The sequence below is a fragment of the Bos indicus x Bos taurus genome, chromosome 17 (genome assembly GCF_003369695.1).
Source record: "Bos indicus x Bos taurus breed Angus x Brahman F1 hybrid chromosome 17, Bos_hybrid_MaternalHap_v2.0, whole genome shotgun sequence".
Lineage (NCBI taxonomy): Eukaryota > Metazoa > Chordata > Mammalia > Artiodactyla > Bovidae > Bos > Bos indicus x Bos taurus.
The window spans coordinates 69816577-70042818 of record NC_040092.1 but is presented as its reverse complement, the minus strand read 5'-3'; the positions used below and the strand labels follow the sequence as shown (position 1 = coordinate 70042818).

Sequence of the window (226242 nt, the reverse complement as noted above, 5' to 3'; positions counted from 1 at the left end):
TTCAGATGAAGAAAATGAGACACACAGAGCTTAAGTAGTTTGCTGCTGCTGCTGCTAAGTCGGTTCAGTCGTGTCCAACTCTATGCGACCCCATAGATGGCAGCCCACCAGGCTCCCCCGTCCCTGGGATTCTCCAGGCAAGAACACTGGAGTGGGTTGCCATTTCTTTCTCCAATGCATGAAAGTGAAAATGAAGTCACTCAGTCGTGTCCCACTCTTCTGCAGCCTACCAGGCTCCTCCATCCATGGGATTTTCCAGGCAAGAGTACTGAAGTGGGGTGCCATTGCCTTCTCTGTATGTAGTTTACTGAAGGTCGTTTAGCAAGTAAGTGGCCCCAGTTTGAAACCTTCAGACAAAACAAGTATGTTTTACTGTTTCAAAATGTGTGCAGAAACAAGTGCCGTAAAACCAAGTGCATACTAGATGCTCAAGAAATACTCTTCCCTAAACTCTCTACCCTTCAGGCAGTGAACACCAGTCTCATTTATGAAGGCTGCATGCCTTCAAAGTACAGAAACCAGAAAACCTAGACTGATAGACAATTCCTATTGATACTTGAGATTTTTTTTTATAAAAAAATATTTTGGGAACCACAAGGATGATACTTATTCTCTTATATTGATTACTATTTGTGGCTGCTCATTTATTTCTCTGAAAAAAAATTACATTCTTAATTTTCATGTTGGTGCCTCCTCAATTCCAAGTAATTCACTGTAATACACATTGTAAATACATATTTTCAAAGTTCAACTAAAATTGTGTTAGACGTATTAGTCTGACAAGTTTAATATTTTTTAAGGAATTGCTGAAGATCCTTCACTGTCACTAAAGTGCAGATGTTGTCTTGTGAGCTGCACAAGACATTCTTGGAAGTAGACTGAAGAATTGTTTTACATTTCCAGTTTTCTTTTTTCCTTTTTCTTTTCCTATAAATATAAAGGAAATCAAATAAAGAAAAGTTCCTCAATAGGCATTAGAGTCAGGCCAAAGAACCTTGCTTTAGATAAGACAGTGTTATTTTAAGACCCCTCTGATGCTTCAATTAGAACTGGACATGGAACAACAGACTGGTTCCAAATAGGAAAAGGAGTCCATCAAGGCTGTATATTGTCACCCTGTTTATTTAACTTCTATGCAGAGTACATCATGAGAAACGCTGGACTGGAAGAAACACAAGCTGGAATCAAGACTGCCAGAAGAAATATCAATAACCTCAGATATGCAGATGACACCACTCTTATGGCAGAAAGTGAAGAGGAACTAAAAAGCCTCTTGATGAAAGTGAAAGTGGAGAGTGAAAAAGTTGGCTTAAAGCTCAACTTCAGAAAATGAAGATCATGGCATCCGGTCCCATCACTTCATGGGAAATAGATGCGGAAACAGTGGAAACAGTGTCAGACTTTATTTTTCAAGGCTCCAAAATCACTACAGATGGTGACTGCAGCCATGAAATTAAAAGACTCCTACTCCTTGGAAGGAAAGTTATGACCAACGTAGATAGCATATTCCAAAGCAGAGACATTACTTTGCCAACAAAGGTTCGTCTAGTCAAGGCTATAGTTTTTCCAGTGGTCATGTATGGAGGTGAGAGTTGGACTGTGAAGAAGGCTGAGCACCGAAGAATTGATGCTTTTGAACTGTGGTGTTGGAGAAGACTCTTGAGAGTCCCTTGGACTGCAAGGAGATCCAACCAGTCCATTCTGAAGGAGATCAGCCCTGGGATTTCTTTGGAAGGAATGATGCTAAAGCTGAAACTCCAGTACTTTGGCCACCTCATGCGAAGAGTTGACTCATTGGAAAATACTCTGATGCTGGGAGGGATTGGGGGCAAGAGGAGAAGGGGACGACAGAGGATGAGATGGCTGGATGGCATCACTGACTCGATGGACTTGAGTCTGAGTGAACTGTGGGAGTTGGTGATGGACAGGGAGGTCTGGCGTGCTGCAATTCACGGGGTCGCAAAGAGTCGGACACGACGGAGGACTGATCTGATCTGATCTGATGCTTACATTATATGTCCTTTTTGTCAGATTCCTTCAAAATCTTTTATTGCTCAATGTACTTGGTCACTTTAGTTCATGTCCGATTCTTTGCGACCCCATGGAGCCAGACCCCTCTGTCCATGTGATTTTTCTCAGCAAGAATACCAGAGTGAGTTACCATGCCCTCTCCCAAGGGATCTTCCCAACCCAGGCATTGAACCCAAGTCTCCTGCAACTCCTGCCTTGCAGGCAGATTCTTCACTTGCCGAGTCATCAGTGGTGGTGGTGGTTTAGTCTCTAAGTCGTGTCAGCCTCTTGTGACCCAATGGACTGTAGCCTGCCAGGCTCCTCTGCCTGTGGGATTTCCCAGTCAAGAATACTGGAGTGGGTTGCGATTTCCTTCTCCAGGGCATGTGCTGAACCACTGGGGAAGCCCAAATCTTTTATTACCCATTGCCTCTGTATTTATCAAAAGCTATTAAAACTGTGCTCTCTACAAGTAAAATTGAAGGAGTGACCTTTAGCTTTGTTTCTCAAGGCTCCTAGAAAAGAGAATCTAAAACAGTTATGCCAACTTGAATTATTTTTCAGGAATAGATCCCAAGTTAGGCTTTGTTAGAAGTTTATTTGCAAATTTATGGAAAATGTGATACAAATAAACAGGAAGATAAACTGTGTAGAGGTGTTTTTGAATGAAAAGCCAAAGTTGAAAGATACTTATTGGTGAGGGAAAAAGTAGAAAGGGAGCTCTGTAAATGCCAAAAAGATCAATAATATTGTGGAAAATGCAATGGAAAAGTTAGAATAAAAAATTGGAAGGGGTGTACAAAATATAGTTAGATAAAGTGATCTGGATTACTATGTAAATGTATTTTCCCTATATTAAATGCAAGCTTTTTGGATTAAATTGTCTTCATTTACCTTCTGTAAAATACAAAACCCCAAAAGGGAAAGAAAAAGCCATGAGAAGTCCTTATAAATGTTTAAAATCCAACTTGGTCCTAATAAAGAAGGAAAGAAGTGAACAGTTTTATATGAAAGAGCATCATGCAGTGGTCTGCTTTGTTTTCGATGTGTTGGAGCCTTCTTTAACCATACCTGGCAGTGATGGCACAGATCCACCAAAAAAAAAAGGCAACTACTTGCATATTTATAAAATTAATGAACACAGCATGGGAGCTAGAGAACCTCCTTTAATTTGGTGACCCTCCAATCTAAATGATCTCTCAAAACCCTTTCAGAAGTATAGGAGCTTTTTCAATACTTAGAGTAAATATGTTTCATTCAATTCGCTGACCCTTACTTTCTCACCCGGATTTGCTGCTTTGTGCCTGACAGTTTAATTTGAATTTTTCATAACTCTGGGATGTGAATGTCAGTACCAAGATGAAAGTACGATAGTGTGTTCTTTAGTTTGGGTGATAGGTTATACCACACCGTCTTTAAATCCAGTCAGTGTATCTCCCATGATTAACAACCTGTCTTTCCAAGGCAGCAAATCTTTTGGATCTTCCTACATAGATTAATGCTCTACATGGAGAATAAACCCATAGCTAAGGCCTGGAGACACACACATCAGTGGGTGAATGGATAAAGAAAATGTGGCATATATGTACATACATACATAAATGCACATGAATTCATACAATGGAATATTACTTAAGCATAAGAGAAGAATGAAATCTTGCCATTTGTGACAACATGGTTGGAATCTTAGGGCATTAGACTGAGTAACTCATGCATAAAAGACAAATATCTGATGATTTCACTTATATATGGAAAGAAAGAAGAAAGAGAGGGAGAGAGGAATGTAGGGATGGGAAATGGAAGAAAGAAGAAATGGGAGAAAGAAAAGAAAAGAAGCTCACAGATACAGAGAACAGATTAGTGGTTCCCAGAAGCAGGAAGTGAAATGAAGGCAAAAGGGTAAAGGACGTGAAAAGGTACAAACTTCCAGTTATAAAATAATGAATTCAAGGGAGTGTAATATGTAACGTACAGCATGACATCTAGTCAATAATACTGTATTGCATATTTAAAAGTTGCTATAAGGAGATAGTGAAAGTGCTCATCACAAGGAAAAAGTTGTAGCTATATATAGGGGTAGATATTAATTAGACATACTGTGGTGATCATGTTGCAGTATATACAAATATTGAGTCATTATGTTGTACACTTGAAACTAGCATAGTGTTACGTCAATTGTACCTCAATTTTAAAAATTAAAATAATTTAAAAAAAGAATGGAGGAAGTATTATGCTGGGGTCACCAAATTAATTTGTTGTAGCCTTCTTAGTATAGAAAAAGTGCAATAAATATCAGAATATGCAATGCTAATAACTCATCTTTCTGTAGTATCATCTGTCAATAATGATAGTGCTATGCTGATCATCTGACCCTTGGTATCCCATTTTCAGTTAAAAAAATCTAGTCATCCAATTAATTTTTTTAATAAACTATAATATTAGAAATAGTATTAGGCAATACAGAAAAAAACATTTTCCCCCTCTGACTTAACTCATGACATGACAAAACTGACATATGGAAAAAGATTTTTCTGATCAGATCAGATCAGTCACTCAGTCGTGTCCGACTCTTTGCGACCCCATGAATCGCAGCACGCCAGGCCTCCCTGTCCATCACCAACTCCCGGAGTTCACTCAAGACTCAAGTCCATCGAGTCAGTGATGCCATCCAGCCATCTCATCCTCTGTTGTCCCCTTCTCCTCTTGCCCCTAATCCCTCCCAGCATCAGAGTCTTTATCAGTGAGTCAACTCTTCGCATGAGGTGGCCAAAGTACTGGAGTTTCAGCTTCACCATCATTCCTTCCAAAGAAATCCCAGGGCTGATCTCCTTCAGAATGGACTGGTTGGATCTCCTTGCAGTCCAAGGGACTCTCAAGAGTCTTCTCCAACACCACAGTTCAAAAGCATCAATTCTTTGGTGCTCAGCCTTCTTCACAGTCCAACTCTCACATCCATACATGACCACTGGAAAAACCATAGCCTTGACTAGACGAACCTTTGTTGGCAGAGTAATGTCTCTGCTTTTGAATATGCTATCTAGGTTGGTCATAACTTTCCTTCCAAGGAGTAGGAGTCTTTTAATTTCATGGCTGCAGTCACCATCTGTAGTGATTTTGGAGCCCAGAAAAATAAAGTCTGACACTGTTTCCACTGTTTCCCCATCTATTTCCCATGAAGTGATGGGACCGGATGCCATGATCTTAGTTTTCTGAATGTTGAGCTTTAAGCCAACTTTTTCACTCTCCACTTTCACCTTCATCAAGAGGCTTTTGAGTTCCTCTTCACTTTCTGCCATAAGGGTGGTATCATCTGCATATCTGAGGTTATTGATATTTCTCCTGGCGGTCTTGATTGCAGCTTGTGTTTCTTCCAGTCCAGCATTTCTCATGATGTACTCTGCATAGAAGTTAAATAAACAGGGTGACAATATACAGCCTTGATGGACTCCTTTTCCTATTTGGAACCAGTCTGTTGTTCCATATCCAGTTCTAACTGTTGCTTCCTGACCTGCATACAAATTTCTCAAGAGGCAGGTCAGGTGGTCTGGTATTCCCATCTCTTGAAGAATTTTCCACAGTTTATTGTGATCCACACAGTCAAAGGCTTTGGCATAGTCAATAAAGCAGAAATAGATGTTTTTCTGGAACTCTCTTGCTTTTTCCATGATCCAGCGGATGTTGGCAATTTGATCTCTGGTTCCTCTGCCTTTTCTAAAACCAGCTTGAACATCAGGAAGTTCACGGTTCACATATTGCTGAAGCCTGGCTTGGAGAATTTTAAGCATTACTTTACTAGCGTGTGAGATGAGTGCAATTGTGTGGTAGTTTGAGCATTCTTTGGCATTGCCTTTCTTTGGGATTGGAATGAAAACTGACCTTTTCCAGAAGTTTAAAAACGTGAACACTTGTTTGGGGAGAGAGCATGATAAACTCTTTCCCATGTTAACTCACTGGAGTAGTTGAATAATGAGGTACAGTGGTACCAGAGCTTACAGACACCTTAAGAGTTATCAGGCCAGTAGGGAGCAGCCGGAGCGCTGGGCCCACGTCCCAGAGCCAGTCAGTGGCAGTACCAGATGCCCAGCTGCTCACCTCTGACTTCCAGTCTTATGTACTGGCTCTCACAGACTTCAAATTGGACTTTGAACTTTTAAAGATTCTTTTTAAAGTGCCACCATAAATATATTCAATGAAGAAAATGACTTTGGCTGAAGTCAGCTTTGGTTCAGAGACATTAGTACCCCTGGGCAGGAAGGCTGCCTGAGGCAAAGCAGTACCTCAGGTGTGACTTCTCTTTTATTGCTCCATCTAAGGTGGTGCCCTCTCTTGATGACTCCAGCTCTGCCTGTCCAACTCTCATTTGTCATGGCAGAGGAAGCAGAAGGATACTTGTTCTTTGGGCCAAAAAGAGTTTGCATTTTCTCATATGCAGGGACCACAAAGCCCATGGAACTCTAAGGGGAAAATGTTTAAAATGCCTTTATAATCCACAATGCAGTATGTATATTTTAGGGGGGTTTATTTGTTGGGGGGGGTTCTTTATTATTTTTTTTTAATTGAAGTATAGTTAACTTACAATGCTGTATTAGTTTCAGGTATACAACAAAGTGATTTAGTTATACACAAACATATATATGTATGCATGTATATTCTTTTTCAGATTCTTTTCCATTATAGGTTATTACAAGATATTGAAAATACTTCCATGTTCTATACAACAGGTCCTTGTTGTTAATCCATTTTATTTATAGTAGTGTGTGTTTGTCAATCTCGAACTCCTAATTTATTCCTTCCTCTATTTTTCCCCTTTCAGTTCAGTTCAGTTCAGTCGCTCAGTCGTGTCTGACTCTTTGCAACCCCATGAATCATAGCACACCAGGCATCCCTGTCCATCACCAACTCCTGCAGTTCACTCAAACTCATGTCCATCGAGGCGGTGATGCCATCCACCCATCTCATCCTCTGTCATCCCCTTCTCCTCCCGCCCCCAATTCCTCCCAGCATCAGAGTCTTTTGCAATGAGTCAACTCTTTGCGCGAGGTGGCCAAAGTATTGGAGTTTCAGCTTTAGCATCATTCCTTCCAAAGAACACCCAGGGCTGATCTCCTTTAGAATGGACTGGTTGGATCTCCTTGCAGTCCAAGGGACTCTCAAGAGTCTTCTCCAGCACCACAGTTCAAAAGCATCAAATCTTTGGCGCTCAGCTTTCTTCACAGTCCAACTCTCGCATCCATACATGACCACTGGAAAAACCATAGCCTTGACTAGACACACCTTTGTTGGCAAAGTAATGTCTCTGCTTTTCAATATGCTATCTAGGTCGGTCATAACTTTTCTTCCAAGGAGTAAGCATCTTTAAATTTCATGGCTGCAGTCACCATCTGCAGTGATTTTGGAGCCCAGAAAAACAAAGTCAGCCACTGTTTCCACTGTTTGCCTATCTATCTGCCATGAAATGACAGGACCAGATGCCATGATCTTTATTTTCTGAATGTTTAGCTTTAAGCCAACTTTTTCACTCTCCTCCTTCAGTTTCATCAAGAGGCTTTTTAGTTCCTCTTCACTTTCTGCCATATGGGTGGTGTCATCGGCATATCTGAGGTTATTGATATTTCTCCCGGCAATCTTGATTCCAGCTTGTGCTTCTTCCAGCCCAACATTTCTTATGATGTACTCTGCATATAAGTTAAATAAGCAGGGTGACAATATACAGACTTGACGGCCTCCTTTGCCGACTTGGAACCAATCTGTTGTTCCATGTCCAGTTCTAACTGTTGCTTCATGACCTGCATATAAGTTTCTCAAGAGGCAGGTCAGGTGGTCTGGTATTCCTATTTCTTGAAGAATTTTCCACAGTTTATTGTGATCCACAGAGTCAAAGGCTTTGGCATAGTCAATAAAGCATAAATAGGTGTTTTTCTGGAACTCTCGCTTTTTCAATGATCCAGTGGATTTTGGCAATTTGATCTCTGGTTCCTCTGCCTTTTCTAAAACCAGCTTGAACATCTGGAAGTTCACGGTTCACATATTACTGAAGCCCAGTAGCCCAGTTTGGAGAATTTTGAGCATTACTTTGCTAGCATGTAAGATGTGTGCAATTGTGCAGTTGTTTGAACATTGCTTGGCATTGCCTTTCTTTGGGATTAGAATGAAAACTGACCTTTTCTAGCCCTGTGGACACTGCTGAGTTTTCCAAATTTGCTGCATATTGAGTGCAGCACTTTCACAGCATCATCTTTCAGGATTTGAAGTAGCTCAACTGGAATTCCATCACCTCCACTAGCTTTGTTCATAGTGATGCTTTCTAAGGCCCACTTGACTTCAGATTCCAGGATGTCTGGCTCTAGGTGAGTGATCATACCATCGTAATTATCTTGGTCATGCAGATCTTTTTTGTACAGTTCTTCTGTGTATTCTTGCCACCTCTTCTTAATATCTCCTGCTTCTGTTAGGTCCATACCATTTCTGTCCTTTAGTGAGCCCATCATTTGTTTTCTATGTATGTGAGTCTACTTCTGTTTTATAAGTTGATTGTATCATTCTTTAGATTCCACATATAAGTGATAGAATATATTTATCTTTGACTTGTGTGCATGTGTGCTGAGTCGCTTCAGTCATGTCGAACTCTTTGGGACCCTATGGACTGTAGCCCATCAGGCTGATCTGTCCATGGGATTCTCTAAGCAAGAATATTGGATTGAGTTTCCAGGCTCTCCACCAGGGGATCCTCCTAACCCAGGGATCGAACCCAGGTCTCTTAACATTTCCTGCACTGGTGGGTGGGTTCTTTACGACTAGCACCACCTGAGAAGCCCTTGTCTGACTTAATTTCCTTACCATGAAAACCTCTAGGTCCATCTATGTTGTTGCATATGGCACTATTTTATTATTTCTTATGGCTGAGTAGTATTCATACACACACACACACACACACACACACACACACACACATACATTGGGGTGCATGTATTTGGTTGGCCAAAAATTCCTTCATGTTTTCCATACCATCTTAATATCTTTTTGAGTTGGAATTTTCTCTGGATATATGCCCAGGAATGGGATTGCTAGATCATATGGTAGATCTATTTTTATTTTTTTAAGAAATCTTCATGCTGTTCTCCATAGGGGCTGTACCAATTTACATTCCCACCCGCAGTGTCGTAGGGTTCCCTTTTCATCACAGCCTCTCCAGCATTTATTTAGACTTTTTAATGATGGCCATATTGACTGACATTAGGTGATGCCTCTTAGTTTTGATTTCCAATTCTCTAATAATTACTGATCTTGAGCATATTTTCATGTGCCTTATTGGTCATCTGCCTGTCTTTTTTGGAGAGATGTCTGTTTAGTTCTTTTGCCCACTTTTTGATTGAGTTCTTTGTTTTTTTTGTATTGAGCTGCATGAGCTGCATATATATTTTGGAGATTAATTCTTTGTCATTTGTTTCATTTGCTATTATTTTCTCCCATTCTGTGGACTCTCTTTTCACCTTGCTTATAGTTTCCTTCATTGTGTAAAAGATTTTAAGTTTAATTAGGTCCCATTTGTTTATTTTTATTTCCATTACTCTGGGAGGTGGGTCATAGAGGATCTTACTATGAGGTATGTCAGAGAATGTTCTGCCTATGTTTTCCTCTAGGAGTTTTATAGTTTCTGGTCTTACATTTAGATATTTAATCCATTTTGAGTTTACTTTTGTGTATTGTGTCAGAAAGTGTTCTAGTTTCTTTCTTTTACACGTAGTTGACCAGTTTTCGCAGCACCATTTGTTGAAAACACTGTTATTTTCTCCATTGTATATTTTTGCCTCCTTTGTTAAAGATAAAGTATCTCTAGGTGCATGGATTTATCTCCAGACTTTCTATTTTGTTCCATTGTTCTATATTTCTGTCTTTGTGCCAGTGCTATACTGTCCTGATGACAGTAGATTTGTAGTATAGTCTGAAGTCAGGAAGGTTGACTCCTCCAGTTCCATTCTTTCTCAAAATTGCTTTGGCTATTTGGGATCTTCTATGGTTCCATATAAATTGTGAAATTATTTGTTATAGATCTGTGAAAAATACCATTGGGAGTTTGATAGGGATTGCATGCTTTGGGTAGTATATTTATTTTCACTATATTGATTCTTCCAAACCAAGACCATGGTATATTTCTCCATCTGTTTGTGTCACCTTTGATTTCTTTCATCAGTGTTTTTTTTTTTCCACTTTTTGAGTAAATTTCTTTATTAATTAATTTATTTTAATTGGAAGATAATTATTTTAGAATATTGTGGTGGCTTTTGCCATACATCAACTTGAATCAGCCATGGGTGCACATGTGTCCCCACATGCTGAACCCACCTCCCACCTCTGTCCCCAACTCATCCCTCTGGGTTGTCCCAGAGCATTGGTTTTGAGTGCCCTGCTTCATGCATCACACTTGCACTAGTGATTGGTTTTACATATGATAATATGCATGTTTCAATGCTATTCTCACAAATCATCTCACCCTTACCTTCTCCCACATAGTCCAAAAGTCTATTCTGTACATTTGTCTCTTTTGCTGTCTTGCATATAGGATTGTCATTCCTTTCTTTCTAAAGTCCATACATATGCATTAATATACCGTACTGGTGTTTCTCTTTCTGATGTACCTCACTCTGCATAATAGGCTCCAGTTTCATCCACCTCATTAGAACTCACTCAAATGTGTTCTTTTTTATAGCTGAGTAATATTCCGTTGTGTGTATGTACCACAACTTCCTTATCCATTCGTCTGCTGATGGACGTCTAGGTTGCTTCCATATCCTAGCTATTGTAAAGACTGCTGCAATGAACGTTGGGGTACACATGTCTCTTTCAGTTCTGGTGTCCTCAGTGTGTATGCCCAGCAATGGAATTGCTGGTTCATATGGCTGGCACCCCACTCCAGCACTGTTGCCTGGAGAATCCCATGGACGGAGGAGCCTGGTGGGCCGCAGTCCATGGGGTCACTAAGAGTCGGACAAGACTCAGCGACTTCATTTTCACTTTTCACTTTCATGCACTGGAGAAGGAAATGGCAACCCACTCCAGTGTTCTTGCCTGGAGAATCCCAGGGACAGGGGAGCCTCGTGGGCTGCCGTCTATGGGGTCACACAGAGTCGGACACGACTGAAGCAACTTAGCAGCAGCAGCAGCAGCATGGCAGTTCTATTTCCAGTTTTTCAAGGAATCTTCACACTATTTTCCATAGTGGATGTATCAGTTTACATTCCCACCAGCAGTGTAAGAGGGTTACCTTTTCTCCACACCCTCTCCAGCATTTACTGTTTGTAGACATTTTGGTGGTGATCTTTCTGACTGATGTGAGATGATACCTCATTAGGGTATTGATTTGCATTTCTCTAATAATGAGTAATGTTAAGCATCTTTTCATGTGTTTATTAGCCATCTGTACGTCTTCTTTGGAGAAATGTCTCTTTAGTTCTTTGGCCTACTTTTTGATTAGGTTTTTTGTTTTTCTGGTATTGAGCTGCATGAGCTGCTTATATATTATGGAGGTTAATTCTTTGTCAGTTATTTTGTTTGCTATTATTTTCTCCCATTCTGAAGGCTGCCTTTTCACCTTGCTTATATTTTCCTTCATTAAAAGCTTAAAAGCTTTTAAGTTTAATTAGGTACCATTTGTTTATTTTTGTTTTTATTTCTATTACTCTGAGAGATGGGTCATAGAGGATCTTGCTATGATTTATGTCAGGGAGTGTTCTGCCTATATTTTCCTGTAAGAGTTGTATAGTTTCTGGTCTTACCTTTAGATCTTTAATCCATTTTGAGTTTATTTTTGTGTATGGTGTTAGAAAGTATTCTAGTTTCATTCTTTTACATGTAGTTGACCAGTTTTCCAGCACCACTTGTTAAAAAGATTGTCTTTTCTCCATTGTATATTTTTGACTCCTTTGTCAAAAATAAGGTGTCTGTAGGTGCATGGATTTCTCTCTGGGATTTCTATTTTTTTCCATTGATCTATATTTCTGTCTTTGTGCCAGTACCATCCTGTCTTGATGACTGTAGCTTTGTATTTGAAATCAGGAAGGTTGATTCCCTCAGTTCCATTCATTTTTCTCATGATTGCTTTGGCTATTAGAGGTTTTTTGTGTTTCCATACAAATTGTGAAATTATTTGTTCCACTTCTGTGAAAAATACCAATGGTAGCTTGATATGGATTGCAGTAAAACTATAGATTGCTTGAGGTAGTATATTCATTTTCACTGTATTGATTCTTGCAATCCATGAACATGGTGTATTACTCCATTTATTTATGTCATCTTTGATTTCTTTCCTCAGTGTTTTATAGTTTTCTATATATACATCTTTTTTTTCTTTAGATAAATTTATTCCTAAGTAGTTTATTCTTTACATTGCAATGGTTAATAGGGTTGTTTCCTTACATTTTCTTCCTTTTTTTTTTTTTCCATTGTTAGTGTATAGGAATGCAAGGGATTCCTGTATATTAATTTTATATCCTGCAACTTTATTATATTCATTGATTAGCTCTAGTAATTTTCTGGTAGTATCTTTACAGTTTTGTATGTAGTGGAACATGTCATCTGCATACAGTGAGAATATTACTTCTTTTCCAATCTGGATTCCTTTTATTTCTTTTTCTTCTTTGATTTCTGTAGCTAGTACTTCCAAAACTAGGTTGAGTAGTATTGGTGAGAATGGGGACCCTTGTCTTATTCCTGATTTTAGAGGAAATGCTTTCAATTTTTCACCACTAAGGATAATGTTTGCTGTGGGTTTGTCATATATGGCTTTTATTATATTGAGGTATGTTCCTTCAATGCCTGCTTTCTGGAGAGTTTTTATCATAAATGGGTGTTGAATTTTGTCAAAGGCTTTCTCTGCATCTATTGAGGTAATCATATGGTTTTTATCTTTCCATTTGTTAATATGGTATATCACATTGATTTATTTGCAAATATTGAAGAATCCTTGCATCTCTGGGATAAAGCCCACTTGGTCATGATGTGTGATCTTTTTAATATGTTGTTGGTTTCTCTTTGCTAGCATTTCATTGAGGATTTTTGCATCTATGTTCATCAGTGATATTGTCCTGTAGTTTTCTTTTTTTGTGGCATCTTTGTCTGTTTTGGTAATAGGGTGATGGTGACCTCATACAATGAGTTTGGCAGTTTATCTTCCTCTGCAGTTTTCTGGAAGAGTTTGAGAAGGATAAGTGTTAACTCTTGCCTAAAGTTTTGGTAGCATTCACTGGTGAAACCGTCTGGTTTTGGGCTTTTGTTTGTTGGAAGATTTTATTATTATAGTTTCAATTTCCGTGCTTGTGATGGGTCTGTTAAGATTTTCTATTTCTTTCTGGTTCAGTTTTGAAAGGTTATACTTTTCTAAGAATTTGTCCATTTCTTTCAAATTGTCCATTTTATTGTCATATAATTGTTCATAGTAGGCTCATGATCTTTTGTATTTCTGTGTTGTCTGTTGTGTTTTCTGGATTTTCATTTCTAATTTTATTGATTTGATTCTTCTCCCTTTTTTTCTTGATGTGTCTGGCTGTTTGTCTATGTTATTTATCTTCTCAAAAAAGAAGTGTTTAGTTTTGTTGATCTTTGCTATAGTCTCCATTTCTTTTTCATTTATTTCTTCTCTGATTTCTATGATTTCTTTCCTTCAACTAACTTTAAGGTTCTTCTGTTCTTCTTTTTCTCCTTGCTTTAGGTGTAAAGTTAGGTTGTTAATTTGGTGTTTCTCTTGTTTCTTGAGGCAGGCTTGTATTTCTGTGAACCTCCCTCTTAGCACTGCATTTACTGAATCCCGTAAGTTTAGGGTTGTTGTGTTTTCATTTTCATCTGTTTCTATGTGTGTTTTGATTTCCATTTTGATTTCTCCCATGATCTTTTGGTTATGCAGAAACATGTTGTTTAGCCTCCATATGTTTGTATTTTTAATAGTTATTTTTCCCCTGTTCAGTTCAGTTCAGTTGCTCAGTCATGTCTGACTCCTTGCGACCCCATGAACTGCAGCATGCCAGGCCTCCCTGTCCATCACCAACTCCTGCAGTTCACTCAAACTCATGTCCATTGAGGCGGTGATGCCATCCACCCATCTCATCCTCTGTCATCCCCTTCTCCTCCTGCCCCCAATCCCTCCCAGCATCAGAGTCTTTTCCAATGAGTCAACTCTTCGCATGAGGTGGCCAAAGTACTGGAGTTTCAGCTTTAGCATCATCCCTTCCAAAGAAATCCCAGGGCTGATCTCCTTCAGAATGGACTGGTTGGATCTCCTTGCAGTCCAAGGGACTCTCAAGAGTCTTCTCCAACACCACAGTTCAAAAGCATCAAATCTTTGGCACTCAGCCTTCTTCACAGTCCAACTCTCACCTCCATACATGACCACTGGAAAAACCATAGCCTTGACTAGATGAACCTTTGTTGGCAAAGTAATGTCTCTGCTTTGGAATATGCTATCTAGGTTGGTCATAACTTTCCTTCCAAGGAGTAAGCGTCTTTTAATTTCATGGCTGCAGTCACCATCTGCAATGATTTTGGAGCCCAAAAAAATAAAATCTGACACTGTTTCCACTGTTTCCCCATCTATTTCCCATGAAGTGATGGGACCGGATGCCATGATCTTCATTTTCTGAATGTAGTTGACATCTAATTTTACCACATTGTGATCAAAAAGATGCGTGAAATAATTTCAATTTTTTAAAATGTACCAAGGCTAAATTTATGACCCAGGATGTGATATATCCTGTAGAATGTTCTGTGTGCACTTGAGAAAAAGGAGAAATCCATTGTTTTAGGGTGAAATGCCCTGTAGATATCAATTAGGTTTAACTGGTGCACTGTATCATTTAAGGCTTGTGTTTCCTTTTTAATTTTCTGTATGATTGGTCTACCATACATGTGAGTGGTTTCTTAAAGACCCTCACTATTGTGTTACCTCAGCTTTCCCTTTCATACTTATTAGCATTTGCCTTATGTATTGAGGTGCTTCTATGTTGGGTGCATATATATATTTATTTTTTATATCTTCTTCTTGGATTGATCCTTTGATCATTATGCAGTGTCTTTCTTTGTCTTCTATCACAGTCTTTATTTCAAAGTCTATTTTATCTGATATGAGTATTGCTACTCCTGCTGTCTTTTGGTCTCCATTTGCATGAAATGTCTTGTTCCAGCTCCTCACCTTCAGTCTCTATGTGTCCCTAGGCTTGAGGTGGGTCTCTTGTAGACAATAAATACAGGGGTCTTGTTTTTGTATCCATTCTTCAAGTCTTTGTCTTTTGGTTGGAGCATTTAACCCATTTACATTTAAGGTAATTATTGATAAGTGTGATCCCGTTACTATTTAGTTTGTTGTTTGGGGCTCGTTTTTATAAACCATGTCTGTGTTTCCTGTCTAGAGAAGATCCTTTAGCATTTGTTGAAGAGCTGGTTTGGTGGTGCTGAATTCTCTCAGCTTTTGCTTGTCTGTAAAGCTTTTGATTTCTCCTTTGAGTCGGAATGAAATCCTTGCTGGATAGAGTAATCTTGGTTGTTGGTTTTTCCCTTTCATCACTGTAAGTATGTCCTGCCCTTCTGGCCTGAAGAGTTTCTATTGAAAGATCAGCTGTTATCTTTATGGGGGTCCCTTTGTGTGTTATTTGTTGCTTTAACCTTGCTGCTTTTAATACTGCTCTTTGTGTTTAATTTTTGTTTGTTTGATTAATATGTGTCTTGGGGTGTTTAGCCTTAGGTTTATCCTGTTTTGGACTCTCTGGGTTTCTTGGCTTGAGTGGCTATTTCCTTCCCCCTTTTAGGGAAGTTTTCAAATATTATCTCCTCACATATTTTCTCATACCCTTTCCTTTTGTCTTCTTCTTATGGGACACCTATGGTTCGAATGTTGGGGTGCTTAACATTGTTCCAGAGGTCTCTGAGGTTTTCCTCATTGCTTTTTAATTCTGTTTTTTTGCTCTGTTTCCTTTATTTCCACCAGTGTACCTTCCACTCACTTTTCCTCTCTTCTGCCTCGGTCATTCTACTGTTGGTTCCCTCCCGAGTGCTTTTAGTCTCAGTTATTGTATTGTTCATTATTGATTGACTCTACTTTATTTCTTCTAGGTCCAACATTTCTTGTATCTTCTTAGTCCTCATCTCTAGTCTATTTATCAGTTACTCCATTTTGTTTTCAAGATTTTGGATCATATTTACTATCATTATTCTGAATTCTTTTTCAGGTAGCCTCCCTATCTCTTCCTCTTTTGTTTGATTTGGTGGGTTTTTATCATGTTCCTTCTCCTGCTGAATACTTCTCTGCCTTTTCTTTTCTTTTCTTTTTTTTTCCTTTTTCTTTTTTTTTTTTTGATTGCTGTGTTTTAGATGCCCTTTCTTCAGGCTGGAAGTTAATGGTTCCTTTTAATTAAGGAGTCTGCTCCCTGTGGGTGGGGTTAGACCAGTGGCTTGTCAAGGTTTCCTGGTTGGGGAAACTTGTGTCTATGTTCTGGTGGGTGGAGCTGGATATCATCTCTCTAATGTGCAGTGAAGTGTCCAGTGGTGAGTTTGGGAATGTCTATGGGTTTGGCATGGTTTTGGCAGCCCGTCTTTTAATGTTCAGGGTTGTGTTCCTGTTTTGCTGGAGAATTAGCATGGTGTGTCTTGCACTGGAACTTGTTGGCTGTTGAGTGAGCTTGGTTTCTGTGTAGGTATGGAAATTTGGTAGTGAGCTCTTGTCTATTAATGTTCCCTGGAGTCAGGAGCTCTCTGATGTTCTAAAGTTCTGGAGTTATGCCTCCTGCCTCTGGGTTTCAGTCCTTCTCTTACAGTAGCCTCAAGACTTCTCCATCCTTACAGCCCAGATGATAAAATCCCTGCATTAATGGTGAAACAATTCTCTGCAGCCAGGAACACCAAAAGGATTCACAGAGTTATATAGGGAAGATAAGGGGGAGGAGGGAAATAGATGTGACCAGGAGGACAAAAGGGAGAGTAAATAGGGGAGAGAGCAGTCAAGCCAGTAACCAAATCCCTAAGTACTCTCCACAGCCCAGAACACCCAGAGAGATTCACAGATTTATATAGAGAAGAGGTAGGAAAGAGATAGAGGTGACCTGGAGGTAAAAAGGGAGAGTCAAAAGGGGAGAGAATAACCATGACAATAATCAAATCCCTAATACTGAAGATTAGATTATTAAAGGTACAAAATTGATAGCAAAGATTAAAAACCTAGAAAAGAAGTTAGACTCTCAAAAATACAATAAAAAATGCAGAACAAAATTGATCACAAAAATTTAAAATACATATATATAGAATGTCTTTTTAAAAATATGGGTCTTTTTTGAAAGGTTATAGTAGACTATAAAAATGAAAGTTAAAGGAGTAATAAAAAATAAAATATTTTTAAAAACTTAAAAGTGATAATAGTAAAAATATATCTAGGAATTTCTCTGGAGCTGTGGTGGGCAGTGTGGGGTCCCTTGTTCTGGCGTGTACTTGTTCTCAAGGTCTATAGTTGCCCCTCAAATGCACAGTCTCTGCCTTAACTTCAGGGTTTTAATCCATTGCAGTTGTCACTTCCAGAGCAGTTCTCTCTTCTTTGTTTATTGTGGCTTCCTCTGTTTGCAGGTCTCTTCAGTGTCTAATTTCCAAGCTGACACAAGGGGGCGAAGGTGGCCACTTATTTAGGCTGACTTGTTCAGCTGTGCTGTGGGGAGGGAGGGACACTGCAAATACCGCTGGCATGTGTGGGAGTGCTCACAGTGGATGGATGGCACTGGGTTTGCCACAGCCCAAGGTGGCCTGTACTTCCCGGGTCCACACTTCTCATGTCCAGGGTCCTCTGCAAGGGGACTCTTCCATGTGGACCCTGTGTTTTGTGCACTTCCTAGCTCTAAGCCACTTAGGGTCTCAGGTGCTCTGCAAGGGCACAGACCCCAATGGGCTGTGCGTTTTGTGTCTTTCTCGGGTCCAAGCTGCTCAGGTGACCTGGTGCTTTCCAAGCGCACAGCCCCAGGTGGCCATGTGTTTATGTACCTCCCTGGTCCCAGCTTTTCAGTTTCCCACATGCGTGACACACAGTCCCAGGTGTGCCGTGTGTCTCCTCTGGGGAGCTGAAGCTGTGTTACTCCTGGCAGATGTGAACCACCCAAGATCCTAGGAAGACATGGTTAGCAGTTGGCCGACTGCTCAGAGTTTGGTGGAAGATGCAGGTCTTTAGGGCAGAGATTGAAGCAGCCCCTTGCCTTCTGACTCTGGCTGTCACACACCTGCCTCTCTGCCTCCGAGGAGGGAGGGCTCTAGACTGCAGCTGGCTTGCTTTCCTTTGGTATTCACCAGGGTAGGACCCCCTATTCTGTGAGCACACCAGGGGTAACAGGGCGGTGTTAGAACCTTCCTGCAGGAAAGGCCCTTTGTTTTTCTCTGTTCCTCTGGCATTCCGAAGGCTTGGGTTGCTATGTCACATCAGTCCCCTCAGAGTGTCCTCGGGGCATTCAGCCCTAGTTGTTACCCTGAAGGCTTACAATGCAGCCCATGCCTATACGCCCAGCCCCCGCTCACCATGGGCAAACACAAGCCTGCGGGCTGCTTCTCCTTGGTCATTGCCATTCAACACCTATTCTGTGGTGATTTTTGTTGTTGTTGTTGTTATGCTGCCCTCTGAGATTCCAAAGCTCCCCACTGACCCCACCTGTGAGAGGGTTTCCTATTGTGTGGAAACTTTTCAACCTTCATGACTCCCTCCCCAGGATGGGTCTGTGTCCTGAAATCCTTTGTCTCTCTTTTAGTCTTTATCTTTTATCCTACCTCATTTTGAAGAGATTGGTTTGCCTTTCTGGGTATCTGGGATCCTCCACCAGCATTCAGAAGTTGTTCCATGGAACTTGCTTCACATGCAGATGATCTTTCAATGTATTTGTGGGGTGAATGTGGTCGCCTCATCCTATTCCTCCACCATCTTGGGACCACCTGCCCCTCTCCCTGCATTTTACATTAAAGCATCAGGTCTTTCTAAAAAATTATTATATCTGTTCTCATTTGCATTGATCCACTTGTACAATCTCTACAGCATCCCTGAAATCACTGACCTTTTATGTTTTACCAGCTTTTAGTCATTCCATTCCAATTCTCATTCTTACTAAATGAGATACATTTCCATCTCAACCTGTATCTTAGCCCCACTGGAATCTTCTTCTGTAGGAATAATGTATTTAAATGGAAACTGATGAAAGAACTACAATCTATAATTGAAACAACTGCAATTACCAATTCTGATTTTCATCAGTGGTGTCCTTTATATATAGGGTATGCTAACCAGACTGATTTAGAGCTACTTCTCTGGTTCAGTCCAGTAGCCCCATGTAACCCAGAGACAGAGCTTCAGTTCTGTGAATAACTAGGAGATAGAACAAGTCTGAATATGTGTTTAGAATTCTAGAAAGTGGGTGAGTAGTGTCTATGTCTGGAGAAGGCAATGGCAACCCACTCCAGTACTCTTGCCTAGAAAGTCCCATGGACAGAGGAGCCTGGTAGGCTGCAGTCCATGGTTGTTGGGGTCCTTTAATGGACTGGGACCTGGTGGTATGGAGGCGGCAATAAAAAAGTAAAAGAGAGAAAGAGAATGATATTCCCTGGTTTACGCAGAGAACCAATAAAGTCCTTGACACAGGACTTGTGTGTCTCACGAAGGCACCCGGCGCCCTCTCAAGGGGAGTGAAGGTACAGGGCGCCTTCTCGAGAAAGTCTTAGAAGCCCGGGCAGGAGAGTGAGCAAGACGGGTCTCTGTGCTCTAGAGAATCAGCCGAGGAGAGAGAGAAAGAGAGAAAGACATGGGGACCCAAGCTCTGATGGAGCAAAGGTGCTTTAATGATTTCTCTGTGAGTATATAAAGGCTGTGGTACAAGAAGTTTCTTTTGACAGGGATAAAGATCAGAAAACCAAATGTACAGCAACTGTTACCAAGGGAACAAAGGATTAATAATGGTCACAAGGTCAGGAGACAATCCATATCTCAAGAAAGGGGATCAAGACTAAGCAGTTTTGTTGTAAAGAGAATGTTTACTAAAGGAGACTCAAGCCTGTTTCACACAATGACCTCAGTTCCTGGGAGCAGCGTGCTGTTCCACTTAAAAAGAAACAAAGGACTTGTGAGAAACAGCACATAGGAATCCTCCTGTTAAACATTCCCTGACACATGGGGTCATGAAGAGTCGGACACGACTGAGCAACTTCACTTTCACTTTTCACTTTCATGCATTGGAGAAGGCAATGGCAACCCACTCCAGTGTTCTTGCCTGGAGAATCCCAGGGACGGGGGAGCCTGGTGGGCTGCCGTCTATGGGGTTGCACAGAGTCGGACACGACTGAAGCGACTTAGCAGCAGCAGTAGCAGCAGTGTCTATGTCAATTAAGTGGAGGCATAGGAGGAAAGAAGGGGAGTGATTAGTAAAATGACTATAAGATGTAAAATTAGAATGACTGCTTTGTTTTAAGGACAAATTCTAATTGCAAGAAATCATATTAAAATTTAAACATATTTTTCATACTACTTATTTTTACTAGATGTGACAAATAGTTAAATATATCTTATAATCTATACTTGTAGAAAAGTGTACTTTTATATACAATTACAGACACACACATATATAGGCTTCCCAGGCACCTCAGTGAGTAAAGAATCCACTTGCAATGTAAGAGACACAGGAGACAAGAGTTTGATCCCTGGGTTGGGAAGATCCCCCTGGAGGAGGTCATGGCAACCCACTCCAGTATTCTGTTCTGAAGAATTCCAATGACAGAGGAGCCTGGTGGGCTACTGTCCATTGGGTTACAACTCGTCAGACACAACTGAAGCAGCTGAGCATGCGTGCATGCTCATATATATATATATATATATATATACACACACACACACACACACATATATATATATCTGCATATAAGATATTTTCATATATTTTATATGCAAATTGGTGTAAATAAAAGCACTAAAATTATAACACCTATATGAAAATTTTAGCTCTTCTCTTTCCCAGTGTACATTAACTGATATAATCTTTCTGAGCTTTAGTTTTCACAGTTGTAAAATGAACATAATACCAGCTCTCTCACAGGTGGGTAGTATAAAATCGACATAGCAAGTGAAAACACTCAGCCCATACTGGACACTTTGGGATATGTGATTTTTAGTATCATCTCCTAAACTGTTTTTTTGTGGTTTGTTCACTATAATTTCAGAAATTTTCAGTAAACATATAAGAATAAAATACATCATACTTTCTCAGCACCCAGAATTTACTACTGGCTTAATTTGCTTTAATCTGCTATTTTTAAAAAGTGTATGTGCATGTACACATAGGATAAAATTAGAATTCCTCTAGCTACCAGTGCTAATCATATTGATATGATTTATTTATTAGCAAACATTTCTTTTGCTGATTTTGTTGATTTATTTACTAGCAAACATTTATGGAATGACTGCTATGTGCTAGACATGAATGCTAGTTGCCAGAGTAAATGTTCATGATGAACCAGACTAAAAATTCCTTGCCTTTATTTACTCCAGCTACACTGACTTTCTGACCATAACAGGTAAACTTCTGCCTCAGGGAGCTTATTCTTGCTATTCCATGGTCCTGGAATGTTCTTCCTCCACAAAACCAGGTAGCTGGCTATTTTATCTTCTTTAGGGCTTTATTCAGATTACACTTTTTCAGTAAGACCTTCCAAGGTAAGGCCATATTGTGTGAATTACATCCTTCTACATTGTACATACAAGCTGTATCTATCTCTGCTTTATTTTTCTCCATAGTAGTTCTCACTATTTAATTCTCTATATTTTATTATCTTGTTATTATCATCTCCTCTACAGAAATATGGTACCCAAGAAGGCAGAGATTTATTCATTTCTTGATCTCCAGTGCCTAGTACAGAACCCTCAAAACTTATTTGTCCAAGGAATGAATAAGATTAAAAATTAACAGCTTATTTTCCTCTCAGAGTTTAATATTGAAGTGCTGTAATGAAAGGAAAGTTAAATTTACAAAATTTTCCAAATTACTAATACACAAAAAAATAATCCCCATCTATAGAAAAAGTAGAACACTAATTTTCAAAATATGAGTGGAATAGCTTTCATAATGTCAAGGTTTAGATAACTTATAACTAGCATATTTTGAAACAGATGGAAATGATTCCAAAATTAGCTTTTGGACAATTTATGCTACTCCATTGATTTATTACTTGATTTGAAATTATGGTGAATCAAATTTCTTCTGACTCCAGGGGAAATTTTAAAGCCAGCATTCACTTTAGCATCTAGAAATGTGCTTAGCTGGCAGAGTACAGGACTCCATCCTTTCACCAACCCTGGGCATCACTGAAATAATAATTCAATGTCATAAGAAACATTGTTCAATAAAATTTATCTTGCTTCTGTTCAGTCACTCAGTCACGTCAAACTCTTTGCAGCCCCATAGACTGAAGCACACTAGGCTTCCCTGTCCTTCACCATCTCCCAGAGCTTGCTAAAACTCATGTTCATTGGCATCGGTGATGCCATCCCACCATCTCATCCTCTGTCATCCTCTTCTCCTCCTGCCTTCAATCTTTCCCAGCATCAGGGTTTTTCCTAATTAGTGAGCTGTTTGCATCAGCTGGCCAAAAGTTTTGTAGCTTCAGCTTTAGCATCATTCCTTCCAAAGAAATCCCAGGGCTGCTCTCCTTCAGAATGGACTGGTTGGATCTCCTTGCAGTCCAGGGGACTCTCAAGGGTCTTCTCCAACATCACAGTTCAAAAGCATCAATTCTTTGGCACTCAGCCTTCTTTGTGGTCCAACTTCACATCCATACACGACTACTTGAAAAACCATGGCTTTGACTAGATGGACCTTTGTCAGCAAAGCAATATCTCTGCTTTTTAATATGTTGTCTAGGTTTGTCATAGCTTTTCTTCCTAGGAGCAAGTATCTTTTAATTTCATGACTACAGCCATCATCTGCAGTGAAATTGGAGCCCAAGAAAAGACTGTCACTGTTTCCATTGTTTCCCCATCTATTTCCCATGAAGTGATGGGACCAGATGCCATGATCTCATTTTTTTGATTGTTAAGTTTTAAGCTAGCTTTTTCATTCTCCTCTTTCACCTTCATCAAGACGCTCTTTAGTTCCTCTTTGCTTTCTCCCATGAGGGTGATATCATCTGCATATCTGAGGTTATTGATGTTTCTCTTGGCAACTTTGATTCCAGTTGTGTTTCATTCAGCCCAGCATATTGCATGACGTACTCTGCATATAAGTTAAACAAGCAGGATGACAATATACAGCCTTGACATACTCCTTTCCCAATTTGGAACCAGTCCATTGTTCCATGCCTGGTTCTAACTGTTGCTTTTTGACCTGCGGACAGGTTTCACGGGAGGCAGGTAAGCTGGTCTGGTATTCCCATCTCTTTCAGAATTTTCCACAGTTTATTTTGATCCACACAAAGACTTTGGCATAGTCAATGAAACAAGTAGATGTTTTTTTCTGGAATTCTCTTGCTTTTTTGATTTCCCAGTGGATGGTGGCAATTTGATCTCTGGTTCCTCTGCCTTTTCTAAATCCAGCTTGTACATCTGGAAGTTCTCAATTCACATACTGTTGAAGCCTGGCATGGAGAATTTTGAGCATTACCCTGATAGTATGTGAAATGAGTACAATTGTGTGGTGGTTTGGACATTCTTTGGCATTACCCTTCTTTGGTATTGAAATGAAAACTGACCTTTTCCAGTCCTGTGGCCACTGCTGAGTTTTCCAAATTTGCTGGTATATTGAGTGAAGCACTTTCACAGCATCATCTTTTAGGACTTGAAATAACTTACCTGGAATTCCATCACCTCCACTTTTTTGTTCATAGTGATGCTTTCTAAGGCCCATTTGACTTCGCCCTCCAGAATGATTTGCTCTAGGTGAGTGATCACACCATCATGGTTATCTGGGTCATTAAGATCGTTTTTGTATAGTTCCTCTGTGTAGTCTTGCCATCTCTCCTTAATATCTTCTGCTTCTGTTAGGTCCATACCATTTCTGTCCTTTATTGTGTCCATCTTTGCATAAAATGTTCTCTTGGTATCTAATTTACTTGAAGAGATCTGTAGTCTTTCCCATTCTATTGTTTTCCTCTATTTCTTTGCATTGATCACTGAGGAAGGCTTTATTTCTCCTTGCTATTGTTTAGAAATATGCATTCAGATGGGTATATCTTTCCTTTTCTCCTTTGCCTTTTGCTTCTATTCTTTTTCAGCTATTTGTAAGGCCTTGTTAGACAACCATTTTGCCTTTTTGTATTTCTTTTTCTTTGGGATGGTTTTGATCACCACCTCCTGTAGAATATCATGAACCTGCATCCATAGTTCTTCAGGCACTCTGTCTATCAGATCTAATCCCTTGAATCTATTTGTCACTTCCATTATATAGTCATAAGGAATTTGATTTAGGTCATACCTAAATGGTCCAGTGAGTTTCCCTACTTTCTTCAGTTGAAGTCTGAATTTGACAATAAGGAGTTCATGATCTGAGCCACAGTCAGCTCCTGGTCTTGTTTTCACTGATTGTTTAGAACATATTTGTAAACACTTTAGTAAATCTAAGAGTTGTATTTTAACTTTTTTTTTGAGTCAGTGTAATAAGGTGGAAATGAAACAGGCTTTGGAGTAAGACAGTTCAAATACTGGCAGTCTGACTTTATATACAAATTATTTAGCCTCTCTAAGTCTCCACTTTCACATCATTTACACTTAAAAAACAATATTGTCTGTCATGTATTTTGGTTGTCTAGATTAAATAAGATACAGTATCAGTCAGGGTAGACTAGATTATGGTGCAATAATAAACAGTCTGACAGATCTCAGCTTAAAATAACAAAAAGATTCATTTCTTATTGAGCTACAGCAGCTGTAGATTTGCTCCCATGGAGTCATTCTTTCTCCCTTTACTCTGGAGCCCAGACTAATGGAGCACTGCCACCTGTCACATTGCAGGTGGTCATGGCAGAGACAGGAGTGCTCTGGGTCATCTCACATGGGCAATTACATGCTGGGTTCCAAACTGAGTTGTGTTCTTTCCAATCACAGTTTGTTAGCTGAGACTGGTCACATGATGCCGCTAACAAAGTCTAGGGTTAACATGCTGTTGACACCCAATATGTGGGCTCCTACATGTTTGCTAATCAGCATCAGTCATGACCATAGGCAGTCTATGTAGAGTGTCTAGCACAGTATCTACCTTACATGTATCCCTTTCCTCTCTCCAGCCTACTCCCCATATGCATTCTTATTTATAAAATGGAGGGATCTATACCTCAAGAGCATTATCCTTGAATTCCCAAACTGTGTTCAGTACAATTCTTACACCAGAAAATGCCCCGTGAGAAAGAAAAAAAAGTTATGTAATAAAATTAGAGAAAAACCACTTATTACATCCTTTTCAGAAATTCTCAGTGCCTGGTAGCTTTATAAAAGTTCAGAGATACAGCAAAGATAAGTTTAATTCTGTTTAACCCAAAGCTTAAACTTAAATTTAATCACCCAACAGGTTCAACACCCAACAGGTACTAATAGCTATTAGTAACCTGTGGGTCATCCATTGAATACTTACTGGAAAATGTTACTCCAATGAATCTAAGACTAACCTCACTGAAATTCAGCCGGCAATGAAAAAGGTTTTAGCATTTAGAAACAAAACATCTTCCCCTGGGATTTATTACAAAGTTTCCTAACATAGCTAATTGTTTAAAAATAGTGGTATATATATATATATATATATATATATATATGTAAGTAAAATAAAAAATATTCAACAAATATTTATTGAGAGTTTAATTCTACCAGCAGTTCTGCTGAAACCAGCACTACTATTCCATTTATTGCCAAGTTGATATTAGACCCTCGAAATACCAGGTTGAATAGGGCAGACAAGGTCCTTGCATTGATGGTGGTCATAGTCTAGTAGGGGAATAGTAATCAGTGCTGTTCTAAGACTTTGCATAATTCATGTAATTCTCATAACAACCCTTAAAGTTCCCATGAGTACTAGCCTCATTTTACAGATGCAAAAAAGAGTTTTCACAGCTAGAAAAATGTTTAACATTCTCAGACTGATTAAACAAAAATGCTGTTACAGAAGAATATTCATGGCATGGAAAACACTACTTACTGTGATTTTGATGGCAAAAGGAGAGTCCCATTTTTATTAAAAGTTAAATATTCCTGTGTTATTAACAAAAGGATTACAGATGATCTTATTTTGTGACAGTGAGCTTGTAATATAATTATTTTGTGAAAAGAAAAATACAAAACATTGCATCTGAAAGGAGCAGAACACACACTCTTTTCAAGTGCATGTGGAACATTCTCCAGCAGAGATTACATAGTAGGCCACAAAACAAGTTTGTCTCAGTAAATTTAAGAAAACTGAAATCATATCAAGCATCTCTTCTGACCAAAATGCTATGAGACTAGAATTCAACTACAAGAAAAATAACTGCAAAATATCACAAATATGTGGAGGCTAAACAATGTGTTACTAAACAATGGATCATTGAAGAAATCAAGAAGAAGAAAAAAAAAAAACAAAACCTGTAGAAGAATGAAACAATGATCCAAAATCTATGGGATGCAGCAAAAATGGTCCTAAGAGGGAAGTTCATAGTAATACAAACCTACCTCGGGAGACAAGAAATACCTCAAACAATACAACCTTATAAACAAAAAACTAACAAAACCAAAAGTTAGTAGAAAAAGAGAAATACTAAAGAAAACAGAAGTGAATGAAGTAGAAACTAAAAAATAAAACAGAAATGATCAATGAAACTAAAAGTTGTTTTTTGAAAAGATAAACAATATTGATAAACCTTTAGCCAGATGTATCAAAAAATAGGAAATGAGTCCAAATAAATAGAAATGAAAGAGGAAAAGTTATGATAGACACTATGGAAATAAAAAACGTCATAAGAGGTAACTACAAACAACTGTACATCAATAAAACAGACTACCTGGAAGAAATATACAAATTCCTAGAAATGTACAATCTCCCAAGATTGAACCAGGAAGAAATCGAAAGTATTAAGAAACCAGTTATCAGTAATGAATTTGAATTCATAATAAAAAAAAAAGAATTCCCAATAAACAGAAGTCCAGGACAAGATGGCTTAATGGATGAATTCTACTAAACATTTAAAGAAGAGTTAGTATCTATCCTTTTTAAACTAATCTAAATGGTTATGGAGAAAAGAACACTTCTGAACTCATTTTATGAGGCCACCATCACCCTGATATCAAAATAAGTCAAAGATATCACAATAAAGAAAACTAAAGGCCAATATCACTAATTAATATAGATGCAAAAGTCTACAACAAAATATCGGCAAGCAAAATTCAGCATTGCATGAAAAGGATCTTACACCATGATCAAGTGGAATTTATCCCAGAGATGCAAGGATAGTTGAATATCTGCAAACCAATCAGTTTGATACACTGTATTAACCAACTAAAGAATAAAAATCCTATAATCATATCGATAGAATCAGAAAAAAACTTTTGACAAAATTCAACATCAATTTCTGATTTTAAAAAATTGTCAACATTGTATACAGGGTAAATACCTCAACATATTAAAGGTATATATAATAAGCTTACAGCTAACCTTATGTTCAACATACTCAGTGGTAAAAACACTGAAAGCGTTTCCTCTAAGATCAGGAACAAGACAAAGATGCCCACCCTCACCACTTTTATTTAACACAGTATCAGATGCCCTAGCAAAAGCAATAAGAAAAGTAAATGGAATAAAAGGAATCCAAATTGGGGAAGAAAATATAAAACTGTCACTGTTTTTGGATAAAATGATACTATACCTAGAGAAAATCCTCAAGAATCCATCGAAAGACTACTGGAGATCTTTAGTGAATTCAATAAATTTGCAAGATAGAAAATTAATATACAAAAATCTGTTGCATTTTATACAATAACAACAGACTATCAGAAAGAAAATTAAGAAAATAAACCCATTTATCACCACATCACAAAGAATAAACTACTCTAAGTAAATCTAACTAAGGAGGTAAAAGATCTCTACTCAGAAAAATATAATACATTGAATAAATAAATTGAAAATAGTACAAACAAATGGAAAGATATTCTGTGTGCATGCATTAGAATTAATATTGCAAAATGGCCATAATGCCCAAGGCAATCTATAGATTCAGTCCCTGTCAAAATACCAATGGCATTCTTCACAGAACAAGAACAAATAATTTTAACATTTGTTTGGAAACACAAAAAGACACTGACTAGCTAAAATAACCTTGAGAAGAAAGAGCAAAGCTGGAGGTATCATGCTCTCTAACTTCCAACTATATTATAAAGCTGCAGTAATCAAAGCAGTATGGATATGTCACAAAACAGACACATAAATCAATGGAACAGAAAGAGAACCCAGAAATGAACCCATACATATACATGGCAATAAATCTATGACAATGGAAGGAAGCAAGATTATACAATGAGGAAAGATAGCTTTTTTAATAAATGGTGATGGGGAAACTAAACAGCTAAATGCCAAAAAAAAAAAAAAAAATTAAACTGGACTACTCTCTCATACTATGCACAGAAAAATTCAAAGTGGGTTGAAGACTTAAATGTGATCTGAAACCATAGAACTTCTAGAAGAAAACATAGTACATTATTTAGCATTCATTTTCATAATATTTTCTAAATATGTCTCCTCAGGCAAGGGATGCAACAACAAAAATAAACAAATGGGACTATGTCAAACTAAAAAGGTTTTGCAGAGCAAAAGAAACCATCAACAAAACAAAAAGGTCACTTACTGAAAGGAAAAAGATATTTGCAAATTGTATATCTCATAATGGGTTAATATCCAAAATACACAACTAATATAGCTTAATATCCCTTAAGCAACCTGATTAAATATTGGCAGAAGATCTGAGCAGATATTTTTCCAAGGAAGACATACTGGTAGCTAGCAGGCACATAAAAGGTATTTAACATCGATAGTCATCAGGAAAATGCAAATGAAAGCAACAATGAGATACCACATTACACCTGTCAGAATGGCTATTATCAAAAAGATAACAGATAACTGTTGGCAAGGATGTAAAGAAAAGGGAATCCTTGTACACTGTTGGTGGGAATGTAAATTGGTACAGCCACTATAGAAAACAATATGAAGATTCATCAAAAAAAAAAAGAGAAGAACCACCATATGATCCAGCAATACCACTCATGGGTATGTATCTGAAGAAAACAGAAACACTAATTGGAAAAAATATATGCACCATTATGTTCATTGTGGCATTATTTACAATAGCCAAGATACAGAGGCAACCTAAGTGCCCATCAGTAGATGACTGCACAAAGATTTTGTGTCTCTGTATAAAATGGAATGTTACGCATCCATAAAAAAAGAATGAAATCTTGCCATTTGTGACAGTATGGATGAACCTGGAGAGTTTTATGCTAAGTGAAACAAGTCAGACAGAGGACAAATGTCATACATCTGTGACAAATTCACTTACATGTGAAATCTAAAAGCAAACCAAATAAGCATAATAGAAACACATACACACTTATCCCCATGTTCACTGCAGCACTATCCACAATAGTCAGGACATGGAGGCAACCTAAACGTCCATCAGCAGAGGAATGAATGAAGGCGTGGCACGTGTACACAATGGATATTGCTCAGACATAGAAAAAGAATGAAATATTGCCATGTGCAGCAACATGGATGGACCTAGAGGCTGTCATGCTGAGTGAAGTAAGCTAGAAAAAGATAAATACCGTATGGTATCACTTATAATGTGGAATCTTAAAAATGCATACAAATGAACTTATCTACAAAACAGAAGTAGAGTTACAGATATAGAAAACAAACTTATGGTCAGCAGGAGCTAAGTGGAGGGGAAGGATAAATTGGGAGGTTGAGACTAACATATACACACTGCTGCTACTGCTAAGTCACTTCAGTCGTGTCCGACTCTGTGCAACCCCATAGACAGCAGCCCAGCAGGCTCCCCGTCCCTGGGATTCTCCAGGCAAGAACGTGGAGTGGGTTGCCATTTCCTTCTCCGATGCATGAAAGTGAAAAGTGAAAGTGAAATCACTCAGTCGTGTCTGACTCTTAGCGACCCCATGGACTGCAGCCCACCAGGCTCCTCCGTCCATGGGATTTTCCAGGCAAGAGTACTGGAGTGGGGTGCCAGTGCCTTCTCCGCACATACACACTACTATATAGAAAATAGGTGATAAGTACCTATGTGTCAGGCTTCCCGGGTGGTGCTGGTGGTGAAGAACCTGCCTGCCAATGAAGGAGACATAAGAGACTCAGGTTCAATGCCTGGATCAGGAAGATCCCTTAGAAGACAGCATGGCAACCCACTTCCGTATTCTTACCTGGAGAATCCCATGGACAGTCCATAGGGTTGCAAAGAGTTGGACACAACTGAAGCGACTTAGCACTCACACGCCTACTGTATAGCACAGGGACCTTAATCAATACTCTATAATGACCTATAGGGGAAAAGAAACTTAAAAACAGTAGATATATGTATTCACTTTGCTATACACTTGAAACTAACACAGCATTGTAAATCAATTATACTCCAATAAAAATTAATACAAAAAATTTACATGGATAAGTCAAGACTAAGAAGAAAAAAAGACTTGCCACCCAGGTTTCTCTGTTGGCTGGGTGTAACAGGAACCCTTCTTCTCTCAGGAGGGAATACATTCAGCTACATTGTTTTCAGTGGCTAATGTCTCCCACCTATGTTTGGATCCTAGAGTCCAGAGAAACAACTTTAGGATTGAAGGTGGCATTCAATGTGGGAAGGACAGGCGTAAAGTTTTGAGATGTGGTGAGGGTGAGGGCCCTTTTGCGCACCTATAAATTAAAAAAAAAAAAAAAATCAACCAGGGTTTCCCTTCTGTTACTTGCAAATATCCTCGATTCACAAGGATCCTGAGAGAGGCAGGAACTTAGCAGACAAGGGGGAAACAGTGAGAACAGTAAATCGGAGCTGTTGTGTATATAGTACATTTAGAGAAGGAACAAAGCTCCCTGTGAGTACGAGGTCACACAGGGTCCTCTGCGCACTATGAATGGTCCTGCTTCTCACTCCATGCCTTCTTATCCTGCTTTCAGCTGGCATCTCTTACTTGCACTCTCCAGTCAAGTTGTTGCCCAAGCATCAGTCACTGTGTCATCAGATGGAGAAGTGCCCAAACAAGGTCTGACTCTGTGAGGAGAGCTCTAGAAGAAGCTAACGGGTTTCCTCTTTGGAAATCTTGCAGTTTCTAGGCTACTCTGTACAGTAGAGCCACTTTGACCTTCTGCCCAGTCTAGCTAGGGAGTCAGGAAAGCCTAACTGGAAATATATTAAAATCCTAACAGTGGGTGTAATTCCAGATAGATGGATTTTTGGTGATTTTAAATTTCATTATATGCTTCCAAAGTTTCTCGATCTTCTACATGAGCACATATTACATGTATAGTTAGAGAAGTCATTTCAAAAAGAATAAAATTTGAGCACATTCAGGCTTTTTGAATGTTGTGCTTTTTTATCAAGTGCTATCAAAATTGCCTCCAAATCCATGGAATTTAGGTCAGTGGCCTTGTCTCAAAGTTTCAACAGTATTTCATTCTCTTTCCAATACTGATAATAACAGGAAGAAGGAAAACACCACCCAATATTTTTTTTAATGTAGAATATATTGAAAATGTGGTTTATAGCAAATGATATATAGCAAATTGGGTTTCCCAGGTGATGCCTGCCAATGCAGGAGACATAAGAGATGCAGGTTCAATCCCTGAGTCAGGAAGATACCCTGGAAGAGGGCATGGCAACCCACTCCAGCCTGGAGGATCCCATGGTCAGAGGAGCCTGGCAAGCCACAGTCCATAGGCTCACAAATATTTGTACACAACTGAAGGAACTTAACACACATGCATGATAGCAGATTAACAGTCCCAACAATAAGGAACTGAACAGATGACAGTTGAATGAAAAGGGAGAGACTAGCCTAGGAGTCAATTCCTTGGGAATGATCCAAGGAGTGTGACCCCGCTGTAAATCCAGAGTCACTTCCCCTTTCCTTAGGAGTAAGATGGGGGTTGGTTTTCCAATTTTGGAGATTGCCACAAAAAATCTTCAGAAATAGGTTTAAAATAATGTCTTTAATAAAGTTTCACAGATGTTTTATCATCTACCAGAAGCTCAATGAAGTCAAAACATTTAATAAAATGAAAAATGACCAATCTCAGCTAACATTTACTCAGAATATTAAATGCCTTGTCATGTATTTTTCACTGCAACTTCATGAAAAATTACTATTTTTATCTCCATTTTTCAGGGAAGGAAACTAGATTGTTTTGGTTTTTTAATTTCAGTATTGCTGATGTTTATAGATAAGAATTTAGCAATCACTTTATTTTTAAGCATTGCCTTATGATACTAATTTCTCCACTGATCTCCAGTAGACAGGGAGGTCTGGCGTGCTGCAATTCATGGGGTCGCAAAGAGTCGGACACGACTGAGTGACTGAACTGAACTGAACTATGATACTTATTATAGAATCTCTAGCACAAGGTCTTAGCAACATATGCCAGTACTTAAAGAGCAAAAGAAAAAGACAATACCTTGGTTAGGCTGATGGTATCCATGGAAAACATGGGGAATCTGGCAATACAGGCAAAGGGCTGGATTTTTTATATCTTTTAAGAAGTGTCGAATAATCAATGTCTTAAAACATGCACGTGGATTATTTCCAAACTTCTTAGTTAGATCGCTATGGATCATTAACATGCATCACCCTTGACTTCTGAGCATCACAGTTCTAAATGAAAAATACAACTTTCCACTCATGGAACTGGCATTTTCAATAGAATTATCAGAGCTGTTAACTTCCATAATGTTAGAGGACACACCAAAGTTCAGGAACTTGGACATTTACTTTGTTCATAAAATGGTATGTGTAGGGGGAGTATGTCCAAGATGGTGGAGGAGTAAGATGGTCAGATTATCTTTATCCCCACAAATACATTTAAAATACATTGGTATGTGGTACAGTTCCTACAGAACACCGTCTGAACCCTGGCAGAAGACCCCAGGCTTCCAAAAAGGCAAGCTAATCTCCACAGAATGATGTAGGGCAAAAGATATAAGAAAAATAAGAAACAAAATGTTCATGTCAGAGACCTGTGCCTCAGAGAGGGAGCCCTAAGGAAGAAAAGTTTCCACACACTCAGAAACCCCCTCATGGTCAGGGATGGGGTTGGGGGAGCTTTGGAACCTCAGAGGGGAATGCAGAAACAGGTGCTTGGAAGACAAAATGGAGAGAATTCACCACAGAGATGGTTACAAACCAGCACTTCCCACGCTAGACACTGTTTTCACACCTGCCTCAGCAAGCAGGGGCTGCATTCCGAGGCTCAGGTTTTGGGGAGTCTGACCCCAGGGAGAGAACTGGGGTGGACTGCCATTAAAATACTCTAAGGGGGCAAATATGACATAGCCGAAGGTGTAAGGAAAAAGCCTGGGCCTGCCAGAGAGGCAAGAGATCATTGCTGCAGGGGCCCTCTAACTCCATGAGCTCACAGATAGAAATATCTCACCTTTTCAAGTGTATAGGTGGGATGAGCTGTGGCTGTGGACTGAGACTCCAGAGGTAGGTACATTGGCTGGCCATCGCCAAAGCCAGCACAAGTACCAGAGGCAGCACTAACCATGACTGCGGTTTACAATCCCAGACCTGGAACTCATGCCAACAGTCCACCTCCAAAGCCAGGGAAAGAGCTAGAGGTGGAGGACAGGAGGCTGCTGCACTCCTGACCCCAGAAGTGGCAGCTGCCACCAAGCTGTGTGCAGGCACAGGACACTGCCCACACCTTCTTGGGAGCCTATGCAACTTGACTCTGCTCAGGAACAAAACCAGCAACCAACTCCTATGAGGGAACACATGAACTGCTTCAGATGATAGCAATATCTCATGGGCCTTGGACAGAGCAGGCACTCCCCATCCACCCCACTTGTGTCTGCTATACCCCCTCCCTTTCCCCAGCCCACATGAGCAAGTGAGCCCTAACGAGCCACTCCTTTCACTCTGTCTTGTCTAGGGAGGGAACAGACACCAGAAGGTGGCCTAAAAGCAGAGGCAGGGCCAAGACCAAAGAAGAGGAAGGGAATGCCCGCCTGCAGCCACTGGTGCAGCAGATTACATCCCCACAGTTAGCCTGAGACTGTGGAATTTGATGCCAATTGTAAACTTTGGAAGCAATTACAAGCTGGATTAAGGCCAGGTCTGAGTCTAAGCTAACCCCACAGCACACAAAACAGGTTCACTGCTGCTGCTGCTAAGTCGCTTCAGTCGTGTCCGACTCTGTGCAACCCCATAGATGGCAGCCCACCAGGCTCCCATGTCCCTGGGATTCTCCAGGCAAGAACACTGGAGTGGGTTGCCATTTCCTTCTCCATAACAGGTTCACAAACCCCTAGGAATATTGGAGGACTTCTTGAGTAGTATGATTGGCTGCTGCTTACTGTGTTAAGGACACACAGGAAGACATTCTTCCTACTCTCTCTCTCCCTTTCCCTCCCTCTCTCTCCCTCTCTCTCTCTATCAGTTCAGTTGAGTCGCTCAGTCATGTCTGACTCTTTCCGACCCCATGAATCATAGCACACCAGGCGTCCCTGTCCATCACCAACTCCCGAAGTTTACCCAAACTCATGTCCATCTAGTTGGTGATGCCATCCAGCCATCTCATCCTCTGTCGTCCCCTTCTTCTCCTGCCCCCAATCCCTCCCAGCATCACAGTCTTTTCCAATGAGTTGATTCTTTGCATCAGGTGGCCAAAGTATTGGAGTTTCAGCTTCAGCATCAGTCCTTCCAAAGAACACCCAGGACTGATCTCCTTTAGGATGGACTGGTTGGATTTCCTTGTGGTCCAAGGGACTCTCAAGAGTCTTCTCCAACACCACAGTTCAAAAGCATCAAATCTTCAGTGCTCAGCCTTCTTCACAGTCCAACTCTCACATCCATACATGACCACAGGAAAAACCATAGCCTTGACTAGACGGACCTTTGTTGGCAAAGTAATGTGTCTGCTTTTAAATATGCTATCTAGGTTGGTCATAACTTTCCTTCCAAGGAGTGGGAGTCTTTTAATTTCATGGCTGCAATCACCATCTGCAGTGATTTTGGAGCCCAGAAAAATAAAGTCAACCACTGTTTCCACAGTTTCCCCAACTATTTGCCATGAAATGACAGGACCAGATGCCATGATCTTCTTTTTCTGAATGTTGAACTTTAAGCCAACTTGTTCACTCTCCTGTTTCACTTTCATCAAGAGGCTCTTTAGTTCTTCTTCACTTTCTGCCATAAGGGTGGTGTCATCTGCATATCTGAGGTTATTGATATTTCTCCTGGCAATCTTGATTCCAGCTTGTGCCTCTCCCAGCCCAGTATTTCTCATGTACTCTGCATATAAGTTAAATAAGCAGGGTGATAATATGCAGCCTTGACATATTCCTTTTCCTATTTGGAACCAGTCTGTTGTTCCATGTCCAGTTCTAACTGTTGCTTCCTGACCTGCATACAGGTTTCTCAAGAGGCAGGTCAGGTGGTCTGGTATTCCCATCTCTTTCAGAATTTTCCACAGTTTATTGTGATCCACCCAGTCAAAGGCTTTGGCATAGTCAATAAAGCAGAAATAGATGTTTTTCTGGAACTCTCTTGCTTTTTCCATGATCCAGCAGATTTTGGCAATTTGATTGCTGGTTCCTCTGCCTTTTCTAAAACCAGCTTGAACATCTGGAAGTTCACAGTTCATGTATGGCCACACCCAAAAGTCAGCAAGCTCCAGTGCCAGACACCTCATGCCAAACCATCAGCAGAACAGGAACACAAAACTGGTCATTAGCAGACAAGCTACACAAAGCCATACCAAGCCCACAGACATCCCGAAACACACCACTGGACACAGCACTGTACTAAGAGAAAAAAGGATTCAGCTGCATTTACCAGAAAACTGGCACTACTGCTCGCAACCAGGAAATCTTCACAAGGTAAGGATCTAACCCCACCCACTCGGGTGTTCCACAAATTACAGGAACTATGACTTTGCAGCCTGCAGAAAGGAGATCCCCAAACACAAAATTAAACAAAGTGAAACAAACAACAGATGAAGGAACATGGTAAAAACACCCAAAACCAAACAAATGAAGAGGAAATAGGCAGTCTACCTGAAAAAGAATTCAGAGTAATGGTAGTAAAGTTGATCTAAAATCTCAGAAATAAAATGGAGGCACCTAGGTGGCACTAGTAATAAAGAACCCATTGCCAAAACAGGAGACATAAGAGACATGAGTTCGGGCCCGGGGTCAGGAAGATCCCTTGTAGGAGTACATGGCAACCCACTCCAGTATTCTTTTCTGGAGAATCCCATGGAAAAAGGAGCCTGGGCTACAATTCATAGCATTGCAAAGAGTCAGACAAAACTGAAGTGACTTAGAACACATGAACAGATAAATAGTCTGGAGGCCCAGATCTAGAACATACAAGAAATGTTTAACAAGGACCTAGAAAAAATAAAGAATAGACAATCAGTAGTGAACGACATGATTGCTGAGATTAAAAGTACACTAAAAGGAACCATTAACAAAATAGCTGAGGCGGAAGAATGGATAAGTGAAATGGAAGATAGAATGGTGGAAATAACTGAAGCACACCAGAATAAAGAAACAAATGGAAATGAGGACAGTCTCAGAGACATCTAGGACACATAAAGTGCAGCAACATTTGAATTATAGGGGTCCCAGAAGAAAAGGAAAAGGGTATGAGAAAATATTTGAGGAGATTATAGTCAAAAGCTTTGCCAACATGAGAAAGGAAACAGCCACCCAAGTCCAGAAAGCCCAGAGAGTCCCATACAGGATAAACCTGAAAAAAAATAAAAATGTTCCAAGACACATAATCAAACTAATGAAAATTAGCACCAAAGAAAAAGTGTTAAAATCTGCAAGGGAAAAACAACAAATAACATATAAGGGGATCCCCATATATAAGGGGATCCCCATAACGCTAACAGCTGATCTTTCAATAGAAACTGCAGACCAGAAGGGAGTGGCAGGATATACTTAAGTGATGAAAGGAAAAAAAAAAAACCTATAACCAAGATTACTCTACCCAGCAAGGATCTTGTTCAGATTAAATGGAGAAATAAAAAACTTTACAGATAAACAAGAGTTAACAGAATTCAGCACCACCAAACTAGCTTTGGGGCTTCCCAAGTGGTGCAGTGATAACTGGGTTCATGCAGGTTCAATCCCTGGATCAGGAGGATGTCGTGAAGAAGGATGTGGCTGCCACTCCAGTACAGTATTCTTGCCTGAACATCCCATGGACAGAGAAGCCGGAGGGTGGGGGGCGGGGGACTATAGCCCATGGGGTTACAAAACAGCTGGACACAACTTAGTGAATAAATAACAACCCAGCTTTACAACAAATGCTAAAGAACTTCTCTAGACAGGAAACATGAGCAAAGAAACACCTATAAAAACAAACCCAAAGCAATAAAGTAAATGGTAGTAGAATCATACATAATAACAATAATTACCTTAAATATAAATCAATTAAGTGCTCAAACTAAAAGACACACACTGGCTAAATGAATAAAAATATAAGACACCTATATATGCTGTCTATTAGAGACCTACTTCAGACCTAGGGACATATACAGACTGAAAGTGAGGGTCTGGAAAAAAATATTCTATGCAAACAGAAATTAAAAGAAAGTGGGGAATAGTAATACTTACATCAGATAAAACAGACTTTAAAATAAAGCCCATTACAGGAGACAAGCAAGAGCACTACAAAGCGATCAAGGGATCAGTTTAAGAAGTAAATATAACAATTCTACATATATACACCCAACATAAGAGCATCTCAATGCATAAGGAAAATCTAACTATAAAGGGAGAATTTGACAGTAACACAATAATAGTGGGGGACTTTTAACACCCCACTCACACCAATAGACAAATCATCCAGATAGAAAATCAATTAAGGGAACAAGGTTTAAATGAAACATTGGACCAGATAGACCTAATCGATATCTGCAGAACATTTCATCCAAAAACAGTAGATTTCACTTTTTTCTCAAGTGCACATGAAACATTCTCCAGGATAGATCACATCTTGGGTCACAAATCAAGCCTTGGTAAATTTTAAAGAGCTGAAACTGCATGAAATATTTTTGTCTGATCACAGTGCTAAGATTATACATGAACTAGAGAAAACAGCTGTAAAAAACACAAACACAAGCAATATGCTTCTGAATAACCAAAAGGTCACTGAAAAGATCAAACAGGAAATAAACAATGACTCAGAACAAATGACAATGAAACATGACAACTCAAACCTATGGGGTGCAGTAAATAAGCAGTGCTAAGAGGGATATTTATAGCAATACAAGCCTAACTCAAGAAACAAAAGCATCAAATAACCTAATATTACACCTAAAGCAACTGGAAAAAGAACAACCCCAAAGTTAGAAGAAGAAGATAAATCATAACGATCAGACTGGAAATGAATGGGAAAAAAATTAAGGTGACAGTAGCAAGATCAATAAAACTAAAAACTGTTTCTTTGTGAAGATAAGTTAAATTGACAAACCATTAGCTGACTCATCAAGAAAAGAATGGAGAAGACTCAAATCAATAAAATTAGAAATGGAAAAGGAGAAGTTACAACAGACAACACAGAAATACAAAGGATCGTAAGAGACCACTACAAGCAACTATAGGTCAATAAAATGGATGCTGCTGCTGCTGATAGCCTGTAAGAAATGGACACATTCTTAGACAAGTATAACCTTCCAAGACAGAACCAGAAGAAAATTTGAATAGACCAAACACAGGCCCTGAAATCTAAACTGTACACAAAAATCTTCCAACAAACAAAAGCCAAGCACCAGGTGGCTTAACAGGCAAATTATTCCAAATGTTTCAATTCAGTTCAGTTCAGTCACTCAGTCATGTCTGACTCTTTGCGACCCCACGAACCACAGCACACTAGGCCTCCCTGTCCATCACCAGCTCATGGAGTCCACCCAAACCAATGTCCATTGAGTCAGTGATGCCATCCAACCATCTCATCCTCTGTTGTCCCCTTCTTCTCCTGCCCTCAATCTTTCCCAGCATCAGGGTCTTTTCAAATGAGTCAGCTCTTAGCATCAGGTGGCCAAAGTATTGGAGTTTCAGCTTCGACATCAATCCTTCCAATGAACAAACAGGACTGATCTCCTTTAGGATGGACTGGTTGGATCTCCTTGCAGTCCAAGGGACTCTCAAGAGTCTTCTCCAACACCACAGTTCAAAAGTATCAATTCTTCAGTGCTCAGCTTTCTTTATAGTCCAACTCTCACATCCATACATGACCACTGGAAAAACTATAGCCTTGACTAGACGGACCTTTGTTAACAATGATGTCTCTGCTTTTAAATATGCTGTCTAGGTTGCTCATAACTTTCCTTCCAAGGAGTAAGTGTCTTTTAATTTCATGGCTGCAATCACCATCTGCAGTAATTTTGGAGACCCCAAAAATAAAGTCAGCCACTGTTTCCACAGTTTACCCATCTGTTTGCCATGAAGTGACAGGACCAGATGCCATGAGAGCTTACACCTATCCTGCTCAAACTCTCCCAGAAAATTGCAGAAGGAAAACTCAAACTCATTCTATAAGGCCATCATCACTCTGATACCAAAACCAGATAAAGACACCAAAAAGAAAAAATAAATTTACAGAGCAATATCATGGATGAACATAGATTCAAAGCCCTCAACAAATTCTAGCATCCAGAATCCAACACACATTAATAGGATTGTTTACCATGATCAAGTGGAGTTTATCCCAAGGATTCAAGCATTCTTCAATAAACACAAATCAATCAATGTGATACATTACCTTAAAAAATTGAAAGTTAAAAACCATATGATCATCTCAATATATGCAGAGAAAGCTTTTTAAAATATTCAGTATTCATTCATGGTTAAAAAAAAAAAAAACTCTGCATAATGTAGACATAGAAGAAGGAACCTACCTCAATGTAAAGGCCATATACAACAAACCCATGGCCAAGAGTATTCTCAATGGTGAAAAACTGAAAGCATTTCCTCTAAGACCAGGAAGAAGACAAGGGTGCCCACTCTCACCAATTTTATTCAACATAGTTTTAGAAGTCCTGGCCACAGCAACCAGACAATAAAAGAAATAAAAGGAACTCAGGTTTGCAAAGAAGTAAAGTTCTCACTGTTGCTGATGACATGATACTATACATAGAAAACCCTAAAGATGCCGCCAGAAAATTAGTAGAGCTTATCAATGAATATAGCAAAGTTGCAGAATATAAAATTAATATGTAGAAATTCCTTGCATTCTGATACACTAACAATGAAAAATCAGAAAGAAAAAAATTAAGGAAACAATCCCATTCACAATTGCAACAAAAAGAATAAAATACCTAGGAATAATCCTACCTGAAGAGACAAAAGACTTGTGTGCAGAAAACTATAAGACATTGATGAAATAAATCAAAGATGGCACAAATAGATGGAGAGATATATCATGTTCTTGGTTTGGAAGAATCAATATTGTGAAAATGAGTGCACTACAGACAGTGATCTACAGATTCAATACAATCCCTGTCAAATTACCAATGCTATTTTTCACAGAACTAGAACAAAAAATTTCACTATTTGTATGGAAACACAAAAGACCTAAAATATTCAAGGCAATCTTGATAAAGATAAACAGAACTGGAGGAATAACCTTCCTGCCTTCAGACTATATTACAAAGCTACAGTCATCAAGACAGTATGGTACCAGCACAAAAAAAGAAAAATAGGCCAATGGAAGAAGATAGAAAGCCCAGAGATAAACCTGCGTATCTATGGGCATATTATCTTTGACAAAGGAAGCAAGAATATACAATAGAGAAAAGACAACCTCTTAAATAAATAGTGCTTGGGTGGGAAAACTTGATGCTATGCTATGCTAAGTCACTTCAGTCGTGTCTGACTCTGTGCGACCCAATAGACGGCAGCCCACCAGGCTCCCCCGTCCCTGGGATTCTCCAGGCAAGAACACTGGAGTGGGTTGCCATTTCCTTCTCCAATGCATGAAAGTGAAAAGTGAAAGTGAAGTCGCTCAGTCGTGCCTGACTCTTAGCGACCCCATGGACTGCAGCCCACCAGGCTCCTCCATCCATGGGATTTTCCAGGCAAGAGTACTGGAGTGGGGTGCCATTGTCTTCTCCGGGGAAAACTTGATAGATACATGTAAAACAATGAAACTAGAAAACTTCCTAAAACTATATACAAAAATAAGCTCAAAATGGATTAAATCTATAAAACTCTTAGAAGAAACATAGGTAGTACAGTCTTTGACATAAATCACAGCTAGAGCCTCATTGACTTACCTCCCATAGTAATGTAAATAAAAGCAAAAATAAATAAATGAGACATAATTAAGTTTAAAAGCTTTTGCACAACAAAGGAAACAATAAACAAGATAAGCAAACCTCAGAATGGGAGAGAATATTTACAAATGAAGCAACTGACAAAGGATTAATCTCCAAAATATAACTATAGCTCATACAGCTCATTATCAGGAAACTAAACAGCCCACTCAAAAAATGGGCAGAAGACCTAAACAGACATTTCTCCAAAGAAGATGTACAGATAGCTGATAAACATATGACAAGATGTTCAACATTGTTCATTATTAGAGAAATGCAAATCAAAGCTACAATGAGGTATCACCTCAATCAGAATGGCCATCATCAAAAAAAAAAAAAAAAACTACAAATAAATGCTGGAGAGGCTGTGGAGGAAAGGGAACTTCTGGAGTCCAGCTCCAGCAACCAGGGAATCAGTCTGAAGAGATGAGCAGTGTTGGCAGGGAATGATGCAGCCTCTGATTCAAAGTTCTGGACTGCATGTTTATTTCAAGCTTCAGGTTCTCTTTTATACTTTGACAAAAGCATTAGGTCAGAGGTTTGACATTTTCAGTTTCCCCTGACCCAGATTTATTATCTCCAGAAATCACTGTTGCCCTTCAGACAGAGTTCCTGCTTCAGCAATTCTCTCAGAATCATGTTTACTATCTATTATCTACTTCCTCTTATGTATCTTATATTTAACTTGTGATTACATTGTAACTCATGCTAATGTCTTGGCTGCATACCACATTCCTCAGTTTATTTCTTATCTTTCTAAATCCTGTTTGCCCCTAGTATCCTGAGCTCACTATCTCTTAAAAAGGCTTCTATTAATATCTCTAAAATTCCTAATCTCTATTAGCTATAGTAAAATATGCTAACACTACAACATTCCTTAAATTTTTAGCTTCTAAATATTCTTAATTATTTCTAAACCCTAAATTCAGCAAACTTCCTTTGCCATAAACATTTCCCTCCCAAATAGTCTCAGATAACAATCCCTCCCATGGCCTCAAGCTGCGGCCTACATGCTCATCCTGGAACACTCTTTGTAAGGATCCTTGAACAAATGTCAATGGTTAACTTTATGGATTGTTCTCTGGGAAAAACTGCAGAAAGCTTTGTGCCTTCTCATGCTCCTCTCAAGGACAGTAAGCACCTTAACATTCTTTCCAGGCAACTCAACCAAAGAAAGGAGAAAACAAGTCAGAATCACAAGACCTAACTCCTTCATCCTGGGTCCATGCCTGCGGGACAAGGAGAGGGGGTTGGGGGCTGTGCCTCCATTTTGTCAGTAATGCCTAATGCGGCTCCCGACAGGGAACCCCACTGTACTGTTTGAGGGAACGTAAATTGGTATAGCCACTATGGAGAACAGTATGGAGATTCCTCAACAAACTAGCAATAATGCTACAATATGACACAGCAATCCAACTACTGTGCATGTATCCTGAAAAAACCACAGCTCAAAAAGTTACATGCCCCCCACCCTCAGTGTTCATTACAGCACTATTTGCAATAGCCAGGACGTGGAAGCACCTTAGATGTCCATTGACAGATGAATGAATCAAGAAGATGTGGCAATATATACAATGGAATATTACTTGGCCATAAAAAGGAACACATTTGAGTCAGTTGTAGTGAGGTGGATGAACCTAGAGCCTGTTATACAGAATGAAGTAAGTCAGAAAGAGAAACACAAATATTGAATATTAACACACATATATGGAATCTAGAAAAATAGTACTGATGAACCTATTTACTGAGACGAAATGAAGACAGAGAATTGGTCTAGAGGACACAGTGGGGGAAGGTGAGGGTAGGGCAAACTGAGGAAGTAACACTGACATACATACACTGTCATGTGTAAAACAGATAACTAATGGGAAGCTTCTGTATAACACAGGGAGCCCAGCCTGGTGCTCTGTGACAATCTAGTGGGGTGGAATTAGGGGAGAAAGAAAGGGAGACTCAAGAGGAAAGGGGTGTGTGTGTGTGTGTGTGTGTATAAAATTATGACTGATTAGCATCAATGTATGGCAGAGACCACCACAACATTCTAAAGCCATTATCCTCCAATGATATGTATGATGATATTGTCTACACATACACACATAAGTATAGGTATAGATTACTGAAGCAATATGGTGAGCATTTAGTTGCTTTGTGTTTAGAAATGGATTTACTCCCCATAAGGCTAGCAGCGCTGAAGGACTGAATAGGATTATTGGACTAATACTACCTTGGTAGCAAACTCTGGAGGGGATTCCAAAGACAAAACACACGCCACATTTGAGAAATTACAGTGTCACTGCAAAGCCGCTGACCACTGTGTGGTGATTACTGCTGTACTTTCGTTTTGATGTTCAGAGCAGTAGAAAAAGATTTATCTTCCAAGTGTTTCTTAAAATTGTCCATAGTAAAGAAACATTTTCTCAGATAGATAATGGAAGAAGTGAGCAGATTTTCTTACCCATTTGTTCATTCTGTGGGTTCTGATGGACCATCTCCTAATATTTCATGACCCTGTACCCTGGCAATACAAGCAAAGCTATAATGTATACAATCCTCATCCTAATTGGTCTAACAAATAATTGTAAAGCCACTTATGGGCCTTTTAAACCATGCCAGTGGCTCTCAAATGTGATTGTGTTCAAGAATTATCTAAGAGGGTTGTTAAAATTGCAGCTTTTCAACAGATTTTGATTCAGCAGATTTAGAAAGTGGAATTAGGTCAGCATAGAACGGAACATTCTCAATGGTCTAAGTGAATTAAGAGCTTATTTCCTCTAGAGGAAGGCAGCCAAAATCTGATAAGGTGCTACCAAGGTTCTTTCTTCCTGCTTCACCACCCCAGATACCTGAATTCATCCATAAAGTAACACCATGTTCCAGAATGGCTGCTGGCAATCTAACCATTGTATTCACTTTCACACTGGCAGCAAGAGAAACAGGTAAAGAAACAATGCATTCTTTCCCTTACAAAGTGCCTTCCTGGAATTCCTATACAACACTTCTGCTCTCACTACATTGGTCAGAATACTCTTAAACGGAAAAGAAGGCCAGGAAATATAGTATTCTAACATGTATAGCTAACCCAACTAAATAAGGATAATGGTACTGAAAAAGAGACAATGGCATTGTAACTAGTAATTTCTGCTCCACTGCATGTAAAATGTTGCCTAGGAGCCTGCCACTTTGACATGTTTCCTCGGTGATTCTGATGCAGGTCACCCATGGAGCTCACATTAAGGAACAGTACTATAGGAAATCAGAAAATTATAATTGGCTGAGTTTAAAATTCAGTCCATATTTGATGGAGGCATTCAAACCTCCAAGGTTATATATATCCTTTCAAGATATGTATTTTCAAGAAATATAGTTCAAATATATATTTTCCAGAAATATATATATCTTGAAAAGAAAATTTATTTATTAACAAGGCTAGAAAATGGGATGTGTGTGTTAATAAAATACTTTAGTTGGCTAGGTATTGTCATATTATTAAAATGGACTTGTTCTTCGTTGTTCAGTCACAAAGTCATGTCCAGCTCTTTGTGACCCTATGGACTGCAGCACACCAGGCTTCCCTGTCCTTCACTATCTCCCACAGTTTTCTCAAATTCATGCCCATTGAGTCAGTGATGCCATCCAACCATCACATCCTCCATCGTCTCCTTCTCCTCCTGCCCTCAATTTTTCCCAGCAACAAGGTCTTTTCCAATGAATCAGCTCTTCCCATCAAGTGGTCAAAGTAGTGGACCTTCAGCTTCATCATCAATCCTTCCAATGAATATTCAGGGTTGATTTCCTTTAGGATTGACTTGTTTGATCTCCTTGCTGTGCAAGGGAGTCTCAAGAGTCTTCTCCAGCACCACAGTTCAGAAGCATCAGTTCTTCAATGCTCAGCCTTCTTTATGGTCCAACTCTCACATCTGTACCTGACTACTGGAAAAAACATAGCTTTGACTATATGGACCTTTGTTGGCAAAAAGCTGTCTAGGTTTGTCATAGCTTTCCTTCCAAGGAGCAAGCATCTTTTAATTTCATGGCTGCAATCACTGTCTACAGTAATTTTGGAGCCCCCCAAAATAAAGTTTCTCACTGGTTCCATTGTTTCCCCATCTGTTGGCCATGAAGTGATGGGACCGAATGCCATTATCTTAGTTTTTTGAATGTTGGGTTTTAAGCCAGCTTTTTCACTCTCCTCTTTTACCTTCATTGGGGGCTCTTTAGTTCCTCTTCACTTTCTGCCTTTAGGGTAGTATCATTTGCATATCTGAGGTTGTTGATATTTCTCCCAGCAGTCTTGATTCCAGCTGTGATTCATTCAGTCCGGCATTTCACATAATGTACTCTGCATATAAGCTAAATAAGCAGAATGACAATATACAGCCTTGATGTGCTCCTTTCCCAATTTTGAACCAGTCCATTGTTCCATGTCTGATTCTAACTCTTGCTTCTTGACCTGCATACAGGTTTCTCAGGAGGCAGGTAAGGTGGTCTGGTATTCCCATATTATTCCCAAATATTTAGGATAAATCCTGAGCACACACACAAACACACCACACATTGATCACTATTGTATCTTCACCTCAGGTAGAATCTTGGATGCTGGAAAGCCCCAGTTATTATCAATATGACTGCTAATGACAACTGTACAATTTATGTTTCCCAGGTTTCAAGTATAGAAAAAGAGGTGTTCATTTACAGTACAAGCTCTGGTTCCTACTCCTGGCCTCTGTGTTGAGGCCACACTTCCATTTGCCCTCCCTCCTCCTTTCCCTGGCTGCTTCTAAACAAACTCTCCAGCTACCCAACTTCTATCTGAAAAGCTCTTCACTGCCTGTTCATAAAATCCTTGCTTTAAAAGACACACTCAGTTGCTGTGAGCCAGGCCAGTCTGACCACTACTGGGATTTCCAAAAGGTTGGCACCTGGGGCATATCATTCAAACAAGCAGACTGACTGAATGACCACGAGGACTTGGGCCTCGCACCCCACCAGCATGGACACTCCCTTCAGCTCCCCCAGACCCCCGCCAGCCATGCTCCACAAGGTGTGGCAGCTGGAGGCCAAGCACACTCTTTTCTGAGAGCTGAGTTGTGGAGCAGAAGCTGGATGACAGGAGAATCTCTTTTAAAATATTAGCAGAAATTACTGTTGTGTAGGGGCTTCCCTGGTGGCTCAGATGGTAAAGAATCTGTCTGCAATCAGGAGACCCAGGTTCAATCCCTGGGTTGGGATGATTCCCTGGAGAAGTGAATGGCAACCCACTCCAGTATTTTTATCTGAAGAATTCTGTGGACATAGAAGCCTGGCGGGCTACAGTCTACGGGGTCACAAAGAGTCAGACATGATTGAGCGATTCACACACACACACACAAATACACACACACGTGTGTAGATACCAGAAACAACTGTAAGCCTACTTGAAATACTTCAGGAGAAATATTCTTCAGAATCTGGAAGAGGTGATGCTGACATACAGCCCCATATCTAATGTTTATTAAGCATATCTACATGCCAGCTCACTGTGGGGCTCAACATAATTTATAACTTTCATGATAACCTTGAGAGTAAGTAATATGTTCCCTCATTTATATTTGAGAAGATTAAAAATGAGACTTTGCCAGAGAGTCCAGCTGGTCCAGAGTAAGACCCAAGCAAGACTTTTTCATTTTATCACAAAGGTTCCCCAAGGAAGACTGAATATACTCATAGAGGAAAAGTGAAATTATGATGCAGAACAGTGAATCAATGTGATAATGTTTATGAAACAACAGTAAAACTTGAGGTTTAAACAAGAATAACATTTCCTAGATATATAGATTTTATTTCTATTAAACTTAGGAGACAATTATTTTGAAAATCTCCCATTAAATCAGATGGCAGGCAAGAGGAAGGGTTTCCCTGGGGACTCAGTGGTAAAGAACCCACCTGCCAATGAAGACGCAGATTCCACCCCTGTATCAGGAAGATCCATCCCCTGGAGAAGGAAATGGCTACCCACTCCAGTACTCTTGCTTGGGAAGTCCCATGAAGAGCTGCAATCTACGGGGCCGCAGAGAGCTGGACAAAACTTGGCAACTGAACCACAAGGCAAGAGGAAAACTTCCAAAACAGAACAGGTTGCTTTGCACTGCTCGCAGTATATCATGTCCTCAGCCAGGGGGCACACAGGATCACACCATGAAAAGCGGTTGTACCCTCGGAACCAGTCACAAACACCTCAGAAACAGCTCAAAACTTTTTTGATATGTTAGTTTTCTGGACAACAAGTAATTTAGGAAGACAGAAATGAGAGCGTTTGCATCACAAACCCAGAGCCAAGTCCTAAGAATGAGGATTTTAAATCATGAGATGTAATGGTGTGTAGAGATGAACAAAAGATTAAACAGGACGTTTACAAGGCAGAGTGATTAAGTGGCATGTTCGTGCCTGTGGCTTCCAAACCGCGGCCTGAACAACGTCACCGTCACTGTCGGGCCCTGGAGCTAGAGACCGCACGGAGTGTCCTTCGGCCGCCCTCTAGTGGTAGAGTCTCTACAGCCTCATGGGCCGCGCGCAAAGCTGGCAGGGAGCCTTTCTGGCACCAGGCGCTCTCTATATATGCTATCTGAAGGGAGGAGAAGTGAAATAAAAGAAGGAAAAACATGGCTGCTTAGATGTTTGAATGTAAGTCTGCTGAAGAACTAGAAACAAGAAACTTTCCTTACTTTGGCTGCCTGTCGATTGAAAAAAGCCTAGGGGACAGTGAAATTGTACTTGTTTTTTAGAATTGATTGAGCACTGTCCTACACACTTAGAAACACCTTATAAGAGTTTATTTTTAAGAAGGGCTTATAGTTTAGTTGGGGAGCAAGACAAGCCAGCTGTCAACAAGGCACAGGGATCTCAAATCTGCAGTGTGAAGTGTTCCAGGTGGGCTCAGGCTTTGGGTTTGACTGCGGCCCCCATTTTTCAGTCACTGATAAAGGGAGCTGCTTGGCCTGCATCCAGAAGCTCAGCCCCACTCAGGAGAGGGCACTCTGGATGTGAGCTTCATTTTTGTTTCCTCACACTGCTTCAAGCATTCTGTCAGGCACTTAACAAGCACCCAGTGGATCCACAGAAAGCCAGGAGCCCTGTTCTTGTGAGACTAGCCAACCCCCTGGCCTTTGGACAGTGTCATCTTGAACTTCTTGCCCTACCTGCTCCCGCCTCTGCCCCATCTCCTTGGCTAATTTCCACTGTAGGGCATCACCCTTCAGACCCCACCATCTGTTCTGTCTTTGTTTCTCAATAGCCCCTGTCAGCAGGGATTCCAGGGTTTACAAGTTGTATAGAGACTAGAAGAAAAATGTTTAGAACTGTTTATTGGAAGATAATCAATCCTGTCTGTTCTCAGAAAACGATCAAGAGGGATTTCTGCTGAATCAAGAATGTTGCATATGTCACACATGTAAATAATATCCTCAGACCTGAAACCCAGGCCCATCATTGTTTGTGATTTGACCACCTGCAGTAGGCCTACAAGTACTGTTTGAGAAGGATTTGCGTGGTTCCCCTTTGGAGAGCCACGATGGTCCGCTTTTCACATCTCAACTTTTCAGTATTTGCCCAGTTGAGTTCCAGGGCTGTGATTCAGATTGTGAATTTCATTGCCCAGAAATAACTCGTCATATACCCAGAGGGTAAGGCCCGAACACCAAGCTGCCAAGCTTAGAGAGCTGCTGTGCATATGTGTGAGCACAAGCAAGCTGATGGCAGATGGATACACCCACTGTTATTGTGATGGTTTTTGTTACATCTTAATTTCATCTTGGCATTGCTTCACAAAAGGAGGATGCTTTGTAAACAGTTCACTGTGGAGAGAGTATTCCGTGGTATCAGCTCATGAACTCTATCAGAGGACTGCTGAGCTTGAATAGCATCTGGTGGAACTGGGCGCAATTTGCATGGATACCTTAACAAGATTAAAATAAGACATCAACTATGTCAGCTAACCTTTCAGATTCCAGGGATAGGGACAAATTTACCTTTCATTTTCACTTTCTTGGGTGAGGATTTAAAATCTTAAGAACTGTTACATCATACTGAACTAAAGTTCAGTCTTTACAGCCAAAAATTACAAGTAAGGACTAGGAAAGTAAATGGGCTACTTCTCATGTCCATGACCACTGGCTGCATGTAGCGGGATGATCTTGGAATGAAACTGATGATCTCATTTGCTTGGTTTCCCACAAATAGAGTAGTATGAAGTAATATGGAATTCAGAGTAAAAATGCCAAAATTTGAGTCCTGATGCTACATTTCTGACTACAGGATCTTGAACATTTAACCTGCTTAGCCTCAGTTTCCTTAACAATAAAACAAGAATAACACCTAGTGGTTAAAAACCAAGTTTCTCAATATTTGTGGGCTCAGTTCTTCATTATAGGGTAATAATTATTAAATGAGTGAATGTATGTGAACACCTTTTATGAAATAACAACTGCAAAATGTCATATTTTCTAAAGTCACTTTCAACTCAGATAGTTCCAAACTATGGTTGCAACATACCTTCTCCTTGAGAGCAGAAACTTTTAGCTTCCACCTCTGTAGACCCTCTCCCAAGTTCAATGCTTGGGATATAATGGACACTCAATACATGTGAGCTGAATGAAAGGAATGAAGCAGAATCTGAATAATCTGCTGTGGGAATGAGCTGGCTGCCTTCAGTAAGTAGTTAGTATCCTAAGCCTGCAGGTACACACCTGGAGAGGTTGGTAAGATTGCCAACCACAGGGCAAGAGAGGTCCCCTGCTGCTCTCTCAACTCTATTTCAGTTCAGTTCAGTTCAGTCACTCAGTCATGTCTGGCTCTTTGCGACCCCATGAATCACAGCAAGCCAAGCCTCCCTGTCCATCACCAACTCCTGGAGTCCACCCAAACCCATGTCCATTGAGTCAGTGATGCCATCCAACCATCTCAACCTCTGTCATCCCCTTATCCTCCTGCCCTCAATCTTTCCCAGCATCAGGGTCTCTTCAAATGAATCAGCTCTTCACATCAGGTGGCCAAAGTATTGGAGTCTCAGCTTCAACATCAGTCCCTCCAATAAATATTCAGGACTGATCACGTTTAGGATGGACTGGTTGGATCTCCTTTCAGTCCAGGAACTCTCAAGAGTCTTCTCTAACACCACAGTTCAAAAGCATCAATTCTTCAGTGCTCAGCATTCTTTATAGTCTGACTCTCACACCCATACATGACCACTGGAAAAACCATAGCCTTGACAGACCTTTGTTGACAAAGTAATGTCTCTGCTTTTTTAATATGCTGTCTAGGTTGGTCATAACTTTCCTTCCAATGAGCAAGCGTCTTTTAATTTCACGGCTTCAATTACCATCCACAGTGATTTTGGAGCCCAGAAAAATAAAGTCAGCCACTGTTTCCACTGTTTCCCCATCTATTTGCCATGAAGTGATGGGACAGCATGCCATGATCTTAGTTTTCTGAATGTTGAGTTTTAAGCTAACTTTTTCACTCTCTTCTTTCACTTTCGTCAAGAGGTTTTTCTTCACTGTCTGCCATAAGGCTGGTGTCATCTGCATATCTGAGATTATTGATAATTCTCCCGGCAATCGTGATTCCAGCTTGTGCTTCATCTAGCCCAGCATTTCTCATGATGTACTCTGCATATAAGTTAAATAAGCAGGGTGACAATATACAGCCTTGCCTTTTCCTATTTGGAACCAGTCTGTTGTTCCTTGTCCAGTTCTAACTGTTGCTTCCTGACCTGCATATAGGTTTCTCAAGAGGCAGGTCAGGTGGTCTGGTATTCCCATCTCTTTCAGAATTTTCCACAGTTTATTGTGATCCACAGAGTCAAAGGCTTTGGCATAGTCAATAAAGCAGAAATAGATGTTTTTCTGGAACTCTCTTACTTTTTTGATGATCCAGCAAATGTTGGCAATATGATCTCTGGTTCTTCTGCCTTTTCTAAAACCAGCTTAAACAACTGGAAGTTCATGATTCACATATTGCTGAGGCCTGGCTTGGAGAATTTCGAGCATTACTTTATTAGCGTGTGAGATGAGGGCAATTGTGCGGTAGTTTGAGCATTCTTTGGCATTACCTTTCTTTGGGATTGGAATGAAAACTGACCTTTTCCAGTCCTGTGGCCTGTGCTGCGTTTTCCAAATTTGCTGACATATTGAGTGCAGCACTTTCAAAGCATCATCTTTTAGAATTTGAAATAGCTCAACTGGAATTCCATCACCGCCACTAGCTTTGTTCGTAGTGATGCTTCCTAAGGCCCACCTGACTTTTTTTTCACAGATTTGTGGTTCTTAGGAGAGACTCTCCGCCCCCACCCACCAAATCTCCCTCATACCAGGCAAAATGTGTGCTTAGAAGCACTTTCTAACGTGCTGAGTTAGGAGCACATCAATAAAATTCCTTGAACCTGGCTAGGGAAAGAGCCAAGCAAAGGGGTGGGAGTGGCGAGAGCAGATAAAAGTTGACCTTTTCTAGTTTTCATAGTCTGCCTTTCTATCTAGATGGGAGGGTAACTTTGGGATCAAAGGGATAACACTTGGTTCCAGAGTGATTGTAAGAGTGAGCACCTACAAAGTACAGAAGTCTAGCTGCTACAGAAGGAGGCATAGCAGCCCACCCCCAACCCCCCACCTCTGGCTGCAGCAGCAAAGGGAAGTATCGGGGTAGCTGTTCACCTGCAGAGGGGTCATCCCTCAAACAGACTGCCATGGTGCTCTAAACCCACTTCCTTTCTTCTCTTCATTTTCAGATTTTCTCTCATCTTGTCTTACGTCTTCAGTTCCTTTATGCTTTTTTAAAAATAATTATCACAAATGTTTTTGTCACTTTAAATCCTCATCCCAGTGTTGACCTGAAACAAATAGACTGCCAGATATTTCTCCAGCAAAGATGGGTCTATTTTGGATCAGGATAGACTTGCAATTCAGAGTCTGCAACCATGGCTAGCCATGTGAAAGTCCCCTGCAAAAATGGAGAGGAGGACTTTCTATAGAGGGAAAAGGAAGCAGGGAGAGCTGTAATAATTCAAGGGTCCATAGCTTTTCTTTGGCCGAGTCCTTCCCTAGAAAGGGTTAAGAGCTCCCTCTTCCAGTCCCCCAACCCTATTTAATTAAGGTTTCTGTTTATTCACTTTTTTACACAAGAAAAATTAGGTGTAGTATGAAATTAAGAGAATTTACATTTAATGACATTTGCAGCAATATGGATGCAACTAGAGATTATCTTACTAAGTGAAGTAAGTCAGAAAGAGAAAGACAAATATATGATATATATACATATCATATATTCCACTTGTATGTGGAATCTACAATATGACAGAAATGAACCTTTCTATGAAACAGAAACAGGGTCATAGAGAACAGACTAGTCATTGCCAATGGTGAGGGAGTTGGAGGAGGGATGGCATGGGAGGTTGGGGTTAGCAGATGCAAGTTTTCTATAGAGGGTGGATAAACCACAAGGTCCTACTGTATAGCATGGAGGGCTATATTCAATATTATATTAAGCCATAATGGAAAAGAATATTTTAAAATGATGTGTATATAGGCTTCCCATGTGGAGAAGATTCTCGGTGCAGAAGAAGCAACAGATGTGCCCAAAGTGGGAGGATGCCCTGGAGAAGGGAATGACAACCCACTCCAGTATTCTAGCCTATAAAAATCTCATGGACACAGAAGGCCGGCAGGCTACACAGTCCATGGGATTGCAAAGAGTAGGGCATGACTGAGTGACTGAGTGCACACACACACGCACACGTATGTATATATAACTGAATCACTTTGCTATACAGCAGAAATTAATACAACTTTATAAATAAACTACAATTCAGTTAAAACAAAAACAAAACAGAAAGAATTTACTGTTGTTGAATTCCCTGGTAGTCATTTGTCTGTGACTTGCTGAAGCTTCAATACTTTGGCCACCTGATGCAAAGAACTGACTCATTGAAAAAGACCTTAATAGTAGGAGAGATTGACAGCAGGAGGAGAAGGGGGAAGACAGAGGATGAGATGGTTGGATGGCATCACTGACTCAATGGAAATGAGTTTTAGCAGACTCCAGAAGATAGTAAAGGACAGGGAAGCCTGACATACTTGGGGGTCACAAAGAGTCAGACACGATAACGACTTAGCAACTGAACCACAAGAGGTGAAGTGGAGAAAGATTTGTGTGGAGCAGTGGAGTTTGGAAGGGGGTTAAGGGAGTCTTAAAGAGGAAATCAATCGTGATGTCACTCAAGTAGGTAGCAAGTGCTGCCTTTTTGGTTTCTCTCCAGCAGTGAGATCAGATCGGGAGTCTGGACCAAAATGGAGCTTAGGTTCTTCAGCCTGAGCAGATTTTTGGAGGCAGCTTCAAGCCGAGCTGGGCTTAGCAAACAAAGCTGTTTATCAGTAAATCTTGGAAGTTCAGCTCATTGTTTGACTCGGTATAAACAAGGAGATTTTCTCAAGAATGCTAATTCTTCTCCAAAGAATAGGTGATTCAGTTAAGTGCCAGATAAAATGGTCTCAAAATTCTTCATGTATTGGGGTCAACATAGGACAAAGAGATAAATTATTTTGTGCAATTTTTGTTGAACATGTTAGCCATTTAGATTTGTTTAATCTTCCATTATGATTTTTCATGAATATTTGTGGAGATTTAACTGTAGAAAATCCAAAGAACTTACGAAGTCATGCCACTCAAAAAGTTTCCAGAAGCTTTTGAATCTGAGTCTTGTATTTTGATCTCTACTCCATTATTCTGTGAAAGGGAAGAAATGGCCACAGACTTCCCTGAATAGGCTGTGGGGATAAGAGCCAAAGGTTAGAGTCCTGTGCAGTCTGTCTTGTGTTTCTATTCCTTCCCAATTCTCCTGACACCCCTAGAATTTCTTTTATTTTTATTGAAGTATAGTTGATTTACAAAGTTTCAGGTATACAACAAAGTGATTCATTATACATATATTAATATATGCAAATACATGTTATTTTTTCAGGCCTCCCAGGTGGTGCTAGTGGTTAAGAACCTGCCTGCCAATGCAGGGAGACATAAGAAATGCAGGTTTGATCCCTGGGTTGGGAAGATCCCCTGGAGAAGGAAATGGCAACCCACTCCAGTATTCCTGTCTGGAGAATCCTATGGACACATGAGCCTGGCAGGCTATAGTCCATGGGGCTGCAAAGAGTCTAACATGACTAAAATGACTGAACACTCAGCACACGTATATTCTTTTTCAGATTATTTTCCATCATAGGATATTACAAGATAGTAAATATACTTATCTGCTGTTTTTCTGTTTTATATACTGTAGTGTATATCTGTTAATCCAAAATTCCAAATGTATCCTTCTCCCACCTGTCCCCTTTGGTTATCATAAGTTGTTTTCTATGTTTGTGAGTCTATTTCTGTTTTGTAAATAAAGTCATTTGTATCATTTTTTTTTAAGATTCCACAAATAAGCGATATCATAGGATGTTTGTCTTTCTCTAACTTCACTTAGTGTGATAATGTCTAGATGACCCTGCTTGAATCTCTCTTTGAATATGTGTTTTTTTTTCAAGGAAGCCAATAGAAATGGGAATGTTCATTGATTTGACTGATCCTCTGATACCAGTCACTGTTCTGAAAGAAAAGTGCTTCTCTGATAATATTACAAGTAGCTTATCCCCCTCAGAAAACAATTATGAGAATTCACTTCTGATTTATGTTCCTCCGTGAGGCATAATCTTCCCAGGTGGTGCCAGTGGTAAAAACCCACATGAAGGAGACACAAGAGACAGAGGTTCCATCCCTGGGGTGGGAAGATGCCCTGGAGGAGGGCATGGCAACTCCAGTATTCTTGCCTGGAAAATTCCATGGACAGAGGAGCCTGGCAGGCTACCGTCCATAGGGTCCCAAAGAGCTGAACATGATGAGCACACACACACAGACACACAATGAGACATAAATCGGTTCTTAATAGGCTTCATTCCAAGCAAGGCTAAAGTAAAAAAAAAGATGTCACATATTATACTGTTTTGAGTCTTTGTGCTTTGTTTCCTTCCTTTTTCCACCAAACTACTACAAAAGGAAGCTCAAGCTCTTTACCCATTTACATTTCAACCTACAGTCTGCCTTATCCTTAACTTTCCTGTTGTTGTTCATTCACTAAGCCCTGTCTAACTCTTGGCAACACAAGAACTGCAGCATACCAGGCTTCCTTACCCTTCACTATCTCCTGGAGTTTGCTCAAACTTATGTCCAGCGAGTCCATGTTGCCATCGAACCTTCTTGTCCTCTGTCGTCCCCTTCTCCTCTTGCCCTCAATCGTTCCCAGCATCAGGATCTTTTCCAGTGAGACAGCTCTTCAAATCAGGTGTCCAGAGTATTGGAGCTTCACCTTCAGCATCAGTCTTTCCAATGAATATTCAGGACTGATTTCCTTTGGAATTGACTGGTTTGATCTCCCTACTATGTAAGGGACTTTCAAGAGTCTTATCCAGCACCACAGCTCAAAAGCATCAATTCTTCAGTGCTCAGCCATATTTATGGTCCAACTCTCTGTACATGACTACTGGAAAAACCGTATCTTTGACTATACAGACCAATGTCAGCAAAGTGATGTCTCTGCTTTTTAATACACTGTCTAGGTTTATCATACTTTTCCTTCCAAGGAGCAAGTATCTTTTAATTTAGTGGCTGCAGTCACCATCCATGGGAGAAAGCAATGGTGACCCACTCCAGTACTCTTGCCTGGAAAATCCCATGAATGGAGGAGCCTGGTAGGCTGCAGTCCATGGGGTCGCTAAGAGTCAGACACAACTGAGTGACTTCACTTTCACTTTTCACTTTCATGCATTGGAGAAGGAAATGGCACCCCACTCCAGTGTTCTTGCCTGGAGAATCCCAGGGATGGGAGACCTGGTGGGCTGCTGTCTATGGGGTTGCACAGAGTCGGACATGACTGACAACTTAGCAGCAGCAGCAGTCACCATCCATAAGGATTTTGGAGCTCAAGAATATGAAATCTGTCACTGTTTCCATGTTCTCCACATTTATTTGCAATGAAGTGATGGGACTGAATGCCATGATCTTCTTGAGAATGTTGAGTTTTAAGCCAGCTATTTCACTCTCCTCTTTCACCCTCATCAAGAGGCTTTTTAGTTCCTCTTTGCTTTCTGCCATAAGGGTGGTATATCAGCATAAGCAGGGTGACAATATACAGCCTTGAAGTACCCCTTTCCCAATTTTGAACCAGCCTGTTGTTCCATGTCTGGTTCTAACTTTTGCTTCTTGACCTGCATACAGGCTTCTTAGGAGACAGGTAAGGTGTCTTCTCATATCTGGTATTCCCATCTTTTTAAGAATTTTCCACAGTTTGTTGTAATCCACACAAAGGTTTGGCGTAGTCACTAAAGCAGAATTAGATGGGTGTTTTTTGGGGGGAACTCTCTTGCTTTCTTCATGATGCAACAGATGGCAATTTAATCTCTATTTCCTCTGCCTTTTCTAAATCCAGATTGCATGTCTGGAAGTTCTCGGTTCATGTACTGTTGAAGCTAAACTTGAAGGATTTTGAACATTACCTTGCTAGCGTGTGAAATGAGTACAATTATACAATAATTTGAACATTCTTTGACGTTGCCTTTCTTTGGGATTGGAATGAAAACTGACCTTTTCCAGACCTGTGACCACTGCTGAATCTTGCAAATTTGCGGGCATATTGGAGTTCAGCATTTTAACAGCATCATCTTTTAGGACTTGAAATAGCTTAACTGGAATTCCATCACCTCCACTAGCGTTGTTTGTAGTAATACTTCCTATGGTCCACTTGGCTTCACAGTCCAGGATGTCTGGCTCTAGGTGAGTAACCACACCATCATGGTTATCTGAGTCATTAAGACCTTTTTTGTGCAGTTCTTCTGTGTATTCTTGCCACCTCTTCTTAATCCCTTCTCCTTCTGTTAGGTCCTTGCCATTTCTGTCCTTTATTGTGCCCATCTTTGCATGAAAGATGCCCCTGATATCTCCAATTTTCTTTAAGAGATCTATAGTCTTTCCAGTTCTATTGTTTTCCTCCATTTATTTGCACTGTTCACTTAAGAAGGCTTTCTTACCTATCCTTGCTCTTCTCTGGAACTCTGCATTCAGTTGGGTATATCTTTCCCTTTCTCTTTTGCCTTTTCCTTCTCTTCTCAGCTATTTAAAAGGCCTCCTTCAGTTCAATTCAGTCGCTCAGTCGTGTCTGACTCTGCTACCACCTGGACTGCAGCACACTAGGCCTCCCTGTCCATCACCAACTCCTGGAGCTTGCTCAAACTCATGTCCATTGAGTCAGTGATGCCATCCAACCATCTCACCCTCTGTAATCCCCTTCTCCTCCTGCCTTCAATCTTTCCCAGCATCAGGACCTTTTCGAAGGAGTCAGTTCTTCACATCAGGTGGCCAAAGTATGGAGCTTCAACTTCAGCATCAGTCATTCCAATGAATATGCAGGACTGATTTCCTTTAGAATGTACTGGTTTAATCTCCTTTCAGTCCAAGGGACTCTCAAGAGTCTTCTCTAACACCACAGTTCAAAGGCATCAATTCTTTGGTACTCACCTTTCTTTGTAGTCCAACTCTCACATCCATAAGTGACTACTGGTAAAACCATAGCTTTGACTAGATAGACCTTTGTCATCAAAGTAATGTGTATGCTTTTTAATATGCTGTCTAGGTTTGTCATAGCTTTTCTTCCAACATGATGTACTCTGCATATAAGTTAAATAAGCAGGGTGACAATATACAGCCTTGACGTACTCCTTTCCCAATTTGGAACCAGTCTGTTGTTCCATGTCTGGTTCTAACTATTGCTTCTTGACCTGCATATAGATTTCTGAGGAGACAGGTAAGGTGGTCTGGTATTCCCATCTCTTGAAAAATTTTCCACAGTTTGTTGTGATCTACACAGTCAAAGGCTTTGGCGTAATATATAAAGCATAAGTAGATGTTTTTCTGGAATTCTCTTGCCTCCTTAGACCACCACTTTGCATGGTTTTGGTCACCATCTCCCATAGCATGTTACAAACCTCTGTCCATAATTCTTCAGGCACTCTGTCTACCAGATCTAATCACTTGAATCTATTCATCACCTCCACTGTATAATCATAAAGGATTTGATTTATGAAATCAAATGAAACCACTGAAAAGTCTAATGGTTTCCCCTAGTATCTGAGAGTTAAGCCTGAATTTTGCAGTAAGGAGCTCATGATCTGAGCCACAGTCAGCTCCAGGTCTTGTTTTGGCTGACTGTATAGAGCTTCTCCATCTTTGGCTGTAAAGAATATAATCAGTCTAATTTTAGTATTGACCATTTGGTGATGTCCATGTGCAGAGTCATCTCTTGCATTGTTAAAGAGGATATTTGCCATAACCAGTGTGTTCTCTTGGCAAAACTCTGTTAGCCTTTGCTCTGCTTCATTTTGTATTACAAGGCCAACATTTCCTGTTACTCCAGGTACATCTTGACTTCCTACTACTAACACCCCACATCTAGTATAGCAGGTGCTTACTAATCAAGGTCACTCTACTCCTTGTCTGCCAAGTCCAATGTGAACATCTTCAGCCTTTTTCTTTTTTCTATCCTGATACTATTCATACACTTCCTTCTAAAACTCACCCCGCTGTAGGGTCCTCATAGTGTCTCCTGGTCTGCTCTAAGCTTTGTACCATTATTCCTCAATCTCCTTCTAAAAAGGTTCTTGGTCTTTCTTCCTTGCTCTTATTTGTTTGTGACTGTAGTCTCCCACCATTACATTTTCATTCTTCATCGGAGAAAGCAATGGCCACCCACTCCAGTACTCTTGCCTGGAAAATCCCATGGACGGAGGAGCCTGGTAGGCTGCAGTCCATGGGGTCCCTAAGAGTTGGACACGACTGACTGTAGTCTCCCACCATTACATTTTCATTCTTCATAGACACCCCCAAATGGTATATTCGTGGCCTGGCTCCATTCACCACTGTTACAACTCCCAGTATATCTCTGTCCCTGAGCTCTGTTTTGAGTGAGAGATTACACTTTCCAGTTGTTTATATTTCCATCTATTCGACCCTAGGCTACTCAAACTCTGCATATCCAAAACCAGGCTCATCCTACTTCTTCCAAGGCCCACTCCTCCAAATTAGCCAGCATGGCACAACACGACCAGTTATACTGATGGGCACCCAGCCTTTCCTGTGAGCCCTCAGCTACGTTTCCCAGCAGGGTGCATGCTCAGCTTTCTGGTCAGCTGCTTTCTGGCTTAATTGGCCAATGTGAGGCCCTCCCAAGAGTTCGGAGGCTGACTGGAAGGGAAAAACCAAGGTATTACACCACACACACACACATCTTGCCAGACAATACTTAGAACAGATTCATGGTTCTTGGTTGGACCCTTTATGAAATACCTCCCCCCGCTTTTACACCCCTCAAATCACTCCATTCTTTCCTCTGTATCCTCACTGTCATTGATTTTCATCCAGTCTTCATCATTTCTGTCCTACATCTAGGTGACAGAATGTATGTCCTTTGCGTTAAGTTTCCTTGAGCAATCCATCCTCTATATTATTGCAGACTGAACTCTCAAAGGTGACGGTCAGGTACTACTCTCCCATCTAACCTGGCTGATAGCTATCTGTGAAGGAAAATCAGTTACAAATAGCTTCTTAGAGTAGCTCCACCACGCCTTGGAGACCATGGTTGTACAACTCAGCAACAACTGATTGGCCCAAGGTCATGACCTGATCTGAAGTTCGGTTCGGTTCAGTCACTCAGTCGTGTCCGACTCTTTGAGACTACATGAATCGCAGCACGCCAGGCCTCCCTGTCCATCACCAACACCCAGAGTTCACTCAGACTCACATCGATTGAGTCAGTGATGCCATCCAGCCATCTCATCCTCTGTTGTCCCCTTCTCCTCCTGCCCCCAATCCCTCCCAGCATCAGAGTCTTTTCCAATGAGTCAACTCTTCGCATGAGGTGGCCAAAGTACTGGAGTTTCGCTTCAGCATCATTCCCTCCAAAGAAATCCCAGGGCTGATCTCCTTCAGAATGGACTGGTTGGATCTCCTTGCAGTCCAAGGGACTCTCAAGAGTCTTCTCCAACACCACAGTTCAAAAGCATCAATTCTTCGGTGCTCAGCCTTCTTCACAGTCCAACTCTCACATCCATACATGACCACAGGAAAAACCATAGCCTTGACTAGACGGACCTTTTTTGGCAAAGTAATGTCTCTGCTTTTGAATATGCTGTCTAGGTTGGTCATAACTTTCCTCCCAAGGAGTAAGTGTCTTTTAATTTCATGGCTGCAGTCACCATCTGCAGTGATTTTGGAGCCCAAAAACGTAAAGTCTGACACTGTTTCCACTGTTTCCCCATCTATTTCCCATGAAGTGATGGGACCGGATGCCATGATCTTAGTTTTCTGAATGTTGAGCTTTAAGCCAACTTTTTCACTCTCCTCTTTCACTTTCATCAAGAGGCTTTTTAGTTCCTCTTCACTTTCTGCCACAAGGGTGGTATCATCTGCATATCTGAGGTTATTGATATTTCTCCTGGCAATCTTGATTCCAGCTTGTGTTTCTTCCAGTCCAGCATTTCTTATGATGTACTCTGCATATAAGTTAAATAAACAGGGTGATAATATACAGCCTTGATGTACTCCTTTTCCTATTTGAAACCAGTCTGTTGTTCCATGTCCAGTTCTAACTGTTGCTTCCTGACCTGCATATAGGTTTCTCAAGAGGCAGGTCAGATGGTCTGGTATTCCCATCTCTTTCAGAATTTTCCACAGTTTATTGTGATCCACACAGTCAAAGGCTTTGGCATAGTCAATAAAGCAGAAATAGATGTTTTTCTGGAACTCTCTTGCTTTTTTGATGATCCAGCAGATGTTGGCAATTTGGTCTCTGGTTCCTCTGCCTTTTCTAAAACCAGCTTGAACATCAGGCAGTTCATGGTTCACATATTGCTGAAGCCTGGCTTGGAGAATTTTGAGCATTACTTTACTAGCGTGTGAGATGAGTGCAATTGTGTGGTAGTTTGAGCATTCTTTGGCATTACCTTTCTTTGGGATTGGAATAAAAACTGACCTTTTTCAGTCCTGTGACCACTGCTGAGTTTTCCAAATTTGCTGGCATATTGAGTGTAACACTTTCACAGCATCATCTTTCAGGATTTGAAATAGCTCAACTGCAATTCCATCACCTCCACTAGCTTTGTTTATAGTGATGCTTTCTAAGGCCCAGTTGACTTCACATTCCAGGATGTCTGGCTCTAGGTGAGTGATCATACCATCGTGATTATCTTGGTTGTGAAGATATTTTTTGTACAATTCTTCTGTGTATTCTTGCCACCTCTTCTTAATATTTTCTGGTTCTGTTAGGTCCATACCATTTCTGTCCTTTATCGAGCCTATCTTTGCATGAAATGTTCCCTTGGTAGCTCTAATTTTCTTGAAGAGATCTCTAGTCTTTCCCATTCTGTTGTTTTCCTCTATTTCTTTGCATTGATCACTGAGGAAGGCTTTCTTATCTCTCCTTGCTATTCTTTGGAACTCTGCATTCAGATGCTTATATCTTTCCTTTTCTCCTTTGCTTTTCGCTTCTGTTCTTTTCACAGCTATTTGTAAGGCCTCCCCAGACATCCATTTTGCTTTTTTGCATTTCTTTTCCATGGGATGATCTTGATCCCTGTCTCCTGTACAATGTCATGAACTTCATTCCATAGTTCATCAGGCAGTCTATCAGATCTAGTCCCTTAAATCTATTTCTCACTTCCACTGTATAATCATAAGGGATTTGATTTAGGTCATACCTGAATGGTCTAGTGGTTTTCCCTACTTTCTTCAATTTCAGTCTGAATTTGACAGCAAGGAGTTCATGATCTGAGCCACAGTCAGCTCCTGGTCTTGTTTTTGTTGACTGTATAGAGCTTCTCCATTTTTGGCTGCAAAGAATATAATCAAACTGATTTCGGTGTTGACCATCTGGTGATGTCTATGTGTAGAGTCTTCTCTTGTGTTGTTGGAAGAGGGTGTTTGTTTTGACCAGTGCATCATCTTGGCAAAACTCTATTAGTCTTTGCCCTGCTTCATTCCGTATTCCAAGGCCAAATTTGCCTGTTACTCCAGGTGTTTCTTGACTTCCTACTTTTGCATTCCAGTCCCCTATAATGAAAAGGACATCTTTTTTGGGTGTTAGTTCTAAAAGGTCTTGCAGGTCTTCATAGAACCGTTCAACTTCAGCTTCTTCAGTGTTACTGGTTGGGGAATAGACTTGGATTACTGTGATATTGAACGGTTTGCCTTGGAAATGAACAGAGATCATTGTCTCGTTTTTGAGATTGCATCCAAGTACTGCATTTTGGACTCTTTTGTTGACCATGATGGCTACTCCATTTCTTCTGAGGGATTCCTGCCCGGGGTAGTAGATGTAATGGTCATCTGAGTTAAATTCACCCATTCCAGTCCATTTTAGTTCGCTGATTCCTAGAACGTCTACATTCACTCTTGCCATGTCTTGTTTGACCACTTCCAATTTGCCTTGATTCATGGACCTAACATTCCAGGTTCCTATGCAATATTGCTCTTTACAGCATCGGACCTTTCTTCTATCACCAGTCACATCCACAGCTGGGTATTGTTTTTGCTTTGGCTCCATCCCTTCATTCTTTCTGGAGTTATTTCTCCACTCATCTCCAGTAGCATATTGGGCCCCTACTGACCTGGAGAGTTCCTCTTTCAGTATCCTATCATTTTGCCTTTTCATACTGTTCATGGGGTTCTCAAGGCAAGAATACTGAAGTGGTTTGCCATTTCCTTCTCCAGTGGACCACATTCTGTCAGATCTCTCCACCATGACCCACCCAACGTGGGTGGCCCCACGGGCATGGCTTAGTTTCACTGAGTTAGACAAGGCTGTGGTCCTAGTGTGATTAGATTGACTAGTTTTCTGTGAGTATGGTTTCAGTGTGTCTGCCCTCTGATGCCCTCTTGCAACACCTATCATCTTACTTGGGTTTCTCTTACCTTGGGCGTGGGGTTTCTCTTCACGGCTGCTCCAGCAAAGCATAGCTGCTACTCCTTACCTTGGATGAGGGGTATCTCTTCACCGCCGCCCTTCCTGACCTTCAACGTGGGATAGCTCCTCTAGGCCCTCCTGTGCCCCCGCAGCCACCGCTCCTCAGACGTGGGGTTGGTCCTCCCAGCCGCCACCCGAGGCCAGGGGCGTTGGCCGGGAGGATCTGAAGGTATCTAATCTAAAAAGGATATGAGAGGGTTCACTGGCCCATGAGGCAGCCTGGCTTGAGAACTTTGTTCATTGTGAGTACCAATATTGCACCATTACTGCTAAGTCACTTCAGTCGTGTCCAACTCTGTGTGACCCCACAGACGGCTTCCCACCAGGCTCCCCCGTCCCTGGGATTCTCCAGGCAAAAACACTGGAGTAGGTTGCCATTTCCTTCTCCAATGCATGAAACTGAAAAGTGAAAGTGAAGTCCCTCAGTCGTGTCCGACTCCTAGTGACCCCATGGATTACGGCCCACCAGGCTCCTCCGTCCATGGGGTTTTCCAGGCACCATTACTAGTCAGCCTAATTAGATCCTTTGGCAGTTTTCAGTGAGAGACTTTACCCAGGAGAGTGAAGCGGAAGTGAAACACAGAGGAAAGGAGTTGAGGGAAGCCATGAGGTAGCAGACGCAGTGACACACTCAGCATTGGGAGCAGCAGGTCAGCAGCCCCGGGAGTACCAGCTAAAACTCCATGGGAAGAAGTATCAGGACAGTGTCCAGAGTCAGGAGGAGGATGGCACCAGGATCGCTGCTGGGACCCAGGAGCAGCTGTGAGCTGACAGGACACGGGGCCACTCATCTGTTTGAGGAAGTCCCTGTACTTCCCCCTTCTCCATCTACCTTAAATAAATCTTTCCATAAAACGTTGTTTCTTTTCCTCACAATCTAATTCCACCCCCATTCATCATGTGTTTTGCAAGATTGCCAGCTTATTAGACTCACCAGAGTGACTTGGAAAGTTTAGGAAACACTTCCTTCACTCTTAAGACTTTTACAGTGTCAAGCCTTCCAGGATCTTGGCTCTTGTCTCTAGAAGCATCTGAGCAGAGCTGTTCTTCCTCAAAAGAACTGTGAGGTCTTTGTAATAGTACTGGGCACCTTTCTCTCAAAGCAACAATGTGAACACAGGTGATTTTTCTTAATAACTAGCAGCAATCCAACTGCAGGGGAGTCTCATGACTCTGTGCCTTTGTATTTACTGCTCCAGGTGCCTGCAATGGCCAGGAAAAGGGACTTGTCACTTTAAATGTTTGTAGTCTTACTGCTCAGTTAAAGTGTCGATGAAGAATTCTCTGCCACCCTCCCTCTCCTTTACTGCCTCCAGTAGACAGGTCTTGTCTGTCTGTTCTCTGACACCTGTACAAAATTATCAGTTTTAAAATCTGTTGAACTTCCATTCCTTCTCCTTAGACTGAGCAACTAGGACTAAGATTCTAACTAGTGCATTCCTATATGGCCCTGTATATGGAGGCCATAGAAGGTCTGCAAGAAATTAACACATTCATTGAAGAAAAGCTTGTCCTGTTTATGGGAAGCCTCAGCGAGCTGCAGTGGAAAGAAAGCTAGAGTCAAGCTTTGGATCTGGCTCTAGTTTATTTGCATAACCACAAAGTATCTCAATCCCTACCTGATTTTCCACCTCTGAAATGTGGTCAGATGTTTAAGGGTTCAGCCCAGTAACTTCTGTGGTCCTTGCTATGCCATGAATTTATTTCAGGACTGGGCTGGGACTTGCTCCTACTGACACCTCACCTTCACCGCACCTGTGGCCACTGCCTCGGTCGTTACACCTCACACATCTGATTCTAGAGTTCATGCCTGTGACTCTGTTTGTTCTTGTTGATTTTGTAGAATGGAGAAGGGATTCGTGATTTCATATTACACAGGACCCTTTTCTACATAGTCAAGGTAGGCTTCAAGATGTAAATAACATAGATTATATCAATCTGAAGGAAGATTCACAAGATGTTTTAATTTCAAACATATAAAACTATGTTCAGTAAAGAAAGCTTTGACAGGCAAAAACTTTCAGGCTACCATTTTCAAGAAAGTTTGTTATCTACTTTCATGCATTTCAAAGTCAAAGACAAGAGGGGACAGTATGAAAATCTGCTTTTATTGAACATGCATGTATACCAAATGTAAAATTAGTTGAGCTGACGTATCCAGTTAGATAAAACTCTCTAAACAGATTATATAAAATAGAAGATTAGCAACCATCATTTCTCATAGACTTCTCATCTATAATAAAAGACTTTTGCCTTTGGCATAACTTTGATATTGTTGGAAAATATTTTTGATACTTGACAGTAATATTATGAAATAGAAAATGGAAAAATATGAAATATATCTATATACTAAAAAAAATATTTTTTAAACAACAAATTCATACTTATTTGCTTGTTCTTGACAAGGAACACATTTAGCAAAACAAAGATCTAAAATGTATAATTTATACCCAGTCATCACATGTATTTTTCAGGAACCAGCCTTCTGGCAAGAAGGAAAGATACATGATTCTTCCCAGACACTCCACCAGGAATTACTCATGAGTCAGAATTTGGCTAACGTCCGCTGACATTTCCTTGACACGTTTGTTCTCCACCCTTACAATCACAGGCCATTATTTTAGAGATTGAGAACCATTCCTAACTCATAACTAGTTATCATAACTAGTCCCTTGTTGTCTTGCCCCATGCGTCCATTTACCTACATGTTTTTGGGAGTTGTCTTTCTGAGCCCCAAGTCTCTATTGCCTGTTCATAAAGTCTAAACTTGGTCTACACAAGACTTGCTCCACCTGATCACTCTCTCCCGGCACCTCTGCTCACCGCCTCTGCTCTGCTCTGGCCTCTTGCACTTGCCTAAATGCCCCCATGCAGTTTTGGGCTTCCAGTCCCAGAATAAGAAAGTACCTCACTCTTTTGGGCCAGGCTTGGTGGGGGCAGTTCTCATGCCTTTTTGCTCATGCTGTCCCCAATGTGTAAAATGCCTTACCCCAAATTTGTACTTTTGGAAAGCACTCCCATTTTTCAAGTCTCAGTGCAATCCCTATAATTTTGGCCATATCAGTGAAAATGAACCACTTCTTTCTCTGTGCCTTCAGTCAGCTCTGTTGCAGAAAGCCTTACTGTGTCCTTCTGTGCTCATGAGACCATCAGCTTTGAGGAAAAGGTCCATGTCCCATTCATCTTTTCACCCTCAGCACTTGCATTGCTTCATCTTAGCCCTGGCTAGTCCTGTTCAACCTTTAGCTAGGTATGGCAAAGAACAAATAAGCAACCAAAAACTGCATCAGTCACTACTGGATTATCATTTCACAAGTTAGAGTAAAAATTTGTAGGATTTTAAGGATGAATTTTACCTAATGAAGCCCAGAGCAATTCACTAGAGACATTAATGGCTCAGGGTTTCTTCCATAACCACAATCAAGGATGTATGCTTCTTTTTCTTCCCATTAAACAACCAATTAAACTGAGCACAACAAAATAAAAACTCTCCTTTTCTCCTAAGAAGGTCAACAACTCCAGGGAATAAGACCTTCCTTCCCGTTCGCTTTTCCCACAAGTAACAGGACACATCAGTATGATGAGATCCCCTCTTTCTATTTCTCCGCCTGATGCTGGCACTGCCTCCTTCACACACATTTCTCTGACCCTTCAGGAAGAGTTCTTCTCTTTGTTTTCCCATAGCACTGTGTATACTCTAATATAAGTAGTTAACAAACATGAATTCTAGACCATGAAATTGCAACAGGTCAATGTCTGGCACATAACGAGCACATAAATGAAAGATGCATTGAATCTTGCTTTAAGGATATGAAGCGAGTCAAGACTATTAGGTTAGTTTCAACCTTAAATACTTCCCTTAGCTTTTAATGAGAGATCATGATCTTTGAACACAGATTTAACAATACACAGTGATTTTTTTGCTACCTACAATACTAAAGTCTGAAGAAAGGTGTAAATTATTCATGAGGACAACCATATGTTTAAATTAGTTTATTTATAAACAATTGCTACATAAGTAATATACAGTAAGTGAAAAACCACTAATACAATGAAGTTCTCATAGTGGTTGTGTTTATGTATACACACTAAGAATAACTTTAAGTGGTTGGAATAGGCCCATAGAACACTTCATTCTGTGGTGTTGTCATTTCATGTTTTAAGTATTCAACACATTTAAATGATTAAATACAAAGTTTAGTCACTATTTAACTGAATTTGTTGTTGGTAAATTAGTGGTGATAAAACATCAAATATACTAAAATTTACTCTTAAATTTGTTCTGATTGGATCATTGAGTTACCAACCCTGCCCTCCTCATACCGCTCATTATGTGACTCATTATTTTCTGATTCTTGATAGTTTATAGGCTTGTAGCTTAGTTTTTAGAATTTGGTGATTTTGCAAAAGTACTTGCACACTTGCTTTAACATTGCTGCATCTCAACTCTGACATTAAAACAGGCTCTGTGTAATCAACTTACACACTTGGTAGTATTAAGACACTTAAAAATGACTTCTAACAGCTATTTCCCTTAGTCTTACTTGCTTGGGTTTTTATATATTGCTGAAGCATCATTCTTTTAAGGATGTAAACTATACTGACTTGGTAATGAAATGGAGAAACCTAACTAGAAGAAAAATGCCATGGCTTTTAAAAATTATACAGTGCATTAGTAAGTGCTTTAAAATTAAACCATCCAATGACATACATGCAAGTTACACTATAAATGCAAAAAAATGGATTGAATGTGCTTTTATGTTCACCTCCACCAATGCTCTGTACTAACTACACTGCTGTGACAGTAAAGCAATTCAGAGCAAACAATTTGTTAGTCTGAGTACATGTCTCAATACTTGTACTCAGTCTCAGTACATCGGTCCGAGTACATGGACTCAATACATCTGTGTATTTAATTGGCACATACACTCTCCAAGTACCCAACTTACTTCAATCCTATGTCCATTTTCCTCTCAGAGTGGTTTAAAGTAACTACAGTGACACATAAAAGGGAAAAAAAAATGAATGCCAGGCTTCCTATTAAGTAAGGCCCTATCAAAACTATAGTATTATTAGCTATTTCTGCAAGAAAACATATTTCTATAGTTCTGGTCAGTTATTTTATCATTAAACCTTAACTTTGCCAATATTGTTTCAAGAAATGAAATTATTCTTGACTTACTAGAAATTATATATAATACACAAAGAAAATGTGATTTTTTTTTGGCCAATCATCAAACATGCTTTCATCTGAATAAGGGAAATTATTTTCGTTTAACATAAAATTTTCAATGAAATAGTATAAATTTACAATAGTTAGGGGTCTCATTCAACAAATTTTCCAATCTTCTAATTCAGGCTTAACAGAGAAGAACAATGATTATAGGAGAAAAAGAATAGCAAATAATCTCCTGTGGCCATCACCTTACAGGCTGATTTTCTTATAACAGTGAATTCTAGCACAAGCCGTCATGTTTCCAAGACTCACGATGCCTGGGAATGGAACTGCCTGGAAAGATTCAGAAAGCCTCCATCCTTGGGCTTACATGGTAAGCACTTTGTGTCATTCTTAATCACATTTTTATCCAGCACACATTATTATAGGTCACATTTTTCTCGATAATGCTTATATTGATTTGTGCTATATAAATATAAACATTTCTATACAGAGAATCCATACACTGACACAGGAGTATGAAGTTAGCCAGCCATCCATAAAAAGAATGGAATAAAAATTGCAGGAAGAGTGGTATATGATGTCAAGCCCAGACAGAATATAGACGCCAATCCCAAGACTGCAGAAGCAAGGACGCTTCTCTGATCACGAATAATTATCTTCACATTCTCACAAAACTGGAAAATAAAATTTAAGAATATTAGAAAAGGCTAAACCTAAGAAGAATCATACATACCAAACAGTAGAGCACAACTTTTCCAGCTATTCCCTGTCACCAGAAGAACTAGAATTTCTCTCACAACTTAGGGAAGAATTTAAGTTGTTAACAGTTCAGTTTCCTGATGCCACATCCCATAGTGGCTGAAATAATACTTCAGGCACTTGCCCTTGTAAATGCAGAACATCTACAGAAAACTACAGAGAATATAACCACATGAAAGTCATTCAGGATTAAAGGTTAAAAACAACACTAAATTGCCTCTCAATAACAATAACATATTCAAAAGTAAAATGATCCTGAGCAAATAGAATTTAGCCCATCATTATTGGTGACTTTGATTCCTACACCTCACCATTCTAAAATTTGGTAATACTTCTGATGATAAATTTCTGATAAGCCTCAAAATCTAAAGGCATCGAAAGTCTGATTTTATTGTCATATCCTGTTTCCTGCCAAAATAAAGTCACGATCAGTTGAAATTGAAAATTGGCTGCTGGAGATAAAAATAAATGAGATCTTTACCCGCTGAAGAATGCATTCTTCTAAGATATGTATTTTTTTCTTAGAAAACTAATTTTTCTCGGAAGTATTGCCTGGATCACTCTTAATTATTTAACCTGTCCAGACTACCTTTTTCTCCTCCATGCAAATACTGAGGTTGTTGTGAGGATCAAATGAGATTTAGCAAAAGTACTCTGCATTCATCTGCATGCTGTATAAATGTAAAGTATTACAATGATTATTTTCACTGCTAGATCTTGACAGTTATCTCTACCTCATCACTGTTGGGGCAGAATTTAGCAATTAATTGCTCCATTTTGATAAGAGTTTCCTACTTGTTCTCAGCTAGTGAAGAATCTGCCTGCAATGCATTAGACCCAGGTTTGATCCCTGGGTTGGGAAGATCCCCTAGAGAAGAAAATGGCAACCCACTGCAGTATTCTCACCTGAAAATCCCATGTAGCCTGATGGGCTACAGTTCATGGGGTCACAAAGAGTTGGGGATACAACTGAAAACTAAGAACTTGGCTTTAAGCTCCTTTTCTAGATGACACTGTATATGCTTTTAGAGTCTCCTCTTTGATTTCTTTCATCAGTGTCCAGATGTAGTTCTGGACAGCCACGTTTCCAAATTCTTAATGGATAGAATGAACGTGAAAGTGTTAGTCGCTCAGTGTGTCCAGCTCTTTGCAACCCCATGGACTGTAGCCCACGGGTTCCTCTGTCCATGGAATTCTCCAGGCAAGAATACTGGAGTGGGTAAGCATTCCCTTTATCTTCCTGACCCAGGGATCGAACCCATGTCTCCTGCATTGCAGAAACAAGTCCAATATATTTTAACACACAACCTTCACTGCAAGGCTGTCTCTGTCAATATTTTTATACAGTATGTCAACAAATATAAAATTTCCAGCTGGTTATCTATATATCATTCTTTTTGTGTGTCAAACATGATTTGTCTCTTTCTACTAAACAAGATACTGAGTAACAAATACATAATTTTCAAGTGATGAGGAGATAAGGATCAAACTGAATAAAGTTTTCAGGATAGTAAGAAAAGCTGTTTGGCAAATAATGGGGAAATATACATTTAGGTGGGCTTCCCAGGTGGCACAGCAGTAAAGACTCCTCCTGCCATGCAGGAGATGTAGGAGACATGTGTTCAATCCCTGGGTTGGCAACCCACTCCAGTAGTCTTTCCTGGAAAATTCCATGGACAGAGGAGCCTGGAGAGCTACAGTCTGTGGGGTCACAAAGTGTTGGACACAACTGAAAACATACACACACGTACATTTAAGTAAATAAGAATACTGTCTTGATATAGTCATTCTTCTTTTACCTTTTTTCCCAATAATATTTAATTTAGACCAACACAGAATCATTGTGGACTTTCTTTCCCCCGTAAGAGGATCATCTCATTTCTAATGTCCTGTCCAGGAGGCACCTCTGGGTTGCTCCATGGTAGGAAATGCCCTCTAGTTCTGGATTAATGTTAAGAAGCCTGTAGGGGCACCTTTGAGCAACAAATCCCTGCAAATTAAAAGGGGGTACAGGTATTCATTTTGGCAATGCAAAGTAATACCAGCAAAGAAAAAAAAGCATAAGAAATAATAATAGTTACTAATTAAAGGGCTTTATAGCTTATGAAATACTGAAATTGTTATAAAATGGTTTAATTTTCCATTTTCTAAGCTTGTATAAAAAAAAAAAATCACTGCCAAAGGGAAAAAAAAAAGATTTTCTTCCAGTTCACTTTCATATTAACTGTAGTGTTTTCATGAGGGAAAGTGCTCTTGAGAGATTTTATCAACACAAATTTAAGTGAGACATGTTAAGCTGATGATAGTTGTATATATGGAGAACTCAACCACCAGTCCCAGAATCAAGTCAGTCCTTATGTTTCTAGAAAATAAAAGCCAGTCCTCCTTCAGTACTAATGACCTACTTCTCTCAGGGCATGTTCAAAAACAGTCCTTAGAATTGGAAAATTTGGGATGGGGATTTTTTTTTTCCCCCTAGGAAATCTACTGTGTGGCCAAATTGTTTGTTAGACCATTCAAAGTGAAGACAAAAACTCAGTTTCACAAGAGGTGCTATGCAGCAACAGCAATTAAAGCACTTCTCTACTTCTATAAAACCTTAAAAAGTTTCCAAAGAGGAAAAACTGTTCCAACTAGTTATTTATGCAGATTAAATATTTTACTACCTTAAAAAAGCACTTGTACTATTTTTTTGTAGAAATATATAATACAGTGTTATATGTATTCCATGAAAGGGTAACTCCTAATTATGGGAGGGAAATACTGTTTTTCCTTAGAGAAATGACTTGCTTCGGTCCTAAGTAAATCTGACGTGTTTCCTTTTGAACACTTTTGGAGCCAGTGTTTGTAAATGTGGTGAAGCTCATTTCTAAACAGGCCTGGACTGAAGCTGTGATTCTTGAATCACTGCACAGTGCTGTAACTGTATTTTTATTTTACTTAGAATTCCTAGATTGAGTCTGTTACGGCTTTATAAATATTCTGTAAGGAGTTTCATATATGGATGTAAACAAGCACTATACTTTCATGCTCTCCTAAAGAGGAAAGATTTTCCCATGTGGGTCAAAAAATTAAGATGTGGAAAAATAAAAAAACTGGTTACATGGACTTAGACTCTTTCGGTCCCAACGTATCTAGACATGAAGAGTATAAATGAAACGTATTATGTGAGTGCCCAGATTTTCATTGTAAAGGATGCACACTAACAGCACCTCTTTAGCAACTGCAGAGAAGGTTAAGACTTTCAACTGCAAATGAAATTGCAGGCTTAAAATGTGAATTTTATAAGTTAAGAGGTATCAAAAGGCAATAAAAAATCCACTATTTTTTCCTTTGGCTTTGTAGCTAATTTAATCATCTTAAATTCTAACAGTTCCCCCCCCCCCCTTTTTTTAAAGTACCCATAAAATTACCTTCCAACAGTTAATGACTCTTCTGGAAAACTAATTGTTTTAATCTCTGGGGAACTCTGAAACACTCCAACCCAACTGTGGGGCTAGTGGATATAGGATGCTTAACAATGGGGAAGTCTAAATGGGGATTAAAGCCAGCATAAAAGAAATGCAGAATACCAAGGAGAAGATTTCCCTTAAGCTCAGCCACAGGAGTAAGAGACCTACCAGGGAGGTCTTCTTAATGGATATTTTGGTAGTTTATATTAAGCAAAGAGAATTCTCTCTCTGCAGCTCATAGGGAAAACGGGCATGCTTCCTTGTTTTAAAGGCACAACAACTTGTACTAGACAGTGTTATAGATTAAATATAAACTCTGGACACCTTCCTTCCAACTGCCAATTCTTGGGTAAAGTTGCAAGCATACGGCGACAGATTTTCTGTGACCCTCCTAGTCACTCGCCCTTGTCATTTCAACTACGCTGGGTGGACACCCTGATGACTTCTGCAGCAATAACTGGGCAGCTCTCTGGCGTTGCTGGCAGCGGTACTGCATTGCCACACTCTTGCGCCGTGCATTTCGAGATATCCTGCAAGGCACATTGCCATTTATTTATTTACTTCGCTTTCCTGAGGAACAGCAGAAGGTTCGTTACTAAATCTAGAACCCAATCCCTGCTCCCAGGGGTGAGGAAAGTTTAGGGAAGGGAGGGAGTGTCCCCACCGAGCCCACCGGGGTTAGAGTCACACGTGGTACCTTGTCGGCCTGGGGGCTAATCGCGGTGCCGAACCTGCAGTAGGTGACGAAATGCTCGCAGTTGTTCCAAAGTAGGCTGTAGGGAGTTATGCCCAGCAGCTTCTCTGCCCTCTGCGCCACCTCTTCGTTGAGCAGCGCCTTCTTCTTGAGGGACCTGTCCAGGTGATTCACCAGGATCTCGGCTCCGTAGGCGAAGTCCTCCACGGTGTCCACGCGGATGCTGGCCACCCTGCCAATGACGCCTAGGATGAGACGCTTGTTGGAGACCACTTTCTGCGTGAGCCCTTTGTCGTCAGTCAGGGCCAACAGGATATCGGGCATCATGTGGGCGACACGGTTGTCGCCCAGGTAGATGCCATAGTGCGTCAGGTGGGTCCGAGGCACCTCCAGCACGTCACCGCGGAGAAAAGAGCTGATCTCATATAAAGTGTTCCCCGCCTTGTCTTCGCCCGGGGCGCCTGAACTGAAGAACTTGAAGTAGGAGATGAAGAGTAGCTTCTCCAGCACGAGCGACACGGCCTCCAGCATTGGGTTCTTCATCCTGTAGGGAAGAGTCTTGTGGCGAGGGCACCGCCGTTCTCCGGCACCAGCCGCGCGGAGCCAGGCAAGTTGCGCTGGCCGAACAGGGGCGCTGCGCCGCTGCTCACTGGCAAGCCGGCCGGCCAGTGCCGCGGGACATGTCACCTGCGGAGGAGGGAGGGAGAGAAAAAGAAGAAGGCGAGAAGCCTGGAGATCGGCTCGGCTTGGCCGCACCGCACGCGGGACTGAGGAGGATGCGGAGCTGGCCGCGGCTGACCGCGGGGACAGCGGAACCTGCCCTACAAGCTGGATGCTATGTATATACAGTGCACCTGGAGGCCGGGCCGGGGCGCAGGGCCGCACGCGCTGCTCGCGACGGAGCCTTTGCCAATGTATTTATCTCCGTCGAGGGGGCGGGGCCGAATGCCGTCACAGACCGGCGAGAGAGCTGATTGGGACCCGCGAAGAGCGCGCTCGCTCAGGGGCGGCGCCAGCCCGCAGGCCCCGTGGAAAGGGCGGGCCGCTTCTGGGCTTCGAGGGTCTGCCTAGCCACCCCTTCCAGTGCGGGCTCCTCTTTGAAATCCATCCCGTAGCACTTCCGCCTCAGCGGCCGGCTTTGGAAAGTAGAGGCCGCATAAGAGATCTTGCACCTGCTAGATTGGGGAGCGTTCTGGGTACCTCCGGGACGTTTTTGGTGGAGAGTCGCCTTGGGCGAGATTTCTGAGTAGAGCCACCTCTCTCCAAAAGGTTGGATACTCGGAGACGTCGGCTTCCTAAAGTATCTGCATTTACTCTGAGAAGTGTGCGCGCCTCGAAAGCCTCCAGATTCCTTCCTAAACTCCGCAGAGCAGTGGTCCTGCACACCGCGCACTCTTCTCCCCTTTAAATGTCCCTCGCTGTCCGCTGGCGCGCGGGTGGGAAGCGACCCCGCGAGTGATCGGAACCCGAGCGGGTCAGCAAGTAAAACGACGAAGCGCCCAACATTCTCCTAGAAAACCGAGTTAATTATTCCAGCTTCAGAGTCTCATGGATCCAGCTTCTTCGATTCATTCACCGAAACTTCGCCTCTTACAGCGCAGCCCCCGGGAGATGACCGAGCAAGGGGCGCTGCTCTCAGGACCTGCGCGCCCTGAGCCCGCGCACAGCGAGCTGGTTCCTGGGCGCACGCGCGCCAGGGCGCCGCGGTTGCCGAGTACGCGCGTCTCCACACGCCGAGTCCCGACCCATCGCCGAGTTCCGCGCTCACGCATTATGTAAATACTTAAATTCCTCGGACAAAGGCCACAATGCAAGGAGCCTCGTTTGGCTCCACAAAGCCGCCCCGAACAGAGCTAACAGGTTCTGGCAGCTAACAAATTCTCCGCTTGCCTGGGGAAGGGCGCTCCCAGCAGGTGATGGATTAAGGGAAAGCCGTTTTACCTGGAAGACGGAGGGGAATGGAGACCAGACGGGGAGGAGGCCGGCTCCCCATTATCCTCCCACACCAACCCTTCGCTCTCACTCCTCTACCGTCAGCGCTCTGCCCTAGACGTCCGGCTGGCTGGTGACTTTTGTTCATCTCACAAACTATTTCGAATCACATTTTAGTCCCAGCAAAGAGAAGAAAATTCCATTTTCCACACAAAAAAAAAAAAAAAAAAAATCGAAAAACGAAGGTGCGTTAGAGGGGAGAGGCAGTGGATGAGGAAATTTTAATATATTATTTCCCCATTCTTAGCCCCAAATTTAAATAAAAGTGCGGTTAGCGGATAGCTTAATCAAACTCCTGGACACACAGGCGCTAGTTAACGTCCAGCAGCACACCAGCTCCCGAGGTCTGCAACTCTGGGATGTCTGTGGACATTTTTAGCAGTCCGATCCAGACCTTGGCGTACACGTTAACTGTAGACCCGGCTCTGGTCTCGCCGCTCTGGTCCAGTTCTGGGAAAGTACGGATACTGGAGCCTCCAGGGTCAAGAGCCAAACGGCCCGGGGAGATCAAAAGGGACTTGGTAATTAGCGATTTCCGTCTCTAGTGGTCACTAACCCGATTTAAAACGCTAAGGCAGTCTGCACCCGGTGAATTTACTGGAGGCAAAATCAAGGAGAACCTCCTCACGGCAGGCAGTTTCACTCCTTCAGAGAGAGGGGGAAAAAAATTTTTTTTTAAGGAAAAATCACGTAGTCGCATCCCCAGGGCGTTTTGTGAGTCAGGCAGCGCCAAGCCGATTTGCATTTGATTTTTCTCTTTCCCAGTAAGGTTAATTTTTGGACCGCCGCCTCTGAAAAGGGAGTCACTTAACGAAAGAAAAAAGAGAGAGAGAGAGAGATGAGAGTGATATGAAGCAGAATACATTGCTCAAGATGTAGGCGCTCTGCTGTCTTGGGCAATGAATGGTGAGCGAGTGTCCATAGTTTCTTGAAGGTTATTTTTTGCTTGGTTAACTCCCTGTTTATAAGCCAAATTGTTATGCTGTTGAATAAATTTATTTTTCTCAGTGGAACTGCCCCAGAGCTGCTCTCTCCGCCTGCCTTGCCTGCCGGGAATTTGGCTCCGGGAACCCGTAGGAGACAGTGAAACGTCTTCATGTGTCCGTGTTTGAAGTCTCTTCAGACCTATTCAGCAGGGAAGCGTTAGCGACGACTAGGCTGCTTTTCCACTGAGAGAATGAGCTCTTGTTGGCTGAACAAAACTTTCCTTACAACCACAGTAGGCAACATTCTCAGAGTACCAATATAAGTAAGCCTGCCTCCCTAAATCAGTCAAACTAAGGGAACACAATTGCTATTAGAAGGAAAGGCCCACCCAAGAGTAATCTAACATCAGAACATTTTCCTAAACCAGAAGCGGTCATTCATTCGTAAAAGGGAGAATTCAACTTGCTAGAGAGACTCCTAGTTTCCCAGTTGTAGGAAAGGTGGCTGCATTCAACCAGTTTGGTCTAATGCCTTAAAAGCATTCAAAACTGGGTCGCCGGATCTGGTGAGGGGATTGTGAAAGCGCTGGCTTTGCAGGACAACATGATGATGTCAAAGAACTATCAACTCTCGCCTCGCTGTTCCTTTCTACCTTCCCACGGAAAGAGCCAAGTCAAAAGACAGCCACAGTATCCACTCAGGCCGGCGTCTCTGTCTCCCAGTGGGTCAGACCACGACTCCACGGGGTTTCTGCATAAAGGAAGCTGGAATCCAGGCTCGCAGAGCCCACCTAACTTTTAGGCTTCATCTTCAGGCCCTGGATCCCGCCGTGGGTCCCAAGAGAAAGAGCTCCCGTTGTCCGTTGTCCGGGGAAAAGACGGGAGTCCCGCAGAAGCCCGGAAGCTAAGGGATTTCCCATCCGAAGACTTTTTACCTCTGGAGAGCCTCTTCCTCAGAAGACTTTGTAGTGGAGGATTGGATCACAGAATCTTGTGCTTCCTCTGTGCTAGGAACTGAGTTAATAAGCATTTTCTCACTTAGTCCTCCTAACCGTTGAGTGTTGTCTCCGTTTTACACAGGAAGAAACTGAGGTTATAACTCACTCTCTGTGACGTGTGTGAGTGTGGATCAGGACTGAACCACAGCTTCTTTGCTCCCAGGTCCACCACCATTGAGGAAGGTCTGACTTCCCATCAGTTCACCCACCTATCACCCTTATCACCCAGTGCCTACTATATGCCCAGCTCTGTTCCCAGTCCTGGAATTTCAGTTAAATACCCAACCTAAATTTAGCTCCCCAAACTTTTCTTTTTCATTTGGGGTTCATTTCTGTGCTTCTGTAGTGCTACAGATTCCAATTTTTAACATCACTTATTGCTATAGAGGGAGAAGCAATGGCACCACACTCCAGTACTCTTGCCTGGAAAATCCCATGGATGGAGGAGCCTGGTGGGCTGCAGTCCATGAGGTTGCTAAGAGTCGGACATGACTGAGCGACTTTCCTTTCACTTTTCACTTTCATGCATTGGACAAGGAAATGGGTTACTCCAGTGTTCTTGCCTGGAGAATCCCAGGGACGGGGGAGCCTCGTGGGCTGCCGTCTATGGGGTCACACAGAGTCGGACACGACTGAAGCGACTCAGCAGCAGCAGCAGCACTGCTATAGAGAAAGATCTGATTATGGTTCTGGCTAATAGTATCCCTCTCAGGAAGGCCCAGCAGTACCTTCTCCTTAGGATAGGCAGGTAAGTGATGGGTATTTTGCCAAGGGCACAGAGTCAGAAATAGAATCTAAGGGCAATGTCCCAAACTCCTTAGCTCTTAGAATTTCTCTCCCCTAAACCTGATAAATTTGGCTTTCTGAACTTCATGTTTTTTGATTTATCATCCTTCAGAATTATTTTGTTGTTGTTCTTAGATTTTTTAGACTAATAAATCATTAGGCATGTAAATAATGACAGTCTTAAAACTTGTTTTTCTTCTGAACTAGGTGCCCATCTACTGTCAGTTCCTTTACATATACTCAGCTCTGGCCACATGGACACAAACAGAGGCTCAAACTAGCTGACTCTAAGGAGACAGGAAGAATAAAAGGTTTTGTGAACTCCCCTCTGGAGGCTGAGGAAAAAGAGTTGACACCTTTTCAAGGAATCTCCTAACCCAGTGTTCCCTGGAGTGTTTTCTGACAGGAAGCCATTACCTCCTGGGAGGAAGATTCCCCAACTTCCTTGCTGGTTGGCCAGAACCTTACTCTGAGGGCCTCAATTCTGCATAGTGTCTTTAGAAAGATTAAAGGAGCAGCTACAGCCAGACAGGATTTAGTTGTTTTTTGTTGTAATGGCTGTAGTTGTTTTGAAAGCCATAAAATAAAACTAAAAAAAAACCCCAAGAAATTCATATTTAATATTGCAAAAATCTTATCTGTTCAAGAATATTAGAGATACCAAGGAACATTTCATGCAAAGATGGGCAAAATAAAACAGAAATGGTCTGGACCTAACAGAAGCAGAAGATGTTAAGAAGAGCTGGCAAGAATACACAGAGGCACTGTACAAAAAAGATCTTCATGACCCAGATAATCATGATGGTGTGATCACCAACCTAGAGCCAGACATCCTGGAATGTGAAGTCAAGTGGGCCTTAGAAAGCATCACTACGAACAAAGCTAGTGGAGGTGATGGAATTCCAGTTGAGCTATTTCAAATCCTAAAAGATGATGCTGTGAAAGTGTTACACTCAATATGCCAGCAAATTTGGAAAACTCAACAGTGACCACAGGACTGAAAAAGGTCAGTTTTCATTTCAATCCCAAAGGCCATGCCAAAGAATGCTCAAACTACCACACAATTACACTCATCTCACACGCTAGTAAAGTAATGCTCAAAATTCTCCAAGCCAGGCTTTAGCAGTACGTGAACTGTGAACTTCAGTTCAAGCTGGTTTTAAAAGGCAGAGGAACCAGAGATCAAATTGCCAACATCCACTGGATCATTAAAGAAGCAAGCCAGTTCCAGAAAAACATCTATTTCTGCTTTATTGACTATGCCAAAGCCTTTGACTGTGTGGATCACAATAAACTGTGGAAAATTCTTTAAGAGATGGGAATACCAGACCACCTGACCTACCTCTTGAGAAACCTGTATGCAAGTCAGGAAGCAACAGTTAGAACTGGACATGGAACAACGGACTGGTTCCAAATAGAAAAAGGAGTACGCCAAGGCCTTTCTTTGGGATTAGAATGAAAACTGACCTTTTCCAGCCCTGTGACCACTGCTGAGTTTTTCAAATTTGCTGGCATATTGAGTGTAACACTTTCACAGCACCATCTTTTAGGATTTGAAATAGCTCAACTGGAATTCCATCACTTCTACCAGCTTTGTTTGCAGTGATGCTTCCTAAGGCCCAGTTGACTTCACATTCCAGGATGTCTGGCTTTGGTGAGTGATCACACCATCGGGATTATCTGGGTCATGAAGATATTTTTTGTACAGTTCCTCTGTGTATTCTTACCATCTCTTCTTAATCTCTTCTGCTTCTGTTAGGTTCAGACCATTTCTGTCCTTTATTGAGCAAAGATTTGCAAAAAATGTTCCCTTGGTATCTCTAATTTTCTTGAAGAGATCTCTGTCTTTCCCATTCTATTGTTTTCCTCTATTTCTTTGCATTGATTGCTGAGGAAGGTTTTCTTATCTCTCCTTACTATTCTTTGGAACTCTGCATTCAATTGGGTATATCTTTCCATTTCTCCTTTGCTTTCACTTATTTTCACAGCTATTTGTAAGGTTTCCTCAGACAGCCATTTTGCTTTTTTGCCTTTCTTTTTCTTGGGGAAGGTCTTGATCCCCGTCTCCTGTGCAATGTCATAAACCTCCATCCATAGTTCATCAGGCACTCCGTCTAGTCAAGGCTATGGCTTTTCCAGTAGTCATGTATGGATGTGAGAATTGGACTCACTCTGAGTCCAAAGAAAGCTGAGCACCAAAGAAGTGATGCTTTTGAACTGTTGTGTTGAAGAAGACTCTTGAGAGTCCCTTGGCCTGCACGGAGATCCAACCAGTCCATCCTAAACGAGATCAGTCCTGAGTGTTCATTGGAAGGACTGATGTTGAAGCTGAAACTCCAATACTTTGGCCACCTGATGTGAAGAGCTGACTCATTTGAAAAGAACCTGATGCTGGGAAAGATTGAAGGAGAGAGGAGAAAGGGACGACAAAGGATGAGATGTTGGATGATCACTGACTCAATGGACGTGAGTTTGGGTGGACTCTTGGAATTGGTGATGGATAGGGAGGCCTAGCATGTTATGGTTCATGGGGTTGCAAAGAGTTGGACACAACTGAGTGACTGAACTGATTGCAAATATCATAATCCTATAAGTGAACACAGCTTGCTATCAATTAATAGCAGGTCAAGGCAGTTGTAATGCAGAGGAGGGAGCAGAAATCCTGAGTGTAAGGCCTTGTGTTGCCATTCACAGCTAAATGAACTCAGACAAGTCATTTGCTACCTATGAGCCAGAATTTAATTTCTCAAAAAAATATGAATAATATTTCAGAAGGCAGTTTTGGGATTAGGGGAATACTTCTCTGCAGCATTGTATGAAGTTCATAAAGTGAGACCCATCTCTAACATCATCTGTATATTCATCAGTGAAGCAGAATAAGGCAGAGAGACAGCACCATCATCCAAGAATGCAGAGTAGACAGAGACATGTTTTTACTAACAGACCCCTTCCAGTGTCTCAGCACAGAGCCAAAGGGGTGAGCAGAAAGTAGGCACGTAAGTGTTTTGGAGGTGAGAGACAACGAGCAGAGAGACAGAGCTCTGGTCCTCCCACTGCTCACCACCAAGTAAGTCCTTTATAATTCATAAAAATAAAGATTAAAAGCCTGCCATTTATTTGAAAGTACGTCTCACAATGTACAATAAAACCCCAGCTGTCCATTTTAGAAATGATAAAATGTTATACCAAAGAATGACTAAGTTTTGAGATACTCATGACATGTAAAGCACATTTCACTTTACAAATAGTAAATGGCAAGAAATGTTACTTCTTAATAACTTAGAGAAGATAGAAACTAACTTATAAATTCATCTTCTTTCCTTTTGATTCTATAATCTACCATTATAAAGCAATATAAATACGAACATTGGGTGACCCAGGTTTGTTAACAAAAGCAAATGTGACAGTAATAACCTTTGGTGACATTTTCAAAAGGCAGTTACCCACCACTGTACTCATATAGGAACTGTACAGAAAATTCAGGTACTGTTATACTCCAAACAGGATAGCACCGGCAATTACCAGGAATGATAAGCACCAGGAATGGTGATGAATGCTCTGCGAAATGTATATTTCAAAACTTCTTTCTAAATGCATAGACATCCTGAGGGTAACCTGGCAGGTAACTGAAGACAGGACTTTCTTAACATCAGCCTTGCCTTCACTACTCCTACCTGATGATTTGTGGGACTCATGAGGCCTCATGTGTGAAATGTCCTGAGCTGATAAAAAGATGCTCTCCAAATGGCAACCCACTCCAGTGTTCTTGCCTGGAGAATCCCAGGGATGGCGGAGCCTGGTGGGCTGCCATCTATGAGGTCGCACAGAGTCGGACATGACTGAAGCGACTTAACAGCAAATCCCTATAGTGTGAGTAGTCCCTAGGCCAATGAAAATCAAATTAGTCAGGCCCTTCAGAGAGTCTTAGCTCTTGTTCTTTGTGAATTTTCACAGGGAGTAATTAGCAGAAAAGATAAATCACTGTCCAGTGCTTGCTGCTGTTGCTGCTGCGTCGCTTCAGTCGTGTCCGACTCTGTGCGACCTCATAGATGGCAGCCCAACAGGCTCCTCCATCCCTGGGATTCTCCAGGCAAGAACACTGGAGTGGGTTGCCATTTCCTTCTCCAATGCATGAAAGTGAAAAGGGAAAGTGAAGTCGCTCAGTCCTGTCCGACTCTAGCGATCCCATGGACTGCAGCCTACCAGGCTCCTCCGTCCATGGGATTTTCCCAGGCAAAAGTACTGGAGTGGGGTGCCATTGCCTTCTCCGTTAGAAAATCTAAATAGCATTCACAATAATTGCTTTAAAACATGCAATGTCTCATTGGATTAAAAAAAATATGAAAGAAATCATTCATACTCCAGTGAAGCACAAAAAGAAGAAAAGGCTGAGCAGGGGTTTGGCAGAAGTTGGTGCTGGAAATCAGTGACTCTTTTGATAATATATGTTCAATCAATATATTGATAATATATGCTCTTTTGATAATATATGTGCAGAAATTTAAAATAATATAAACGCAGTCTCATCAATATTTTGTATCAACAAGTACTATTGCTTTTTGAAAGAAATAATGTATCTTTAATTTCTAAAGTTAATTTGAAGGGAAGTGTATCATTTTGGTATTTTTATAATTGTATTTACTCTTACCCACCCCATGGTAAAGGAAAATTCAGTGTAGTTCCGCTAAAGCTGATTCATACCTACACAGCTCAAGCAGTTGTAAAAAAGGGAAACTGAATTTTAAATTGTCATACTTCTTAACTGGGTGAACTCCAAGTGGGTATCTCTCTCTTGAACTAGTTTACCTGCGTTCTCCATTGTAGGCACGGAACTTTGTGCTTGAGTTAAGTTCTTATTTTTATGCTGGTTGCCTTTTGGAATGACTTGCCTTCATGTCAGATTATATAAAGTTACTTTTATTTTATTTCCATCTAGACTTCATTTGTGAAGAATGTGAGTAGAATGGAAATTGCACTGAGGCAGGAGGTAGATCCCTGCCCCTAGCACTGAGGAAACAATTTGAATAGATTCCACTTAGACAGACACTCCAAAATCCACGGCAGGACAATCAGGAGAGGAGGCTGTGCCCTGCTCAGATAAAAGGTAAGAGACCACATATTCTCATTCTCGAAGTCAAGCAAGCCTTCCCACCTAGCAGGCTCCTTGGAGGTCCAAACAAGAGTGATGCTAAGTTTACCCACAGGCTTCTTTGCCAGAATCCACCATGGCTGAGAGACACAGGCGCTCACACAGGATGACCCTGGGATATACCAAATACAGACCCTGAACCAGGCAAATCAAGATGATTGGCCAAAGGAAACCCAGGAGAACTCCCCCAATAAGTGATTTAAACTACCTCAGGGTGAGACTCTCGCTGAGTTTGCCCATGTGTCTATCCACACATACAGAACTCTTTTTCCTCCTAAGAAACACCTTACCTGTTTCACTACTTTTGATCTTTGTGGCAAATTCTTTTCTGTAAAGCCAAAAGACCAGGGCCTTGTCACTGACCACTGATCTAGTGGTTAGGATTCAACTTTCTCACTGTTGCGACCTGACCTTAATCTTTGACTGGGAATGGAAACCCTGCTTCAAGCTACTGCAAGCCGAGGCCACCAGAGATCAAGATCACACAGAATTAATAAGGAAAATGCATTCAATAACTTTTTTTTCTTTAAAGTTAAAAATCCATGAAAATGTTTTCATCCACATAGGAGTTTAAATCAGAAATCACTACAATTTTAATGTTCAATTAGTTTAACTTTCAAAAAGAATAAACCAGGATAGCTATCTGTCCTTTAGTCATAATTATTTCATGTTCTAACGCATATATCTTAATGCTTTCTCTTTCCCCATCTTCATTCTTTTACTTATTTACTTCCTGAAGCAATGCTTCTGATATGTTTCTGTGGTATCCTCTAAGGCACTAGCCTTACTGGAGGCCAGATGGCAACCAGCAAATCACAGTCCTAAATGTGCTCTGGAACCTGGGGAGGCAGTCTTGTTGCCAGCATGAAAGTGGGTTCAGGGCTCTTAGGTCACTCATCTCATCCTCCAGGGACCTTCATCCTACAGAAGAATAAGTAACCAAAGCAAACAGGCAAGAACCTCTTGGGCCAAGGGGACTCAGCAGCAGTGGAGCCAGTGATAGGTAACCCAGGCACTGGGCCCAGAGTTTAGCCAGACTCAAACTCTCTCAGCATCTGTACGAGATTTCCGACACTCAGTCTTATGTCACCGGGAATATTGTCACAACTAACTATGTGGTTTAAGTATATTGGTTAAACTTCTCATGCCCTGGTCTAGTCATTTGTGGAATAGGTGACTGGTGATGACTCTACTCATCTCTTCACCTCCTGAACTTCCTGGAATTCAGTGTAGGAATAGCTCTGAATAGTCCTGCATGCCTCACCACCAAGTCAAGTATAAGACAACAAAATCTAAACTCTGTTTCCTTGGACTATGGTTTCTCCTACATTTGTGTTTACTTTTGTTGAAAGGGACCAGACTTCCTTATATGTCTATTATGGTTTCCAAATAACAATTTCTGGGTTTTGTTCTTTAAAAAAAAGTAAGGTGAGGCTTAACTATAATTTAGTGAAGTATTTTGCTTTATAGTTTAAATGGAACAATTTTTATATTTTTTCAAAATCAGTGTGAGGATGCCACAAATATGTTAAAATTGTATAAGAGATTGATAGACTGCTTGTTTGTACCTGAACTTAAGCTGTATATTTATGCATGAAGATTACTTGGAATAGATAATAATATGTATAAACAACATTTTAAAGGAAGAGGAAGAAAATCTTTAAACAAATGACAAGATTAACAGAGTTTGGATTTGGGTATCCAAGAGGGATACTCTAAAGGTTAATATATTATTAAACAAATCACAGCTTATTAAGGTTTTAAAGTATATGCTTTACAGAATTAAAGAACATCTTTATCAAATGCCTAGAGGAGATATCTTTCAACCTTCTTGTCTGTCTTATGTTAAACCATTACTGTTTACAGTTCTGTGTTAAAAATCACTTGCTGTCTTCTACCTTCCAATGATCCCATTATTAATACTGGTATTCAGTCCACCAAGCTGATGTTTATTTATAATGCATACATCCTTTTACCTTGGATTTGATTCTGCCTTTGTACTAAGAAACAGTAAGTTTCTCAGGGCCAAAGCTCTTTTATCCATCTGCCAATGACTTGAAATCAGGAACACCTTTTATTTGGAAGTCTAATACCGTTTGTCCAAGCGCTTTGCCCTGTTGAACAAAACAAACGGAAAAGTTCTAAATGTTTAGAGGACTCTATTATAGGTACTAGTTTTCATGTCACAGAGCTTTAAAAAGTTACTTCAGTGGAGGACAGAGGAGCCTGGCATGCTGCAATCCATGGGGTCACAAAGAGTTGGATATGACTTAGCAACTAAACAACAAGTTAACTTCATAGTGGTGACCCCCCATGTTGAGATTCTCATTATGTGATAGCATAACCTCTCACTGGAGCATAGCTCTACAGACACAAGGCCTGTTCATTCAGTGGTGTTGTCAAACATCTCCTGCCAAGTCAACTCATAGTATGTGCTCCATAAATACATGAATCAATGTATAGTCTGGTAAAAAAAAATAAATAAATAAAAAGTTACTTCTATTTAAATAATTTGGATAAATAAGATTTTATTTGATATACTGACAATTACAAAATTTCAGAAATGGATACTAAGGGTACACAGTTACAAATATATTACTTGATAGATGAATTCTAGATGAAGCACAAATAAAAGAACTTTATGTGAGTAAAGGAGATACAGTTCCTGAATCAGAAAAGCTTAATGCTTATATAGGAATGTACTAGTTACAAGAACACAATAGAGAAGGAAAAATCCAAGAGGAAAATAAGAATCACATACAGAGCAAAATGCACAGGTAAACGTACAAGTAAACTGAGCACATAAAGGAACTGAAATATCTTCCTTCTGCTGGTGACTCGCCATATGAGTAGAAGCTTTTTTAATTTCATCAATGATAACTGCAAGTTATCGGCTCAGAAAAAAATCATGGCTGAAGATGTGAGCTATTTTTATCAACTTTACAATCTTTTCTTTTATCTGATGACTACAGTTTAACATGATTTCTTGAACTTCAGAGGGTTCAAATGATTGATTAAAAGACAGCAGAACTACAGAGAAAGATAACTTATGTACTTCTGGCCTTTTAAATTTTGGATAGAATAAAATTATTTCTATGATTTATTTTTTTTTTTCAGCTGAAGCAGACAGAATTTTTATTAAACAGACAGCGGATAATACATTCCTGAGATGTGGGAGCAGGCTGACCTTGGAGTGGCTCTTAACGTATTTTAATTTGAGATACTGATTAAGTATGTGATGTGGAAGGTAATATGAAAGATATAGAGGAGAATAACGATCATTCACTTTAAAAAATTCTGTTTCAGGCAAGTTCTATTGAGAACATTTTTTCATATATTTAATGCCTCAGAATCATTTTAGGAGCTATTTACAAAGCAGGATCTTGAGCCCTACATTAAGAGCTTCCAAGTGAGCAGGTCTGTGGTGGAGCCAGGAATCTTCATTCTAACAAGCATCCCAGGTGATTCTGAGGCAGGGAGTTCTCAAACCTTGGAGATCGCTGACATTTCTTCTTCCTTACAATTCTGCTAAACCTTGAGTCAACACCAAAGGTAATGACGCCAGGTGACGTTAGCAGTGGAGTCCAAATGGTAAGGCACGACCCCCAAGACACACACACACGCACACACACACACACATGAGAACCTAAAGATACTCCCACTAAAAGCATACTGTAATAACATATTTATTAGAAATTACATAGTCACCACCAGTTGTCAATAATAAGTAAGACCTTTTATTTGAAGTAAAAGTTTCAAAATAAGAGGCAAAATTTAGAGCTGAGTTAAAGCTACTTGACTTTAATTCCTTCCTGGGATGACCCGGGCATGTTTCAACCAGGCATGTTTCAGGTCCAGATTCTGGACCTGATAATAAGATAATAACTTTCTTAACCTCAAATAATGGCTCTTAACCTATAGAATACTAAACACTCTTCAGTTTCAAGATTAAGTCATATATGAATTATTATCTTAAACATTGTTTAAATTTTCTCTTTTGTTATATGGTCTTCAAATGGTCTAAAACAATACTCACTAAAATGAAGACGATTATGCTTCCCTAAGAAGTTATCAAAAAGACTTCATTCCTCATTCTGAACTAAGAGCTCTATAGTATTAGATTGTTTTATAGAAGCCTATTGATACAGACTGCTGTCAGCAACACATGGGGAAAGATGGAAAAGAGAAAGCGTTCGTTGCTCAGATACTCACCTGTGAGTCACTTCTCAGTAAAGCAGTGCCTCCACCGCCGAGGGAAGTTTCCAAACCAAGTTTAACACGTACGTTCCTGGCAATTAGTATCTACAGAATTAAAAACAGAAAAGATCAATTATAACAAGTTTTACCAAATATAAGAACTGCTGAAGGAAGTATCAACCTCCTAAAGAAACCCTACAAGTCAGTCCTTGGGCAGCTGTGAAAAATTAAAGTTGGAGGTTTAAACGTAAGGATGAGTGTAAGCCTTTTATTCAAAATGCAGTGAGTGAAACACAATGGAGTATTACTCAGCCATTAAAAAGAATACATTTGAATCAGTTCTAATGAGGTGGATGAAACTGGAGCCTATTATACAGAGTGAAGTAAGCCAGAAGGAAAAACATAAATACAGTATACTAACACATATATATGGAATTTAGAAAGATGGTAACAATAACCTGGTGTACGAGACAGCAAAAGAGACACTGATGTATAGAACAGTCTTATGGACTCTGTGGGAGAGGGAGAGGGTGGGAAGATTTGGGAGAGTGACATTGAAACATGTAGAATATCATGTAAGAAACGAGTTGCCAGTCCAGGTTCGATGCATGATACTGGATGCTTGGGGCTGGTGCACTGGGACGACCCAGAGGGATGGTGTGGGGAGGGAGGAGGGAGGAGGGAGGAGGGTTCAGGATGGGGAACACATGTATGCCTGTGGTGGATTCATTTTGATATTTGGCAAAACTAATACAATTATGTAAAGTTTAAAAATAAAATAAAATTTTAAAAAAAAAAAAAGAAAGAAACACTGAAGTCATTCACCTAGAATATTTTTACTCAGAAAAGAAAAGCACAATGTAAAGGAGAAAATAAACGCCTTTTTCTTTTAATTTGTACCTAATCACAAACTTCTAGAATAGTTGTAAAAATATGAATTCTCTCTATTTGTCACCCAGATTTTCTAAATCTTGTTTTATCCTTTCTTTTTCTTTCTCTTTGTGTATACACACACACACACACACTCTCAAACAAATATGTATATTTTTTTCTAAATTGTTTGAGAATAAGTTGTAGGTATGATGCCCCCCACTTTTTTTTTTTTTATTAAAGTCGCTTAGTTGCATCCGACTCTTTGGAACCCCATGAACTATACAGTCCATGGAGCTCTTTGGGCCAGAATATTGGAGTGGGTAGCCTTTCCTTTCTCCAGGTATGATGCCCTTTGACGTCTAAATTCTTTAGTGTGTTTCCTAAAAGTAAAAACATTCTCTTATTTATCAGTATAATTATCAAAATCAGAAAATTAACATTTTTATAATTATCTAAACTATAAATTTATTCAGAATTTTCCATTGCTGCAGTGCTGCTGCTGCTAAGTCACTCGTGTCCGACTCTGTGCTACCCCATAGACGGCAGCCCACCAGGCTCCCCCGTCCCTGGGATTCTCAAGGCAAGAACACTGGAGTGGGTTGCCATTTCCTTCTCCAGTGTGTGAAAATGAAGTACAGTCTGCTACATTTCCAAATCACACAGCACAGCTGGCCCTTATGTTTGGTGGTCTCCTTTAATCTAGAACAATTCCTCAGTCTCTTTCCTTCTTGACACTGACATTTTTAAAGAAGGCAGGCCTGCTATGTCCATCAATTTGTTTTTGATGTTTCCTCATGATTAGGCTCAGGTTCTGCATTTAGGGGCAGGAATGCATAAGAGCGATACTGTCTTCTCATATAAGAGGGCATGTGGTGTTGATCTGTCCCATTACCAGCAAGAATGAGAAAAGCAGTGCTTGACATCTGGGATCTGAGGATGCTACCAGCTAGGCCTTGGTGTTGCTAGGAGATAACCGGTACTCACAACCTGGCTGAGGTGTTTTATTGCACATAAACTATTTTCCAGAATGTCAGTATTAGTCAAGGCTACTCCAAGAACCTGTGACAAGAACCCTCCATTATCATGCCTGAGCGGAGACAAAACGATGAATACTGTCATCATTATACAGGTGGTCAAACATCCCTCTACCCTAGCTGATACGTGCACCTGTGATTTCTTTATCAACTACAGCTCTAGTTTTAGTCTAGTCTTCCTTCCCTTTATATGATTTAATAAGATACCCAAGACAGAATTACCCCTGCTTCCTGAGAGATTCCAATCCCCAGTGCCAAAGATTTGATGCTTTTGAACTATGGTTCTGGACAAGACTCTGGAAAGTCCCTTGGATTGCAAGGAGATCAAACCAGTCAATCCTAAAGGAAATTGACCCTGAATATTCACTAGAAGAACTGACACTGAAGCTGAAGCTCCAATACTTTGGCCACCTGATGGGAAGAGCCAACACATTAGAAAAGACTCTTATTTTGGGAAAGATTGAGGGTCAGAGGAGAAGGGGGTGACAGAGGATGAGATGGTTGGATGGCACCACTGACTCAATGGACATGAGTTTAAGGAAACTTTGGGAGATGTGATGGACGGGAAAGCCTTGTGCACAAAGAATAGGACATGACTTAGCAACTGAACAAACCACTTCCTAATCCTTCTCCCAGATGACCTAACAGACCCAAAGTCTGAGTCCACACTCATACCCTCTCATTGAGAGGCCCCAGGGTTTCCCATGGTGTGCACTTGCCCTCACTGCTTGTTCAATTATAAGTGTGTTCCAGTAGTGTTAGGCTGCAAGGCACTGACACTATTGATGACAACTTTGATCAAATGGTCTGGGTATGTTTGCCTCCTTTATCCATTGTAAGTTACTAATTTCCTTTTGTAACTAACATGTATCTTATAGGGTGATTCTTTGAGACTATATATATATACCTTTTCCAATGAGTCAACTCTGGAGTTGGTGATGGACAGGGAGGCCTGGCGTGCTGCGATTCATGGGGTCGCAAAGAGTCGGACACGACTGAGCGACTGATCTGATCTGATATATACCTTGGTAATATCCAACTTTCTTTCATAGTTTTAGCATCCACTGATGATTCTTGCCTAAGTCAATTATTCCTAAGGTGATTGCTTGTAATATTGTGATTTATAATGTTATCAAACTCAGGTTTGACTGCTTGCTGCTCAAAAGCCAATACTCGAGAGAGGAGTGTTGATTGGGAAGGAAAAGTTGCTTCATTCAGGAGGCTGGAAAATTGGGGAGAAGACTGACTCTTGTCCAAACACCAACTCCAAAGATTTTGCTTGATATGAAACTTTTTAAAGGGAGAATCTTTTGGGGAAGGGGTCAGAGTTGTTGTCCTACTGTGTGCAAGTTGGTGGTGAGGTAATATGGCAGTGTTCCAGGAATCTTGTGCTTGGCCTGAAGTTACTGTCCTCCATGTGAGAGGGGGCCTTAGTTTCTGCTGAATAACTCAAATAAACTGTTACATATATTCTTTGAGGAAGAACCAGGACCCTACCCCAAGGCTGCACCATTGTTTCCTGATTGTTCCTTTCTTGTCTCTGCAGCCTCTCCCTTACTTAAGCAACTATTTGAATCTGCCCTTTGTAACTCAGGGAAGGTCAAAGAGGTTGAATGAAGCCTATTTTGTACAAGCAAGAAACAGGAGACACAGAAAGGATGTATAACTGGGACACCCCACAGGATCCTGCTCTGTTTCAATCATAAGAAATATACATTTGGTCTTCCTCCCTGTTTCAGGCACAAAGCTTCTAAAACACTTGGAAGACCTTAAGTGCTAAGAGGGAGAAAGTTGTCTTTTGGTTTGTTAATAAGGTGACTTTTAGAAGAACCTGCCTGTCAGTGCAGGTTAAATGTAAGAGACATGGGTTCGATCCCTGGGTGGGGAAGATCCCTGCAGAAGCATGTGGCAACCCATTCTAGTATTCTTGCCTGGAGAATTCCACGGACAGAGGATTCTCGTGAGCTACAGTCCCTGGGTCGCAAACAGTCGGACATGGCTGAGCACATACACTCCACTCCACTCCAGATCACCTAAGAGTGGGAGCTGGTCACTAGAGGAGACAAACTCCAGGGTGAGTGGGTTAAAACTCTCAGTCCTACCCCCTGACCTCCAGGGATTGAAGACAGGTTTGTTGGACGAGGAATCCAACTGCCAAGTGGCCAATGATTTAATCAACCATGTCTGCGTAATGAGGGCTCCTTAAAAACTCGTAAGGACAGGGCTCAAGGGAGCTTCCAGGTTGGTGAACATGTGGAGATGTGGGGTGAATGGGTGCCCAGAGAGGGCAGGGAAGCTTTGTGCCCTTCCCCCATGCATTTCCCCCATCTGGCTGTTCCCAAGCTGTATCCTTCTGTAACAAACCAGTAATCTAGTGAGTAAACCTGTTTCCTGAATGCTGTGAACTACTCTAACAAACTATTTGAACCCAGTGTGTGTGTGGGGGGGGTGTCATGGGAGATTCTGGTTTATAGCCAGTTGGTCAGAAGCACAGGTGGCAACCTGGAATTGTGACTGGCATCTGAAAGGGGTGGAGGGAGTCTTGTGGGACTGAACCCTTAAACTGGAGTCTGATGCTATCTTAGGGTCAGGGAGGATAATAGCAGAACTGAGTCAAAGTGTAGGATACTCAATAGTCTAGAGAATTGGTGGTGGTGTGGCAACACCCTCCCAAGCTGAAATTCGGTCCAGGAACACAAAATAATGCCAAATGGTAATATTTCTATTTTCATCATTCTTTCTACAGCAAGGAGTTAGATTTCTATCATAAGGAAAAACTTTCCATTCTCTCCTATATATTAATATTGTTATGGACTTTATTGAATTTTTATTTTATTCAATGGGTTAAGATCCATAAATATTTAATTTATTTTGATAGTCAAATTATTCCAAGTTTGTCTTGTGTGAGCTCCTTCAGACTGGCCCAGTCCTTCTTTTGCTTTATCTCCACCATTCTTTGAGCACCTTTGTACTTTCTGCCACCAAAGATGTTCCGGGCTCATCTTTTTCTTCCCCACCCCAGTCCTACAAACACCATTTCTCACAACCTTTGTTCTACTGTAGAATAATATTTAGAAATAAAAATCTGGACACTTGGTGTGTTCACCACTACTGGATTGTCACTGATTCCATACCCTCTCAGCTCACAGGAAAAGGAAGCAATTGTATATATACATGTATAGAAATGCAAAAAGGCAAACTAGTTGCCTGAGGAGGCCTTACAAATAGCTGAGAAAAGAGAAGTGAAAGGTAAAGGAGAAGAGGAAAGATATATCCATTCGAATGCAGAGGTAAGGAGAGCTTAGAAAGAACAGCAAGGAGAGATAAGAAAGCCATCCTACGTGAACAGTGCAAAGAAATAGAGGAAAACAATAGAATGGGAAAGACTAGTGATCTCTTCGAGAAAATTAGAGATACCAAGGGAACACTGGGCTTCCCTGGTGGCTAAGACAATAAAGCGTCTGCCTGCAATGCAGAAGACCTGGATTCAGTCCCTGGGTTGAGAAGATCCCCTGGAGAAGGAAATGGCAACTTACTCCAGTACTCTTGCCTGAAAAATTCCATGGACGGAGTAGCCTGGAAGGCTACAGTCCATGGGATCGCAAAGAGTCGGACACGACTGAGCAACTTCACAAGTGAACATTTCATGCAAAGATGGGCACAATAAAGGACAGAAATGGTATGGAACTAATAGAAGCAGAAATATTAAGAAGAGGTGGCAAGAATACATAGAACTATACAAAAAACATCTTAATGACCCAGATAACCATGATGGTATGGTCACTAACCTAGAGCCAGACATCTTGAAGTTCGAAGTCAAGTGGGCCTTAGAAAGCATCACTATGAACAAAGCTAGTGGAGGTGATGGAATTCCAGCTGATATACTTCAAATCTGAAAAGATGATGCTGTTAAAGTGCTGCACTCAGTATGCCAGCAAATTTGGAAAACTCAGCATTGGCCACAGGACTGAAAAAGTTCAGTTTTCATTCCAATCCCAAATAAAGGCAATGCCAAAGAATGCTCAAACCACCACACAATTGCATTCACCTCACACACTACCAAAGTAATGCTCAAAATTCGCTAAGCGAGGGTTCAACAGTACTTAAACAGAGAAATTCCAGATGTTTAAGCTCGATTTAGAAAAGGCAGAGGAACCGGAGATCAAATTGCAAGCATCCATTGGATCGTAGAAAAAGCAAGAGAATTCCAGAAAAAATCTACTTCTGCTTCATTGACTATGCTAAAGCCTTTGATGTGTGGATCACAATAAACTGTGGAAAATTCTGAAAGAGATGGCAATACCAAACCACCTGACCTGCCTCTTGAGAAACCTGTATGCAGCTCAGGAAGCAGCAGTTAAAACTGGCCATAGAACAATGGACTGGTTCCAAATTGGAAAAGGAGTTTGTGAAAGCTGTGTATTGTCACCCTGCTTATTTAACTTATATTCAGAGTACATCATGAGAAATGCCAAACTGGATGAAGCACAAGATAGAATCAAGATTACCAGAAGAAATATCAATAACCTCAGATATGCAGATGACACCACCTTTATGGCAGAAAACGAAGAGGAACTAAAGAACCTCTTGATGAAAGTGAAAGAGGAGAGTGAAAAAGCTGGCTTAAAACTCAACATTTGAAAAACTAAGATCATGGCATCTGGTCCCATGGCAAATAGATGGTGAAACAATGGAAACAGTGACAAAGTTTGTTTTTTGGGGGCTCCAAAATCACTGCACACAGTGACTGCCACCATGAAAGTAAAATGCGCTTGCTCCTTGAAAGAAAAGCTACGACAAACATGGAGAGTGTATTAAAAAGCAAAGACATTACTTTGCCAACAAAGGTCAGTCCAGTCAAAGCTATGGTTTTTCCAGTAGTCATGTACACATGTGAGAGTTAGACCATAAAGAAAGCTGAGCGCCAAAGAATTGATGCTTTTGAACTGTGGTATTGGAGAAGACTCTTGAGAGTCCCTTGGACTGCAAGGAGATCAGTCCTGCATATTCATTGGAAAGACTGATGCTGAAGCTGAAGCTCCAATACTTTGGCTACCTGATGCAAAGAACTGACTCCTTAGAAAAGATCTGATGTGAAAAATTGAAGACAGGAGGAGAAGGAGAGAACAGGATGAGATGGTTGGATGGCATCACCGACTCAATGGACATGAATTTGAATAAACTCTGGGAGTTGGTGATGGACAGGGAAGCCTGGCGTGCTGCAGTCCATGGGATCACAAAGAGTCAGACACATGAGTGACTGAACAACAACAACAAATACACGCATACCCACACAAACATATATATACACACACATACCTAGATACACACACAGGTATTGTACTCTATGTATATTTCCTTTCTCTTTATATTTTAAAAATCATGAGTTTATCCTGATACCTCCAATTTAGCCACAAAAGGGTCTTTCTGGAGTTGGACTGCATTTTAAGTACTCACCCATCATGAATAGGAGGTACAGAGCGTGCCTTCAACAGTGGCAGCTGTAATCAGGGGGAGCATTTACAGGATAGTTGATGCTATGGTCCTTGTGGGCATGCATCTCCAGTGCTGTGTGTTAGCAATCCCTCTGCCTAAAGCCCTGGTTAGAGTCTAGTGAGAGCCTGTTCTAGTCACCACTCTACAGATACTAGTCAGATTTCCCACATATCAGTAATGATGGTGCCTTCATATCAGCAATGTGCTTCTATCAATTGTAAATTGATTCCCTCCCCCCACCCACTGTTTAATTGACAGTTCGTTTGAAAAAGGTTTAGCCCATGGTAAAACTTGCATTTTAAAGTACAGAAACTTCCTTCCAATTTCTTTGCTACAGTTTCAGCACTAGCATAGCAAACTGCTGTCAATCTTAGAATTCAAAACTTTTTGCCAGGACACAAAGTTGGTGGTAGAAAAAAAAAAATCCACATATGTAGCATATATCGAGTTACCATGAGGTTGGTATCAAGATGAATCTTTTTTCCTCTGAAATTTTTGTCCTTCAAACATTTGATCATGGACTAAACCAGGTACCATAAAGTATATAGTATACGCTGAAGTCAGAATATCCTTTTTTTCTGGACTTGAGGCATATGGGATCTTAGTTCCTCAATCAGGGATCCAACCTGTGCCCCTTACCTTGGAAGTATAAAGTCTTAACTGTTGGACCACCAGGGAAGTCCCATGAAGTCAGAATCTTAGGAGACAGTCCACGAGTGTTCCAGGGAAGATTTACTAGTGACCTCAAGACAAAGTTATATTGTATCTTCTGTGCAGTGTTCACTGCGCTTAGAGCACAAGGGGAACATATATGTACACACACATATCATATTAACAGTGTGGACTAATGGACTGTTTATATATGTGTATATTTATGTTTATTGTACTTGTATGGAAATACTTCAGATAAGATCAACACTGTCCAGAGCAGTGTGAGAAGTATATTGTGACCAAGATGTGGATCTGTGAAAGGAGTTGCGGCAAAAAAAGAGGAAATTCAATGGTAAAGAAAAGGTAGCTGACCTCCTTGCATGTAGTAGATATACTGTCATTTAGTAACAAAATATTTTCCTTTACTTATGATATGTTAAACATTGTTTTGATTGATTTATTGAATAATAACATGAAAACAAATGAATATAATTGAAGCTACGCAAGGATGCATAGTAAAATAAAATTATTATGGAAGTAGAACAAATATGCTGATGGCATGCACAGGCATCAATATAAGAATTTATACATTCAAAATTTGTTCTGGGATTAATACTCAGAGAAGCCAGCTTCATCATCAATGGCTTGAAAATAACTTTTTTGATCTTGCTTTGATACCTGCATGCAGGATACTTCGTGTTAATCACAAGATTGGTGTCAGGAGATTTTTTTTTTTCTCTCTTAAACTTACCTTTGAGGAGCTGAAACAACTAGACTTTGATTTTCTTTTCCACTATGCAACTTCAGTGACCAAATTTCATTAGAATTAAATGCATTTATTATTACTCAAATTAATGAATAAAAGGAATGTTTAAGAGCAATTTCTAAATGTTATTTTAAACAAAGATTAATTTTAAGTAGGAGAACCTGCCCTAGGTTACTATTTCCTTTGTAAGTTGATGACTGTTAGTATATATCTGACTCATTTTTTTCTCTATATACATATAACCAGGTGGAATGTAGGCTTAATGAGAAGATTGTAAATTATATGAGAACTGTTATTAATCATGCTTCTATAATTACTGAAATTATATTCACAGAAAAAGTCTGCTAGTGAATTTCAGGTGATACAGAATTCTCCCCAGACTTTTCTCATTCATTTCTTTATTTACTGGACAAATACTTCTAAGCAGGATGTATACTAGTCTTCCATAACAACCCAGGGCAGTGTGTGACTAGAGAATAATACAAGATCTTTTAGGAGCTCAAAGAAGGATGAAATGCTGGCCAAGACTGGTTTTTATTATGTAAAGTGGAACCAATTTAAGCACAACAGTGCTAGGTCAGGGCACTAGCCCCAGAGCCATGTGCATCACCCAACTCATCATACTTTAGAAACATCAATGTCCAACTAAAATAGGGGAGGGACACCTCGTTGCAGAGAGGGAAATTGTGAATAAGATCAACAATTTATCTACAAAAACAGATAACCAAACTTCAGATAACTAATAATCAAGATACCAATCTTAATATTTATTTATTTTTTTGTGTGTGTGTAAATTTCTCTTTGTATTTTATTTTTTTTCCAACTACAATTTTATTTTATTTTTAAACTTTACAAAATTGTATTAGTTTTGCCAAATATTAATCTTAATATTTAAAAACTATAAAAATATTTTACCAGAGACTTGAAAAACATAAGTTTCAGTATCCTGTTCAAAGTAGCATCAAACTAAGGTCATGATACCCACACTAATAAATTTTGGATCACTTTAAACATGTCAGTTCTGAATCAAGGCAAAGCCTCAAACCCACACGTGCCACACATCTCCTTATCTCAGAAACATCAATGTCCAGCTCTGCAAAAAGAAATGCTGTAGAGGAGAGAGTCTGTCACCTGGCTACAGAGAGGAAGACTACGAGGGCAGTTTCCTGGTAAGGTGAGGCAAGGGGTGGAGGGCAGACCGGGGAGCTAAACTGCCTGCGTTTGAATCACGGTCAATAACTGTGACCTCCAATGCATTATTTATCACTGCATGATGTACTTCCCACCTAGTATCATGAGAAACTTGTGAGACAGAATAACTGAATTTAAAAGTGCTGAAAAAGCCCTGAGTAGATCAGATAGCCTTTCACTTAATAACACCCGTTGAATGAATTGTTATAGTTCAATATGTGTTTAAACTGTGACTTTCTCTCTGGAATAAAGAATGCTTTATCAAGTAGTTAACATCTTCCATTTTTGGGGTGTTTTAGTTCTGCAAAAGAGCTCAAAGGTGTTTAATATGTATCCGCTGAGGTTGAATCAGGACCCTGTCCCAAGGCTGCACTATTGTTTTTAGACTGATCCTCCCTTGTCTCTGTATCACCTCCCTTCCTTGATTAGCAGCTGTTTGACTCTGCTCTTTGGAATTCAGGGAAGGTCATGGAGGCTGGAGTCTATTCCCTACAAATAAGAAAATGGGGACACAGAAAGTCTTCCATGCCCTGGAGCTCCACAGGGTCCTGCTGGTTTCAACACTATGTAGATTACTAAATTCAGTTTGCATTTCTACAACTGGAGAGGGATGTGGGCAGCTGGTAGAAAAAATGGAAGAGAACAACAGAGTAATGAAAGATTTACAGAATAAATTTTATAAAAAGCTAAGGAAATTCATGTTATTTAGCTATGAGGAAATAATCTAATAAATTAGTGTCACTCAACAGGGATTACCCGCTGATCAGTTCCACAGAAATAAGGGTATAGGTGATTTGCTGTAAAGTGTATCCAGAATTACTTGTTAGAGATCAGAAAAACAGAAAGCATTGCAAAGTAGTGCTACTCAAGCAGTGATCTGTGGCCAGGGGGCATGTGAATAGCCTGGGAGCTATTAGAACTGCATATTCCAATCTTATCCCCAGACCTATAGAATCTGGATGTGGGTGGAGTGTGGGCAAGCTGGTAATCAGCTTTAACGAGCCCCCAGTCAATTCTGTGACTCTGATACAAGTTCAAGTTTCTTAAAATCTTCCTAGGAAGAGTATGCATTTAAAATACTCCTCAGAGAAGATGGGCTTTTATTCCCCTGGAGACTGCTAACCTGAATAGTAATCTGACTGCCCACCCCTGCACTGTGCCCATCCCAGGGAGCACACCTCACCAAAGCCTCCAGACTTTACCGCCCTCACTACTACGTGATACAGAGCAGCACCAAGCTCTCACCCTGACAGCTCTGCCCATGAAAGGATTTGGGGAAAGTGAAGGTGATGAAAAGAAGATATGATAGAGAAGGGCAAAATGGCAGAAGATAAACTGTGAACAAAAGTAGGGAAACACATCAGAAAACAGTCAGAATAAGAAGTATGAACGTGAGAATTTAGGAAGTAAGAGTGGAGATCCTATGTCAAGTCAGAGTTGAGTTCAATAAGGGAAGGAAGGAGGTGGGAGATGATTTGTGAGGGAGTCGCTGCCAGGTGACAGGAGTCAGTGTGTAAAAAGTACAGAAGTGCTTGGTAAGTGGACACTGCCAAGGGCTAGTCATGACCATGACTGCACCCAAGAGAAGCAAGGTGGATGAACAAGAGTTAAGAAACCACATGAGCTATGTTCCAGAGGAACGGAGGGCAGCCTGCTGTGAAGTTCAGTGATGAGCCAGAGGACCTCTGCAGTCTTTCAGTTAATGCTGATTACAGGACTGGTGTGTTATACACCATGCACACGCACGCTATCGTGTATGTATATATAATTAGCTAGAAATACCTGTGGTATTTATTACTTTTTTTGTAAGTGAATAGGTATTTTTATTGGTATGTCTAGGCCATTTGCTTCAAAAAATTGTCTTTAAGTTACATGATGGATAATTTTAAAAATAAATATTTATAGAGTGGCATTGCTACTAACAAATTCTTTAAAATTTTTGTCTTACAATGTAACATAACTTAAATTTGACAAAGCTCATAAAAATAGAAAAGTCCTCTGTTTTGGCTGACCGAGCATATCTGCACACAATGGGGTGCCTTCATAATTACTTCCTTTAATGTGCTGAGCTTGGTTTCAGTATTCATTAGAGATCAGACTTCCAAGTCAATTTCCTGTTAGTTTTGGCTAAATTATTATTGGTGAGTTATATGGAAAAATAGACCATATCAATTGATTATATGTAGTTTCTGGAAAGCATTAAATGAAAACACAAGAAAGAAAATGTCTCTGCGTGGAATTAAAATAACAACAACAGATGATCAGACTAAATCTCGGAACACACTAGTGACATTCAGCCCTCTCATTGGCTGGTGTAGGTAACGACTGGCACCATATGGGTTTGCTCAAAGCAACAAGAAACAATTTAAACTCTTTCCTTCTTAGTGAAGTTACCAGATGGCCCCAAGGGAAGTACATGATTTTTCTCTAATATTAGTTATACAAAAAATAAAAAATCTTAAATTTAAATGTATTGCAACTTTCACAATTTCATCATGATTGAGCACACCTAAGAAATGGTGTGTCACACAAAGAAAATACTCACCTCTTAGAAATCAGTCTAAACATTGAGTTATTTGAATATATTCAAAGAGATGTTTTGTATAGTATGTCCAAACTATTCTACTATGGTGAGTTTATTAGGAAGAATGATGAACTAAGTCCTTTGTTCTCAGGAAAATTTCAGCACTGTTCTGTGTGTGTGTGTGTGTGTGTGTGTGTGTGTTTGGTGAGGGGTATGGATGCGTTGTGGTATTGCTGACCAGAAGGTAAGCCATGTGGTGGCCACGTGCTTCTCTAGGTAACAAAATCAGAAATGGCTTTTCTAGTTTTACACATTTCCTAGAATTTAGTTCTTCAAAGTACAGATTTCAAGATTAGCCAAATACTAATAATGACCATACTATTTTTAAAGTATGGTATTCTGGAGCAATATTTAAATTCAGCACTCCATGCTGTTGGTGCTCCTGAGCCCAACTGCCAACCTGATTAGGAAAATCTGTTAATGAGCAGAAAGTTGGAATTACACAGGGTAATTATTTTTTCAGCCCCTAGTGCAAATAGCTTTAATTCTCAGGATATCATTGAAAAGGCCCTACGGCGAGTCCACATTTACTGGCCAAGGTGGCACAGACTGCTGCTGGCGCTGTGGGGTGGATTTTCTTGACTGCCTTGACGGCACATAAGGATAGAGCCCTCTGTGTGAGTGGACAAACTGCAGAGAGGAGGAGAGCTAGAGCAGCGGGTAGACATGCTGGAGCGAAAGATGCGGGGAACCCAGTGGCTTGCAGAGTGAAGTAATGAGTGACGATGACAAGGAACATTGTGAGACCATGGGCCCCCGCTTGGCAGCAAGGCCCATTGTGCAGCAAAAAGTGGAGCCTGAGCAGCCTATGACCAAGGTGGGCATCCTCAAGGGGGCCCTGGTGTGACTGAGTTCACAACGTATCGACCATCTACTCAGGTGGAGTTGGTCGACTTGGGTAAGCAGTTTTAGCCAAAGCAAGGGGAACCCTTGGAAGCTTGCTTTTTGTGACTCTGGGACAGAGGGTTGGGCCAGGTGCCTGGGGGGGTTGGGGAATCCTTACTGAGAGAAGTAGAGGGATGACATGCAAGACACCGTTTGGAAGTGTGAAGATCCCGAGCCAGCAGGGGTCCCATCCGGTTACATGGATGCAAACATGAGCTGGTTTTCTGGCAGCGGGAGTTGACAGAAATGAAACTGATAGACAGCCCAATGCAGTGCTCCTAGAGCTATGGAGGCAACTGAGACTGGAGCAGCAGTTTACCAAGTTTGGGAAGCACCCACAGAAATACAGTTGGATCAGTTAAAAGATTACATGGTGCCCAAAGACGTTCCTTTCGGTGATGCCCTTTTCTGCTTTGAATAGGGCTCAAACCAAGGTGCCCTCTGGAAAAGCCCAAGCAGGGGCCAGAGACCCCAGGTAGAACTTGCAATTCACTGGTCACTATGTAGAGAGTAACGGCCCTGGTTGACACTGGTGCTGAGTACAGCTTTGTTGACCACAAGCCGGGGCCGTATCCCAGACCTAGGGCATACACTGATGGCTACGGTGGCCAAACGGTTAAGAAAACGGCTGTGTTCTACATTTAGTAGATCTGTATACTGCAACAGCTGTGTCCTGGGATGTGCTACTAACCTGATTCCCTTGGAAATTTAGAACAGCATTGAAAGCATTTGGAATCATGTGGGCAGACTCTGAATGTCACAAAAATCCCCTCTTTGAAGGGGTGGGCCTGGAGCTTGTGTGTGGAGGGGTGGTTTGCAGGTCCTTAATAAAAAGCCCTGCAGGGGTGGAGCTGTCCCTGTGGAGGCTTTCATGCAGTTTCACAAGGACAGCTGGTAGACTGGACTTGGCCATGGACGATAAAGGCACTCCACATGCAGTGGGTGGCTCTTCTCTAGCCTGGTAAGGGCAAGGACTGGAACATGAGTTTCAGATGATACCTGATATTGGGTTTTGCTGTGTATTGGGGATGTAATTGTTTGTTTTTGTAGCTGCTTCTGTTACAAGATATAAATACAAGGGTCAGAGTTACTTGCCAAGAGAACACTGTGGAAGATGGATTGGGGTAGACTGTGAGGTGAGAGACCCTGAAGGTGTGGAATGTAGGGAAAGAGCAAATTAGCCAAGATGGTGTGCTCAGGCTCTCTCGCTCCACATCCTCTTGCTCTCGCCCCATATTTTGCAGATACATGGTTTTGTAACAGCTGAGGTCACTTACAGCACTGCACATGTGCATCACGACGCACCCACTTGGCCGCAGGCTACTTTTGTTCTGTAAGCTATAAGCTCCCCTGAAATAGCCCTCGTGACTATGTTATGGCTGCATCATGGTGGGGAGGCCACGTCACGCTGCAGAGGCTGCGTGACGGTGGGGAGGCTGCGTTATGGCTGCGCCTGCTGGGTCCACCACACAAGGAGAGACTACAGCATGCCTGCTGCTACTACAACTGTTGTGCCAGCCGCAGAAAATAAACGTGTCTGCAGTTCCTATGGCTCCTCACATTTTCTTCCCCGGCTTCTTGCCTACCTTGGGTTCAACAAACAGTGCACACAGTGAAATACAGCAAGACACCTGGTGTAGTCAGCAGGATCAGTGAGACATACGGTCTATTGCTCTTCAGTTTCTGTTTCAGTGACCATTCAATGTTGTAATAAAGTACATACTCTAAGAATACAATGGTTTCTTAAATATTCAGCGTTAAATGAAGTTAATCTGTGTGTAGATTTATGCCTCAGAGAAGGCAATGGCACCCCACTCCAGTACTCTTGCCTGGAGAATCCCATGGATGGAGGAGCCTGGTGGGCTGCAGTCCATGGGGTCGCTGAGGGTCAGACACGACTGAGCAACTTCACTTTCACTTTTCACTTTCATGCATTGGAGAAGGAAATGGCAACCCACTCCAGTGTTCTTGCCTGGAGAATCCCAGGGACGGGGGAGCCTGGTGGGCTGCCGTCTATGGGGTCACACAGAGTCGGACTGAGGTGTGTCGGACTGAGGTGTGACTGAGGTGACTTAGCAGCAGCAGCAGATTTATGCCTGCATATAGGTTTTTTCAGGAGATAGTTAACTAAAACACATGCTGTCCTGAGTAGAGACACCTAAACCCACCCATTCTTTACCTTAAACATTTAAGCAGATATGATATATTCATTGATCTCTAAGGTTGTTTATAAGGTTTCTACCACTTCATCCCCACACTCTTGCCTGGAGAATCCCCTGGACAGAGGAGCTTGGCAGGCTACAGTCCAGAGGATCGCAGAGTCAGACCCAACTGAAGTGAGTTAGCACACATGCATACTAGTTTTTTATGCTTTTCTTTCAAGGAGCAAGCATCTTTTAATTTCCTGGCTGCGATCACCATCCGCAGTGATTTTGGAGCCCAAGAAAATAAAATCTGTCATTGTTTCCACTTCTTCCCCAGCTATTTGCCATGAAAGTGATTGGACTGGATGCCATGATCTTAGTTTTTTGAATGTTCCATTTTTAGCAAGCTTCTTCACGCTCCTCTTTCACCCTCAAGAGGCTCTTTAGTTCCTCTTCACTTTCTGCCATTAAAGTGGTATCATCTCCATATCCAAGGTTATTGATATTTCTCCCGGCAATCTTGATTCCAGCTTGTGCTTCTTCCAGCCCAGCGTTTCTCATGATGTACTCTGCATATAAGTTAAATAAGCAGGGTGACGGTATATAGCCTTGATGTCCTCCTTTCCCAATTTTGAACCAGTCTGTTGGTTCGAGTCCAGGTCTAACTGTTGCTTCTTGTCCTACATGCAGGTTTCTCAGGAGAGGTAAGGTGGTCTGGTAACCCCATCTCTAAAAATTTTCCACAGTTGGTTGTGATACACACAGTCAAAGGCTTTCACGTAGTCAACAAAGCAGAAGTAGATGTTTTTTTTTTTAATTCCCTTGCCTTTTCAATGATCCAATGGATATTGGCAATTTTATCTCTGGTTTCTCTTCTTTTTCTAAATCCAGCTTATCAAACTGGAGGTTCTCAGTTCACACACTGCTGAAACCTAGCTTGGAGTATTTTGAGCATTACTTTGCTAGTATGTGAAAAGAGTGCAATTGTATGGTAGTTTGAACATTCTTTGGAATCACCCTTCTTTGAGATTGTAATGAAAAGTGACATTTTTCCAGTCCTGTGGCCACTGCTGAGTTTTCCAAATTTGCTGGCATATTGAGTGCAGTACTTTAGCAGCATCATCTTTTAGGATTTGAAAGAGCTCAGCTGGAATTTCATCACCTCCACCAGCTTTGTTTGCAGTAATGCTTCCTAAGGCCCTCTTGACTTGACACTCCTGGATGTCTGGGTCTAGGTGAGTGACTACACCATCATGATTATCTGGGTCATTAATACCTTTTTTGTATAAGCCTTATGTGTATCTTTGCCACTTCTTAATCCCTTCTGCTTCTGTTAGGTCCTTGCTATTGGGGATTCCCTGGTGGCTCAGTGGTAAAGAAACCATCTGCCAATGTAGGAGATGTGGGTTCAATCCCTGGATCAGGAAGATCCTGTGGAGAAGGAAATAGCTACCTACTTCACTATTCTTGCCAGAGAAATCCCAAGGATAGGGAGCCCGGCAGGCTATAGTCCATGGAGGCACAAAAGAGTCAGATAGGACTCAGTGACTAAACAACAACAACAATGAACCAGTGGATGAAATTATCTGTCAGGCAGCTGGCAATCTGGCCTGGAGTTCAAGAGAAAAGGTTATGATTAGTTCTGTATGTAGGTTTGAGGATCATTTACTTAGTGGAAACTCCCATGGACGGAGGAGCCTGGTAGGCTGCAGTCCATGGGGTCGCTAAGAGTCGGACATGATTGAGCGACTTCACTTTCACTTTCCACTTTCATGCATTTGAGAAGGAAATGGCAACTCACTCCAGTGTTCTTGCCTGGAGAATCCCAGGGACCGGGGAGCCTGGTGGGCTGCCGTCTATGGGGTCGCTAAGAGTCGGACACAACTGAACAACTTCTATTTCTACTTAGTTAAGAAGAAGGCTAAGGACAGTAAGTAGAGTGCAGCCAACATCTGTATCCAAGATAGGGGAAAATGATGAGGAAAAGGAGCCCCAAAGATGTACAGCCAGGATCCTGCACAAGTACAGCTAGGGAAATGTTAAAATGAGGCTCAAGAAAATGAAGATGCTCTTATGGTATGGCTGGCCCCAGTCTTCTTGGGGATATCAAGAAACAACTGAAGGAACAAGAAGAGAAATGATCTTTAGTTGGGTTTTCAAGGCTCCAGTTTTTCCAAAGAAATGCAAAGAATTTGAAGAGTGAGTGGTCTGGCAACTGATCATTGAGATAACCTTCAAGAGATCAGAATTGGGGAGTGGAAACCAGCTTATGAGGGATTTGGGAGTTGATAGATGATGAAGAAATTATATGGAGTGTTAATTTGAGGGGGTAAGTAGCAGGTACATCATGAGAAAAGCTGGGCTGGAAGAAGCACAGGCTGGAATCAAGATTGCTTGGAGAAATATCAATAACGTCAGGTATGCAGATGACACCACTCTTATGGCAGAAAGTGAAGAGGAACTAAAAAGCCTCTTGATGAAAGGGAAAGAGGAGAGTGAAAAAGTTGGCTGAAAGCTCAACATTCAGAAAACTAAGATCATGGCATCTGGTCCCATCACTTCATGGGAAATAGATGGAGAAAGAGTGGAAACAGTGTCAGACTTTATTTTGGGGGGTTCCAAAATCACTGCAGATGGCGATTGTAGCCATGAAATTAAAAGACGCTTACTCCTTGGAAGGAAAGTTATAACCAACCTAGATAGCATATGAAAAAACAGAGATATTACTTTGCCAACAAAGGTCTGTCTACTCAAGGCTATGGTTTTTCCAGTGGTCATGTATGGATGTGAGAGTTGGACTGTGAAGAAAGCTGAGCGTCGAAAAATTGATGCTTTTGAACTGTGGTTTTGGAGAAGGCTCTTGAGAGTCCCTTGGACTGCAAGGAGATCCAACCAGTCCATTCTGAAGGAGATTAGTCCTGGGTGTTCATTGAAAGGACTGATGCTGAAGCTGAAACTCCAATACTTTGGCTACCTCATGCAAAGAGTTGACTCAGAAAAGACCCTGATGCTGGGAGGGATTGGGGGCAGGAGGAGAAGGGGACAACAGAGGATGCGATGGCTGGATGACATTACCGACTTGATGGACATGAGTGTGGGTAAACTCTGGGAGTTGGTGATGGACAGAGAGGCCTGGCATGCTGCCATTCATGGGGTGGCAAAGAGTCGGACACAACTGAGCAACTGAACTGAACTGAACTGAACTGAACTGAAGTAGCCGGTTTAAGAGTTTTTGTTTTTGCTTTTATTGAAATCAGGATGGAAAACTCAAGCACTTTTCTGAGGGGAAGAAGGAACTGGCAAGGCATTGAAGATGCAAGAGAGAGGGCTGGGATGGGATGGGGTGGAGCAGGGTGGGACCAATCAATACCTCCCATCGAGCTGTTGTTATCCTTAGCAAGATTTCTTTCTCTGAAAGGGCAGGAAAGAGACCAGGCTGGGCAGGTACAGACAGAGAATAGCAAAGGGAAAAGGGAGGGAATTTGACGAAGCTTTTGTTGAATAATAGGAAAAGTCTGAGGAAAGAAGAGTGTGAAATTATGGCAGAAATTAAGTGATTCTGAGAGCAGAAATAGTTTGGAATAGTTACTAGTGGGGATAGTTTGGGACAGTTACAGCTGAAAGTCAACCAGAGATCACTCCAAGTGTTGTCAATCGTGAGTGTGCTGGAAGAATTCTATGCCAGGTAACTCTTGGTTTTGTAGGACTGTAGCAACACTGGCTAATTTAGTCAATGCCAGGAATTTTCACCTGTGCTTGTGATAACCAAAACACATTCATGTTAATTTCTAAATGCCTTGAGTTAAGAATCACTTATCTGATGGCCTGAGATCACCGGAGAATCAAATCACACTAGATACAGCCTTTTCCCATAACACTTAGAAACCTAATATCAGAGTTCAGTAGTTTTAAAAGCTTTGATAAGGAGACAGTAACAGAAATATTCCTAGATTGCCCACTCCCCATTGATTGAGGATATTTATATCATTCCTGACCAACTGCCATAGATCTGTTTCCAGTTAGAGCAATTGCTAGTACACTCAGCATTTTAGAGCCAAATACAGTTGCACAGGAGATTAATTATTGCCAATTCAGAGACATTTTTATAGGCAACGTATGTCTAAGCCCTGATTCAAAGCCTGGTTTTATAAGCCTGGCCCTTGGCCCATGACGTGGGGGTGGGGAGCAACCAGAGTAAAAGTCCCGCAAAGGAGGCTTAAAGGAATCAGAACACTCAGCCTGGAGGAGACCCCTGCTGAGGCCTGCAGGCAGAGCACTGGTGTCCCCCGCACACAGGGCTCAGGGCTTGGGAGTGAAAATACAGCTCCTGATTTGTCCCCACAAACACATTCTAGAAACAAAGACATAGTAGCAGAGCCACCTGTGGAAGATTTGTGAGTCGGACACGACTGAGCGACTTCACTTTCACCTTTCACTTTCATGCATTGGAGAAGGAAACAGCAACCCACTCCAGTGTTCTTGCCTGGAGAATCCCAGGGATGGGGGAGCCTGGTGGGCTGCCGTCTATGGCGTCGCACAGAGTCGGACACGACTGAAGCGACTTAGCAGCAGCAGCAGCAGAAAGAGGGAAAGTCCATTTAACAGAGCTTATGGAAACAACTGAGAAGAACTAATACTCAGCATTAGCTCAGGGCAAGACCTCAGCTTCTGGTTATCTGGCTGTCTCAACATTCCTTAAGGAACTCCTGGTTCGCCTACTAACTCATCTGATCATGACCTTAGCCTTCCCTGAGCCTGTTCTGTTTGGCTAAGGCAATAGGTTTCAACATGCCAACAGCTTTGCCCTGTTTTGATCTGGTCTAATGGGTCATGGTCCTCTACTAAGACTTGCCCAAGGGATTCTTCAACTCAAGCCATTTCAAGTTCTCCTCCCACTCAAAACACCGATGGTGATCTGTCTGGTTTTGGTGCCTGCCTGACTTCAAGGGAAATAGATGGGGAAACAGTGTCAGACATTATTTTGGGGGGCTCCAAAATCACTGCAAATGGTGATTGCAGCTATGAAATTAGAAGACACTTACTCCTTGGAAAGAAAGTTATGACCAACCTAGATAGCATATTCAAAAGCAGAAACATTACTTTGCCAACAAAGGTCCGTCTAGTTAAGGCTATGGTTTTTCCTGTGGTCATGTATGGATGTAAGAGTTGGACTGTGAAGAAAGCTGAGCACCGAAGAATTGATGCTTTTGAACTGTGGTGTTGGAGAAGACTCTTGAAAGTCCCTTGGACTGCAAGGAGATCCAACCAGTCCATCCTAAAGGAGACCAGTGCTGTGATTTCTTTGGAAGGAGTGATGCTGAAGCTGAAACTCCAATCCTTTGCCCACCTCCTGCGAAGAGTTGACTCACTGGAAAAGACTGATGCTGGGACGGATTGGGGGCAGGAGGAAAAGGGGACAACAGAGGATGAGATGGCTAGATGGCATCACTGACTCGATGGACGTGAGTCTGGGTAAACTCCAGGAGTTGGTGATGGACAGGGAGGCCTGGCGTGCTGCAATTCATGGGGTCACAGAGAGTCGGACACGACTGAGTCACTGAACTGAACTGAACAGAACTGTCTTCTCAAAACTGCTGCATAAACTGCCTTCTAATTTTACTGAAGTGTAGCAGCACTTTTCAGCCCTGAGAGCTACTGACCTGACATACCCAAACATCTATTACAAGCCAAAGCACTTCATAAAGCCCACCTAGAGTGCGAAGCAGTGCCAACTAGCTTTATTATGGAGTGAAACAGTGCCAAAAATAATGTAGAGCCTCACTGCTGCTTTTAGTCAGGCAGGAAACACAAATGAACTAAAATAAAGAAGATTTGCAATGTTTTTAAGTAGGAGCACATTCCAAAATCAGAGAGTACAGAAAAGATCATATATATAGAAGTATTATCTAAGAAAAGAGAAGCAAAAGGCAAAAGAGAAAAGGAAAGATATACATCTGAATGCAGAGTTCCAAAGAATAGCAAGGAGAGATAAGAAAGCCTGCCTAAGTAATCAATGCAAAGAAATAGAGGAAAACAACAGAATGGGAAAGACTACAGATCTCTTCAAGAAATTAGAAATACCAAAGGAACATTTCATGGAAAGATGGACACAATAAAGGACAGAAATGGTATGGACCTAACAGAAGGAGAAAATATTAAGAAGAGGTAGCAAGAATATGGCAACCCACTCTAGTACTCTTGCCTGGAAAATCCCATGTTCAGAGGAGCCTGGTAGGCTGCAGTCTAAGGGGTCATGAAGAGTCGGACTGAGAGACTTCACTTTCATTTTTCACTTTCATGCATTGGAGAAGGAAATGGCAGCCCACTCCAGTGTTCTTGCCTGGAGAATCCCAGGGACGGGGGAGCCTGGTGGGCTGCTGTCTGTGGGGTCGCACAGAGTCGGACACGACTGAAGTGACTTAGCAGCAGCAGCAAGAATATACAGAAGAATTATACAAAAAAGATCTTCATGACCCAGATAACCACAATGGTGTGATCACTCACCTAGAGCCACATATCCTGGTGTGTGAAGTCAAGTGGGCCTTAGGAAGCTTCACTATGAACAAAGTTAGTGGAGGTGATGGAATTCCAGCTGATATATTTCAAATCCTAAAAGACGATGCTGTGAAAGTGCTGCACTCAACATGCCAACAAATTTGGAAAATTCAGCAGTGGCCATAGGACTGGAAAAAGTCAGTTTTCATTCCAATCTCAAAGAAAGGAAATGCCAAAGAAAGTTCAAACTACCCCACAATTGCACTCATCTCATACATTAGCAAAGTAATGCTTAAAAGACTCCAAGCTAAACTTCAACAGTGTGAACTGAGAACTTCGAGACATTCAAGATGGATTTAGAAAAGGCAGAGGAACCAGAGATCAAATTGCTAATATCCGTTGGATCATAGAAAAAGCAAGAGAATTTCAGAAAAATATCTACTTCTGCTTTATTGACTACACCAAAGCCTTTGACTGTGTGGATCACAACAAACTGTGGGAAATTCTTCAAAAGATGAGAATACCAGGCCACCTTACCTGGCTCCTGAGAAGAATGTATGCAGGTCAAGAAACAACAGTTAGAACTGGACATGGAACAATACACTGGTTACAAATTGGGAAAGGAGTACGTCAAGGCTGTATACTGTCACCCTGCTTATTAACTTATATGCATAGTACATCATGTGAAATGCTAGGCTGGAAGAAGCACAAGCTGGAATCAAGATTGCTGGGAGAAATATCAATTACCTCAGATATACAGTGACACCACCCTTATGGCAGAAAGTGAAGAGGAACTAAAAAGCCTCTTGATGAAGGTGAAAGACAAGAGTGAAAAAGCTGGCTTAAAACTCAACATTCAAAAAACTCAAATAAGACATCTGATCCCATCACTTCATGGCAAACAGTCAGGGAAACAATGGAAACAGAGAAAGACTTTATTTTCTTGGGCTCCAAAATCACTGCAGATGGTGACTTCTGCCATGAAATTAAAAGATGCTTGCTCCTTGGAAGAAAAGCTATGACAAACCTAGATAGCATATTAAACAGGGCAACAATGGAGAAATAGACATAGAGAATAGACTTATGGACATGGGGAGAGGGGAGGACAGGGTGAGATGCATGGAAAGAATAACATGGAAACTTACATTACCATATGTAAAATAGATAGCCAATGGGAATTTGCTGTATGGCTTAGGAAACTTAAACAGGGGTGCTGTATCAACCTAGAGGGGTGGAATGGAGAGGGAGATGGGAGGAAGTTTCAAAAGCAAGGGGATATACGTATACCTATGTCTGATTCATGTTGAGGTTTGACGGAAAACAGTAGACTTCTATACAGCAATTATCCTTCAATAAAAACTTAATTAAAAAAACAGAGACATTACTTTGCTGTCTAGTTAAAGTTATGGTTTTTCCAGTAGTCACCTATGGATGTGAGAGTTGGACCATAAAGAAAGCTGAGCACCAAAAAATTGATGCTTTTGAACTTTGGTTTTAGAGAAGACTCTTGAGAGTCTCTTGGACTGCAAGGAGATCAAACAAGTCAATCCTATAGGAAATCAGTCCTGCATATTCATTGGAAGGACTGATGCTGAAACCAAAACTCCAATACTTCGGCCACCTGATGCGAAGAACTAACTGACTCATTGGAAAAGACCCTGATGCTGGGAAAGATTGAAGGCAGGAGGAAAAGGGGATGACAGAGAATGAGATGGTTGGATGGCATCACCGACTCGATGACTTGAGTTTGAGCAAGCTCTGGGAGTTGGTGATGGACAGGGAAGCCTGACGTGCTGCAGTCCATGGGGTCACAAAGAGTCAGACACAACTGAGCAACTGAACTGAACTGATTGAAGTAATAGTATCTATTACACCACTTTTAGTTTTGAATGTTCTAATTGTTGATCTTGGATGGTAAATAAATTCATCTATTTACTTCAATCTTCTAGTCTTAGATTAAATTGTTAAGATGTATAAATTTCTAAAAGTCAGCTATCAGAAAATGCAAAGAAGTTAAATAATGAAATAATAATCTGATTAAAAGAAAAATTGTATAGCTTATATATTCATTGGAAATGTTAATTATCTTTAAAGAAAACAACTTAATGTCAAATAATACATATAAAATTTAGAGCTTTAAAATATATATACCATCCCATATTTTAATATAATTTTTATATCTTTAAAAACTCTAATTTTAAGAAAGTTAGGTTTTCACTTAGATTGAGCAATCAAAAGAAATTTGCATTTCAACAATAAATATTTTCTGGCGTATGATTCAATTATATTAAGCTTCTGCAACTGAGGCAACATTTAACGGTTCAATATAGCATTTCCACCAAGTTTTTTCCTAGTCTGTGTTATGCAGCTTTTTTCAGGGTTTCAGGGTAAGTGTTTGGATCACCAATTTAGCATGAATCAAAGAGGCCTATGTTGACCTTGGTGCTATGTGCTTAGTCGTGTCCGACTCTCTGTAACCCCATGGACTGCAGCACCCCAGGCTTCTCTGTCCATGGGGATTCTCCAGGCAAGAATACTGGAGTGGGTTGCCATGCCCTCCTGCAGGGGATCTTCCCAACCCAGGGATCAAACTCAGGTTTCCCACATTGCAGGTTGATGGATTCTGAGCCACCAGGGAAGGCCTAGATGCTCCACATCTTGTCAATTTAACAGATGTTCAAAGCATGCCAATTTAGCAAGACCACCAATTCATTTTGAAGAGTAAAGATTAAGTCTTCTGCTTTTTTGTTCCTTCCATAATGTGGGCAAAAGATAAAAGTCCCAGGATCAAAATAAAAGCTATTGATCTCCTAATTCAAAATTAACACCCTCAACTATTTATAATTCCTAAATAAAGATGCAGTAATTCAATCACTTCAGTTGAACCATACCTTATTTCTGTATTCCCTTCAGGTGATTTTTTACATAGACTATGCTGTAAAAAATCTTCTATGGCTTGAGCAGTCAGAAATTTTTTTGAGTATGCATAGTAGAGAGGATGCTGTGCTATGATGTCTATTGTATACAAAACCACATATTCATAAGCACATACAATGAAGATTGATCAAGATGACTCAATAATTTGAAGTATATTACTCTGATTCAGTGAGGATACTGTTTGCCAGGTGAGAATGGGAGAGGTAGAGGGATTTGATGGGAACACAGCATCAAATTGTTGCCATTGAATGAGTCTCCTGGTAGTGATAGTCATTCTCCCTGTTTTGACAATGTCCAGAGTTTCTCTAATTTGAGGTTGCCAGATTTAGGTATGTCTAATTTAGGGCATACTCAAATAAATATTGCATGGGGCACACTTATTCTAAAAATTATTCATTGCTTATCTGAAATTTAGATTTTACAAGGCTTTCCTTGTTTACTCTGTCAACTATAATTATCTTAAGAGGGATTATAAAATTCTAGAAAATTTACTTTCATTCCTTTACTTTTTGAAACCAAGCTTATGTTGTATAGTTGTATCAATAACTTGCAAAGAGGGGATGGAAGATAGATGCAAAATCAAATTTAGGATGTTAGGATATTAACTTCAAAAGACTACATGTTTTAGAGGTCAAGGACCTTGAATACCATGCTCCCTGCTCTATTCCTGCCCACAGTTCCACAACTGATATTCTAGGGAATGTTTTTTTGGTTTTTTTTGAGGAAAAATTAGCAGATATAAGAGCTTCCCTTGTGGCTCAGCTGGTAAAGAATCCGCCTGCAATGTGGGAGACCTGGCTTTGATCCCCGGGTTGGGAAGATACCTTGGAGAAGGGAAAGATTACCTACTCCAGTATTCTGGCCTGGAGAATTCCATGGACTGTATAGTTGTTCATGGGGTCACAAAGGGTCAGACATGGCTGAGAGACTTTCCCTTTACTAAACTCTAAATTCACAACTTATCTTCCTAGGAGACCACAATGTTATGGATATTCTCTAAGGTTGAATAGCATTTAACATGTTTACCAAGATAAAGATAAAAAATGTGCAAAACCAGTAAGACCTCCTTAAAATGAATTAATAAGAAAACTTGTCCAAAAAGTGGGAAAAAAATCCTTAATGGTAAAATACCTTTAAAGCAAATTTCATAAACACAAAAATTAAATTTATGCCAAGAAGCACATGGACAATTATACTGTAAATCCTTTAAGTATATAGGCAGTTGTCACTTTGCATTCCAATATACAGAAATTTCTGTTATCAAGATTTAGTTGATTAACACCAGTCCCCCAACAGCTTCCAATTTCAATACCAAGATAAATCAACTGTATGTAATTGCAAGATTATTATTCAGTTCATGTACACACACCAAGTATGTGGTTGCGTTGCTTCCCTGTCTCTCAACAAATCCACACAATATTTTACAAAATTGGACCCCTGGAAGAGAGATTTGGCCAAGAAATATGAAAGTGCACCTAAAAAATGATAAGTGATATCAGGGGAAGTAAAATTCAGACCATTTGTAAAGGAATTACAGAAGGAAGAGCTAACAAGAGGAATGCTAACACTCAACGTTTGAAAAACTCGATGTGCAGTTAGAGGAAATGAGTGAAGGCAAATGTATCAACATAAAGGGAAAAAATGATTGTGATTAAAAGAATGGAGACATCTCAGAGGAAATGATGCCTGTTGAAATTCACCTTGCAGGAATTCTTGGAGCTATTTCACAACAGGGTAAGTACAGGGGTAAAATGTTGAAAGTTGATCCAAACATGGAGAGGAGCATGACAAGTCAGTACTCTACTGACGTGCGGACTTATTCTAGTTTCCTGAAGATGAATCCCTAAAAGGCTGAGAGCCTTCCTAAACTCTCCCTCTCTTTCTGATTCAAATATTTCCTGACTGTTTCCCATAACAGACAGTGCCTTATGTTAACCCTTTCTAACTTCATTAGAGTGTGATGTCTCCCTCTTAGAAGGAGAGGATCATTTTTCTGAATGTTTGTCTCTTGAAATAAGGATAAAACCTAGCCTTCTATTTGTGCAGACCAATCCTTGATTTACGCAATAATAACCTTTACATTTGCTTGGATCCTTTCATCCAGGAAGAAAGGAGAGACCAAGTGGAATTGTAGGCTCGTTATTTTTCTCCCTGAAAATGGAGCCTATTCAGTCTACTCAGTCTCTTTCATGGTCATCCTCTGTCTTGGATAAGTTTGGTGGAACCAATGTGTATGTGTAAGGTGAGATCTTCCTGAAAGATTTTAGCATATTGTCCATGCATATCAACCTGAAAAAAAATATTTTTAAGCCAGGAAATGGAGAATAAAAGCTTTTATGAGTAAGCAAGTCTGTTGTTATCATTTAGTTTAATTGGAATTAGTTTAGTTTAATGTGAATTGATTGGTCCTTTACTCTCCGCTTGGAAGTTCTGTTCTTGAAACTTGTACAAGCTGCATGGAGCTGACTGCTTTGTCATTCCTCTTAGTGCAAACAGCTAATGCATTACTTGCCTCCAACTTCTCTTTTCTTCTGCTTCTGGGCCCTCAGGAGGGCCTGCCTCTGCTTGCTCTTGATGAGGACAGAGTGACAGAGAACTCTAGTTGGCAGACTGGGGCAAACTAAAATGACGAAACACTAACAAGTATAGACCCGCAGCTGACACTGGAATCAAAGACTGTTTCTTGAGAACTGATGACTGATGCCTGCCTCACTGGTACAGCTCCCTGGAAAAGCATTTCCAGCTTCCTTATCCTGTCCTCCAAGAATTCAGTCAGGTCTGAGGCATATCTTTCCTCACGTGCCAGGGCCTCACAATGTATTCTGTGTCAAATCAGTCTCATCGTATCATCAGGGCGGCGTGAACCTGGCTCATGCAGCAATGCAGAGTCAACTCATATTGTAACAGGGAGTCTAGAGTAGCATGGCTTTTATATTGGCTTATATGGCTGCTTTATATGACTGTATGAGAGTGGAGCCATAACTGCTGCTGCTTTGCGTCCTAATGCCTAGACAGTCAGCACCTGCAACATACAAGCTCTCAGTAACTGCCATACCACACTTAAGGGTTTTGTTTATTTCTCAGAGCTTCCCTTACAATTATTCTTGGTCCTCTCCTTGACCAATGCAAGGGTTGTGAGAACTGGAACCAAGTTGCACAGAGTAGAAAGGCAATAAACATCAGTTGCAAGGGTATTCTGTATTATTCCAGGATGATTTTTGTCTCCAAGATGTTCCAGCTAAACAAACGGCATCTTCATTCTCCTGCCAGCCTATCCAGCCTGCTTAACTTTGCTGGTTAGTTCATCTTGCTTAAGGTTACCAAGGCAAAAGCAATTGACTAACTGTGCCACTGTCATTTTCGTATACCCAAAGCATATTCATGATAGAGTATTCTATAGGTACGAAAAATGAGTGATAATTGCTACATGTCTCAACACTGATACATTTCAGAAGATAATTTTGAGTGAGAAAAACAAGTTATGGAAGAAAACAAAGTTTGAGTCCATGTATATAAAGTTCAAAATTTTTAGTAAAGCTAAGCAATCAATTCTTTAGAAATATGTATATAAGTGGCAAAATATACAGATAATCAGGAAAACAATAATCATAAAATTCAAGTACATTATTAGCAACCTGAGAAAAAAGACTGTATCTTATTTCTATCACCTCCGCCCACCACCCCCACCATATGGACACGGGTTAGCAGGGATCGTGGAGCCTCGTACGTTGGACGCTGGAAAAGCATCAAGCCAATTTGTGTTGAATCTCACTGCCTTTTCTTCTCCTTTACTCTCTGACTTCGCATAGTAATTTGCTCCCAAGAGTCAGGTGGTAGCAGAAGTAAAGGATAATCTTCTTTCCTAATAATTTTCCAATTTCTATTCTCTCCCCTTGTGTAGAACTATTTGGTCTGTAAATCTAGTTATTTCAGTTGCATTGAGAACAGCTACCTTGAAGAGTCAAAAGCTGCCTCTGTGAAACTTGGAGATGGAAAAAAATCATTTGTTTCTTTTAAATGACCTGACTGAGACTCTACTTCTGATGCATCCAATCTGAAATTGAATTAAACTGTCTATGACCACATTCATGATTAGTATAAACTTTTTGCAGTAAGCTTCGTTTCAGTAGATGCATTTCCAAGAAGCACTGGATTCACATTTTCAAAGAATATATTTTCTATGCACTGGAGTTTTTAAATGTATATTGAGATGAAAATTGCCAATTATGAGTTTATGGTACAGTTTATAACTATACCATAAATTTTATTTTGTATAAATCTATATTTTCTTCATGTCTATACTTTCAAGAGCCACAATTTTCATGAAGAGAAACAGCTTTTGATATAATGATGTAAAAATGATATGATCATGTTGATGTGATGGATCAGATTAATTGATTTTGAATTTGAACCAGTTTTGCATACTGGAATAAATCCCACTTGGTTATGGTAATTAAGTCTTTTTATACATTGTTAAATTCAATTTACTAAAAAAAAAAAAAAAAAGAAACAGCTTTGTAAGACAGGAAGCTGGTTTCTCAGCATTTTGCAGTATTAGTACTTTATGCAAAGATTCTTTGGGCATTAATTCTAAGAAAATAAACAGAATTTAATATGAGTCTAGCAAAATAGCCTTCTCCTTTGAATTATAATGCCTTTTTACATTTTTGGGCTCTTGGTTTTTAAGGTAGTGTCTGGTAGGTAACGAAAAGAAAAAGGAGAGTTTTCCTTCCAACAGGTAGTCATGAACCCCGAATTTATGGTTTGCCATAAAGCTTATTAATACATAGAAAAAACAACCATATATTTTTCAAGATTGCATGTTTTAGTTTCTTATCTGCAATTCTTAGATTGTGTATAAGTTCTCTGAAAGATGCAAATTAACTCCTTTATGTAATTGAGTACTTATAGTTAATAATTAATGTAGCTATTTATTTTAAAAGTCTACCGCACCCACTTCTAAAAGGCCCGAGGCAGTTTACACATTAACACATAGTTCAAAGGCACACTATTATGGTTGAGTACTAAATAAAATAGACTAGAAAACATAAAGGAGTGGATGCTATCAAGGACCAGTCATGTTCTGCTTTTTTTGAATGGCTCCCCACCCCAGATGCTACCTCCTCCCTACACTCAAGTGGAGGCTATTTGTTCTTGAAATTTCCATTAACCACAGGCGCTGGCCAGGCTTATCCAGCAGAATCAGCAGGACAAGGATGTGGGTAAGTGTGTGGACTCTGTTGCTCACTGCTTGACTGAAAGCATCGGTCGATACCTTGAGCAGGTTATTCAATATCTCAGAGCTTTAGTTTCCTCATCTGCAAAATGGGGAATAATAATAGTACTCATCTTACAGGGGAGAATTTAATGAATTTTGTAAAGTACTTGGAACAGAACTTGGAGCACAGTAAGTGCTAAATGGCTGTTAGCACTTAACCCATTCAATATTCCTCCACTCTCCTGTAAAAATCCTTCCTTTGAAACGTGAACCTCTCAAATGTACTATCCTCCAGCCCTTCTTATTGTTCTTGTGTGCATCAGAGATTTTGGAACATGGCTTATGATTTTTCTCTTCACCTCAAGTCTGCCACAATCCTTCTCTCTTTAGTGTTCATGTGGAAGGCTCTTCTAATACCCAGTGCCTTGACTTCTTCAACTCCAATGACCCACATTTCTGCACAGAAATCAACAACTCATGCCGTCTCCCTTATTAGCACCTGGAGCTGTTCCACCTGTAAAATCTTAAACCAATTGGTTCAACTTTCTCACCATAGGCTCCTATTTCCTCACCGTTTCAATCATACTTGTATCCACAAATGTGACTAAAGTCCTATTCTTCACTCCAGGTGTTAAAGACTTTCTTTTGCTTCCTTCTCCATCTCACTTTGGTTCAGCACTTCAACTTGTCTCTTTAAACAATATCTTCAATTTCTCTCTCCTTTGTCCTTCTGCAATGCTTACTGGAACATGGATCAATTCAGTTTCCTTTGCTTCTAACAGCACACTAAGTATATCGTTCAATGCTGTGCACTGGAGCCACCAGCTTATGGTTCCCGTCCTGCCCCGAGCCGTCAGCACACAGCCGGGCAGTCTCCTCCATGCCGCTCTCTAGTCCTGCTTTTCTTTGCTGACTTCTTACCACTACTCTCTCATCCCTCATATCCAGTCACCAAGTTCCATATTAACCATGTCCTACATATCTGACAGGCTCATTTCATTTCTTCTCTCCAGTGTGTCATCTCTCATCATCTCCTTCCTCTCCAAAATATCCTCCTTCCTGCTGCCAAAGTGCATCGTGTCCTGTACATCCTCGGTATCCATCAGTAACTCCCCAAGGCTTGGATAGCTTGGCCCCAGGGCCTCTGTTCACCTCTCTAGACTCCTTTCCTGACTCTTCTGACCTGAACCTTACAAACTCAATTACCTGTGCTTCCCCAATTGTGCCACATTCCCTAAGACCGCCATGCAGCCCACACAGTACCTTTGCAAGGAATGCCCCCCTGTCCTCTTTTTTCTACCTGAATAACTCCCACTGGTCTTTCAGGGCTCCATTCACATGTCCTTTCTCGGCAGCCCTGGGGTAGAAATGTCCCTGGGCCTTTCTCTCTGGCTCTGCCTCTTCCTGTGCAGCTTGGCTGAGTGTCTCTCTTTGTGCTTCTTTTCAAGTATTTACCGTATTCCTGGCACTTGGCACCCAGTAACTAGCTAGTGAGTTAATGAGTAAGTGAAGACATCCCATTTCCATAAAATAATTAATAAAACTCTAATAGCATTTCATTTAATGTGCTTATTTGGAATACAGATTTTTAAAACTGGTAGAACTAGTTTCAGAGAAGGTAATGGCACCCCACTCCAGTACTCTTGCCTGGAAAATCCCATGGAAGGAGGAGCCTGGTGCGCTGCAGTCGATGAGGTCACTAAGAGTCGGACATGACTGAGTGACTTCACTCTGACTTTTCACTTTCACGCAGTGGAGAAGGAAATGGCAACCCACTCCAGTGTTCTTGCCTGGAGAATCCCAGGGACAGAGGAGCCTGGTAGGAGGCCGTCTATGGGGTCGCACAGAGTCGGACACGACTGAAGCGACTCAGCAGCAGCAGCAGCAGAGCTAGTTTTGACAGAGTCAGTATTGCAGTGACTGCCACTCCAATTAGATGGTTGGCAGCCATGCTCTCAAGTAACTGGCTGACCAAAACCATATTTGACTGATAGTTACCACCTGCTGAGCAACTCTGGAGGCCCAACAGCATGCTGCTGTGCCGTGCTTAGACATTCAATCCTGCCTGACTCTCTGCGACCCCATGGACTGCAGCCCACCAGGCTCCTCTGTGCGTGGGGATTCCCCAGGCAAGAACACTGGAGTGGGTTGCCATGCCCTCCTCCAGGGGATCTTCCTAACCCAGGGATCGAACCCAGGTCTACTGCATTGCAGGAGGATTCTTTACCAACTGAGCCACCAGGGAAGCCCAAGAATACTGGAGTGGGTAGCCTATCCCTTCTCCAACGGATCTTTGCAACCCAGGAATGGAGCCGCTGTCTCCTACATTGCAGGAGGATTTTTTTCCAGGCGAGCTACCAGGGAAGCCCACCTAGTAGGTGGACAGAGGAGCCTGGTAGGCTACAGTCCATGGGGTCACAAAGAGTCGGACACAACTGAGCCACTTCAGTTTCTATCATTGATTACTTGGACAATTGCTTTCTGGAGAAACTCAGATTTTTTTAGGAACTAAGAGCTTCTGAAGGGCTTCCCAGGTGGTGCTAGTGATAAAGAACCTACCTGCCAATGCAAGAGGCATAAGAGATGCAGGTTTGATTCCTGAGTTGGGAAGATCCCCTGGAGGAGGGCATGGCAACCCACTTCCGCATTCTTGCCTGGAGAGAATCCCTATGGACAGAGGAGCCTGACAGGCTGCAGTCAATGGGGTTGTAAAGAGTAGGACATGACTGAGTGACCAAGCACACATGCATGGCTTCTGAAATTTTATATTTAATGTGTGAAGGTTTATAAACATTTACTTTCTCTTTTTTTGGTTTATTCTATTTAAATAAAATGATCAGAGATGTTTATATTTTTAGGAGTATATTGTCATTGTGCATGCTATCCTGATTCCTAAACTAAAGATGATTGATAAAGTGCCATATTTTAAAAAGTGAATAACTTGAGACACTATCCAATATAATCTCACAGCCCTAAGGAAAAATCCAGATGCAGTAGCATGCAATCTAACTATCTGAGTAGTCACAAAGTTAAGACAGATACAATTCATAGGGAGAATTAACTTTCACTTAATAGGAAGAATCAGGTAATCAGAGTGACCCATTCCCCAATGATGTCCCTTAACAGCTTTTCTCTTTTTAGTCAAATGAACAATATACAGTTGACCTTTTGAACAATGCAGGCTTAGGGGTTCCTCAGGGTGAAAAATGTGCATATAAACCATAGTCAGCCCTCTGTATCTGCTGGTTTGTCATCCATGACTCAACCAACTATGGATTGTGTGGTACTATAGTATTTACTACACACACACACACACAAATTCACACATAAGTGGACCTTATAGTTAAGGGTCAACTGTAGTTAAGGAAACTTGTTAAGATTAACCTCTCCCCAAACCACCCACATTACATACGCTTGAAACTATTAAATAATTAAGGTACTATTGTAGCAGATTAAGGAAACTCTCTTACCTTAAGCTTTTCTGGGGGATACAGAAATAAAAATAGTTTTAGAATGGGAGATCTAGAGATAAAATACAAAAGAGGTGCAATAAAAATTAGGTTTACAAATCTGGGGGCCCAGAAAAGATGGAGGGGGTTTTCCACAGACCTCTGCTACTTGTCACGCCTGACTCAACTCTGTCTAGTTTTCTACTGACATATACACTGATCTATTTCTTGCTTGCATTTCCCATTGATCCTACCAAGAAGCAATAAGATGTGTTGAACAGATAATGTCTTTACATACACAAAAACTACACATTAGTGGGTCATTAAATGGTAAAGCTGTTTTTCTAGTACTGCTTATGGATTTTCACCCGTCTCAGGATGATGTGAGTACCAAGTGAAAGAAAGAAAGAAAGTGAAGTCACGCAGTCATGTCCAACTTTTTGTGACCCCATGCCCACTAGGTTCTGTCGTTCATGGGATTCTCCAGGCAAGAATACTGGAGTGGGCTGCCATTTCCTTCTCCAGGAGATCTTGCCAACACAGGGTTTGAAGCTGGGTACCAAGTGAGAACCTACCTAGAAGAAGTCTGGGTGGAGCTAGGGCATAGTTTCTAAGCACACACAGAGATAAATAACCTTTCAATGTGATCTAAATTTAACCTTAACCTTAATCACAACTATAATGGTTGGAAGGAAATCTATTACTTATCCAATGTGGACAGACAACAATTAGAAGGAAACCCCACAAAAGGGATAAACAGGAAGACATACGTACAGAAGCCACTGGAAACATGTAGACTAAGTTAAAACTAGAGATAAAGTATGTTATTACTAAATTTTATGGTTTGTAAAGATTAAGTTGATGGGACCAAATACCATGGGATCCTTAGACATTTTAAACCTTGAATAGTAAACATAATAGCTGTAGAGAAAAGTTCAAAGAACAAACATGTACAGTTTGATGACTTATCACAGAACAATGTCCACTTACTCACTACCAATGCTACCAGGTTCCCTCCTGCTTCTTCCAGTCACTACCACCCCCAATAAAGGCAAACACCATCCTGACTTTTTAAATGAAAATCATTACCTTGCTTTCTTTATAATTCTTCCCCCTAAGCATGAATCTTCAAACACTAGTGTATTTTTGCCTTCTTTTTGAACTTTATATAAATGGAATTACTGTATATATTCTTTGTTCCTGACTTATTTCATTCAAAATTATATTTATGAGATTCACACATGTTATTGAATGTAGCTGGGATTTGTTCAGCTACATAAAGTAAATATTATGAATTTTCATTGCTGTCTGGTGTTCAAATATGTTAAAATAATATACCATGACTTATTTGTCCATTCTAATTGTAGATGTTTTAAAAAGCCAAAGAAATCTTAATCTTTTTCTAACTACATAGACTTTCATTAAGGTGAAGATATCAACTATCTTTTAATTTATGAAGCTGATTCATTTAAAGGAGGGGAACAATAAATTTTCTTAAATTCAGTGTACTTCAGAAAAGGAATAACTGGAGAGTGTTGATTCTGATTGAGGGGGCAGAGAGGGAAGATGGAAGGAGAAGTGGGGTTTCTCTCCCCTTTTTTAACGCATTAGAGAAACACTTGAGGCTCTGCCTCAAACCGTATAGCTGTGTTCTGCCCGTGAAGAAGGAGTAAGGAAGCTGTGACTCCACGACAGAGTGAGTGTGCTGGCATGACAGAAGGAGCACGTGTGTGTGTGCATACGCACAAAAGGGCTTCCCTTCTGGTTGTTCTTCCATTATTTTTTTTTTTTTCCATTAATTCTTGATACTGGTTTTGATATATTTGCTGTGTTTTGGTCATGATACCAAAAAAGTCGTTTTAATCATAGACTATTACAAAAAGGGCTGCTGCTTTTTGTTGCAATTGATTATTGTTCAGCAAAAACTTGGCCTCCTCCAACTCTCCTTTGGAATGAAGTCTATTTTCCTATTTAGGTGCTTGTCCACGTGACATACTTTGGCCACTGGGAAATCAGCTCTAACTATGCTTGAATGGTGGACTCATGCTCTTGTGTTCCAGTGATTTGCAAGAGGAGAGCAAGCCCTGGGTGGCTGCTGCCCCTGGACCCCAGCGTGAAAAATATGGGGCAGACCTGAGCTCATGCCAAAGCCCAGCAAACCCACAACTTGAAGCAGAGCTGTCCACTGCAGCTGAGCCTATGTCAGCCCAGCTGAAGTTGACCTGAACTCGAGAAAAGGTGTTTATTATTGTGAAGCTCTGAGTGTGGAGTATTTTGCCATTATGGTGGTGAAGATTGTTTTACAGCTATAGTCAGAGGTCTAAAGGTCAGGTCGTTATCACTCCTCAGTAGTGGACTTGGATCCATTTATTTCATTCTGCGTTTGCTCTATGAAACCAGAGATTCAGATTTCAAGATTTTTTCAAGGCAAATTCTAAATGCCCAGGCAAGTTCTACCAAATTCCCTTGGAATTCAAAGAAAAGGACTTACTGGAGATGGGAAAAAACATCTTTGGTGTTAGTGAACAGGAGGGAAGATCAGTAAGGAACTTCTTGCCATAGCTACACTTGGCAAAATGGCCAAAGAGACTACACCTGCATTCAGGTGAGAGGTATGCTGTTCTAGGATGACCGACACAGTTAGGAGATGCCCTACTCTGATGAGACATATAGAACTAGAGCACAGGTAGATTATGTTTCTTAACAGCTAACTGTTGAAGTCAACAAAGCTGTAACCTATGTAAAGGGCAGTTTTAGAGGTAAAAATCGCATATTTGTGAAGAAATGGTAGATTTCACATCCTATGAATGTAAATTGGTCTAAACACTTCAGAGAACTTGGAGTAATTGGAATTTACCTTGGAGAATAAGCATATATTATAATAAATAGAGTTGAAGATGCTCGTCTCTTAAGAGCCAGTAATGTGAGGTTAGATGTGTCCCAGTGGGACTCAACAGGACTGGTGCCACACCTGTGGGGCATTTTTGTTTATAAGAGTGATGGGGAGTTTACTGTCAGATAGTAGGTAGGAGCCAGGTCTCCCATATGTCCTGCAATTTGAAGGCTTGTCCCATTCAAAAAAGAGTTGTCCTGGGTTCTCCATGTCTTTAGATGGTATACTATAACATTCATGTAGATGAAAAACTTGTTATTGATTTTTTTATTTTTAAATTTTATTTTATATAGGCAAATAGCTGATTTCTAATGTTGTGTTAGTTTTAGGTGTACAGCAAAGTGATTCAGTTATACATATACATTTATCTATTATTCTTCAGATTTTTTCCCCAAATAGGTTATTATAGAACATTGAGAACAGTCCCTGTGCTATACAATAGAATCTTGTTGGCTATTTATTCTATATATAGTAGTTTGTATATATTAATCCCAACTTTTTAATTTGTCCCTCCTCGCCCCCTTTCACTTGTGATAAACATAAATTTGTTTTCTAAGTCTCTGAATCAGTTTCCGTTTTTTAAATAAGTTAATTTGTATCATTTTTTATATTCCATATATATCATATGATATTTGTCTTTCTGTGTGTGGCTTACGTTACTCAGTATGGTAATTTTTAGTTCTGTCCAGGTTGCTACAAATAGCATTATTTCATTCTTTTTTATGGATGTGTAATATTCTTTGTATCTATGTACTACACTGTCTTGATCCATTCATTTGTCAATGTACATTTAAACTGCTTCCATGTCTTGGCTATTGTAAATAATACTGCAATGAGCACTGAGGTGTATGGATCTTTTCAAATTATGGTTTCGGATATATGACCAGGAGTGAGATTGCGGGATCATACAGTAGCTCTATTTTAGTGTTTTAAGGAACCTTCACACTATTGTCAATGGTGGCTCTACCAATTACACTCCCACCAACAGTGGAGGAGGGTTTCCTTCTGTATACAGACTTTTTGATGATGGCCATTCTGACTGACCAGTGTGAGTCGATACCTCATTGTACTTTTGATTTGCATTTCTGTCATAATTAGCGATGTTGAGCATCTTTTCATATGCGTTTTGGCCATCCGTATGTATTCTTTGGAGAAATGTCTATTTCGGTCTTCTGCCTAGTTTCTGCTTGGATTGCTTGTTTATTTCATATTGAGTTGCACCTGTTGTTTGTATATTTTAGAAGTTAATTCCTTGTTGGTCCCATCATTTGCAAATATTTTCTTTCATTCTGCGGTTTGTCTTTTTTGTTTTGTTTCCTTTGCTATACAGAAGCTTTTATATTTAATTAGGTCCCATCTGTTTACTTATTTATTTATTTTCATTACTAAAGGAGGTGGATCAAAAAAAAAGACCTTGTTGCAATTTATGTCAAAGAGTATTCTGCCTATGTTTTCCTCTGAGTTTTATAGAATCCGGCCTTACATTTAGGTATTAATCCATTTTGAGCTTCTTTTTGTGTACAGTGTTAGAAAATGTTCTAATTTTATTCTTTTACATGTAGCCGTCCAGTTTTCCCAGTATCACTTATTGAAGGGACAGTTTTTCTCCATTGTATTTTCTTGCCTCCTTTGTAAGATTAATTGATGATAGGTATGTGGGTTTATTTCTAGGCATTCTATGCTATTCCATTGATCCACAAGTATGTCTTTTGCCAGTACCATAATGTTTTGATTCAGTTCAGTTCAGTCACTCAGTCGTGTCCGACTCTTTGCAACACTATAGACTGCAGCACGCAAGGCTTCTTTGTCCATCACCAACTCCGAGAGCTTGCTCAAACTCATGTCCGTTAAGTCGGTGATGCCATCCAATCCTCTGTCATCCCCTTCTCCTCCTGCCTTCAATCTTTCCCAGCATCAGGGTCTTTTCCAGTGACTCAGTTCTTCACATCAGGTGGTCAAAGTATTGGAGGTTCAGCTTCAACATCAGTCCTTCCAATGAAATTCAGGACTGATTTCCTTTATGATTGACTGGTTTGAACTCCTTGCTGTCACTCTCAAGCATCATTTCCAACACTGTAGCTTTATAGTATAGTCTGAAGTCAGGGAGCCTGATACTTTCCTAAGATTGCTTTGGCTATTCTGGGTCTTTTGTGTTTCTACATAAATATTAAGACATTTTGTTCTAAATCTGCAAAAACCACACTGATAATTTGATAGGAATTGCACTGAATCTTGGAGAAGGCAATGGCACCCCACTCCACTACTCTTGCCTGGAAAACCCCATGGATGGAGGAGCCTGGTGGGCTGCAGTCCATGGGGTCGCTAAGAGTCGGACACGACTGAGCAACTGCACTTTCACTTTTCACTTTAATACATTGGAGAAGGAAATGGCAACCCACTCCAGTGTTCTTGCCTGGAGAATCCCAGGGATGGGGGACCCTGGTGAGCTGCCATCTGTGGGGTCGCACAGAGTCGGACATGACTGAAGTGACTTAGCAGTAGCAGCAGCATTGAATCTACAGATTAAATACCTTGGGTAGCATAGTCATTTTCATGATATTGATTTTTTCAATACAAAAACATGGTAGGTCTATCCATCCATTTCTGTCATCTTTGATTTCTTTGACAGCATCTTTTAAGTTTTGGAGTACAGTTCTTTTGCCTTATTAAGTAGCTTTATTCCTAGATATTTTTTCTTTATTTTGCTAAGTCACTTCAGTCATGTCCAACTCTGTGCGACCCCATAGACAGCAGCCCATCAGGCTCCCCCGTCCCTGGGATTCTCCAGGCAAGAACACTGGAGTGGGTTGCCATTTCCTTCTCTAATGTATTAAAGTGAAGTCACTCAGTCATGTCTGACTCTTAGCAACCCCATGGACTGCAGCCTACCAGGCTCCTCCATCCATGGGATTTTCCAGGCAAGAGTACTGGGGTGGGTTGCCATTGCCTTGTAATGGTAAATGTAATTTTTTCCCTGATTTCTCTTCTTGATCTTTCATTGCTAGTATTTAGAAATGCAAGAGATTTCTGTATGTTAATTTTGTATCCTGACACTTTATTTAATTTACTGATCAGCTCTAGTATTTCCTGGTGTCATTTTCAGTACTTTCTATGGATAGTATCATGTCATCTGCAAACTGTAACAGTTTTACATCTTCCTTTCCAATTTAGATTTTTAAAATTTCTTTTTCCTCTCTGCCATGACTAGGACTTCTAAAACCATGCTGAATAAAACAGGCCAGAGTTAAAATCACTGTTTTGTTATTGATCTTAGAGGAAATGTTTCCAGCTTTTCACTATTGAATATGTAAGCTGTGAGTTTGTCATCAGTTCAGTTCAGTTGCTCAGTCATATCTGAGTCTTTGTGACCCAATGTACTGCAGCACACCAGGCCTCCCTGTCCATCACCAACTCCCGGAGTTTACCAAAACCCATGTCCATTGAGTCAGTGATTTCATCCAACCATCTCATCCTCTGTCATCACCTTCTCCTCCTGCACTCTATCTTTCCCCGCATGAGGGTCTTTTCAAATGAGTCAGCTCTTTGCATCAGGTGGCCAAAGTATTGGAGTTTCAGCTTTAACATCACTCCTTCCAAACAACACTCAGGACTGATCTCTTTTAGGATGGACTGGTTGGATCTCCTTGTAGTCCAAGGGACTCTCAAGAGTCTTCTTCAACACCACAGTTCAAAAGCATCAATTCTTCAGCACTCAGTTTTCTTCACAGTCCAACTCTCACATCCATACATGACTACTGGAAAAGCCATAGCCTTGACTGGACAGACCTTAGTAGGCAAAGTAATGTGTCTGCTTTTTAATATGCTGTCTAGGTTGGTCATAACTTTCCTTCCAAGGAAAGTTATTAAGCGTCTTTTAATTTCATGGCTGCAGTCACCATCTGCAGTGATTTGGAGCCCCCCAAAATAAACTCAGCCACTGTTTCCACCGTTTCCCCATCTATTTGCCATGAAGTGTGGGATTGGATGCCATGATCTTAGTTTTCTGAATGTTGAGCTTTAAGCCAACTTTTTCACTCTCCTCTTTCACTTTCATCAAGAGGCTCCTTAGTTGCTCTTTGCTTTCTGCCATAAGGGTGGTGTCATCTGCATATCTGAGGTTGTTGATATTTCTCCCAGCAATCTTGATTCCAGCTTGTGCTTCCTCCAGCCCAGCGTTTCTCATGATATACTCTGCATATAAGTTAAATAAGCAGGGTGACAATATACAGCCTTGATGTACTCTTTTTCCTATTTGGAACCAGTCCATTGTTCCATGTCCAGTTCTAACTTCTTGACCTGCATACAGATTTCTCAAGAGGCAGGTCAGGTGGTCTGGTTTTCCCATCTCTTTCAAAATTTTCCATAGTTTGCTGTGATCCACACAGTCAAAGGCTTTGGTATAGTCAATAAAGCAGAAATAGATGTTTTTCTGGAACTCTCTTGCTTTTTTGATGATCCAGTGGATGTTGGCAATTTGATCTCTGGTTCCTCTGCCTTTTCTAAAACCAGCTTGAACATCTGGAAGTTCACAGTTCATGCATTGCAGAATTTTGAGCATTACTTTACTAGCATGTGAAATGAGTGCAGTTGTGCGGTAGTTTGAACATTGTTTGGCATTGCCTTTCTTTGGGATTGGAATGAAAACTGACCTTTTCCTGTCATATGGCCACTGCTAAGTTTTCCAAACTTGCTGGCATATTGAGTGCAGCACTTTCACAGCATCATCTTTTAGGATTTGAAATAGCTCAATTGGAATACCATCACCTCCACCAACTTTGTTCATAGTGATGCTTCCTAAGGCCCACCTAACTTCACATTCCAGGATGTCTGGCTCTGGGTGAGTGATCACACCATCGTGATTATCTGGGTCATGAAGATCTTTTTTGTATAGTTCTTCTGTGTATTCTTGCCACCTCTCCTAATCTCTTCTGCTTCTGTTAGATTCATCCCACTTCTGTCCTTTATTTTGCCCATCTTTGCATGAAATGTTCCCTTGGTACCTCTAAATTTCTTGAAGAGATCTGTAGTCTTTCCAATTCTACTTTTTTCCTCTATTTCTTGGCACTGATCACTGAGGAAGGCTTTCTTATTTCTCTTTGCTATTCTTTGAAACTCTGAATTCCAGTGGGTGTATCTTTCCTTTTCTCCTTTGCTTTTCACTTCTCTTCTTTTCACAGTTATTTGTAAGACCTCCTCAGACAGCCATTTTGCTTTTTTGCTTTTCTTTTTCTTGGGGATGGTCTTGATCCCTGTCTCCTGTACAGTGTCATGAACCTCCATGCATAGTTCATGAGGCACTCTGTCTATCAAATCTAGTCCCTTAAATCTATTTCCCACTTCCACTGTATAATCATAAGGGATTTGACTTAGGTCATACCTGAATGGTCTAGTGGTTTTCCCTACTCTCTTCAATTTAAGTCTGAATTTGGCAATAAGGAGTTCATGATCTGAGCCTCAGTCAGCCCCCAGTCTTGTTTTTGTTGACTGTATGGAGCTTCTCCATCTTTGGCTCCAAAGAATATAATCAATCTGATATCGGTGTTGGCCATCTGGTAATGTCCATGTATAGAGTCCTCTCTTGTGTTGTTGGAAGAGGGTGCTTGCTATGACCAGTGCATTCTCTTGACAAAACTCTATTAGCCTTTGCCCTGCTTCATTCTGTAATCCAAGACTAAATTTGCCTGTTACTCCCGGTGTTTCTTGACTTCCTACTTTTGCATTCCAGTCCCTATAATGAAAAGGACATCTTTTTTGGGTGTTAGTTCTAAAAGGTCTTGTAGGTCTTCACAGAACTGTTCAACTTCAGCTTCTTCAGCATTGCTGGTTGGGGCATAGACTTGGATTACTGTGATATTGAATGATTTGTCTTGGAAACAAACAGAGATCATTCTGTCATTTTTTAGATTGTTTCCAAGTACTGCATTTTGGACTCTTTTGATGACTATGATGGCTAATCCTTTTCTTCTAAGGGATTCTTGCCCACAGTCATCTGAGTTAAATTCACCCATTCCAGTTCATTTTAGTTTGCTGATTCCTAAAATGTTGACGTTCAGTCTTGCCATCTCCTATTTGACCACTTCCAATTTGCCTTGATTCATGGACCTAACATTCCAGGTTCCTATGCAGTATTGCTCTTTAGAGCATCCGACATTGGTTCTATCACCAGTCACATCCACAACTGGGTGTTGTTTTTGCTTTGGCTCCCTCTCTTCATTCTTTCTGGAGTTATTTCTCCATTGCTCTCCAGTAGCATATTGGGCACCTACTGACCTGGGGAGTTCATCTTTCAGTATCCTATCTTTTTGCCTTTTCATACTGTTCATGGTGTTCTCAAGGCAAGAATACTGAAGTGGTTTGCCATTCCCTTCTCCAGTGGATCACATTTTGTTAGAACTCTCCACCATGACCTGTCTGTCTTGGGTAGATCTACCTGGCATGGCTTAGTTTCATTGAGTTAGACAAGACTGAGGTCATTAGCAGTGGCTTTGAGGAGACACCCCACGTCCAGGGTCAGTAGCAGTGGCTGTGAGGAGATACCTCACGTCTAAGGTAAGGAGCAGTGGCTGTGCTTTGCTGGAACAGCCGTGAAGAGATACTTCATGTCCAAGGTAATAGAAACCCCAGTAGGTTGGTAGTTGCTAAGAGAGGGCACCAGAGGGCAGATAGGCTGAGTTTGTCATATATGGCCTTTATAATGGTGAGGTATATTCCCTCTAGGGATTCCCTGGTAGTTGTGCTGGTAAAGAATCAGCCTGCAATGCAGGAGACTCTGGTTCGATTCCTGGGTCATGAAGATTGGGCTTTCCTGGTGACACAGATGGCCAAGAGTCCACCTGCACTGAGGAAGACCTGGGTTCGATCCCTGGGTTAGGAAGATCCCCTGGAGGAGGGTGTGGCAACCCATACCAGTATTCTTGCCTGGAGAATTCCCATGGACAGAGAAGCCTGAGGGCTGCAGTCCATGGGGGTCTCAAAGAGTTGGACACGACTGAACAACTAAGCACAGCACATATTCCTTCTGTGTTCATTTTCTAGAAATTTTTAAATCATAAATGGGTGTTGAATTCTGTCAAAAGCTTTTTTTTGCATCTATTGATGCAAAATCATATGAATCCTATAATCATATGGATTTTATTCTTTATTTTTGTGGTATATCACACTGATTGATTGCAGATATTGAAAAATGCTTGTATCCTTGGTATAAATACCAGTTGATTATGGTGAATGATACTTTTAATGTATTGTTAGACTCAGTTTGCAAGTATTTTGTTGAGAATTTTTGCATGTAGGTTCATCAGTGATGTATGTCTGTCATTTTCTTTTTTTGTGTGGTATCTGTTTCTGGTTTTGATATCAGGGTAATGGTGGCCACATAGAATGAGTTTGGGAGTTTTCCTTCTTCTGAAAATTTTGGGAAGAGTTTCAGAAGGATAGGTGTTAACCTTCCTCTGAATGGTTGATAAAATTTACCTGTGAAGCCATCTGGTCCTGGACTTTGGTGTGCTGGGAATTTTTAAATCACAGTTCAATTTCAGTACTTGTGATTGGTATATTCATAATTTCTATTTCTTCCTGGTTCAGTCTTGGGAGATGATACTTCTAAGAATTTATCCATTTCTTCTAAGTTGTCCATTTTATTGGCATACAGTTGCTTGTAGTAGTGATCCTTTGTGTTTCCATGGTGTCAATTGTAATTTCTTCTTTTTCATTTCTAATTTTATTGACTGGAGCCCTCTCCTTTTTTTTCTTGATGAATCTGGCTAAAGTTTTATCTTTAAAACTTTAATCCTTTCAAAGGATTTTTTAATCCTTTTTTTAATCCTTTCAAAAAGCCAGTTTTTAGTTCCTTTAATCTGTGCTATTGTCTTTGTCTGCCAACAGAGGTTCGTCTAGTCAAGGCTATGGTTTTCCCTGTGGTCATGTATGGATGTGAGAGTTGGACTGTGAAGAAGGCTGAGCACCAAAGAATTGATGCTTTTGAACTGTGGTGTTGGAGAAGACTCTTGAGAGTCCCTTGGACTGCAAGGAGATCCAACCAGTCCATTCTGAAGGAGATCAGCCCTGGGATTTCTTTGGAAGGCATGATGCTAAAGCTGAAACTCCAGTACTTTGGCCACCTCACGTGAAGAGTTGACTCATTGGAAAAGACTCTGATGCTGGGAGGGATTGGGGGCAGGAGGAGAAGGGGATGACAGAGGATGAGATGGCTGGATGGCATCACTGACTCGATGGACGTGAGTCTGAGTGAACTGTGGGAGTTGGTGATGGACAGGGAGGCCTGGCGTGCTGCGATTCATGGGGTCGCAAAGAGTCGGATACGACTGAGTGACTGATCTGATCTGATTGTCTTTGTCTCTATTTTAATCCTTTCAAAAAGACAGTTTTTAGTTTCTTTAATCTGTGCTATGTCTTTGTCTCTATTTTATTTCTTCTCTCATCTTTATGGTCTCTTTCTTTCTACTAATTTTGAGTTTTCTTTCTTTTTCTCTAGTTGCATTAGGTGTATGTTTAGCTTGTTTATTTGAGCTTTATTTTGTTTCTTAAGGTTAGATTGTATTGCTATAAATTTCCATCTTAGAACTGCTTTAGCTGCATCCCATAGGTTTTGAATCATCATGTTTTGTTTTATCTGTCTCTCTCTCTCTTTTTTCCCCCTATTTCCTCTTTGCTCTCTTCAGTGGTCTATTGGTTGTTTAGTAGCATACTGTTTTGCCTCCTTGTGTTTACTTTTTTTTTTTTCCTTGTGGTTGATTTCTAATCTCATAGTGTTGTGGTCAGAAAAGATGCTTGAAAGGATTTTAATTTGCTTAAATTTAACAAGGCTTGCTTTATCCTTTATGACTCAGCATGTGATACCTCCTAGAGAATGTTTCAGAATGTGTACTCTGCTCCTTTCAGATGGAATGTTCTATAGTAAAACATCTATAGACAGGATGTTCTATACATAAATATCCATTAAGTCCATCAGGTATAATGTGTCATTTAAGGCCTGTGTTTCCTTATTGATTTTCTGTCTGGATGATCTGTCCACTGATGTGGGGTGTTAAAGTCTCCCACTATTATTGTGCTACAGTCAATTTCTCCTTTTATGGCTCTTAATGTTTGCCTTATATATTAAGGTGATCCTATGTTGGGTGCATATATATTTACAGTTGTTATATCTTCTTCTTGGATCCATGCCTTGATCATTATGTATTGTCTTTGTTTCTTGCAACAGTCTTTATTTTAAAGTCTGTTTTGTCTGAATGAGTATTGCTGCTCCAGCTTTTTTTTTTTTTTTTTTTTTCCTATTTGCATGGGGTAACTTTTTCTGTCCTTTCACTCTCAGTCAGTATGTGTCCCTGGATATGAAGTGGATCCCTTGAAGACATAATTTATATGGGTCTTGGCTTTGTATCCATTCAGCTAGTCTGTTTTTTGGTTGGAGCATTTGATTCATTTGTATTGAAAGTAATTACTGATATGTATGTTCATATTGCTTTGGAGAAGGAAATGGCAACCCACTCCAGTATTCCGGCCTGGAGAAGCCCATGGACGGAGGGGCCTGGTGGGCTGTGGTCTGTGGGGTTGCAAAGAGTCGAACACGACTAAGCAACTAACACACACACACACACACACGTTCTTATTGCTATGTCATTAATTGTTTTGGATTTGTTTTTGTGGGTCTTTTCCCTTCCCTTCCACTTTTGCTCTCTTCTCTTGTGCTTTGATAAGTATCTTTAGTGTTCTGTTTGGATTCCTGTTTCTTTTTTGTGTGAATAGCTACTGTATATTTTTGGTTTGTGGTTAGCACGAGGTTTTAATATAGCAGCCTATATATACACACACACACAAGATCATTTTAAGTAACTGGTCTCTTAATTTCGAATGCAATTCTAATTTTTACTCTTTTCTCATGATTGCTGGCTCTGCTATCATATTTGTGTGTGGATGATTTCCTGTCTTTACTGTGTGTTTGCCTTTACTGGTCAGTTTTCTCATTCGTAGTTTTGTTTCTAGTTGTGGCCTTCTCTTCTTTGCCTAGAGAAATTTGTTTACTATTTGCTGTAAGTTGGTTTGGTGGTACTGATTTCTCTTAGCTTTTTCTTATATGTAAAGCTTTTGATTTCTCCCTATTGAATTTGAATGAGAAGCTTGCTGAATAGAGTATTCTTGGTTGCAGGTATTCTTGCTACAGTAGGGCTTATTTTCCCCTTTCATCACTTTAAATATATCATGCCACTCCTTTCTGGCCTGCAGAGTTTCTGCTGAAAAGTCAACTGATAACCTTATATGGAATCCCTTGTATGTTATTTGTTGCTTTTCCTATGTGCTTTTAGAGCAGAATGCCTTTAATATTTTTTCTTTGTCTTTAATGTTTGTCAGTTTGATTAACCTTGTCTCTGCAAGTTCCTCCTTGGGATTATCCTATATGGGACTCTCTGTGCTTCCTAGATTTGAGTGACTATGTCCTTTCCCATGTTAGGGAAATTTTCAACTATTATCTCTTCAACTATTTTCTCAGGCTCCTTTTCTCTTCTCCTTCTGGGAGCCCTATAACATGAATTTTTGTGCATTTCATATTGTCCTAGTGGTTTCTTAAACTGTCTTCATTTTATTTCATTCTTTTTCCTTTATTCTGTTCCAGACAGTGATTTATACCAATTTCCCAGCTAAATAAAGCTTCTCATTTATTCTGCTAAAGATTCCTTAGAGTGTTTTTCCATTTTAGTTACTGTATTGTTGTACTCTGTTCTTTTTATCTTGCAGTTCTTCATTAAACATTTCTTGTATCTTCTCAGTCTATGTCTCCATTCTTTTTCCAAGATGTTAGATCATCTTTACTATCATTACTCTGAATTCCTTTTCAGATAGATTGCCTATAACCCTTAATAGCTTATCAGATCAGATCAGTCACTCAGTCGTGTCTGACTCTTTGCGACCCCATGAATCGCAGCATGGCAGGCTCCCTGTCCATCACCAACTCCCGGAGTTCACTCAGACTCACGTCCATCGAGTCAGTGATGCCACCCAGCCATCTCCTCCTCTGTCGTCCCCTTCTCCTCCTGCCCCCAATCCCTCCCAGCATCAGAGTCTTTTCCAATGAGTCAACTCTTCACGTGAGGTGGCCAAAGTACTGGAGTTTCAGCTTCAGCATCATTCCCTCCAAAGAAATCCCAGGGCCCATCTCCTTCAGAATGGACTGGTTGGATCTCCTTGCAGTCCAAGGAATTCTCAAGAGTCTTCTCCAACACCACAGTTCAAAAGCATCAATTCTTTGGCACTCAGCCTTCTTCACAGTCCAACTCTCACATCCATACATGACCACTGGAAAAACCATAGCCTTGACTAGATGGACCTTTGTTGGCAAAGTAATGTGTCTGCTTTTGAACATGCTATCTAGGTTGGTCATAACTTTCCTTCCAAGGAGTAAGCGTCTTTTAATTTCATGGCTGCAGTCACCATCTGCAGTGATTTTGGAACCCAGAAAAATAAAGTCTGACACTGTTTCCACATTTTCCCCATCTATTTCCCATGAAGTGGTGGGACCGGATGCCATGATCTTAGTTTTCTGAATGTTGAGCATTAAGCCAACTTTTTCACTCTCCACTTTCACTTTCATCAAGAGGCTTTTTAGTTCCTCTTCACTTTCTGCCATAAGGGTGGTGTCATCTGCATATCTGAGGTTATTGAGATTTCTCCCAGCAATCTTGATTCCAGTTTGTGTTTCTTCCAGTCCAGTGTTCCTCATGATGTACTCTGCATATAAGTTAAATAAATAGGGTGACAATATACAGCCTTGACGAACACCTTTTCCTATTTGGAACCAGTCTGTTGTTCCATGTCTAGTTCTAACTGTTGCTTCCTGACCTGCATACAAATTTCTCAAGAGGCAGATCAGGTGGTCTGGTATTCCCATCTCTTTCAGAATTTTCCACAGTTTATTGTGATCCACACAGTCAAAGGCTTTGGCATAGTCAATAAAGCAGAAATAGATGTTTTCCTGGAACTCTCTTGCTTTTTCTATGATCCAGCGGATATTGGCAATTTGATCTCTGGTTCCTCTGCCTTTTCTAAAACCAGCTTGAACATCAGGAAGTTCACAGTTCACATATTGCTGAAGCCTGGCTTGGAGAATTTTGAACATTACTTTACTAGCGTGTGAGATGAGTGCAATTGTGCAGAACACATCACTTAATTGTTCTCTGGGGTTTTACCTTGTTCCTTTGTATATATTCCTCTGCTGTCTCATTTTCTTTACATTTCTGTGTTTACAGCATTGTGTTATGCAGGCTGTAAGGCTGTAGTTCTTGCTTCTGGTGTCTGTCCCTTGATGGGTTTTTGTTGTTGCTGTTCAGTCACTCAGTCATGTCCAACATTTTGTGATCCCATGGACTGCAGCACGCCAGACTTCCCTGTCCTTCACTATCTCCCAGATTTTGCTCAAACTCATGTCCATTGAGTCAGTGATGCCATCCAACCATTTCATTCTCTGTTTTCCCCTTGTCATCCTGCCTTCAATCTTTCCCAGTATCAAGGTCTTTTCCAGTGAAGTGGCTCTTCCCATCAGGTGCCAAAGTATTAGAGCTTCAGCTTCAGCATCAGTCCTTCTAATGAATATTTAGGACTGATTTCCTTTAGGATTGACTGATTTGATCTCCTTACAGTCCAAGGGACTCTCAAGAGTCTTCTCCAGCACCACACTTCGAAAGCATCAATTCTTCAGCTCTCAGCCTTTTTTTTTTTTTGTCCAGCTCTCACATCTGCACATGACTACTGGAAAAACCATAGCTTTGACTATACAGACCTTTTTACACAAAATAATCTCTCTGCTTTTTAATACACAGTCTAGGTTTGTCATTGCTTTTCTTCCAAGGAGCAAGTGTCTTAATTTCAAGGCTGCAGTCACCATCCACAGTGGTTTTGGAGCCCAGGAAAATAATGTCTATTACTGTTTCCATTGTTTCCCTATCTGTTTGTCCTCAAGTAATGGGACCGGATGCCACAATCTTAGTTTTTTGAAAGTTGAGTTTCTAACATCACAAGCCTCTATGAGCCTGCGATTGTAGGTGACTTCATTTCATCTCCTAATGTACTATCATGTATCTGTGGCCATTAACATTGAAATACCTATTGTTTTATTTAACTTTCTTATAGCACAGTAAATACATTACATTTGATTTTTACTGTGTGTAGATAAGTTAAATTATTTATGAATTTCATTTCAAGATAGTAAATGGGGTGACACAAAATAAATTTGTGATGTTTGACTGTACTGAGAATTACCACCCTAGATAAATTCTCATATGTACCCAAAGAGACAAATGTAGTACAGAACTGTGGTGTACAGTAGTCACTAACCACATGAATTAAAGTTAAATAAAATTTAAAAATAAGATCCCTCACCCAGACTAGCCACATTTCAAATGCTCAAGAGCCGTATGTGGCTAGAGGTATGCTACTGTAGCATCCAGATATGAGACATTTCCATCAGTACAGACATTTCTATTGGGCAGAACTGGTCTAGAGTTAAGGCAACAATACTCATAATATCAAAACCCTAGAAATAACCTAAATGTCCACTAACAGTGGAATGGATAAGAAGGTGGAAAGCTATACAGCAGTGAAAATAAATATGTGTATCAACACAGATGAATCTCATAAACAACATTGAGAAAAGCCAAAGACCTGTGTTTTGACAGTGTTTTAACTTAACAATGCTATGTGTGGTTTACGGATCCATATGTAGCAAAAGTACTTTTAAAATGCACGGGAATAATAAACACCAAATTCAGGACAGCAGTTCCCTCTGGAAGCAAGAAAGGAGATGCAATTGAGAAGAGTAAAATGAGAGCTTACCTGCATTGGTAATGTTCTATTTCTTCAGGTATCAGTTCAGTTCAGTCGCTCAGTCGTGTCCAACACTTTGTGACCCCATGAATCTCAGCACGCCAGGCCTCCCTGTCCATCACCAACTCCTGGAGTTCACTCAGACTCATGTACATGGATCCAACCATCTCATCCTCTGTCATCCCCTTCTCCTCCTGCCTTCAATCTTTCTCTACATTATGGTCTTTTCAAATGAGTCAGCTCTTTGCATCAGATGGCCAAAATATTGGAGTTTCAACTTCAACATCAGTCCTTCCAATGAACACCCAGGACTGATCTCCTTTAGGATGGACTGGTTGGATCTCATTGCAGTCCAAGGGACTCTCAAGAGTCTTCTCCAACACCAGAGTTTAAAACCATCAATTCTTCTGCACTCAAGTTCTTTATAGTCCAACTCTCACATCCAACATGACTACTGGAGAAACCATAGCCTTGACTAGATGTACCTTTGTTGATAAAGTAGTGTGTCTGCTTTTTAATATGCTGTCTAGGTTGGTCATAACTTTCCTTCCAAGGAGTAAACCTCTTTTAATTTCATGGCTGCAGTCACCATCTGCAGTGATTTTGGAGCCCCCAAATATAAAGCCAGCCACTGTTTCCACTGTTTCCCCATCTATTCGCCATGAAGTGATGGGATCGGATGCCATGATCTTACTTTTCAGAATGTTGAGCTTTAAGCCAACTTGTTCACTCTCCTCTTTCACTTTCATCAAGAGACTATTCAGTTCTTCTTCACTTTCTGCCATAAGAGTGGTGTCATCTGCATATCTGAGGTTATTGATATTTCTCCCAGCAAGCACAAGCTGGAAGAAGAAGAAACACTTCTTCCAGCATTTCTCATGATGCACTCTGAATATAAGTTAATAAAAAGGGTGACAATATACAGCCTTGATGGACTCCTTTTCCTATTTGGACCCAGTCTGTTGTTCCATGTCCAGTTCTAACTGTTGCTTCCTGACCTGCATACAGGTTTCTCAAGAGACAGATCAGGTGGTCTGGTATTCCCATCTCTTTCAAAATTTTCCAGTTTGTTGTGATCCACATAGTCAAAGGCTTTGGCATAGTTAATAAAGCAGAAATAGATGTTTTTCTGGAACTCTCTTGCTTTTTCAATGATCCAGCAGATGTTGGCAATTTGGTCTCTGGTTCCTCTGCCTTTTCTAAAACCAGCTTGAACATCAGGCAGTTCATGGTTCACATATTGCTGAAGCCTGGCTTGGAGAATTTTGAGCATTACTTTACTAGCATGTGAGATGAGTGCAATTGTGCAGTATTTTGAGCATTCTTTGGCATTGCCTTTCTTTGGGATTGCAATGAAAACTGACCTTTTCCTGTCCTGTGGCCACTGCTGAGTTTTCCAAATTTGCTGACATATAGAGTGCAACACTTTAACAGCATCAATTTTTAGGATTTGAAATAGCTCAACTGGAATTCCATCATGTCTACTGGCTTTGTTCGTAGTGATGCTTCCTAAGGCCCAGTTGACTTCACATTCCAAGATGTCTGGCTCTAGGTGAGTGATCACATCATTGTAACTATCTGGGTCATGAAGATCTTTTTTGTATAGTTCTTCTGTGTATTCTTGCCACCTCTTCTTAATATCTTCTGCTTCTGTTAGGTCCCTATAATTTCTGTCCTTTATCAAGCCCATCTTTGCATGAAATGTTCCCTTGGTATCTCAAATGTTCTTGAAGAGATCTCTAGTCTTTCCCATTCTATTGTTTTCCTCTATTTTTTTTTTAATTGATCACTGAGGGAGGCTTTCTTATCTCTCCTTGCTATTCTTTGGAACTATGCATTCAAATGGGTATATCTTTCCTTTTCTCCTTTGCTTTTTGCTTCTTTTCTTTTCATAGCTATTTGTAAGGCCTCCTCAGACAGCCATTTTGCTTTTTTGCATTTTTTTTTCTTGGGGATGGTCTTGAACTCTGTCTCCTGTACAATGTCATGAACTTCCGTGCATAGTTCATCAGGCACTTTATCAGATCTAGTCTCTTAAATATATTTCTCACTTCCACTGTATAATCATAAGGGATTTTATTTAGGTCATACCTCAATGATCTAGTGGTCTTCCCCACTTTCTTCAATTTATGTCTGAATTTGAGAATAAGGAGTTCATAATCTGAGCCACAGTCAGCTCCTGGTCTTGTTTTTGCTGACTGTATGGAGCTTCTCCATCTTTGGCTGCAAAGAATATAATCAATCTAATTTTGTTGTTGACCATCTAGAGACGTCCATGTATAGAGTCTTATCTTGTGTTGTTGGAAAAGAGTTGTTCATTACTTTTGATGTTTTTGATAGGAAGGCTATATACTTTTTCCTTTTTTTTTGTACACAAAATAAAATTTTAAATGGAGCAAATGGCTATGTTTTGCTTATCTCTCTGTGCTTCAGATCAGATCAGATCAGTTGCTCAGTTGTGTTCGACTCTTCCTGGCACAGAGTAGGTGTTAAATTAATGTCACCTTAATAGTTCAAATATAGGAAAGTTCACAATGTTAACAGATTTGGCTGTTAAAATGTCCATCCTATCAGATTAGAGTCATTAGGGTATGTAGCAACACAAACTTTTCAAAAGCATGGGTTCATTTTACAAATATTTATTAAGGGCCTGGACTTCCCAGGTGGCTCAGTGATGAAGAATCCACCTGCCAATGCAGGCGACGTGGGTTCAATCTCTGGGTTGGGAAGATCTCCTGGAGGAGAAAATGGAAACCCACTCCAGTATTCTTGCCTGGAGAATTCTTGTCCCATGGACAGAGGAACCTGGAGGGCTATAGTCTATAGGGTCACAAAAGACTAGGACACGACTGAGCAACTGAGCACACATGCACACATTAAGGGCTTAGTGTGTGCCAAGCTCTCCTCCAGTGTTAAGGGTACAACAGTGAACATAAAATTCTCTGCCCTCAAAGGGCTTACACTTGAGTGTGTGGGGTGAGGGTGCAGGGGTGAGAGTGCAGCTGAAGAGTATTAGTAATAAAAAATAAGTAGGTAAAACAGACAGTAGGTCGGATAGGATTAAGGGCCATCAAGGTAAATGAATCAGGGTAGGGCGACAGGAAATGTTAGAAGGTTTTAGGCACAACTGAACAGGGTTGCCAGGTTGTTCTCTTTGAAGAGCTCACTTCTTGAGTTGAGACCTGAAGTGACAGAAAGGCAGTGAGACTTTGAGTCAGAGGGAGAAGGACGTGAAAAGACCTTGAGGCAGCCTGGAAAGGAGGCCAGTGAGACTGGAGCAGAGGGACTGCATGGGAGATGGTTGGAGAGGGAACCCGAGGCTAGACATTTTAAGGACTTTGGCTTTTACTCTAGGTGATATTGAGGAGGTGGAACAAAGGACAGACATGGTCTGACTTACATGTTTAAAAGATGCCTCTCTTTTGGGAATAGGAGATAGTGGAGAGTAGAAATAGGGACACCAGTTAGGTGATTATTGCAATAACTGAGGCTCTGCTGCACTATTGCCATAGTGGAGGTGATAAGTGGACAGAGTTTTGGCATGTTTTGGAGGCATAGGTGCAGAGCTGTTGCTGCTGGACTGTATGTGAGGCATGAGAAAAAGGGAGCAGGCAGGGATGACATGAAGGTTTTAGGCTTGAAGCAGTCATTTACTGAGAAGAAGAGGTGTTGGTTGGATGGTGGTGGAGTGGAGTTCAGCTGGACATGTTAAGTTTGAAATGCTTACTAGGCATCCAAGTGGGATTGCTAATTAAACAACTGATATATGAGTAGGGTAGAGGAAAACATAGAAGCTGGAAAAATTAATTTGAGAGCCATTAGCATACAGGTGGGAGAAGGCAATGGCACCCCACTCCAGTACGGTTGCCTGGAAAATCCCATGGATGGAGGAGACTGGTAGGCTGCAGTCCATGGGGTCGCTAAGAGTCAGACACGACTGAACGACTTTACTTTCACTTTCCACTTTCATGCATTGGAGAAGGAAATGGCAACCCACTCCAGTGTTCTTGCCTGGAGAATCCCATGTATGGAGAAGAAGCCTGGTTGGCTGCCGTCTATGGGGTCGCACAGAGTCGGACGCGACTAAAGCGACTTAGCAGCAGCAGCAGCAGCATACAGGTTCTAACTGTTGCTTCTTGATTTGACTGCCTACAGATTTCCCAGGAGGCAGGTAGGTTGGTTCCCATCTCTTTAAGAATTTTTTGTAGTTTGTTGTGATCCACACAGTCAAAGGCTTTGGCATAGTCAAGAAAGTAGAAGTAGATGTTTTTCTGGAACTCTCTTGCTTTTTCAAGGATCCAATGGATGTTACCAATTTGATCTCTGGTTCCTCTGCCTTTTCTAAATCCAGCTTGAACATACCTGCCTCCTGAGAGATCTGTATGCAGGTCAAGAAACAACAGTCAGAAACGAACATGGAACAATAGACTGGTTCAAAATTGGGAAAGGAGTACATCAAAGTTGTATGTTGTCACCCTGCTCATTTAACTTATATGCAGCATACATCATGTGAAATGCCAGGCTGGATTAAAGCACAAGCTAGAATCAAGATTACCAGGAGAAATATGAATAACCTCAGATAGGCAGATGACACCACCTTTATGGCAGAAAGCAAAGAAGAGCTAAAGAGCCTCTTGATGAAAGTGAAAGAGGAGAGTGAAAAAGTTGGCTTAAAGCTCAACATTCAAAAAATGAAGATCATGGCATCTGGTCCCATCACTTCATGGCAAATGGATGGGGAAACAATGGAAACAGTGACAGATTTTAATTTTTTTTTGCTCCAAAATCACTGCAGATGGTGACTGCAGCCATGAAATTAAAAGACACTTGCTCCTTGAAGGAAAAGCTATGACAAACATAGAGTGTATTAAAAAGAAGAGACATTACTTTGCCAGCAAAGGTCCGTCTAGTCAAAGCTATGGTTTTTCCAGTAGTCATGTATGGATGTGAGAGTTGGACTATAAAGAAAGCTGGGCGCCAAAGAATTGATGCTATTCAACTGTGGTGTTGGAGAAGACTCCTGAGAGTCCCTTGGACTGCAAGGAGATCCAACCAGTCCATCCTAAAGGAGATCAGTCCTGGGTGTACATTGGAAGGGCTGATGCTAAAGCTGAAACTCCAATACTTTGGCCACCTCATGCGAAGAGTTTACTCATTGGAAAAGACCCTGATGCTGGGAGGGATTGGGAGCAGGAGGAGAAGGGGACGACAGAGGATGAGATGGTTGGATGGCATCACCAACTCAGTGGACATGAGTTTGGGTAAACTCTGGGAGTTGGTGAATCACAGGGAAGCCTGGTATGCTGTAGTCCATGGGACTGCAGAGTCAGACAAGACTGAGTGACTGAACTGAACTGAGTATTCAGGTAGGTGGCTCTAGGTGTAAAGATCCAGCCTGCCAATGCAGCAGAGAGGCAGGTTCCATCCCTGGGTCAGGAAGATCCCCTGGATAAGGGGATAGCAACCCACTCCTGTATTGTTGTCTGGAAAATCCCATGTACAGAGGAGCCTGGCAGGCTGCAGTTCATGGGGTCGCAGAGAGTTGGACATGACTGAAGTGACTTAGTACAACATACAGGTGGTATCTGAAGGTTAAAGATAGGATGAGATAATTGCAGGTGTAAGTGTAGCTATAAATGAGGAGAGGTCCAAGGACATATCTTGAACACTGCCATGTTTAGAAGAGGAAGAGGAAGATCCAGTAGATGAGACAGAAGATTATCAGAGAAGGAGGTAGGAGACCCCCACAGAACTGTAGTGCTGTGGGAGTCAATTAAAATATTTAAAGGAGAAGTACCTAACAGTGTCAAAAGATGCTCAGGGTCCAAGTGAGATGATAATAATAGACCACAGAATTAAACAGAATAAAGGTTTTGGGAGACTCTGACAAGGGCAGTTCTGGGGAAACGGTGGCACGTTAGGGACAGACAATTCTTCCGAGACTCTTTTCTTGCCTCATCTGACTTTTAGACAGAAAGAAAATCCATGTATCCCTGATTAAACTGACACAAATATGTACTGTAAATCAGCAGCAGTCTGGTCATGTCATATCTTATTTCATTCTAAAGGAACAGAGCTTAAAACATCTAGAAAATTCCACAAAAGTACAATAACCCACTTCACTTTCTTAAAACAGAAAATTGTTTTCTGTACCAGGAGGAGCTGAACTAGGGATTCTGGTCGCCTAACTGAAGTGGCCACTTTCCTCTAACTATGTTATGTGAAGTCAAAGAATTCCCCTTCATTTGTCAACAAATCAAACTTCCCTCAAATTAGTAGCTGGAAAAATAGATTAGCTCAGTCTTGTGTTATTACCTTATAATGCCATTTATCTCCTGAGAACTTTAACCCCAGGGGCCAATGCATCTGTCTGATTCATCCAGGGTCAGCACAGGTGAGTCTCAGATAATGCCAGCCTCCTGTTCAAAAACCTCGGTAAAGCTGCCATGAGTCTAGGAGAATTATGAACAAGATGTGGCAGGAGGAGAGGCCTCTGATCCCTGATCCACCCTGTTCTCCCCGCATCCAGAAAACTGGACTGAGGGGAACGACAGAGAGAGGGCTGACTTTAGCCTATCATTTGCAAACTTACACTTTTGGACAACTTCCAAAGCACTACTGTCTGACTATACGCTAAAGAGAAAAAAAATTAATTAAAACAATGTCCTTCTGATAACATAGGGATTTGCTAAATTATTATAATATAACCCCAAACTCCAGTGTGGCCCATTATAACAAAAGATCAATTTTCTCATTCTCTAGGGTGCTGTGAGATCTTCAGAAAACACAGGTTAAACAATGTCCAGAATTTGAAAGTAGGAACCAGTATTGGAGGAATAATTTGATAATTAAAAATTCTCATGGGAGACTTCCCTGGTGGTCTAGTGGCTAAGACTATGAGCTCCCAATGCAAGGGTCCTGGGTTCGATCCCTGGTCAGGGAACTAGATCCCACATGCTACAACTAAGGGTTTGCATGCTGCACCCAAGACCCAGTGCAAATAAATAAATACACATTTAAAAAAAATTCCCATGGAGTGGGGTCAAGTTATTATTGCAACTGAAAAAGCTGCAAGAGGTAAGAAGACAACAATTTTCATATTTTTGAATCAAATTGTATTTATTTAATACATTCTTCTAATTTAAATATTCAATTTGTAGGATTAACTATTTTAACAGCCAGTAGAAATCTTAACATTTATTGCAAAAGATTCTTTTGTGTTCTGCTTTTTTGATGGAGATATCTTCCTCTTCGTTCAAAAACCAAAATGCAATCATAAATTTTGAGACTTCTCAAATAGAACCTTTTGAGATATAGAGTAGAAAAAAAAATGAGCTATCTTTTCTTTCTCTCTGCCCATACTCAACATCTAGTGAAAACAGGAATGAGAAAAGAGCTATATGATCTAAATCGCAGATATTAGAAAAAATATTGTTTATAAAAACATTGCAAGAGAATATTATTTTAAAAATTGGGGTTTGGCAAAGCAATTTATAGATTCAATGCAATCCCTATCAAGCTACCAACAGTATTCTTCACAGAGCTAGAACAAATAATTTCACAATTTGTATGGAAATACAAAAAACCTCGAATAGCCAAAGCAATCTTGAGAAAGAAGAATGGAACTGGAGGAATCAACCTACCTGACTTCAGGCTCTACTACAAAGCCACAGTTATCAAGACAGTATGGTACTGGCACAAAGACAGAAATATAGATCAATGGAACAAAATAGAAAGCCCAGAGATAAATCCACACACATATGGACACCTTATCTTTGACAAAGGAGGCAAGAATATACAATGGATTAAAGACAATCTCTTTAACAAGGGGTGCTGGGAAATCTGGTCAACCACTTGTAAAAGAATGAAACTAGACCACTTTCTAACACCATACACAAAAATAAACTAAAAATGGATTAAAGATCTCAACCTAAGACCAGAAACTATAAAACTCCTAGAGGAGAACATAGGCAAAACACTCTCTGACATACATCACAGCAGGATCCTCTATGACCCACCTCCCAGAATATTGGAAATAAAAGCAAAAATAAACAAATGGGACCTAATTAACCTTAAAAGCTTCTGCACATCAAAGGAAACTATTAGCAAGGTGAAAAGACAGCCTTCAGAATGGGAGAAAATAATAGCAAATGAAGCAACGGACAAACAACTAATCTCAAAAATATACAAGCAACTCCTACAGCTCAACTCCAGAAAAATAAATGACCCAATCAAAAAATGGGCCAAAGATCTAAATAGACATTTCTCCAAAGAAGACATACGGATGGCTAACAAACACATGAAAAGATGCTCAACATCACTCATTATCAGAGAAATGCAAATCAAAACCCCACTATGAGGTACCATTTCACACCAGTCAGAATGGCTGTGATCCAGAAGTCTACAAATAATAAATGCTGGAGAGGGTGTGGAGACAAGGGAACCCTCTTACACTGTTGGTGGGAATGCAAACTAGTATAGCCACTATGGAGAACAGTGTGGAGATTCCTTAAAAAACTGGAAATAGAACTGCCTTATGATCCAGCAATCCCACTGCTAGGCATACACACTGAGGAAACCAGAAGGGAAAGAGACACGTGTACCCCAATGTTCATCGCAGCACTGTTTATAATAGCCAGGACATGGAAGCAACCTAGATGTCCATCAGCAGATGAATGGATAAGAAAGCTGTGGTACATATACACAATGGAGTATTACTCAGCCATTAAAAAGAATACATTTGAATCAGTTCTAATGAGGTGGATGAAACTGGAGCCTATTATACAGAGTGAAGTAAGCCAGAAGGAAAAACATCAATACAGTATACTAATGCATATATATGGAATTTAGAAAGATGGTAACAATAACCCTGTGTACGAGACAGCAAAAGAGACACTGATGTATAGAACAGTCTTATGGACTCTGTGGGAGAGGGAGAGGGTGGGAAGATTTGGGAGAATGACATTGAAACATGTAAAATATCATGTATGAAACGAGATGCCAGTCCAGGTTCGATGCACGATACTGGATGCTTGGGGCTAGTGCACTGGGACGACCCAGAGGGATGGTATGGGGAGGGAGGAGGGAGGAGGGTTCAGGATGGGGAACACATGTATACCTGTGGCGGATTCATTTTGATATTTGGCAAAACTAATACAATTATGTAAAGTTTAAAAATAAAATAAAATTTAAAAAAATTGGGGTTTGGCATTTCAGAATATCCTGTCTCTATATTAAGTATATCTGAGAATGTGAGCTGAATATCTAGGTATTTGACAGATTCATAAACTGTAAGGAAGGACTCTAACAACTACACTGTGGAGAATAATCATAAAGTTAAGTTACTCTTAAGAAAGAATTTAATTAAACTCTGAAGAGAGAACTTAATTAAACTTTCATTCATAACAAAATTATTTTATAGAAGCATGCAATATTTTGGTGTATTTCAATTATATTAAGAGTATACTTGCATTTGATATTTATGTGTATTTCTCTCTATACTAGTACTGTGAAGTCAAGTGGGCCATAGGAAACACTACTACAAATAAAGCTGGTGGAGGTGATGGAATTCTAGTTGAGCTATTTCAAATCCTAAAAGATGATGCTGTTAAAGTGCTGCACTCAAGTATGCCAGCAAATTTGGAAAACTCAGCAGTGGCCACAGGACTTGTAAAGATCAGTTTTCATTTCAATTCCAAAGAAAGGCAGTTTTAAAGAATGTTCAAACTATTATGCAACTGTGCTCATTTCCCATGCTAGTAAGGTTGTGCTCAAATTCCTTCAAACTAGGCTTCAGCAGTACATGAACTAAGAACTTCCAGAGGTACAAGCTGGGTTTAGAAAAGGCAGAGAAATCAGAGATTAAATTTCTAATAATCGTTGTACTATAGAGAAAGCAAAGTAATGCCAGAAAAACATCTACTTCTGCCTCTTCAACTATGCTAAAGCCTTTGAGTGGATCACAACAAACTGTGGAAAGTTCTTAAAGAGTTGGGGTTACCAGACCACCTTACTTGTCTCCTGAGAAACCTGTAAGCAGGTAAAGAAGCAACAGAACCTTACATGCAACAATTGACTGGTTCAAACTTTGGAAAGGAGTATGACAAGGCTGTATATTGTCACTCTGTTTTTTTTAACTTATATGCAGAGTACATCATGAGAAATACCAGGCTGGATGACTCACAAGCTGGAATCAAGATTGCCAGCAGAAATATCAACAATATGCTATTTGCATATCATACCAGTGAGAAAGTGAAGAGGAGCTCTTGATGAGGATGAAAGAGGAGGCTGAAATAGCTGGCTTAAAAGTCAACGTTCTAAAAACAAAGATCATGGCATCCAGTCCCATCACTTCATGGCAAATAGAAAGGGAAAAGTGAAAGCAGTGACAGATTTTATTTTCCTGGGCTCCAAAATCACTGCAGACAGTGACTTCAGCCATGACATTTAAAAAACATTTGCTCCTTGGAAGGAAAGCTGTGACAAACCTAGACAGGGTATCAAAAAGCAAGGACATCAATCACCTTGCCACTAAAGATCTATAGTCAAAGCTATGGTTTTCTCAACAGTCAAGTACAGATGTAAGAGTTAGATGATAAAGAAGGCTGAGCACCGAAGAACTGATACTTTCCAATTGTGGTGCTGGAGAAGACTCTTGAGAGTTCCTTGAACCGCAAGGAGATCAAATCAGTCAATCCTAAAGGAAATCAACAATGAATATTCATTGGAAGGACTGATGCTAAAGCTGAAGCTCCAATACTCTGTCCACCTGATGCTAAGAGCTGACTCATTAGAAAAGACCCTGATGCTGGGAAAGATTGAAGGCAAAAGGAGAAGGGGCAGCAGAGGAAGAAGAGATGATTAGATAGCATCACTGACTCAATAGACATGAGTTTGAGCAAACTCCAGGAGATAGTAAAGGACAGGGAATCCTGGCCTGCTGCAGTCCGTGGGCTTCAAAGAGTCAGACAGGACTCAACAACTGAACAACAATGACAACAGCAATAGTTATGCAGCCATAGGATCAGAACTCAGATTTCTTGAATCTCAATAAATGTTTTTTTTGCCATTACCTTAACCTGATAAAATAAAAAGTGCTGCACAGGATAGACATTAAAATCCGAACAAATATCTTATGGCTGATATCATATTGATGTATGGCAGAAACCAACACAATATTGTAATTATGATTGAATTAAAATTATTAAAGAAAAAACCCAAATAAATATATACTTTCATCTTTCTATGAGAAAGACTAATAAAAGGACCTGATTTATACTGAGAATTTTCTCTGCAGAAGAAGGGAATAAGCAAAAGAAAGAAGCATTTCAGGTGCAACATAAACAGAGATACCTTTTCATTCTTGAGATTAAAAAAAATAATAATAACACATGGCATGTTAGAGGAACCAAAAGCAGGGCTGGAATGTGGGAACTCAGAGATGTCCTCAAAGCTCCCTGGGGAGATGGACAGAGGTTGGTCCAAGTGGAGGCATGGAGTCCTGGACTGGGTTTTTCCCTAGATGCAAAGGATTCACAGAAGGATGCTTAGCAGAGGGGCCATGTGCCCATCTTGATTATTTAAGAGAAATGTTTTTGCCTCTTAAATATGTAAACTATATACAACATCAGGTTCAAAAATAGGGTATTCATTAGAGTTCATCTCACTCCTGTTTTACAACCACCCACTTCTCTGTCCCATATCAAACACTATTTCTTCTTTTTATTTTTTTTTAACAAAAATTGAAATATACACATTGTTTGAATTTTGCTTTATTTCCTTAACCATCTTAGAGCACTTTTCACATCAGCTCACTTAGAGCTGACCAAAAGCTGCATAGTACACTATTGCATGGATATACAAGTCTTTATTTAAATCAGTTTTCCCTTTATCAATATTTAGGAGATGTACTCACATATATGTACACACACATATGCCACACTGAATAGGCATATATCATTTTGCCCTTCTGTAAGATACTTAAAGGATAAAACTCCAGAAATAAACAGCTGGGTCATAAAGGCTTTATATACATTTAATTTTGATAGATAATGCCATATTGTTCCCTAAGGTGAGTAAATTAATTTATACTCCCATCAATGTATTGAGCACCTATTATCCTATTATCACTCTGTTGTGTCCAACTCTTTGCAACCACACAGACTGCGACCCATCAGGCTCCTCTGTCCATGGAATTTTTCCAGGCAAGAATACTGGAGTGGGTTGCCATTTCCTACTTCAGGGGAATCTTCCCGACCCAGGGATCAAACCCGCATCTCCTGCATCCCCTGCATTGGCAGGCGGGTTATTTACGATTGAGTCACCTGGGAAGCCCTTTTGCCAACACAAGGTATGATCAGAATTTTTAAAATTCACCAGTCTGATAGATGGAAAATGGCATCTTGTTGTAACTTGAATTTCTTTTATGAAGAGAACAGGTCATCTCCATGCACATGGCAATGACCTGAAGAGGGTGAGAGTGAAATCAGGGAGAGCAGTGAGCCCGGCTGGAGTGGCTCAGTGTGGCAGTGGAGACTGGGAGTGGGGCAAAGCCCCACACGCTGTGCAGGTGGAACCGAGCCAGCTGGGTGAGGCTGGGCACAGCACTGACTCTGGGGTCAAAGGTGACTCAGGTGTGTGGATGATGGTGGGAGAGGGAGTTGGAAGTGACACATGAGACTGAAGGAAGACCTCGAGCTCCTTTAGAACAAACACGTGCTATTTTAGCGCTGCCTAGGAGATATCCAGGCAGAGATGTTGTGGAGGAATTGGATATGCAGGGCTGAAGCTTGGAAGGCAGGTCTAGGCTGGGGAGGTACATTCAGGACAGTCCATACTTGTAACAGACTTTACGTAGGGAAATTGTGGGAGGGTTTCAGATCATTCACGATGAATCACAGTGTGACACTCAATTGATCAAAACATAAAATCTATAGAAATGTGAGTTCCTTAAGAAATCTTGATTCAAGTACTCATGTAAATGTAGATGGAGCTAGGAATGGGAAGCATGCATCTTCTGACAGAAGGAATAGACATTTTATGAAACGTTCTTATTAAAAATAAGCTATATCTCCATCTTCACATTCTTCAGTCTTTCTTTTTTTATTCAACCTTTAAAAAAAATAAAAGGACTTCTATAGCACATTTGGAAAACAAAAAATCATAAAGAAGCAATATAATCCATTAAGTAGAGAACATATCACAGATTTAGTTATCTGTAGGATTCCATGTAGATAGTATAACATAGTCTTTGATTTAACAATATAATGTGAATGCTTACATGCCAGTATTCTTCAAAATATTATTTAAAACTGTCTCCATATAAAAGTGTCTTTACTTAATACGAACATTGTGTATTATAATTTAAAATAATTTTTTTCTAAATTGTACACACATGATTTTCATTTCTTTATTTTATAGTAGAGCTCACATTTTGACATGCTTACTGCCTATATGTATCAATGAGTTTTTCTTATTTTATTCACAATTTTTGAAATCAGTAATTAATGCTGTTAGAATATCTACAAATAATAACTTGCTTTCCTTTAAAAGAATAGCCGGCTTTATACAGCCATCATTACATTTGCTGTCTACTCACTTTCATTAGCTACTTACTCTAACTTTAAACTTTTATTTTTGTGAAAATTAACACCAAAATATCCAGAAGCATATTTTTCTTTGCCTCAAATCAACTTACAGAGCAATGAAGCTCAATTAATCTAAATTAACTTTATTCTCTTATCACTACCACCTAATTCTAATTTCTCTCTGTCCCAGAATAAATGGGTCTGGCCTATATATACCAATCTAATTTGGACAACTTTATTTTCTGATCTTTCTATAACAATTCTAATATTTTTGAGCAGAAATATAAAAAGATATGAACTGAGACATACGAGGTAATAACTGAAGCACTGTTTATAGGGCCAAAGGACTGGAAACAACTTAAATGTCCATCATAAGGTGCTGGCACATTCATAGGAAAAAATATAATGTGGCTGTGACAAGAACTTGAGGACGCAGGAGGAGGGAAACTATAATCTATTGGGTTAAAAAAATCAATGTTTAGTATGACTTGCACTGTAACTGTATGAAAAATGGAGATATTGTATATAACACTATTGCTTGATTTTTAAAAAACAGCCGTAAATAAATTCTTGTCCACATATAGAGGGTTTACAAGAAAGTTTTAACCTTCTGCAGTGGAACTAAGGACTTGGATTTAAGGTGGAAAGCTAACTTAATTCTCATTCTGTTTTTTGTTGTATTGTTTGAACTCTGTAAATTGTGCATTTTTAAAAAATTTTAAAGTAAACATAGAAATAAAATTACTCATCTCAGCCCATGCCATGCACGCCACCTTCCTCTTCCTTCGCTCACTGCCTTTTGGAGACAAACATTGCTGCTCTCTGCCCTCAGCTCTGCACCCACACCCTGGCAGTACGACCCTAGTCAGACTCCACTTTCCTGAACCGATTCTTCATTAAATTGATGCTAATCCCTCTTTTGTTCGCAGTGATGCTTTCTTTCTTTCTTTTTTTTTTTTTTTAAGGATACGTTCTTTTTTTTTTTTTAAACTTTACATAATTGTATTAGTTTTGCCAAATATCAAAATGAATCCATCACAGGTATACATGTGCTCCCCATCCTGAACCCTCCTCCCTCCCCATACCATCCCTCTGGGTCGTCCCCGTGCACTAGCCCCAAGCATCCAGTATCGTGCATTGAACCTGGACTGGCATCTCATTTCATACATGATATTTTACATGTTTCAATGCCATTCTCCCAAATCTTCCCACCCTCTCCCTCTCCCACAGAGTCCATAAGACTGTTCTATACATCAGTGTCTCTTTTGCTGTCTCGTACACAGGGTTATTGTTACCATCTTTCTAAATTCCATATATATGCTTTAGTATACTGTATTGGTGTTTTTCCTTCTGGCTCACTTCACTCTGTATAATAGGCTCCAGTTTCATCCACCTCATTAGAACTGATTCAAATGTATTCTTTTTAATGGCTGAGTAATACTCCATTGTGTATATGTACCACAGCTTTCTTATCCATTCATCTGCTGATGGACATCTAGGTTGCTTCCATGTCCTGGCTATTATAAACAGTGCTGCGATGAACATTGGGGTACACGTGTCTCTTTCCCTTCTGGTTTCCTCAGTGTGTATGCCCAGCAGTGGGATTGCTGGATCATAAGGCAGTTCTATTTCCAGTTTTTTAAGGAATCTCCACACTGTTCTCCATAGTGGCTGTACTAGTTTGCATTCCCACCAACAGTGTAAGAGGGTTCCCTTTTCTCCACACCCTCTCCAGCATTTATTATTTGTAGACTTCTGGATCACAGCCATTCTGACTGGTGTGAAATGGTACCTCATAGTGGTTTTGATTTGCATTTCTCTGATAATGAGTGATGTTGAGCATCTTTTCATGTGTTTGTTAGCCATCTGTATGTCTTCTTTGGAGAAATGTCTATTTAGTTCTTTGGCCCATTTTTTGATTGGGTCATTTATTTTTCTGGAGTTGAGCTGTAGGAGTTGCTTGTATATTTTTGAGATTAAGGCCCACTTGACTTCACATTCCAGGATGTCTGGCTCCAGGTGAGTGACCACACCATCATGATTATCTGGGTCCTGAAGATCTTTTTTCTACAGTTCTTTTGTGTATTCTTGCCACCTCTTCTTAATATCTTCTGCTTCGGTTAGGTTCATACCATTTCTGTCATTTATCGAGCCCATCTTTGCATGAAATGTTCCTTTGGTATCTCCAATTTTCTTGAAGAGATCTCTAGTCTTTCCCATTCTGTTGTTTTCCTCTATTTCTTTGCACTGATTGCTGAGGAAGGCTTTCTTATCGCTTCTTGCTATTCTTCAGAACTCTGCATTCAGATGCTTATATCTTTCCTTTTCTCCTTTGCTTTTCTTCTTTTTTTTTTAAATTTTATTTTATTTTTAAACTTTACATTATTGTATTAGTTTTTCACAGCTATTTGTAAGGCCTCCCCAGACAGCCATTTTGTTTTCTTGCATTTCTTTTCCATGGGGATGGTCTTGATCCCTGTCTCCTGTACAATGTCATGAACTTCAGTCCATAGTTCATCAGGCACTCTATCAGTTCTAGGCCCTTAAGTCTATTTCTCACTTCTACTGTATAATCATAAGGGATTTGATTTAGGTCATACCTGAATGGTCTAGTGGTTTTCCCTACTTTCTTCAATTTAAGTCTGAATTTGGCAATAAGGAGTTCATGATCTGAGCCACAGTCAGCTCCTGGTCTTGTTTTTGCTGACTGAATAGAGCTTCTCCATCTTCCAGTTGAGCTATTTCAAATCCTGAAAGATGATGCTGTGAAAGTGCTGCACTCAATATGCCAGCAAATCTGGAAAACTCAGCAGTGGCCACAGGACTGGAAAAGGTCAGTTTTCATTCTGATCCCAAAGAAAGGCAATGCCAAAGAATGCTCAAACTACCACACAATTGCACTCATCTCACATGCTAGTAAAGTAATGCTCAAAATTCTCCAAGACAGGCTTCAGCAATATGTGAACTGTGAACTTCCTGATGTTCAAGCTGGTTTTAGAAAAGGCAGAGGAACCAGAGACCAAATTGCCAACATCTGCTGGATCATTGAAAAAGCAAGAGAGTTCCAGAAAAACATCTATTTCTGCTATATTGACTATGCCAAAGCCTTTGACTGTGTGGATCACAATAAACTGTGGAAAATTCTGAGAGAGATGGGAATACCAGACCACCTGACCTGCCTCTTGAGAAATCTGTAAGCAGGTCAGGAAGCAACAGTTAGAACTGGATATGAAACAACAGACTGGTTCCAAATAGGAAAAGGAGTACGTCAAGGCTGTATGTTGTAATCCTGCTTATTTAACTTCTATACAGAGTACATCATGAGAAACACTGGGCTGGAAGAAGCACAAGCTGGGATCAAGATTGCCGGGAGAAATATCAATAACCTCAGATACGCAGATGACACCACCCTCATGGCAGAAAGTGAAGAGGAACTAAAAAGCCTCTTGATGAAGGTGAAAGAGCAGAGTGAAAAAGTTGGCTTAAAACTCAACATTCAGAAAACAAAGATCATGGCATCTGGTCCCATCACTTCATGGGAAATAGATGGGGAAACAGTGGAAACAGTGGCAGACTTTATTTTTCTGGGCTCCAAAATCACTGCAGATGGTGACTGCAGCCATGAAATTAAAAGATGCTTACTCCTTGGAAGAAAAGTTATGACCAACCTAGATAGCATATTGAAAAGCAGAGACATTACTTTGCCAACAAAGGTCTGTCTAGTCAAGGCTATGGTTTTTCCTGTGGTCATGGATGGATGTGAGAGTTGGACTGTGAAGAAGGCTGAGCACTAAAGAAATGATGCTTTTGAACTGTGGTGTTGGAGAAGACTCTTGACAGTCCCTTGGACTGCAAGGAGATCCAACCAGTCCATTCTGAAGGAGATCAGCCCTGGGATTTCTCTGGAAGGAATGATGCTAAAGCTGAAACTCCAGTACTTTGGCCACCTCATGCGAAGAGTTAACTCATTGGAAAAGACTCTGATGCTAGGAGGGATTGGGGGCAGGAGGAGAAGGGGATGACAGAGGATGAGATGGCTGGATGGCATCACTGACTCGATGGACGTGAGTCTGAGTGAACTTAGGGAGTTGGTGATGGACAGGGAGGCCTGGCGTGCTGGGATTCATGGGGTCGCAAAGAGTCGGACACGACTGAGTGACTGAACTGAACTGAACTGAATCCCTCTTTTAGAAATGTGACAAACTTCATGGGAAAGCTTCTGCCTGAACTCTGTACTGCTGATAATGTTAGTCTATTCTGTCCAATAACAAACACATCATTTTGACTCTTATCATTCTTGCTTCCTATTCTCCCCCACTGTCACCCCAAGGTTTCCTTGCCCACAGAAAAGTGCACAGAAGGCCCCACATAGCTGTTATATCACATTGACAGTAAACAGTAGCTTAAAGGAGATTTTTCAAAAGTCAAGACAATTGTAAGAGAAGGGGTTTGATAGTAGGTGTGCCCTTGGGAATACTATAAGACTAGAGTTGAGGGTTGATCTGTTCATGACATACATCTGTTGTAGAAAAATAAACAGCTAAAATAAACATTAGTGGTGAACTTTCTACATAGTATTGCTACTGACATCTCATTATATAAAGTTAATTTGGAACAGAAACTGTCTTATTATCAATCGACAGGAATCTGAGGCTAGGTTTGTGCACGAAACAGTAATTTACATTCACAGTATTAACCTCCAGTCTTGGTTCTGTTGAGGTCAACTACATGTTTCTAATTATTCTACTTCCTCTAAATCCAGAAGATAAAACTTTTTCTGGGGAGGAGGGTGATACTTTCCTCCAAATAAATGGGGAAAACATAGCCAACTTTTAAATCAAGGACTTTTCTTAGAGTGTTTTCCAACACGATTATGAGATCAGTCAAAATATTTATATATACTCAAGCACTTTGAAATCTCAAGCTGTTTTGGCCAGCTGTCATTTTGGTGTCAAACTCCGGTCATTTTAATGTGAAACAAAGGTCAACTGAAGTTTGTCTTCCTCTTCTCCTATTAGTGAGACACTCTATAGTTACGCAACTCTGCTTAAACTCCCGACAGTAGGTCCCCACTGCAGATTGCTGTTATCCAGGCCCGTGGGGTTTCATGACTGTTTATAAATAAAATACAAAGAAATGGAGAAAAGTAAAAATGTCAGATTAATATTTTAAGGTATTGTCGGCAACTGAAAAGATAGACAACCCAATATGGTCTATGCATGTTTTGGCACTGACGATTAGGAAACATTTGCATGTAAGAATGATATCCAGTGTGTGCACCATGCCAATTCATTTTTCTCTCTGTATCTAAAATAAGATGGCACCAACATAAGAGCTATAGACTTCCACTTGTGAAATATATGAAGTGTCTTGTCATGGTATGACGTGTACAGTGCAGGGAATAGAAATAACTATACCACATCTCTGTATGCTGACTAGACTTATGATAGTGATCATTTTCAAATGTATAGAATTATCAAATCATTGTGTTGTATAATAGGAACTAACAGGGTTGTAGCTCAATTATACTTCAAAAATAAAGTCATAGAAAAAGAGATCAGATTTGTCATAATCAGAAAGGTACAGACTTCCAGTTATGAAATAAATAAATACGGAGATGTAATGTACAGCATAATAAATAGAATTAACACTGCTGCTGCTGCTGCTAAGTTGCATCAGTCGTGTCTGTGCGACCCCATAGATGGCAGCCCACCAGGCTCCCCCGTCCCTGGGATTCTCCAGGCAAGAACACTGGAGTGGTTGCCATTTTGTTCTCCAGTGCATGAAAGTGAAAAGTGAAACTGAAGTCGCTCAGTTGTGTCTGACTCTTAACGACCCCATGGACTGCAGCCCACCAGGCTCCTCCATCCGTGGGATTTTCCAGGCAAGAGTACTGGAGTGGGGTGCCATTGCCTTCTCTGAGAATTAACACTATTGTATGTTAAATATGAGAGTTGTTAAGAGAGTAAATCCTAAGAATTCTCATCAAAGGGAAAATGTTTTTTAATTTCTTTAATTTTGTATTTGTATGAGAAGATAGATATTCATTAAGCTTATTGTGGTAATCATTTTATGATGCACATAAGTCAAATAATTATGTTGTATTTTGTACACCCTAAACTTACACACTGCTGTATGTCAATTATATCTCAAAAAAAAAAAAAAAAACTAGAAGAGGAAAAATTAAAAATAATAAGATGGCATAGTCTTTTTTCCATTGCTCATTCTAGAAACTACACTATAAAGATCATTACTTTAGCTATGAGAACTTCCCTCATAGCTCAGTTGGTAAAGAGTCTGCCTGCAATGCAGGAGACCTGGGTTCAAATCCTGGGTCAGGACGATCCTCTGGAGAAGGAAATGACAACCCACTCCAGTATTCTCACCTGGAGAATCCCCATGGACAGAGGAGCCTGGCAGGCTACAATCCACTGGATCATAAGAGTTGGACATGACTTAGTGAATAAACCACCACCACCAAAGATCATTACAAATTTTAATAAATTGTTGGTCTTTAAAAATACATTGCTTATTTCTAAAGTTTATTCTCTCAGTTTTCTGTTTATCCCTCAAATTTATATGCTAATACCTATTCCTGGCTTTTTTCCCTAGACTTTTAATTCTCACCTTAAATTTTTTTTGCTAATCTGCATCAGGATAATTAATTACATGGAATTATTTTATTAGTCATCACATTAAAGAAGAAGGGCTTAGAATTACACAGTCAAACCATGATAAATGAGGAAAAGTATTTGCAGGTATCTACTTGGTTCCCTTTAAGTGAGATTCTGAGTGACACACTCTCCCAGTTGGCATTTGCTGTCAGCTGCACCTGGTTCATTCACCCGTCATTGAACACAAATGTGCTGCACATCCACTGTGAGCCTGGCATGACCATGGGTGCTGGGGAGGTGGTGGTGAACGAAAACAATCACTTGTCCTCTGAGAAATGGTAAAGACATGATAGATCAATAATGCAGACAGTGGTAAGTTTTATGACAAAAAGTAGTAGGCATACAGGACAGAGAGTGAGAGAAGAGGAGCTACTTCAGTTGTGTGATGAAGACAGCCTCTCTGGAGAGGTCCATCTGATACCCAAATCAGGAGAGGCCATCAAGACTGAGCCGGGAGAGCATGAGACCTGGGCTTGGCATGTTCAAGGAGCAGAAAGAAGGCAGGGAGTGAGGGTGAGGCGTGGCACGTGAGGTCAGGGAGATAAGCAGGCCACAGGGAAGGAAGGCGCCTCGGCCACAGAAGGAGTTTGTTTTCTGCTCTAATGGTCATGGGAAACCGTCACTGGGAAGCTCACTCTGGAGCCTATGTAGAGAAGAAGTGCAGGGCTGCAGAGATGACGACTCTAGGAAGCTAGAAGGCCTTAAAAACAGTCCTGGCAAGAGAGGACAGTGATTTAGATTGGAGTTTAGCACAGGATATGGTAAGAATTGGGTGCCTTGGACGTAGCGCGGATAGGGACTTTTTGAAAACTTAAGGTAAAGAACCTTAATGTTTCCTATACTTCAGCACTTCTTATTTCAAAGAAAACGAGTAAGAGTGAGCAAAAAGCGTGGTATATCGCTTCCTCCCAAACGGGTATAATCCTATTTCTCCAACAGCTTATTACTCATTGACATCATTTAATCACAGAATATTAGACTTGGAAGAGATCAGGGTTACATAACCCAATTATCTGTTTTGCTCTAGCTTGAACAGGTTGGAATTAAAGAAAGCACAGGGAATATCACAATAGGTCATTAATGCTTCTTGCTGCAATTATAATGTAAATACTAATAAGCCAAAATAACAAATTGTTTTTTATGTTTACATAAAAATTCAGAATGAACAAGATTTCATTACAAATTTTCCCTTGAGACATAATTCTATGAGCAGCCTAGATTTCTAAAATAGCAATGGGCTGAACATAACTATATATTTTCCTTTAGTTTTGTGTGTCTAGGGGATATCTTTAACTTAAAATTTAACTACATTTTCGGGACACCAATTTTAAATTACTCACATTTCTAAGACTTTTCTTAATAAGACCCCAGATAAGGTTCCATATCATAGCTCTAATCATTAGGAAAATAGTTGGTGTGAATAAATCTTATGTATGAAAATTCTATACTCTAATATAAAGTTGACTAAAACATTACTATTCAATTTGTAGTAGTGTGTTTAAGCGTGTTTGATTTCAAACAGTGTTTCTGAATATTTTATTTTAAAAACTTCATAGTCTTCATCTCCTAGAGATAGTGAAAAATCTCTGTGAAACAGAAGAAATTATTTATCCAACAAATATTTATTGAGTACCTTCAGGGGCCAGGCATTGTTCTAGTCATTGAGGATATGGCAGTGAGAGAAAGGCTATAAAAAAGCAGCCAAGTTGTAATTTGTAATTACTTCATCAGAGAGTGATAGTGCCATGGGGAAAACTAAAGCATGGAGAAAGTGACGAGGAATGTGGTAGAAGGAATTGCTATTTTATCCATAAGAGAAAAAGCCATTCAGATAAAGAGACTGTGCAGGCAGAGACGACAGCAAATGCCAAATGCATGAGGGGGAAGCACGTTTGGTGTTTGGGAGGAGTAATAAGAAGACCTGGGTCACAGTGTTAAGCAAAGTGAAAATGTTAGTTGCTCAGCCACGTCCAACTCTGAAATAGACTGTAGCCCTCCAGGGTCCTCTGTCCATGGAATTCTCCAGGCAAGAATACTGGAGTGGGTAGCCATTCCCTTCTCCAGGGGATCTTTCCAACCCAAGGCTTGAACCCAGGTCTCTTGCATTGCAGGCAGATTCTTTACCACCTGAGCCACCAGGGAAGCCCAGGTCACAGTGTTAGGCAGGGGCAAAATTCTGGGGGCCTCGTGGACCACTGTGGAGACTTTGGCTTTTACTTTGAGTAGGCAGGCACTGGAGAATTCCAAAGAGGAGAGTGGCACCATCTGATTAAATATGTTGTAACAGGGTCACTCTGGCTGCTGTTTTGATCATTGTGAGTGTGTGTACACGTGTTCATGCTGGGGGCAGGTACTCCATGGTGGAAGAAGTGCTGTTAGGACACTACTGCAAAGATCCAGGCAAGAGAAGGTGATAGCTTGGACCAGGATGGACAGTCTGGAACTGGCAAGAAGTGATTAGTTAGGCCCTGCAAGCCTTAGATGATACGGTCAACCAAACTGCCACTAAATCCGACATGGCTCATGAAAGAGAGGAGTGAGGGGTGACTCTGTGGTTGGGGCCTGAGCAACCAGAAATGTGGACCTGCCCTTTACTGAGCGGGGAGACTGCGAGAGCAGGTCTATAGTGAGCTCCTGGAGCTGAGTTTACTGAGCTGGGAGACTGTGAGAGGCAGGTCTAGAGTGAGCTCCTCTAGCTGAGTTTTTCACTGGGTAGGTTGGAGGCACTAATTAAACATCCAAGAGGAAATGTTGCAAAGCAGTTGAGATATGAGTTTAGCAGCTGAAAAGGGAGGTTGTAGCAAGAAATATAAATTGAGAAGCATGAACTTTCAATAACATTTAAAGCTGTGACATTAGTGACATTTAGGGTATGGACTCTTTAAGGTTATTGTGCATGAACCCCTTTGAAAATTTGTTAAAATCCACAGACTCCTTCCCTGAATGACATTTTAAATGCACAAAATAAAATACATCTTAAATATGTTTTGGTATATATAATTGGTATAGAGAAAGCCAATTATAATAAAACACGTCATCAAAACATCTTAAAAGTTACACAGTAGTAAACTAATATTTTTATTGATACATTAAATAATGAGATCTAACAGTGAGCAAAATAATCACAGTCACTTCAAAGAAATCATATGCATAAATATTTCAAGATATCTGTAATAGTTATAATGAGATGGAAATATCTGCAATTTTTTACCGGCAAATAAACTGACAGATCTGGCTGATATTACCATGGTTTGGTTGTCTATGTTCACGATTTCAGGAAATGCAAAGTTCATCTAGAGGTTCATGAAAATAAAGAAATGTTTCCCTTTCAAGATCACAGAGACCAGGCCTGTGGACTCCAGGTTAAGAATTCCTCACTTAGCGGTGGAACACAGCTAGAGAAGAGGGGAGGGCCACGGGGCAGAACTTGGGATTCTCCAACATGAACAGGCAGGGGGAAAGGAGACATGGCAAGGAAAACGGAGAGAACGGGACAACATTTAAAATTAAAAGGAGACAATCTAAGTCAAGGAACGTGTTCCTCTTTAAATACCCTCAATCCTACCTATGCATTTGGCAGACAGCCTCAATGTACAGACTTCACTTCCTTATCAAGTCTTTTATTTACATTTGCATTTCCATAGTTTTAGAATTCCAGTTCCTTGATAAGGAATTGTGTTTGTATTATATTTAGGGAAACCCAGTTTTTTTCCTAGAGTATCCTTTATCCAGGGCACATTAATCACTAGTATTTTCAATTTTATGTAGAGTAAATTGATTTTCTATATGACATGCTTTCCTCTCAATCACTAGATTAGATTTTATGGGAAGTTCTAATGATCCCACAAAATAGCTACTTTATCCTCTTGGGCAAATATTATGTCACAATTTACCATCTAAACAATGGAAACTGCAGTTTATAATATATACTGAAATGTAGACTTTAATTGGCTTATTGAAGACATAAAGCTGATAATTTATGTGATGATGCTGATAACACACAATACTCATCCATAGCCACAAACAGAAGATGGAAAGGCTGATCATTAAATTGGGAAGTAGGAGGATACTGCTGAAGTATGTTGGAAATACATTCATATATGTTTTAGATATATACACATATATGCTGCTGCTGCTGCTAAGTCGCTTCAGTCGTGTCCGACCCTGTGTGACCCCATAGACGGCAGCCCACCAGGCTCCCCCGTCCCTGGGATTCTCCAGGCAAGAACACTGGAGTGGGTTGCCATTTCCTTCTTCAATGCATGAAAGTGAAAGGTGAAAGTGAAGTCGCTCAGTCGTGTCCAACTCTTAGCGACCCCATGGACTGCAGCCCACCAGGCTCCTCTGTCCATGGGATTTTCCAGGCAAGAATACTGGAATGGGGTGCACATGTATAAGACACTATAAATTGCTGTGTGCATCTAAAATGAAAGCCTAGAAAATTTATGGAAAAGCTCTGACAAATGACAACAAAATTGCAACATTAAGCCTACTACTAAAAGGCAGGTCAAAATCTGTTAATGTTAAAAATAGATATAGCTTTCAAGTATCTTCCTTTAGTCTATTTAGGTTGAAAGATAATTTGAGAACAACTGGGAAGTGTAAACACATACTGAAGATTAGACAATGATATTGGTGTTAATTCTCTAGGATGCAGTTACCCTGCTGTGGTTACACAGGAGGTTGTCTCAGAAATGAGGGCTGAGTGTGCAGGGCTGAGGTGACGCACTGTCTACAATTTAAAGTTTCAATAATTCAGGGGGGAAAAGTAAATGTCTCTGTGTGTACCTATGTGTGTAGAGAGAAAGAGAAAGACAAAAAAAAAAAAAAAAAACAGAGAAAGGAGACAGGATATGAGGGAAAGTGTTAATTACTGAATGTTAGAAAATAACAAAGGTATTCACTCTACTAGTCTTTAAATTTTTCTATAGATGGGAAAACTATCAAAATTAAAAGCTGTGGAAAAAATTCCACAGAAATGTATATACTGCTAATCTCCTACAATAATGGTATGTAAATCTATAATAGATATACCTAAAACAAGGAGGTAATGATGTATACAGTATAAATTTTAAAAGAAACATGAATTTCATATAAACTGAATTCAAAATACAAATCATTAAATAGGACAATCATCTCATATGCATTAAAAGTGTGATACACAGGGAAGAATAACTTCCTGATGCTCCCTTAGTTGTGCCCTTCCAATTCAGGGTCTCTAATCTCAACCAGATCTCACTGGTGCTCAAAAATTATCAGTCCTCAGTTTCTCCAAAGCTCCAAAGGCAGTATTTACATTGTTATCATTCTCAAAAGTTCCATTACTCTTTGAGCAGATGATCTCACTTGCAAATCCAAAGAAAACAGAAACATCAGATGGGAAGTCCTTCCCCTGCATGCTCTGTGGTAGATGCTGCCATCTGGCTGATCCAACTGCCATTTAAAGTCTGTGATTTCTTCCACTCCCAGCCTCTCTTGGAGTGACGCCTGGCCATGTGACCCAGTACTGGCCAATGAGAAGTAAGCAGAGGGATCCTAAGGCCTCTGGAAACACTTTCCTGGTTAGAAGACCAAGTGTGGCCAGCAGCGTTCCCTCCCCCTTGCTTCCCGCCTTGCTCGTGGCCTGAGAGGGAAGGGTGAATGCAGGGAGGCCCACCCCCTCAGTGGACCTCCGCGCGGTGTACCCTGTCACTAAGCGCGGAAGCCATGTCAGCAGTCGCTTCCCTGAGAGAAACACTGTCACTTGAGAAAACTACACCTCTGCAAGAGTGAGGCACTCTTAGCTGGGTTTTCTGCTATTTGCAGTGGAAAGCATTCCTAGCTGACACTGAAGCTGTTGTCTCCCTTTCAGAGTTAAGAGGGCCCCTTATCCAGCACTGTGGATCCCATTCCCACCTTCTCAGAGGCCCCTCTATTGACTGCACTCTGTCCCCTTCAATATCTTCAACCTTTCTCTATTTCACATCATCAGTGTTTCACATACTCATTTCCCTTGTACTAAATAAAACTTTCATGTATAAAACAAACTGTCCCTCAATCTGCCATCTTCCTGAGCTGCTTCTGCCTTCTCTCTATCCCTCCTTTCACCATCATTCGTAAAAGAGCTGTCTACATCCACAGTCTCCAGTTCCTTATTTCCTATTCCTCAACTCAGTGTATCTGGATTGTGCCCTGGCTACTACTAAAAGTGCTTTTGCCAAGGTTACCAGCTACATCTTACTGCAAAATCCTATGGGAATTTTCTTATTTTTAACTTAGTTGACCTCTTTGTCGCATTTGACACCATGACCATACTATCCTTTTTGAAATATTTTCTCCCTTAGAATTTTAAAAAGTATTATGTCCTAGTTTTCCTTCCTTCCTCTGGCGGATCCTTCTGAGCCTCTTTTGAAGGATTCTGTTTTTGCCTGTTGGTATGAAATTAGTATCTATATATTGCTGTATCTCCAATCTGCATCTCTTCAGGAGCTCAAACCCTCCTCTTGCCCATGTTTTCTTTCTCCACAAATGGTACCATCCACCCAGTGCTCCAAGCCAGAGTCTGAAAGGATCCGTGATGTCCCCTCTCCCCCTTGTTCCTCAAATCCAGTTAATAGTAATCCCTGTGAATTCAGCGTCCTAAAGCTCTGTGACCAGCCCCCTCCTTCAGTCCTGCTAATCTTCTCCCAGGTTAACCTCTTCCGGCATCAGCTTCCTAAACCTCTCCCTCAGGTGACCTCATCTCTAGGCTGTTGTTCTGGCAGTCTTGCCATCCTCTCTTACTTCTAAGCTTGTGTGCATGTCCTCTGACCAGAATTTGATTTCACAAGGCTGAGTATCACTAGTACTAACCTTTAAATTCTTAGTTTAGATTTCCACTGCTCTGGGACCTTAAGCTGGCTGGGTGTTCCTGCTATGTGTCTGCATAACATCCTATACCCTTACTATCTTATTTTTGTTTTGTTTTGCTACATAAGGACACATTTCATTTATCCAAATACATTCCTTAGATTATAATGCCAAGATTTGAATTTCCTTGGCACTAAGACAACAATTTTCTGTATAGCACAGGCATTCATTAATGGTTGTGGATTGAATCCCTGTAATATTAAGGATCTGCATTTATTTTTTTAAGGAGTCACTTACTCTACAATGAAAAAAAGGACATAAATTTAAAGAAAGCCATTAAAATGACTTTAGTAGTCATTTAGACAATTATATTCTACTTATTGAGGAGGGCATGGAAACCCACTCCAGTGTTCTTGCCTGGAGAATCCCCAAGATAGAGGAGCCTGGCAGGCTACCATCCATGGGGTCACAAAGAATCGGACATGACTAAGCAACTAAGCACAGCACAGCATTCCACTTATCAGGATGGATATATGCTACTTTTGAAGACAAGAAGTGACCTTTTATCGTCCCTGAGGTATATAAATTGGTTATTGCCTATTGCAGTAAAAATTCCAAGAAAAATAATTAAACAAATTATGTATAAACCACTAACTACATCTATATGGATTGTCCACAAGGAAAAGGGCATAAAATGCATTCAATCACTTCAGTGTTGGTGAGACTGGAACTCTCATATACTGCTGGCAGGACAGTAAGATGATACGATCACTTTGGAAAACTCCATACCTATTTCTTAAAAATTAAACACGCACCTATCATATACCCCAGCCAGTAAAAATGCGTGAGGAAAAATTATGGAGTGATAGAAATGTGCTATATATCTTGATTGTGACAATAATTATATGAGCCTACACATTTTTCAAAAGTCATCAAATTGCATACTTATATGTAGTGACATTATCTTATGTAAATTAACTCAATTAGTTTTCTTGATTTTTCAAAAAATTTGCAAATATTTTGACTGGGTACTTTGATGAATTAAAGAAGTGCTATCTTAAGATACGATAAGGTTATTTTGTTTATAAAAACTAAAAAATAATGTCCTATAATTTATAGTTACATCCTGTTAATAACATACTGACAGAATGTTTTAATGACTAAGATTTGCTTCAGAACGATCCAGACCAGAATTATGTGGAAGCATTTAATAAACAAAACTTACCATATATTGAGAACTATTGAAGCTGGGTGACTGATATGTGGGTTACACTATACATTTATCTCGACTTTTTTGTAGCCTTTTGAGAATTGTTAGTTTAGAAAGTAAAATAAATAAAAGTGTAAAAATATTTAAATGCATCCAAAAGCTTTAACATGATGTAAGTAAAAAATTTAATTAAATAAAGTCTAATTAAGTCAATCTAATTTAATCATCAGAGAAGCAGAGGCCAACAAGACCAAATAATTTAAAAATAAGACCCTTATGTAACAGTGTTACACATAAATTCAGAAATAACAGCGTGACATTCTTGAAACGTCAGATTATTACCAGGATTTACTGTAATTAGTTTTCTTTACTTAATATGCATGTGCTTCAGATTACAAAACCAAGAAGTTGCTTTGTATGATGAACCAAAGGCTGACGCTTTGATCAGCTGAAGCTTTTAAAAATTTTTCAACAATCTAATTGTCAACACAATATAACTTAATACAAAAAATGCCATCTGAATTCCAGATAAATTTTAAGATAAGTCACCTATTTCTTGATTCTAAGGAGAAAATGGACTTTTTCCCCAGGTTATATAAGCTATGTACATGGGGTTCCCCAGTGGCTCAGGTGTTAAAGAATCCACCTGCACTGCGGGAGACCTTGGCTAGGAAGATCCCCTGGACAAGGGAACAGTTACCCACTCCAGTATCCTGGCCTGGAGAATTCCATGAACAGAGGAGCCTGGCAGTCTACAGTCCATGAGGTCACAAAAAGTCAGACTGGATTGAGCGACTTTCACTTTCTTTCACTTCAAGTAGCTCAGCTGGTAAAGGATCCGTTTGCAATGCAGTAGACCCCAGTTCAATTCCTAGGTCGGGAAGATCCACTGGAGAAGGGATAGGTTACCCACTCCACTATTCTGGCCTGGAGAATTCCATGGACTGTATAGTCCATGGTGTCGCAAAGAGTTGGACACAACTGAGTGACTTTCACTTTCATGCACATGTACGACCAAAGGGTAATATTGTCCTCTTTATTGCTAAATACAAAATATGTTTCAGTACAATAATATAAGTTTACAAAGGAAAATTCTGTCTATATGCCAACACACTCAACATCCAAGAAAAAAAGATCAAGGCCAAAAATTCAAAGAAGTAAATGTCAGTTTTAAAATTTATCAATGATGTTTCAAGCCAAATATGGTTTGGGGATATGATTTGGAACAAAATACCTGACAAAAACTGTTAAATCAATTCATCCTTTCAATTCTATGTTCATGTGCTTTAGGATTTCAGATCATTAGCACTTCTATGACTATTTGCTTCTACCTCTAAATTGTAAGCTCTCTGAATGCAGGCGCTCAGTCCTAAGTGGTGTTTGTATCTCCCATTAAACCCCCATACAACATTGGGGTTCACAAAAATAAAAGCCTGGAGCCAAATGAATAAAGCCCACATCACATACTGAGGCACCCTAGATCTTAGAGCCATATTGCTCACAGATGGGGTGGCTGACTGCCTCACAATTCCCAGGTGGCCACACCTGTGTGACACCCTTTCTCTGGTTAAAGACTCTACCATCTGGTCACACAAACCAAGAGCAGCATGCAAACCAAGCCTGATTAATGAGAGTCCTTCTTCAAGATCTTAGAAATGGATTCTGAGAAGGAGCCATTGCATCCTTTTCCTCTAAAATCTGAGAGCTTTAGGCACATGAGCTTTGGCGCTGTCAGGGGCTACCTGTTTAGTTTCACAGAGAAGCTAGTTTCTACAGCTAACATCCAGAAAGCAGAGTCGGGAGACAGCACGTGGTCAGATGAGCCAGGCATCCCTGAAGTCAGCTTCACCCCTGCTCTTCCCACAGTTAGGTTCATGTAAGGACTGCATCACTAGATGCCAGAATTCCAACTAACACAGACAGAGTTTTGTATTACTGTAAGGACTTTTGGAATTTATGGAGTCCCAAATCCTCATGCTAGTTATTAGGAAGATGGATTATAAAGGATAAGTACCTTGCCTAAAGTCTCACAATGAATTTGTAAGGAAGTAGGAAGCTCTGGAAGATTCTACAGCTGGCTCACCCTCACTCATCCTAACTCCAACATTTTTCAGTGTTCTTGCAGCTAGGGTGCAGGCACGTGGCCAGGAGAGCTGTCTAGCCAGGACTTGGATGAGAAATGAGCAGTGAGAGGTGACGGCCGTGCAGGAGCTGGTGTCTTCTGGGAAGGCTGGTGGTGGAGCCGTGTGGTGCTTCCAAGACAGAGAAGGTGGACCCGGACACACCCCTGCTGCCTGCCCAAGGCAGCAGTGGCTCCGCAGTACCATTCCGTGTCTGTGCTTTGATTGAGAAGCACCCAAACTTCGTGTTCCCAAAATTCTGGGAGCCATCTAATAGCTTTTAATAAATCTCTTTCTACTTAAACTACCTAGAGTTCTGCTAAGACTAGGAACCTTGACTTACATGGAATTTGGTCCCTGGAAATTGGGTTCTGTGCCTAAAATGTACAAATGGGTTACTGGAGGAGGTGGAGCTCAGAGCAGGAAAGGCACACATCCTGGATGCAGAAAGCTAGTAACTCTGTGACACAAAATGCTGTCAAACTATCCCCTGTTGTACCTCAGAAAACAGACGAGATGCTCTGAATGTTCCGTTAGAGGAAATAATAAGAAAACTTTGCCTAAAATAAGGAGATTTAATAGGAGTACTCAGAATCCCTCAACTTCTTCCCAAATTCAGTATCACTTAGAAATTGTTTTCAACTGCATCAAAACCTAAAACAAACAAACAAAAACCAGGGACTTAAATCTGGGATTTATTTTCCCTCAAGCTTTGAAGATTAATGGACATTATAAAGGAAGAGTCAGTCTACACACTTAATTATGTTGAAAATGGCAATCCCAAATCATCAGGAAACAGTGAAATGATGAGCAATTTGCAAAGAAGAGAGAGGAATAGATAATACGCTATGGCAAGAGTTCACTGAGATTGCTTTGTATTTTGCTCATGGATGCTGCTTTGCAGCTTAAAATGTATTCTGATATATTCCCCCTCTCTTTCCTCCTGTCTCTCTCCCCTTTACTTCCCCCTCTCCCCTTCTCTTGTCTTTCTTTGAGAACCCTATAACCCTATAGGATATCTGGGCAGGCATTATTCATTATTTATTGTTGTTCTCAAAGAAGAGAAGGAACTGGGGCTTTAAAAAGTTTTACAACTATTTTAACATTAAAAATCAAGTGTTAGAATCATTAATTAGAAGTAGAGCAGATCCAGGTTTGGTGAGGCCTGAAGCTAATATAATTTGCAGAAACTTTGTAAGGAAAATAATACAAAACTAAAAATATAAACTCTTATATGAAAGTTAATAAGAAAAACCACAAATTGTAATTTTACAAAGCTGAAAAATATCACCAATATCACAGAATATGGCTAAAAGAATAATTTTTTAGTAATTAACTGCTTAATATCTTCTCCAATATCTTTTCCTACATGTCTATGCTGTATAATCTGATCGCCTCTTCATATGAAAATAATTTTTTACATATAAATGTCTATGTAAATAGTTAAAAAGTTTTTCATTCTTCAGTGAAGCAGATTTAAATGTATTCTTTATTATTAATAGTTCTGAAAAAAATATTCAGCTTCACAACTCTTTTATGTCCTGTAAGCTTAAGTTTGGGAAATAAATTTCTTTCATCCCCTTGCTATAGGAGGTCAGAACACTGCCATTCTCTTGTGGAAGTTAATCTTACATGCTTTATGACAACACTCAACCAGCTTGTAACTGATGGTTTATTTTGTGTGATATTATGAGTTTTATGCTATTTTATTTATGTCAGTGCTGCTGCTAGGTGTGCTTGGTCATATCCAACTCTTTGAGACTCCATGTACCCTGCCAGGCTCCTCCGTCCATGGAATCTTCCAGGCAAGAATACTGGAGTGGATTGCCATTTCCTCCTCCAGTGGGTCTTCCCAATCCAGGCATTGAATACGCATCCCTTACGTTTCCTGTATTGGCAGGTGGATTCTTTACCACTAGCACCAGTGATGTTAGTATTTGTTGTCAAATCAACGTTACATTGTAAGAAAGTTGTAAGAAACTTTCTTACAATTTACAGTTTGGTGGAAGTGGAAAGAGATTATAAGAGTCCTGCAGATAAAACACAGTACTCTTAGAAAATTTACAAAACATCTGCCTCTTTGAGCACCACAGTAGGAAGGGGCCCATGCATCAGGGATCCTGGAGTTTAAGCTTCATTGGCTTTATGGTGAATATGCCTCTCTGCTTTTTCCATAATGTGTTCCTTGTTTTAATTTAACGTGATTCTTTCTGTGACTTTATTTGGATATAATTGACGTACAACATTGTATAAGTTTAAGGTGCACAATGTGATGATTTTATATATCTTGCAAAATGTTTACCACAATAAGGTGAGTTAACAAATCCTTTGCCTCACATAATTACCAAATTCTTGTTATGGTGAGAGCATTAAAGCTCGACTCTCATGGCAACTTTCAAGGTTACAGTACAGCAGCGTCAGCTCTAGTTACCCTGCTGTACATTAGATCCCCAGAACTTATTCAACTCGGAACTGAATCGTGTACCTTTCAACTACCACCTCCCCATGTCCCCTGCCCCTAGGCCCTGGCAACCACCGTTTGACTGTGTTTCCAGGAGCTCAATGTTTTTGATTCCATATATAAGTGAGATCATACACTATCTATCTTTCTCTCTCTGACCTATTTGATTCAGGCTAATAACTTCAAGGTGCATCCACATTCACATGTGTGTATATCACATTTTCTTTATCCATTCAAATATTGATGAACAAGTTAGTTGCTTCCATGTCTTGACTACAGTACATAATTTTGTGAGGAACATGTAGGTGCATGAGTTAGTCTTTTCATTTCTTTTGGGCAAATACCCAGAAATAGAATTGCTAAATCATATGGCAATTCCATTTATACTTTTTTAAGGACTCTGCATACTGTTTACTATTTTGGCTACACCAGTTTACATTGGTGTGAAAGGGCTCCCTTTTCTCTAAATCCTCACAAGCACCTGTCACGCTTGTCTTTTTGATACTAGCCATTATAACAGGTGTCAGGTAATAACTCCCCGTGGCTCTGGCTTACGTTTTGCTGATGGTCAGTGGTACTGAGCACCTTTCCATGTACTAGCACCACACTTGTATGTCTTCTGGGGGAAAATCTCTCTTCAAATCTTCTGCCCGTTTTTAACTGGGTGGTTTGGTTTTCTGCTGTTGTACAAATTCCTTATGTATTAAAAAAATTAACTCCTTGTTAGATATGTGCAAATGTTTCCACCCCTTCTGTAGGTTGCCTTCTCATTTTGTGGACTGTTTCTTTTTCTGTGCAGAGGCTTTTTAGTTTAATGTAGTCCCACTTCCTGATTTTTGCTTTGCTTTAATTTTTAAAATGTAAGTCTTGCTGTACCAAAATTCAACTCTCTGCTCCACTTTAATCATTGGTAGAAGAAGAGGAAAGAAGTGGCCATAGAACAGAACATTTCCTGTGACATTATTGTCACTGGAACATTTTACTTCTCTTCTTGGGAACCAAAGGAGGACACCTGCCCTCTCTCATCTGACCTACTTTATCTCTCTAAGCCTCTGTTTCTCCGTATGTAAAATGGGGGTACTCAAGGCCTTTCACAACTTATGTCCGAATGAATGAATGAGTTCACTGGATTAGAACTCTGAAGGCTCGTGAGAGACCTGGCCCTGTGACTGGAGCAGGACCATTTCAGGTATGAGGAGAGAGCCAGAGAGCCATGGGGAAGGGACTTGTGTGCTGGGGGTGGTATGGCACGTGGCACCATGAGACCTATCATAGGGCACCAGGACAGAAGAGACTGTTCTGGAGAAGTAGATGGGAGTGTGGAAGGACTGTAAACCAGGATTGGAGTGGTGGCATGGGCACAGCAAACCTAATATGAATTTTACCATGTTGCTTTATCTGGGACTTCACTTAAGTCCATCATTTGGAATACACATAATGGGAAAATACCGACAGCACACTTAATGTCAGGAGGTTTCTAAAATTTTCATAAGTATTACGAGAAGGGGTATACATCAGATGAATGTTTAAAAGATATTAAAATGCTCAAAGGCAAAAGGGATGGAAGTACAGTACAGTCCTTGTAACTTAGCACACATTGCCGAGTTTAGGAGGGCTAAGTAATGAATGTTATAATTGAGCTGGTGATAAGAAAGCAAGGGATTCTTGGACAAATTCTTAGAGTTACTGTAAAAATATGTATATTTGCCCATTCCAGTCCTGGCTGGTACAATTTCTCTTCAAAAGTTTTTCACTGCCGCCTTCTATTTATGATGTTGCTATTTAGTCGCTCAGTCGTGTCCAGCTCTTTTTGGGACCCCATGGACTGCAGCCCATCAGGCTTCTCTGTCCATGGGATTCCCAGGCAAGCATACTGGAGTGAGTTGCCATTTTCTTCTCCAGAGGATCTTCCTGACCCAGGGATCGAACCCGAGTCTCCTGCATTGAGGCAGATTCTTCACTGCTGTGCCACTGTGGAAGCCCCGTTTGTTTATGATGTACTGAAAGCCAAAGGACTACTTCCCAGGGACCCTATTAGCAAAGAGTAGAAATTAACAAATGAATAGGTCAAAATAAGGCACAAATCTGTGGTTGCATAGCATGAAAGATTATTTTCTGGACCATATAAATATCTCTAGTCTGCATGATTACTATAAGGGGTTTATTATTATCTCTTCCCAATTATGCCATCCATGTCCACAAAAATAAACATCCTATTAAAAATAGATGATAACACTCTGAGTCCCTCATAAATTAATAATAATTAACTTTATCTTGAGAATACTACTTGACACATGGTAATGATCGCTTCAAAAATGCTAAAATTACATTTGCAAAATTCCTTTTTTGAAATTTTTCTTCTTTTATTTCCTTGATACTGATTACTTTCTTCATGTAACAGGTGATTTTAAATTACATGTGTTTCTCCTAAGAATATCCACAACGTATTGATAGATGATCTGTAGTTATTGCATAGTTTATTACAGAATGAATTAATTATCCTACTTTGAAACAGAATTATAGCTTATTAGTATGCAAATAAAATGTCTTATTTTAAAATATTAAGAATTCAGCAACCATTTTCTTTGGAAGGTCACTAAAAGGGAGTGGAACTTGTTCTGAGGACTAGTTCTGCCTCTTCTTCCAAAGACCTACTTGTCTTTAATTAAGTCAGTCTATTTCTACATAACATAATTTTCCTTTTTAGTGAAATGCAGATCATATCAGCTTCCTAACCACTGCACAGAGCTATTATGATGACATCAGATATGGTGGCATCAGATGTGAAACATTGCTTCAAGTACAAATATGAGATATAATTATTTTAATAAGACTGGTAATTAAACTTCTACTTTTCCCTTTTAGGTTTACTGTCAATCCCTCTGTCTAAAACCAACTTAATGAATCTATTTTGACAATTTAATTATGTGACTAAAATGATGTTCATGGGTACATCAAGAAAAATAGACATAGATACTGCGTTCCAAAGATAGGCTTCCAAACAACAAATTAAAAGTTGTCTTTCACAATAACCTTTCCTTTTAAGTTCTGCACTCACTAGCTCTAGTTCAGTGGGTTAAATATGATAATTAAGCCACCTGGAAACTAATAGAGCACATATTTCTATGAACAGTGAAACATTTACACTCTGACATCTGGTTCCTGTCTCTGGGCTTCCCAGGTGGCTCAGACGGTAAAAGTGTCTGCCTGCAATGCGGGAGACCTGGACTCGATCCCTGGGTCGGGAAGATTCCCCTGGAGAAGGAAATGGCAACCCACTCCACTATTCTTGCCTGGACAATTCCATGGACAGAGGAGCCTGGTAGGCTACAGTCCAAGGGGTTGCAAAGAGTCAGACACGACTGAGCCAAGTTCACTTTCTTGGACATTTTTTCCTATTTCTGGATTTTATCAAGCATCTAAAATTTCCTATATAATTCTAAATGGCCCCTAGTTTATATCCTGGCCTTACCACACACTAGTCATACAAAATGAAACACAAAGAGTTTTGCTATTTTGTGAGTTTTATAAAATGAAATGAGTAATAAACTGCAAAAATTATGAAACCAAGAATTCTTTTTCTAAAAGTGTTATTGAAATAAAACATTTAGTTAATATCTTGTGGAACTTACCTACTATTTAATATAGAAGAGAAAATTTCTGAAATTTCTAAACAGAAAAGAATCTTACTAAAGTTTTGAACAGATATTTGAGCTATTTAATATATCTGGACTATGAATAACAGTATTATTTTTCCTCTTCTAAAATTTAATAAATTACCTTGTAATATTATTCAAGCCTTAATAATTCAGTCATAAAGGCCTTAGGCCACATTAAAATGAAACTCTTGCTCCTAATGGTTCAAAGTACAGATGCTAGAACTAGACGGTAGTGGGTGCAAAATCTGGTGCTGTCCCTCAGAGCTGTTAGACCACAAATTACTCTCTGTGCCCGAGTTTCCTCGTTTATAAAACAGATATGCTAATAGACCTACCGGGAAAGACGGTAAGAGCCAAAGGACAACACAAGTAACGCACTCAGAACAGCACCTGACACTCGTCAGCCCCGCAGTTACTGCCAATTGTTCTTTGTCACCGTTATTTCTCTGACACTTTCCCACCTTTGACTGATACTTAAGTGAAAGCAATCACGATAAGCCAGGATATCTACAAATGCTCTGGCACAAATAAGATGGTCACATCATGATAAATATGCCTATTAGGATTTTAAGGTCCTAAAAAGGGTTAAAGATGTGAACAGAAAGCTTATATAGGATGTATGTATAATAATGCTGCTGGAATAAATGTATAAATACAGAAAAAACTACCTACACAAGGTCAAATTAATTGTCCATAATTTAATGACACATTTTCATACTTCATTTAATTTAGCGATTCATATTTTTAAAAATAACCTCAATATATCTTGGACTAAATTAATGAAATTGATTTCTAATGGGTGACATTGTACAGGAGTCAGGGATCAAGACCATCCCCATTGAAAAGAAATGCAAAAAAGCAAAATGGCTGTCTGGGGAAGCCTTACAAATAGCTGTGAAAAGACAAGAAGTGAAAAGCAAAGGAGAAAAGGAAAGATATAAGCATCTGAATGCAGAGTTCCAAAGAGTAGCAAGGAGAGATAAGAAAGCCTTCCTCAGCAATGAATGCAAAGAAATAGAGGAAAACAACAGAATGGGAAAGACTAGAGATCTCTTCAAGAAAATGAGAGATATCAAGGGAACATTTAATGCAAAGATGGGCTCAATAAAGGACAGAAATGGTATGGACCTAACATAAGCAGAAGAGATTAAGAAGAGGTGGCAAGAATACACAGAAGAACTGTACAAAAAAAGATCTTCACAACCCAGATAATCACGATGGTGTGATCACTGACCTAGAGCCAGACATCCTGGAATGTGAAGTCAAGTAGGCCTTAGAAAGCATTACTAGGAACAAAGCTAGTGGAGGTGATGGAATTGCAGTTGAGTTATTTCAAATCCTGAAAGATGATGCTGTGAAAGTGCTGCACTCAATATGCCAGCAAATTTGGAAAACTCAGCAGTGGCCACAGGACTGGAAAAGGTCCGTTTTCATTCCAATCCCAAAGAAAGGCAATGCCAAAGAATGCTCAAACTACCACACAATTGCACTCATCTCACACGCTAGTAAAGTACTGCTCAAAATTCTCCAAGCCAGGCTTCAGCAATATGTGAACCGTGAACTTCCAGATGTTCAAGCTGGTTTTAGAAAAGGCAGAGGAACCAGAGATCAAATTGCCAACATCCAATGGATCATCAAAAAAGCAAGAGAGTTCCAGAAAAACATCTATTTCTGCTATATTGACTACGCCAAAGCCTTTGACTGTGTGGATCACAATAAACTGTGGAAAAGTCTGAAAGAGATGTGAATACCAGACCACCTGACCTGCCTCTTGAGAAATTTGTATGCAGGTCAGGAAGCAACAGTGAGAACTAGACATGGAACAACAGACTGCTTCCAAATAGGAAAAGCAGTACATCAAGGCTGTATACTGTCACCCTGCTTATTTAACTTATATGCAGAGTACATCATGAGAAACACTGGGCTGGAAGAAGCACAAGCTGGAATCAAGATTGCTGGGAGAAATATCAATAACCTCAGATATGCAGATGACACCACCCTTATGGCAGAAAGTGAAGAGGAACTAAAAAGCCTCTTGATGAAGGTGAAAGAGGATAGTGAAAAAGTTGGTTTAAAACTCAACATTCAGAAAACAAAGATCATGGCATCTGGTCTCATCATTTCATGGGAAGTAGGGAAAGAGTGGAAACAGTGTCAGACTTTATTTTGGGGGGCTCCAAAATCACTGCAGATGGTGACTGCAGCCATGAAATTAAAAGATGCTTACTCCTTGGAAGAAAAGTTATGACCAACCTAGATAGCACATTGAAAAGCAAGGACATTACTTTGCCAACAAAGGTCCATCTAGTCAAGGCTATGGTTTTTCCAGTGGTCATGTATGGATGTGAGAGTTGGACTGTGAAGAAAGCTGAGCACCAAAGAATTGATGCTTTTGAACTGTGGTGTTGGAGAAGACTCTTGAGAGTCCCTTGGACTGCGAGGAGATCCAACCAGTCCATTCTGAAGGAGATCAGCCCTGGGATTTCTTTGGAGGGAATGATGCTAAAGCTGAAACTCCAGTACTTTGGCCACCTCACGCGAAGAGTTGACTCATTGGAAAAGACTCTGATGCCGGGAGGGATTGGGGGCAGGAGGAGAAGGGACGACAGAGGATGAGATGGCTGGATGGCATCACTGACTCGATGGACGTGAGTCTGAGTGAACTCTGGGAGTTGGTGATGGACAGGGAAGCCTGGCGTGCTGCGATTCATGGGGTCACAAAGAGTTGGACTTGACTGAGTGACTGAACTGAACTGATAATAGATATTGACATGCTTTATATGCTGAATTTTTTAATAAAAACAAACACTTAATTCTAAATCACTGACCCCTTTTTAGTCAATAGTGAGAAATTTTCCAGCAAGAATAGAAAAAATAATACTTCTAAAGAGCAAACAACATATAGTAAGAACAAAGTAGAAGTTAAAAATTTAAATTCACAACTCTAAAAAGTTTTGAAGAAAACAATATATGTGACACCCAAGAGCCTAAACATAACTCAAATATTAAAGTTCGAACAAGGAAGGAAGGGAATGGAATTGTGGTAAGTTTTGCCATAGGCACACAGAATATTCAAATTGGACTATAAACTTGTTTTAAAAATATAAATTAAAAAATATATACACACTGTAAAACAGAAGTAACCCCAAATTAATTACCCATTAAAACTTAACTAGGCTAACCTTTACAATAAATACTTTCGTATACAAATTAAGAATACAGTAAGTCCCCTACATACAAATGGGTTCTGTCCCAAGAGTGGGTTCGTAAGTCTAGTTTGTTCATGAATCCAACAAAGCTAGCATAGGTTCCCCACTAACACAACTGGCTGTATTGTACTATACTGTAATCAGTTTATAATACTTCTCACAGAAATACTACATTAAAAAAGCACAAAAATAGAGAAAACATTTTCAATCTTAAGTACAGAATCTTGAAAAGTACAGTAGTTCCAGCCACATCACTGCTGCTTTTATGCATGCATCTGGACATCCGGGGCTTAAAATAAAAATACTGCACTACCGCGCTCTGTACGATGCATGTGTCCTCCATGGCTCAGTCGTGCCCAACTCCCTGTGACCCCATGGACTGTAGCCCGCCAGGCTCTTCTTTCCCTGGGATCCCTCAGGCAAGAATACTGAGCGGGTTGCCATTTCCTACCCCAGGGGATCTTGGCAACCCAGGAATCAAACCTGCGTGTCTTGCGGCTCCTGCACTGGCGGGCAGATTCTTTACCACTGAACCACCTGGGAAGCCACTTATACAGTGTGTTACAGTAAAGTGCACAAAAGCACAGCCTTTTGTAGAGGTTGTATGCAGGTGACAATGTACACCAGACACGTGAACTAATTTATGTGACTGAACATGTGAATGCATGTCCACAGCTTTGAAAAGTCCACAACTTCCAGGATCATATGTAGGGAACTTACTGTATATCAACCTGCTAATTTGCACTGGAATGAGAAATCTCCTGTTCTACCCACTCTATTAAAATTTTCTTTAGCTTGTGCTCCAATGTTTACTCAGATCCTAAAACATGAACCTCACTATAATCCTCCAAACCAGTTTCTTCAAACTTGAGTTCTGCAGCAAAGTAAATGTGATTTAAAAATATTCCTGAATTTATACTAGATCAACTTCAATGATCCCTTAGTTTTGGTTTGTCATCCACTTTGGATTTAAATAACAATTACAGTCAAAGCAGGGCAATCTAGGGTATTAAAGGCCATGAGGCCCTCCTGAATGTGGTTTTAGCTTCAAACCACAGCATCTGACGTATTATAGCCTCAGTGTCCTTATTTTCTAAATAGTCTAAAATTAAAGAGTTCCTATTTGACCCAGTAATTATATGTACAAGTACCTTTTGTATTTTTAAGAGACTAGAGTTTTGGGTTTTGCTTAAAGTTTAATTATTAATCTATTACATATGATCAAAGAATTGGACCTATAAAATTTCTATTCTCTGAAACAGATTATAGTAATCTTGAGGATGCTTGGAAATAATCTTGAGGATGCTTGGCATACTTATCTTATAGGGGGAAAATACCCTATCTGTAGCTATTAATTCAACACTTATGTTCTAATACTCTATGTTCTTTTTAATCAACTTGATAAATATTAAGAGCTGTTGAAATCTTCTGCTGCAGATCTTATAGTGCTGACTTAAACATATTAATTCTATGTTATTTATGCATGACAGTGCATGACTACCTTATTTTACTGTGTAGGTACATTTTTATGCCATTTGAATCCTGCTTTGATATTAATAAGTTTATTTAATTATTTCTGGCTCTGCTGGGTCTCCATTGCTGTGCCGGTTTTCCTCCGGTTGTGGGGACCAGGGGTTACTCTTTAGTTGCACTGATCAGGTTTCTCATTGCAGTGACTTCTTTTGTGGAGTATGGGCTCCAGGGCATGCATGCTTCAGTGGTTGTGGCTCCCGGGCTCCCGAGCACAGGCTCAGTAGTTGTGGCGCTCTGGCTTAGTTGATCCACAGCATGTAGGATCTTCCCAGATCAGAGATCCAATTCATGTCTCCTGCAGTGGCAGGTGAATTCTGTACCATGAAGCCACTGCACGCATGCTAAATCACTTCAGTCATGTCCAACTCTTTGAGACCCTATGGACCATAGCCCGCCAGGCTCCTCTGTCCACAGGGATTCTCCAGGCATGAATATTGGAGTGGGTTGCTATGCCCTCCTCCAACGGATCTTCCCCATCAGGGACTGAGCCCTTGACTCTTGTGTCTCCCGCACTGGCAGTGGGTTCTTTACCACTAGTGCCATCTGGGAAGCCTGGGGAAGCCACTACTTTACTATTCAGATCATCTCTCCCAACTTTTGTCTTCCTCATTCTCCTTCTCCTCCTCCATTTCTGCTTCCTTGCCCTCCTTCTTGTTCCTTGCATATTCTGATATTTCTAGCTCTTGCATTGTTTTAGTGTGCATCATAATACTTAGTGGGACTTTGATTTTAGTTAAGACTTCATCTCCTTATTTGGGAAGTTTGGTATTATTTGTTTGTTTGCACAGCTATGATTTTTGCAATAACTTCTGAGATCTTGTTTTATGCTTTCCATTTTAGTGTTTGCTTTGTTTTCTGACTTTTAGAGCAGCATTCATTCATTCAACAACACATACTGAACATTGTGTGCCACATGTTTTCATTGCCTTCATTTTATTTAAGTGCCTAAGCAGGTACTCATCGTTCAGGTTTCTCTATCCAAACATCACTTAATAAAACCTTCTTTAACACTAAATCTAAACTATGTTCCCTGGGAATTCCCTGGTGGTCCAGTGGTTAGGACTGGGCACTTTCACCTCTGTGGCCCAAGTTCAATCCCTGATAAAGGAACTGGCCTTTTGGCTGGACCGAACAGACCTTTCGGCTGCAAGGTCCAGCTGAAAAAAAAATTATGTTCCCTTATTACTCATTTTCATAGCACTCTTTAGTATTTCTTCAAAATATGTTTCTCAATTTGTCAGTTATTAGTTTAATGTCTACCCACATACTGAGCTCCATCCATCAGACAGCAACTTCGTCTGTCCAGGGCACAGCCAGGACCCAGAGTGCTTGCCCAGTAGTAATGGTTAATTGAAAGAGAGGATTAATTAATTAATAATCTGTTTAGTCTTAAAAATTCAAATTGTAGTCCTCTTTAAGAATACTTTGAGGGAATTCGCTGGTGGTCCAGTGCATAAGACTTGGTGCTTTCACTACAGGGGCTGGGTTCAATCCCTGACTGGGGGACTAAAATCCTGCGGGCCATGCGGTCAAATAAACAAATAAATGCAAAACACTGATTCAATATTGACTGAAGGGATGGTGCACTATTTTCATTCATTTTCATGTTTATATTTTTTGCATTTTTAAGTGTTTTCTGATCATTATTGTTGATAAAGAATAAAATGATTTGATGACTCCTTCCCTATGAAAGAAAAAATTAGCGCTAATTCGTCTATTCTTCTCTCTCACCAGTGCTTACTTATTTTTATTAAAAGGGGCTTGAATCTTTTCATCCAGAGTCTCTTGATTAACTCAGTAACATGGTTTAAATATAAGACATGGAGGGGCACATTACTATTGCAGATAGGATGGAAATGTTTTGATTAAGCATCAGCAATTTTATAAAAGTTATTAGTTAAATTTGGTTATAGAAATATTATAAAAATTTTTACCTGGATTTTTTAAAAGAAAATAAAAATTTCTGGGACAAACTAAGTGGTCTCCAGACACCAAACAGTTGAAGTTACCAACAAAACTGTCAAATTTTTGACAATATTACTTCTGATTCTATTGTCTATGTACAGGATGTTAACTTTCTGAACATAATCTTTAGGTTAAGAGAAAAAAAATGTATAGGTTTTCTAGTAGAATTCAGAATTATCCACGAAACTTTTCTAATACTTACTTGTTCCCAGATAACTGTGCAGGCTAAACTCTAAAACTGTTGGCACAGGACTCATTTGTATCAGAAACTGTCACTTAAAATGTGCTGGATGACTGTGTGAGTACTGGAGGGGAAAATGTTAATATGTATAAAATATTATGTTATAAAATATTTTGTTATAAAATAATGTATTAGATAATGTTATAAAATAATCATGATTCCTGTGAAACATTTTGATTGCTAACATGTCTTGAATTTAGTTACATGGGAGAGCTCATTTTTGTTTCATACAAACTTTTTCAAAATACTCTGAGCTGTCCTCCTTTCTTTTTCAGTGGCTTTTGGCCCTCCCATTGGGCAGACAGCAGGTGCTCTAAAACCATCATGGTAACAAGCATTTACCTGATGACATAAGGTTACAGATATAAACAATGGTATTAATCTGTGCCAACAATAATATGCCCTAGAATGGGCCATGGAACTATTGATCAGAAACTATTTTATCTATTCTAAGTACAAAAATAAAGTTTGTTGCCGCTTGCTGTTCAGTCACTAAATTGTATCCAACTGTTTGTGACCTCATGGACTAAAGCCAAGCTCCTCTGTCCTCTACTATCTCCTATGTATGTGTGTTCGTTGCTAAGTCATGTCCAACTCTTTATGACCCCATGGGATGTAGCCCACCAGACTCCTCTGTCCATGGGATTTTCCAGGCAAGAATTCTGGAGTGGGTTGCCATTCCCTTCTCCAGGGAATCTCCCGACCCCAGGATTGAACCTGGGTCTATAGTTTGCTCAAATTCATGTCCATTGAGTCAGTGATGCTATCTAACCATCTCTTCCTCTGCCACCCCTTTTCCTTTTGGCTTCAATCTTTCCCAGCATCAGGGTCTTTTCCAGTGAGTCAGAGCTTCACATCAGGTGGCCAAAGTATTGGAGCTTCGGTTTCAGCATCAGCCCTTCCAATGAATATTCAGGATTGATTTCCTTTAGGATTGATTGGTTTGATCTCCGTGTAGTCCAAGGGACTCTCAAGAGTCCTCTCCAGCACCACAATTCAAAAGCATCAATTCTTTGGCTTACTCAGCCTTCTTTATGGTCCAACTCACACATCCATACATAACTACTGGAAAAACCATAGCTTTGACTATATGGACCTTTGTTGGCAAAGTGATGTCTCTGTTTTTTAATACTCTGTCTAGGTTTATCATAACTTTCCTTCCAAGCAGCAAGTGTCTTTTAATTTTGTGGCTGCAGTCACTGTCTTCAGTGATTTTGGAGACCAAAAAACTAAAACTTGTTACTGCTTCCACTTTTTTCTCTTCTATTTGCTATGAAGCAATGGGACCAGATGCCATGATCTTAGTTTTCTGAATGTTGAGTTTTAAGCCAGCTTTTTCACTCTCCTCTTCCACCTTTATCAAGAGGCTCTTTAGTTTCTCTTCACTTTCTGCCATTAGAGTGGTATCATCTGCATACCTGAGTTTGTTGATATTTCTTCTGGCAATCTTGATTCCTGCTCGTGATTCAACCAGTCCAAGTATTTCACATGATGTACTCTGCACATAAGTAAACAGATGACAACATATAGCCTTGTCCTACTCCTTTCCCAAGGACCAGTCAGCTGTTCCATGTTCGGTTCTGTTGCTTCTTGACCCACATGCAGGTTTCCCAGGAGACAGGTAAGGTAGTCTGGTACTTTCATCTCTTTAAGAATTTTCCACAGTTTGTTGTGATCCACACAGTCAAAAGCTTTAGTGTAGTCAATGAAGCAGAAGTAGATGTTTTTCTGGAACTCCCTTGATTTTTCCATGATCCAACATATGCTGGCAATTTGATCTTACATTTTCTTAAATGAGATAGTGATTTTCATAGAGGTAAAGTGGAAGTTTTAACAATATAAATGGGGGTATGGGGTAGAATTATGACAAAATTGTAGTTTCACTGTAGAAACTTGGATAAATAAAAATAAAAAATTATTTTAATTCAAGTTGTGGTTTTATTTTTTAATAGACATATATGGCAGAGAATAGGTCAATCATACAGAGTTTAAAGCAACTCAAAATTATTGCTTGCATTAGTACAGATATTGTGTTGTTATTCAGTCACTCAGTAGTGTCTGACTCTTTGCAACCCCATGGACTGCAGCATGCCATGCTTCCCTGTTCTTGACCATTTCCCAGAGCTAGCTCAAACTCATGTCATCATGTCAGTGATGCCATCCAACCAGTGTCCTCTGTTGTCTACTTCTCCTCCTGCCTTCAATCCTCCCGACATCAGGGTTTTTTCCAGTGAGTCAGCTCTTTGCATCAGGTGGCCAAAGTACTGGAGCTTCAGCTCCAGCATCAGTCCTTCCAATGAATATTCAGGACTGATTTCCTTGAGGATTGACTGGTTTGATCTCCTTTTGGTCCAAGGGGCTCTCAAGAGTCTTATCCAACATCACAGTTCAAAAGCATCAGTTCTTCGGTGCTCAGCTTTCTTTATAGTCCAACTCTCACATCCATACATGACTCTTGGAAAAAGCATAGCTTTGACTATACAGACCTTTGTTGACTAAGTAATATCTCTGTCTCTGCTTTATTTTAATATACTGTCTAGGTTTGTCATAGCTTTTCTTTCAAGGAGCAAGCATCTTTTAATTTCATGTCTGTAGTCACCATCTGCCATGATTTTGGAGCCCCCCCCCAAAAAATAAAGTCTCTCACTGTTTCCATTGTTTCCCCATCTATTTGCCATGAAATGATGGGACCAGTTGTCATGATCTTAGTTTTTTGAATGTTGAGTTTCAAGCCAGCTTTTCTGTATCCTATTTCACCCTCACCAAGAGGCTTTTTAATTCCTCTTTGCTTTCTGCCTTAAGGGTGGTGTCATCTGCATATCTGAGGTTATTGATATTTCTCCCAGCAACCTTGATTCCAGCTTGTGCTTCATTTAGCCTGGCATTTCACAGGACGTACTCTCCATATAAGTTAAATGAGCATGGTGACAATATACAGCCTAGACATAGTCCTTTCCCATTAGTTACCAATTAAAACTATATGAAGAAACTGGCCCACCTATGGAGGGATATCTCAATTACTAAGTAATAAAAACAAACAAAAGACTAGCAATTCAAGAGTAAATTGAGACAAAGTTCATTATAAGAAATATGTTCTTTAAAAACTACTTTTGTGTAAACACTAAATTTAATAAATTACTAAAATTTTTCACTAGGCAAATAATTAAATAACTAATTACAACTACATTTGACTTTAGAAAAATGTTTTTGTGGTTTTACATTTTCCTGCTATTCAAGATGCCAGTCAAGCTTTTTACTCTACTTGGGCTGTGAATTTGAAAATACTCTATTGGAAACAATCTAAGTGTCTCACAGGAGGGTACTGGAAATATGCCATGATATATACAGATAATGGAGTGCCATGAAGCACTCCTGAAATAAAAAGCATTTAACCATGAGGAAATACTCCTGACATTGTTTTTAAAAGATGCAGAAACAGTATGCAATATAATCTAAATTTGTATTTGTATTTGAATGTGATTGCCACCCCCCCTTTTTTATGCTAGTCTGAATTCAGTTTTCATCTCTTGCAGTCAAAAAAGTCCTAACTAGAAACTTGTAGGTTATTAAGGAAAATTAATTTTAAGAACTTTTCTGAACAGTTTGCTTTTTTTAAAACTGATACCTTATTTTTAGAAATAGTATCACTTTATAGCTTTCAGAGTCCTTGTTAAAGCAATAGAATAAAAGAAAAACCACATATGCCTAAAATTATGTTTTCTGCCATAGACGTATGTTGAAAAAATAACATTATTTTTAGTATCTTATAAATATACATTGTATGCATCAATACTTCAGAACCTATCCTTCTCTATGATGCTCTGTAATCATGGTACTGCCATCAGTTCAGTTCAGTTGCTCAGTCGTGTCCGACTCTTTGCGACCCCATGAATCGCAGCACGCCAGGCCTCCCTGTCCATCACCAACACCCAGAGTTCACTCAGACTCACGTCCATCGAGTCAGTGATGCCATCCAGCCATCTCATCCTCTGTCGTCCCCTTCTCCTCCTGCCCCCAATCCCTCCCAGCATCAGAGTCTTTTCCAATGAGTCAACTCTTCACATGAGGTGGCCAAAGGACTGGAGTTTCAGCTTTAGCATCATTCCCTCCAAAGAAATCCCAGGGCTGATCTCCTTCAGAATGGACTGGTTGGATCTCCTTGCAGTCCAAGGGACTCTCAAGAGTCTTCTCCAGCACCACAGTTCAAAAGCATCAATTCTTCAGCGCTCAGCCTTCTTCACAGTCCAACTCTCACATCCATACATGACCACAGGAAAACACATAGCCTTGACTAGACGAACCTTTGTTGGCAAAGTAATGTCTCTGCTTTTGAATATGCTATCTAAGTTGGTCATAACTTTCCTTCCAAGGAGTAAGCGTCTTTTAATTTCATGGCTACACACCCATAAATTTGAGTAAATGATGATTATCTTAAATTTAAGAAACTGCCTTATTATAAAGTGTAATCATAAGTTTTGCAATTTATATATACCAATTACTCTTAACCAATACCAAGAAACCAAAGATATTCTGTGGGCTTATTCTCCTACCATGTTTTTTCCCTACTTTCTACAAGAAAATGCTTTCATGCCTAACTAAATCCCCTATGTGTTGTATAGAGGCAAATTTATGCACCTCCTCCCTGAACTCTAAACAGACAACAAAATAACACCTGTGAAAAGATCTTATAAGAGGAAGAAGGAAGAGACTCCTTTGCTCCTTGAACCTGCAATGCTCCACCTTCAATATCTAAACACTGGAGAGAGAAACAGCATCACTTATTTTAATATAAAACCTGTTCATAATTTTTAATGAAAAATTGTTTATAAAAATGAACTAAAAATTAAAGAATACAGAATATTAGTAATTCCCTTAAAATGAGTAACACAACTTATTTTAAGTTGCTCTTCATTTTAATTACATCACTAACCAGACCACAACAGGCCTTTTCAGCTTCTGAACATATCCTTGTGAAACACAAAGTCTTTATCAGCTTTGCCAATGATACTGTCATTACTAAGTAAAGTGTCAGGAAACTTGGGCTAATTACAGCTTAACAGAGTTCACATTCTGATCTTATAAATGCAGTTGTGTGTTGTTTTATACATATCTATGCCCATTAAGTATAATCTCCCTCTGAACTAAAAATACATCTAAAATACTCTTCAGTGTGAATAAATTATGGTCTGAGAATAAAGTGGGCATTAATAAGAACTGATTCTGAGCAAGGAGATGCATATCAATGTATAAATAATATACATGCTTGCATTATTGGTAAATGTAACACATGTATACGTAGTTTTTTGCAAACAACAAAACTTTCAAGAGAAGCAAAAATGTTGTCACTATTTTTATATCACTGAGAGCATTCTGAGAGTTTTTCAATCTAATTCATTTATAAATACTGTGCAATAAATACAAAGAAGTAAACTAAAATTCTCAAAAAAAGATTACAAAAGTATTATCATTTTATCACACCTTTATCTTTAGTGTCTATTGATCAAAGAAAGCATTTTGCTTGTGGGAGCATGAAACTGTCAACAATTCATCCTTCAAAGGTACAAGGATTTGAAAGCCTGGGAGACCTGGATTTAATTCCCAACTGAGCTTGTCACTTCTCCAGCAAGTGACTCAACCTCTGTCTCCCTTCCCTCTTGGAAAACAAGCAGGATAACTACTTCAGAAGAGAGTTATAAAGATTAAAAACCTCTAAGGAGACTATCTCTCACCACAGCAACAGTAACACAATAGCTCATGCTCAGTTCATTTTCCCCTTCCTTTCCCAAGTGATCCTTCAGAAACCATGTGCATTTTGAACTGAATTCCTAGTTGCAAACCATTCAAAGGTAAAACATAATTGATTCATATTCCAAAATCTGGAATGGATGTTTTAAAAGCCCCTAGTATCTAAGTGATTTGAAACAACCATATTTCAATAGATCAAATAAAGTTTTCTTAGAATTTGTTACACCTTATGATACAGTTAGCTTCATCTTTAAATGAATATACAAGTACTGGTTTTAAATCAAGATGCTGGTCAAACAAAAATATAATGGAACCTCTGAATTTGGGAATATAATGTAACCAAACAGCCTGCAGTACCATGAAGCCAACAAAGTAAACACTGGAAAGAGATAGTTGGCCTTGTTGACTCTGTTAAACATGTCAAAATACTGCATCTAAAAATATTTGAAAAATCTGCTTATTTTCCATCTGTTGTATTTCTCAGAGAATAAAAGTTCATTGTAAGTTCAAATATGTCATATCAGGTCATTTACAAGGTAAAAGTTCACTGGGAGTTTACTAAAGACTAAAGTAAAAAAAAGAATAAATATAACTAATTGCAGCTACATTATACTGCATTGTGACCAAAGCATCTTTAAGCTTCATGAATAAAAATTACAAATTTTAAAAGACCGTGTGCAATGCATAACGGCAACAGTGATTACAAGGAAGGTGCCTACTATAGCATCCTTGGGGCTGTTTTGACAGAAGAAGCTGTAGATCCATTTTGGTTACTCTGATATTAAAGTACAACAGCTGTCATATACTGTATTGAATAATTTGCTTAAACTACATATTTAAGAACAGTAATATAGAGATATAGAAAAAAGAGTAAAATGTCAGAAATAGTAAATAAATATAACCTTCCTATTTACCACAAGAGATGATTTTTAATTTGCAGTTGCTAAAAATGCTATTCAAGAACATAGGAAGCCAAGAAAAATGTTTGAGTTGAAAGAAAATTCAGTTCAGTTCAGTCGCTCAGTCATGTCCGACTCTACTGTCATTGAAAAAAAATTTAAATTGAACAAACATTAGCCAATATTACTCGAATTGCTGAAGCAAAAATTGAGGTTTTATTTTGTGTAAAACCTTCACATATTTTGAGAATGTTTAGAAGAATAATTTCAAGAAAAATAATGGTGAACAGGTATATAAAATTTAGGACATAATTGCTGGGTTTCCAGATTAAAAACATTTTCTTTCTATAAAGTACTAGTATAGAGTTCAGTGAAGCATGCTAAATGGATTGAGTAAGGGTGGAACTCACTGGTTCTCATTCTTCTGCCAAATGTGTGACCCCAGCTTTACAACAGAGCTTTAAAGCTATAACTTGCTTCTTAAGTTGAAAAGCACATTCCAGCATGTCAATATCTTCTCCATGTTGTATTGTTAATTGGTTTTAACAGATCATGCCATTTATTCATTCATTCACTCAATAGCTGTTAATTTGGTATTTATCATTTACAAGATGCTATGCTAAGGATTATAAAAGACACTAATTAACCAAACAAAAGTTTTGTTTTCAGAAGGCTACAATCCAGTAGAAGAAATATGGAATAAAATGAATATATAAATAAGTAAATAATACAAGGTTGAAATCATTTAGTGCCATGGGAGGGATACCGGTAAATGATTCAGAAGTGGGTAGAAGACACTGTTTCCAGGTAGCAAACTAATCTTGAAGTTAATTGCTAGCTGAATACCTGATGAAGTTATTTTTTGGTCAAATTGTAAAACACGAATTAAGAGCAAACTTAAAAAAAATCTCTTAACCACCTCATGTCAACTATCTTCTAATACATGCCATTGATCTCATTCCAAAAATGTCAAGCTTTTTTCCATATTTTGCTTAGAAAAAATGGTATTGTATTTGGAAACAATTATTCTTTTATTTGTTAAAAAATTGTAGAAAGAGAGAGAGAGAATTTAAAATATTTAGAACAGAATTTAGAACACTTTAAAACAAAACCCTATTAGTAGTCACTGAGCTGGAATTTCAGTAATAGAGGCCTGAGAAAAGTCACAAATGATGTCAGGTAAGAGGAAACGCTGTTGGTTGCAGATTTTGTGTACCAGCTATTCAGCCACGGAACCAAAGAAGACTACCCCACCACACACATACACACACTGGGCCAAGGGGCTTGGATTGGATGGACTGTCCATTAGGAAAACATTCTAGTATGGGGAATCCTATATTGTGACTAGGTAAAAAACAGGCAAACCTATGGTTCATGGGAGTCAGAAGAAAAACCTAAGGAAAACAGACTACAGTATATCAAACAGTACTTGTGATGTATAATAATTGCCCAAAAACTATGTGTTTTGCATATTCTAGCTTTATGTTTAACATTACACCTTTTGAAATAACACAGTGATTTATTAGTGTGTAATAAGCACTGAATACAGATGATATCTGGGGTCCAAAGAAAGAAATCATACTGAGAGGAATGGATGAAGATTTGGTGTAGAGATTCAGATACTGTTTTTCAAAAAGTTTGGAAATGCTCTCTGTGTCTGTCTGATGTGAGAGTGATGAGAATCCCAGGTGATATTCAAGGATAAGAAGTTGAAGTGAGACTGCAGGAGCTGTGGTGGCTAAGGAGAACTGCACATCATGCGATTCCTGTCCAGTGGGATTTCTCTGGTCCCTAGTGAGCCTCAGCCTACAGCACAGCTCATTCCATTGGTGATCCACTGCGTTTCCCCTCCCTCCGCTTACTGCTTATTATAAACCCAGGCAGGGGAGACTTGGGCCTCAGCTTTCAAGGAGCCTTTAATTTATAAAGTTAACCTTTTTTTCACTAAGAAACATGAAACAATTAAAAATGATAAATAAACAGTAGAAATCCAGGGTAATTTAGAGATATAGCTTGTAACCTTAGTTTGGCTCTACAATGGTCATTTAGTAATGCTAAATATTAAACACAATCATTTTTAATACTAAGGAAAAGACTTGTCTTTGATTCTGGGAGAAAAGAACATTTCACTGAGGTAGGCCATAATACGAACGTGAAAATTAACGGTATGAAAAGGCAAAAAGATAGGACACCGAAAGATGAACTCCCCAGGTTGGTAGGTGCCCAACCTACCACTGGAGAGCAGTGGAGAAATAACTCCATAAAGGATGAAGAGAGGGAGCCAAAGCAAAAACAACATCCAGTTGTGGATGTGCCTGGTGATAGAAGCAAGGTCCGATGCTGTAAAGAGCATAGGAACCTGGAATGTTAGGTCCATGAATCAAGGCAAATTGGAAGTGGTCAAACAGGAGATGGCAAGAGTGAACATCGACATTTTAGGAATCAGTGAATCAAAATGAACTGGAATGGGTGAATTTAACTCAGATGACCATCATATCTACTCCTGGGGGCAAGAATCCCTTAGAAGAAATGAAGTAGTCATCATAGTCAACAAAAGAGTCTGAAATGCAGTACTTGGATGCAATCTCAAAAATGACAGAATGATCTCTGTTTGCTTCCAAAGCAAACCATTCAATATCACATGTTGAGGAAGCTGAGGTTCAATGGTTCTGTTAAGACCATAAGACCTTCTAGAACTAACACCCAAAAAAGATGTCCTTTTCATTATAGGGGACTGGAATGCAAAAGTAGGAAGTCAAGAAACACCTGGAATAACAGGCAAATTTGGCTTTGGAGTACAGAATGAAGCAGGGCAAAGGCTAATAGAGTTTTGCCAAGAGAACACACTGGTCATAGCAAACGCCTTCTTCCAACACACAAGAGAAGACTCTATACATGGACATTACCAGATGGCCAACACCAAAATCAGATTGATTACATTCTTTGCAACCAAAGATGGAGAAGCTCCATACAGTCAGCAAAAACAAGACCGGGAGCTGACTGTGGCTCAGATCATGAACTCCTTATTGCCAAATTCAGACTGAAATTGAAGAGAGTAGGGAAAACCACTAGACCATTCAGGTATGACCTAAATCAAATCCCTTACAATTATACACTGAAAGTGGGAAATAGATTTAAGGCACTAGATCTGATAGACAAGAGTGCCTGATGAACTATGGATGGAGGTTCATGTCATTGTACAGGAGACAGAGATCAAGACCATCCCCAAGAAATATAAATGCAAAAAAGCAAACTGGCTCTCTGAGGAGGCCTTACAAATACCTGAGAAAAGAAGAGAAGTGAAAAACAAAGGAGAAAAGGAAAGATATACCCATTTGAATGCAGAGTTCCAAAGAATAACAAGGAGAGATAAGAAAGCCTTCCTCGGTGATCATTGCAAAGAAATAGAGGAAAACAATAGAATGGGAAAGACTAGAGATCTCTTCAAAAAAAATTAGAGATACCAAGGGAACATTTCATGCAAAGATGGGCTCGATAAAGGACAGAAGTGGGATGGACCTAACAGAAGCAGAAGAGATTAAGAAGACGTGGCAAGAATACACAGAAGAACTGTACAATAAAGATCTTCATGAACCAGATAATCATGATGGTGTGATCACTCACCTAGAGCCAGACATCCTGGAATGTGAAGTCAAGTGGGCCTTAGAAAGCATCACTACGAACAAAGCTAGTGGAGGTGATGGAATTCCAGTTGAGCCATTTCAAATCCTGAAAGATGATGCTGTGAAAGTGCTGCACTCAATATTACAGCAAGTTTGGAAAACTCAGCAGTGGTCACAGGACTGGAAGAGACCAGTTTTCATTCCAATCCCAAAGAAAGGCAATGCCAAAGAATGTTCAAACTACTGCATAATGGCACTCATTTCACACACTAGTAAAGTAATCCTCAAAATTCTCCAAGCCAGGCTTCAACAGTACATGAATCATGAACTTCCAGATGTTCAAGCTGGTTTTAGAAAAGGCAGAGGAACCAGAGATCAAACTGCCAACATCTGCTGGATCATCAAAAAAGCAAGAGAGTTCCAGGAAAGCATCTATTTCTGCTTTATTGACTACGCCAAAGTCTTTGACTGTGTGGATCACAAAAAACTGGAAAATTCTTAAAGAGATGGGAATACCAGACCACCTGATCTGCCTCTTGAGAAAGCTGTATGCAGGTCAGGAAGCAACAGTTAGAACTGGACATGGAACAACAGACTGGTTCCAAATTGGGAAAGGAGTACTTCAAGGCTGTATATTGTCACCCTGCTTATTTAACTTATATGCAGACTACATCATGAGAAACTCTGGGCTAGATGAAGCACAGGCTGGAACTAAGATTTCTGGAAGAAATATCTATAACCTCAGATATGCAGATGACACCACATTATGGCAGAAAGTGAAGAACTAAAGAGCCTCTTGATGAAAGTGAAAGAGGAGAGTGGAAAAGTTGGCTTAAAGCTCAACATTCAGAAAACGAAGATCATGGCATCTGGTCCCATCACTTCATGGCAAATAGATAGGGGAAACAATGGAAACAGAGACAGACTTTATTTTTTCGGCTCCAGAATCACTGCAGATGGTGACTGCAGCCATGAAATTAAAAGACGCTTACTCCTTGGAAGGAAAGTTATGATCAACGTAGACAGCTATTAAAAAGCAGAGACATATCTTTGCCAACAAAGTCTGTCTAGTCAAGGCTATGGCTTTTCCAGTAGTCATGTATGGATGTGAGAGTTGGACTATAAAGAAAGCTGAGCACAGAAGAATTGATGCTTTTGAACTGTGGTGTTAGAGCAGACTTTTGAAAGTCCCTTGGACTGCAAGGAGATCCAACCAGTCCATCCTAAAGGAGATCAGTTCTGAGTGTTCATTGGAAGGATGTTGAAGCTAAAACTCCAATACTTTGGCCACCTCATGCGAACAGCTGACTCACTGGAAAGACCCTGATGCTGGGAAAGATTGAGGGCAGGAGGAGAAGGGGATGACAGAGGATGAGATGGTTGGAAGGCATCAGTGACATGATGGACACGAGTTTGGGTGAACTCCAGGTGTTGGTGATGGACAGGGAGGCCTGTCATGCTGCAGTCCATGGCATCGCAAGGAGTCGGACATGACTGAATGACTGAACTGAACTGAACTGAACTGAATTGAGGCCATAATATAACTTTAAAGGTCAAAGTGACTAGATCATAGATAAAAAAAATAATGAAAGCTGATGCATTTTTTTCAATATTTCTAAAATGTTGTGAAGGACAATAAAACAAGATATTTCTATGACAAAACAAACCAACTTCTTAGATGGAAAACATTATTTAAAAAATGTTGGTTCTAACAAATTTATACACTGCAAAGAAATCCAACTGGAATCACCTTCTTTCAATAAAAGAATCTTTTTATTTTATTTGTTTATTTTATTTATTTATTTCCAGTTTCACGTGGAAGTATCAAGGACAGAAAACAGCAAAACACTTCTTAAGAGGTCGGGGAGTGAAGAAGGACTTGGCTCATCACCAATATCTGAATGTTTGCATATGCATTTAAATCCACATATGATTATCTGAGGATTAATAAAAGTATGAAGTATGAAAAATATGAAAGAATGTATGCAAGGTCGGTAGCATGATTACATGGGCGGAAGTGATACTGAGAGTGAGAGAGAGGATTGATGGGAAAAGGGAGCCAAACAAATGATTTTTAAAAGCTGCATTAAAGTGAGAGGATAGGATATGACCACGTTTACCCATTTATGACAAATATTGTGTGTGTGTGTCTATTTAAACCTATCTATCTCAATGTAACACTTTTAACTGTTAGAGAAAAACACACAATTCCGAGACAGAAAGAAGGATGAGAGAATGACTGAGCAACTGCTGGACATAGAGGGCAGAAGTGTGGGGCTGGGGCAGACCACGGTCTGGGCTGTCTTCCTTAACCACTTGATCTCTTCCTCTTGGGTACTCTGTGGTGACAGCATCCCATCTTAGACTGTACTTTCTTCCTCCCACTGCCTCTGAATTTAATCTGTACTCTCCCCATGACTCATCCTTGCCCTCCCTGGGTTTGCTGACACTCTGTGCCCTCCAAGCCACACATCCCTCCCAAGGCTTTGCCACTGTCTCACTGACTGTCACAGAAATCTCCAAGTCTTTTCCTACATTCTGACAACCTACTTTCAAGTGCTGATAGAGGATCATTCTGAGAGAGAGAGTGCAGGGCTGCAGACCATTTCCCAGGGCGCGGGACCCCTCACATCTTCACGTTTCCTACCAGCCTGGCATCATGAGACAGTCAAGGAGGAAGAGAAAAAAGGAGTGAGCAGCACCTGCCTGGCTCTAGACACGCCTCGGAGGAAGAGTGGAAATGAGAGAGTGCAGAGCCACTGTCTAGACTGAGTGGGTTCTGGAAGGTCCTCTAGAGACCCCCACTTGACACTGAAGGCAAAGGCCTATGTACTGTAAGCTTCACACTGGTGAGCTGGCTCATGTCCTAGAGGCTTCTCAGAGGCTTCTTAGAGTCAGCACTAAGAGCCTTCTGGTACTAATAACAAAGCCCTGGATGGAATAGGGTGTTAGAAAAAGTAATTGACTAGTGTAAGCTGGTATTTCAACGTTCCACTCTATTTAGTGTATTTAGTCCTTAAAGAGAGAGACTCTCTTTCTAGATTATGTGCTGTATTAGTTTCCTAAGGTCATCACAACAAAGTGAAAAGTGCAATTGTCAGGCGCGTCTAACTCTTTGCCACCCCTTGGACCTCATAGAGCCCACCAGGCTCCTCTGTGCAGAGCTTCTCCAGGCAAGAACACTGGAGCAGCCATTCCCTTCTCCAGGAGATCTTCCTGACCCAGGGATCAAACCCAGGCCTCCTGTTTTGCCGGTAGATTCTTCACCATCTGAGCCACCAGGAAAGCCCTAACAAGGTACTCCCCCAAATTGGCTGACTTAAAGAAACATTTATTTTCTCAGTTCTGGAGGCTAGAAGTTTGAAATCAAGTCCACAGGCAGAGTCTGCGGTCTCTGAAGGCTCTAGGGGACAGTCCTTTCTTGCCCTTTCCTGTTTTCTGCTGGTTGCTGGCAATCTGGTGTTCCCTGGTTTGTAGGCACATACTTCCAATCCTGTCCTCACATGGTGCTTTCCCTGTGTGGCTTCACACTGTCCTCTGTGTAGGCGTCTTTATGCCCAGATTTATCCATTTTTATAAGAACAAAAGTCCTATTGCATTAAGGCCCACTCCAATGATCCCATTTTGATTCCATTGCTTCTGTAAAGCCTTTACGTGGGTTTCCCCAGTAGCTCAGTGGTAAAGAATCCACCTGCAATGCAGGAGATAAAGAGACACAAGTTCGATCACTGTGTTGGGAAGATTCCCTGGAGGAGGAAATGGCAACCCACTCCAGTAATCTTGCCTGAAGAATCCCATGGACAGAGGAGCCTGGCGGCCTACAGTCCACGGGTTCGCAAAGAATTGGACACAACTTAGCAACTGAACAACAACAGAAAAGCCCCTGTGTACTAATAAGATCACATTCTAAGGTCCTGGGATTAGAACTTCAACATTCTCTTTAGAGGATACAATTCTACCCTAAGACATGCAAAGTTCATCTTACTAGTGAAGACCAAAATAACAGGAATATGAAAACATTATATATTATCAACAGAAGTGTGATTTTTAAAATGCCAAATAGGATGTTCCTGAAACTTAGCTCTGGATCCTAATAAGATAATTGTGGCTAGGACATAAAATTTGTTTGTATTTCACAGTAAAAATAAAAGCAATACACAATACAAATTTAAAAAGAGCAAATAAAAATGAGCAATAATTAAGTATGGTTTAACAAACATAATAAAATTTCTAAAATGTAGATGCTATAATGCCACCCCAAAACCTTTATAATATATGGATTGCTTCCTACCAGTCTGGCACCAATTGCCAATCTGTGAATATTTCACCAGTAATCTCTTCAATGAGATGGCCTGCAAGATTGCAAAGCAAACAAAAATTAACATTAATATGATAAGCAAAACTTTCAATACTTGTCCAAATATAAAATAAGTAAGTAAGTGTTAATTACTCAGTCGTGTCCGACTCTTTGTGACCCTCTGGCTGTAATCTGCCGGACTCCTCTGTGCATGGAATTCTCCAGGCAAGAATACTGGAGTGGGTTGCCATTTCCTCCACCAGGGGACCTTCCTGACCCAGGGATTGAAACCAGGTCTCCTGCATTACAGGCAGATTCTTTAACATCTCTTGTTGTTCAGTTGCTTAGTCATGTCTGACTCTTTGCAACCCCTTGGACTGTGGCATGTCAGGCTTCCTGTCCTTCACCAACTCCCGGAGCTTGCTCAAACTCATGTCCACTGAGTCAGTGATGGCATCCAACCATCTCATCCTCTGGCATCCCCTTCTTTTCTTGCCTTCAATTATTCCCAGCATCAGGGTCTTTCCTAATGAGTCAGTTCTTCGCATCAGGTGGCCGAAATATTGGAGCTTCAGCTTCAGCGCCAGTCCTTCCAATGAATATTCAGGATTGATTTCCTTTAGGATTGACTGGTTTGATCTCTCTCTCCAGTCCAAGGGACTCTCAAGACTCCTTTCCAACACAGTTCAAAACATTCATTTTTCAGCTCTCAGCCTTCATTATGGTCAAACTCCCACATCTATATGTGACTACTGAAAAAACCATAGCTTTGACTAGACAAACCTTTGCTGGAAAAGTAACATCTCTGCTTTTTAATACACTGTCTAGGTTTATCATAGACATAGTTCTCTCTTCCAAGGAGCAAGTGTCTTAATTTCATGGCTGCAGTCACCATCTGCAGTGATTTTTGGAGCCCCAAAAAATAAAGTTTCTCACTGGTTCCATTGTTTTCCCATCTATTTGCCATGAAGTGATGGGACCAGATGCCATGATCTTAGAATTTTGAATGTTGAGTTTTAAGCCAGCTTTTTCACTCTCCTCTTTCACCTTCATCAAGAGGCTTTTTAGTTCCTCTTCACTTTCTGCCATAAGGGTGGTGTTATCTGCATATGTGAAGTTATTGATATTCCTTCCCACAATCTTGCTTCTAGCTTGTGTTTCATCCAGTCCAGCATTTTGCATGATGTACTCTTGTATACAAGTTAAATAAGCAGGGTGACAATATACAACCTTGACGTACTCCTTTCCCAATTTGGAACAAGTTTCATGTCCAGTTTTAACTGTTGCTTCTTAACCTGGATACAGGCTTCTCAGGTATTCCCAACTTTTTAAGAATTTTCCAGTTTGTTGTGACCCACACAAAAATTTTAGCATAGTCAATGAAGCAGAAGTACATTTTTCTGGAATTCTCTTCCTTTTTATGTGATCCAGCAGATGTTGGCAATTTGATCTCTGGCTCCTCTGCCTTTTCTAAAACCAGCTTGAACATCTGGAAGTTCTCAGTTCACATGCTGTTGAAGCCTAGCTTGGAGAATTTTGAGCATTACTTTGCTAGCGTTGAGATGAGTGCAATTATGTGACAGTCTAAACTTTCTTGGGAATTACCTTTCTTCGGTAATGGAATGAAAATGAAAACTGGAACACTGGAAATGAAAACTTTCTTTGGAACTGAAATGAAAACTGACCTTTTTGACTCCTGTTTTCCACTGCTGAGTTTTCCAAATTTGCCAGCATAATGAGTGCAGCACTTTCACAGCATCATCTTTCAGGACTTGAAATAGCTCAACTGAAATTCCATCACCTCCACTAGCTTTGATTGTAGTGAGCTTTCTAAGGCCCACTTGTCTTCACATTCCAGGATGTCTGGCTCTAGGTGAGTGATCACACCATCATAATTATCTGGGTCGTGAAAATCTTTTTTGTATAGTTCTTCTGTGTATTCTTGCCACCTCTTCTTAATCTCTTCTGCTTCTGTTAGGTCCATCCCACTTCTGTCCTTTATCGAGCCCATCTTTGCATGAAATGTTCCCTTGGTATCTTGAATTTTCTTGAAGAGATGTCTAGTCTTTCCTTCTATTGTTTTCCTCTGTTTCTTTGCATTGTTCACTTAGGAAGGCTTTCTTATCTCTCCTTGCTATTCTTTGGAACTCTGTATTCAGATGGGTATATCTTTCCTTTTCTCCTTTACCTTTCACTTCTCTTCTTGTCTCAGCTATTTGTAAGGTCTCCTCAGACAACCGTTTTGCCATTTTGCATTCTTGGATAGTTTTGATCACCATTGGATTACCATCTGAGCCACCAATAATTGGGCAAATATAAAATAATAGGTTATAAATAAAGTTGATTTTTGAAGTTATCATCATAAAAGTGGGAAAGGTGCCATTTTCTTTGGTTTGTTTTGATAAAGCAAGTTAAAATGTAGAAAGGCTATCTTGAAATAGTAGAAAATCCACTGGTCTAAGAACGACAGGAACTGGGGCCAAGTGGCAGACTAAGCAAAATGAGGCTAATGCCTTTCTGGTATAGATGTAAGAATGAACTGAGAAAACACATGTGAAAACACTATTAACACTGCAAAATGCTTCAACGTGTAAATTATTATCATACTTGAAGTGTGATGTTTTCATTATGTTATAGAGTAGGAGAGACAACTTATAGAATATTTCTATCCTATTTGATATATTAATGGACTAAAACTTAGCAACAATTCATTGTTAAAATTCACTCTCCAAAAATCTGGAAGATCTGAAGCTTTTATTTAAGAGTTGAGAGCTTTAATCAACATAGAATCAACAATACATAAAATATACTGAGTTTTATCTTTTTGGCCTGTGTGAATCCAGGCTCCATCACTCATCACTTAACTGTCCATAAGTTTGGGAAAGTTATAGAACTCTGTTATATATCAATTTCCTCATCTTTCACATGGGTATAACAATATCTACCTAATAAATAAATTCTAGGAATAAAAATTTTGTGATGCACCAATGGGCTTCCTTGGTTGTTCAGATGGTAAAGAATCTGCCTGCAATGCAAGAGACCCAGGTTCTATCCCTCGGTCAGGAAGACCCCCTGGAGAAGGGAATGGCAACCTACTACAGTGTTCTTGTCTGTAGAATCCCCATGGACACAGGAGCCTGCTGGGCTACAGTCCTTGGGGTCACAAAGAGTCAGACATGACTGAGCAACCAACACTTTCACTGTCAATAGAATACACTCAAGAAATGATGGCAACTTTGTTTCATAAAATTTCTTGAATCTTTGTTTAAGACATTTTTTAGCCTTAAAATTGTGAACTATGTTCAGTTAAGGATGTATTTAGCATAACCTACAAGACACATATATTTTAATTTCTGTAAAGCTTAAGGAAAAATTACTGTTATATAATTAAGAGAAAATTGATACTAATATTATTATTAGTTTTACCTTCCAGCTTCTAATAAGTCAAAGTCATTGCTTTTCCAACCAAACTGTGAACAAAAACATAAAGGTATTATTTTATTTATAATTCTTCCATTTACATATAGAATCTTTACATAGCATGTGTTCAAGATGAAGTAATTTATTCCCTACTTGATCTAAAGTACAATTTAAGGTTACTATTATAGATTCAAAGTTATATGGAGAAACTAACAAAATCTTTTGATAAAAACTTGAAATAGAAATTTCATTCTGGACAAGATAGAATACACTGGACCAAATTTATACTAGTGCCTGAAACAACTAAAAAACTAGACAAAATATATGAAACAATAGTGTTCAAGATAGTAGACATCAGGCAACAAAGAATGGAGATGAAAAACAAAATAGATGGGCTGATAATTGCATTTCTAGGCCATGTGCTAGGAAGGGGAACCAAGATCGAGGGCAGGCAGGTTCCTTGAGTCCCTGGAACTGAGAATCCAGGGAGGGCTAGGTGATGAGTTCCCAGGGGAGATTACCATGGAGGAGAAAGCTGTACAAATAGACAACTCCGGAGAGCTGCACAGAGTCTCTCTTGAGAATCTGGCAGAGAATCAGCAGCACTTCTCTGGGAGTAGTACTTATTCTCACTATCCAGACTGAAAAAAAATCCCATAATTTATAGAAAAACTGGCTGGGTGCTCAGAAGGGCCTTGCCTCAATAGTGGGAAATAAGCAGTTTTAGACTAAATGCTACTCTGGTCCCATCTCATAAATATCAAAAGAAAGATCAAAAAAGATCAAATAATTTCCAAGTAATTTGTCATATTCTGGGACAAAGTTAAAAAATATTTATAGGAATATGAACATATCGAGCAACAAACAATATAAAATTCACAAAGTCTGATGTCTAATCTAAAATTATCCAGCATGTAAAAAAGCAGGAAAATTGACTCATATTGAGAGGGAAATATTTTATCCATTGAAACAGATGTATATCAGACACAGATGTTAAAAATAACAAAGAGCATTCCTATGATCATATTCCATGTGTTTAAAAAACCACAAAACAGATCCCAAACCAAAACACAAAAGATTATCCTAATTTGAACTTTTAAAGAAGAAAACTACAAGACTGACATAGAAAAATAGTGATTTTAATAACAGCAAATTAGACATTGCAGAAGAGAAGATTAGTTAACTTGAAGTATAGCAAGAGAAACTATCCAAAAGTTTGATGGAGAGATAAAAGAATTTTTAAAAATGAAGAGAGAAACAGTCAGCTGTCAGAAAAAGTTTAAGTGACATAATATATGTGTAATTGGTCCCAGAGAAGGGAGAGGAACATAAAAAAAAAATTTGAAGAAATAAAGGCTAAATATTTTCAAGTTTGATGAAAACTATAAATTCACAGATACAAGAAGATCAAACACCAAACACAAGAAACATGAAGAAAAGCTACATCCTGATAGAACTGCTTAATATCAGGGATAAAGAAAGACTCTTGAAAGCAAACACAAAAGCAAGACATCTTCCATGTAGAGATACAATGACAGCAGATTTCTCATCAGAAGCAATGCTGAGAATGCAGTAGGCATTTACTTTAAAGCACTGAAAAAAGAACTGTCAGCCTAGAATTCTATACTCAAGGAAAATATCTTTTGAAAACAAGAAAGACTTTTCTAGACATAAAAAAGCTGAAAGAATTTACCACCAGCAGACCTGTAGTATAATACTCTAAATATCAAAGTCCTTCAGGCAGAAGGAATGATACTAGATGGAAATGTTAATCCTTGCAAAAGACTGAAAAGCCTCAAAAATGTTAATTACTTGGATAACTATATAGGATTTCTTATCTATTCTTTATAGTATGTAAAGCACTTTAGGAACTTTCTTGGCAGTCCAGTGATTAGGACTTCACCTACCAAAGCAGGTGGTACAGGTTCCATCCCTGGTTGGGAAGCTAAGATTCCACAGGACTCATGGCCAAAAAAACCACAAAAAGACATAAACAACTGAAGCATTATTCTAACAAGTTCAATAAAGAATTTTAAAATGGTCTACATTAAAACAAAATCTTAAAATAAAATAAAGCATTTTAAAAGATACTGTATTACAATGTCAATAAAATATGAATAACAATGAATAAGAACATAATATTAAATAATAACAATGAATTGCTAAGTTTACAACATACACAGAAGTAAAATGTATGAAGAGTACAAAAAAATAGAAGAGGCGAAATAAAAGTATATGATTGTAAAATTCTTATACTATATGTAACATCACTTGAAAGTAGATTGCTACAGTAAAGATGCATAGAAGAACATTGGAGCCAACACCAAAATAACAACTTTATACTGATATAATAAAATTTTAAAGCATCATTTTACAATGATAAAGAGGTCATTCATCAGAAGGAAATAATTATATAAATATAATTGTCATTAACAGTTTAATGGCACCCCACTCCAGTACTTTTGCCTGGAAAATCCCATGGACGGAGGAGCCTGGCAGGCTGCAGTCCATGGGGTCGCTAAGAGTCGGACATGACTGAGCGACTTCACTTTCACTCTTCACTTTCATGCATTGGAGAAGGAAATGGCAACCCACTCCAGTGTTCTTGCCTGGAGAATCCCAGGGACAGGGGAGCCTGGTGGGCTGCCGTCTATGGGGTCGCACAGAGTCGGACACGACTGAAGCGACTTAGCAGCAGCAGCACAGCAGTAATTGTGAAGAAGTGGAGCGAAGGCCCCTAGGTGCACTTAGAACATTCAGAGAAGGGAAGAAGCAGGGGCAAACCATCGAGTATACTATGCAAAAGTTTCCCATTACCAAGATTTTATTGGTGCAGGAGAGACAAAAATGGACCACTGAGGATTTCTAATTTAAGAAAATATAAAAAGTGAAATTTCAGTTAGACAAAAGTCAGAATAAAAAACCAACTCTGAAAATTGGTTATTTCACCCTCTTACACCCATATATTTATGTGCTCAGACATGCAAACACACATAAATACATACTATGTTCAGTAATATGATTTTTTTTTAATTATCTGTCAGGCTCTGTAGTTAGGAAAACATATATAATACTTGGGCTTTTAAATAAAAATCCTGCTTTGTCTTTTTTTTTAATGTAGACTAATTTTTTTAAATGTCAAACTAAACCTAAGTTTTATTTAAATGTCAAACTAAACCTGCTGCTGCTGCTGCTAAGTCGTTTCTTCTTCTAGGAACTCTTAATTCTAGAAGAGGAAGAGTTGGGGCTTATAATTCTATCCACATATTTCTTTTTGTTAATTTTCTGTCTCTTTTCCTTGACCTGCACTCCAGATTTGTTTTTGATCCATTTTCCAATTCATTAATCTATTAATTGAATCTAATCTGCTGTTTAATCTATCTGTTGAATTTTTATCAATATTTATGCGTAAGTAATAGAAGTTCACTTGCCTTCTATTAAAATCCATCTAGACCGTCTTTGAACACTTCTTGTTCTTTGCTCAAGTTTTATTCCAAGCTTCCCATAGCACTCTTTCCTTAGTACCATCTGTGCTTATATGGGTGTGTGTTCAGTCATGTCTGACTCTGCAACTCCATGGACTGTAGCCCGCTAGGCTCCTCTGTCTATGGAATTTTCCAGGTAAGAATACTGGAGTTGATTGCTATTTCCTACTCCAGGGGATCTTCCTGACCCAGGGATCAGATTCTCATCTCTTGTGTCTCCTGCATTGGCAGGAGGATTCTTTACCACTGAGCCATCTGGGAAGGTCATCAGTACTTGACTCCTGGTAAGTGCAAAAGATGTAAAATCCTACTTGTGAAATGCAAATATGTTTTGTGAGTCTTTGGATATTTGTAATATTAGTACTAGCTGATAGGAACCCACAGAAAACCAGCTGACTCATTTGTCTGAGTGTAAGCAGAACAGATCTGGTAACTGCTGCTGCTGCTAAGTCACTTCAGTTGTGTGTGCCTGCCAATGCAGGAGTTGTGGGACATGCAGGTTCAATTCCTGGGTTGGGAAGATCCCCTGGAAGAGGAACTGGCAACCCAATCCAGTATTCTTGCCTGGAGAATCCCATGGACAGAGGGGCCTGGCCAGCTGCAGTCCATGGTATTGCAGAGTCAGACATGACTGAAATGACTGAGCACACATATGTTCTATACTATATGTATGTGTTTGTTTTATATTATATCTATATCATCCTGTATAACACCAGGTCCCATAGTGGAGATTTAGGATGGAGCAGTCCCAGCTTTAACCTTTGATGGTGGAGCTGCTTTTGGATTTTCTAAACAATCTTCTAGAGAGTTGAAGCTCCAATACTTTGGATACTAAATGTGAAAAGCTGAGTCTTTGGAAAAGATGCTGATGATGGGAAAGACTGAAGGCAAAAGGAGAAGAGGGCAGCAGAGGATGAGATGGTTAGATAGCATCACTGACTTAGTGGACATGAGTTTGAGCAAACTGTGGGAGACGGTGAAAGACAGGGAAGCCTGGCATGCTGCAGTCCATGGGGTAGCAAAGAGTGGAACCTAACAGTGACTGAACAATTTTTTAAAGGGGGGATATAGCTCCCCCTGGTGGAAAATAATAAGATTAAAAAGAAACCCTCTTAACTAGTGTATTCTATAATGCACCAACAATAAAACTAATGGGTATGTAATAACCACATCCAGACTATTAATTATTTAAAGCTCTTCATCTTATAACAGTAAACAACAACATGTTGTAGGGATTTATCCTTCTCAAGCAGAGATACATTTTCAGTACTTAAAAAAGAAATATTCAATAATGCCACCTCCAAACCTAACGGCAAAATTTCCATTAGCCTAATAAATCACAGTATTATGCTAATGGGAGCACAGCCCTAGATCTGGCTCAAATATGATTGGCATCTTCTATGGAGCCCAAATTCACAGGGCTTCACCCTTACTCCAGAAAATCATCTTAGTAAGATTCTCCCTGAGCCACAGAAGACCCAGGGTGAGAGAGAGCAAACAACCACAATTCTAATCCTCTGACTCGAAATCAATCCAAGAGTACTGGGAGTTAACAGTGACCACATTTTTAAACATTCTTTCCTCTAACAGCAACTTCCCTCTATCCTCATAACCACATTGATGTGGCTAATAAAGCCCAAAGGCTCACTGAGTTATTTACTTTTAGTGATTATGTCAGTCAGTTTTATTTATTTTATATATATATATATATATATATATATATATATATATATATATATATAAATCCTGGGCTCCCTACTGGTCCAGTGGTTAGGAACCTATGGGTCAATGCAGATACATGGGTTCCATCCCTTGTCTGTGAAGATGCCACATGCCACAGGGCAACTAAACCCATGAGCTGCAGCTACTGATGTGTGAATGCCCTAGAGCCGATGCTTCACAAAGAAGCCACCGCAATGAGAAGCCCAAGCACCACAGCAAAGAACAGCTCCTACTCACCAAACTAGGGAAAGCCCTCACACAGCAACAAGATCCAGTGAAAACTCAACACCATTTATGATAAAAACTCTCCAGAAAGCAGACATAGAAGAAACATACCTCAACATAAGAAAAGCCATATACAACAAACCCACAGCAAACATTATCCACAATGGAAAAAAAAATGGAAAGCATTTCCTCTAAAATCAGGAACAAGACAAGGGTGCCCACTCTCACTACTACTATTCAACATGGTTTTAGAAGTCCTCGCCACAGCAATCAGAGAAGGAAAAGAAATAAAATGAATCCAGATTGGAAAAGAAGTAAAACCCTCACTGTTTGCAGATGACATGATCCTCTACATAGAAAACCCTAAAGATACCAGTAGAACATTACTAGAGCTAATCAGTGAATATGGTAAAGATGCAGGCTATAAAATTAATACACAGAAATCCCTTGCATTCCTATACACTAACAATGAAAAAACAGAAAGAGAAATTAAGAAAATAATCCCATTTACGATCTCAACGAAAAGAATAAAATGCTTAGGAAAAAAGTTACCTAAAGAAACAAAAGACATATATACAGAAAATTGTAAAACACCGATGAAAGAAATGAAAGATGACACAAATAGACAGAGAAATATACCATGTTTGTGGACTGGGAGAATCAATATAGTGAAAATGAGTATACTACCCAAAGCAATCTATAGATTCAATACAATCCCTATCAAGTTACAACGATATTTTTCACAGAACTAAAACAAATAATTTCACAATTTTTGTATGCTTTTTGTATGGGAACAGAAAAAATCCTTGAATAGCCAAAGCAATCTTGAGAGAGAAGAATGGAACTGGAGGAATCAACCTTTCTGACTTCAGACTATACTACAGAACTACAGTCATCAAGACAGCATGGAACTGGCACAAAAACAAACATAGATCAATGGAACGAAGTAGAAAGCCCGGAGATAAATCCACACACCTATAGACAACTTATCTTTGACAAAAGAGGCAAAAATATACAATGCAGAAAAGACAGTCTCTTCAAAAAGTGGTGCTGGGAAAACTGATCAACCACATGTAAAAGAATGAAACTAGAACACTTTCTAACAGTATATACAGAAACAAACTCAAAAGTCATTAAAGATTTAAATGTAAGACCAGAAACTATAAAACTCTTAGAGGAAAACAGAATACTCTGACATAAATCACAGCAAGAAACTCTATGACCCACCTCCCAGAGTAATGGAAATAAAAACAAAAATAAATAAATGGGACTTAGTTAAACTTAAAAGCTTTTGCACAACAAAGGAAACTATAAGTAAGGTGAAAAGGTAGCCTTCAAAATGGGAGAAATAATCTCAAATAGAACAACTGACAAAGAATCTCCAAAATACTGAGCAGCACAGGCAGCTCAATACCAGAAAAATGAACAACCCAATCAAAAACTGGGCCAAAGAACTAAACAGACATTTTTCCAAAGAAGATATACAGATGGCTAATAAACACATGAAAAGATGCTCAACATGACTTATTATTAGAGAAATGCAAATCGAAACCACAATGAGGTGCCAAATGGCCACCATCAAAAAGTCTACAAACAATAAATGCTGGACAGGGTGTGGAGAAAAGGGAATCCTCTTACACTACTGGTGGGAATGCAAACTGGTACAGCCACTATGGAGACCAGTGTGGAGATTCCTTAAAAAACTGGAAATAGAACTGCCATCAGATCAGATCAGATCAGATCAGTCACTCAGTCGTGTCTGACCCTTTGTGACCCCATGAATTGCAGCACGCTAGGCCTCCCTGTCCATCACCAACTCCCAGAGTTCACTGAGACTCATGTCCATCGAGTCAGTGACGCCATCCAGCCATTTCATCCTCTGTCGTCCCCTTCTCCTCCTGCCCCCAATCCCTCCCAGCATCAGAGTCTTTTCCAATGAGTCAACTCTTCGCATGAGGTGGCCAAAGTACTGGAGTTTCAGCTTTAGCATCATTCCTTCTAAAGAAATTCCAGGGCTGATCCCCTTCAGAATGGACTGGTTGGATCTCCTTGCAGTCCAAGGGACTCTCAAGAGTCTTCTCCAACACCACAGGTCTAAAGCATCAATTCTTCAGCGCTCAGCCTTCTTCACAGTCCAACTCTCACATCCATCCATGACCACAGGAAAAACCATAGCCTTGACTAGACAGACCTTTGTTGGCAAAGTAATGTCTCTGCTTTTGAATACGCTATCTAGATTGGTCATAACTTTCCTTCCAAGGAGTAAGCATCTTTTAATTTCATGGCTGCAGTAACCATCTGCAGTGATTTTGGAGCCCAGAAAAATAAAGTCTGACACTGTTTCCACTGTTTCCCCATCTATTTCCCATGAAGTGATGGGACCGGATGCCATGATCTTCGTTTTCTGAATGTTGAGCTTTAAGCCAACTTTTTCACTCTCCACTTTCACTTTCATCAAGAGGCTTTTGAGTTCCTCTTCACTTTCTGCCATAAGATATGCCATCTGCATATCTGAGGTTATTGATACTCTCCCGGCAATCTTGATTCCAGCTTGTGCTTCTTCCAGTCCAGCGTTTCTCATGATGTACTCTGCATATAAGTTAAATAAACAGGGTGACAATATACAGCCTTGACGTATTCCTTTTCCTATTTGGAACCAGTCTGTTGTTCCAATATTACCATATGTAAAATAGATGACCAGTGCAAGTTTGATGCATGAAGCGGGCACTCAAAGCTAGTGCTCTGGGACAACCCAGGGGGATGGAATGGGCAGGGAGGTGGGAGTGGTGTTGGAGTGGTGTTCAGGATTGGAGGACAATCACACCTGTGGGTGATTCATGTCAATGTAGGGCAATAACCTCCACAATACTGTAAAGAAATTATCCTCCAATTAAAATGAATTAGTTAATTAAAAAAAGACCAAGTGCAGTCAAGAAGTAAATTAAAATATTAGTAATAAAAATGCTGTGTTCTGTTTTTTCCACAATAGTGAAAGATGTTTATCAGTTTTCACAATCAATAGCTGGGGGGGGGGGGGTGGGGAAGATAATTACAGTTGCAAACCATAATGGAAACATGATTAATGATTAACCTAACAATATAAAATAATTACATACAATTTACAGGGTCAAGCACAGTGATGCGGTAAGTGGAAGTCCAAGTCTTTTAGTTGCTGCATTTAATCCATTTACATTTATATGTATGATCCTATTACTGTTTTTTCAATTTTGGGGGGTTTATTTTCTGTAGATAGGTATATCCCTTCTTTTATTTCCTGCCTAGAGAAGTTCCTTTAGCATTTGTTGTCCAGCTGGTTTGGTGACCTTGAATTATCTTAACTTTTGCTTTCCTGGAAAGCTTTTGATTTCTCCATCAAATCTGAAGGAGAGTCTTGCTGGGTAGAGTATTCTTGCTCGTAAGTTCTTCCCTTTCATCACTTTAAACATATTACAGAAGCCATTCCCTTCTGGCTTGTAGAGTTTCTGTTGAGAAATCAGCTGATTGCCTGATGGGAGTTCCCTTGTATGTTATTAGTTATTTTTCCCTTGTTCCTTTTAACATTTTACCTGCCTTTAATTTTTGTCAGTTTGATTACTATATGTCTCAGTGTGTTCCTCATTGGGTTTATCCTGCCCAGGACTCTCTGTGCTTCCTAGACTTGGTTGACTATTTCCTTTCCCATGTTAGGGAAGTTTTCAGCTATTATCTCTTCAAATATTTTCTCAGGTGCCTTATCACTCTCTTCTCCTTCTGGCACTCCTATTATGTGAATGTTGGTATATTTAATGTTGTCCCGGAGGTCTCTTAGGTTGTCTTCATTTCTTTTCATTCTTTTTTCTATATTCTGTTCTGCAGCAGTGATTTCCACCATTCTGTCTTTCAGGTCATTTATCCATTCTTCTGCCTCAGTTATTTTGCTATTGATTCCTTCTAGTGTGTTATTCAGGCTTCCCTTGTGGCTCAGCTGGTAAAGAATCTGCCTGCAATGTGGGAGACCTAGGTTCAATCCCTGGGTTGAGGTGATCCCCTGGAGAAGGGAACGGCTACCCACTCCAGTATTCTGGCCTGGAGAATTCCATGGAAGTCCACGGGGTCTCAAAGAATCAGACATGCCTGAGCGACTTTCGCTTCACTAGTATATTATTCATCTCTGTTGGTTTGTTCCTTAGGTCTTCTAGGTCTTTGGTAAACATTTCTTGCATCTTCTCAATCTTTGCCTCCATTCTTTTTCCAAGATGCTGAGTCAACTTCACTATCATTATTCTGAATTCTTTTTCTGGAATTTTGCCTATCTCCACTTCATTTAGTTGTTTTTCTGGAGTTTTATTTTGTCCCTTTATCTGGGACATAACTTTCTGTCTTTTCATGCTGATTAACTTTCTGTAATGTGGTTTTTGTTTTAGTCACTGTATGGCTGTGGTTCTTTCTTCTTGTGCTTGCTCTCTGATGGAGGAGGCTAAGAGGCTTGTGTAAGCTTCCTGATGGGAGGGACTGGTGGTGGGAAAAGCTGGGTCTTTCTCTGGTGGGCAGGGCCTTGCTCAGTAAAACTTCAATCCAAATATCTGATGATGGGTGGGGATTTTTAGCCTGAGGTGACCCAGCCTTCATAGGTCTGTGGGTTCTATGTTTGGGTTAATGGCAACCTCCAAGAAGATTTACACCAAGGTGACCTTCACAGACTACTGTTGCCAGTGCCCCCATCCCTGCGGTGAAACCCTGCTGATCCACATCACAGGAGACCCTCCAACACTAGCAGATAGCTTTGACTCATTCTTCTGTGGGGTCATTGCTCCTTTCCCCTGAGTCTTGGTGTGAGCAAGGTTTTGTTTGTGCCCTCCAAGACTGGAAGTCTTGTGGAAGTCTTGTAATCAAATCCCACTGGTCTTCAAGATAAGATTCCCTGGGGATTTCCAGTCCCTTTGTCGGGTACCCAGATTGGGAAGTATGACATGTGGTTCAGAACTTTCACACCTTCAGAACCTTCAGAAGTGGGAGAACTTCTTTGGTATTATTGTTCTCTAGTTTGAAGAGAATGGGATTTGATTTTATTGTGATTGTGCCCCTCCTCCATTCTCACAGTGGCTTTTTCTTTATCTTTGGACATGGGGTATCTTTTTCTGGTAGGTACCAGCATCCTCCAGGGTCTTCCCTGGTGGCTCAGTTGGTAAAGAGTCTGCTTGCAATGTGGGAGATCTGGTTTCAATCCGTGGGTCAGGAAGATCCCCTGGAGAAGGTAATAGCAACCCACTTCAGTATTCTTGCCTGGAAAATTCTAGGGACAGAGGAGCCTGGTGGGCTACAGTCCATGGGGTTACAAAGAGTCAGACATGACTAACGAACATTTTCAGCATCTTCCTGTCCCTGGTTGTTCAATAGTTGTGATTTTGGTGATCTCGCAGGAGGAGATGATCGCAAGTCCTTCTATTTCACCATCTTCGAACTGGAAAAAATTCTGTGTTCTTAAAAAACATCTCTTATTCTTAAAATTTGACATGGCAATGAATATAGGAACTTAAGATGATTTAATGACAAACACTTTTCAGATTACCTTTTTGGTGAATGTCCTTTATATATGGAGCCATGGCAGTCTGAACAAATCAGGAACATAGTCCAAGTCCTAAAATATAAAAATAAATGTGTTATGCACTATGATATGTATGTAATCAACTCAAAGGCAATAGACTAATCAATCTTCTAATTACTTGCAAAGCTACATTAAACACTAAGTAATTATAATATTCATGTTGCCTGAAAAGAACTAGTCTGATGTGAATTTGAAAATATGATCAATCAATGGAAAGGTCTAAAATTATGTTCAAAATAAATGGAACTTTCATCAACACCATGGTGATGAAATAAGGATAATAACTTTAAAAATATCACTTCTCTTTTGTGATCTATTAGCAATTTTAATTCCAAAGTTCTATTAAAACCTAAAATTCCCAACACTATACAAGCCCTGAGCATTCATTTTGAAAACCCAACATTAATTCTCAATAGAAGCCAATGATTTCACATGTAGTCGATAGATTACAGAAACCAATACAGGAGACCAAAATGGTAGATTGGATTAAGAGTCACTGGGAGTGATGTAGCTCAAAAGTATCTCATTTTCAACCAAACTACAGTTTAAAGCACAAACTAGATAATTACTTTTGTTACTATGGGTTTATTTTTTAAAAAATAATTCTATCAAGTAAAAGCAGGTACTTACATAGACTAAATATCACAAAGTTGATGGCATAATTATACTAAGACTTTTACATATTTTCTAACAAGCTAAATCATGTGACTGTTTCTCTTGTCTAAATGGAATTTCTGCTGGTTAGTCCATGCCTCAGGCCAACATCAAGGCCCTACATTTTAAAAGAAGAAAATTTATTCCACTGGAATTAACAGAAATATTCAAAGTTAGGACTAAGACATTTATCATGTACCATATATGACAGCATAAAAAACTTCCTTGTCAAGAAAGCTTTTCATAAACATACTTTTATTGAGTATATAAGTTTTCATTCTCTGGAGATCTCCTCATCTGTTCAACCTTTCCTTCCTGTTGGGCATTTAGGCCTTTAGTTTTTGTGTATGTAATACATGGGGCTGTGCTATCCATCTGTGAGAGCAAAGCTCTTCTGCAGTTAGCTGTATTTCCTTAGGGTAATTCTGACTTAAGTGATGGCAAATAGCCAAAAGACTTACACTTTTTCCCTAAGAATAAGAAAAAAAAGAAGGGAAAGTGAAAGTCACTGAGTCATGTCCGACTCTTTGTGATACCATAGACCATACAGTCCATGGAATTCTCCAGGTCAGAATACTGGAGTGGGTAGCCTTTCCTTCTCCAGGGGATCTTTACAACCCAGGGATTGAACCCAGGTCTCCTGCACTGCAGGCAGATTCTTTACCAGCTGAACCACAAGGGAAGCGTGAAGAAGACTTCACAAAAAATAAGAAGACCTCACATTTTAAAGTTTTACAATAAGTCACATAATCATTTCCTTGTAATTACCCATGTGTGGTTACTTGGCCATTAAAATGACCACACAACTTAACTTACAGACTATTTTACTTTTGCAGCAGTTAGCAGACATATGGTTATCTCTGAGAATTAATCAAAAATCAAATAATCACCTAGAAGGGTGGGATGGAGTAGGAGGTGGGAGGGAGGTTCAAGAGTGAGGGGACACTGTATACTTATGGCTAATTCATGTTGATGCAAGGTGGAAACCAATATAACATTGTAAAGCAATTATCCTACAATTAAAAATAAATTTAAAAGAAAATAAATTATCCAGCTTCTCTACAGATAGTAGCTGAGGAACTGACGTAAAGCACAAAGTATAATTTACTTTTTAAAATTTAAGTTTAACAATAATATAATCAAAATTGGAAAAAATGTGTAAGATCTTATTTGCTTTACATATTCAAGTACAGATGCTGTGGATATACACTTATGCTTTTTGGGGTTATGCCCAGGGAAATCATTTTATCACAGTGAGTTTTTGGTTATTGTTCTTTACATCCAAGCATCATCATTTTGGGGTGAAAATCCACATACTGAACCATGCTAACTAAAGAAAAGTAAATTATTACAGGGTCACAGAAAAGACAAGAAACAGAGAAATATCTGTAACAGTGATAGCAGATTTCCCTATGCCCAGTGCTCTCCAGAAAGGATTTCCCGCAAATGGCAAAGACTTCTTGATAAAAGAAATGATCTATTTCTAACTCACCAGGTGTAAAATCTTTGCTATTCCAAGCTTATAAACCAATTCAGACAAAAATCACCTCTGCCCCTCACTATTTGGTCTGATGTAAACATAAGAGGTCAAAGGGCAAATCTGCTCCAATCAAGCCTCCAGTTTTGCTCCTTACCTCATTCTAAAATAGGTGGCTGTCTTCAAGTTATTCCCTAACTAAAAATAAGGCAATTCCCAAAATGCAAAACAAGAGAACTAAAAAGTCTAAAGAAAAATACTATCATAAGATACTGTTTTCTGCTAAATAGTGGTATGTTGAAAGGTAGGAGCTTTGTCTTAACGTGGGGTCCCTAAGTCTCCAGCAGTGTACCCAGTGGGCACTTAGTAAAAGTTGGTTGAGATAATAGAGAATATATTTCAAAACAGGTCTTATTCTTAAAGGTTTATTCACATATCTCTCATTTTTCATAAGCTATGAGGCATAATCAAGGAGTATTAAACCTCTAATTTCCTATTAACTGCCTTAGAATCCCTTTCTTCTGACCTGTTGAAATTCCTCATGCCTACTGTAAAGATTCTATGTAAAGGTTTTTCACAGGGAAACACTTTCTACTACATCAGAGACCTTGGCACAGCAAAGTCTCACTCAAATACATAAGGGCAGTGCAGAAGTATTTCTTAATTACTGAGAAGTTATTTACATATTTCCCCCTGTATAATATGCTATAAGATAGTACGCTATAAGACGATGGATGGCTTTTACAATCATAAGAGCAAATCAGACATGATGTGATATACATACAAAAAGACTATTAAAATAAGAGAAATTTTTGAAAGACAAATGTATCTATAATTAATTCTATGCTATTTCTCCAGGACATCTGAGCTCAGAAAGGTCAACAGAAACTACTCTGAGATGAGAAGCAGAACTATCTGATGAAATGTCTGTCAATCTCCAATTAAACTGTTCTACAGACTGCACACAAAACAGAATCTTTTCATTAGGGATTTCAGAGAAGGATGATAAATCTGACTTAGGGATTTCAGAGAAGGATGATAAATCTGACTTTGGGATTTCAAGTCAAATGCTTAGTAAAAGTATGAAATTCAAACAAAGTTGTGTCTGCGATCGTGGGAATACCGTGGGAAGAGAGGAAAGCAAGACACGAACAAATGGACACCACACAGACCAGACAAAGCCCACTTTGTGGCTGACAGATGATTCAAATGACCACGGTAGGCTGCAGAGACAATGCAAACTCCAAAACAAAGGGGAAAACTGCATTGCCAATGAGAGTCATGTAGTTTTAAATGTTTCCTTGTTCAGATTCTTAAGTCATCATATCTGCCAGTGAGTGTTTCACTGGGCAAGAAGCAAATGGAGAGGCTCATGAGATCTGCTTTCTCGATGAAAGCTATCTGAACAAGTGGAAGACATGGCAGAAAATGTCAAGAAGAAGCAGAACTGGCTATCAGTCTGCCTTAACTCCAGTGCACAGGAACCAGCAAGCAGCCCATGTCAGAAAGGGAAGGGACAAGGATGCAGAAGCATCAGAGACCCCCTTACTAGAAAAGACTGACTCTCTCCAATAGCTTGTGTTCTGTTTTGTATTTCTAAGATCCAGTACAGTGTTCAAGAAATATTTATTTTTAAGTAAATGCTAAACTACAATGGTGATTGCAGCCATGAAATTAAAAGACGCTTACTCCTTGGAAGGAAAGTTATGACCAACCTAGATAGCATATTCAAAAGCAGAGACATTACTTTGCCAACAAAGGTCCATCTAGTCAAGGCTATGGTTTGTCCAGTGGTCATGTATGGATGTGAGAGTTGGACTGTGAAGAAAGCTGAGCGCCAAAGAATTGATGCTTTAGAACTGTGGTGTTGGAGAAGACTCTTGAGAGTCCCTTGGACTGCAAGGAGATCCAACCAGTCCATCCTAAAGGAGATCAGTACTGGGTGTTTTTTGGAAGGAATGATGCTAAAGCTGAAACTCCAGTACTTTGGCTACCTCATGCGAAGAGTTGACTCATTGGAAAAGACTCTGATGCTTGGAGGGATTGGGTGCAGGAGGAGAAGGGGATGACAGAGGATGAGATGGCTGGATGGCATCACCGACTCAATGGACATGAGTTTGAGTGAACTCCAGGAGTTGGTGATGGACAGGGAAGCCTGGCGTGCTGCAATTCATGGGGTGGCAAAGAGTCGGACATGACTGAGCGACTGAACTGAACTGAACTGAAACTACAACAACTAAAATAATGTAGATATTCCAGAATTCCTGAACAATAAGAGACTCATCGATGATCCCAGAATAAATCTATGTACAATTAATAAACAAGTGATATACTGTTTGTGAGAGGCACTGTGCCAGGCAAGAATGAATAAAACCTGGTCTCAGTTCTGTGAGTGCTTATCAGGCTGTTTTTACTTTACTAGAAAATAAAGGCATTTATTGGCCATACCCAACTTCTAAATTGAAGAAGTTTCTTCTTCAAGTGTGATGTCCTAAGGTCAAATACACAAGCCTCTCCTCCAGGCCGAGGACACCTCTGTCTGCTTGAACCCTCACTTGTTGGGGGTCATCTCCCTCAACACCAGGTGGGGCACTCTGCTCAGTCCCATAGTAGCCTAGCTCTGTTCAAGTGCAGTACGGGGGAGACGGGGCTGCTAGAGCAGGCTGTCTGGGAGGCAGAGCTGTCAGGGAGGCAGGGTGTAGATCTAGGGAAAGCCCAGCTGCTTGCTGGGTTCTTGAAATCATTCTGAACCTGCATGTATTCAAGAAGGTGCTGCAAACCAAGGAAAAGCCACATCACAGCCTAAGTAGGACAGCTTGGGAATTCCCAGGCAGATTCTGAAGCTGTCTCCATTTATCTAGCAGTCCTGTGGAACTATGATTCTTAAATCTTAAGAATACAAAAGTAGGTCTGGGTCTTAGCCCCCACCCCCACCCCCAACAACAGTGACCTGAACTCTTCTAAGCTTACTTAGAGTCTTAAGAATATGGAATTTCAGGAAAAAACTATCACAAGATTAAAACACACACACACACACACACACACACACACACACACGCCATATTCCCCTTTAAATCTCTGAGGCCTGGCATTATGAGTGTGCTCAGTCTCCGAGTCATGTCCCACTCCTTGTGACTCCATGGACTGTAAGGTCCTCTGTCCATGGGATATTCTGGGCAAGAATACTGGAGTGGGTTGCCATTTCCTCCTCTAGGGGATCTTCCCAACATTATGTACTGAATTAAAATAGACAGGACTCATGCAGTAGGACCATGCTGAAGAGATGGCAACTGACAGCTTTTCTTACCAGCTGTATACTTCAGTTAGCTGTGAGTGACTTAAGTGACTGAATTTGTACTCAGGTTTTTATGAGAGACTGAGATAATAAGAATATATGTTGCCTGTTTTAAAAGTATTTAACTCTGTAGAACCCCAATTATGGAAAGTTCAATTATGCTGCTAATGGTAATTGTAAAATATACCTTCAATGTAGTAGTGTGATATTTTTCTATTTACTGGGAGAGGCAGTAAATACATCACAGTTATACTTTAGTGGAAGGGAGAAGGACATTCTCAGCCACCTAGGGAACAGTAAGGTCTAAGGCATCAATGGAAACAGTTGTATTATATCACATTCCTGATACAATCTTTCTGCCATGCTATGTTAACAATAGTTTAAAAATAATAATAAATAAAAACTACCACAGAAAACAAGAATATCTTCTTTTGATGACATCTGAAAAAAGTGATTACTGCATATCTGTGGAATTATTGCCTGCATAATTGGGCCATGAAACCAAACTTAAAGTTCACTTTTGCTAAACAGAATTGCTACTCTGAAAACTGTCTAAAAGCATTAAATTTTGTTTTACTTTAAAAAAAAAAAGACTATATTTTGCCTATATATTGTCACAGCAGGGCCAAAGGATAAGGGAAAATTATGCAGGAATAATAGGATGTCAGACAATTGGTTCCATTAGAACACATGAGGTATAGGTGCCACTGACTATTCATTTTCTAAACTACACTATTCTATGAGCACTGAAGTGCTCATTTCACCCTGAAATATTTAGAACAGTACACTGCATATGCCAGTCCTTGGTAATTTTCATGCAATATGTATATATGTGGCTTTAGAACTTACAAAGTGTGCATGCATGCTCATTCATGTCCGACTCTTGCGACCCCATGGACTGTAGCCCACTAGGCTCCTCTGTCCATGGGATTTCCCTGCAAGAATATTGGAGTGGTTAGCCACTCCCTCCTCCAGGGGATCTTCCCAACCCAGGGATCGAACTCAAGTCTTCTGCATCTCCTGCATTAATAGACAGATTATTTACCACTGAGCCACCTGGGAATCCCTTAAAAAGCACATCCATACATAAATTATCAAAGCTTCTCATTTTTTAGCTTCCTCATAAATAAATGTCTTATGTGTGTTAATGTTTCACCTTGTAATCACAATAAGCTTTTGCGGTATTATACTATACCCATCCCACAAATACGGAAAACAGGCCTCCTGAGGAGTTCACACCATAAAGAGTGTGTAACCAGGATTTGAAGCCAGATTTGTGTTACTGTAAACCAGGGTTCTTTCTAGAATAAAAAGTGGACTCACAATGTAATCTTAACTTTAACTGCATGATGTAAGTATTACACTTTACAGACTCATTCATTCAATAAAGACATATTGATCAGCAATACCTGAACTCAGAAATTCCAGATGTTCAAGCTGGTTTTAGAAAAGGCAGAGGAACCAGAGATCAAATTGCCAACATCTGCTGGATCACTGAAAAAGTAAGAGAGTTCCAGAAAAACATTTACTTCTGCTTTATTGACTATGCCAAAGCCTTTGACTGTGTGGGTCATAATGCTGCTGCTAACTCACTTCAGTTGTGTCCAACTCTGTGTGACCCCATAGACGGCAGCCCACCAGGCTCCCCCGTTCCTGGGATTCTCCAGGCAAGAACACTAGAGTGGGTTGCTGTTTCCTTCTCCAATGCATGAAAGTGAAAAGTGAAAGTGAAGTCGCTCAGCCATGTCCGACTCTTAGCGACCCAATGGATTTCAGCCTACCAGGCTCCTCCATCCACGGAATTTTCCAGGCAAGAGTACTGGACTAGGGTGCCATTGCCTTCTCCAGTGGATCACAATAAACTGTGGAAAATTCTGAAAGAGATGGGAATACCAGACCACCTGACCTGACTCTTGAGAAATCCGCATGCAGGTTAGGAAGCAACAGTTAGAACTGGACATGGAACAACAGACTGGTTCCAAATAGGAAAAGGAATACGTCAAGGCTGTATATTGTCACCCCACTTATTTGACTTATATGCAGAGTACATCATGAGAAATGCTGGGCTGGAGGAAGCACAAGCTGGAATCAAGATTGCCAGGAGAAGTATCAATAATCTCAGATATGCAAATGACACCACCCTTATGGCAGAAAATGAAGAACTAAACAGCCTCTTGATGAAAGTGAAAGAGGAGAGTGAAAAAGTTGGCCTAAGGCTCAACATTCGGAAAACTAAGATCATGGCATTCAGTCCCATCACTTAATGGCATATAGATGGGAAACAGTTGAAACAGTGGCTGACTCTATTTTCTGGGCTCCAAAATCACTGCAGATGGTGGTTGCAGCCATGAAATTAAAAGACGCTTACTCCTTGGAAGGAAAGTTATGACCAACTTAGACAGCATATTAAAAAGCAGAGACGTTACTTTGTCAACAAAGGTCTGTCTAGTCAAGGCTATGGTTTTTCCAGTGGTCATATATGGATGTGAAAGTTGGACTATAAAGAAAGCTGAGCGCCAAAGAATTGATGCTTTTGAGCTATGGTGTTGGAGAAGACACTTGAGAGTCCCTTGGACTGCAAGGAGATCCAACCAGTCCATCTTAAAGGACTGAATATTCCTTGGAAGGACTGAATATTTATTGGAAGGACTGATGTTGAAGCTGAAACTCCAATACTTTGGCCACGTGATGCGAAGAACTGACTCATTTGAAAAGACCCTGATGCTAAGAAAGATTGAGGGCAGGAGGAGAAGGGGACGACAGAGGATGAGGTGGTTGGATGGCATCACTGACTCAATGGACATGGGTTTGGGTGGACTCTGGGAATTGGTGATGGAGAAGGGAGGCCTGGCGTGCTGCAGTTCATGGGGTTGCAAAGAATTGGACACAACTGAGTGACTGAACTGAACTGAACTGATAACCTTACCTTCTGCTTTGGACTGAATGTTTGTGTCCCATCAAAATTCATATGCTGAAGTCCTAATGCCCAGTAGAATGGTATTAGGAGGTGAGGGCTTTGGGTGGTGCTTAGGTCATCATTGGAATTCTCCCTAGCTCCTTCTGACATGTAAAGATACAATAAGGAAAAGAGGCCTTACCCGTCCATGCTGGCACCCTGTTCTCCAGATCCTCTTCCAGCCTCCAGGACTCTGAGAAATAAATTTTTGTTGTTTATAAGCTACCCAGTCTCTGGCTTTCCTGGTGACTCAGATGGTAAAGCATCTTGCTTACAATGCGGGAAACCTGGGTTCGATCCCTGGGTTGGGAAGATACTCCGGAGAAGGGAATGGCAACCCACTCTAGTACTCTTGCCTGGAAAATCCCTTGGACAGAGGAGCCTGGTAGGCTACAGTCCTTGGGGTCGAAGAGTTGGACACGACTGAGCGACTTCACTTCCACTTCCAAGCTACCCAGTTTCTGGCATTTTGTTATAGAATCCCAAGGCATCTAAGACACATTCCAAACACCGTTCCAGGAATGGGAGACACAGCAGTGAACAAAACTGTCTTTGGAATTTACATTCTGGGGAGGGGGTGGGAAGAGGAAAAAAGAAACCCAACAAATATTTGTCCAGTTGGCAAGTGCAGTGGAGAAAGATAAGGCAAAGTAAGGGGTTAGGAGGTACTAGGCAGGATTGGAGAAGGCGATGGCACCCCACTCCAGTACTCTTGCCTGGAAAATCCCACAGACGGAGGAGCCTGGTAGGCTGCAGTCCATGGGGTCGCTAAGAGTCGGGCACAACTGAGTGACTTCACTTTCACTTTTCACTTTCATGCATTGGAGAAGGAAATGGCAATCCACTCCAGTGTTCTTGCCTGGAGAATCCCAGGGACGGGGGAGCCTCGTAGGCTGCCGTCCATGGTGTCGCACAGAGTCGGACACGACTGTAGTGAGTTAGCAGCAGGCAGGATTGGGTAGAATTGTAGCTATTGAATATGGAGTGGTCAAGGGCAGAGGTCATTCATAAGCTATCTGAGTGAGCAGAGACCTGAAGGAAGTAGAGCCAGCCATGGGTTGCCTGCAGAAAGAGTGTTCCAGATGCAGAGACTATTAAGTGCAAAGTCCCTAAAACAGGAATGTTCTTGGCCTATTGGAATATTAGGCTGGTGCAAAAGAAATTGCGGTTTTGCATTGTTAAAATTTGCTGTTTGATTATTGGAACACGTTTTTAAATAAATGTAGTTATGTTATACATCATTTTAATGAGCATTTCTTGCTTTATTATTATTTTTTGTGTGTGTCCTAATGACTTATTACTTGCTATGTGCTTTATATTTATTTCAGACTATGGAAACAATGTGAGACCAAAAGGAAATTTGAGCGACAGTCTTATTTGAGTTCAAAATGGGTTGCAAAGCAGCGAGACAATTTGCAACATCAACAATGCGTTTGGCGCAGGAACTGCTAATGGACGTACAGTGTAGTGGTGGTTCAAGAAGTTTTACAAAGAGATGAGAGCCTTTGGAAGTTGACAACGATGGATGGAGAGAAATCACTGAAGCTGATCCTCTTACAATGACACGAGAAGTTGCCAAAGAAGTCAACCGTCAACCATTCTACAGTCATTCGGCCTTTAAAGCAAATTGGAAAGGTTAACAAGCTAGATAAGTGAACTCATGAACTGACGGAAAATCAAAACTATCATTTTAAAGAGTTGTGTTGTCTTATTCTACACAACAACAATGAACCGTTTCTCAATCTGACTGTGATGTGCAATGAACAGTGGATTTTATAGGACAATTAGCGACAACCAGCTCAGTGACTGGACCAAGAAGAAGCCAAATTTGCACACACACAAAAAAAGGTTATGGTCACTGTTTGGTGGCCTGCTGCCGGTTTGATCCACTACAGCTTTCTAAATCCCTGAGAAACTATTACATCTGAGAAGGATGCTCAAAAAATCGCACTGAAAACTGCACAGCCTGCAGCCAGCTTTGTCAACAGAAAGGGCCCAATTCTTCACAACGCCCAACTGATGTCACACAACCGACACTTCAAAAGTTGAATGAATTTGGTTACGAAGTTTCACCTCATCTGTCATATCCTCACCAACCAACCACCACTTCAAGCAGCTTGACAACTTTATGCAGGGAAAACCCTTCTGCAAGCAGCAGGAGGCAGAAAATGCTTTCCAAGAGTTCACTGAATTCTGAAGCACAAATGTTCGTGCTACAGGAATAAACAAACTTATTTCCTATTGTCTAAAATGCATTGATTGTATCGGTTCCTATTTTGATTAATAAAGATGTTTTTGAGCCTACTTATAAATATTTAAAATTCATGGTCTGAAACTGCAATTACATTTGCACCAACCCATAATAATAGCTGGGAGGTCAACGTGCCAGCAGTGCTAATAACTGGAGGGGAGTGGGTGACAAGAAAGATATGAGGCCAGAAAAGGAGCTGAGACTAAATCACTGTTTTTTAGATCACTTTAAGGACTTTGGATTTTACTCTGAAGGAGATGAATCATTGGACAGCTTTCAACCAACACAGGACATGACTAACTTGCATGACTGCTCCTGCAGCTACAAGAATAGGCTGTAGAAGGGCAAGGAGAGACGGGGCAGGAGGCTATTTCTACAGTCCAATCAGAAGGGTGGTGCTTTATACTACAATGATGGTGAAAGACAAGTTTGACTGCAACGGTCTTGGCCTGAGCATGAAGAGGTGGAACTGCCATTTATGGAGACAGACAAGACGAGAGGATGGAGGGAGGCAGACCTGGGAATGAAGATCAGGACTTTCAGCTTTAAACATGTTACTTCTAAGATGCCTTTTACGAAAGATATCAAAAAGGCAGCTGGACACCTGAATACAGGTTTTACAGGAGGACATGTCCATGTTGGAGGTAAACATGTGGGGTCTAGCAAACCTACAGAGCAGATGAGTCGGGGAAGGGCCTACGGAACAAAGAGCATCCAGTCAAGGAGACTGAAAAAGAGTGTGAGGGAGGAAGACAGAAATCATGACTTCCAGAAGAAAGAATTTTAAAGAGACAGTGATTAATTTGGTTCAATACCAGTGAGAGGTCAAGGAGGGTGAAGGTCAAGACTGACCACTGAATTTAGCAGTCATCGGCCAGTGTGTGCCTGCTAAGCTGTTTCTGTCGTGTCCAACTCTTTTCGACCCTATGGGCTGCCAGACTCTTCTGTCCATGGGATTCTCCAGGCAAGAAAAGAATACTAGGAGGCTATTGGTATTACTAGCTTCCCTGAAATGAGAAAAACAATGTTCTTAAAGATTAAATAAATTGAACAACCAGGGTCACATAGCCAGTTAGCAATAGAACTGGGCCCAGAACAAAACCCTGAACACAGGCCTTCAGAAGTGAGCCTTGTTTCCTGAATTCCAGACGAGGCTCTTCTACCTATTATGACCATCCTTCCCGTGGTAACTGCCATTCATGAGGGGGGCTTTAAAAAAATACTAAGACAATAAACCAAAAGGAATGAATGTCAGTAGAATTTGGGGGCACAGTGACAGTCAGACCAAGGTTTGGCATTTCATGACAGACAATGGCCCTCAAATCAAGTAGACAGACACTGCAAAGAGGGCAGGCCCAGGTGTCAAACACAACTCAATGCAAAGGAAGGTTTACATCTCCTCAAAATGAATTCTGTGCGCATTGCTCATTGCATTTTGCTAGGTGATTTCCATGTGAATAATTAAGATTCCCAGATAAATAATTAGGCCTGATTACCAGATGTCACTAGTGCTATGTATAGTCAGGACTTGAAGAGAAGGGATCTGATTCTGCATGCTCTTTCCTTCACTTATCAAGGTGCTCACAAAGGGGGATAGAGAGAGGATATATTTTCACTTTCAATTTTAATAATTCAAACAATTTTTTAGGGGGCCAAAGGCACAAGAAACTCATAAACTATTCAGGTGCAAACAGTTCCTATTCCCCCCTCAAACTCCACTCCCAGTAGTCAATCCCAATTCCTTTAAGGAATCCACTGTTGCCACATCTGCTGAACGATTTTGCAGACTAGGAAGTGAAGATTTCCAGAGCGAAGAGCAGAGATTTCCAAAGGAGCTGCACGAAGTGGGGACGGAGGATTGACCATCCAGGCCGGGAAAGGCGGACACTTGGCCAGGGAGGGGATGCGCGAGGGCCCCCGGGCCGAGCCTCCTCCGGAGCGGGAAGCCTGGCGGGGCTCTGGCTTGTCAGAGTCCAAGCACCACCCACGGGGCCCAGACCGGAGCTGCGACTGCAGCTGATTCGGCGCCCTCCCTTTCCGCCTCTCCTTTCGGGGCCGCTGGGGGGACTCAGTCGCCCGGCGCGGTGAATGAGGTTACCTGACACCGCCCCGTCTCCCCAGAAAGCGGAGGCGCAGTCCCGCGCACTGCATACGGCGAGGCGGGGCCCTCCTGCGCTCGCCGGTCCCCTGCCTCCGCCCCGGCGCCCAGTCTCCGCGGCCCCGCGGCCGAGGTGGCCGCCTGGGGGAGCCCAATTCCGGGCCGGAGAGTCGCCGAAGCCGGCGCAGGGTCCACGCTCCGCTCGTCGCGCGCGCGGAAGCCCAGAGCCGCGCGGCCGCACGCGCGCACGGCCGCCCAGTGGGGCCTCCGCTCCCGCGCGCCCCCTACTGGCCGAGCGCCACAGCGCCCCGCCCGGCCCGGAGGCCCCGCATTGCAACACTTTGAGATCAGGTCCAACCATCAAGCCTGCAAAACGTTGATTAGGGTTGCTGGCTCAACTCTTTCCTTCTGTTTTTGAAGTTTGCGCCGAAAAGTTAAAGTTTCTCCCTGCCCTCCCCATTCCCTTCCAAATTCTGAGTTTGAGAAGGAAAAAAAATCGAACAAGATAAATATATGGGAGCCCCCAACTTTTTTGGCTACCTGATGCCAAGAGCCACTCATTGGGAAAGACCCTGATGCTGTGAAAGATAGAGGGCAAGAGGAGAAGGGGACCACAGAGGGTAAGACGGCTGGATGGCATCACAGACTCGATGGACATGAGTTTGATCAAACTACGGGAGGTAGTGAAGGACTGGGAGCCTAGTGTGCTGCAGTTCACGGGGTCGCAAAGAGAAGCACACCACTTACTGACTGAAAAACAACAACGTCTTTTCCAAGGAGCTAGAGAACTGTATTTAGGCCAGCTTTGTTTCTCTAGACAGGACGGTGAAGAACCTGTTTTGTTTGCTTCGTTTTCCGATAGTTCTAAATACCATCTGATCAAAGCCTGCGGGGCACGTGATGACCGCAAAGGTTCTTTCCTAAGTACTGAAAAGGATGGGAAAGAACCACGTTCAGGAGTCGCAATCTAGTTAATTGTTGGTGAACAAACAAAGGGGAGCCAGTCTCTCTTTTTAAACTTAATCTTTTGTTTTGTTTCCATTAATTCGCTTTTCTTTCAAGTCCAGTGGTGCTCTCTTCTTAGATTGAATTTAGCAAAGCAAGAGTTCAAGTTAGTTCAAGTTCAAGTTAGAAGAAGTAAAAGAAAACAGAAACCAGGCCTCCCTTCTTTATAGGATGATTAATAAAGTTTATGGATTATCTAGACAATTATGTGATTAATAATACAAGTCAACATATATTGAGTTCTTACTATTTACCAGAAACTGTTCTAATAGCTTCATTTACTTTATAGTAAAAATAAGCTTTTATGACATTTCTTTAAATGTTTTACATGTATTAGCACATTAAATAAAACAGCCCTGTGAGATGAATGGGGCTTCCCAGGCTAGTGATAAAGAACCCTCCTGCCAATGCAGGAGACTCAGGTTCAGTCCCTAGGTCAGAAAGATCCCCTGGAGGAGGGCATGGCTATCCACTCCAGCATTCTTGCTTGAAGAATCCCATGGACAAAGGAGCCTGGCAGGCTACCATCCTTAGTGTCATGAAGAACCAGACATGACTGAAGCAAGTTAGCAGGCATGCACTTAGCAGGTATGAGATAAATACTGTAATTATCCCCATTTTACAGTTGAGACTGAGACACAGGAAAAAAGTAACTTCTCCATGGTCACACAGCTATAACTTATAATGCTGAGATTTAAAGCCAGAGGGTCTGGCTTCAGTGTCCGTACTCTCAGCTCTCACATTACACTGCCTCAGTTGGAAAAAAAATGAACTAAGATCTTACTTAATCCTCACAACAAATATACAAGGTGGATACTATTATTTCTCAATCTTACAGGCAAAGAAATGTAAACACAGGCTAAGGAACTGTCCAGAATCACAGATCTAGTAAGTGGTGCAGGCAAGACTGGACTGGTTCCCCTGAGTCTGATTCTTAACTAACCACAAGAAGAGGGAAGCTATTTTTATACATTTAGCCATGAGGAGATAGAATGAATTGTCTCCAAAGTGTGTGAAGCTTTCATGACCTGAGCCCCTGGGTTTTAGACTCAGTCATTCATGCCCTTTCTTAGACTTAATGCTGGTCTGGACTTTCTCTTCAAGCAGCTCCAACATTCCTAAACTCCACTAGTGATGCTGAGAACACAGGCACCCTTGACCAAATGCAGAGTTAGATGAGTCCCAGATAGCTCAATGGTGAATCCTCCTGCCAATGCAGGAGACTCGATTTCAATTCCTGGGTTGGGAAAGCCCCTTGCAGGAGGAAATGGCAGCCCACTCCAATATTCTTGCCTTGAAAATTCCATGGCCACAGGAGCCTGGCAGTCTACAGTCTGTGGGGTCACAAAGAGTCAGACACGACCAACCACCCATGGACAAGACATCCTACCTATCTTGTCCCTGAGGAATGCATAGCATGTTTAGAGCAGCTGCACTCTGAGTTTCTATCCCCTTCGAGGCCTGGCCTCAGGACGCTCCTGAGAAGGGATAGCCAGTACCTCCAAGCCCTCCAGGCTCGTATTTGGGAAACAGTTTTGCTTTCTGAAGAGGAACAAAAGCAATCAAAGAGGAAGTACAGAAGATGTGTATGACTGACCACGTAACAACTTGGTTTGCATCCATTTACGAAGCTCCTCTCTTTGTCCCCGCCCAGGAAAGGCCTATTTGCACAGTATAGTGAGTTCTAGGGATGCTGGGGAGCTGATCAGGGGAAAAGATAAAAGAAAAAGTTTGGAGCAACACTTTGATAGGTTTGTATCCGGAAGGCGAGGAGGGGAATTAGAAGTTATGGACCCTCAGAGGCTGTGGCGGCACGGAACCACCCCG

At 40.3% G+C, this 226242-nt stretch overlaps 1 protein-coding gene across 7 annotated transcripts; it reads right to left on the bottom strand.

Moving 5' to 3' along the window:
- Positions 1–65702: 65702 nt before the first annotated feature.
- On the bottom strand, positions 65703–223656 carry LRAT (lecithin retinol acyltransferase). 7 transcript variants are annotated; one of them, XR_003506151.1, is made up of 9 exons: positions 223411–223656; positions 219204–219254; positions 210644–210712; positions 199670–199713; positions 196238–196298; positions 87763–87852; positions 85527–85664; positions 71353–71543; positions 69381–69468 (listed from the first exon to the last, which is right to left on the bottom strand). XR_003506151.1 is itself a non-coding variant. In XM_027513505.1 (2 exons), exons 1-2 carry the CDS (start codon positions 74240–74242, stop codon positions 69316–69318), a joined length of 693 nt encoding a protein of 230 aa, XP_027369306.1. In that variant the 5' UTR covers positions 74243–74574; the 3' UTR covers positions 65703–69315. The 7 variants fall into 7 exon arrangements, 2 of the variants coding, with proteins under 2 accessions (XP_027369306.1, XP_027369307.1); XR_003506150.1 differs by lacking the exon at positions 71353–71543 and having other exon boundaries at positions 69385–69468; positions 223411–223655; XR_003506154.1 differs by lacking the exons at positions 71353–71543; positions 199670–199713 and having other exon boundaries at positions 69385–69468; positions 223411–223654.
- Between the last annotated feature and the right edge of the window lie 2586 nt (positions 223657–226242).

Bases quoted from the DNA above. Each gene is read 5' to 3' on its own strand.
- LRAT (XM_027513505.1), bottom strand. From the start codon at position 74,242: ATGAAGAACCCAATGCTGGAGGCCGTGTCGCTCGTGCTGGAGAAGCTA. The intron at 69,469-73,702 runs GTACCACGTGTG...TTTATTTTCCAG, and splicing joins TTAGCCCCCAGGCCGACAAG to TTTTGTGAGAATGTGAAGAT.